General features: G+C 38.5%; 2 protein-coding genes and 1 long non-coding RNA gene across 7 annotated transcripts; all 3 read left to right on the forward strand.

Annotated features, from left to right (window-relative positions):
- Positions 1-62,125: 62,125 nt before the first annotated feature.
- On the forward strand, positions 62,126-208,428 carry LOC5566742 (Down syndrome cell adhesion molecule). 5 transcript variants are annotated; one of them, XM_021851197.1, is made up of 9 exons: positions 62,126-62,448; positions 140,648-141,413; positions 157,009-157,154; positions 157,214-157,424; positions 157,600-157,857; positions 171,260-171,357; positions 185,947-186,011; positions 201,616-201,920; positions 206,652-208,428. In XM_021851197.1, the coding sequence occupies exons 2-8, from the start codon at positions 141,353-141,355 to the stop codon at positions 201,617-201,619; spliced, it is 843 nt and encodes a 280-aa protein (XP_021706889.1). In that variant the 5' UTR covers positions 62,126-62,448; positions 140,648-141,352; the 3' UTR covers positions 201,620-201,920; positions 206,652-208,428. The 5 variants fall into 5 exon arrangements, with proteins under 5 accessions (XP_021706889.1, XP_021706887.1, XP_021706890.1 ...); XM_021851195.1 differs by having other exon boundaries at positions 62,126-62,392; positions 140,525-141,413; XM_021851198.1 differs by having other exon boundaries at positions 62,126-62,392.
- Positions 171,893-172,892, forward strand: LOC110678380. The gene is made up of 2 exons (XR_002501550.1): positions 171,893-172,527; positions 172,749-172,892. It is a non-coding gene; the product is annotated as an uncharacterized LOC110678380 (long non-coding RNA).
- A 19,496-nt stretch (positions 208,429-227,924) lies between the features above and the next one.
- Positions 227,925-254,409, forward strand: LOC5566741. The gene is made up of 9 exons (XM_021854365.1): positions 227,925-228,028; positions 228,103-228,143; positions 228,214-228,347; positions 228,402-228,852; positions 228,915-229,010; positions 229,074-229,381; positions 251,917-253,618; positions 253,671-254,163; positions 254,231-254,409. The coding sequence occupies exons 1-9, from the start codon at positions 228,008-228,010 to the stop codon at positions 254,366-254,368; spliced, it is 3,384 nt and encodes a 1,127-aa protein (XP_021710057.1). The 5' UTR covers positions 227,925-228,007; the 3' UTR covers positions 254,369-254,409.
- Positions 254,410-288,358: the final 33,949 nt, after the last annotated feature.

The following is a 288,358-nucleotide window of genomic DNA, read 5'->3' on the forward strand; positions in this document are numbered from 1 at the left end:
GGTTCACATATGAGCAATTCTCGCTGAAACCAGGCCGCCATCGGCACCCATCGTTAGAATTCCAATTTTATGTCACTGATCGCTAGCTTTCGATAAAACTTAAGGGTGGTCCTTTTTGTTTTCTCAAATTGGTGGACCCCTCGTACGCCAACTAGCTAAACAGTTTGCAAAAAAGCCCATTTTTTGATAAATCTTGGGTATTTCTTCACGTGATATGTCTCATATTTCCCTTGGAACACATACCAAACTTAATGGCATCGTATAGAGAAAGGATATAGCTTTCATTTGAAGTTAAAAAAAATCCGGCGGCCATTTTGAATTTGGCCACCATCTTGAATTTTGTTAGAAAAATCGTTTTTTCAACATTAGCGCACCGCTCGTTTTGAATTCTGAGATCACCATCAGAAAGCTGAGGAAAAATTGCGTAAGATAGGCTACAGAAACAAGGTGTGCAATGGTATGTACCCTATGAAATGAACGATTTTCTAAAACATGTTCCACGATTTTGACGTATATGGCGAGTGCAATCAATGCAAACATCATTTTTTGTACAACAAAGATACAAGTTTTCAATAGTTGGTGTATTTTTCGAGTCAGATGAAGAATAGGAGTGAAAAAATCTGGCGGCCATCTTGGATTTTGACGCCATCTTGGTTTTAAGTAGTAGAATGAGTTTTCACCTTGATAACACTCAACATGTTGAATTTTAATGCCACCGTTGCACTTACTATTCTTCTTGTTCTTTTTTTTCCTGACGTTACGTCCCTACTGGAATAGAGCCAGCCCCTAAGCTTCAAAAATAAATTAACAAGTAGAATTTTTTAACGCTTATTTGCCACCTGAATGATTGTTCTGCATATCTGCGAGTTGAAAAATAGCATTAATTCTTTCATTTATTTGGTCTAAAACCATTGATAAAAATGAACAATCTGTTGAACAGCTAAAATAAGATAAGAAATAAAGAATCTGTTTGTTTTTTAACGGAGATCTTTAATTAATTAAACATGAAGAGCGCTGAGATGGTAAAAAATCATTCTACTGCTAAAAACTAAGATGGCGTCGAAATCCAAGATGGCCACCAGATTTTCCAAACTCAAAATGATTCACCTGCGTTTCGGCATCACGTCCACATTAGAACAAAGCCTGCTTCTCACCTTTCAATTTCGCTATTTTTCACATGCATGTTGGGTGTTAGTGAAAACAATACTTTATGATTCAGAAAATCAAGGATTTTTTTGCTTAAAAATTTAAGATTTCCATTCTAAATTAATGCACTTTCGGAAATGTTTTACGTTAAAACTACAGATATTACCACAAAACTTACTAATGTCGCAACAATTTATAAACTTCATTCGATGACAAAAAAAGCATATGGTAAAAAAAAATATTTGTTTATTTCAATCAATGTTTTTGGACGGTTTTTATTCATTAAATTTATTTATTCATAATAACTGAATTCAAAGATATGTCGAGAATTATTCTGTTATTAAAAATCGTATTATAAAAGAAAATTCCTATTTAATAACCTGTATTTATAACTAACAAAGCTGAGTATCAGGCTCGGTTCCACTAGGGACGTAACGTCAGGAAAATGAAGAATAATAAGAAGAAGAGTATACGTAACCTTGTTTTTGTTGGTAACCTCTAAATTAGACATGCTGAGTGCTATCAAGGTGAAAAATTCATTCTACTAGTCAAAATCAAGATGGCGTCAAAATCCAAGATGGCCGCCAGATTTTATCACTCTAAATAATACTCCTATTCTTCATCTGACTCGAAAAATACACCAACTATTGAAAACTTGTATCTTTGTTGTACAAATAATGATGTTTGCATTGATTGCACTCGCCATATCAGAGCGTTAATGATTAACGGGTCGCAATGATTGATTAAGTAATGAATGATTACATTCAATTTTATGATGATTAATGATTATGATTATTGATTAAAATTTTTGAAGTCATGATTAATGATTGTGATTGATTATTAAAACAGAGTATGATTAATGATTATGATTATTGATTTAATTACAATTTTAGATGATTAATGATTATGATTAATGATTAAACTCAATACGATTAGTGATTATGATTAACCCTTACATGCCTAATGTCAAATTTGTTCAAAATTTTCAACTTCAAAATAATAGTTATTTTTAATTATCATTTATCGTATTTATATTGAAAACGTTGCACTATACAAATCTCGTCCAACAAGTCGTTGGCGAGTAGTGTGTGTTTGTTGAGTTGAAATCGAATTCAGGTTAACTTCTGCGTCCATGAGTCCTCTCGTGGTGTAGGGATAACGCGCCCTATGTAGTGAATAGGGAGTCATGAGTTCGATTCTCACTGAGAAAACGTGTAAATTTATCGCAAATTTCACATCATTTTTTTTCCTTTTAATCCATATGCGAAGTAGGGTAGGTGTACCAGTTATGGACATAATGGTTCCCTATTTCGCTATACGGGATAATTAGATTTTCTACAATATTTTTTATTCTGTTTGTCAAACTATTCAATTTGATATCAAATATATCTTGATGATGTTGAAACATTCAAAAATATTCAAAATGTAAATTTTTTCGAGAAAACCCATATGGTCAAATAGGGAACCACTATAGTCATAACTGGTACACTTTCCCTATTTGTAATGTTTAGTTTTACGGTAGTTTTTCAAAATTATATTTTTCAGTCGTCTTTTAACGAAATTTCGTAAATATCAGGATTGCTGTTTGCCTTTGAAACTACGGGGGGTATCGATTCGTAAATTACGATAGTTCCGGATTCAATTACGGGGAGTACTGGAGTAGCCCCCTTAAAGAGCCAGAAGCCACCTTCATATCGATTCCCAAAATGTATTAACGATTAATCAAGTTTCATTGTTTTGCAAACCTAGTCTAAAGAAGGATGGTTCAAGGGAAGAGTGTTAAGTTAATCATGATTGAAAAATTGATGATTGAACGAAAAATCATGATGAGAGCTATTTAATTCAGATTTTTTTAATCATAAGTGTACTGAAATAAATTTTCAAGAGTGTGATGCATTAGTTGCATACTTAAAGGTGTTTTGGGCATTTCATGTCATTTAATTATTGTTTTTATGATTAATCTTTGATTAATCATTAATCATTCAATAACTAATGATTAAATGCCCGAAAAGATGCACTAAACGACTTGAAGTATGCAACCAGTGGGTTATATACTAACATTAATGAAGAATATTACTCATGATTAACAAACAATCCTATATAAACAACTTCGTTATGACAAATTAATCACAGTTTTTAATCACAAATCGTGATTAATTGCTCTGGTTCAAGAGCCAGTATCCTGGAGGTAGTGGTCAATATATTGACTTTGTGAAGCGTAGCTTGCGACACATCCAACTTCATCAATTATTTAGTTTTAAACGACGATTTCAAGCGTTATTGATAAACTTGAACATATGCCGGGTTGTTAAGGTGTGTCGATTTCCCGGGGAAAGTGTTCAAAATATTGGTGTTGAAAAAAACATTAGCAAGTGAGTATATTATTATTATACATATAAAAGTTTAATGGTATTTGCTCGCCTTTCTAGTGATTTTTAGTATTCTTTGTAAAGTGTAAAGTGAAATGTTAAAACTTAATTAGTTGTTTATTCATACTCCAAAATGAAAGTGAAGCACTATATTGATAGTTCTGAAACCTAGCTTTCCATATATTAAACTTCATAAATTTTGCAAACCAAGCCATTAAATTCATTTTCAAGGGAATTATTGAAGTATTAGACATTAGGTTTTTCGTAGGTTTTGTGTAGGTGCATCCAGTGTTTTGTATATTCTGAATCTACATTAAAGTTTGAACCAGAACTCAAAATTTCAAAATTTTCCGTGCCCTGAAACTATTTTAATAACGTTGATATTAGTATGGAAATCACTTTTGCATCACCCCCAGCAAATTTAACTTCAAGCGAGCTGTCATTGTTTAAATTAAAATGTCTTTGAGTACACGGATTGAAATCTTTATTGATATACTTAGAAAATGTGATCTTTCGAACATGCTACGAAACACTGCAAATATGTCATTACTAAACAACCCAATTCTTGGAGAAATATTGGGCGAAATCAGTTTGAACATATGCTAGGAATTTTCTAACGAGATCTTCATGGAACACTGGAAAAATATATTTTTCAAACGATGTTTTAAAGGAATTTGTTGTAATAAAGTTCAAAAGAATTGATATTGCTAATCAAGAGAAAAAATCATCATTATGTAATGTACAACTTGTTTGCTGCATACTTCAAAGCGTTTAGTGCATACTTTTGGGCATTTAATCATTAGCCTTTGAATGGTTAACCATTAATCAATGATTATTAATAAAAGTAATGATTAAGGCTAAGCAGCCCGTCATTCGTTTTGGCAACAATGATGACTTTTCAGCTTGCATTTCAAAGTGATTGATAGTTTATATTGACTTGAAAAAGTATCACTGTATGCGCTAACATGCATAAAGTATGCTGATACTTTTACAGATATGTCAGTGCAAAACCAACTGATTTGAATTTCAATGACGGCCTACTTCGCCTTAAATGGCATCTTCCTAAGGCACCGTCCACAAATCACGTAATGCTCGAAAGAGGAAGGGGTAGGCTCATACGATGCGACTCAAACAAAATTTTGAAAATGTTTATACAAAAAGCATTACGAAGACGGGAAAGCTTTTTTGATCTCGAGAATGCCGAATGTGCCAATTTTCGGATTTTCGTACAAAGTATACAACAATCTTATGAACGGCCAAAAAACTAGTGCTAGGTCGAAATGTTGTGATCTGCCCCTATAAACAGCAATCCTTCATGTAGGATGGTATCATTCACAAGCTTTCAACCGCGTCTTCGGATTCGGATCAAATAAAACTGAGAATGGGGCCTTCCTTAGCTGAGTGGTTAGAGTCCGCGACTACAAAGCAAAACCATGCTGAAGATGTCTGGGTTCGATTCCCGGTCGGTCCAGGATCTTTTCGTGAAGGAAATTTCCTTGAGGGGACAAAGAATATAATCGTACTTCCCCTGGACATAGAGTATAATCGTACCTGCCACACGATATACGAATGCGAAAATGGTAACTTTGGCAAAGAAAGCACTCAGCTAATAACTGTGGAAGTGCTCATAAGAACACTAAGCTGAGAAGCCGGCTCTGTCCCAGTGAGGACGTTAATGCCAAGAAGAGGAAGAAAACTGAGAAATGCACCGTCTTACACGGAGGAAATATTTAAGGGTCTTTTTTAGTCTTATGATAACGTCCGCGGATACAAAGCAAAGTCATGCTACTTGGTTGGATTTGGACGTTCCTTGGGCATAAACTCTCATTGTTCATGCCACAAGATATAAGAAATGCAAAATTTATTTATACATTAGAAGGCAATGTTGTAAAATTTGTTAAATTTTGTTCAGTGATTGATTGATGATTGATTAAATGTTTGACTTATGATTAAGATTATGATTACTGAATAAAATTTGCAATCTTTATGATTATGATTAGTGATTAATGATTAAAACATAATATTGCAATGATTATAATTAGTGATTTATGATTAACTCTTGATTTTTTATGATTAATGATTAACATTTTTGATTAATCATAATCATTAATCATTAATCAAGATTAAATTTATGATTAATCATTAACGCTCTGCGCCATATACGTCAAAATCGTGGAACATGTTTTAGAAAATCGTTCATTTCATAGGGTAAATACCATTGCACACCTAGTTTCTGTAGCCTATCTTACGCAATTTTTCCTCAACTTTCTGATGGTGATCTCAGAATTCAAAACGAGCGGTGCGCTAATGGTGAAAAAACGATTTTTCTAACAAAATTCAAGATGGCGGCCAAATTCAAAATGGCCGCCGGATTTTTTTTAACTTCAAATGAAAGCTATATCCTTTCTCTATACGATGCCATTATGTTTGGTATGTGTTCCAAGAGAAATATGAGACATATCACGTGAAGAAATACCCAAGATTTATCAAAAAATGGGCTTTTTTGCAAACTGTTTAGCTAGCTGGCGTACGAGGGGTCCACCAATTTGAGAAAACAAAAAGGACCACCCTTAAGTTTTATCGAAAGCTAGCGATCAGTGACATAAAATTGGAATTCTAACGATGGGTGCCGATGGCGGCCTGGTTTCAGCGAGAATTGCTCATATGGCAGGTACGATTATACTCTATGCCCAGGGAAGTCAAGGAAATTTCCCTTACGAAATGATCCTGGACTGACCGGGAATCGAACCCAGACACATTTAGCATGGCTTTGCTTTGTAGTCGCGGACTCTAACCACTCGGCTAAGGAAGGCCCACAAGAAGCGCAATATATGATGATCAAAATTCCTCATTTGCGTTTTGAACCGTAATGTTTTTGAAACTCGGCGCAAATAGCCTTCTCCAGTCATTCTCATTTCTCTCGTTCTTAAACTCTCTCTCTCTGTATTTTCGCATCGATCACTGATTGGTGATCGCATACATAATAACTACATAAGAGGTTTCAAGTGTCTCCATCTGTGAATCAAAATCTATGTTAGAATAATTTGGAAAGACTGAATAAATTAATTATTGTAGCAACCTTCATGGGTACGTGTTGTCGTACCGTAAGCAAATATCACAAGCCAAAAAGGAACGTTACACATTGTAAATCATAAAAAAATACCAAACTTTCAGCTACTTGATTGAAAATTTCTGAGGTCCAGTATTTTTTTTTTTTTACTTTTTACTGAACTACGGTAGCTGTCAGGCCCAATTCTCCTGCTGTAGTTTAGTGTAATTTAGTGACAAACTCAATTATTTCAAGCAACCAAAAAGGTTCAGCATGATTTTTACTGCTTAAGTTGGTAAATTCTAACAACTACCGAAAAGCTAAACGTTACATATAATTTGCAATTGGATTAGATGGACGAATTGATGTGAAGATTTGCTAAAAAGTTACACGTCTTCTCAGTGAGAATCGAACTCACGACTCCCTGATCTCTAGTTAGGGCGCGTTACTTCTACGCCATGAGAGGAATTCATGAACGCAGAAGTTAACCTGAATTCGATTTCAGCTCAATAATCACGTGGTCCTTTTTCGCAAAGTGCACCTCTTTCGGAAAAATTAGATGCCCATCCAAACACAACGCTTTCTATATATATCCAATGTCTAGCCCGAGAGCGCATTGTTTTTTAGGTATGGAAATAGCACACTACACTAGCCAGCAATTGCGGTGGCTGAGGTTTCTATTGTGTGGGCTTCCAATGGGTCGCGACGTTCTCAAACGACCGGTTACAGAACATGAGTCCGTTGCTCGATAAATAATTGTTTTTAATTATGAATCGTGGTTTACGGCCAACCAGCCGAGTGGAAGTTTAGCAACTACCGAAAAGCTAAATATTACATATAATTTGCAATTGGATTAGATGGACAAATGGTTAATTCTGTTGGTTTCCATACAAGAGGTGAATTCATCTGCATCATTTAGTTTGCCTCTTGTTTGCAAACCAACCAACTAATGATGATTTTGTCACACATTTTTCGATTACTGCCACTGAGATATGAGCATACCGTAGATGTTTATTCTCCCGAAAAATGTTGAATAAGGGACATGTCCACATCGATTGGGTTTTTATTTGTATTGATTTATGAAGAAAAAATAAGCAGAATCCGGAGGTTCAAAGCGTGAAGCATGGGAAACTGGAAAGCCAGTAAAAACGCACTACAATTTTACAGACTAAGGCAGTTATTACCATCAATCAAAACTTATTTTAGTTTACTGAGTGTTTTCGGTAATCGTTAAAATTACCGAAAAATCCGTAGCTTCAAAACCCAGTAAAATTTTACTGAGGTCGGTTATCTGAATTGGCTGTGTAAGTGTTCATTATGAAATTATATAAAAGAAGAAAACAATTAAAATTCTCTCAATTATTGGCCACCTGAATGCCCATAGTGGTGTAGTACTAATGAAATAAATAGTATATCCAATGTTGAAATTTTGAAAAATATGCCGAATGGAATTATCAATAATTTAAACAAAAATCGTTGCAATCTTCTTTTGCCACGATAGATGCTTCATAGAGGCTTAGTCGATTACTATTTTTCCCCCTTTTAGCAGGTGAAATAAATTAATTCGTTTTTAATATTTTCAACAAGATGTTAATAAAAGCATGATTTTGTGGAACTAATACAGGACCAACATAAAACTTCTACAATAAGAAATGAGTGTAAGGGTCTATAAGCCACGTGGTCATTTATGGGGAGAAGTGGAGGGGGGGCTAGCCAATGCCAAAAATGAGCACGGTTCATACAAATTCTAAAATTTGGACATATGACCACGAAATCCCAAAAACAACTACCACATGGTTAATGGAAAGCCCTCAATGTTTGAAACAATACTGATAAATTTTAAACTGATTGATCTGAAAGGTATCAACGGAGTATCTTTTGCCTGGGACGTTTTGCAACGTCAATCTTGAGCAACGCCTATCGAAATGAAATAAATATAAAAGCAATTAATTTAAACCCACCTTTCGATTGGGGCAACTGCTGCGCACAGCAATTCGTAAGCTAATTAACTTTTTTTTCGCTGGTCCATTCAATTATTCATATCATGTACAGCTGTGGCCAGTCATGGCACTACTGGCGGCTACCGTGCAGTCAAATCGGTAGCAGCCGTATTCGTCATATTGATGATTGGTTGCTGCGAATTTAAAATTGATGAGTTCAATTAATCATTACAATTTGGGGAGCAATTTTTCCAGCCGGAAAACCCGAATAAGTTTAGACTCGTCGACTGCTGTCTGACGTTGCGGGATTGGATTGTGCAGTTCCTGTGAAAAGGTTTTATTTGATTCGACGAAAATGCCAACATATGTTGGATGAGTAACCATTTAACATCATATGTTAAAATGATCCATGTTCATGAATTAAAAATTCAAACAATAGAATACAGAAACTCGGAAACTTTTATTCGATGTTTCACTCCTCTCATCACTAAGTACACCCATAAATGAATTCCATCTAAAAGCTACGGCAGAATCCGATTTGAACCCGCACCCCCGAAGCGTTAGTTTTTCACAATGCGCTTTAAAATAACCATAAGCTTTTAGCAGAACAAATATTTCCACTAAATACTATCATGGCATCACTTTTGCGCTGCTTTTCGTTCGCCCGGATGAATCTTGCTTTTAGGACGGAAGGTTCTCCGCCTTTTTAGAGCGCTGTTAGCTGCCATCGTAGGAAACCATTTCTGGGTGGAGTGCTTAGGATAACGAAGGAAAATGGCAGCACTTTAATCTGACTCGACTTGAATGCTGCACAATGCAATCCAGAGAAGAACACTGTTGGTATGGTGCCGTAGAACCGCTCTTGTCGGTCAAATTTACGATTTAATCGTATTTTCTACGGCTCCGTGTAGTGGGTTAAGATTTTGTTTTATCTTTTTTCGGAATATTTAGAGCCATCTGGTAATGTTTATGAATAGGATATGTATCTGTATAGTTCATGAAACTGATGTTAAAATATCAAAATATCAAACATGGAATGCTGCGAAATGATCATTAGGAACACTATTAGCAACTGAATCCCTGTACCATCACTCTAAGATTATGAAAAAAAAGTACCGTTTTGTCTCACATCCCGAACACAATTGTATGACTGTTTGGTTGAAATGTTTTGCTGAAATATGTCATCAAATTTCTAGGAAATGGCTGCCAATTGAAATTAAATTTAATGTCTTCAAATATTTTTTATACTTTGTAAGCAGTGATGATCCTTTAGTTCAAGGGAGGATCAAACATGTCGCGCGTCGGTCTAGTAAGTGAAAAAGTGGCGTGATCAGGGAGTTCGGTTGGAGTAAGTGAAAAAGTGCCGCGATCGGTTCGTTCTTTTTGATCTTTCGACGACCTTGACGCTTGCTCCTGGGCAGTGCGTCAAGAAAGCCCGAGCTGTCGTCCGTGTTTTTTTTTCGGGTCGCGCGCCTATTTTTTTTTTTCTGAGTGCTAGCCGAGCCAACGAGTGAAGCTGAAAGTGGATTGTGGCTGCTCAGTCAAGGATAACGGATCATTTGGAGAGGTCGTTTCATGCTACTATTTCTAATCTATAAAATATGTATGACTGCACATTTAATCGTTACAATGGTGGGATTTAAATATGATGTTTCAACAAACTATGGATGGTTCGTCACTGTGAGTGTCGACACAAACTCTGATTCATGATTTATTTATGTTTAACATTTTTTTTTCAGAACACCCCTTATATACCTTTATTTTTGTAATTAAAAAAAACTTTGAATGGTTCGACACTACAAGTGTAGACTTGCGAAAGGTTCACTTTATTCAACAAACTTTGGATGGTTCGCCACTGTAAGTGTCGGCATAAGAATAAGAGTGTTCTATGATGTCCCAACCAATTGAGTCTTTTGTTTCTTTTCAAATGAGTAAAATATAATAACACATGCTTTCGTACTGACAGCTGTAGGAATGTTACATTTAGGTATTTGTTCAACAAACTTTGAATGGTTCGTCACCTCAAGTGTCGGCATAATTTTCCTCTACATAGAAATTTTATGAACAATTATATTTACGTATAAGCATGTATATATCTCACAAATCATTGTTTATCATGGTCTTATCGCTTATCAAAGTGAATCCTGTGACCCAACGATCCTCCCCATTAACAAACATCCCTCCCAGTAACCTTTGTGGAGATGCAGAGGCAAACACGGTCTCCAAATAGCAAAGGTTACACACTAACATTCCTTCCCTCAATCCCACCTGACTGCAAGGACGTGGCCGGCGCCGTTATTGACCTTGTATAAATAGAGGCACTGAATTATGCACACTGAAGAAGATTATGGCCAATCCCAGCTGAACTTCTAGTTGATTCTTTGTGCATTTTCACTGACTTCGGTCAATCACGGAATAGCAACCATTGATATGTGTAGTCAGTCTAAGCTAAGCTAAGCTAAGTGATGATCCTTTAGTTCAAGGTCAGTAAAACTAGCTGATATAGATTTACTTGCGAAATGATTCATTTAAATGCGATTTATCCATGCTGTTCGGAATTTGAATCAAAGTATTCGGAATATGAGACAAAATGAACACAGTGTTCGACATTTGAATCAAAATGTTATTTCATACTTTTACGTATAAAAACAATACTTAAAAGGATTAAATCAATATTTAATATTGACACTTGTTTGCAAAGAAATTTTAACATCAAGATAACTATCGATGTATGTTGCATATGTATTCCAATTCGAATCGAAAATAATTGAAAATGGAGCTAATAAGATTGAGAATCGCTTACCGAAATATTTGAAATGTTACTAACCAGTTGACATGAGTCAGTTAAGACCGAATCAATCGTAGTAAAGCTTCTTGAAGAGGCATACACTTGTAAAGCTATAAGGTTATTGATTTGAGAAATGTCTTGAAGAGCACTCATCAAATAAACTAAATGTCACTGTATTTTCAATGTTTATGCGACTTAGGGTAACAGCATTCCAACAGATATTCACACCAAACAAACCCTGCCAGGAGAAAATTTACAAAATTACCCATTTTTTCTCACTTGCAGCAATCCCAGTTGAAAACGCTTTTGTCCACCCGGCCTGTGCAACGAATCGTCTATTTGCACTACAAGTACGTGCCGAGTTTCCGCTTGATTCCACACAAATGGATCTCTAGTGGTACAGCTAAAGTGCTTCCGCTCTGGCCAACTGTAGCTAAAGAGCAGACAACCACTCCAACAGCATACTTTAGTGAAAGTGGATGAACATATCTCGGTACCTACCCGTTTTGTTCTTCAGCGCCTACCGAACCTGCTCATCGCTTTAATATGCGAACTGGACAATTCGCTCACAACTATCCACATTCTCGATTGCAGCGTATTTTAGTAGCCCCGGCATGGCTTAGTTATTATTATTATATGTTTATTTTCTCTTCGGGTGTACGGAACAATGCCCATTGTTTCAAGGGAGAGATAGTACAAGCTCACTCGGGATCCGTATATAGGTACTGGATATTTCTCTTTTCGCCCAATGTCGGCCGGTGTTTGTAAATCAGATATGCTGATTTATGTGATAGTATTATTGTTTGCGTACGTGTCGGTGTCCGAACAAATAAGAGACTCGGGTACGAAATTCAAAGCGCGAAACATTCGTACTGATGGTGCTTCTGATAAGCGATCAGAATGAGAAAAGTGGAGATGAATTTGGAATTCGCGGGTACAATTTTTTTCATTTCAATTGCAGAGGTGTTGGTGAAAATATATCCCTGTGCGCTATTCGATTAGAAGTAAAGTTTCAGCCAAAGTTTTTGAACTTTTTCTTCTTCTTTCAGGCGTTACGTCCCAACTGGAACAGACCAGCGTCTCAGCTCAGTGTTCTTAAGAACACTTTCACAATTCATAGGAATGATGAAATTATAAGTAATTGTACATTTGGAGTAATGAGGTGGAATCTTTTAATTGCACTATGGGCAATCAGGTGGTCAATAATCGAAAAAAAAGCCCTGGACATCATCCTATTGTATATAAAATAAGTACATCTAACATACATGTCATAGAAGGCTTATGACATCAATCAACGCCCTGTAGTACTTCAATTAAAAAATCAAGCATTACCAACACCCTGGAGTTATTTGACCTCATCTTATGTAGACCAAGTGCATCCTTACGCCCTGTATCATTTGGAAATGTCATGCTGTATCAACGCCCTGGATAAATTTGATCTTATCCTATGTGCATGAGATGCATCTTGACGCCTTGTATGACAAGTCTACATATATGAAATGGATTTTGACGCCCTGTAAAGAATCAATCACAATTTTCAATCTGTATCAACGCCTTGGATTAACGTAGACCATGTACATCTGACGCCTTGTAAAAAAACATTGTTTTTGCTTTATTAACTAATGTAAATTAAGTGAAGAGTAGTGTTTAGTCCTCCATTTAAGTCATCTGTTCTAGTGGGAACGAGCGGTGCAATCAGTATCAATGGTGATTAGCGTATTGTGTATGCCGTTCATTGGCGTAGCTAGGATTTTTTTCTGGAGGGGGCCCAGGGGGGGCTTAGCAAAATCTTGTTTTACAAAATTAATGTCGGCCGCAATAATCACGATGTTCATAAATTTCGATGTTTGCATGGATTTGTTTTTATTTGTTTGTGATACTCTCATACCATTGCACTTCAGTGATATTTGTAAATTTCATTTTTTACTACGGAATACATTCATTCTTTGTTTAATCCAGTAAAATAAATCCTTCGCGATTTTTTTTCCAAGGAACTTCCGAAGAATATTCGTTGTGATTCTTCCACGAACTTTTCAGGTATTTAACCATGTGCTTTCGAAATTCTCCGAGAATTCGTACGGTGATTTCTGAGTGAATCATTTTCTTACGTATTCAACGCTTTCTCCAAGAACTTCTATACAAATTTTCACTAAGTTCCTCCTGATTCTCACGGAAAACCAATCCCGAGATTATTCAACCAATTTTTCCTGCGGTTTCTGAGCCTTTCTGATTCTGAGATTTTTTCGTAGAGTCTCAATCAAATTGTTTGAAGAATCTCTTAAAAAATTACACCAGAAAATTTAGAGAATTGAATTGATTCAAAAACATCCCTGAAAGGCAAAAAAACACGTACACAAAACATATAAATTCCAATTGGTCGGTGTTCAGACAGACTACATGCTATTTTGGCCTTATATAGTGTAGTCAAGGACTTCATCAATTCTGAACTTTCCTATGCTCTTTTGATACAGATGTTTGATCAAACAGATAAGCTTCAATATTTTGGCCAATCCTGTAAATATTTTGTAATTCTCAATGCTTGTAGTACATTTTCCTGAAAACATGAAAAAGCACTTGGTCCAGTCTAATTAAACACCAACCAATTGTTAGTGTCAAATAAATATATGAATAGTTCTTCAGGAATGATTTGTTTTGGATTTTCTTGAATTACTGAGGATTTTTCCAAGAAATAGTACAACAAATCTAGGAGTCCCATCGAAATTGTCTTTTAAATCGCCAAGCAAGGATTCTTTCCACAAATTCTTCAATAAATTCACCAACAATTTTTCCAACTTTGCTGTTAAGGGTTTGCCTAAAATTTCTCTTCAGATTGCATTATCAAATTTTTCAGAAAATCTCTTGGAATTTATTCAAGGACTGCTTACAAAAATCACAGTAAAAATTATCCAGGAATTCATGCAAAACATGCAAACCTTCTAATATTTTCTGCCAGATTCTTTCAGTTTTCAGATTTATTTTTCTCTAAGAATACTTAAGCATTTTTCAAGGATTTCTATACAAATTACTCTACAAACCACTTCATTTCAATATCCAATTTATTTCAGATTTTTAAAAGAAGACATGAAAAATGTATTGGAAGATTTTTTAAGATAATTAGATAATTTCAGCTTAAAGAAAAGAAAAATACTACATTCATGTCGGAAAATTCAAGAATTGAATGAAGAATTGGCAAAATTTCTAACGATATACCTGGCTCAAGTGGTTTTTGTAAGATTTTCTTGTTCTTTTTACTTTTATTTTTTCGTAATTGATAATCATTGGCGTTAATAAGGAATTTTACTGAAGGTATTTTTGAAAACGTTGTGAATGAACCCCGAAATTTAACAATAAAATAGCAAAACCTATAAACTTTTTTTTCCCTACTTTCTGATACACCAAACAAAATTTTTTGGAGCGACTATTTATTTTCAATTATTGTGGTAGGAACTGTAGACAATGAACACGAAACTATCAACGGTATTTTAGTAGCATTGTCAAAGATGTCTAATGTAAAATTCGTTATGTCAAATTTTACTCAATATTGGAGGAGATTTTTGCAATACTATGAAAATTTGTTGATGAAATGAAATTAATTTTTAAAATTAGGACCATTCGTATAAGAACTCCACAATATTTCAAAAGGCCCTTGAATTTACATTTATTTTAGATTCTTTAAAGTGTATCGTTTTGGATTATGAAAAAGTTTTGTATGAAATTCCTCAAGAAAGTGTCGAAACAACAAAATATTAGTGACTATTAATAACCTTTTCTCTAGCTGTGAATGATTTTAGGATAATTAATACCTCTAATAAATGAAGAAAACAAGTAAAATTTTTATTTTGAGAACTATTTTTGGATTCTCCAGAGCCCTGTCAGAAAGCCTCTAGGAATTCCTCCCAAGAATTGCAAAAGAATCGATGAATTCTACCATTTCTACGATTTCTGAAGAAAAGTTCTGAAGAATATCCCTACAAATATTTTTATGAATATCTTAATATATGCGGACGGTCCTGGTGTTGTGATTAGAGCACACGCCTCACATGCCAAGGACTTGGGATCAATTCCCATCTATGAAGGACGTAAAAGTTAATGTGACAACTTTCTTCGGAAGGGAAGTAAAGCCATTGGCCCCGAGGTTCCAGAAAAAAAACATTTAAAAAAATCCTGACGCAATATTTTGGAAATATATCAGAAGACTTTGGATCAACTTCGCGGAAGAATTTAGAATAAAGGTTTTGAAGGAATTTACAGAGGAACTTTCAGCGAGATATCTCAGTATGATATTTGACAGAACCAATGATTTTTTCTGAACGAGATGCAAAGAAAACTTTAAACTTTTGAAATGTTAAGTTTTTTTAGTTGAATTCGGAAATATTCCGGAATCTATTTGAGGATAAAAATAAGGCATAGAAGGAATGCCAGCCCTCCTGAAATCTCAATAATATTACATCAATTTTTTCGATATTCCTTGAGGAATTTGATTGAAACAAAATTCTTCACATTTTGCATTTTGCAATTAATTTTGTCAACTTTTATATAAATTTCAGTTATAGTGTGGATTTCTATAGTGAATTTTTAGAAAGGAAAACCTTACCACCTGGCATCTCAAGCAGGACATCCTCCAAAAACAGGATCAATCATAATGCAATGAATATGGTGATTTATGATAAAATATTCATGCTTGATAAGAATTTAACTTTCACAAATCACATTGAGGGCATTCAAGCCAAATGTAACAAATATGTAAAATGTCTCTATCCCCTTATTAATATAAAATCAAAACTTTGTCGAAAGAGCAAGCTTTTGATATTCAAACAAATTTTCAGGGCAGCCATATTGTATGCTGTACCAATATGGACTAGCTGTTGTAATACCAGGAAGAAAGCTCTGCAGAGAATTCAAAATAAAATTTTGAAAATGATTCTGAAGCTTCCTCCCTGGTATAGTACTAATGAGTTACATAGAATATCTAATGTTGCAACATTGGAACAAATGTCAAATAAAACAATTAAAAATTTCAGGCAAAAATCGTTACAATCTTCTATTGCCACGATTAATGCGTTATATATTTAGGTTAAGTTAGGGAGTGCTTCGTGAAGCCCAAGCAGGACAGTTCGGTTTTGCGTCGTCCGATAGATTTTGCTCACGATTTCGCGCGTTTTCGTCGCCGGAGATTTTATTTTTTTTCCCTGATTTGGAGCGTCTTACTGGGTAGGTATTTCGGAAGGCCCAAGCAGGACGGTTTGTTTTCGGGACGCCAAGAAGTTTTGCTGTCATTGTCAGTTTTGTGTTCAGTCGAGAATGGATTACCAACTGGTGAGTTGATAACACATTTCTTATTGAAAGCGTAACTTTTATGTAATATTAAAACAAACTTTGTATGGTTCGTAACTATAAGTGTCGGCATTATGCTTTTTTCTTATAAAATTTCAATATACATATATTTGTCTCTTTTTGACATTATTAAAAATTATCTTTTGAATTGTTTGACATTGTGAATGTTGACGTATTTTTTTAAACTTCTACCATATCGAGACAATATTCACAGTAATACTCATGTCATTTTCAAACAAACTATGTATGGTTCGTCACTACAAGTGTCGGCATTATTCCTGTTTCATATAATTTAAAATATATACATGTAATTTTCAGTTTTCATCATTAATAAAAACGTCTTTTGAATTGTTCGACATTATAGATGTTGACGTGACAAAAACTTCTCGAGACAAAAATACAAAACTAGCTTTTAATATAAGTCGTATATTTCCCCCTTGTCCATGGATTGCATCACCGACCAGAGGTGACTCCCAGATCTTTTCCTCCCTCACTAATAAACACCTTTCCCATGGTGATTGTGGAGATGCAGAGGTATTCTCGGTCTCTAGAAGCAACAATCATTACACCCTAACATTCCTTCCCCACCCCAACTGACTGTAAGGAATTGGCCGGTGCCGTTATTGATCAATAATATTAGATCTGCTAGAATTGCACTTCGAGAGTAAGCGGAAACTCCCATCCCTTATTCATTTGGATCGCAGTGCAATTCTTACCAGTTCCGATCAATCACGGAGTAGCAACCATTGACATGTACAGTCAGTCAATGCTATGCTATGCTATATATTTAGGTTAAGTTAGGTTAAGCAGGTGAAATCAACTCACCTGCAAAAAATCTGAACTGCTACTTAAATATGTTTCACCAAATGAAGATGATAGTGTTGTCTATCACAGAACACCTAGAAATGGATGTAATATTTGGAATGATACTAATAAAGAAAATAAAAAAAAATCAAAACATCATATATTGCATTGCTCAGAAAATACGAATTTATGGAATCGGACTTGAAGGTTATCGATGCTCCTTTGTACCACGGTGTTTTTTGCAATAGAGATGTCGAAAAATTGCGCGTCTTGTACACAACGACAAGCTTATTCCATCGGTAACCAATCGAGTCGGATGTTTTTGCACTATTATTGAACAAAATAAGATAAACCGTTACTACTGAAGATTTTTCGTCGACAATAAGAGTCATGTAAATTGATCACGAAAATTTTGCTTTATGTTAGTAGTCCCGTATATATTTTTTTCATAGTTTCATCATCCAAAATTCTGGGGGGGGGGCTCCCTGGCCTCCCTGGCCCCCCTGTTCCTACGCCAATGATGCCTTTTAGGCTATTTATTACAATGGTAAGTTCGCTTCGGTTGAAGTGTGTTTTATATTTTGTATAATAAAAGCTACATATAGTTTCATTTTACTGTAACATAGTATACACGAAATATTTATGGTACTTTTCCTTGAATGTCGTTTCCGCGAACGACAGTTCTTCGAATGATACTTTTTCATCGAATGCCATTTTATTTTCGAATAACTCGTTTCTCCAAAAAGCGATGCAGTTCATAATGGTTCAGCAAAAGTTCTCAGTGAAAGAACGATGAACAATCAAAATAAGGAAATTTTTGGTCAAATAGTCAACCAAATGTACCGACGATGGTGAAAGTGGAAGAAAAACGCCAATCAAAAAATAAATAAGGGTGCATACCTGATAAATGATCCGTTCACTATACTTAAATGTATGAAATTGTGGTAATAATAATTACCAAAAACTGTATGGGGAAATGGACTATTTGGGCAAACGGGGTATTCGGAGAACTGACATTCGGGGGGCTGGCATTCGAGGAAATGACTTTTGGGGTACCGATATTCAGCGGAAAGTAGTACAACCCCTTAAGTAAATGGATATTAAGATATAAAAGATTTTGCCTAGAAGGCGTAAACAGTATGCATTTGATCTCCTAATTTTCGGTATTACTGACAAATAATCTGGTTCAATTATTTCGAGAGAGCCGCATGGTCCTCAAGGGGCACAAGACCACGATTCATATAAAAGTATGAATAAAAAACCACAAGGTTGGGGATGGGAACGGGCTCGTAAAACAAACAAAATATAACGTGGTTTATTCATAGTCCCTAATGGTTTTGCAGAAACACAGAGGCCTTCCATGGTCCACTTGAAAGTCAATGAACGAGTCGTTGAAAAAAAAAAACTTGGAAAAAATACTTGCAAAATTGTCAATTTTGGGGAAATTGTCGAAATTTTTTTTGAAAATATACAAGACAAATCTAGTAAACTGAATATGATATGTAAAACGCCCCATATTCCGAAGCATCTTCATGTGTCGTATACTTGCAAAAAAGCAAAATAGGAGTGGGATTCCCAACTAACAATTCAGTGTCCCAAATAAGCATCCATGTTAAATTATTGTTTAATAATGGTAATGACAGCTACGTATAAAAAATTTGCCCTATAAGGAGCTGAGATGCTGCTCTTTAAACACACACTCAGGTCAATGTTCAGCGTTGTGCATTAGAATGAACAAAAGTTGAATCGCCACTTATTAAACGTTTCCAAAGATTATTTTTCGACTAGTCAAGATTGTTTTACAAATGAGCTGAACAAGACATGTTTCCCTCAATTAAAAAGCCAATATTTCACCAAACAATTGTATATGTATAAAAGGACATTTGAAAGAAGAACTAACGTTTTACTTGCTTCGCAATTCAGCTATTTCAACATATTCAACATAACCCAGACAACCAAAATGTACGCATAACGAAATCACTTTGAGGCTTTGTATGTGCAACATTTCACTTATAAGATGTCGCGAAAAGGCCCTCTACGTACAAAAGTGGAGGCGATATACGTGCATATATTATGTGACAAATAATAGCGTACAATGCGAGTGTATACATTTTCTACCGAACTAACCTGTGATCTCATGCGACTTAACTTTTGATAACAAATGTTGATTTGACAGCTGCTACGGATTGAATCGACTTACTTTGTACGAGTGTACGGGTCGAAACAAAATGTACAAATGAACTCAGAAAAAAAATGTGTTATGCGAGGAAATTCATCAATCTGACGAGTTTATCCACTGTCTTTTGCGGGTTTGATGTAATTTGTATGAATAAACAAGTTATTTTGTGAACTTTGATGTGACTTCTTATTGTTTGGGAAACATGATTAAGAGCTGAATAAGCATTTTATAACATCTTTGTTCAGCTTCAGTTTATTATAAGAAGAGTTGATCCAATAGCATAGCATAGCATAGCATAGCATAGACTGACTGTACATGTCAATGGTTGCTACTCCGTGATTGATCGGAACTGGTAAGAATTGCACTACGATCCAAATGAATAAGGGATGGGAGTTTCCGCTTATTCTCGAAGTGCAATTTTAGCAGATCTAATATTATTGATCAATAACGGCGCCGGCCAAGTCCTTACAGTCAGTTGAGATGGGGAAGGAATGTTAGGGTGTAATGATTGTTGCTTCTAGAGACCGAGAATACCTCTGCATCTCCACAATCACCACGGGAAGGGTGTTTATTAGTGAGGGAAGAAAAGATCTGGGAGTCACCTCTGGTCGGTGATGCGATCCATGGACAAGGGGGAAATATACGACTTATATTTAAAGCTAGTTTTGTATTTTTGTCTCGAGAAGTTTCTTGAAAATACGTCAACATTCACAATGTCGAACAATTCAAAAGATAATTTTTAATAATGTCAAAAAGAGAAAAATATATGTATATTGAAATTGTATAAGAAAAGAGCACAATGCCGACACTTATAGTGACGAACCATACAATCTTCGTCATAAAAGTTACGCTTTCAAGAAAAAATGTGTTATCATAAGCATGAAACGAACTCACCAGTTGGTAATCCATTCTCGACTGAACACAAAACTGACACTGACAGCAAAACTTCTTGGCGTCCCGGAAACAAACCGTCTTGCTTGGGCCTTCCCAAATACCTACCCAGCAAGACGCTCCAAAACAGAAAAAATCTCCGGCGACGAAAACACGCGCGAAACCGTGAGCAAATTCAATCGGACGACGCAAAACCGAAATGTCCTGCTTGGGCTTCATGAGGCACTATACCCAGCTAGACGCTCCAAAACAGGTGAAAAAAAATTCTTCGGCGACGAAAACACGCGCGAAACCGTGAGCAAAATCTATCGGACGACGCAAAACCGAACTGTCCTGCTTGGGCTTCACGAAGCACTACCTATAAGAAGAGTTGATCCAATAGAGGCAAAAACAACGATTGTTCAGCAATGAATAAGCCTCGCAAAAGAGATCAAGCTAAAGCTAAATTTCATAAAATGGACAATGTTACCGGCAACACTGTTGACCGCGAAACGGCAGTGTGACCACTGTCCGTTCCCTCGCAACTGAGTGGTAGTCGCCGAGTGGAATGACAGAACGGAGAACCCAAGAAACAAATTTTGCTTTGATAAAAGTTTCTCAGAGCTGTTTTATTAAGCTGTTAGTTGCCTAATTATTGACTAATTTAAAATTAAACTATTATTCAAGCCTTAATTGCCCAGAAATGGAGAATCTATTCAACAACAATCATTTTATTAACGTAATCTAGTACATGTTTATTCAATGACCTTACCTCGACTGTTAAACAGTAGTTACATTATAAATAAACTTTATAATGTTTATTCAACATTTTTTCCACCACGTATACAACGAACATCCAGAGATGCTTATTAGACGTTTGTTTGACAGGATTTCATGACGTGTTATTTATAAATTGTCGAAGAAAAGTTATAGATACCATTATTACTCATGATAACTAGTGTACAAAATAGTAGACTTTATTCAGCATTCGTTCAACAACAACACATGCTGAGCACAGTTTGTTTAAGTGTTTTGTTCAACTGAATTAGACACCATATTTATTTATAAAAATAATTGTATAAACGTACAAAAAGAGGTTTGTTCGACGTTTCTTCAACATTTACTTAATAATGAAAACAGCAAAAACTTTGATAGTTGATTGCGCACTTTATTTAATACTCGTATCTGGCTAGGAATTTGACACTTCATTATTAAATTTCAATTAATCAAACATTGCTGCGATGTCGGGGCTCGAACTCAGGACCTTCCGATTTACAGGCGCATGCATCTCCACTGCGCCAACCAAGGATATATAGATCAGCAGGTTAAGAGCAGTATTTAAAGATAATAAGATAATCGAACAGATTATCGTACGTATGTTGTTTAAACATTGTCTACGTATTTTGCTTGCCTTCGGTGTATGTAAACATCATTGTTGAACATTATTGCTTGTGAAAAAGTCTCAAACGCAAGCTTTATTACAGTTTAATACAAGAGGAATAATCACCTTATGAAAATATGTTGTTGAATTAACACTGTACAAAGGCTATTTTTGGAATGATGGTGATTATAAGTAATAAGGACTTCTTCAACTTTTCTTCCACGATTTAGTTATTACTCGTTATAAATCCCTGTTAGACATACGCTGAACAAGCATTTCTGAATGTTCGATGGATAACTGGTTGTGTTATTGTTGAATACACATTGTAGAGTCTATTCAAAATGTTATTACTGTTTAACTGCCGATGTAAGATCATTGAATAGACATCTACTATATTACGTTAATCAAATGGTTTATTATTGAGTAGATTCTCCATTTCTGGGCGATTGAAGCTTGAATAACAGTTTTATGTTTACTAAGACAATCATTAAACAACCAATAGCTGAATAAATCAGCTCTCAGAAACTTTTCTCAAGGGAGAAATTGTTTCTTGGTAAGTTGAACAATATTTGTGATTACGATGAGCCTACAACTGTGTTTTAGAGCTTTTATATTACGGGTGGTTGAAAAGTTGAATTCAAAGCTTCTCAAAGCAAATATATCATCACTGCCGTTTCGACCCATTTAAGTATTGTTGAAAAAGTGACGAAACAAGTGATTCTAAAAATTGTTAAAGCTTGTTATTCAATTGTATGTCGCATATGGAACAACAGAGTCCGGATCTATAGAAACAACTCATCTCAATTATAACAGAGAGGCTTTTACACAACCAAACTAAATTATCAACCAACGTTGCTTCAACTTTAGTTCTACTTACTATTAAAATGTCATGAAAGTGAGGAACTAAAGCGCTGCTAAAAATATATGCAACATTTGATCATCATTTTATACAACTTACGCTTTTGTTCAACTACCACGGCTGCTATAAAGCTATAGTTAAGCAGGCAAGTTTATTAATCGCCTACAATTGTTTCTTGGGAAAACGGTATCAGTGTCAGATCGAAAAACAAACGTGGAAGCATTATTCAGCAATTATTTCGTGAAAGTTAACCGTGTGTAATGAACAATTAGCCGGTGGATTTATTAAAACTGATTGGTAATAGTGGTTTATAACAGTGCTTATTTGTATATAACAACTGAATTTATCCGTCTAGATATCACAATCAAGTGTTTGAGAATTACCACGCAGTAAGTGGTGTACTGAATAGTCGAATAAGGTATGTCTGTGAGAAATTGTAAATCTATTTGCGCTATACTGAATTAACCTAGAAAATAACATGTGGATTAGTTGTAACAGTAACTGAATTAATTTTCATACAGGATAGCACTCTTACAGTGGGACAGTTAAGGCAAACAGCGAGAAGTCTGAAGTAGAACACTGAAAATGTAAGCAACTGTATACTGTAACTGAAACCATTTGTAATTATGAATTTAATACATTACAGCTTTGAAGCTGCTAAGTCTGCAACTACAAGGAACGGTGTTTGTTCTGACTATCGAGAACAGACAAAATGTCTAAAACTCATGTTGAGTTCCGAATGCATTTGGAAGCTCATAACTGATGCTTTCTCAAAACTTTTTAAATTGCTGTTAAGAAAATAAACATGGTCAGCATCCGGAATTATAAGATTATTTTGAAAAACGAATATAAATATTTTAGTTAAGTATTCCAAGTAGGAGCGAAGTTCTGACAAATTCTGCGATCTAAGAAAAATGAGTTACTTGGCCATTTAGAAAAAAAAAACCCATTCATCAAGATATTCGATTACTTTTATATTCAAGTGCATTGTTCTTAGAGCTCTACAAATGATTAAAATATATTTATTAGGGTGCCAATAAAATCGATTTTTCGAATTTCAAAAAATGGTAGTGCTCAAAAGTTTTGTCTCCTCGAAAAAACTCCCCATGGAAAATTTGAGCTCAATCGGACTTCATTAAGTGGACCCCCAAAGCGGTCAAAGTTTGGCTTTTTGAAAAAATCGATCTTTTGGAGTGGTGTTTGTATGTCACGAAATGGCTTGAGAACGGGTCAACGGATTAACGCAAGTTTTTCAATGTTGCACTCCATAAGGGATGCGACGTGTTCATGTGAGGAAAAAGTTCGGGAAAGTCTTCGGAATAATTGGGAAAATGGGAGAAGACTAAGGTGTTATTTTATACGGGGGATTTCTTGACGTTTTCCAATAGCCTAGAGTAAAGTGGGGCAAAAGTTCGAGTGGGGTAAGAGTTTCTTTTTAAGATTTCTAGCTCAATTCAAAACAAATCTTATAAATGTCATTGTAGTTCGAATGCTATTCAAGTAAGAGACTTTCACTCCAAATATCATAAAAATCGATTGAGATTTGGAAAAGTTATGACTATTTGTTGTTTTTCGACGTGAATATTGTAATTTTTGGTCAAACTTTCGTTGCATGGAACCAATTGAAGATAAAATCTTTTTCAATATTTTATGTAAGGGCGTTTCTAGGCCTATCATAAGGTTGCTTTGAAGTGTATTAGATTTTGTATAAATGCTTGAACACAATTTTTGGCCCATAGTGGGGCAAAAGTTCGAATCAGCGGGGCAAAAGTTCGACCCATGTATAAAATCACGAAAAAAATTGTAAATTGCCTAAAATCCACATATAATCTTCAAATTTAGTTATATTTGTCTGATCATGTGAAAACTGTCATTAAAATTTTACATTTCCACTTAGTTTTGCGAAAAACTGATATTTTTGAGTATATTACAAAAAACCCGGTTTTGGGCAAGTTTTTGATGAAAATTTAGTGTGTATTTTTTGGCAAACTCAAGTTTATGGCTGGTATAAAGTATGCCTGTTATAAAAGGATCGATATTTTGGGTTTTAGCTAGCGAACTTTTGACCCACACTAGATTCGAACTCTTGCCCCACCGGTGGGGCAAAAGTTCGAATAAGACAATCAATTTTGATACTGTTATTACTAAAAATGGGTAAATATTTTGACACAAGTTTGTTCAGCAAAATTATAGCCAATATGTTAAAGGTTCACTGTATGGTATTTGTTCTGTTTTAACTGCTATTGTTTTCCTGGAAATTTTGATTATACCACTAAGGTCGAACTTTTGCCCCACCTTACTCTACTTGATGGCAAGACGAAGTTTGCCGGGACCACTAGTATTTTATACATTTTTGAGTTGGGGGAGTGAATTGAATTTGAAATGAACGATTTGAATTCAATTGCTGAGAAATTCAAAGCAATAGTATTGAAACATATCCTTTATCATTGTTGGCCACTGAAAGCATATTATATGTGATATTTTATTAGGGTGGTCCATTTACTTTCCATTAGGGTGGCCCTTTTTGTTAAAAAATAAAAAAAAATAATAAATAGAATAATTAAAAATTGAATATTGAAGACAATACTATTGGAACATCTCTCACATTATCGTAAGCCATTTTATACATTTAATATTTGGTATTTTATTAGTGTGGTTCTCTAATTTTACCTTAGGGCCCACCCTCTCTGTCGAAAAATCATAATTTGAATGGGATATTAAAAACATTTCTCCAAGAATATTTTCAGAGTTCCTGCAGGAATTTTTCCAGACTTCTGAAAACCCATCAAGAGTTCTGACGGGAATTCCTCCAGAGTTACTCCGAGCATACCCCCAAGAGATTCTTCGGAATTCCTTCAAGATTAACCTCCGAGTTTCTCCGGGGATAATTTTTGAGTTTTTCCAGGAATTCCTTCGGTGTTCCTTTGAACGTTTCTCCAGGAATTCCTTAAGAGTTCCTCTGGGAATTTTTCAAAGAATATTTTCAGAGTTGCTGCAGCAATTCCTACGGAGTTCCTACAGGAATTTTTCCAGACTTTCTCTGAAAAATCCTCAAGAGTTCTGTCGGGAATTCCTCCAGAGTTACACCGAGCATACTCCCAAGAATTTCTTCGGAATTTCATCAAGATTAACTTCGGAGTTTCTCCAGGACTTCTTTCGGAGTATCTTCAGGAATAATTTTTGAGTTTTTCCAGGAATTTCTTCGGTGTTCATTTAAAAGTTCCTCCAGGAATTCCTTAAGAGTTCCTCTGAGAATTTCTCCAAGAATATTTTCAGAGTTCCTGCAGCAGTTTCTACGGAGTTCCTGCAGGAATTTTTCCAGATTTCCTATGAAAAATCCTCAAGAGTTCTGTCGGGAATTCCTCCAGAGTTACTCCGAGCATACCCCCTAGAAATTCTTCGAAATTCCTTCAAGATTAACTTAAAAGTTTCTCCAGGACTTTCTTCGAAGTTTCTCCACGAATAATTTTTGAGTTTTTCCAGGAATTCCTTCGGTGTTCCTTTAAACGTTCCTCCAGGAATTCCTTAAGAGTTCCTCTGGGAATTTCTTCAAGAATATTTTCAGAGTTCCTGCAGCAATTCCTATGGAGTTCCTGCCGGAATTTTTTCAGACTTCCTCTGAAAAATCCTCAAGAGTTCTGCCGGAAATTCCTCCAGAGTTACTCTCCAGGACTTTCTTCGGAGTTTCTCCAGGAATAATTTTTGAGTTTTTCCAGGAATTCCTTCGGTGTTCCTTTAAACGTTCCTCCAGGAATTCCTTAACAGTTCCTCTGGGAATCTCTCCAAGAATATTTTCAAAGTTGCTGCAGCAATTTCTACGAAGTTCCTGCAGGAATTTTTCCAGACTTCTGAAAAATCATCAAGAGTTCTGTCGGGAATTCCTCCAGAGTTACTCCGAGCATACCCCCAAGAATGTCTTCGGAATTCCTTCAAGATTAACTTCGGATTTTCTCCAGGACTTCTTTCGGAGTTTCTACAGGAATAATTTTTGAGTTTTTCCAGGAATTTCTTCGGTGTTCCTTTAAAAGCTCCTCCAGGAATTCCTTAAGAGTTCCTCTGGGAATTTCTCCAAGAATATTTTCAGAGTTCCTGCAGCAATTCCTACGGAGTATGAATGTATAAAAGTCCAAACAAATAAGATATAATTTAGGAAATATATGCGATATAATGTACCAAAAACAACCAAGATGATATTTTTTTAAAATCACAATTCCTTTCCTCTCCTTTTCGTTGCTTACCTTATTGCTACTACAACCATTGCAAAATCTAACAGTTCCCCATCTTAAGGGCCCCGGGTTTACAGTTCAGAGCCTTCTCACGAATCACTCTGATTTTTTTTATCTGAGCTTGCACAGATGGTGCAAAACTGAATTGGAAAGGTCACTGAGGCTCAATGCTTGATCTCTGAAATGAGTGCATCTGAAATCACGAAGTAGCAAACGGATTTTGTATGAGACGAGGACTCTGAACTAGTTCAGCTTAGTGAAGTGTTGCATTCCGAATGAAAATCACGCAAAACTTTTCAAAAGGACCTTTCTAACAATGAGAGGCTTTCTAGAAAACTCTTTTGTTGTTAACTAAGTTACCTTTACATTTTTCGTCGAACATTACGCAAATATTATGTAGTAGTCCACACCATAACCCTTCGGTCTGTAGATATTAAGGTTGAAATTTTTACAATGACACCATAATTAAGGAAAGTGAACGAGACTTTTGCGAGAAATCATGGTCTCAAACTATACGAAAAATGATGCACCCTAATGGAAAATGAGAGAAACTCCCTAATGAAATATGTTAACAGTGTCCTACGATGATGTCGCATATCAAATGGAACTAGAGGCGCATAAATTCAGAGGAATTTAAAGTCTCTCTAAACAAAAATGAAGACAATGGCCTACGATTATAAAAGAGGAGTTAAAATACTAAAAGGATCAAATTCAAAATTTCTTGATTTTTTTTTTATTTTCGGCAAACACCAATGGAAAATAAGTGAACCACCCTAATAAAATACCACATATTAAATGTAGAAAATGGCTTACGATAATGTGAGAGATGTTCCAATACTATTGTCTTCAATATTCAACAACTACCGAAAAGCTAAACATTACATATAATTTGCAATTGGATTAGATGGACAAATTGATGTGAAGATTTGCGAAAAAGTTACACGTCTTCTCAGTGAGAATCGAACTCACGACTACCCGATCTCTAGTTGGGGCGCGTTACTACTACGCCATGAGAGGACTCATGAACGCAGAAGTTAACCTGAATTCTATTTCAGCTCAATAATCACGTGGTCCTTTTTCGCAAAGTGCACCTCTTTCGGAAGAATTAGATGCCCGTCCAAACACAACGCTTTCTATATATATCCAATGCCTAGCCCGAGAGCGCATTGTTTTTTAGGTGTAGGAATAGCACACTACACTAGCCAGCAACTGCGCTGGCTGAGGTTTCTATTGTGTGGGCTTCCAATGCGAGAACTTGTAAAAGCAAGTTTTCTCATAGTAAATCCCATAGCGTTAAAATATAGTTTCTCCGATCGAGCTGAAATTTTGCACAAATGTAAATGGACCTAAATGCAATATAAAAAGTTGGCTGGAGTGAGAATCTAAATTTTGTTCCACACTTTTATACACCCGATGTATTGGTCCACAAGAGGTTAGATAGGTTAACACAAAATTGAGTTGCTGTTGCCTACATAATGCATCTTTACCTCCATACCCCAGACCAGTTCCAAGTGTGGCGTTCGTACAGAGCACTCCAACAAACAGCAGTCAGAATAAAGCAAAAACAAAAGCATGTGAAAAATGAATCTTGGCAGCTTGGAAGCCGGGAACTGGCCGTTGCTTGCGGATCCACAAATGATAGAGTGTAGTGCTTGAGCGTAATATGGCCGCTAAAAGCGATAGAAATCTCCGGATGTGCGGAATATGGTCCGTAAGCAACCGAGCGGGAAATTGGAGAGGGATCTGCGGTGATTTAATTGAATTAAATTCCTCTGATATGGTGAAGCTGTGCTGGCTGGCTATTGCTGTTATTATCATCCCCCTACCGGCGCGAGCACGAGCAATTGAGCTTCTGGAGGATTTGTAAGCGAGATTCGCACATCCGCGGAATAGAGTTAGGTGTAAATTGTGAAATGATGGAAATCCAGGAAAACAGTAAGGCTTGGATAATCGGATAGATGGATTTGAGGCTTCTAATCAGATTCTCTCATGTAATTTGTTTCTAACAGTCCATTCTGATACCACTTCATCTTTGGCATTACGATCACACTGGAACAAAGACTGTTTTGCAACTTACCTTTATCAACACTTGAACACTTATTAACTGAGAGCTTCGCCAATATTTTTGTATTCAAATATGGTGTAACAAGCATGAAGTACATAAAGAAAAATTAAAGATATTTACATTTTCGGAACGATACTGGATCAACCGAGGATCAAACCCAGACTCCTTCAGCATGATTATTTTCTATAGTGGCAAACGTTATCACATGGCTAAGAGAGGCCATTCCAATACTATCGATAGCTACCAGGAATTCAGGAGTATGGATGACCGTGTATCGATGAATGCGCTCAAAATAATTGTTCATGCAAGTGCAACAACGGGTAGTGATTTTGATACGATGTTAATTCGTTTCATTATGAGAATTTGTGTTTAAGAACCACTGAACACAATGCACATGGGTGTAGATACATGTTATAACGAACAATCTGTATAAAATATATATTCAGCAAGCTTGTTACAAAGAAATATGACGATATTTCTTGTGGATTTTAATAGGTTTTAATGGTTTGTTGTCAAGACTTAGTATGCAAAAACTGGTACAGTATTGATGATACGGCCACATTTATATTTTTGTAATTTCAGAATGTCATTGTGGTATCCAACTCTATTCATCATTACACCTGTCATCATATAAACTATGATCTATGAAAGATCTGAAAATTAAATTAATCGTTATGATGCGGAGGAAGATTTTGATTCGAGAAGGCTTGAACAGAAATTTTTTAGAGAGATATCCGGAGGATAACGTTCCCGGAATCAGGTTTAAAATGTGTCATTTTACAGTATTTAAATTTTACAGTATTGGTTAATAAGAACGATATGCCGAAAAAAGTTGTTCAGAAATTTGTGTAAGTACTTTCACTAAGATGCGTAGAACGAAGACTTACTGTGCCTGAAAGAATTATGCCAAAGAAGTTACAACTACATACCATTTAGCTACGTATGGATGGTAATGACGTCATCATATACATTTTTCATTTTTCGTTCCGTGTAAAATTCTCTTGATTTCGTTCAACCTTGCACCTATTTTTATTGAATATGGGTTAACTTGGAAAACAGTGCATTTATACTAGAGATTGAACTGTCAATCAAGGCTGTGCATTTACGAAAGCATTTTGCGAAACACGAAGGCATGGTTGTGTCGTCTCGATGGTGACGAATAACTGCGTCGCTTCGTTCTTTGTTCCACGCTCATTCGTTTCCCGATTGAAAGCAACGAACAGAAAAGGTGAAATTAAAGAGTAAGAATTTCGATTCATTTGATTTTATTAAAATCCATCGAAATGTTTGAAATTGAATTTCACCTATTTTTTGCAATGTATGTGACCTGTTAGGTAATAAATTAAGACAGAGAAACTATGCGGGCTACCACGTCGTTCATTTGAATTAATCAGCTCCTAAAGTTAGATACTACACCGATTGAAAAACAAGCTCGCTGCGGTGAGGCTCTGATTTATAACGCGCGATGCACAAGCAGCACGAAAGAAATTTGAGATTACGCTTGCTGTGATGAAAGGAAAGGTTTGTCGGTTTGAAACGAAACAGTAAAGATTCAATTGAAAGGCAAGCTTGAGTCAGTCAGTTGGGGGCTGAAAATGCTTTCAATGAAATGAAAATTTACGGCCCTGCTGTCAATTCCATTCTGCAAATGTTTACGTAGGAAACCCATTGCAGAAGAACTGTGAAATGTTGGTAAAATTGCTTTGTGAGCTGTAGAATTTAATCGATTTGATATTTATGATTCGAGTTTGCATCGACAGAGTAATGACGTTGTGTTTGTGGTCTGTTATTTTCAGATATGGTTCGATCGCTGGGGCTGTACCTGCAGATGTTTGATTATGCAGCTCACACAGATGTTGTTGCTATCGAGGGGAAGAAGTGACTGAGATCGTTCGAATCGATGATTCGTACAAGCCGAGTTGATGACGATGACTGGAAGAAGAATTTGTTGCTACATTCTGCGGGACCGAGTGTTCAACAGCTTTTTGACATTCTCCCGAAGTTATCCGGGGTTGAGATGCGTGAATCGTTACTCAACATCGAGAATTGCACTTCGAATATGACTAGCTACGAAGAAGCACGAGCAAGATTGAATGAATTCTTTCTGCCAAAGGAGAACTCTACACTGAACGAAATCACCCGCCAGAAACTGAATGAATCCTCATCAGTCCTATGCGCAATCGATTATTCCTAAAATTGAATGACAGACTCTTATGAATGATTTTTCGAACAACAATAAAAGTTTGTTTACTGATTGAATTCTTTTTTTTGACGTTAACTACGTCTTACGGCAATATACTGGGTGTCAATTGAAAATCTAAAATTTTGCAACCGTCACGAAATTATGTAAGATTTTGAACGCTAATAACTCAGTCATTTATAGATAGATTTTCAATATTTTCCCACCAATCGGTCGGAAATGTATACAACAATTTTCTCGAATGGAGAAAACTATTGATTATCGACAATAAACTATTGAAAATTGGGAAAATGTCGACCTCTTTCTTACGCAACCAATCACGTGCAAGCAGTTTTCTACGCTTCTTTTGCCTTCCGTTTCGCACTATATAAGCAGAGCGATTCCTGCTTCTTCGCTCATTCTTCTTTTTGCCGTCAGACTGTGAACATGGTTGGCGAGCAAGTCTCGAGTGCCTTTCGCATTCTCAGCTCAGTTTTCAATGGGACGCGAATGGAACAACAACACGCCACCACGACTAAAGCCGCTTGTTGAAGTGCTCATCGTCATCGCCACCGCAAACCTCATCGGGCGAGGAGGATTGCAACCAATGCGCCGTCAAAATGTGTCCGTGTTACGCAAATTCAACAATTCAATCGGCCCTTCTCAGAGCCAACAAATGTGTTTTAAAGAGTTATTCGTGTAGTATTCCCTAATGTGTTTACCACATACTTGCTATAATATCTTAATTCATCTCATAGCATCATACAATAATTGATTTATTACGAATAATTGACAATATGTTTCCGAGGACGCTGCTGCAGTGCCGTCGAGATGCAATTACAGCATAATGCTCATCTTTCATATAGCCTATTTCCCAGATAAGAAAACGAAGAATTTGAAAGGAGGAGCATCATCTGCTATTCTAAGGGTATAAAGCATACCTCCTTTGTTGAATTTCGTTTCATTTTGTTTTCGCTTTCGAGCTGGTAAGAGCTCCTCCAAACCTACTCTGCTCCTCGCTACCAGAGGCCAGCTGTTGATCATCAAGCGGCGGCAAATCCAGCGTCCGGATTGTGAAATTGCTCAAGATTTCTTATTGGACTCGTGTTTCCAGATTTGGCCCTGCAGGAATCGGGGCGCAAAGGCAAGATTTGTACGAGATGGCTGAAGAAAATCGACCAAAGCCGCTTGTTGAAGCGCACATTGTCATCCCCACCGCAAACCTCATCGAGCGAGGAGGATTGCAACCAGTAACCTTTTTCGTGAATAACAAATACTTTACTAAGAGTAGCACTTGCGATTTACCTGCTTGGTATGTAGCAATTTAAAAAGGCCGCCAGTTATCTAATTCGGCGCTGGGAGCTTCGGAAGTGTGTAATTCCAAGTCACACATTTGCATATTTAACCAGATTATCCTATTTAGTATGCAGGACGCCATAATGAATAAACTTTGCCGTCTGTTTCTCAATTTTTAATTCCAGCGACATAGACTCAAGACACCGGAAGTATCCTTTATAATTTGTAAAGTGGTGAACGCAATCCGCCGTCAGATGCGATACGCATAGAGAGCTGATGTTTTATTCAAGAGCCACTCGCAAGTTCTGTCAACTGCTCAGCAGGAAATGTAGAAAACGACACGTTAAAAACGAGGCGCTGGCTCCGTAGTCTTTTTTTACTTGTCGGAATATCCCCGCTTTCATGCGTCACGCTTCGGATGGTTTTGCGTGCGTATTTTAACTTTGCGTGTCTTTAATCCAATTATTATGGCTAAGCTTTTTATTATGTGTGAGGCATTAAGCAGCGAGAGATGACTTCGACAAAAAAGCATAGGAAATCTGTATTAATTCCTGTGTAGTGGTGTATTAACTGCACGCATCACCAAATTTAGACTTCGAGCTACGATGTCTTAGTTATTTCATGTTTCGGAAATGACATTTGGTCTAACTGTAGCTGTTCAATTGCGTGTATGAAAAGTGAAATGAATCTTCTTTAAACATTCTAGTGGGAAGATGCAGTCATATTTGATATAATTATTTTTAAGTTGGGTTCGATCTTAAGAACGACTTAAACAAATCTCAACTAATGTTCATAAAAAACTAAGTTTTTAACACGCTTCGTATACAACTTGAAATAAATTCAAAACAACGACATCTTAGCTGCACATCAGTCTTTTTGCAAATATAATTTGGGATCGTTCACTAATGACGTAGCCGCTTAAGAAGGGAGCGATGGAAATTGCGTGTAGCATTTGCGCCCACTTTTATCGTTGATTTTAAATTTGTTCAAATCAAAACTCTGCCATAATCGTTTTTGATTTTCAATACATAGATACCGCAACACGGGATCAAACCACTGGGATGATTTCCATGGTTATATGCAAACTTTGTGTTTAAATTGTTTTTTTCTTTCAGCTAAAGTGTGAACTACTGGACTCGTTTTTGAAAGCAAACAGCAATACAAGCAAAGTTTTTTGATCATAAAACCGTTCATTATCGGAAAATGTGATTTTTTACAACGAAAATTGTATTCATTTCTATTTTCTATTTTCTATTTTGCTGTTTTCAAAGTTTAACTTTGCAAATGCAATTATATGAGCAACTACATGATTTGTGAGACCCATTTTGTAAGATTTGTAAGACACAATTTTCTGAACCAGGTTTTTTTCAATTCTTAAATAGGTTTTATCTTACGGTGATCAATTATGCTCTAAAGCACTGTTTCTCAACCTTGGTAACCACTGAAAAACGATACGCTGCAAAGTGATCGTTTCAGCGTGCTTTTCAGATGGTCCCCCGCGGACCCCCTGTTGAGAAACATGGCTCTAAAGTGTCATTTTCGATTTTAAAATTTTACGATGTATAATTTTATTTCATAAAAAAATCAACTACGTTGGGGAAGACGGGGTTAGACCGCCCGCCTAAGCATATTAATTCATATGCCAAAATCAAGAATTAATAAATCCTTTTTCGACGCAGCATGTCGTTTTTTAAAGCCTTAGGCATGATCAAAAAATATCACAGTGTTGCATATGTAAAAACAAAATATTTATTTCTTGACGCTTGCAAAAGTGATGTCTAATCACGATTATTTTTAGCGACGGGGTAAAACCGCCCACCCACGGGGTAAAAGCGGCCACCACGATTTTCGTACACAATTTTGCGAAAAAATATATCAGTTCTCTATGATTCTAAAAAGTATAATGTTTAATGAATTCTACAATGATAAACGGGGATATTGAGAAATTTTTAGGGTTGATTTATTAAAAAAAACTTAGATGTTTACTTATTTTCACCTTCACCCATACTTTGGAAAAATATACGGGTTTAGCTTGTATGTATAACAAAATTGATTTCATTTTACTTGAATAGTAATGTAAATCGTAGTTACAACTTTTAAAATGGTTTAGATATTTTATTTGGTAGAAATTGGGGGTGGCGGTCTTACCCCATCAACAGTGGTCGGTTTTACCTCGTTTGCGCAATTTTCAGAACTATGGTCTCATTACAAAGCTAAATATTTACAATTCATATTTCACTTCGCTGAAGCATTTTTCACATTTCTGTTGATGCATAGACGGGTAATTTGTTATGTTTTTACAACAAAATATCTTACGAAATCCTTAAGTGAGCATCTGTTAAATTTATATCAAATTCAATATCGGCAAGCAAAAACTTTGTTTTCGATATTTGTTATGAAAAAAATAATGTGAATATCATTCTAAATGGTTCGGAATGTCAAAAAACTTGTGTTTGTAGGAAGTGCTTGGTGAACTTTTTAGAAAACCGTCATTTTCATACCAAACTGAAGGTGGTCCGTCTTACCCCGGCGGGCGCTCTTACCCCGTCTTCCCCTACACTGATAGAGACCAACGAAGTACTGACTTTGCAGAAATTAAGTTGACAATACCTCAATTCCTGAAGATGAAATAACAAAAATATGTAAAATAGTGATCAATTTGCCCCCAGAGGAACACGGGGCTAAATTAATTTTCTGATGTTCCTGATGATCCTGAGGTAAGGATAAGTGTAAATAAAGTTCTAACTGAGGTTTGTATAAAAACTACAGGAAAAGAACTTCTACGAAATAAAGGACTAAAAAAATGAGTTCGACTTGCATTCAATCTTTATACTATACCTAAATGATAAATATTATACCAAATTAAGCCTTTGATCATGAAGGATTAATAACTATACATTACAATTAAGGGTATCAATGAAGAAATCCTGCTATAATTGCAAATACAGCCCCCATAGATAAAACATAATGGAAATGAGCTACTTCATAATAAGTATCATGAAGAACAATATCAATCGGCATTGGCGTAGCTAGGATTTTTTTCAGGAGGGAGCCTAGCAAATTTTTGGTTTACCGAAGTAATGTCGTTTGCAGAAATTTGAGTTGATTTTATCTGTTTGTAATTTTGTCTCATATCTCTGCATATCAAGGATACTTATAAATTGTTTTATTTTTTTGCACAAAATATTCATTCTTTGTCAATCTAGTGAGAAAATCCTTCAAGAATTCTTCAAAAGAATTCACGAGGAAAATCTCTCTGTAGGTTTTGCATGAACTTTTCAGGTGTCGGGGATTTCTTCATGAACTATCTCCGTACTTTTCCAGTGCATTCTCCATGAACGCCTTTTCCAGTTTTCACTGAGTTCCTGCTGGGACTTCAACTGTAAATCATTCCCGGGATTAGTAGTTTTTCAATCGATTTTTTCCTGGAGTTTCTTTAGGCTTTCTAATTTGACCATAATTATTTTTTTCGAAGAATCAAAATACTGAAAATAATTTCTTGAAGAATTCCAAATTTTGAACATTTCTTCTTGAAGGTACTTATCCCACATAAATTTTTATTGTTAGTTAAAAATATCATCCAGTTGTTCATAAATAATTTGTTGAGTATTTTCAGGCATAACTGAGGATTTTTCCAAGAAATAATACAAGGAATACTACCAAAATTGTCTGCATGATCACCAGGAATGGATACTTTCCACAAATTCTTCAGACTGCACTAACGTTTTCCAACTTTGCCTTTCGATATTCTTCCTTTTGATTCCTTCAACAAATATTTCAGAAAATCTCTCGGAAATTCTTAAAGGATTGCTTGAAAAAAAGACTACAAAAAATTTTTTTTTTTTTCTTCAAAATTGCTTCTAATATTGAACAAGATTTTCATGAATAATTTAAATAGAATAATTGTGAAAATGTTCTAAGTGATCTCTCAGAGAAGTTTTCCACAAATCTAACTGCATTTTTTTACAGAAAATTCTCTAAGTGTTCTTCAGATTTATTTAAACATCAATTTGATATTGTTCTCCGAATTCCTTCAAAATTCTCTCTTGCAAACAATATTTTTAAATTTTTAAATTTCAAATCAAAACGCCTGCATATTTTTTTTATTCCAATGTTTTAAACTCTTCCGTGAAAATTCTCAAAAATTTCCCGAGAAATTTGTTTAGAATTTTCTTTGGAGAATTAAATTATTTTTTCCATTGTGATATCGTCCTAGGATTATTAAAAAAAATCATCACACATCACATCACATTCTGGGAATTTAAAAAATATTTTTTTTAACAGATTTACAAAAAGTTTTTGCTATTCATTAACGAACTTCTCAACATTCACCAGAACATTCTCCAGAAAATTTATCTGGTATTCTTTCAGGCTCTAAAAATTGCTTCATATATTTTTTTGTTAATTTCAAAATTTTTCTATAAGGAATATCTAGAAAACTATCCCTTCTTCATATTTGGCTCAAAAAATACTCCAGAAATATCTCAATATTTTTAAGGGATATCTTTACAAATAACTCTACGAATCACTTCATTGACTTCTATTTTTTGTTATTTATTCAAGAATTCACCTTAGAAGTTTTGAAACTTTTCAAAGTCCTGACGATGTACCTCACAGAAAAAGCTTTGGTGTTTTTTTTTGTAGGATTAACTACAAAAAATCTTGTTCATTTTTATCGTCCTTTATAATAGACAATAATTTATGTCAAAACAGATAGATTTTTTATTGAAGGTGTTTGTATCCACCATCTTAGAAAATATTTTGCATGAACTGAGAAGCTTCATGATAGTATGGCGAACTGATTAGTCTAAAAACTATTTTTTTTCCTACTTGCAAAAACTTGCAAATTTTTTTGGAGGGAATATTTAAACTATTGTGGTTGAATTGTAGAAGTTTAACGAGAAAATTTTTGGCAGTAGGGTAATTCGCCAAATGTTGAACGGTCGAAATGATCGCTAATTGTTGAAGAAGCCATAAGGAATAGGCGAGGTTTTTAGCCGTACAACATAAGGCGAATTGCCCTATTTCTCAATAACATTGACAAAGATGTGATGGTCAAATTCATAATTTTGTATTACTTTGAAAATTGGTTGAGGAATTCCTGAAGCACTTTCAGAAATCAAGAACCATTATTATAAGAATCCTGATTTTTTCAAAACTCCTAGAATTTATTTTTCTTCTGTAGATTCTTTGAAATGTTGCTTTTTGTAGTATGATTTTTTGTACAAAGTTAATGAAGACAGCGTCATGCGAAAGAAGGAGAAACATGAAAATGTAAAATCAGGTCAAAAAAAAAAAACGGAGGGATAACGAAATAACCAAAGATAGTGATTTTCACTAGAGGTAACTACAGGATAATTGAAATCTCTCAAATTAAAAAAAAAAGAAATTATCAGGGAGCTCCATCAGAATATTCTTTAGAAAATATTCTAGCAATTTAGCAGAATTGCTTCTATGACTTCTGGATTCCCCATAATTCCGCCAAAAAGCCTCTGAAAATTCCGCCTTGGAATTTTAAAAACAATTCAATTCCAGAATATGGATTTTTCGCAGAATTGAAAGAACTGTTTCTAAAGTAAAGTTTTAAGGAAAATCTTAACAAACTTCTTTATAAATTTCTTAGTAGATGCCTGCACAGTTATTTTGCTAAATATTTCTCCACAGATTCATTTACCACTATTCTTATTTCTAAAGCAAAAGTATTCCTGAGGTTTTTCAATAAATTTCTTCTGAAGATTCGAAGCAAAAAGACATTTCAAGAAGCCTTAGAAAATTTGAACTTTCTTGAAGAGATGTGCCTTGTTTTTTGTCAAAAATTGTTGCTATTTTAGTTCTTAGAAGTTACTCTAGTAATTTTGCCTATTTATTTGTTTCCCGACAGCTTTTTTATCAAGTAATTTTGTCGGATACGCACTGTAATTAATATGGACGGGTTGATGGCCCAATGGCTACCGCTTCTGCTTCATTAGCAGAAGGTCATGGGTTCAATCCCAGGCCCGTCCCTGTTTATCGCAACAAGCTCAAGGATACTCTATGTTCTGAGATGTAGCGACCCGTCACGAGTTTTAATTAATAATGCTCTGAAATGTCAATAATTTTTGAAATTCTTAGCTTGGATAATCTGTGAACGAACACCACGCTTGTTTAGATCCTACCAAAATTATTTGCTATGGGATCGGTGGTGTTGATCTCGGTAAAAGCTTAAAAAATGCCGATATTTATTTTAAGTCAATCATTATGCCAGACGGCCATTATGCCAAATGAAAATTATGCCTAACGGCCATTATGCCAAACGACTTTATGTCAAACGGGGTACAATCGTTCGGTTCTCCAGAACCGTGCTCTTTGGCGTATGGCTTCGATTCATCTTCACCTTAAGCAGGTTTATCGTGGGACTCACGACTCACCGTGCCAACACATAATAGGCCAGGCTTTTGTAGCTTTGTAGTATTTTTTACCAAGGTTGCGATTTTTGCATTCGTATATCGTATACGATGATACTCTATGCCCAGTTAAGACAAGGAAGTTTGCATTACGAAAAGATCCTGGACTGACCGGGAATCGAACCCACACACCTTCAGCATGACTTTGCTTTGTAGCCACGGACTCTAACCACTCGGATATGAACGGGCCAAATGACAAATTTATATTACATATAATCGCTTTAGAATTTTAAAAAGAAACGTTTTCTGATTGGAGTTTTTGATGGGCATATTTGGCTTGTTTCGTGAAAAGTTCAGTTTTGACTTTGACAATAGGGCGCACAAATGGACGTTTGTTAAGGGCACCAAGAAGCAACGCTACGGCTCTGTCGGTTTGTATCAGCATCAATCACTGCAATACTGTGAAAGTTGCAGGTTCTCTCTGATGAAAGCTTAATACGACGGGTATTAGCATATCACCCTATGGTTTTCAATTCCCCATTGTTATGAATCAACGCTTTTAGGAATATGGTTGATATTTTATTTCCAACGGATGGGAAAATATTTATGGTTCACGTAGGTAAAATGTGATTCTATGTAACATCATATCTATTTGATGAGATATTCTCGGTTTAAGGTGAAGATGAATCGAAGCCAAACTTCAAATTTTCAAGAGCACGGATCTGGAGAACCAAACATCCGTTTGAGCTGAAAACCTAATCGATTGGTCACCACCAGCTAATGACCAATCGATTAAGTTTTCAGCTTAAACGGAAGTTTGGTTCTCCAGATCCGTGCTCTTGAAAATTTGAAGTTTGGCTTCGATTCATCTTCACCTTAATCCTACTCTGTTTCATATCTGTGCGATATCCATAACTACCCGAGGAGGAAAGAATAACTCGCAATAACTTATGCATACCATATTTTGGTATCATACCATAATTAGATATTGTTCAGTTGTCAATACCTCATTTTGGTATTTTAATGGTATTTGATAAAAATGTTTAAAACAATTAAAAATACTTCATTTTGGTATTCGATAGCTATTGAGGATTGCTGGAGGTATTGAACTACTATTGAAAAATTCACTTTAATATGAAAATCCATCATGTATTATTAAGGTATATATACCTCTTATGCAGAGCTCATTCATACGTCGTTCAGGTTGTAAGTACTGTAAATAATCTGGTATGGAATACCTCAATTTGGTATGCAGTAGTTATTTTCTTCTGCTCGGGTATGAAGCGATTATACCTGCCTAAAAAAAGAAAATTGATGCTAATTATTGGGTCAGAGCAAAACAAAAGTTCTTTTCCACGTGGCAATGAACGAAGTTAGTCCTTTCTTGGAGATACGACTTTGATGTTGATGCTTGAGGTTATGGCTTTCAGGCTTCAATAAAACAGTGAGGAACAATCCGTTTCCTAATTTTATTGAAAACTGAAAGCCATAACCTCAAACGTTAGTACTGTCTACCCCAGTTTATACAATTAAGCCTAATTTGATATAGCCCGGCTATATTGAAGTTAAGTTGAAGAATTACAGTTGTGTTCAGAACAATAGTAGTGAAAGTCGATTTTCATACAAAGAGCTCAATTTGATATACTGTAACTTTGTTCTGTAATTCATCATAATTATGATGATCTTGTATATCTTACTATTTACCTTCCTATAGCTTAGTCCATTTCGAGAAAGGTCATCTTTCGCTTGAGTTCTTCAAAGTTTTCAGTAGCCTGTTCTTACGAGTCAAGCTTATCAATGAACGTGTTTTTGCTAAGTTACAATTCTTGTCGCATTCTGGAAAGAAAAACTTAAAAGTTGCACGATGAAGAAGTTACAGAACAGAGAGAGTATTTCTGCATAATTACGTCACCATGGATTTAGAGCTGCCACAGTCTGGTTTAGTATTCCAGCTGCCTTGATTGAAGAAAACATAGAGTGCAAGCAAAAACAGAAACGCACGCAAAAAAATCCATCCCCAGTTTATGCTCGGGATGCTGCAATCTCAGTAAAAATGAAACCCGAAGCGTTGAAAAATTTTTGCACTTGTATTATCCGCCACAGGGCAAAGGATTCCGTCCTTTCATTTGCCGTCCAATGAGTGGAGGAAGGCATCCGGGTATTAGAGCAGTAGCGTGAGGAATGGCAAATAGAGATCCAAGAAAATAAATAAAATTAATTATGTCAATTACCACAGCTGCTTGATAAACTGAAGTAATTAATTAAAGACGGAGATTTCCTGCGGTTCTCGGTTTACCACCCACCCTACGCTTTTTGGTTGCTCAGTCACGCCATTGCTGGAAAATATTACTTTAATGAGCACACATTTGCGGTGTAAAGCAAAAACTAATTCCGAGAAAAGCAGTACGAATCGCTTGACTCAATGCTGTCTCGTTACTTCAGGCGTCGTTCGTCGAAAAGGGGCTGAAGTTTCACGAACAACATTCGTAATCGTGAAGATATATCAGTCTGTGCCGCTGCTGTGTGATGAGTGGAAGGGAGAGTTTTTCTTTCTTTGGCAAATGAGAAGTGGGATAATATGGGCACAATTATTCCACATTATCGCTTTGCCATTGCTCTAGGATTTCATGTCATTATACGTTATTAAGGCAATAAAAACTGTGGCCTCGAATTTCATAGAGCTTACCATTCATCGTGAGCTTTTCGATCTTCCGTCTAAAATCCATCAAGTTGGTATCATCGAAGTACATACCTCACTGAAATCCTGCCATAAAAAGATTCAAAATAGAGCATCTTTAAATTTCTTCTGGTACGCACATCTTATTAGCACCTGCCAGAAGGTTTTACAGTCGAGTACAGTGATCCGGGGATTTCATCCAGAGATTTTGTTCATAATTTTCTTCGGGGATTTCTTACATCAATTCCTCCGAAATCCCTCCAGGAATAGCTCTGGAGATTAGCTACAGAAATTCATCCAGAATTTCCTCCAAAGATTTGCTTCAGGAAATTCATCCAGGGATTTCTCCTAGGAATTTCTGTGGGAATTTTCTCTAGATATTCGTCGCCGAGGATTTCCTTCAGGAATTTCCTTCAGAAATGCCTCTGGAGAATTTCCAAATATTCCTCCGGAAGTACTTTTGGAGCTCTACAAGGAATTCCTTCGCATTTCTTCCGTAATTCCTCCTTTTTTCGGAATTTCTCCAGGAATTATCCAGAGTTTCTCAAATAATTCCTTGGAAATGCTTCAGAGTTCCTGTAACCGGTGGGTCCAATAGTTACTTGCCGGCTCCACCGCAAGGTCCTTTTCCTCCATTAAACCCACCGTGCACTATCACCACTCAATACGGGCGAGAGTAACTCTCTTGTCGGTATTCAGTGTGAGTGCCGATTAGATCTCAACACCAACATACATGTCATGCATGGTATTTGTTTGCAGCGGTTTGAGCGCAAGCAAAAGACTGAAAGCTTGCCTTAAGTTTATCACTGGCCTTCAGATGTCGCATGCTGGAAGGGTTGCCAAACAGTCAGAACATTCCGAATGTCGGCTAATTTCATGTTAAGTCGTATCATTTTGATCATTAAAAAGCTCAGCTTTCGGCTCGAACTCTTTAGTCTGTCCGTAACCATAAACGGGAGTAGTAGTGCGCGTCGGAAAATTGTTACCGTAAAACGGGGTAACTTTGATAATGCGGGTAACTTTGATAGTGCGAGACCCACAACATATTAAACGAAATAACGAAGTTTCTGTTAATCAGTTAAGCAAAACGAATGCAAAAGTAGAGAGTATTAGTATAAAACTTCATGTCAAAGCTATTTTCATTGGAATCAAGTGCATTTGAGGCTTTTTATACGAATACTAAAAATTGACACAATTTTAGCATTTTCAAAACGCTTACAAACAATCTGTTCTACGATCACTATTTGATGTAGTTTTGAATTTTTGGCCACTTATCTTTGACAGCCTAGTTATCATAGAACTTGAATACGGTCTCAAATCTCTTAGCGAATAGCATTTTCACAAACTGGGACCATTTTTGTAATCTAAGTCAGAAATTTCCATATAACGTTAAACGCCTAGAGGTATGCAATGCCCTACAAATGTTCGTTATTCATTCAATTTTGTTCGATTCATACTCCATTATCAAAGTTACCCCAACACAGAAAACCAACTTTCGATTATATGAAAAATTATATATCCATTCATAATAAATCTTTTGGAAATCTATTGACTGCAATCGATAGCTAGGATGCCAGTACTTGTTTTAAAAATATAAATTATTATTCTTTGAAACAGCACGCATAAATATTCAAGTTTTCTTCGAAAAAACTATCAAAGTTACCCCGTTTTACGGTACTTAATTTAGATTGTGAGTTGAAAAATTAAAAGTGGTGAAATTTTCTAATTATTTTTTCTCTTTTCTGCATTGCTTGGCGGAGCAAGCGGTGGTTATTTCATCCACAGGACAAAAGCGGTTGTAGGACAAAAGGTCGAAGGACAGAAGGTCGAATGACAAAAGGTCGAAGGACAAAAGGTCGAATGGACAAAAGGTCGAAGGGACAAAAGGTCGAATGGACAAAAGGTCGAATGGACAAAAGGTCGAATGGACAAAAAGTCGAATGGACAAAAGGTCGAATGAAAAAAATGGTCGAATGGACAAAAGGTCGAATGGACAAAAGGTCGAATGGACAAATGGTCGAATGGACAAAAGGTCGAATGGACAAAAGGTCGAATGGACGAAAGGTCGAATGGACTCCAAATTATACCGTTGAAAAGATTATCGTGCAGTTGCTAACATTTTGACCACAAATTTCTCCCTTTCCATCTGAAGTTTTTCCTTCTTTTAAATGATAGCTGTTCTTTAGAATTAGCGTTTGAAGCAATAATTTGAATTAAAGCTATTATTTTCCAAACAAAAAATTAATTTTCTGAATGCGGTTGTTATTATTTTGATACTCCAAAGAATAGAGTAATTATTATTAGCTTTTCATCTGATACATTTTCAAAAGAGATTTGTCCTTCTTTTAAACATTGGCTGTTCTTTTGGAGTTTTACCTTATTGTGATTTTATACTGTTGTAGACACTTGTATCGACGATTATTCCTTCGTTTATACATCGGCTGTTCTTCATAGATTTCAATTTAACATCTTGCATGTAGTTTTTTTTTTTTCAATTGAAATGCTGTCTTATTATAAATATCGGATATTCTTCATGATCTACAGTGTTCATTGGCATTTCAATTGAATTTCTAAAAAAGGATTTTCCATCTTTTGTAGTTTTGCTGTTTTCAGGGCTACGCATTAGAGTTTTATCTGACTTTTAGTTTCGACTGATTTTAATTAGCATCAGGGAAAAATAATCGTCCTTTTTTGGAATTAGGCCCCAACTAGGGTAGGGTCTTCTTCTCAGCTACTCAAGCATTTACTGAGAGCTTTTCTGATAATTTGATCATTTTTCTATTTGCACATCATGCTTTTTATTAGGAGTGATCTGCAACCCGAACCGTGAGAAGATAATTCAAGGATTGCGGGTGTGATGTCGCACCAATCTAGCCATGCTCTGAATTCAGGTTTACAGAAAACACATAGGGGAATTAGGGGCATAATGGACACGTTAAGCGAATGTTCGTTTTAAGACCATTAAATGGCAATGTTTTTAATTTACCCCCGGCTAGTTTTCAAGTTTGATGTTAGTACGACGTGCCACATACATTCATAGTGATAAAAATCATATCATATGTCAAAAAAGCGAGATTGAAAATTGGGTCGAAAACAAGGCTGGTAAAAAGGTATCGGGGCGAAATGAACACCTGCATGAAATTTAGTTATTCCAATATATTCAATGACTGTCAATCGTTCCGATATGCAAAAGGGCTCTCCCTCAATCATAATAGCTAAAAAGAACCTTTCTGGGTTCGTTACTTTGCTCAAAAATTAGATTCTTCCACGGTCTTGCTTATATGCCAATTTGAAACTGAGAAAAATTTGAAGTCAAGTTTTGAAGAACAATTGAAGCAAAAATTAAACTTTTATACCGTCAAACATTTCAAATGCATTACAGATTTCATGCAGTGAATGAACTTTTGATGAAATATGCGTATTATCAGATATTGAGAGGGTGTCCATTTCGCCCCGTATGTTCATTATGCCCCTAATCCCCCTACATTACTCTTGAGCTCAGACTCATTTTTCTTCGGAACCACCTGATGGTATTACTTCAAGAAGAGCCTATTGCATTTAGCACTTTACCACATGCAGCAGAAAAAAAAACCTAGGCAAACTGCTCATCCCAGCTGCCTTGAACATTGTTACAGGGAACCAGCCTCGAACCATTTAACGAGTGTAATGCGCCTCGATGCACTTAGAGTTACACAATTACCAGGAGAACATAAATTACCTAACAAGTCTCCAAACAAACCGCCTTTCAACGCATCAGAATCGTAGTGTGCTGTGCTAGGTTCACGAAAGTTCTGAAAGCGCGCGCAAGGGGAGATTCAACACATGCGCTGCTCGGTGCTACGCTCGCCATCGGTATCCAAGTTGTACAACAACTGTTTGGTAACGAAGAGTCTCTACAGCTATTTTTACCTTATTATGCAGGTGTCTAGATTGTCTACATGATACGGTCGAAGACGCGCGATCCAGAAGTTACAATTTCGATTCTCGTTTTAAAATTTCGTCTTCACATCAATTATTATGCTGTTTTTGAACAACGCATGTGACGGAGCGCATGAGACGCATTGACAAATTACCCAAAGAAAAAGGCGAGGAACACCAACATAGGTCTCAAAATGTACAGTGAGCCTGAAACGAATGTGGCTCTTGCACATATGGCTACAGCACGCACACAGTAACTCTGGATGAACTACGACCTGAAAAGTCAAACAAAATTTCACCCCGAAAAGATCGTTGACCAGCTGAAATTGAACCTTCCTCAGCACGGTGTTTCTGAAAATAAGCGCGTTTTCGTCACGTCTATTTTAGCTGTAGCGCTTGTGCTTGGTTTATTGATAACTTGCTTTTTATTTTTAGCCTTTTGTTCTTCCTAAAGTTTTGTCCATTCGACCTTTTTTGTCATTCGACCTTTTTTCCATTCGACCTTTTGTCCATTCGACCTTTTGTCCATTCGACCTTTTGTCCATTCGACCTTTTGTCCATTCGACCTTTTGTCCATTCGACCTTTTGTCCCTTCGACCTTTTGTCCATTCGACCTTTTGTCCATTCGACCTTTTGTCATTCGACCTTTTGTCATTCGACCTTTTGTCTTTCGACCTTTTGTCATAGATTCGACAAAAGCGGCCCCTCTTTCACTTCAAGCGCACCGATCTTCATCTCCCAAAACGCCAAGGACGGACAGACGCTGAAAAGAGTGCCCACGTTACGTGCTAGAATCTCCATCCGAAGCACGAAACCGGCCATTTTGCATTTGGCCACGCTCAGACCCCGGGCGTCGGTCATTGTTCTCGGCCATCGCATTTTTTTTTTCCTTCTAAGCAGTGGGGGGATAACCTGCTCAACAGACTCCGGACCGAGGTCCGGGAGTGTGGGGTTGGGGACCATTTACTACGTACAAGCAGTAAACAGGACTACACCCCCGACCCACTAAACCATTTCCATTGCCGCCAAACCCTTCGTCTCTCCTGGACCACCAATAAGTCATTGCTTCGGAGAGGGGCTATTGCACATGGCATCCTCCAGGTTAGCTGCGTAGCCATGCAGCAACGAACATCGATGACACGCTTATGGGGGTCCTCCAAGGTAGCATGCTGGCGCATTGCCAGCTTCCCGGGTGGTCCTCACCTCCCGTTGTCCGCTGAAGGCGGGCAGGGTCGACCACTAAGCCCGCGCCCAGCTGCACCGCAGGTATCAAGAACTGATACTGCGGGCTTCGCAATTTGACCTACTGAAGGCTCAGACCCTATCAGCTAGCACCAGCTGGGATTGCTGACGAAGGGGCCTCCACCTGCCCCGAACAACCAGAGGCTCCTATCCACCCAGTAGGCCAGCGGCACGACAGCAGCGCTACCAGGATGTTCTCCCCGCGGCCACTTAATCGCTGTAAGGGTCGATTTCGACCGTAGGGCACCGATATGACCTACGTAGCCGACTGCGAACCCTTGGACCACCTGTTGATTAGCGTCTGCACTAGTCACTCCTCGAGTCCACACGCCACCTCCTTTGGAGTTCCGAGACGATGTGGGTGATAGCCGATGAAACGGCATTCCAGCCAAACTCGTCTGCACACATCCTCTGGACCAAATTGTCCGGAGTCGTGTCCCGACCGCATGTGGCAAACATGCGGTCACGCATTGTGCGGAAACGCGGGCACACGAACAAAACGTGTTCCGCCGTTTCCTCTAAACCTGCACAAACTGGACATTCGGGAGAACCCGCATGACCGAAACGGTTTAGATATTGTCTAAAGCATCCATGACCCGAAAGGACCTGTGTTAGGTGGAATGTTTGTTTCCCATGGCGCCTATTGACCCAGATATCTAACCTCGGAATCAACCTGTGAGTCCACACTCCCTTGGTGGAACTGTCCCACGCACGCTGCCATTTGACCATGGAGGTCGTTCTGGCAGTCCTGCGTATGCCTCTTGTGCCGCGCCTTTCGAAGCACTCTATGTCTTCCATGATAAGGATACCAATAGGCATCATACCGGTGATGACACAAAGTGCATCGTGTGACACGGTACGGTACGCGCTCGCAACCCTCAGGCACATTAGCCTATAAGTACTCTCTAGCTTGCTACGGTAGCTATCGGTACTCAAAGCCGTGCCCCAAGCCGGGCCACCATACCTCAGTATGGACGAGGCGACACTGGCCAGAAGCTTACGCTTGCTGGTGTACACCGCAGAGCTATTGGACATCATCCGGGACAGTGCCACAATAGCTGTGGAGGCTCTCTTGCAGGCATAATCGACATGGCTACCGAAGGTAAGCTTGTCGTCGATCATCACCCCCAAGTGTTTGACGGAGCCCTTCGAAGTGATTGTGCAGTCGCCTACACTGATCACCGCTTGCTGCACCGACTTTCGGTTGTTGACAACAACAGCCTCAGTTTTGTGGTTAGCCAATTCCAGTTTCCTGGAGCTCATCCACTCCTCCACAATTGCGATCGAGTGGGCTGCAGTCAATTCCACTTCTTCGATCGATTCACCGTAGACCTCCAGCGTAATATCGTCGGCAAAGCCAACGATGACCACACCCGCCGGGAATTTTAATCTCAACACCTCGTCGTACATGACATTCCATAACACCGGACCCAGGATGGAACCTTGCGGGACTCCTGAGGTTATGTGAAAGCACTTCCGGCCCACCTCTGTGTCATAGACTAATACCCGATTCTGGAAGTAACTCCCGAGAATCTTGTACAGGTACTCGGGTATCCCCAGACGCAGGAGCGCATCAGCAATAGCCGCCCAACTGGCACTATTAAATGCATTCCTTACATCCAGAGTCACTACTGCGCAGTAGCGAATACCCCTCCTCTTACGCTGGAGTGCTATCTCAGCGGTTTTCTTAACCGTCAGAATAGCGTCTACAGTGGACCTCCCTTTCCGGAAGCTGAACTGGTTGCTTGAGAGACCATTTACATCCTCGGTGTACCTCGACAGTCTGTTGAGGATGATCTTCTCGAGCACTTTCCCCACCGTGTCAATCAAGCATATTGGTCTATACGCCGACGGGTCACCAGGTGGTTTCCCCACCTTTGGCAATAGTACCAGGCTCTGCCCCTTCCACGCATCTGGAAATACTCCCTCATCCAGGCATATCTGCATAGCAGATCTGAACATACCGGGAGCCTCCTAGATTGCGACTTTGAGGGCCAGGTTTGGAACTCCGTCCGGACCTGGTGCCTTCCCCATGCTTAGGGATTTTGCAATCCCTACAAGTTCCTCATCAGTTACTCTATCCTCATCACCAGCCCCAATCCCCGGCTGTCCTACAAAAGGAGGCCATGGGCTAGGGTTGTGGCGCGGGAAGAGCCCCTCGATGATCCCCTCCAGCATCTGTGGAGATTGCTCCGTAGGAGCAATTGCACCTCTTGTCTTCGCCATAACGATCCTGTAGGCATCACCCCACGGGTTCGCGTTGGCACTCTGACAGAGTCCCTCGAAGCAGGCCTTTTTGCTTGCCCTTATCTCGGACTTCAGCGCGACTTTGGCAGCGGTGAACACCGCCCGTCGTTCTTCACGCTCCTGCTCGGTACGTGCTCGCTGCATCCGTCTCCTGGCCCGTAGGCAGGCACGGCGCAGGTTCGCAATAGCTTGAGTCCACCAGTACGTCGGTGGTCTCCCATTCCTATGGTGGACTTTTCCGCTACCAGTTCTTTCCACCGCTACCAGTTCGTCCCCGCTTAGGCCGAGTAGGTTACGCTCACGGCGGAGCGCCTCCCTAAGTACTTCATCATTGAAGTACGATGTCTTCCACCTACGAGGGCTTGGCCTTGACCTAGCCGCTTCCTCAACCCGCTGTCTGCTGTTGTTGTAGTCGATACTGTAGCGAACCGCCAGGTGGTCACTATGAGTGTAGGCATCGTCTACCCTCCAGTTCGAACTACTCGTTAGGCCAAGACTAAAAAAGGTAACGTCGATAATCGACTCCACTCCGTTACGGCTAAAGGTACTTTTGGTACCAACATTAGCCAGATCGACATCTAGCACGGCCAGTGCCTCTAGCAGGATTTGACCTCGCTGGTTCGTGTTACGGCTTCCCCATTCCACGGCCCAGGCATTGAAGTCACCCGCTATTACAACTGGCCTTCGCCCTGTCAGCGCGGTCGTCACACAGTCCAGCATCTGCGTGAACCGCTCGGTCGACCAACTCGGAGGCGCATAGCAGCTACAGAAGAGGACCCCGTTTACCTTGGCGATCACGAAGCCCTCGTAGGTAGTAGACACCAACTGCTGGACAGGGTATTTACCCGTTGTCCATATCGCCGCCATTTTTCCGGATCCATCCACGACCCAGTTGCCGTTGCCGGCGGGTACTCGGTATGGGTCCGATATGATGGCGATGTCCGTCCCCCACTCAGCAACTGACTGGTACAGCAGTTGCTGAGCTGCGTCACAGTGGTTCAGGTTCAGCTGCGTTACCTGCACTGTGACTTTTCGTTGATGGCTCGTTTGAAGGTCGGGCACCTTGAGCCTCCCGTTGGGTGATTGTTGTTCACGGACTTGCCGGAACAAATCAAGCACTTGGGAGGGTTCTTGCAGCCTAGTGCCTTATGACCTTCCTCACCACAACGCCTGCACAACTTGGTCCTATCAGGGCCTTTACAGCCCCAGGACTTGTGTCCAGGTTCCCTGCACCTGAAGCAGATCACTGGTTGCTCATGTATGTTCAGTGAACATACTGACCAACCAACCTTGATCTTACCTACCTTAGCGGACTTATTTGCGTCTGCCACAGGTAGGTGTACTAAGGCCACCTGAGTACCTGCCGGACCTTTCCGTAGCTGAACGGCGGTGGTGGGCACCTGCACTTCGGACTGTTGCCGCAGTGCCGTGACGAGCTCTTCTGCGTTAGTGATCTCGTCAAGGTTCATCACCTTCAGAGTCACTGACTGCGTCAGAGCCCTCACTTCAACACCAGCGCCAAGGACCTCTTCCGCCAAACTTTTGTAGGCGGCGCCCTTGCGCTTCTTGTCGCGCTTAAGCTCGAGGATCATTTCATCGGCCATCGCATTTAGCCTTTGTCATCTGGCCATTGTCTTTACCTGTGCCCAAAACCGCCATTGTTCCTTGCCACCAAGCCGTTCAGGAGAGCGACTACAAAGCCGTCGAAGCCAACGAAGCCATTCTATCCATTCCGGACGTTATCGGGACTGTCGTACTCCAGCACCCCGGTCCAGGTCCGTGAAGGATTCCATCACCCAAGTACACGGTGGGACAGTTGCCAAAATTCCCGTGGAACCGATCAAGTCACTCCGTAGTTCGCCTATCACCATCTAGTCCACCGGCTGGATATCTCCCATACATCAACCCGCGGAGAATCGCCGCCTGTCGCCACCAACCCGCCATCAACCACCACCACCTGCCACGAACCGTTGCCGCTTCGAGCCTCCAGTCGCCGCCCTGCCAAGAATGTACCAAACCGCAAGTACCCTACCCCAAAGTGTTGTGTCGTCACTATTCAGCCGATTATGGCTAATAAATTAGCATGTTAGAATGAGAAGTTAATTTGTACAGCGCATTCATTTAAAGAGCAAGCCTTGATTAGTCTCTTTCGCCACTTTCACTTTGCTTTTCGTTACCGGACTCACAAAGGAGTCGTCAAGCCTCGCCCGTTGTGGTTGAGCCAGAATTGATAGTTTGAGCAGCTTTTGAGTCCCCCTAGATACGACACTGTTTGCCGATTTTTCCTCCTTGTTGCACTGGTGGCCACGTGTCGCGCAACACACGTGCGTGTGTAGCTCTTACTGTAGGTGATTACCACCGTGAGTGTATGTAATGTTTAGAGTAAGGTAAACGACCCTATAATTGTCTCCCTTCCCTAGCTTCGGTGAGCTAGCGGGTAACATTCCTCTAGGAATTCTTCTGAAGCTACTTCGAAAAATTCCCTACATTCCCTTCGAGAATTTCTGCAAAATTTCTCAGGAAATGTCTCAAGAGTTTCTTCGGGAATTCCTCTAGAAACGCCTCCGGAGTTCCTCAAGAAACACATCCGGAGTTTCTATAAGAACGCCTCCGAATTCCTACAGGAATTGCTCTGTAGTTCCTCCGGGATTTCCTTTGGAGATTCTCTAGGAACTTGTCCAGGGTTCCTTCAGAATTCCTCCGAGAATTTCTCCGTAGCTTTAACGATAATTCCTCCTGAGTTGCTCCAGAAATTTCTCCGGAGTTTTTCCAGTACTTCTTCTGGATTGTATCCAGCTTATCCTCCAGAGCTCCACTGGGTATTCCATTGGATTTCCTTCATAGCTCCTTTTGGAGTTATTCCGTAGTATTTTCAGAAATTCTTCCAGGATTTTTTTCCAGATTACCCTCGTAAATTCCTCAACAGATCTCCAGCAGTTCTTCTGGAGTTCCTTCAGCAATTTGTCCGGAGTTCCTCCAGCAATTCATCCGGAATTCCTCCAGGATTTTTTTTAAGAGTTCCTCCAGGACTTCATTCAGAGCTGTTTTGGGCATTCCTCCAGGAATTCCTGCAGACTTCCTTCTGGAAATCCCCCAGAGCTCCACCGGGAATTTTTCAAAGTTCTCCAGGAATTCTTTCAGAGTTTCTCAAAGAGTTCCATCTTAGTTTCTCTAGAAGTTTCTCCATGAATTCTTTCAAAATTTTTGCCGGGAATCCCTTTATGGATCTAGGAATTCTTTCGGAGTTCCTCCAGAAAATCCTCGGAGTTCTTCAAGGAGTTCCTTTGGAGATCCTCCAGAAATATCTCCAAAGTTCCAAGACACCAACCCCGGGTCGAAACGTAGGGCAAGTTATAAACCTCGTTTCATTTTCTGAAAGACTGCGTAGCCGTTAAATCAGAATCCCACCAGATTCCTCCAGGATTTCCTCCATAGTTCCTTCAGGATTTTTTTTTCGAAGTTTCTCTAGAAAATGTTCCGCAATTCCTACGGCAAATCTTTCGATGTTCCTCCAGGATTTTTTTTGGAGGTCCGCTACGAATTTCTTCAGAGTTCCTCATGGAATTTTTGTTGGAGTTCCTCAAGCAATTCCTTCAGATTTTCTCTGGAAATTCCTATGGATTTCCAGCAGGTATTTCTTCGGATTCCCGCCAGGAATTTTCCAGAGTTCGTGCAGTAATTTATCTGAAATCCTCCGGAGTTCCGTTAGGAATTCCTCAAGAGTTACTCCGGAAATCTCCCTAGATTTTCTCCGTGAAATATCCCAGAGTTCCTCCGTGAATTTCTCAAGAGTTTCTCCTGGTATTCCTCCGGAGTTCCTTAAGTCTTCTTCTTCCTTTTGGCATTAACGTCCTCCTTAGGACAGAGCCTGCATCTCAACTTAGTGTTCTTATGAGCAATTCCACAGTTATTAACTGAGAGCTTTCTTTGCCAAAGTTGCCATTTTCGCATTCGTATCTCGTTTGGCAAGTACGATGATACTCTATGCCCAGGGAAGTCAAGGAAATTTCCACTACGAAAAGATCCTGGACCGACCGGGAATCGAACCCAGACACCTTCAGCATGGCTTTGCCTTGTGGGTTAAGTGTTCTGTACGAATTTGTTCAGGGTTCCTTTAGAGTTCCTCCGAGAATTCCTTCGTAGCTTCAACGGTAATTCCTCCGGAGTTGCTCAAGAAATTCTTCTAAAATTGTTGCAGTAATTCTTCTGAATTCCATCCAGCATATCCTCCGGAGTTCCTCTACAGGGAATTCCATTGGATTTCCTTCATAGCGACTTCTTACGAACTCAGGAATTTTAGGATGAGGTCTCAAGGGATTCTAGAAGGAACACCCTATGAAAATTTTGAAGAAACTCCCGGGAAAGGAATCCTCAGAAATTCTTGGAGGACGTCTCAAAGGAATTTGTGGAAGAACTCCTGAAGGAATTTTTGGAGAAACTCCCGGAGGACTTCCAAGAAAACTGTCGGGTAGATTCTTGGAAAATTATCGGAGGAACAACCGGCAAGATTCCTGGAGAAACTGCGGTAGAATTTCTGGTAAAGCTGCCAGATTCTTGAAGCAACTTGCGTGTAAATTCCTAAAGGAACTACAGTACAGTTCCTGGAGGAGCTCCGGAGAAAGTGTGGGAGGGATTCCAGAGGAATTTAGGAAGCAACGTTTGAAAAAAAATCAGTGGAGCTTTGAAGGAATTCCTGAAGAAACTCCGGAAGAGTACCCAGATGAAGTCCCAAGGAATTTCCGAAGAACAAATTCTCGGTGAAGATCTGAAGACTTTTTCGGAAGAACTGTTGAGAAACTACCGGTGGAGCTCCAGAGGAACTTCGGAAGAATAACTGGCAGAACTCCGAAAGAATGTATAGAAAAATTCCTGGAGAAACTCTGCATGAATTTCCAGATCAATTCTGGAGGAATGGATCTTTAAAATAAACACAATTAACCAAACTTCGAGTGGTTCTTCAAGGAATATTATCAGACATTTTTCCATTCGAGATTTTTTCAAGGATTCCTGGAATTCAATTTTTCCATCAACTCATTCTTCGATATCCTCATGAGATTACTTGTTTCAAACATTTTTCAGCACCTCTCTGAAGAATTTGTTGAATAATTTGAGAAGAATTGAATTGAAAATTACATGTATTCCTCAAAAAATATCTGGAGAAAATCCAGTTTGAATTTGTTGACGATTATCCTGGTTTTATGAGAGAACCTGAGAAATTCCTGGTGTAATCCCTAGATAAATTTCAACACGAATACCTCAGTAAATATCAGGATAAATTTTGTAGGCACTTTTAAACGAATTCCACTACAAATTTGGTGAGGGTTACCATGAACAATTTCTTAAAGGAGCTGAAAAATTCATAGAAGAGTTTATTTGACAATTCCTCGGTGTAGACACTTTTTTTTAAATGTCTGGATGCATCCCTGAATTAATTTCTCGAAAATTCTTGAATAGTTAATAGGGCTGGGGAAACTTCCAGCAAAGTTTCTAGGTTATTTTGGAATGAATCATTAAACAATTTAATTCCTGGCGTTAACAGTTGAATAAGATTCACAGTAAAACTGGAACTGGGATACACTCAAAGCTTTTAAGTATCGTAAGTGTGTTACTGCTTTCAAATGTTTAGCAGCATCCTTGCAGTCTTTGGAACATTGCACAGACTGATATGAATCAACCAGATAAACATTTTCTGTATGTTCAATGTTGCTACATCAATACTGTTACGCAGTACTTTGAAACATTAACTCTACGAGCAATGACAATTATTGCTTACAATTCAGATCAATAATCAACAGAAAAATAACAAACTGATGAATGTTTTACTACACTCCTTCATCAAGTTTCAATCAAGTTTCAAACAGCATGCAAAAGAACGCACAGCAGCGTGTGCTTAATCATACGCGCCAAGCTGTTGTTGTCTAAACCTGAGATCAAGTGTGCTATGCGCGGATGCAAACAATGCGTCAACTTTTGCAACACAGTGGGGTGAAATGAAATGTTACCTGTTGCGTTTACGGACCAAAATTTATGACCCAAAGTGGCGTGTTCAAATCAAAATTGCAAGAGAACGCGTAGAGATAGAAGTTTGGTGTCAAAGAACGAATTGTAGAGCAGCTTGAAGCACACAACTTTGCTTAAGACAAGCATGAAATTTATTACGCATTTTTTAAAGTAAACTGACAAAAACAAGAGAAAAATCACTACCTTTGAACTTATTTGCTCTTAAAAATGAATTTATTTGCAAAACCCATTAGATGTAAAGATTTTAGTAGATTGTAAATTTAATTAGCTTTCAAATGGAAGTAAAAGAATTGAGATGCGTTGAACTATTCCAAAGTTATAACCATTTAAAGACAAACATATCCTAAAACATTAAATGTATAATAACTCGGTAACAGTTAAGAATTGACCATATCCGTAGAACGATTTTTTTTTCATCTAACATGGTCCTCTATCACCCCTTAAAATGTCTGCACTCACGAACCTAACACCCTGTATACCTCAAAGCTGTATAAAAGTGATCAGTTTGTCCACAGTATACGGTCTTATATTACAGTATCTAAATTGTTTTGAATCAGTGCGCATCGTACCTTCGTGCTGTGCGTACACGAATTCTCTCTGCTCTTGGAAGTTTTCTTAAAAACTACCTGAAGCAATAAACAGTACTTTTCAGTGCTACAAAAACAGTACTTTTCAGTGCTCAAATTAAAAACGGTACTTTTCAGTGCTACTAAAACAGTACTTTTCAGTACTATTTTTTCTACTATTGATCCCTTTACGATCCTTGTTTGGACCAGTGCCTTCGATTTTTCGTTTGACCCGTTGGCGAAAGCTAGCGGTGGTAATCCTTCTTGGACACCGTCTTGGGAAAAAAAACCTCTCGAAGGTCACGTCTTCTTTCGTTTATTAATTAAACATGGTATCAACAACAAACAAAAGGAAGGGTGAATCTCTGAATTCACTACTTCCTTCCAAAAAAGTGGGTTTTAAAACTGTCACTACACGTGGCAAGAATGGAAGAAAGGACGCTTCCCCGGAATGCGAAGTTTCTTCCAAGGGTGAAATGAATAATTGTATCGAAATGAGCAATCAGTTCGATGCTCTAGACAAATTTTCCGAACACCAAATCGAAGCAGCCTCTAGCCCAGGCTCTTTGATTCAAGTGAGGAAGCAAAGAGTGCCGCCTATCGTGGTCAGTTGTTCTGAATTTGGGGGATTTAGGCAGGAGATCTTGAACTCCATTAGGGGAATCAAGGTTTCCTTCCAAATCGCAAAGAAAGGAGACTGTCGCGTTTTGCCGGAAACTCTTAAAGATCGCGAACTTCTTCTCAAACATCTTGAAGAGAAGAAGCACAATTTTTTTACTTATGACGACAAAACTGAACGTTTGTTCAAAGTTCTCTTGAAAGGTCTCTCAAGTGACTATAAGTCACCTGAAGAGATCAAAAATGGAATAAATGATTTACTTGGATTTTCCCCAGTCCAAGCAATCATTATGAAAAAGAGAACCCAATCTGGCATTGTTGGGAAAGGGCTTTCTCAATAATTTTATTTAGTTCACTTTAACAAAAAAGAACTAAATAATATTAAAGCTTTAGAAAAAACAAAACTTTTGTTTGATGTCCGTGTGACATGGGAACATTTCCAGAAACCTGGAGGAAATTACCAGAACCCCACTCAGTGCCGTCGGTGCCAAAAGTGGGGTCATGGTACAAAAAATTGTCGCATGGATGCTAAATGCATGATTTGCGGAGGTTCTTCTCACGCCAAAGACGTCTGTCCAGTGAAGGAAGATACCACTAAGTTCATATGCTGTAATTGCGGGGCTAACCATAAGTCCAATTTTTTGAATTGTCCTTCACGCAAAAGGGTCATTGAGGCTCGTGCCAGGCAGATGAAAGATAATATCCGTTACGATAACGGTCGTTTCCGGAATTTGCCTGGTAGAGTATCGAACAATGCTCATTTTTCAGTTAACGATCGCTTGATCATGAATCATACCCATCAGGAAGATCATAATCATGCTCATTCACAAACTAATTTTAATCCGTCGGGTAGCCGTTCGAATCTTTCATTTTCAAATGTATCTACCCACGGTAAATCCTTTGCCGATATCGTAGCAGGAAATTTGAACTCCTCCTCTGTTCGATCCATGGGTACCCATTCTACTTGTTTTAAATCAAATGGAAAAAAACCCTACCGCCACAGGTAACTCCGCTTCTTCGTCTACCGAAAATTCTAATGGGAAATCACACGACATGTCTGCCTCTGATTCTAATTTTCTAACTGAACAATTGAATCTAATGATTGATGCAATGTTCAAAGCCACCACTATGACTGAAGCAGTCCAAGTAGGTGTAAAATTTACAAATCAAATTGTTATTGGATTACGTTTTTCTAATGGATCCAAATAATAATTTAAATATTTTAAATTGGAATGCTCGTTCTCTGAATAGTAAAGAGGACGAGCTGTTTAATTTTCTTACTGTTAATAACGTGCATATAGCAGTTATTACCGAAACGTATTTAAAACCTGGATCTAAACTCAAAAGAGATCCTAACTTTTTTGTTTATCGTAATGATCGACTTGATAGGGCATGTGGGGGAGTTGCAATCATCATTCATAGGCGTATAAAACATCAACTGTTTTCGTCATTTGAAACTAAAGTTTTTGAAACTTTAGGTGTTTCTGTTGAAACACAGTTTGGTAAATATACTTTCATAGCTGCCTATTTGCCTTTTCAATGCTCTGGGCAGCAAGTTAATTTGCTCCAAACTGACTTGCGTAAATTGACTCGCAATAAGTCAAAATTTTTTGTCATTGGTGACTTTAATGCCAAACATCGATCATGGAATAATTCTCAAAGTAATTCCAACGGCAGAATTTTATTTGATGAGTGCTCTTCAGGATATTTCTCAATTCAATACCCTGATAGCCCCACATGTTTTTCCTCTTCTAGAAATCCATCTACGATTGATTTGGTCTTAACCGACTCTAGTCATCTTTGTAGCCAACTGATTACTCATGCTGATTTTGATTCTGATCATGTCCCTGTTACATTTCAAATATTCCAAGAAGCGATTCTCAATCCTATCAGCTCCACTTTCAATTATTTACGAGCCGACTGGAATATATATATATAAAACGTATGTTGACTCTTATCTTGATGTTAACATTTCTTTAGAAACTAAACTTGATATTGACAATGCTCTTGAAACTTTAACAAATTCCATTGTTGAAGCCCGGAGCATTGCAATTCCAAAATGTGAAGTAAAATTTGAATCCGTGATTATAGACGATGATCTTAAACTCTTGATCCGTCTTAAAAACGTGAGGAGAAGGCAATTTCAACGCACTCGCGATCCTGCTATGAAAATTATATGGCAGGATTTGCAGAAAGAAATCAAGAAACGTTTTGCTCAATTGAGAAACAAAAATTTTGAAAATAAAATTTCTCAATTGGACCCTGGCTCTAAGCCCTTTTGAAAATTGTCTAAAATCTTGAAAAAACCTCAGAAGCCAATACCGGCATTGAAAGGGGAAAACAAATTATTACTAACTAATTGCGAAAAAGCTCAAAAACTTGCTATGCAGTTTGAAAGTGCGCACAATTTTAATTTAGGACTTGCTAGTCCAATTGAAAATGAAGTTACTCAGGAGTTCGAAAATATTCTCAATCAAGAGAACGTTTTCGAAAATGCCTGGGAAACTGATTTGGAAGAAGTGAGAACTATTATTAAAAGATTCAAAAATATGAAAGCTCCTGGCGATGATGGAATTTTCTACATCCTCATCAAGAAACTTCCAGAAAGTAGCTTATCATTTTTAGTTGATATATTTAACAAATGTTTTCAATTAGCATATTTTCCTGACAAATGGAAAAATGCTAAGGTTGTTCCAATTTTAAAACCAGACAAAAATCCTGCAGAAGCTTCTAGCTATCGTCCAATCAGTTTGCTTTCCTCGATCAGTAAACTTTTTGAAAAGGTTATTTTGAACAGAATGATGGTTCACATCAACGAAAATTCAATTTTTGCCAATGAGCAGTTCGGATTCCGCCATGGACATTCGACCACTCATCAACTTTTACGTGTAACAAATTTGATCCGTTCCAACAAATCTGAAGGCTACTCTACTGGTCTTGCACTTCTAGACATAGAAAAAGCATTCGACAGTGTTTGGCATGAAGGTTTGATTGTAAAATTAAAAAACTTTAATTTTCCAACATACACTCCCGTGCAAAAGTTTGGGTTCACCCCCTCAAAAACATACAAAAGTGTTCTGTCCGTATCTCTGTGATTACACGTTCAATTTAAACTCTTCAAGCCGCATTCAAAAGGCAAAGAGCTATTCTTACTTCGTATGTATCTTTCCAAAAACATTTTTTCAATTTTGTATACTAAATTTGTACTTAAAGTTGTGACATTTTTTCAAAAAACACACTGAAAAATCGTATCTAATTTCCTCAGTATTGGGTCGACCAAAATTTTAAATAAAAGTGTCATTAGAATCGTAATCGTATATTCTTTGAAGAGACCCCACGAAATTTTGGCGGAAAAATCTGGAAAGTATTCAAAATCAATGAAAAAGTCAGTCATGTCATCGTGCAAAGGTTTGGGTTCACCTGAGCCACACGCACATCATTTTTGTCAATATCTCTGCCATTTTTCAACCGATTTTAATAGTTTAAAGCCTTTTTGAGCGCAAAAAATGGCGCGTAAATGATTGGTTTGAGATTTCCCAGATTTATGTAAGTTCAGGTAAACCCAAACTTTTGCACGATACACCATACTGAGGGGTGAACCCAAACTTTTGCACGATGACTTGACTGACTGTTTCATTTATTTTGAATACTTTTTCGATTTTTCCGCAAAAATTTCATGAGTGCTCTTCAAAGAATATAAGATTACGATTCTAAAGACACCTTGTTTTAAAATTTTGGTCGATCCAATGCTGAAGAAATTAGTAATGTTTTTTCAGTGTGTTTTTTGAAAAATGTCACAACTTTAAGTACAAATTTAGTATACAAAGTTCCACGAGTGTTTTTGTGAAAATACATACGAAGTAAGAATAACTCTTTGCCATTCAAATGCAGCTTGAAGAGTTTGAATTGGACGTGTAATCACAGAGATATGGACTGAACACTTTTGCATGTTTTTGAGGGGGTGAACCCAAACTTATGCACGGGAGTGTACATTGTTAGAATAATTCAATGTTATCTGTCAAATCCTACACTTCAGGTTAATTATCAGAACTCCAGATCTGAAAGACTTCCTGTAAGAGCTGGTGTTCCTCAAGGCAGCATTTTGGGACCAATATTATACAATATTTTCACATCTGACTTACCTGAGTTACCTCAGGGATGTCAAAAATCTTTGTTTGCGGAAGACACAGGCCTCTCCGCCAAAGGTCGAAGCCTGCGTGTCATCTGTAGTCGATTGCAAAAAAGTTTGGATATTTTTTCTTCATACTTGCAAAAATGGAAGATTTCTCCTAATGCTTCCAAAACTCAACTAATAATATTCCCACATAAACCAAAAGCTCTTTATTTGAAACCTTCAAGTAGACATGTTGTCACGATGAGAGGGGTTCCAATAAATTGGTCAGATGAAGTTAAGTATCTAGGGCTCATGCTAGATAAGAATTTAACTTTCAAAAATCACATTGAGGGCATTCAAGCCAAATGTAATAAATATGTAAAATGTCTCTATCCCCTTATTAATAGAAAATCAAAACTTTGTCTTAAGAACAAGCTGTTGATATTCAAACAAATTTTCAGGCCAGCCATGTTGTATGCTGTACCAATATGGACTAGCTGTTGTAATACCAGGAAGAAAGCTCTGCAGAGAATTCAAAATAAAATTTTGAAAATGATTCTGAGGCTTCCTCCCTGGTATAGTACCAATGAGTTACATAGAATATCCAATGTTGAAACATTGGAACAAATGTCAAATAAAATAATAAATAATTTCAGGCAAAAATCGTTACAATCTTCTATTGCCACGATTAATGCGTTATATGTTTAGGTTAAGTTAGGTTAAGTATCTTAAATTTTTTTTTCTCTTATAAGCAGGTGAAATCAACTCACCTGTAAAAAATCTGAACTGCTACGGCAAATGAAATGTAATATGTTGTGAACAAAATGTTAATAAAATCTTAGATTTGTTTTACCAAATAAGGATGATAGTGTTGTCTAATAACACAGAACACCTAGATATAAGAAATTAATGTAATGTTTGGATTGATACTAATAAAGGAATTAAAAAAAAAATTGTTTTGAATGTTTTTCTAAATTTATCCACAGTAATTTCCATATAAACGTACATCGCCTTAGAACTACCTTCAATCATCATCTAAATAGCTGAAAATTTCGTACAATATTTTTATCGTATGAATAATAAAAAAGATATGGGAGATTGGATTTTTCAAACTTATTTGAATTTTAAATCGCACTAATGCTGTATGCTGCACTAACATAAAATAGCTGGTGTAATATCAAAACAAAGGTTCTACACAAGATTCTTCATGAAATTTGATGATAATTCTGAAGGTTCATTGGTCTGAAACAAATGAGTTACATAGGATATCCAGCGTTAGAACATTGGAGTCATATTTTGTTAACAACGTTCAAATAAAAGCGTGGTTTATTTCAATTAAATGGAGGAAGGGGTGGTATAGTGCTCAGAACTCTATTTTACTTCAACAGCAATCTTTCTCAAATCATGAATCTCATATCACTCAATAAGTATTTCGCCAAGAAACCCGTTTATTCGTTCATACTCCTATCCATGACCTATCTTTTTCTTCCGAAAGAATTGATTTCTCGTTATTTAGCCTCAGGGCAACCTCGCTTCCACTCTCAATCCCTAGAAGAACGAAATCTCTTCCGTTTTATTAATTCTCCCAGCTGTCGACCGGATTCCGTTCACGGTTTCAACGTCCCAACTTTTCCTGACTCAGCTAAAGTTCACGCAACGCAATTCATCGCGTTCATCCCCTGTTTGTTTGAACCGGTTCTTGTGCAATGTCAATTTTCACGGTCGTGGGAAATTTCGAGGGAAAGCTTTCACCCGCTGCGCTGTTTGTGTGAGTCCGAGTTTGGACCGGCGCTTTGCGAGTCTCCGACTGCAATATGTTCTGACTAGGACGAAGTGATTCTGCAGTTCCAGACATTCCGTTGGAAAACGATTGATTAGTTTCGACTGTGAACTGCTACCGGACGGACACGTGCGCGGCTTATCGTCCTTCTCGAGCTAGAGCTAAGCGGATTGGGATTTAGTTTCTGTTCTGAGTGTTCCTCCTGTTAACTGTAGAGCTGGTCCTGAGGGGTGTGCAATTGCCTTTCGAGTGTTGTGTCGGTCGATGGAGGACTATTAAGGTTAATTTTATGCACATTCCGGACTGTCCTGGTGACGGGTGGTGATTTCCGTGCTGAAAAGGTGTGTAATTTCTGTTCGAACGGGATTCTCTGCAGGGATACTTCCGGTATATTGCTGTAGGTGCAAAGGGGTGATCCAAGGGGGGGACCTACGTGTTTGCTGGCCATTTCCTAGTGATGCTAATGATTGGGGAAGGAGGGCAGTGAATCCGAAACAAATTTAGTGCTTCCAGGCATGAGTTTCCCCCTGGCTGGGTGAAAAGTGTGTTGTTAATTGTACATTGCATTACACGGCATCGTTCTGCAATGACTGCTTTCCCGAGGGAAGGTTGGGGAGATGTTCCTGTTGGCACTGCTGCAGAAGGTGTGGTGTAAAGTTGATACGACGACAGCAACGAAGTGAACTCTACCAGAGTGCCAGTCAGTGTCTGCTTTCGCGTCGTGTTTCCTACTGGAGAGTGGGTGGTTTTACGGTTGGTTGGTTGGATAGCGCTGTGGAGTAATCCTCAACTTGCGAACGTACTGTTGTTGATGGCTTTTTTTCTGCTGTTGAAACCAAAAGCCGCTGCAGTAAACGTGAAATGATTTATTAATTGCATGAAACCGACGACGTCGAGAAGAGAATAAATCAAGCCGAGTTGTGAAAGGGGAGAAGCCTTCTGGCAGTTCTTCGACTACAAGTGTGCATGAAAGCAACGACGAGTCCCTGAAAAATGATCTTCTAGTTAATAAGGCAGACAAGAATGAAAATATGTTACAAGTGTTGTTCCGAGCTGTGCAATATGCAAATTGATATGTTGAAGTTGTAAATTAAAATAAAAACGATATATGTGGAAATATTTTGGAATACAGCAGCAGCGACATTTAAAAGCATAGTCAAAGCAACGAAGGTGGATTTTTCCCGACTTAGTTTTTGGTATTCAAATGCTTATCATCGCCAACATGAAGGTAAGAATCTTAAAAAAATCTAACAATTGATAATCAAACATTGATTCTATTATGTGTGTTCAAATTTTTAAACTGTAATTCATATTTCACATTGAAACTTTTCGACCTGTTTTCTACTTGAAGTGTGAAGCAGATATGTTTCGCATTTTAAAAAAAGAAAAATAATAGTCCTAGTTCTAGATAAGTGATATCCAACCGGAGGGAAAGTAGACATCATAGGGTGGCACATGGTCCGTCCAAGGAATTTATGCCCATTTTAATCTGTTTTCACTTTTTTTTTCAAACTCACCAAAGTTATATCCACGCTGTGAACACACTAGTTTTACACATGAAATAAGTTTCATGTTTGGAAAAATAGTCGAAGATCGGGTTACTATGTGCACTGATTTAGCAGGACATATCCTGATTTTATGATTTTATTAGGTGCCCTGATTTATTTTCCATATTTCAAGTTTTGTCCTGCTTATTTCTGCTTGCTGAATGCAATGGAATATCAGAAATAATTATAACTTGAAAGAGCTTCGTCACCAGGATGAAAGAGATCTTTGAATTTCTGATTATTATTTTTTGGACAATTGATCGGTGTTCAGACAGACCAGACTAGCTGATATTTTGGCGTTCTTAAGATACATAAAATACTCCATCAATACTGATTTTTCCAATGCTATTTTTATACAGACGCATTATCGCATAGATTACTACTTACTTACTTACTTACTTACTTACTTATTTGGCTTTACATCAATTATCTTGATTAAGCCTCGCCAACAATATTTCGCCAATTCACTCGGTTCATGGCCGCTTCTCTCTATCCTCGACTGTGACCCACGCTCTCCAGGTCCTGGTGCACCTGGTCAGTCCACCTAGCTCGCTGCGCCCCAAGCATTCTTGTTCCGACCGGATTCGTAGCGAACACCATTTTTACAGGGTTGTTGTCCGGCATTCTTGCAACATGCCCTGCCCAGCGTATCCTTCCAGCTTTAGCTACCTTCACGATACTGGGTTCGCCGTAGAGTTGAGCGAGCTCGTGGTTCATCCTTCGCCGCCACACGCCGTTTTCCTGCACGCCGCCGCACTCGGCGTTCGAAAACCCCAAGAGCTTGCAAGTCCTCCTCGAGCATAGTCCACGCCTCGTGCCCATAGAGGACTACCGGTCTTATGAGCGTTTTGTACATCGTGCATTTGGTGCGGGGCTGAATCTTTCTTGACCGCAGTTTCTTCTGGAGCCCATAGTAGGCACGACTTCCGCTGATGATGCGCCTACGTATTTCCCGACTAACATTGTTGTCAGCCGTCAACAAGGATCCGAGGTAAACGAACTCGTCCACCACCTCGAAGGTATCCCCGTCTATCGTAACACTGCTTCCTAGGCGGGCCCTGTCGCGCTCAGTTCCGCCAACCAGCATGTACTTTGTTTTCGACGCATTCACCATAAGCCCGACTCTTGTTGCTTCGCGTTTCAGGCGGGTGAACAAATCTGCCACCGTTTCAAACTTTCTCCCAATAATATCCATGTCGTCCGCGAAGCAAACAAATTGTCCGGATCTCGTGAAAATCGTGCCTAGACTGTTATATCCGGCTCTCCGCATAACACCTTCAAGCGCAATATTGAACAACAGGCACGAAAGTCCATCGCCCTGTCGTAGTCTCCGCCGAGACTCGAACGAACTGGAGTGTTCGCCCGAGATCTTGACGCAGTTTTGCACACCGTCCATCGTTGCTCTGATCAATTTTGTGAGCTTCCCGGGAAAGCTGTTCTCGTCCATGATTTTCCATAGCTCTACGCGGTCGATACTGTCGTATGCCGCCTTGAAATCGATGAACAAATGGTGCGTAGGGACCTGGTACTCACGGCATTTCTGGAGGATTTGCCGCACGGAAAAGATCTGGTCCGTTGTCGAGCGGCCGTCGATGAAACCTGCTTGATAACTTCCCACGAACTCTTTTGCTAATGGTGATAGACGATGGAAAAGAATCTGGGATATCAATTTGTAGGCGGCGTTTAGGATGATTGCACGATAATTTTGACACTCCAGTTAACGCCTTGCTTCCACTCCTCCGGTAGCTGTTCCGTTTCCCAGATTCTGACTATCAGCCGATGCAGACAAGCGGCCAACCTGTCCGGGCCCATCTTGATGAGTTCGGCTCCGATACCATCCTTGCCAGCGGCCTTGTTGTTCTTGAGCTGTTGAATGGCATCCTTAACTTCTCCCATCGTGGGAGCTGGTTTTTTTTTATTTTTTTATTTTTTTTTAAATTTCTTTATTAGTATCATTCCAAACATTACATTCATTTCTTATATCTAGGTGTTCTGTGTTATTTGACAACACTGTCATCCTAATTTGGTAAAACAAATTTAAGATTTAATTAACATTTTGTTAACAACATATTACATTTCATTTGCCGTAGCAGTTCAGTTATTTTTTACAGGTGAGTTGATGTCACCTGCTTATAAGATAAAAAAAAATGTTTTTAATATACTTAACCTAACTTAACCTAAACATATAACGCATTAATCGTGGCAATAGAAGATTGTAACGATTTTTGCCTGAAATTATTAATGATTGTATTTGACATTTGTTCCAATGTTTCAACATTGGATATTCTATGTAACTCATTGGTACTATACCAGGGAGGAAGCCTCAGAATCATTTTCAAAATTTTATTTTGAATTCTCTGCAGAGCTTTCTTCCTGGTATTACAACAGCTAGTCCATATTGGTACAGCATACAACATGGCTGGCCTGAAAATTTGTTTGAATATCAACAGCTTGTTCTTAAGACAAAGTTTTGATTTTCTATTAATAAGGGGATAGAGACATTTTACATATTTATTACATTTGGCTTGAATGCCCTCAATGTGATTTTTGAAAGTTAAATTCTTATCTAGCATGAGCCCTAGATACTTAACTTCATCTGACCAATTTATTGGAACCCCTCTCATCATGACAACATGTCTACTTGAAGGTTTCAAATAAAGAGCTTTTGGTTTATGTGGGAATATTATTAGTTGAGTTTTGGAAGCATTAGGAGAAATCTTCCATTTTTGCAAGTATGAAGAATAAATATCCAAACTTTTTTGCAATCGACTACAGATGACACGCAGGCTTCGTCCTTTGGCGGAGAGGCCTGTGTCATCCGCAAACAAAGATTTTTGACATCCCTGAGGTAGCTCAGGTAAGTCAGATGTGAAAATATTGTATAATATTGGTCCCAAAATGCTGCCTTGAGGAACACCAGCTCTTACAGGAAGTCTTTCAGATCTGGAGTTCTGATAATTAACCTGAAGTGTACGATTTGACAGATAACTTTGAATTATTCTAACAATGTATGTTGGAAAATGAAAGTTTTTTAATTTTACAATCAAACCTTCATGCCAAACACTGTCGAATGCTTTTTCTATGTCTAGAAGTGCAAGACCAGTAGAGTAGCCTTCAGATTTGTTGGAACGGATCAAATTTGTTACACGTAAAAGTTGATGAGTGGTCGAATGTCCATGGCGGAATCCGAACTGTTCATTGGCAAAAATTGAATTTTCGTTGATGTGGGCCATCATTCTGTTCAAAATAACCTTTTCAAAAAGTTTACTGATGGAGGAAAGCAAACTGATTGGACGATAGCTAGAAGCTTCTGCAGGATTTTTGTCTGGTTTTAAAATTGGAACAACCTTAGCATTTTTCCATTTGTCAGGAAAATATGCTAATTGAAAACATTTGTTAAATATATCAACTAAAAATGATAAGCTACTTACTGGAAGTTTCTTGATGAGGATGTAGAAAATTCCATCATCGCCAGGAGCTTTCATGTTTTTGATTTTTTTAATAATAGTTCTCACTTCTTCCAAATCAGTCTCCCAGGCATTTTCGAAAACGTTCTCTTGATTGAGAATATTTTCGAACTCCTGAGTAACTTGATTTTCAATTGGACTAGTAAGTCCTAAATTAAAATTGTGCGCACTTTCAAACTGCAAAGCAAGTTTTTGAGCTTTTTCGCAATTAGTTAGTAATAATTTGTTTTCCTCTTTCAATGCCGGTATTGGCTTCTGAGGTTTTTTCAAGATTTTCGATAATTTCCAAAAGGGCTTAGAGCCAGGGTCCAATTGAGAAATTTTATTTTCAAAATTTTTGTTTCTTAATTGAGCAAAACGTTTCTTGATTTCTTTCTGCAAATCCTGCCATATAATTTTCATAGCAGGATCGCGAGTGCGTTGAAATTGCCTTCTCCTCACGTTTTTAAGACGGATCAAGAGTTTAAGATCATCGTCTATAATCACGGATTCAAATTTTACTTCACATTTTGGAATTGCAATGCTCCGGGCTTCAACAATGGAATTTGTTAAAGTTTCAAGAGCATTGTCAATATCAAGTTTAGTTTCTAAAGAAATGTTAACATCAAGATTGGAGTCAACATACGTTTTATATATATTCCAGTCGGCTCGTAAATAATTGAAAGTGGAGCTGATAGGATTGAGAATCGCTTCTTGAGATATTTGAAATGTAACAGGGACATGATCAGAATCAAAATCAGCATGAGTAATCAGTTGGCTACAAAGATGACTAGAGTCGGTTAAGACCAAATCAATCGTAGATGGATTTCTAGAAGAGGAAAAACATGTGGGGCTATCAGGGTATTGAATTGAGAAATATCCTGAAGAGCACTCATCAAATAAAATTCTGCCGTTGGAATTACTTTGAGAATTATTCCATGATCGATGTTTGGCATTAAAGTCACCAATGACAAAAAATTTTGACTTATTGCGAGTCAATTTACGCAAGTCAGTTTGGAGCAAATTAACTTGCTGCCCAGAGCATTGAAAAGGCAAATAGGCAGCTATGAAAGTATATTTACCAAACTGTGTTTCAACAGAAACACCTAAAGTTTCAAAAACTTTAGTTTCAAATGATGAAAACAGTTGATGTTTTATACGCCTATGAATGATGATTGCAACTCCCCCACATGCCCCATCAAGTCGATCATTACGATAAACAAAAAAGTTAGGATCTCTTTTGAGTTTAGATCCAGGTTTTAAATACGTTTCGGTAGTAACTGCTATATGCACGTTATTAACAGTAAGAAAATTAAATAGCTCGTCCTCTTTACTATTCAGAGAACGAGCATTCCAATTTAAAATATTTAAATTATTATTTGGATCCATTAGAAAAACGTAATCCAATAACAATTTGATTTGTACATTTTACACCTACTTGGACTGCTTCAGTCATAGTGGTGGCTTTGAACATTGCATCAATGATTAGATTCAATTGTTCAGTTAGAAAATTAAAATCAGAGGCAGACATGTCATGTGATTTCCCATTGGAATTTCCGGTAGACGAAGAAGCGGAGTTACCTGTGGCGGTAGGGTTTTTTCCATTTGATTTGAAACAAGTAGAATGGGTACCCATGGATCGAACAGGGGAGGAGTTCGAATTTCCTGCTACGATATCGGCAAAGGATTTACCGTGGGTAGATACATTCGAAATAGAAAGATTCGAACGGCTACCCGACGGAATAAAATTAGTTTGTGAATGAGCATGATTATGATCTTCCTGATGGGTATGATTCATGATCAAGCGATCGTTAACTGAAAAATGAGCATTGTTCGATACTCTACCAGGCAAATTCCGGAAACGACCGTTATCGTAACGGATATTATCTTTCATCTGCCTGGCACGAGCCTCAATGACCTTTTTGCGTGAAGGACAATTCCAAAAATTGGACTTATGGTTAGCCCCGCAATTACAACATATGAATTTGGTGGTATCTTCCTTCACTGGACAGACGTCTTTGGCGTGAGAAGAACCTCCGCAAATCATGCATTTAGCATCCATGCGACAATTTTTTGTACCATGACCCCACTTTTGGCACCGACGGCACTGAGTGGGGTTTTGGTAATTTCCTCCAGGTTTCTGGAAATGTTCCCATGTCACACGGACATCAAACAAAAGTTTTGCTTTTTCTAAAGCTTTAATATTATTTAGTTCTTTTTTGTTAAAGTGAACTAAATAAAATTCTTGAGAAAGCCCTTTCCGAACAATGCCAGATTGGGTTCTCTTTTTCATAATGATTACTTGGACTGGGGAAAATCCAAGTAAATCATTTATTCCATTTTTGATCTCTTCAGGTGATTTATAGTCACTTGAGAGACCTTTCAAGACAACTTTGAACAAACGTTCAGTTTTGTCGTCATAAGTAAAAAATTTGTGCTTCTTCTCTTCAAGATGTTTGAGAAGAAGCTCACGATCTTTAAGAGTTTCCGGCAAAACGCGACAGTCTCCTTTCTTTGCGATTTGGAAGGAAACCTTGATTCCCCTAATGGAGTTCAAGATCTCCTGCCTAAATCCCCCAAATTCGGAACAACTGACCACGATAGGCGGCACTCTTTGCTTCCTCACTTGAATCAAAGAGCCTGGGCTAGAGGCTGCTTCGATTTGGTGTTCGGAAAATTTGTCTAGAGCATCGAACTGATTGCTCATTTCGATACAATTATTCATTTCACCCTTGGAAGAAACTTCGCATTCCGGGGAAGCGTCCTTTCTTCCATTCTTGCCACGTGTAGTGACAGTTTTAAAACCCACTTTTTTGGAAGGAAGTAGTGAATTCAGAGATTCACCCTTCCTTTTGTTTGTTGTTGATACCATGTTTAATTAATAAACGAAAGAAGACGTGACCTTCGAAAGGTTTTTTCCCTAGACGGTGTCCAAGAAGGATTACCACCGCTAGCTTTCGCCAACGGGTCCAACGAAAAATCGAAGGCACTGGTCCAAACAAGGATCGTAAAGGGATCAATAGTAGAAAAAATAGTACTGAAAAGTACTGTTTTAGTAGCACTGAAAAGTACCGTTTTTAATTTTAGCACTGAAAAGTACTGTTTTTGTAGCACTGAAAAGTACTGTTTTATTGCTTTAGGTAGTTTTTAAGAAAACTTCCAAGAGCAGAGAGAATTCGTGTACGCACAGCACGAAGGTACGATGCGCACTGATCGTGGGAGCTGGTTGGTTTCCGCTGTCCGCTGTGCTGACGTAGCCATTGCCTTCGCTGTCCTGACCTTCTGTGCCTGTGTTCCCTGCGCCATTCAGATTTTCATCGTAGTGCTGCTTCCACCTTTCGATCACCTCGCGTCCGTCCGTCAAAATGCTCCCATCCTTATCCCGGCACATCTCAGCGCGTGGCACGAAGCCTTTGCGGGATGTGTTGAGCTTCTGATAGAACTTCCGCGTTTCTTGAGAACGGTGCAGCAACTCCATATCTTGGCATTCCACCTCTTCCAGGCGGTGCTTTTTGTCCCGGAATAGGCGGGTTTGCTGCTTCCGCTTCAGTCTGTATCGTTCCACGTTTTGCCGCGTACCATGCTGCAGCATTGCAGCCCGCGCTGCGTTCTTCCCCTCTAAAACCTCCTGGCACTCCTCGTCGAACCAATCGTTTCTTGAGCTCCGTTCCACATATCCGACAATGCTTTCGGCAGCGTCGTTAATGGATGCTTTGACTGTCCTCCAGCAGTCCTCAAGAGGGGCCCTATCGAGCTCGCCCTCATTCGGCAACGCTGCCTCAAGATGCTGCGCGTACGCATTGGCGACATCCGGTTGTTTCAGCCGCTCGAGATTGTTCCGGGGCGGGCGTCGGTACCGTACATTGTTGATGACGGATAGTTTTGGGCGCAGTTTCACCATCACCAGGTAGTGGTCGGAGTCAATGTTGGCGCCACGATAGGTTCTGACGTCGGTTATGTCGGAGAAGTGCCGTCCATCGATCAAAACGTGGTCGATTTGCGATTCTGTCTGCTGAGGTGATCTCCAGGTGTACCGATACGGGAGGCTGTGCTGGAAATAGGTGCTACGAATGGCCATGTTCTTGGAGGCGGCAAAATCTATCAGTCGTAGGCCGTTCTCGTTCATCAGCCGGTGGGCGCTGAACTTTCCAATCGTCGGTCTGAACTCCTCCTCCTGGCCAACCTGAGCGTTTAGATCTTCTATGATGATCTTGACGTCGTGGCTTGGGAAGCGGTCGTACTCGCGTTCGAGCTGCGCGTAAAATGCGTCCTTGTCATCATCAGCAGGGCCTTCCATTTTCAATTCATTGAAAGCATTTTCAGTCGCCAACTGACTGACTCAAGCTTCCCTTTGGATTGAAACTCTACTGTTTCGTTTCAATCCGACAAACCTTTCCTATCATCGCAGCAAGCGTAGTCTTTCATTTCTTTCATGCTGCCTGTGCGTCGTGCGTCATATATCAGAGTCTCACCGCAGCGAGCTGGTCTTTCAATCGGTAGTCTCTAACTTTAAGAGCAGATTAATTCAAATGAACGACGTGGTGATCCGCATACTTTCTCTATCTTAATTTATTACCTAACAAGTTATATACATTACTATTGCAAAAATAGGTAAAATCCAATTTGAAACATTTTGATAGATTTCAATGACATCAAATGAAACGGCGTTCTTACTCTTTCATTTCACCTTTCTTGTTCGCTGCTTTCAATCAGGTAACGAAACGAATGAGTGGTGAAAGAAGAACGAAGCGACGCAGTTGTTCGTCACCATCGAGACGACGCAATCAAACCTTCGTGTTTCATAAAATGCTTTCGAAAATGCACAGCCCTGATCATCAGTGCTTCCGGAGTGTGGGCTATGCACGTTGATTATGCTGAAGTTAAAGAATCGGCCTTTGATTCTTAACTTGCACATTCGTTCATTGATCGGCCACCACCCGATCAGGCGCCTTTGCATATCACCCATCACTATGAAAGCTGTTCCCAGCTCGCGTGTGTTGCCGCAGCTCTGGTAGATGGTATGATTACCTCTAAACGTTCGCACCAATGCTCCTGTCCAGCACACCTCCTGCAGCGCTACGATGTAGAAACCGCGGGTCTTCAGTACATCGGAGAGTATGCGAGTACTTCCAATGAAGTTGAAAGATCTGCAGTTCCACGTACCGAGTTTCGAATCGCTAGTCCATTTTCGTCGCTGTGGTCTTTGCCGATTGTTCCGGTCCGTATTCTCTCGTTGACGTTCCTGTGCTGATGTGTTTTTACGGTTGGCTTGCAGGGCCTGACACCAACCCCCTAGATTTCCTGAGGACCATTCCCCTCAATGTTCGGTGGAACATAGTGCGCAGTTTAGCTTAGAGTCCTTCTCTGGCACTCGGACGATGATCAGCCGCCCCTGACATGGGGAACAGACGCTGTTGTGAGCCACTCCTAACATGGGGTACAGACGCTCAAGGTTTGCAGAAGCAAGAGCAAAAACAAACCCCCCCTTCCCTGTCAGCATACGACCAAAGTTCCCACCGGGGGTTGGTTACCCGATCTTCCCCAAGGTTACTCGTACCCCGGCCAGTACCACGAGGAGGTAGGGATAGGAGCTGCCGGGCAAGAGGCTAAGGACCGCTTAAAGGGGTCTATTTTATTCCTGCAGGTACGCGAGGTACCAATGGTACGCCATACTCAGCCATTTACCGCGCCATAATAAGTTCCATTATTACAGCAAATAATGCAAAAAATTTAGATATTTCGAATGATTGTCGTACGCTTTTCTCAAACCATGAAAACGCGCTTGGTTCAGTCTGTCTGAACACTAACCAAATGGCAGCAATCACAGAAACCTGGAAATATTTCCCATCGTTATTTAATTGTTTGATGTATCGCAAGGATGCATTCCCTCATTTGAATTCCATCTTTTGAACTCACAAAAGTATAAAATTGAAGATGCTATCCAAAAGCATGAGCTTTTGGAGAGATCATTATCGAAAGCTTCTCAGAATTATAAGATCTGTGCCAAAATCTTTGGCCTATTCACATATTTCGTTACGTTTAGACACCCAGCCACTCACTTGTAACGATGTTTCAATGATTAATCTACAATTTTTGTACGAGGCGTAACAAATTCAGTACACTTCTGCGTCACTTCGGTGCAAAGACAAAAACAAAACATATAAGTTCACAGAATTTTTGCTGTATAAAAGATATTCATATTTTTTCAATATGAATGATAGCAAAAGTTGATCCAATGAATGATCCTAAATATAGGATTGATAGTACTTTTCTTTTCAGAGACTTGGTCTCTATTTAAATGGAAGGACTTTTGTTCCAAAATGGTCTCTGAAGTGTTTTTTTTACTTATTTTGATTGCAATGAATCCTGATCCAACATTGTAAGTCTCCAAAATAAAAGGACTATAACGGGTTTAACAGCTTCTTAAAAATTTTGCTCCAGATTTTTCGAGAAAAGATCCAGGAATTATCGTAGTGATTTTATTTACAATACTATCAGGGTCTCCTACAGGTGTTTCTATCAAAAAATCTTCTAGAGATTTCTCTATTAATTCCCGCAGAAATTCTTTCAGTGATTCTTAAAAGATTTTTTCTAGAATTGCTCCTTATAATTTCCTTGCTCCAATAATTTCCGCAAGTATTGTTTTTATTTTATCCTAAATTATCCTAGAAATTTCTTCTAGATATGTTTTCACTTATTCCTCAACCGAATTCCCCAGTTGTGACTCCATGAGATCTTCTAAAGATGTCTACAGACTCAATTCAACTCAACTCAAAACCGACCAAAATGTCACGTAATATTTGCCAACGTTTGGCCTACCCATGATTTTGAACGTGGACGCATCTCTGGTAGGAACATTCATGGTTTCCTGGAAAGATCCTGGAAAGGAATTCGCTAATTCTCACGAGATCTTAAAGGAAATACATAAAACATAACAAGATTGTTTATGAAATACCTAACATTCTTCGCAGATTGTTTGCTAAACCATGAGTTGAGGAATCATAGTGGCATTTTCTTACATCTTCAATCAATCGACGAAAGCGAAACACCCAAAAGTGTTCGGAAAAGTGGCAGATTATTGTTTTAGCAAAATGCTAGTTATATTCAAGAATCATACCCACTAATTAGAAGTTTCTCAGATCTTCCGAGGAATCTTCTTCTTTTCTGGCGTTACGTTCCCACTGGGACAGAGCCTGCTTCTCAGCTTAGTGTTCTTATGAGCACTTTCACAGTTATTAACTGAGAGCTTACTATGCCAATGACCATTTTTGCATGCGTATATCGTGTGGCAGGTACGATGATACTCTATGCCCTGGGAAGTCGAGAAAGCTGATTTCCAACCCGAAAAGATCCTCGACCGGTGGGATTCGAACCCACGAGCCTCAGCTTGGTCTTGCTGAATAGCTGCGCGTTTACCGCTACAGCTATCTGGGCCTCCTCTTCCGAGGAATGCAACAATTTATTTTAGAAGCTGGAATTGCGTTTAATAATATTAATATAATTTTGCGATTCCGTTGCAAATTAATCAACTTTTCATTGACAATTTGCACTACATAATGGCCTGTTTTTCCTACCAAAAAACAATGCTGAAAAGTGCTACTTTTCAGCACTGTTTTCGGTGCAGAAAAGTAGCACTTATCAGTACTGTTTAGGAGACGTCAGCCAAATATTCCAGTCTATTCTGCCATAGCATCTGATTCTATAGCTGACGCGCGATACAGAAGCAAGACTGGTGATATTGTCGGCGCGATAAAAAGTTAGAATCAGTTTCTCGCCGGAGTAGGAATTCACTAAGAATCTAAGTTAGATATCTACTTCGGAAGTGGTGCATTCGATTCGCACCCGGTATGCACTAATGCACCCTCCATCCGATGCAGGGTATCTTGCATAGATAGCGAGAAGAATCCGTTGCCGGCGAACTGCATTTTCTAACGATTGACCGACAATACTGGTTTGGGAACGGATACTGAAATTATAGATCCACATTAAGTAGAAGGTTGATGTTTTAGGCAAAATTTCTCAGCAGATAAGAGAATGTCTGGCAACAACAAATCTAATTGGAGATTTATCAGGTATGTGGCACTCATAACAAATCTCGCGTAACTTCACAAAAGGGTCTACGTAACAATGAAAGATCCTCTCCTTTCAAGCTATCTTTCGATTATAACAGTGCAATACCAAAGAGCTTGGGCAGTTTTTCACTATGGATCAAAAGACAATGTCCTTGACTAGCATTAAAAAAATCGCAACAGAAGAGGTTAATGTAACTCAGTTTTTGGTTAAAAAAAAGTAAACGAAGAGAACCTCTCAATTTTATTATTTTATTTATTTATTTATTTATTTTTAACTTATAAATTTTGAAAGATGAATAAGCCCCTTTGAGTGATATTCTAATGAAATCTTTCTCAAAAAGGCACAAAACCTCTTTATCTTTTCGAATAACGTCATAAAATAATATATATTAAATATAGGCTCTCCCGGAATCGATCCATAGCGGAGCCAAAGTTTTCCAAGTCATCACGTCCAGTCATCACGAATATTCTCTAACACGCATTCAGAAGCCAATCGATTAGATGGATGAGTACCAAACTTGATGTCTCTGAAAATAAAATCAAAGAAAAAAAACAAACGAGCAGTATCATACACGATAAGAAATTTCATTCAAATATTTGTATAAAATTCTCATAACAGGAAGAGAATGATTTCCCAGAATATCCTGAACAGACACAGGAATATCATGATTTAAACTGATTATTCTATCAAGGAATTTTTCTCTAGGTGCATTAAAACGAGAGCATTCAAAAACGATATGGTCTATGTCTTCATATGATTTATTACATTCACAAATATTTGAATCTGTGATATTCATGCGATATAATTGATTACTACAAATGTAATGATTTGACATAAGTCTAGAATAGGAGCAAATAAAATTACGTCTAACAGGAAGACTGCGAAACCAAGGAAATATTTTTACCTTCGGACATATGGAATGACAATATCGACCTTTGTCACTTGTATTCCAAGAAATTTGCCAATCATTCATAGAATATTTTTTCAAATTAGTAAAATATTGCGAATAATAAATATCACAGTTATAAATTATTCCACGAAAAACCCCCAATTTTGCCAACAAATCAGCTTGTTCATTACCATAAATATTGCAATGAGCTGGAACCCAAACCAATTTAATTATTGTTGTTGTGTATTGTTTGAGTCGGTCTGTCTGCTTTCCGTTCGACGAAACTGTTCATTTATCGTTGAAATTATGTCGAAAAATCCTTAAAAGTGTTGTAAAGCAAGGACTGTCGCTGTGAATCAGTTTATATCTCACCAGAACTTCATATCCATCGCTGATCATCGAGAAATTTTGGACTCAATTTGCAGATCAAACTAATCATGGATTGCAGAAAATGCCTTCATCACGTCAAGACGCCAGATCAACCATTCATTTTTTGCAATGGGCTGTGTAGTGGAGTTTACCATGCTGCGTGTGTTGGGCTGAACAAAGAAAGCCTAGCTGCTGTATCGCCACCGAACAAGAACAGCATTTGGTTGTGTGATGATTGCTTGTCAAAGTTTGTTCAGTGGAGAGAGGGGCAAAAAGATTCAACCGATCGAGATGGCTCAGCGTTACATCGTGACGTAGAAGTCCTAAAATCTAAAGTTTAAGCTATAATGTCAATTCTTGCTCCAAGTTCGATATGCTACCAATCGGATACTGTTATAAGCCATTCGACTCCACAGTTAACTTCACAACTAGAACGTGAACGAGTGAATCAGCACAGTGAAACGCCGCTTGTACCTGATGTTTCCCGAGAACCACCCGGTGTAGCAAACACTGCTGATGAGAGCTTTGCCTTATTATTGACCAATATCGACGGCAGCGTGTCTGAGAAAGATGTTCAACAAATGGTTTCTCGATGTTTGGGTGCTCGTGATAAAGATTGTAAAGAAGTTCGAAAACTAGTTCCAAGATGGATTGACTGCAACAATTTAGATTATGTTTCGTTTAAAGTTGTTCTCGATAAAAAATGGAAGTTGACCGCAATGACGCAAAATGTATGGCCAAAACACGTTATATTTAGGGAATTTGTGAGAAGGCAATGCACCTGGAAACCTGGCATTATGTAACGTAGTTATACTTTATGAGAAACTCTTTGTGTTAAGTGTTGATTTTATTGATTTGATATGTATTGTTATTTGTTGAAGAAAATTTTGTATTTCACATTATGATGTTGTTAGTTATGTATCGTTCGTACCTGTGTCTTTTTAGTTTTAGGAACATTCAATTAGACAAATCAGTCCGTTGAATTATACAAATAAAACAAACAAAACAAAGATAAATCCTTTAGAATTTAAATCATTTAATAACCCTTCAATATGATGGGTTTTGAAATTAAAACTAATGCAATTCAGAGCTTGAAGACAACTAAGGGTATCTGAGCACACCATAAATATATTTGGAGAATAATTATCAATCAATTTGCATATAAAATAAATAGCTGTTAATTCAGCTGTAAAAATTGAAGAAGGAGATTCTAATTTATAGAAATGGGACAAATGAAAATTAAACACTCCAAACCCTGCTACATTTTCAATTAAAGATCCATCGGTAAAAAAAAATCTGATAATTGTCTACCCCAATAAATTTACGTTTAAATAATAAATTGGCATAACGGGAACGAGCATGATTAGGAATTTGTTTTAATTCTTCTTGTAAAGATAAATCCACACATGGTTGAAAAGAATGAGCAGCTATGCTACATTCATAGAAATGTGGAGAAACATTTGATACAATATTTTATCTAGAACAATAGATATATGATTTCAATATTCTATTAGAAGGATTGATTTCAAACAAAGATTTTAGTGTACCAATTAAAGGATGATCCATTGAAAAACAATGTATCAAAAATTTACAATTCAATTCATGAAAGCGATATTTGAGTGGAATAATACCAGCAAGGACTTCAATAAATTTAGTATGCGTAGAATTCATCAAATTTAAACAAATTCTCAAACAACGAAATTGTATTTTTTCCAGTTTGGAAAAATGTATTTGTGCAGCACTCCCAAAAATAAAACAACCATATTCCATTACTGAACGAATAGTTGTTTTATAGAGTGTGATCATGTCATTAGGATGTGCACCCCACCATGTTCCAGTTATCATCCGAAGAAAATTTATTCTCTTCGAGCAAATTTTTTGAATAAATTTAATCTGACTATTTCATTTTAATTTCGAATCAAACCATAGACCAAGATATTTATAATCAATAACTTGTTCAATTTGTTGATTACTAAGATACAAATCAATATTTACTGGAGAATGTTTACGAGAAAATAATATGAATTTTGTTTTTTGAACTGAAAAAGTAAAACCATTATTATGTGCCCATGAGTGAAGATTATCTAAACAATTTTGCATAAAATGACGAATAACTTCTCTGCTATGACCATTAACAGAAATGACATTATCATCCGCAAATTGTATAAAATAACATCCATTTGGAATAATGGAAATGATGGCTCTGGTGAATAAATTGTATAAAAAGGGACTTAAACAAGAACCCTGTGGTAAGCCAAAATATCTATAACGGACCATTCTGGAAGACCCATTATGAAAAAATTGCATTATTTTGAAGGAAAAAAAATTACATATGAAATTGGAGGAAATGATTGGAATTTTACAATCATTCATTTTGTTGAAAAGTAAATCAATAAGAACTGAATCATATGCACCAGAAACGTCAAGAAAAGTAGAAACTACATCTTGTTTTTTATTGAACGATAATTCAATATGTGAAGCTAGAAGAGCAATACAATCTCGAGTTCCGCGACCTTTTCTAAACCCATATTGAGATGATGAAAATATATTATTTTTCTCAGCCCATAACTCCAGACGATTAAGTATCATTCTTTCCATTAGTTTACGAAGACATGATAATAAACTAATAAGTCTTCTACTTTCTACTAATGAAGGATTCTTATTAGGTTTAAGTTAACTAATTACTTTTATGAATCGCCATTCAGAAGGAAAAATGTTCTATTCTATTCTATTCTATTCAAAGTGCTTGCACAGCCAATATTGAAAAGCATCCTGGAAATACTGAAATTTATTTCAGTTTTTTCTTTTCAGCATTAATATTTGCAGCATATTAATGATTTGATACAAATATTAAGATGGCCAGGCCCACTGTGCAGACTTGGGGTTTGAAGGTAATTCAAAAATTTCCGGCGATCAGATTATTCACGAATGAATAACATGATAGACAGAAAATTTTGAAATATTGTGAGGGAAGAAACGGGGACAACCGTACCAACCGTTTCATTTAGGGAGATAGGCAAAATCGTTGGAAATGGCGTTGCTAAGAAAGTTAATGCGCACTCCATTGTTGTTTGTCCTTTTTCTAGGATGGGACATAGGTATTTCTCCCGTATGTCCTGGCTCTGAAGCCTGGGCTTAAGCGCCCTTACTCGCTCTCTGAAACGAAAATAAAAGTTACTCTGATCCCCATCTCGTAAAACAGCAATTTATGTATGTAAATTGAAAATAAACACACGCAAAAACGCCACTATTCCTCAGAGTGGCATTTTGGACCACTTTCCCATATTTGTTTTGATATGTAAGTAAAACTTAAAATAATTATAATAAAAATCAGAACAATCTCACTCAGTTGATCGAAGGCCACGGTGGAACTATCAGCGCCATGTACGCTTCCATCTACTGCGCTTCCATCCCCTTTCGCTCATGCCAGAAAACGCTCACGATCGATCACCGCCAGGTGCACATTTATTCCACTTTTGCCAATTCACATTTTTTGCACTAACTTTTTAACTACTGATTTTTATTTCTTCAAATTTTGCAACGCAAAGCTTTGTTTCGGAAAGAATTGTTTCAAAGCACAAGCTGAATTCCGAAAAATTCCATAACGCGGAGCCGAGGTCGCCATTCAGAAGGAAAAATGTTCTGAAACAAAAATGAATTATATAGGGATAGTAAATGTAATTTACCATCAATAGGTAATTTTTTTAACACAATAAATTTTATGATGTCAATACCTGGAGCTGTATTTTTAGTAACAGATAATGCTAATTCTATTTCCTCAATTGAAAATTCATTACAAAGATCAGGGTAATAATTGTACAATTGATGAGTTTTAAATATGATGGGGGTAGGAACAAAATCAGGACAAATTTTCGAAGAAAATTGATCTATCCAATTTTCAGAATATTCCAAAACAGAGGAATATTATAGTTCCTTAAATTTTTAGCAACAGACCATAATTTATTTAATGTCGTTTCTGAATCAAGATTTTCAATAAAAGTTTTCCAATAATTCCTTTTTTCAAACTTAACAATTCGTGTAAACTGGGCTTCAGTTTTACGAAAAAAAATATAATTGTTCCTTGTACCTGAATTACGAAAATTTTTAAAGGCTTCAGATTTATTTTTAAGTGCAACAGTACAATCATGATCCCACCAAAAAGAATTATGTCTTTTTTTGGTTGATCCTAAAAATATTTTTTTAGTCTGCGATTTTTGTAAACAATCTATTAGAATGACTGAAAACCTGTTATAATTTTGAAGAGGAGAAAGTGAATAATCGAAATTGATTAAAGCAGTAGAAACTAAATTTGAAAATTTGGACCAATCAATATTTTTTGTTAAATCAGGAACAAATGGTTCTTGGTGATGTTGATCACGAAGAGGAAAATGAATAGAAATTTGAATAGGTAAATGATCACTACCATTTGGATCATCTATAATTTTCCAAGTTGATTTTATGGCCAAACTACTTGAACACAATGATAAATCAATGCATGAATGATGAGCAGGGGGAACTACTATTCTAGTGAATGAGCCATCATTCAGAATGTTTAAATTCAACTCATCAATCAGATCCAAATCCAAAGTTGTTTGGTAACTCAAGGGATAACATTATTTGAGCCGAAAGTTTCGAAATTTTGCCACTAGGCGGCGCACAGTATTTCGATCGGCCGAAATCGTGAACTTAATTCTGTAACACCTTTAAACGTGATTTTTTCGGAATGGTGTCTTTGGACGAAAATTTTCCAAAAATATAGCGCATATGTTGACGGTAAATGTTAGTTCGCAACTTTGCCACGGGCGGCGCTGCGAAAATATTTTTTTTGAAATGACGATCAAAATGAATCATTCTCTAGAAGACACTAGGTTTCTAAAGACCAAGGAAAAGCAGTTATAACCATTTAAGTGCAAAAATCAGTCATTTTTGGGGTCCCTGTATTTATTCGGGTGGCGGCTGGTGGCAGATGAAATCTAGTAGGATTCAAAATACATCATTAGTAGTTGTAAATGTCGATAGTGTCATTAGTATCCACGAGTATCCCTTTTACTTAGAGGAAGTTTCATCAATGACTGTTATTACCCTGTAGTACTTAGTTATATGATGGGTAGAGAGCTATGTGGCTCCATACTTCTTCTTCTTCTTCTTCTTGACACATTCTTCATCTTTACCCACAACCAATAGGTTTCAAATACATTTTTGAAGAAAGTTTTCAATCTCTAGAAATGACGCTTTACGAAATGACTCGCCCTACAACTATTTTTTACTTGAGATTTTTGCATTTTTTCGTACATCGCAAGTAACCAAATAGCACTTTAATTCGCTCTGCCTGCTAGCATTATACAGCTGACATGCTGCTGGTCGAATAATAGCACTAAAAGACCAAAAAGTTGAACTAGCAGGCTAGTGTTTACTTGAGATATACACTATGACACGTGCAAGCACGATGCGCTGAGTAGCAAATTAAGTGATGTACCATCACCCCACAGTTATGGATCAAATAGTGTGGAGTCCAACCTATAAAATTCAATAAAACGACATGGAAAACGTAAAATTGTAATTTAAAAGCACGAATTGAATCGTTTCACATTGGAACTTCGGTTAGTAAACTGTTTTGTGTGTAATATTTACATAGGATTGCATACAAATTAAAAATTGCATCGGTTTCTGAAAACCATATTATGGATCAATTTTCATATTATGGATCAAATTGTGACATATTACGGATCAGTGCGCAAAATCAAGAGTTTTTAAACTCAATGCATCTGTATTGCATGATTTGGTGAAAGTTAACAATGTGTCACATATTACTGCAAAAATAGCATTGTTAGAGCTGGAAACAAGGGTAAAATGTCCTTTTTTTGTGATATACTGCATTGTAGTAACTGAGGCATGAACTGTTTTCGCTCCACACCAAGTTTTCCACCCATTTTTGTCTGCTAAAAAATGAAATTTACCAACCTTGCTGTTGTATTAGTTTTATCCTTAGCGCTATTGTCTGAAAATGTCGAATACAATGCTTAAAATGGTAGAAATCTACATTCTTTGCTAGTGATCCATAACCGTGGTAAACAATCATTTCCTGGTCCATATTATGGATCACTAGTTAGAAGTGCTAATATTCGGTATTTAGAATCAACAATCAAGAAAACTGTTTTCTAAAGATGAGTTCACACTAAATCGAAGCGACCGAGCATATTTAATGCTATAACATATGAATTTTACCACTTGTGGGAGCTTATGAATGCTGACGGCACTTCTTACAGAAAACGACCATATAATGATAGCTGTGTGGTACCAACTAAACATTTGTCAAATACACCGTTATTAAGCGGTTGAATGTTATGCTTAACTTTACAAATGGTAGAAGACAAATAGTATAACATGGGAAAAATATGTTTTACGTCAACTTTTATGTTTTGAGCGAGTTATCCGATGTTGAACGCCAAAGTGATCCGTCACTGTGGGTGATCCGTAACTGTGTGGGCATGGTATCAAATTCAAATCCAAAATCAGGCAAGAGCCTCAATATCCGATCATTTTGTAAATGAATGTTGCAACCATAAGAATTGCGTTAACATTTAAACACTGATTAAATTCACAGAATAGTGATTCAATGATTTAGTCTTTTCTCAACAGAATATTCCTCCAAATTTGCATAGCTTGCACTTGCTATAGTGTCTATGTATGAAAAATAGCTAAAATGCAAGCGAAAAATAGTTGTATGGAGAGACATTATGTAAAGACTAATTGAGAACTTTCTTCATAAAAGTATTTGGAACCTATTGAGACAGTGTATAATGATGAGAAAGTGTCAAGAAGAAGAAAAAGAAGACGTTTGGAGTCACATAGCCCTCTATCCATCATATAACTAAGTACTACAGGGTAATTAGAGTCATTTATGAAACTTCCTCTAAGTAAAAGGGATACTCGTGGATACTAATGACACTATCGACATTTACAACTATTAATGATGTATTATGAATTCCATTTGGTTTCATCTGCCACCAGCTGCCACCCGAATAAATGCACGGACCCCAAAAATGACTGATTTTTGCACTTAAATGGTTATAACTGCTTTTCCTTGGTCTTTAGAAACCTAGTGTCTTCTAGAGAATGATTCATTTTGACTGTTTACATAATTTTGTAGAACATTGTTGTTACCGGAAACATTGCATTTCCAAAATATACGAGAAAAACTAGTTTTAGGAGGTCGTTCATAAAATACTCCCGTATTTTGGAAATGCGGCTGAATACACACTAGGTGTCTTTGGCAAAGTTGTTTGTATTTGGATTATCTATACCTTTGCCGAAGACATCATATTTAAAGATCGTCATTTCAAAAAAAAATATTTTCGCAGCGGCGCCCGTGGCAAAGTTGCGAACTAACATTTACCGTCAATATATGCGCTATATTTTTAGAAAATTTTCGTCCGAAGACACCATTCCGAAAAAAACACGTTTAAAGGTGCTACAGAATTAAGTTCACGATTTCGGCCGATCGAAATACTGTGCGGCGCTAGTGAGCAAAGAATTTTTGTTTTGCACATAGCTCAGTAGCCTGACCACATAGAAAGATGGCGTCTACGGCAAAGTTGCTCAGTATCACAAGGGCTAACATTATTTGAGCCGAAAGTTTCGAAATTTTGGTGTGGGGATCAGATTTTTATCCGCGTAGAATGTAGCAAGTAAACGACATGAGCCTTGTTTTTTGATTGAGGTGCTAATCAAGGAATTTCGTTAGGCCAGCAAAAAGTTTTAGGGCTTAGAATAGTTTATGCCAACACTCTTGGTTGGCCAAACCAAATGACAGATCTCCCTTAAATCCATAAGGGGCGATCCATTAATAACCGCCCCCCTCCCCCCATGGTAAGATTTTTTGTATGCAAATTAAACATAAATTGTATGGCGCGTAAGAAATCTCAAACCCTTCTACCCCCATAAACCCTTACATAATTAATGGACAGCCCCTAACGTAATTGAAAACTCACAATCACGGCACCTATCATCTATCATCTAACATCCTATCATCTGCAAAAAGCTACCGCACTGTTGTTAGAGTCTGACCCAGAATTGATCGAAGATATGTCCATAGTAGTTCTACGTCAACCCCGCGGTTATGTAACAGACATTACCCACCCCAATTTTTTTCGTATGGGCTTATCTGCATTCCTCTATTCCTCTTCATCTATGCTCTCTTTGCGTTATTGCAGATAACCGATTCTTCTTTCGTAACATATAATCGTGCTGTAGAATGAGGAATCACTATATCTTATTACAGATATAGTGAATATAGAATTATTACAGATTTATCTAATTTAGTGAAGTCATTACCCAAAGAGTGGATCGATGAAGATAAATCGCTCATATCAGTAAGGTCCATATGCAGTAACAGCGTAGAACAAAATGAAAACCAACACTTTCCTAAAACTCCATGAAAATGCGTGGATGATTTTGCATTAAAACTTCGGCTCGTCGTGTCCTAAGTATAATGTTTCAGCAATACTAGGCTAAGGGTCATAGGTTCAAGCCTTGCCGTTCGAGGGTTTTTTTTGTCATGGAACTTTTTCATAGCATAGAACATATTTGTGCTTTCCACGCAATACACACTTGCAAAAATAATCGATTGACAAAGAAAGTTCTCAGTTAGTAACTGTAGAAGTTCTCTTAAGAATACTAAGCTGGGAAGCAGGATGATACAGTTGGTAAAATTTGGGACGTTTGTCAATCTACAAAATAAAATAAATTGAGGAACGTGTACTTGCTGCAGCCTTATTGATTCCCTATTTCGCCGTATGTAGAATTTAGTAAACATCAAAATATTATTGATATCAGACAAAATAAACACACAAAATGTTTTAAAAATTGAAAGAAACTGATTTATCCTGCATGGTTAAAAAGGAAACCATCATGGTCATAACTGGCACATCTAGGGTCAGTGTTCCCTTAGTGGACAGTCCCCTATAGTCGCAGTAGTGGCTTTTTACGGCCGTTTTACTATGAATCTTTTCAAATTATTTTTTGTCATGAAGGTTAGGAGCTATTTATCTAAGTACCATTGATACACAGCTTGATTTTGTTCAAAAAATGATCGAAATAATTAGTTTTGCTTAAAATTTGAGCTCCCTTGCGCCTATAGTTAACCTATTGTTCCTATAGTAGCACTACTGAGAGAAACTATTTTTTCTTACACGAAATAATTAATGAATTAAGTACTTTTTTACATCAAACGAAAGCTTTTGATCCACACTTTCAAGGAAAAATATAGAAGCTTTGTAAAAATACGGTTTTAGTGCTACTATAGGCACATGTATTCCTATAGTGGCACAAGCGATAATGAATGCAAACATATGAGTTTTCGCAGTTTTCATATTTTTTCTCACAAAACCAAGATAAAAAGCTTTCAGATGATGTAAAAATAATGACGCTAGCATTATTTTTCGATTTTATACGAATATATGTTCTTAGCTATGCGGCTATTGGTACATCGACCCTACACTAAATAAAAAATTATATTGGCCTTTTTTGCAAAATTTGTAAAGGATGGTCTGTATGATTTAAAAACAAATAAACATGTTTGAAATGCGTTCCACTGTCGTTCATGCGGTCCATTTAGTCGATTTCGGCCTGTTGCTTATATCATCACTTTTAAATATTGTTGAAATGAGAATGTGCTAAAATTATACAGTTGTTAGAATTACACACCTCTTCATTGTCATCTACTTCACCCAAAGTCTTTTAAATCATTTGTGTTGACTTGTGAACGATGGTTTCACACAAAATTGTGTAAAAATATTGGTTCAATTACCGTGATGAATCAATACCCGGACGCTTAAGCAGTGCCAAATGATCTGATACTAATTTCAATCCATTTCCGTTTGATTTTATGAATGTACCGCCATGTCGTAAATCGTTTGGACATTATTCTTTATGGAAATGACAAGTATTCTAGTTGAAACAAATAATTTAATTCTAAAATAACGATATTAGTTACACAAGTCTTGTTTTTAAATCCGGACATATGCATCAAAATGCCGGACACCTTTGAATCAAATTCCGGACACTCGTGTTCTAGTTAGTTGAATTCAATATAAATTTAAAAAAAATGCATTCAAATGGTACCATTAGACTACATTTGATGAAACTAATTACATAAAAACACATTACAATGATTTGAAAAATTATTTGTTAAGAATATTTCATATTTCGGTTACTCACTCTCTTTGGTTGCAATAAGAATCCGATTACCTGTAATAATCATTATCATTGGAGCTATTTTTCCACAATTGTTCAATTTTCATCCGACCATACACTTTTTCTGGCTTTCTTTTATGTTTTCTCCACATTTTTCTTCCCGAATAGTTATTTACTGAAGCAAAATATAACTCGAACGCGTAGCGCCCGGATTTTAAAACAATGGATCACTGAACCGGACACTCATTATTCGATTGAACAATATCCCTCTGCACTACTTTTCGTCGCTTCGATATATTTAAATCGTTCATTAGCTAGTTTGTGCAAACTAATGTTACCAACACTTCACAAACAATGCACTTTTCAATTAATTATCGTTCACTCAACGTTCCTCGTATTTTGCTGACGAGCTTGAACCACAAAAGCTATGAAAATACGTTGTCAAACTGGGGTTACAGTTATGTTTTTATTTTTCTTAATTTTCTGCCAATGATTACTAGATGAGAAATCGTAGTAAAGTGAAAAGCAATGTTACAAAAGTAAGATGTAAATATTGAAAACCACATTATTTTTTTAAATTTACATGAAAATCAATGAATGTTATAGGAGTGTCCAGATATTGGTACCGTCCGGATTTTGATTCATCACGGTACACATAAAAATGAATGATACTACAACTGTGGGCAAAAAGGGACGAAATGAAAAAGGTGTACGTGTCTAACACAAAACTGTACCATTTAAACACACTCTCAGTGTCACAATATTTGATAGTGATCACTTTCCCAATAGCAAATGCCAGATGCCAGAATTCATGCAAAGTGCACTTTTTCACGCTTTCTTAGCTACCCCAGCTGAATAAGGATAACGTTGATCATTACCATTAAAAATTCTTTTCAAACCAGTTGGTGGCTCAATCCGATGGTAATGACGTCACGAAGGTAGGTTTCTTTTTTTTTTGCTTCTTCGATAACCGACTGCCTCCATGATGGAAGGTTTCACTCCCCCAGAGGAAAAGCCATGAGAAGATTCGTCTTTTGTCTAGCTTCCCGACATCGGCACATAAATTATGCATGTAAAGCACATGACGGGCTTCACCGCTCATTCATGATCCGCCAACGATTGATGGGGTTTATTGTTTGGAAGGGAAATGAGTTTGCCTATATTTAGATGACTTTTGGCGGTTAAAGATGGAAGCATGTGCGGGCATTTGCATAACCATGAGAGAACTGATGCGGATCAACGGATTTTATAGCAGCTGCTGCATTCTGGCTTGGGGAATCAAGACAACTTTGCAAGAAGCGCAATTTCATCGATTCCAGGAATCCAGCCAATTTGCTCCGGTTAGCTTTAAGCTGACCTTTTCTTCTCTGAGGGAACTATGCTAATTCGTGATTTCGCGAATTCCATGGACCTCAATCCCACCTGCTGTGGTGATATAACGATGGGTTAGAGTGAAGTAGGTCAAAAGTTCACCTTGGCTTAATAATCATTAGAGGAAGGTAAGGCAAACATGGTACCTTAGTGAAATATGCGAAATTGCCGGAAAACTTTTTCTTCTTCTCCTTCTTCTTCTTTGCATTAACGTCCGCACTGGGACAGAGTCTGCTTCTCCTGACAAGCTGCAGCTTAGTGTTCTTATGAGCACTTCCACATTTATTAACTGAGAGCTTTCTTTGCCAAAGTTGATATTTTCGCATTCGTGTATCGTGTGGCAGGTACGATGATACTCAAGGAAGTCAAGGAAATTTCCATTGCAAAAAGATCCTGGACCGACCGGGAATCGAACCCAAACACCTTCAGCATGGCTTTGCTTTGTAGCCGCGGACTCTAACCGATCGCAACGCCACGAATAGTGTCAAATCCAGGGGTGGTGGAGTACTTATTGCCGTCTCATCGAAATACAGCAGCTACCGTGATCCTGCTTCTTCTTCTTCTTCTTCTTCTTTCTGGCGTTTACGTCCCCACTGGGACAGAGCCTGCTTCTCAGCTTAGTGTTCTTATGAGCACTTCCACAGTTATAAACTGAGAGCTTACTATGCCGATGACCATTTTTGCATGTGTATATCGTGTGGCAGGTACGAAGATACTCTATGCCCTGGGAAGTCGAGAAAATTTCCAACCCGAAAAGATCCTCGACCGGTGGGATTCGAACCCACGACCCTCAGCTTGGTCATGCTGAATAGCTGCGCGTTTACCGCTACGGCTATCTGGGTCCCATGACCCGTGACCGTGATGCTGCTACAGTATGCAATTCTCTTGAGCAGTTGTGGGTACGTATCGACATGCGAAGTCATAATATCGGCGTTGGAGTTATTTATTTGCCTCCTGACCGTAAAGACAATCTCAACGACATTCAGCATCACATAGACTCTATAGGGTCGGTAATATCTCTGCTTGGACCCAATGATCTCGCCTTGCAAGTCGAAGATTATAATCAATCAGCAATTTCGTGGACCGCCACCGAGCCTTCATCTGTGGACATGGATCATTCACGCTTATCAGTTGCTAGCTGTGCACTATTGGATGGCTTTGATCTTCACGGAATGACGCAAATTAATACAATCGAAAACTCGAGGGGGCGTCTTCTCGATCTCATACTTACAAATAACTTTGCTTTACCTAGCTGTGTTTTGAGAACTCCCGTAGAAGCACTCTTAGCTATCGACGAAAACTATCCACCGCTCGCAGTTGGAATTTGCCAAACAATGCCACTTACGTTAGAAAGCTCTTTCGATGGCACCAGTTATGATTTTGGTCAAGCTAACTATTCTGAGCTGAATTCTGCGTTACAGGCGTTAGATTGGAACTTTCTTAATCTGACTACCGTTTTGATTCATATTACGGACACTTAAGGACTCAGGGAAATATAACCCAGCATAGAGCATACAAAATAAATCATTCTGTATGATTCCTTAGCACTATCGAGCGTCGGAAGCCCTTTACTTTCGAACAGTGGGTAAAGAATACGCTTCCGCAACTTCAATAATGTGTGGCCTTTTCATGATTCTTATTCCGGACGCTTCCTCACTTTTGCCTCATATTCCGGACACTTTGAATCGAATTCCGGACAGCTCATGATAATCATTAATGGAACAGTCAAATCATCAATCGAAATCGTTAAACCACCAAAGAGACATCTAAGGTAGTTGGGCATTATAAATTTTCAAAGATATTTATGGAAAAAAATTACTTAAACGAGCCTTGAAATTGAGAACTTTTGAACAGCAAAAATTGAAACATTTCGCGTGAAATGTTTCCCATACAAAGTAGAGTGTCCGGAATTTGAAGCTGTCCGTAATATGAATCAAAACGGTATCGTACTTACAACAAACTCCTGTATACTCGTTATGTCAGCCGTATCCAACGCAACCTACGCTCAAATCCCAAACAATTCTGGGCATTCGTCAAAACGAAGCGGAACGAAAATGGTCTTCCTACTTCAATGCACCTAGGGTCCCAACAGGCAAACTCAGCTGCAGAGAAGTGCGAATTGTTTGCAGCACAATTCGAAACGGCCTTCATTAGTTCCTCCACACCTTCCTCCCAAGTTGAGTTAGCTGTATGTGACACTCCACATGATGTGCTGGACTTGAACACTATCCAGATCGACGAGGATGTTGTTTTGCAAGCGATAAGAAAACTGAAATCTTCAAATTCAGCCGGGCCCGATGGTATCCCTCCAGTTATACTAAATCATCGGCACTAGCAGAACCGCTGACTAAGATATTCAGATTGTCTCTCCAACGTCAACGTTTTCCGCTAAATTGGAAGAAATCGCTCCTGTTTCCTGTATACAAAAAAGGGGACAAACGTGACATCCGTAACTACCGAGGAATTACACCACTCTCTGCGTGCTCAAAAGTTTTCGAAATTATAGTGAACGTAGCACTCTTCATCTGTTGCCGTCAGTACATTTCTTGCGACCAACATGGATTTTTTCCAAAACGGTCCGTTACTACGAATTTAACCAATTTTACGTCAGCGTGCATACAAGCAATTGATGCAGGAAAACAGGTAGGGGGGCTGGGGGCAAGAACGACACCTTAAGATATATAGGTTCAAATCACACAATTTTTTTAGATTTTTCCAGTGTAGGGGCAAGCTCACCTCTTGTTCTAAATGATGTTATCGATAGATTTCAAAAATATAAGAAACACATGATGATTTGAGATTTTTGAAAATGTCCCTTCTTACGGGGCAAGAGTGCCACTCGTATGGGACAAGAAGACCACCAGAGCAAAATGCCACAAATTTTGTATATTATTATTTCCCCGCCTAAACGATAAATTCTAGAGTAAGTAAAGGTAAAAACTGAGGGATAAAAGTTGACTTATAGTTAAAAAGTAATTTTACGAAATTAATTTAGTTCTCATCTTATTTGACTGTAACAATAATAGTAACAATTTTCAGAAACCATTTTGAATGTACAAAATGGTTTATTTTGATTTTATTTTGTAAGAAACATTGATTTAATGCAATATCAAACAAGAAAAATAAAAAATCATTTGATTTTATATGATAAAATTGCGGTGTCCCTCTTGCCCCATAAGACATACTGTTTTTATATATGTAAAACTTAATGTCAAAAGGACTTTTTCGAAAAAAAAAATCCTCACAGCTATTTTAAACAATTGAAAATCATCAATACTGTGCGGAAAATCCAAAATGTTTTCCAGTCTTACATTCTTATAATATTTCGCATTTTTCGCGTTGGTGAGTTAAAGACAATTTTTTGTACTGAACATTTTTAACTGTAATATTTACATAACCCTCAAGTAGTACTCAATTCATTCTTATCCTGAGTTTAACATCAAAAAATTGATTTGAACTACGTGAAATTAGAGGTGGCACTATTGCCCCGGGTGTCGCTCTTGCCCCATGCCCCCCTAGATGCTGTTTATCTTGATCTGAAGGCCGCTTTTGACCGTGTGGACCATCCCATACTGCTAAAGACTGCTAAGATTGGAGAAACTTGGTGTTGCTCTGAACTTTGTAGAGTGGTTCAGGTCGTATCTCAACGGCAGATCTCTACGTGTGGAAATTGGGTCATCACTCTCTGTGCCCTTCAATAATGAGTCTGGGGTTCCACAAGGTAGTAACCTCGGACCTCTGCTGTTTTAGTTGTTTATTAACGATGTTTCGCTCATTTTACCACCTGGAGTAAGACTTTTTTATGCTGATGATGCCAAAATATACATTGTTGTAGGCTGCATCGACTATGTAGAATTTCAAACTCTTTTGTGCCGATTCGAGAGATGGTGCTCAAATAACAGCCTTACACTTAGTATCGAAAATTGTCAAGTCATCACATTCAGCAGAAAGCGCAAACCTATTACATTCCAATACTCGTTACGTTCCAATAGTCTCTGGAGCGAGTGAATCAAGTTCGCGATATAGGTGTTCTACTGGATCAAGGCCTCACTGTACTGCTCACTGGTGCGTTCAATTATTGAATTTGCAGTCGTCGTTTGGTGCCCCTACCATGGCACTTGGAAAGCCCGTATGGAAACTGTGCAAAAAAGGTTCGTGCGCTTCGCTCTGAGGAATCTGCCTTGGCGTGATGGTCAACATGTGACTCCATACTTCGATCGCTGCCAGTTACTAGGGATCGAAACTCTAGAGACCAGACGACAAACGATGCAGGCAATGTTTATTGCGAAGATTCTCAACGGTGATATAGATTCTCCATCGCTTTTGACCCAGGTAAACGTTAACGCTCCAGAAAAAGTATTGCGTAGGCGACATTTCTTGAGATTGGATGGCCGGAATAGTCGCTATGGACAGCATAATCCTATTCGGTTTGCATCCAATACATTCAATGGTGTCGCTCATTTGTTCGATTTCGATGTGCTATTGGCCTTTATTCAGCAACGTTTCAGGACATGTATTCGAAACATGAGTCGAAATAATCCATAGTTTAGGGTTACTATACTAATTTGACAACATTTTAGATTCTAGTGCTGAGTTAGTTGAGTAATTGTGACTGTCGTAATTGTAACCGTTTTATTTTCTTTCTTCATTGAGACACTCAGTCAGATGGAGGTAAACTGTAATAAACAATAAATAACCACTCGGCTTAGCATGGCACCTTCTATGCTCAGCTTTTTTCTATCTCCTTTTCAATTTTCCTTGATATGCACCAACTTTCTGACAACACATAGATCATACAAGAGGAGAAGAAAACTAACAAAAAACCATGTCTAAGGTTTTGCCCCTTACTTTTTGATACACTCTTTAAATGGTCAATCCCTTATTTGCCTAAAATTTTCCAGTAAACCCAGGAATCCCGAGAAATAGAAAACATTTTTCCGGGAATTGGAAACCCCAGGACATCACAATTCCCAGAAAATTGTTTCCGAGACTGGAATCCATATGGGCCATCTTCGTGCGGAGGGAATCTTAAATAGTTATTTTGCGTGAAAGTCATTGAGGTCCTTTGACCCAATCTGAAGAGAAATCTGGCCACATGCTTGACTATTCATTACTGTACAGTTAGGTTATTAGTATTTTAATCTTAATCCTTAATCCTAAACTAACTTCTAAAATCCGTATTCTTGTGGTGGTATAGATAAAGATTACAAGTTAACCCATCCACCCCTACAATTAAAAGCCATCCTATGAGCTTGTGACTTACACAAAACGGAGCTCAGTTCCCAGAACAAACAAAATGGTTCATGGGAAGTAACCTTCAGTCGAAGATAACTACATTGACGTATTTCATTATCCAGCACCGACACGGTTCATCAATAAAAACCCCAACCCATCAGTCTGCTATGCTGAGATGGACATTTAATTTAATTTAAAAATTGAGCCTGAAAAAATTTCATCAAATGTTTGCACGTTTCACTCTCATCCGACATCACAGTGAAGAGTGATTTTTGACGCCTTCCAGAGCGACGACGATGACTGTATAGCGGAAAGGGGCTGTTCGTAAACCACTTTGTGCAATTTTTGAACAAGCTTGACTTTTTCCATAGTGTTTTTTTTTCACCTAAAGATATAAGTTTCTCATGAAGCGTTGAGTCTCTTATATTGCAGAATCTCATCCAAAAGAATACGTGTTTTATGATTCGCCCCCAAAGCTCAAGTTCGTGGATGGGCACGGCGAAGCCTGGCTGGCGGAAAGGATCCAGATAACGACAACCAAAGCTGTCAACAGCCTGTGTGAAAAGCGCCTGTCTCGTCACGCTGAGGCGTGAATGCGGATCGAAAAGTGCTTTTTTCAGACTCGCAGAAATAACATCCAACAATAATGGAGCTTTTCCAGGCCAAAATGTAAATCGCTATCTTTTCCGAATCGAGTAAAACATTTCCCATCGAATATTTGATGAATTTCCTAGACTACGTTTTGATAAGGGTATATCAAATAAAATGATTTTTGTGATATAAATATACACATAACTCAAAAACAAAGCGTTCAAAAATAATGTTTACTAAGAAATTTAAGTTAATTGAGAAAAATAAAATACGGTTAGGGTGCGGTAAATGGCTGGGCATGGCGTACCATTGGTACCTTGCGTATCTGCAGGACTAAAATGAACCCCTTTGTGCGGTCCTTAGCCTCCTGCCCAGCAACTCCTATCCCTACCTCCTCGTGGTACTGACCGGGGTACGAGTAACCTTAGGGAAGATGATCGGGTAACCAACCCTGGTGGGAACTTTGGTCGTATGCTGACAGGGAAGGGGGGGGGGGTTTGCTTTTGCTTTTGCAAACCTGGAGCGTCTGTACTCCATGTTAGGAGCGGCTCACAACAGCGTCTGTTCCCCATGTCAGGGGCCGCTGATCATCATTCGAGTGCCAGACAAGGACCCTAAGCTAAACTGCGCACTATAGCCCTCCGAACATTTAGGGGGAATGGTCCTCCAGACAAAAACACATCAGCACAGGAACGTCAACGAGAGAATACGGACCGGAACAATCGGCAAAGACCACAGCGACGAAAATGGACTAGCGAGTTTCCAGGTACGTGGAACTGCAAATCTCTCAACTTCATTGGGAGTACTCGCATACAATCCAATGTACTGAAGACCCGCGGTTTCGACATCGTAGCGCTGCAGAAGGTGTGCTGGACAGGAGCATTGGTGCGAACGTTTAGAGGTAATCGTACCATCTACCAGAGCTGCGGCAACACACGCGAGCTGGGAACAGCTTTCATAGTGATGGGTGATATGCAAAGGCGCGTGATCGGGTGGTGGCCGATCAATGAACGAATGTGCAAGTTAAGAATCAAAGGCCGATTCTTTAACTTCAGCATAATCAACGTGCATAGCCCACACTCCGGAAGCACGGGATGATAAGCACGCATTTTACGCGAAGCTCGAACGCGAGTACGACCGCTGCCCAAGCCACGACGTCAAGATCATCATACGAGATTTGAACGCTCAGGTTGACCAGGAGGAGAAGTTCAGACCGACGATTGGAAAGTTCAGCGCCCACCGGCTGACAAACGAGAACGGCCTACGACTGATAGATTTTGCCGCTTCCAAGAACATGGCCATTCGTAGTACCTATTTCCAGCACAGCCTCCCGTATCGGTACACCTGGAGATCATCTCAGCAGACAGAATCGCAAATCGACCACGTTTTGATCGATGGACGGCGCTTCTCCAACATAACCGACGTCAGAACCTATCGTGGCGCTAACATTGACTCCGACCACTACCTGGTGATGGTGAAACTGCGCCCAAAACTATCCGTCATCAATGATGTACGGTATCGATGCCCGCCCCGGTACAATCTCGAGCGGCTGAAACAACCGGATGTTGCCAATGCGTACAAGCAGCATCTTGAGGCAGCGTTGCCGGATGAGGGCGAGCTCGATAGGGCCCCTCTTGAGAACTGCTGAAGGACAGTCAAAGCAGCCATTAACGACGCAGCCGAAAGCATTGTCGGATATGTAGAACGGAGCTCAAGAAACGATTGGTGCAACGAGGAGTGCCAAGAGGTTTTAGAGGAGAAGAATGCAGCGCGGGCTGCAATGCTGCAGCATGGTACGCGGCAAAACGTGAAACGATACAGACTGAAGCGGAAACAGCAAATCCGCCTATTCTGGGACAAAAAGCACCGCCTGGAAGAGGTGGAATGCTAAAAAATGGAGTTCTGTACCGTTCTCAAGAAACGCGGAAGTTCTATCAGAAGCTCAACACATCCAGCAAAGGCTTCGTGCCGCGAGCTGAGATGTGCCGGGATAAAGATGGGAGCATCTTATCGGATGGACGTGAGGTGATCGAAAGGTGGAAGCAGCACTACGATGAACACCTGAATGGCGCAGAGAACACAGGCACAGAAGGTCAGGACAGCGAAAGCGATGGCTACGTCAGCACAGCGGACAGTGGAAACCAACCAGCTCCAACGCTGGGGGAAGTTAAGGATGCCATTCAACAGCTCAAGAACAATAAGGCTGCTGGCAAGGATGGTATCGGAGCCGAACTCATCAAGATGGGCCCGGACAGTTTGGCTGCTTGTCTGCATCGGCTGATAGTCAGAATCTGGAAAACGGAACAGCTACCGGAGGAGTGGAAGCAAGGCGTTAACTGGAGTGTGAAAACTATCGTGCAATCATCCTAAACACAGCCTACAAATTGCTATCCCAGATTCTCTTCCGTCTTTTATCACCAATAGCAAACGAGTTCGTAGGAAGTTATCAAGCAGATTTCATCGACGGCCGCTCGACAACGGACCAGATCTTTTCCGTGCGGGAAATCCTCCAGAAGTGCTGTGAGTACCAGGTCCCTTCGCACCATTTGTTCATCGATTTCAAGGCGGCATACGATAGTATCGATCGCGTAGAGCTATGGAAAGTCATGGACGAGAACAGCATTCCCGGGAAGCTCACAAGATTGATCAGAGCAACGATGGACGGTGTGCAAAACTGCGTGAAGATCTCGGGCGAACACTCCAGTTCGTTCGAGTCTCGGCAAGGACTACGACAGGGCGACGGACTTTCGTGCCTGTTGTTCAATATTGCGCTTGAAGGTGTCATGCGGAGACCCGGACTTAACAGTCGAGGTACGATTTTCACGAGATCCGGACAGTTTGTTTGCTTCGCGGACGACATGGATATTATTGTGAGAAGATTTGAAACGGTGGCAGATTTGTTCACCCGCCTAAAACGCGAAGCAACAAGAGTCGGGCTAATGGTGAATGCGTCGAAAACAAAGTACATGCTGGTTGGCGGAACTGAGCGCGACAGGGCCCGCCTATGAAGCAGTGTTACGATAGACGGGGATACCTTCGACGTCCACCACCTCGGATCCTTGTTGACGGCTGACAACAATGTTAGTCGGGAAATAAGAAGGCACTTCATCAGCGGAAGTCGTGCCTACTATGGGCTCCAGAAGAAACTGCGGTCAAGAAAGATTCACCTCCGCACCAAATGCACGATGTACAAAACGCTCATAAGACCGGTAGTCCTCTTTGAGCATGAGACGTGGACTATGCTCGAGGAGGACTTGCAAGCTCTTGGGGTTTTCAAACGCCGAGTGCTAAGGACGATCTTCGGCGGCGTGCAGGAGAACGGCGTTTGGCGGCGAAGGATGAACCACGAACTTGCTCAACTCTACGGCGAACCCTGTATCGTGAAGGTAGCTAAAGCTGGAAGGATTCGCTGGGCAGGGCATGTTGCAAGAATGCCGTAAAACAATCCTGTAAAGATGGTGTTCGCTACGAATCCGGTCGGAACAAGAAGTCGTGGGGCGTAGCGAGCTAGGTGGATTGACCAGGTGCACCAGGACCTGGAGAGCGTGGGTCACAATCGAGGATGGAGAGAAGCGGTAGTCGAGGAAATTTCCATTACGAAAAGATCCTGGATCGACCGGGAATCGAACCCAGATACCTTCAGCATGGCTTTGCTTTGTAGCCGTGGACTTTAACCGCACGGCGAAGGAAGGCCAAAAAAATATGAAAATAATGAAGCTATCGGTAATTTTATATGCGTTTATCAAATCTCGCTTATTTCATGATCTCACCCTAAAGCCATTGGTAACCAAGATTGTTGTTACTGAGCAAACGAATGGACTTACACGTTATGCAATGATCAGGAGAAGGGTTTTCTCTATCTCCCAGTGATGATAGTTTTTCTCCTGGTTTATTTATCAATTTTCAAATCAATAAAACCGTAACATTTGACAGGCCCTCTGCAAAACGTAGCTCAGGAATCATAGAAACATGTGAAATGTTTCATTTTTATTGTAAGTAGTCAGTCTGGAAATGTATTACCGTTTTCAGCTGGATACGCTCAATGGCAACACAAAAGGCAAGCGAGGATGCGCCCCTGTCATTCGGAAGCGCGAGAAAAAAAAAAGAAGCATTCTAACGCAAGCGGCGTTGCCGGCGAATAGAGCAGCCAGCAGAGCGATGATAGATTGAAACTTAATGAATCGCTGTGGGGTGTGTAAAAATCAAAATTTTAGCATCAACGCACCGAGGAACTGGAACTGAGGAAGGGCCAAGAATAAAGCCGGCTGAAATTTGACAAATTTGTTTATAATGACGCAACAATTACACGCTCCATTAGGACGGTGGAATTGTCGAGGCTGTACCATTTGAAAATATTAGTTTTTTGGTCAAGATACTTTGGAGAAATGAGTATAGCTTTCATTCCATTTATTTTCGCAAATTCGGTGTTGAATTGATTTCACAGGTACAGCATACAACATGGCCGGCCTGAAAATTTGTTCCAAGATCAAAAGCTTGTTCGTAAGAAGTTCAGATTTTTTGTAAAGAAGCGGATACAAACATTTTATATATTTATTACATTTGACTTGAATGTTATCAATGCGATTTTTGAAAGTTGAATTCTTATCTAGCATGAGCCCTAGATAATCAACTTCATCTGATAAATTTATTATAAACCCCTCTCATCGTGACAACATGTCTACTTGAAGGTTTCAAATAAAGAGCTTTTGGTTCATGTGGGAATATTATAAGTTGAGTTTTGGAAGCATTAGGAGAAATCTTCCATTTTTCAAGTATGAAAAAATATTCAAACTCTTATGCAATCTACTACAGATGACACGCTGGCTTCATCCTTTGGCGGAGAGGCCTGTGTCATCCGCAAACAAAAACTTTTGACATTCCTAAGGTAACTCAGGTAAGTCAGATGTGAAAATATTGTATAATGTTGGTCGTAAAATGCTGCCTTGAGGAACACCAGCTCTTACAGGAAGTCTTTCAGATCTGGAGTTCTGACAATTAACCTGAAGTGTACGATTTGACAAATGATTTAGAATTATTCTAACAATCTATGTTGGAAAATTAAAGTTTTTTTTTAATTTTACGATCAAGCCTTCATGCCAAACGATTTCCAATAAAATCCAAACTGAGGTCCTTCACTTTGCCTTGAATCGAGTTCGTTTCATTTCATAAGAAAGCTTATGAATTGGTCTGAGTGTTTACCTAAATCGCGATTCTGCTAAGCGTTAAGCTAATATCAGCACAGTATTCGTATCGTCCCTACGAACGTTTAGCGAGCCAACCACCGGTGATTTCTCACGCCGGACTTTGGTCAATGCGGCACACCAAAATAGCGGTGGGGTTAAGAGGGTCTTCCAGAAACGACGCCGTAAGCTATTCCAAATTTTGTGCTCGGTACAATGACGATACCTTGTTGTAGTTCGCCTTAAAGGCATCCAAAACCGAGACAAAATAACTATGGACGCTCCTGTCCAGAAAATCCAATGCAGCAGTCCGCCGAGGGACATAAAAATTGACTGCCAAAAATTAGTGCTAATTGCCGTTCTCTAATCCCTTGGGCTTCGGTTCGGAAGCGACGATGCCTCAGAACTCAGATGAGGGTTCCACGCCGTAAGAGAAAAAAAGGTGCGCCATTTCGCGGGGGTTGTTTTGCCTATGCCGGGAACATATTCCGCTCATGCAGGGATTTAGAGCTTCCGCGACCAGTGGAGCGGAGCGAACGAGTGTGATTAAGGATTGAGGATAATTAGCGAGCGGCTGAAATAGGTCGAGATTACGTGGCGAAATTGGACTTTTGTTTGCGTTGGCATTCGGTGATGAAGTCTGAGGTTTTTGATTGCAAGTAATTATATGGAGCGTACCACAATAAAATATGTTTAAATATGTAGTGCTGTCCCTATTACTTGTTTGTATAATAGGTATGCGATTTTATCAATTTTTCCCAAGAAAAACGCCCGGCTTTCAAACGCTCGATTTTTTTTTTCAGAAAAAAGCACAACATTTATTTTTGTCACAAGCACCCAAGTACCGTGCTGCTTCAAATTGCCAGACGTTTCAAAAACCGCACACTCACATTTTGAAGGGTGTTTTCGAATTCAATTCAATTTTCTTTAGTTTGGGATCCATCATCATGACGTTTTCTACATTTTTCATTCATGATAATAATAATAAAAATTAGGACCAGTGTCCGAGATTTAAGCGTGTAATTGTTCAGTAGGGTGAAATTAATCACCTTGTCAAGCGATTTTATTTCTTCCTAATGGAGCAAAAATATTATTATAACCTGCAGTAAATCAACGTTGTTTGTCGTGACTTTTGTCGAATTATGGGTTGTGGTCCCGATATTTGCTTTATTGATAGTTTCTGAATAAATGGCCGAGTTTGTTACTAACAGAGCACGTCGATCAACTTACACCGAACCGATGCATATATGCAGCTTTTTTTGATAATTTACTTCAGAAATCAATTTTTAATTCTTATTAATACAAATTAAAGATGTTTGTAATACTTTCGATAAAAAAGGTATTTTTTGCTGTTTTGGAAAAATATTGTGTTCAGTCAAATACAAGAATCGGTGAAAAATGTATCGTGACTGTAAGTACAGTCAACTCTCCATCACTCCATATTTCGTATCTCGATATCGAGTTTGAGAACCATAGTAAAAGTTTGTTACTTCGATTGTCCTTTGAAAAGCATGTAACCTACTCACAACCAACGGCCTCGCGAGGGAATCAAAGCTCCCCACTGTCGCCGTATGAAATGAAGGCATAGGTCTTTCTTACCATGTAGAATACACAACACTCACCACAACAGAACAACAGAACACACACTCTACATCCAGCTGTAAGTCCCATGCAACACATGTTCGCAATCTCCCAGGATGGAGAGAATCCCGTGCTCCAATAGCCCAACACGAGATGGATAGCATACCAATAAACACCATAATCGTGTATCAGTAACCCTCATGTATGCCCCTCTACTCCCAGAGCCGAGGATCTCACTCTCCACTGATCATCTGCTCTTATCACCACCCACAGACGATAAGAGATTACGATCTCAGCATCCATACCGAAAGGTAGAAGTGGAGCTCGCTTGAGCTGGTTAGTTAGTTCTCGGTTAACTGTCAAGCAGGCGGAACGCAGGAAAGTTCGTGGAGTGCACGTAGACGTGAGATAGCCTGACCGCTGTAGAACAAAATTTCAATTTCTTTAATTCTGTGGCAAAAAGTGAAGTGGTGAAGTGGAAAACTAATTAAGCTTATTGGGCTCAGAGCAAGGTAATAACAGTGAAAGTGATTGGAAAGAGATCTTGTTAATCATGAAATTTATTGCATAGCCGCAGATGTTCACTACCTTTTTGCATGCTGCTCTGTAGTGCTACAATGGAGTAGAGGAGGAGGATACAATGAGATCGGTAAGCGTGAAGCTAAAGCATTTCCCAAATAGAAATCGTCTTTTGTGGTGCGGAATTAAGTGTTCCATAATGTTTCCTCTATTAGGCCTTTCTATCATGACCAACTTGTGCGCCAGGCCGGGAAGGTGTCCTAGCACGATCAGGGATCGGTGTGCTAGCGTTGGAGTAGCTGGCACGTCACCGGTGAATTTTGCTTCTGTCCGGGCAAGCATGCTGTCCACTTATCGCCGCGGGATACACTCGACACTGACACTAACAGTATGGTAATCGTAGGTTAAGCTGAAATTAAACGTAAGTACTAAAATACACCATTCTTATCATTTGCATGTGAAACGTATGCTTTTACTTTAATATGGATAGACTCGATTCATTTTCGTCAATGGTTCCGCTAGTTCGAACCAATTTTAGGCTGTTTGGGTACGTGCTTGGGGATCAGTACCAGGGAGAGTTGCCTGTATGCAAAAAAACTCAATAACATCATCATTCTCTTATTTTAAATCAATCTTGAAATACAGCAAATAAAATTTCCGCTAACTGATAAATTTTTAAACCATCGAATTAGATTAACTTTTGGATGAATAGAATGACACTAACGCCTTTTATCATTAACGTTCCAAGACACTTGCCAATTATACAAAGTAGATTTTTTAAGTTTAGGAAAATATTCAGATCTTGAAATAATGCGGTAATATGTACTACCACAATGAACACCCAATCTATCTACAGGGTGATTACTAATTCCTGTCAGTAAAGTAAATGATCGTAGATAAAAGATGTATTTATGAATTTTAATTTCCAGTGTGCATCTTGTTTTGTACATCTATGAAGTTTGTTTTGACAAAGTAAAGTTAAGATATTTTTTCATTTACCTTAGTTTTTAGTCATATGTGTAGTTTAAAAGGCATTGCACCTGGCCCGCACGTTTTCTACAGATATGTATTTTTGACTAAACCCCGCTGAAAAATTTGCCTGATTGAAACAGTATGTTACCAAAATCTTTTAGACTTACTAGGGAATAGCATAAGACTGATTATGGAAAATTTTAGCGAAAAAAATATGTCTTTTTTTGGTAAAAATATATGCTTCTCAATAACGTGCGTGTTAGCTGTAATGCTTCTGAAACAATGCATGTGGCTGGAAATTAAGGTTAAATAGTAAATATATTATCTATGTATAGTGAAGACAAATGTTATAGATGTCCAAAACTGGATATGCACTGCTAATTAAAATTCATACAACCATCTTTTTTCTATGATTACTTATTTTACTGACAGGAAATAGTAATCACCCTGTATAGAGTAAAGTGGGGCAAAAGTTCGAGTGGGGTAAGAGTTTCTTTTTAAGATTTCTAGCTCAATTCAAAACAAATCTTATAATGTCATGGTGGTTCGAATGCTATGCAAGTAAGAGACTTTCAATCCAAATATCATAAAAATCTATTTAGATTTGGAAAAGTTATGGCTATTTGTTGTTTTTCGACGTGAATATTGTAATTTTTGGTCAAACTTTCGTTGCATGGAATCAATCGAAGATAAAATATTTTTCAATATTTTATGTAAGGGCGTTTCTAGGCCTTTCACAAAGTTGCTTTGAGGTGTATTAGTTTTTGCATAAATGCTTTAAAACAATTTTTGGCCCATAGTGGGGCAAAAGTTCGAATCAGCGGGGCAAAAGTTCGACCCATGTATAAAATCACGAAAAAATTTGCAAATTGTCTAAAATCCACATATTATCGTCAAATTTAATTAATTTTGTCTGATCGTGTGCAAATTGTCACCAATATTTTACATTTTCACCTAGTTTTGCGAAAAACTGCTATTTTTGAGTATATTACAATTAACCCGGTTTTGGGCAATTTTTAGATGAAAATTTAGTGTGTATTTTTCGTCAAACTTAAGTTTACGGCTGGTGTAAAGTATGCCTGTCATAAAAGGATCGATATTTTGTGTTTTATCCAGCGAACTTTTGCCCCACATTAGATTCGAACTCTTACCCCACCGGTGGGGCAAAAGTTCGAATAAGACAATCAATTTTAAAACTGTTATAACTAAAAAGGGTAAATATTTTGACACAAGTTTCTTCAACAAAATTATAGCCAATATGTTGAAGGTTCACTGTATGGTATTTGTTTTGTTTTAACTGCTATTGTTTTCCTGGAAACTTTGATTATACCACTAAGGTCGAACTATTGCCCCACCTTACTCTATAATCAGCTTGTTCATTACCGTTTAGTATGTGGTGGGTAACGCACTATCAAAGTTACCCGCACTATCAAAGATACCCCGTTTTACGGTACTTTGGTTTCCCAAAGTTGCTTGATGCGCAATAGCGGGCAGAAGTTTATAACATTTTCAACATAGCGACATGTTTGGCTAGAGCTTAGCCAAGAGTCACCGTCATATAAGAAAGGTAGATTGTATTTGATGTATAAGTACAATATCTGGGTGTATTATGTACCGTCGAGGTATAACACGTCACAGCAATATTTCCAAGATTAAAGGTTCTTCAGTCAATTTTAAAAATTTCCGAAACATTTTCCGATTTTCGTATAGAAATAAACCAAACACGATTTTGGCAACTCTGGGAGTAAAATTGCTAGGCTTAAACTGCGTCATACTCAATGTTTGCTCAGAAACCATCGATGAAGTTCAATTCTTGAAGCAAAGCTCCAAACTCATTCGAAACATAGAACGGCATAGTATCTGCTGCACGCATTACAATTCAAATAATAACTGTTGTTTGCCATCAAAATCTCTTCGAAGCTTGGTAACGCGTTATACCCCGCTGCTTTGAAATTCGTTGGTTATGGTGTAAACTCTTTTAAACGTTATTTCTTAGTTATGAGAACCTCAATACAATGAATGATTTTAGTAATTGCCAGGTTCAAGGATGGAAAAAAATCGCCTCTAACGACAAAAACGACAAAAACACAGTATTTGAACGGCCTAAGAGGGCCGTCGTACTAGCAGCAGCATGATTTCAACAGCTCACTACGCGCGTGTAGAACGGATATATGAAGCATCCGATTCACTGTTTGTCGTGGGACAAAGAGTTTATCGGGTGTTGTTACAAGTCACGATCAACTTTTATCATGCCGCATTCGCGCTATTATTTTTGGTTCTAACAATGTCCGAACGATTTCGAAATCACAAACAGCATGTCCGGAGTTAAATCAATAAGTAAAAGTGGAAAAATCTTCAAAATAATAGAACTTTGATTCGCGAACAATTATTCGCTAGCACACATGCAAAACGGTGCATTATTCGGGGAGCGTAGTTTGATGTGATCACTTGACGACAAAAGGTTAATCGTTGTTGCTTTGATCGCAGGATAAAGAACAACAACGATGCATCATTTAATTTGCCATGATCACTAATTAGATTTCCACCCTTGTCCCTGTAATCTCAATTACAGTAACATTTTTTATGTAATTCATGGCTTAAATGGAGTTTTTCTTAGCTGCCCATATTAACACGCCTTTCCTTACTTCTTCTTCTTCTTGGTATTAACGTCCCACTGGGACAGAGCCTGCTTCTCAGCGTAGTGTTCTTATGAGCACTTCCACAGTTATTAACTGAGAGATTTCTTTGTCAAAGTTGCCATTTTCGCATTCGTATCTCGTGTGGCAACCCAGACAACCAAAATGTACGCATAACGAAATCACCTGGAGGCTTTGTATGTGCAAAATTTCACTTATAAGATGTCGCGAAACGGCTTTATACGTACAAAAGTGGAGGCGATATGCGTGCATATATTATGTGATGAATAATAACATACAATGCGAGTGTTTAAATATTCCACCGAACTAACCTGTGATCTTATGCGACTTAACTTATGATAACAAATGTTGATTTGACAGCTGCTACGAATTGATTCGACTTACTTTGTACGAGTGTACGAGGCGAAACAAAATGTGCAAATGAACTCAGAAAAGAAGTGTTTTATGCGAGGAAACTCATCAATTTGACGAGTTTATCCACGGTGTTTTGCGAGTTTGATATAATTAGTATGAATAAACGAGTTATAACGTGAACTTTCATGCGATTTCTGGTTGTCTGGGAAGTACGATGATATTCTATGCCCAGGGAAGTCAAGAAAATGTCCATTACGAAAAGATCCTGGACCGACCAGGATTCGAAAATTCGATTCAGCATGGCTTTGCTTTGTAGCCACTCGGATAAGGAAGGCCCGTCTTCGAGGGAATCGTCTATTCACACTTATTTCCATTCGGGGAAATATGATGGATTCGAAATATGCAGGTAATAGAACCCTGACAATATTGCTCTTGTTAGCACTAATTTAAGTTTTGTTTCCACACGTCCCAGTACCGTTATTTATTTATTAATTTATTTTTATTTCAATTCATGTAACGTAAGGATAATCCTTTTTAAAATGTTACACTGTGGTGTATTTAGTTTATTAATGAACAATTTTAACTCTACATCTAATATAAGTTCCTGAATTTGACTATTTGACCTTTTCACCGCATTCGTTCGATCTCACTGAGTAGACCCTTTCTGAAGACTAAGATTGAGGACGAAGATTTGAGTAATGGAGATAAACAATTCCAATTATGAATGCCTCTCACAAACAAAGATTGGCCATAATATGCCGAAGAATGGTGAGGTATGACTAGACTCAATGTCCTTGTGTTTCTCAAGAACTGAAGTTTACTGTATAGATAGCGAGGTGAATTAGTTTTAATAATTTTATATATTTGTACGCAAGTTCTGAGAGTGTAAAACTGGCTAAACTGGCACCCAAGAAGAACATCTTGTAAATGGGTAACATGTGAGAACCTATTAAGGTTAAAAACATATCTGATACACGCATTTAGGGCAACTCGTAACTTATATAATGACAAAGCTGAAGCATGACTATACACGAACTCCCCGTAAATAAAATGAGGTAGTATTAGCGACTTAAATAGCTTAATTTTCATAGATGTGTCAAGGTGTCTACTAATCATGTTGAGTCTTTTAAGTGTTCCATAGATTTTACCACATTGACCATTTATAAAAGCAGCCCATGATAAGTTTGTGGTAAATATCACACCAAGATTATTTAGTCGATCGAAAAACTGTATTATCTGTCCGTCCATAGAGATGATTGGGAGGTTGGGAGGATTTTTACGCTTGCTTATAAGCATAGCCTTAGTTTTAGATGGATTTATCTCAAGTAAGTTATTACGTGCCCAATGTGAAATATTAACCAGATCGTGATTTATTTTCCTGGCGATTTCGTTCATATCAACATCACCGGAAATACATATATTAATTTGCACATCATCCGCAAACATGTGTATGGAGCAATATTCAAGAACAGCATTTATGAACAGTGAAAATAATAAAGGCCCAAGTACAGACCCTTGCGGTACTCTAGATTTTATTTCACTAAATGTAGAAAGGAGTCCATTATGGAAAACAGCTTGCTGCCTTCCACTTAAATAGGACTGAATCAGTTCTGCTGCGGTTTGGGAAAAACTAAACTTAGTAGATATTTTTTTCACTAGTTTTGAGTGTGAAACACGATCAAACGCTTTTGCGAAGTCGATAAGGAGCAAGATGGCTAATCCTTTCTTATCAACTACGTGGGAAATATCGTCATGTACCTTGATTAACGCAGAGTTCGTGTTATGATTACTATGGAATCCAGATTGATGTGGATGCAAGAAATCGTTGTCGGAAATAAATTTGTTGATTTGACACTTAATCAACTTTTCGAACACTTTTGACAAAGCACAAAGAATGCTGATCGGGCGCAAATTTGAAATTGCTGAACAGTTTCCTTTCTTTTTGATTGGAATTATTTTTGAGTTTTTCCAAGCCCGAGGAAAAAAAGAAGTTTTAATTATGGAGTCAAATAAGTACTTATAAATTGGCAGAGCCAGAGGTAATAAAATCTTAATAAACCGTATAGGAATATTATCTAATCCAACTGCATTGGACTTGACTGAAAAAAATACAGTTAATGATATCGTGTTCAAGAAATTCTAGAAATTTAAAACCATCAGTAGAGAGATTTCGAAAAGGAGTAGAATCATCGTTAGTGAAATTTGATATGAAGTAATTATTAATTTCATCCGCAGTCAAATCGTTCTGTTCAAGAAACCGGGAATCTTTAGATAATCCTAATTGTTTTATATTATTCCATAGTTGTTTACTCGGTAGGTCAACTTTCAACTTTTGTTTATCATATTTAGCTTTTGCCTGTAAAATCAGTTCATTAGCTTTATTTCTAAGTCTTTTGTAAGAATTTCGGTCAATTTGTTCTTTGGTCCTTTTCCATTTGTTGTATGCTAGGTTTCTATCAATAATCGCATGAGAAATATAATTATTGAACCATGGGGTTTTATTATCTTTCTTACGCCGCAGGGGTATATACTGGTCATGAAGTTTGAGCAAGTGATAATTCAAATACTCGAGCAATTCATCAGGGTTATCCATGTTGAAAAACAAATTCCAGTTAATACTATGGAAACCATCAAATAACGCAACAGAGTCAAAATTAGCATAGTCACGGTAGCTAACATAGTCTTTTTTCCTGTTTGATGAGTACCGAAGTGAACAAAATATCAAATCGTGGTGAGAAACACCGGGCAAAGAGAGCTGATCCTGTTTCACGACAGTATCTGGTGCATCAGTTATGAAAAGATCTAGTAGGGAGCATCCTGATCGATGGTAAAATGTTGGCTCAGTATTAGTACATGCAAACGACAAGGTATCTAACATTTCAATGAACTTACGTGATCGACTAAAATGTTTTAGTAAATCTGTATTGAAATCCCCAATAAGGTAAGATCCTTTGTACTTAATCGTACAATTTTCTAAAACATCGTACAAAGTATCAGTGCAATCAATATTGGGAGGATTATAAACGACGCCCAGCAATATTTTGTCTTCTCCAACTTTAACCTCAATATTCAAATACTCGGTGCCACAGAAATCATTAGCGGAATTATTTGACATTGACACGACCTAGTACGATAAATTATATTATTATTAAATTATATTTCTCAGATAGATACAAATACCCCCACCATGCCTATTTCCATCGTTACGTATGAGCTTATAGCCATTGATACTTAGCATTGAGTTATTAATGGTGCTATTCAGCCATGTTTCCGTAAAACAAATAACATCGACCTTGCTGTCAGTAAAGTTTAACTTCAGTTCATGGAATTTTGAAAAATTTCGAGCGGTTAAGCTTTGGACGTCAATGTGACAGATGTTTAGAAATTCAGGTTGCAAAGCAGCATTAAGTACGATTCGAGTTATAATAGTGTTTGGAGACGCATTATTAAGGGGAAATTCATCCATTATCAAAGCAGATCACTCATGAAACCGAAGCGATATGCAATGTCAAGGTCAAACGAAAAGGAATCTTTAAACACTAACTTGTACATTACAAATACATCAATGGTCTAAGTGTAGATAAGAAGAAAAAGAAAACTCAAATTTCGATTTAAACGAAGCCAAAACTATAACTATCTCAACCACCATCAGCGTAACAAGTATTGCGAATGATAATAGCAGTAATTAACAATAACAGCAACAGCCACAGCAACAAAGGTAACAGGCCCCAATGGTAGCTCCAACAACAGCAACAGCAAAATCCGTGGTCCGTGGTTTTTCAACAGCTGACTTTCAGGAGTGGATGGAGTCATGGGATAAATGAAGGAGGGAAGCACGGATGAGCTTAGGCAGGAGAGAGAGCGAATTGTGGATAGGTTCATTTGATCAACGGTTTAAAGTTAACTTTCAGGAGCGGATGGAAGCACGGAACTAGTTTAAGGAAGGCTGCATGGAAGAGTTCAGGAAGGAGAAGAGAAACTATGGGGAAAGGTTTGATGAGAATCCAGCTCTAAGATGACTGATGTCGTTGATCGGCTCGGCTGCAGATCCTTCTCTACGCTGAACATAGACTATCCCACTATCCGTGAAAACCTTAAGCAGAACTCCATTCTTTTTCATTTTGATTGCTTCTGTTCGTATGGCTTTGACTTGCAGTGTCAGGCTCTCGTTGACGTAAACTCTCTGGTCGCTGTCGAATCCAACGGTGCGAAGAGTCATGTTTCTTGTTTTGAGGTACCGCTTGTAGAATTCTTCTCTGGCATTTCTGAAGGCGAACTGGCAGACAATCGGTGGAGAGGATCCAGCTGTGATGGGAGGGCGCATCAGTCTCTTGAGGTCCACTAGGGGCAAATCTGAATCTGCGTATGCTAGGCTAGCAGCAATGTTTCGGAATAATTGATGTAGGTTTTCGTTGACAACATAAGGCAGTCCAGAAATTAGTAGATCGTTGGATTTTTCTAACATGTCAATACTCTGCGTAGTAGTTTTAAGTCCAACACGAGCCTCAGTGACTGCAGTAGCTAGTTTGTTGATGTTATCGGTGCACTCTGATTGGAATGTCGCAAATTGTTTTTCCACACTAGAGATTCTCTTCTCCATCCTCGATATACTGGCATCGATCTTGGCCTCAATTTTAGAGTTTGAGGTCTCGAACATTTGCTGGATTTTATGTAGCAAGTCGCGATTTTCATCTTCTACTCCAGCGGGACTAACAGTTTCTTCTCTGGGTCGTTTAGTAATATTCCCATCATTTACCGATGATGTTGACACGGAACGTGTGATGTGTTTGTTTTGATGCATTTCTTTTGTTAGCGATCAAAAATGAGCTACAATGTATACGTGCGTAGTTGCTCGAAAAAGAAATGAAACTTCTGAAGGGAATTGATGTCAGATGAAGATATCGGCTAGTCACTTCACAAAAACTTTATCGAAAGTTATTTTGGCCACCAATGAGGTACAAAAATGACCTTAACGTTCCAGCTGGAGAACAACAGTTCTTCAATGATTTTATCAATGGTTGGTGGTTATTGTCGGTAGTTAGCAGGTAAAAAAGTATCAACAGAACCAGACCACTTTCACTATCACTCGGTAAAATACATCCCTTCAGGCTACACTCACTTTAACACGACTTTAAATTTCAACATCAGCCCGACCGTTGTTGTCGATCGTGTCGTCATTTAATTTAGCTGATGCTTTCAAATATATGTACACCGGAGGAAGGCTTTTGAAATTCCTCTTCATCCATTAAAGCGTTTTGTCGCACCCCGACATTTGAATATTAAATTTTCAAATGCCTGGTTTAATCTAGCAGAAGTTTGTTTTTCGTTTTTTTTTTCTTCGTCGACAATTTCATCGTCATTTTAGCGGAAAGTTTCCGAATGAAATTAGAAGTGTGCTCTCCTTTGACGATTCGTAGCTAGAGCATTCCAGTGCGTCGCCAGCCAAGCTTCGTTGATTGAAAAACAGCAAACGGCTTCAAAGAGCCGGTTGTCAAAAAATAAGACAACTCGTTAAGGAACGCAGCATTATAAATCCACGGGGTAGACTAAAAGTCCGTGTTTTTTTCTAAAGTTGTCAGCGTGTTGATGTTGAAGTAAAATTTGGACCAATTTCAAATTTTCTTTCGACCGAACAACAACTATCGGTGCGTACACATCCAAAAAATAAAAGTTCATGATACCACTTCGAAAACCAGTCAGTGCTGCTCCGTGGCAACATCGCCACTCGAATAATGCGAAGAAAATTGTCCAAAATTGAATGGCTCTTCTGAAAGTTTTCGCAACGGTTTTCGCAGAGAATCATTTTAATCAATTAGAACATGATGAGAAAATGTCCGTCAAACGAGCAACGAGGACGCTGAAGATAGAAAGTGTGCAGAAGAGTGTCTTTGAAACTGCGTTCATTTTGGATTTAGAGATATATTAAAAAATGATGAAAATGGGCAATCATTCACTTGATGTTGTATATTGGTTTGCAGAAGCTCTTTGTAGAAGTAGGGGAATTCAGGGTAAAACCGACACCCTAAGCTTATTGATAACATGTGTGTACTTTCGCTTGTTAAACGAACCTAAAGTTGTTGTAGTTTCATATATTGGTTACAAATCTATCAATCCTTGTGATCGCCTGATGATATATTCAGGTTATATAGTGATTTAAATCAAATTGGTATTTCATCATTTTTAGGTGAGACAATTGAGAGTGCGGGTAAGATCGACACATCTACTTTGAGTAGAATTTATACGTTGTGAATATCACCATCGCATTGCATATTTAAAAGAATGCTTTAAACATAACTTTCGACATTCATGACCCCTTCCTCTAAAGGATTATTCATATATTACGTAAGTTATTGAGGAGAGTCCAAAGATCCACTAAATATATGTGAAAATTTCAAATGTCCCATGGTAAGACTATAAAGTTGGGGTGAAAATACATGGATATTATTAATTTTTGTTTATAGAATGCTTACTAGATGAAGTTGTAGCGAATGATTGGTTGTGAACATAATGAGTGTTTTATTTTAACAAAACAGAAAAGTGTAATTATTTTAAGATAATAAAAATTGTCAAACCTCATGGTTTGTAAATGAACAATAAAATGAATTTATGTGAAAATATTTCAATTTCTATCAATTCTTTAATTTTAAATGAGAACTATTTCTTCAAGCTTCATGAAATAAGTTGAATCGTGATAACATAGAAATAATGTTTTTAATACTAAATGATAGCTTGTGGCAAGTCATATAGTGCCAAATTTTACATCTTAACAAGTTCGCTATTCGTAAACTTTACTGGAATTCGAAAATAAAGACTCACATAAACTACATAAATAGTTCAGAAAGATTTTCTGAAGTTAGATTATGAAGCAAAGAAAGGTTTCGATTTTACCCAAATGGAAGTGTCGATCTTACCCTAAGTGGGCAATTATTTTTCAATAGCGTTTTCAGCTGTCGAAAAACCAAAAAAATAAATTCTCCTTCATGTTTTATGAACACAAACATTACACAAGTTTAGATAGAGCGAATGGAAAATCACACGAAAATCTGCTCAAAACATGAAAAATCAAAGGGTGTCGAGCCTACCCACAGTGTCGGTTTTACCCTGATTTCCCCTATAATTATCACAGTCCAATCCGTTATTAAGACAATTATGATCAATTGTAGTGAGCTATTGTGCATAAATATTGACTGCATAGACAGACACATTTCATATTGCTTAACTACTACTATACTTATATGCCTCTGCAACGTGTAATATGATACGAAGCAAATGACTGCGAAGCTAGAACAGCTCCAAAATGTGTTGCCAAAGGGCAGACTTTCCTAATGTGCCGAATGGAGCTCATTCCTTGACCAGCATTGTACCAGAGCCTGAAACCAGTGCACACCATAAAAAGGTGCTTCGCCAGGAAATCGGGACAACCGGCAAAAGAAGCAGAGCACCTTTTTTTTTCCAACCGAGTCGGGCGTGCATTTATTTCACTTTTTATGTCCAATGCTCGTAACGATTTTACTGCACGCGAGGTAAATATTTGTTTGGACGACCGTACTGTTTTTCTCACTTGGAAAGTTATGGTTGAGTGGTGCCTGATGCATGTATAACGAAGCAGGGCACCGTACTGGATCGATTACCGACCATATGGCTTGAAGGCATAATTAGTAGAGCGTAGTTTTTCCATTGGTGTTGAATTATTCTTAGAAGGAATACAATAACACTGCGGAGCATTTTATTTGCGTTGAGCACCAAAATATCGATATTTTTTTTCCAGGGTGATGATAATACAAAGCTCATTTTACACATGATCCTATAAAAAGTGTAAGAATACAGATGTGGAGTCGAATTACTTACATTTTGCATGCAGTAAAAAGCGCCGGTACTTTTACTGCCTCCAGTTTTATACTCTTGTGCGGTCTCGTATACGAGTTTGTGTTAACCGGGTATATTGCTTTTGCATTTTACAGAATCTAGTGTACAAAACAGTTAAAATTTACCTAATTTAGACTACCGAATTATACAGTTCACATTAAATTTAACAGAAATCTGTAAGGGATGGTACACAAATTATGTCACGCTAGCAATAGAAGTTTGGATGACAACGAAGACCAGCTATGATGTTCCCTTTAAAGTGGTTAAACCATGCCGCTATATTTGGGATTCTGGTGGGCCAAGTTTACGTCCAGGTTCTATTGTGTTTTATACCGACGGCTCAAAGATGGACGACAATACTGAAGCTGGAGTTTTCGGCCCTGGTATCAGCAAGGTAATCGCTATGGGGCACAGTCCCACTGTATTCCAAGCTAAAATACAAGCCATCAATGACTGTACAAATGTTTGTCTCAAAAAAAAACTATAGGTTTGCAAAGATCTGTATTTTCTCGGAAAGTCAAGCAGCATTCAACATGTAGATAAAAATTAGGGTGGGAATGCATTCTTTCCCTGAAACAATTGGCCAGTAGGAACGAAGTTACATTGTACTGGATGCCCGACCATTGTGGAATTGATGGGAATGAAATCGCCGGCGATCTAGCAAGTGCAGCTTCGAGCCTTGTCGGCCCTTAACCGTTCTGTGGTGCTCCTGAGTGCACTCTCAGGATTAAACTGAAAAATTGGGAAATGTCCATGGTAGAATCCAATTGGAACGCCACGGATACATCGAAGCAAGCGAAAAGATCCATAAAACCCAGTCTAGCTAAAGCCCGGGCTATACTGAATTTTAATAAAGGAAATCTTATAACTGTAATAACTGACCTGATGACCGGTCACTGCCCAAGTAGCTATCATCTTAAAGAGATAGGAAAAATACAATCCTCTGAGTGTCGTTTTTGTCAAGCTGAAAACAAAACTGCTGAGCATTTACTCCGCAACTGCGGAGCACTGCTTGATCAAAAAAGCATTTGGGAAAGGGTTATAAGAGCCTTTTTTTCTTATCAATGGGGGGATAATCTGCTCAACAGACCCCAGACCAAGGTCCAGGAGTGTAAGGTTGGGGGCCATTTACTCCATGCAAGCAGTAAACAGGACTACACCCCCGACCCACTAAACCATTCCCATTGCCGCCAAACCCTTCGTCTCTCCAGGACCACCAAAAAGGCATTGCTTCGGAGAGGGGCTATTGCACATCGCAACCTCCAGGTTAGTTGCGTAGCCATGCAGCAACGAACATCGATGACACGCTTAGGGGGGTCCACCAAGGTAGCATGCTGGTGCTTTGCCAGCTTCCCAGTTGGTCCTTACCTCCCATTGTCCGCTGAGGGCGAGCAGGGTCAACCACAATGCCCGCGCGCAGCTGCTCCGCAGGTTTAAAGAACTGATACTGCGGACTCCGCAATTTGACCTACTGAAGGCTCAGGCCCTATCAGCTAGCACCAGCTGGGATTGCTGACGAAGGGGCCTCCTCCTGCCCCGAACAACCAGAGGCTCGTATCCAACCCAGTAGGCCGGCGCCACGACAGCAACGCTACCACGATGTTCTCCCCACTTAATCGCTGTAAGGGTCGATTTCGACCGTAGGGCACCGGTACGACCTATGTAGCCGACTGCAAACCCTTGGACCACCTGTTGCTTAGCGTCTGCACTAACCACTCCTCGAGTCCACTCGCCACCTCCTTTGTAGTTTCAGGACTATGTAGGTGATAGCCGATGAAACGGTATTCCAGCCAAGCTTCTCTTCACACATCCTCTGAACCAGATTATCAGGAGTCGTGTCCTCACCGCATGTGGCAAACATGCGGTCACGCATTGTGCGGAAACGCGGGCACACGAACAAAACGTGTTCCGCCGTTTCCTCTAAACCTGCACGAATTGGACATTCGGAAGAACCCGCTTGACCGAAATGGTGTAGATACTGTCTAAAGCAACCATGACCCGAAAGGACCTGTGTCAGGTGGAATGTTTGTTTCCCATGGCGCCTATTGACCCAGATATCTACCCTCGGAATCAACCTGTGGGTCCACACTCCCTTGGTGGAACTGTCCCACGCACGCTGTCATTTGGCCATAGAGGCCAGTCTGGCAGTCCTGCGTATGTCTCTTGTGTCGCGCCTTTCGAAGCACTCTATGTCTTCCATGATAAGGATAACAATAGGCACCATACCGGTGATGACGCAGAGTGCATCGTGTGATACGGTACGGTACGCGCTCGCAACCCTCAGGCATATTAGCCTATATGTACTCTCCAGCTTGCTACGGTAGCTGTTGATACTCAAAGTCGTGCCCCAAGCCGGGCCACCATACCTCAGTATAGACGAGGCGACACTGGCCAGAAGCTTACGCTTACTGGCGTACACCGCAGAGCTATTGGACATCATCCGGGACAGTGCCACAATAGCTGTGGAGGCTCTTTTGCAGGCATAATCAACGTGGCTACCGGAGGTAAGCTTATCGTCGATCATCATCCCCAAGTGTTTGACGGAGCGCTTCGAAGTGATCGTGCAGTCGCCTACACTGATCACCGCTTGCTGCACCGACTTTCGGTTGTTGACAACAACAGCCTCAGTTTTGTGGTGAGCCAATTCCAGTTTCCTGGAGCTCATCCACTCCTCCACAATTGCGATCGAGTGGGCTGCAGTCAATTTCACTTCTTCGATCGGTTTACCGTACACATCCAGCGTAATGTCGTCGGCAAAGCCAACGATGACCACACCCGCCGGGAATTTTAATCTCAACACCTCGTCGTACATGACATTCCATAACACCGGACCCAGGATGGAACCTTGCGGGACTCCTGAGGTTATGTGAAAGCACTTCCAACCCACCTCTGTGTCATAGACTAATACCCGATTCTGGAAGTAACTTCCGAGAATCTTGTACAGGTACTCGGGTATCCCCAGCCGCAGGAGCGCATCAGCAATAGCCGCCCAACTGGCACTATTAAATGCGTTCCTCACATCCAGAGTCACTACTGCGCAGTAGCGAATTCCCCTCCTCTTACGCTGGAGTGCTAAATCAGCGGTTTTTTTAACCGTCAGAATAGCGTTTACGGTGGACTTCCCTTTCCGGAAGCCGAACTGGTTGCTTTAAAGACCATTTACACCCTCTGTGTACCTCAACAGTCTGTTGAGGATGATCTTCTCGAGCACCTTCCCCGCCGTGTCGATCAAGCATATTGGTCTATACGCCGACGGGTCACCGGGTGGTTTCCCCGCCTTTGGCAATAGTACCAGGCTCTGCCTCTTCCACACATCTGGAAATACTCCCTCGTCCAGGCATATCTGCATAGCAGATCTGAACATCCCGGGAGCCTCCAAGATTGCGATTTTGAGGGCCAGGTTTGGAACTCCGTCCGGACCTGGTGCCTTCCCCATGCTTAGGGATTTTGCAATCCCTACAAGTTCCTCATCGGTTACCCTCTCCTCATCGCCAGCCCCAATCCCCGGCTGTCCTACGAACAGAGGCCAAGGGCTAGGGTTGTGGCGCGGAAAGAGCCCCTCGATGATCCTCTCCAGCATCTCTGGAGATTGCTCTACCAGTACGTCGGTGGTTCTCCTATTGCTAGGGTGGACTTGCCTAGGCATGGTCGCATCGCATGCACGCGAGAGCAGTTCGTCCCCGCTTAGGCCGAGTAGGTTACGCTTACGGCGGAGCGCCTCTCTAAGTACTTCGTCATTGAAGTACGATGTCTTTCACCTACGATGGCTTGGCCTTGACCTAGCCGCTTCCTTTCCTCGCTGCCTGCTGTCGTTGTAGTCGATACTGTAGCGAACCGCCAGGTGGTCGCTGTGAGTGTAGGCATTGTCTACCCTCCAGTTCGAACTACTCGTTAGGCCAGGACTACAAAAAGAGGGGGGGCACCCTCATAAAACTGTGCATGCAACGAAACATCAGCGAAATCACGGTGATTGTTTGTCTCTGGCACTGAATAAAACGCGTTGATTTGGGGGAGCCGCAATTCTCTTGAAGAGTAAAACATTTACGCTCTACTTTTTTTTACAGGGGCCATCTTTAGCCGAGCTTAGAGTCCGCGGCTACAAAACAAAGCCATGCTGAAGGTGTCTGGGTTTGACTTCCGATGGTCCAGGAACTTTTCGTAATGGGCAAAGAGTAACATCGTACCTGCCACAAGAAATAGCTGAGTGGCAGGCTCTGTCCTAGTGAGAACTTAATACTAAGTAGTAGTAGAATAAATTTAATTACAGAAAGGTATTGAAATAATTCTCATTTTTTACTGAACAACTGAGAGCCAATTTGCTTTCAATCACGGAAATCGACAAAAATCGATTTAAATCTTTAATTTAAATGTGTGTAGGCTTCATATTTTTTTTTTATGATATTTCTAATGCACACCGAAAAAGTTTTCTTATTTTAATATAACTTTGGTTGTTACAAAGACGAAGCAAATGATTCTTGAAAGGTTATGTCATAAAAAAAACTCATTTCACTTAGTAATATTCACTTTCACTTGTTTAAGGTTCTCCATCACAAACATGTTGTTTAAGCTATTCAAAACTTTTGAATCACGCTTTTATGTTGTATGTGATAATTTAGGGGAATCTTTAATCCAAGCCTGTTCAGTTGTACTGTTCGAAGGTTTAAATGACTTTTTAACAGTTTTACCGAAAAACCAGTGAATTAGAAACTGGTCAAAATAAATCTTTTTATACAGAACAATCTAAACGAAAATAAAAAGTAAGAGGTTGTTTCCGAGATACGACCGCCAAAGTGACTTTGGATAACATTAGCATCTTCTATTTCCTGGCTTGAGACCGTCACGAACTTATGAAAGATTTCTTGGTTCGATTAACTCTTCAACCGGTCGATGGAAGAAGAAGTATGAGCGGTAACTTTTGCTCAACAAATAAATATTCCGCTTGAAGGTCCACGCATGATCCACCGTGGCGAACGTGCTTAAATTGCATTGCTGCACAATTTCAAACAACTGCCCTTTTCAGGGCCACAATTGATTAAATAATTTATTTAGGTATCAATTATAGTTTCGGATGATTAGTTTTCAACGGAGATAAATGGCAAACAAAGTTTAACATAGGTTCCCCTCGTTCGGGTCGGGCGGCGGTAGCATTTTCGCAGTCTTTTCTGTGTGCGTATTTCCATTCGATCGACAACGTCTTACCAAATCGAAACGTCAACAAAGCTGTTGCTGATTAGTTTTAGCTCTGTGTTTGACGAGTTGATACTGATCGCTCTAGTATCATGTAGGTAGCGACGGCGAAAACAGTATTATGCGATCATGTCTAAATGCGAAAAAAAACCAGGAGGGATTCTTCATTCAAGTGCCGTTCGCAATTTATCCGACTCATGCACACACTGTCGACGATTGCCTCGCGCGCGCACAATGGGAAATTTTTTTTTCCCATTTATGGTTGCGTGCAAATGACTGACCAAAATCTGAATCAATCACATCCAATCATCAGTAATGTCGCTCTTCACGGTGGAAAATTCTCACAACTCTTTTAAAATGAAATTGTCGTCCTGAAAAGGACGATTGGTGGTAGTCACCGTCGATCAAACTGGGTTCTCATTTCATTGTTAGACAGAAACACACCAAAAGATCACCGAAGACGATTAAATTAAAATGCGGTCGGTAATTTTGTGCTTTCTTGTCCATCCTTATATTCGATGATTTGCTCACTCCTCCGACGGTAATTATCAAGGTTTCTGGACGCATTCTCCACGAATTCGATGGGATAGCTGGATGCCAAGGGCCATAATGAGCGATTACACGGAACCCGCAGCTTTTAGCTTGGGAATAAACAGCAGCAGCAGCAGCGACGAACATGTAAAATTTATTCCGATATGAGTCCTTCTCCGGTTGCTGGTCAACGATTGACTGATGCGCGCGTGAAGTCGAGTTTGGTTGGCTTCGACTGAACACGAGATAATAAAGAGAAGTAAGAAGAAGACTGAAAGGGTTTACTTACTTATTTGGCTTTACATCAATTATCTTGATAAAGCCTCGCCAACAATATTTCGCCAATTCCCTCGGTTCATGGCCGCTTCTCTCCATCCTCGACTGTGACCCACGCTCTCCAGGTCCTGGTGTACCTGATCAATCCACCTAGCTCGCTGCGCCCCACGCCTTCTTGTTCCGACCGGATTCGTGGCGAACACCATCTTTCCAAGGTTGTTGTCCGGCATTCTTGCAACATGCCCTGCCCAGCGTATCCTTCCAGCTTTAGCTACCTTCACGATACTGGGTTCGCCGTAGAGTTGAGCGAGCTCGTGGTTCATCCTTCGCCGCCACACGCCGTTCTCCTGCACGCCGCCGAAGATCGTCCTTAGCACTCGGCGTTCGAAAACCCCAAGAGCTTGCAAGTCCTCCTCGAGCATAGTCCACGCCTCATGCCCATAGAGGACTACCGGTCTTATGAGCGTTTTGTACATCGTGCATTTGGTGCGGGGGTGAATCTTTCTTGACCGCAGTTTCTTCTGGAGCCCATAGTAGGCACGACTTCCGCTGATGATGCGCCTTCGTATTTCCCGACTAACATTGTTGTCAGCCGTCAACAAGGATCCGAGGTAGACGAACTCGTCCACCACCTCGAAGGTATCCCCGTCAATCGTAACACTGCTTCCTAGGCGGGTCCTGTCGCGCTCAGTTCCGCCAACCAGCATGTACTTTGTTTTCGACGCATTCACCATTAGCCCGACTCTTGTTGCTTCGCGTTTCAGGCGGGTGAACAAATCTGCCACCGTTTCAAATTTTCTCCCAATAATATCCATGTCGTCCGCGAAGCAAACAAATTGTCCGGATCTCGTGAAAATCGTGCCTCGACTGTTAAGTCCGGCTCTCCGCATGACACCTTCAAGCGCAATATTGAACAACAGGCACGAAAGTCCGTCGCCCTGTCGTAGTCCCCGCCGAGACTCGAACGAACTGGAGTGTTCGCCCGAGATCTTCACGCAGTTTTGCACACCGTCCATCGTTGCTCTGATCAATCTTGTGAGCTTCCCGGGAAAGCTGTTCTCGTCCATGATTTTCCATAGCTCTATGCGGTCGATACTATCGTATGCCGCCTTGAAATCGATGAACAAATGGTGCGTAGGGACCTGGTACTCACGGCATTTCTGGAGGATTTGCCGCACGGAAAAGATCTGGTCCGTTGTCGAGCGGCCGTAGATGAAACCTGCTTGATAACTTCCCACGAACTCGTTTGCTATAGGTGATAGACGACGGAAGAGAATCTGGGATAGCACTTTAAAGGCGGCGTTTAGGATGGTGATTGCACGATAATTTTCACACTCCAGTTTGTCGCCCTTTTTGTAGATAGGGCATATAACGCCTTGCTTCCACTCCTCCGGTAGCTGTTCCGTTTCCCAGATTCTGACTATCAGCCGATGCAGACAAGCGGCCAACCTGTCCGGGCCCATCTTGATGAGTTCGGCTCCGATACCATCCTTGCCAGCGGCTTTGTTGTTCTTGAGCTGTTGAATGGCATCCTTAACTTCTCCCATCGTGGGAGCTGGTTGATTTCCGCTATCCGCTGTGCTGACGTAGCCATCGCCTTCGCTGTCCTGACCTTCTGTGCCTGTGTTCTCTGCGCCATTCAGGTGTTCATCGTAGTGCTGCTTCCACCTTTCGATCACCTCGCGTCCGTCCGTCAAGATGCTCCCATCCTTATCCCGGCACATCTCAGCTCGCGGCACGAAGCCTTTGCGGGATGTGTTGAGCTTCTGATAGAACTTCCGCGTTTCTTGAGAACGGTACAGCAACTCCATCTCTTGGCATTCCACCTCTTCCAGGCGGCGCTTTTTGTCCCGGAATAGGCGGGTTTGCTGTTTCCGCTTCAGTCTGTATCGTTCCACGTTTTGCCGCGTACCATGCTGCAGCATTGCAGCCCGCGCTGCATTCTTCTCCTCTAAAACCTCTTGGCACTCCTCGTCGAACCAATCGTTTCTTGAGCTCCGTTCCACATATCCGACAACGCTTTCGGCAGCGTCGTTAATGGCTGCTTTGACTGTCCTCCAGCAGTCCTCAAGAGGGGCCCTATCGAGCTCGCCCTCATCCGGCAACGCTGCCTCAAGATGCTGCGCGTACGCATTGGCGACATCCGGTTGTTTCAGCCGCTCGAGATTGTACCGGGGCGGGCGTCGGTACCGTACATTGTTGATGACGGATAGTTTTGGGCGCAGTTTCACCATCACCAGGTAGTGGTCGGAGTCAATGTTGGCGCCACGATAGGTTCTGACGTCGGTTATGTCGGAGAAGTGCCGTCCATCGATCAAAACGTGGTCGATTTGCGATTCTGTCTGCTGAGGTGATCTCCAGGTGTACCGATACGGGAGGCTGTGCTGGAAATAGGTGCTACGAATGGCCATGTTCTTGGAGGCGGCAAAATCTATCAGTCGTAGGCCGTTCTCGTTCGTCAGCCGGTGGGCGCTGAACTTTCCAATCGTCGGTCTGAACTCCTCCTCCTGGCCAACCTGAGCATTCAAATCTCCTATGATGATCTTGACGTCGTGGCTTGGGCAGCGGTCGTACTCGCGTTCGAGCTGCGCGTAAAATGCGTCCTTGTCATCATCAGTGCTTCCGGAGTGTGGGCTATGCACGTTGATTATGCTGAAATTAAAGAATCGGCCTTTGATTCTTAACTTGCACATTCGTTCATTGATCGGCCACCACCCGATCACGCGCCTTTGCATATCACCCATCACTATAAAAGCTGTTCCCAGCTCGCGTGTGTTGCCGCAGCTCTGGTAGATGGTATGATTACCTCTAAACGTTCGCACCAATGCTCCTGTCCAGCACACCTCCTGCAGCGCTACGATGTCGAAATCGCGGGTCTTCAGTACATCGGAGAGTATGCGAGTACTTCCAATGAAGTTGAGAGATTTGCAGTTCCACGTACCGAGTTTCCAATCGCTAGTCCATTTTCGTCGCTGTGGTCTTTGCCGATTGTTCCGGTCCGTATTCTCTCGTTGACGTTCCTGTGCTGATGTGTTTTTACGGCTGGCTCGCAGGGCCTGACACCAACCCCCTAGATTTCCGGAGGACCATTCCCCCTAAATGTTCGGAGGGCCATAGTGCGCAGTTTAGCTTAGAGTCCTTCTCTGGCACTCGGACGATGATCAGCCGCCCCTGACATGGGAAACAGACGCTGTTGTGAGCCGCTCCTAACGTGGAGTACAGACGCTCCAGGTTTGCAAAAGCAAACCCCCCCTTCCCTGTCAGCATACGACCAAAGTTCCCACCGGGGGTTGGTTACCCGATCTTCCCCAAGGTTACTCGTACCCCGGCCAGTACCACGAGGAGGTAGGGATAGGAGTTGCTGGGCAAGAGGCTAAGGACCGCACAAAGGGGTCTATTTTATTCCTGCAGGTACGCGAGGTACCAATGGTACGCCATGCCCAGCCATTTACCGCGCCAAGACTGAAAGGGGCGTTTCCCTTTGAATGACGAAAGTGGCTAAGATATCGCGCAATGATGTCTGTGTCAGGAATACACAAGAAAAATGTGCTTTTCTATGAAAAATAAGACATGCTTTGATATTTCCCAATTTTTCAATAGTTTAGTCATGTGAATCAATAGTTTTCATTGTTGGAGTAGATTCGTAGAAAGATTTCCAATCGATTGGTGCAAGAATTTTGAAAAACTATCCGGGCGTTAGTAAGTTATTAACAGTCAAAATCTAACCACTTTTCGTGACGCGAGCGATTTTTCGTTTTTCAAAATTGTACCCCAGTATGTTGCCGTAAGACGTTATCCAACGTCAAAAAAAATAAAAACACAGATATTGATTCCCCTAAATTATTCAAAATTAATAGAATAACCTTTAGGAGCACTTATATTGATCATATAAAATAACAACTGAACTGATTTTGATAAACAGCTTCGGTAAACTAGCACAAATTACTTCGAAACCTCTTCCAAAAGTCTTGAATAGTTGAAACAGAATGTATACGAAGAAACATTTTGAACAATAAGAGTGATATGTTGCTAAGTAAGGAAGCGTCAAGTATGTGCTAAATTTTTACTCATTTATTTCGTCATTGTTAAACCAAAATTTTATTCAAATATCAGAGCTTTTATGGTGTGTGTCAAACATGTATGAAAATGTGAATTGAACACATTTCAACTCCTCTACCAGCAGCTTCATTTTTCAGTGCTGAAAAATATTCAAATCGCGATAACTTTTCTGTTTATATATTGATATTTTGCGCCATTTTTTCACAAGATCCCGAAAAAAAAACTCTTCTTGTTTAAGAATCCGTGTCAATCTAGTTTAGAAGATATTCCATTGATCCTTGGGGGACCGACATTCTCCATATAAAATGTCGATGGCGGCCATTTTATTTTCGGTCAATTCATAAAAAAAATAAAATGTGTACTTTAAATTGCCAGGTAATAAGGAGCTACTCTGAAAAAATCATACAAATCGGTTTAGTATTCATGGAGAAATATTAAAATTACGGTACGAGGTTTTAAGAGATTTCTAGATCTTTATTTGTTCATCATGGTACCAGAAACATAAATGCTCATTACTCAAAGACGGCTGCACCAAATTGCTTGATTTTTTCACAACACACTCACATTAATGTATTGTTCCGAAGAATGAATATCCACGATAAATATTCTGTAACCTGAGATACTTACGTGGCACGTAGCTACGTCGGTCCCCCAAGAAATTCTAGAATATCTCCGGATCCAGATGGCCAATTATCAATATTAACACATATTCTTAAACTAGAAGAGTTTTTTGAGGGCTTGTGAAAAAATGGTGCAAAAATATCGAGAAACAAAAAAGTTATCGCAATTTGAATATTTTTAGTGGTGAAAAATGAAGCTGCCGGTAGAGGGATTGATAGAAGATTTTCCCCTGTAAACACCATGATTTGATCCTTTAAACAAGCAACAATTTTATTTTTCTTACGTTGTATAATCCACACATGCTTTACTAGGCCTATCTCTACGTACGGTCATCTAGCCGCAATCGTGTCCCCAACGGTAGTATGTGTCGAGGATTGTTTTTATTATCCCACTTTTTCCGCAACCTCCCTTTTCATCAAAACTGCCACACTGACACACTGCTGGCAACACCCCAAATCCTGGGCTGCCTGTTGACGATGATTGGAAGCAAATGGAAAATACCGATCCGGAACAATATTGCGCCCAGCGAAATACGAGCGTGGAAATTTAGGGCGAGAATTGCTTTCGGCAGGAACAGGTGTTAAATTTATTAATTTGATTTTTTAGGCTATGGAGAACGTGAAGACACAATAAAGCAAGGCTGCCATTGCTACTTTATTCGATGAAATCCATCGCTTTGCGAGCAGCACGTCTGCGTGAATAATCGTTGAAGGATTGTACGTAAATTGATCGGGGATCATGATGTCAAAAACCATCTTAACAGATTTTGAAATGGATATTGTTCCTTCTAATACTTCGTAACACAAAAAAAAAATCAGATAGCAATTTTCCTGCCAAGCATGTGTACTCCGATCATATGCTAAATGAGTTGCTAATTAGTCTTAACCGCTTTCACTAGCAATGATTGCCATTTTTGCTCTCTAGATGCTCGCTCTTCGACTAAATTAATTTGAAATCTGTCCAAACCAACCACGAGCCAGCGAGAGGACCTAATTTTAAATTTCGCATTTTCCTTCCAAATTAACCGCAGAACCACACAATATGAAATGAGAACTGTGTTTGCTGTACAATTTGACTGGATTCCATTCTACCGAAGCCCTTTTTCCCATTTTCTGATTCTTGTCGGTGTGGCTGCCAAAAAGTCTGCTGATGACATTTTCAATTTAGAAGCAACAGGATGACGAGTCGAAACTGATTCTTTCATATATTCATCCGAATCCAGTTACTCAGTTCGGAGGTGAGTTAGGAGTGGGGTTTCGTTTTTAGAAATCACATGATGTTTTTTTCTGGAGGAAACTAATGGTACAGTGTCGTATTGATATACACCATTTTTTGGAAGATCTCTTATTATAAAATCTGAAGGAGCGTTAAGGTAAAACAGCATGATTGAGAAGAACATACAGAACCATCTTATACACAATTTGTATTAAAACCTTGCATTTCATGAGTTATAAGCGGTTTCTTCACCACCGCTTAGGTCTTAAACCTGGTTTAATCGTATGGGTAAACGTGGTTTATGGCTTAAGCGAAGGTGAAGAAATCGGCCCTTAATGATTTAAAATTAAACATTTTTTGTACATGTTACGATATAATGAAATATTTAAATCAGGCTTCGTTTATGGGAGTAGTTTATGAGAGAAGGATTTGTATACCTATAAATCTGGAAAGAATATTGCCATTTCATTTTGGGATTCGCCACAACATGACAAAAACAAATAGGAACTTACACCGTTCTGATTTTCAGAAAAGATTATGTTGAAAACAGAAATTTTACTCAAGATTGTAGATAATAATAAACCTTTTCTTTCATTGTCAATATTATCGCAATCATTCAACCTCACAAAAATTCTCCTCACCCAGAAGTTCTATTCGTAGCTTAACTAAGACAACTTTTTCCCCTTTTTATCCTTTTCTTCCAGATCCCACGTCACTGTTGACTACAGCGATAATGGAAACAGACGTAAAGCATTCCTCGCAGCTCCGATGGCTTGGGAAGAAAATCTTCCCCCCTTTGGTATCTCCGCTGGTGACAAATAGAAAACAAACCGAACGATCCAATCTCCGGTAATCCTCGCGTCGCGTCGAACATCAAATGGATGGATGAGTGATGTGCCGTGCAATGAACAAGAAGAATGGCCTGGAAACACCTACGAATAGAGAGAAGACGGGGTGATATGGGTCCCCCTGTTGAAAAAACTTAATTTTAATTGTGAAGATCTTTGAAAACTTTATCAATTGGGGTTTATGGGGAAATCGTAAAAACAAGCTCAACATTACATTAAACAGTTATTGAATCAATCATGGCAAACGGATTAAATATAAAATAAATGAAACCAGAGTCAACGATTTCCAAATCAGCGGAGTTCAACGTGGCACCCTGTTCCAGGGATTTTGTTATATAATTTAAATTTCGCGGATAATTTCTGAGCTGGCTCCTTTGCTCTATGTCATTTAATCCCAAGATTGCCAAATTCCTTTTAGCTTGTGGTTTTGCTATGACGTTTTCTAATCCGACGGTGCACTTTACACCTCGTTTCCCTACCACTTTCAAACGAAATCCTTTATCGGAGAGTTACGATTGAAAGCAAATCCTAGGAAGATAATCTAACACCTCTTCAATCCAGCACTGAGAGGCTGATTTTTGTTGGGTTGGGCAGGACATCTATCCGTTTTACGTGGTTTAATAATGTGAAACTTGTGAACCGGATGGAATTGGTTTGACATTTATTTGACGCCAAATTGGAAGGGTCGATGGGGTTTATTTCCGAACGGATTGTGGGAAGCAAGTGACTTATTTATGATGGGGATAAAATTAGGACCATTAGGAGGGGAAGAAAGTTTCGGTCCATGTCAAGTTTACGTGGATGAATGACGTAACAAGATCCTTCCACGGAATAGCAATGGTCGTTCTTCTTCGCTCACTGCTCTACGGGCAATTTCATATTTACTGAGATATTTCTATACAGACAAACTTAACCATCTGCCGCAGAGTTTTGGCCGTATAATTGATTATGATATTATATTTTGCGATAAATATTTGATGAGGCCGAATGATATAAAAGATTGTACCCCGTTTGGCATAAAGTCGTTTGGCATAAGGTCGTTTGACATAAAGCCGTTTGGCATAAAGTCGTTTGGCATAATGGTCGTTTGGCATAATGGTCGTTTGGCATAATGATTGACTTGAAATAAATATCGGCATTTTTTAAGCTTTTACCGAGATCAACACCACCGAGCCCACAGCAAAAAAAATTGGTAGGTTCTAAACAAGCGTGGTGTTCGTTCAAAGATTATCCGAGCTAAGAATTTCAAAAAATGTTGTGACATTCGTGACGGGTCTCTACATCTCAGAACATAGAGTACCCTTGAGCTTGTTGCGATATACATATTTGAAAATAGTAAATTGGCAAGGAAAGTTCGCAGTTATTCATCAAGGGAACGCTCAAAGAATGTTTCGCTGCATATCAAGCTCTGTCCCAGTTTGGACGTAACACTCGCTGAAAATTACTTGATTAAAGAATGATTTTTTTTTTGCAAAATATCGAAAGCTCTAATCAAAAGATCTATTAATGCGACTTAATGCAAAAATAGCCTTTATACGAGAGCAGATTATTTTTCGTTTAAAATGTTTCAGACTCTAACGCAAAAAAAAAATCTTTTCACAGCACAGCTCAAATGAACAACACATCTTCAAAAGAAAATATTTGTGGCAAAACTTTTCAATGGTTCAAAATAAATTCTAATTTTGGAAGTGTATATCAAAAACACCGTCTATTATCGAGAAAATATATTTTCCAGCATATCTCGTAAGGAGACCACGCGTTTGCCCCAAAAAAAGTATATATTGAATATTGGCAGGTTCCGAAATAATTACTATTCTAACAACACATCTGGCAAGAATTGATAATAAAAATGGTTCACAATTAGCTTTACTAAATAAAAAAAATTATAACAGTATAAACATAAAGAACAGCATATTTTTTAAAGAAGGCAAAATTTACAATTAAACCAATACAAGAATTGACGCCAAAAATTATTGCGTCAATGACTGGTTCCCCCGAAAAGTGGTGACGAGAAAGAATGATAAACAGTCAAAAGAAGGCAGTAGTTGGTCATTCTCGTCTATACACATGTTGGCAAAAATGCTGAAGACGGTAAAACTCGAAAGAATTGCCAATTAAATAAAGAAGGGTGCATATTAGATGGTCAGTTTGTTCACCCCCCCTGAAATGTATATAGTAACGACAATTATGGGTGCTAAAAATTTTCAGGGGGAGTGGGCTAGTCTAGGAAACGGGATATTCGGGAAATGGCATTTGGGGAAACGACATTCGGGGAAAGGTAGCACAACCCATCAAAGTAACTGCAGTAATCGATGTCTCTTTTCGCTGATAATTTAAGCAGATCAATGTTATCGATTGCCGCCCTTTTGTCAATTCTATACAAAAATACTTTAAAAATATAGCTCCAAAGAACAGCCTATGCATAAAAGAAGGAGAAATTTATTGAAATTTAAAATCAACAGTTTTCATACCTATAATAATGGTTACATCATATTTAGGAAAAAAATAGAACAATTAATAGAAGGGTAAATTTGTGCTAAATATATAAAAATCTTCAGTGCAAAAATTTGTTCCAATAGCGAAACTCAAAAGAAGAATTTATATATAAAAGAAGGGTAATTTCTGGATAAATAATAAAATACTATTGGCAATAACTTTCCTAATGTGCTTAAGGTGATTATAAAAAGAAGCAACACGTCAAATTTTCAAGAGCACAAGACTCATTTTCCGCAATTATCAAGTAATTCTAATGCACCCCACAGACGCTCAGACGGTTTGACCAACATTGACTCCGCCCCCCAGGTTGATGCTCATGTTGGTGCTATGTTTGACCGTGTGTGACGCTGCTTGACGAACCAATTTGACAGTTTGTGAAACCAATTTGACGGTTGACGAATCGGTCGGCCAAAATCAAACGAGTTTGATTTTGCTCACACCACCGATGGGCGGAGCCAAATGTTCGACGAACCCATTGTACCGTCTGTAGGGATGTTGCACGAACACCGACGTCATCATGTCAAATTGAAGCTTCGACATCCCATGAACTGCCGATGCAGATGGGTGGAAAGTCAAAATGCGTGAATTTACGCAGCGTCGGTGCCATAAAGATCTATCAAATGCACGCTCTTGAGTTGTTTCTATATATTTCACTATCGTTTCCAACTATCTCTAACCGTTTTCTTTAGCAAATTCACCAAGGATTCTTTAATTATTCCTCAACCAATTTCTCCAGAAATATCTCCAATAAATAAATCCATCAGCAGTTTCTCCTGTGATTCAAAAAATCCATCTATGGATTGTACCTGGATTTGTACTACAGGGATTCCATCAGGAATTTCCTCTAGGTAGTTCCTCTAGGAATTTCATCAAGAATTCTTCTGGGGGTTTCTTCAGATGTTCGTCTAGGGATTCCATCAGGAACTCTTCAGGGATTCCATCTGGTATTCCTCCAGTGATTCGATCAGCTGTTCTTTCAGGGATTGCACCTGGAACTCAACTAGGGATTTCATCAGAAGTCAGTCCTGGGATTCTATCAGGAATTCTTCTAAAAGTTCCTTCAGGAATCCCTCTAGGGTTATTCTGGGTTAATTTATTATGAATTCTTTTCGAAACTTATTAGGAGATTACCCGAACTTCTAGAGAATACTTCAAGAGATTCATCCAAGAACTCTTCAAGGTAGTCCTCCTGGATCCCTTAAGGGATTCCTCCCGGAATAAGTCAACGGATACCTCCCGAAATTTCTCAAGGAATCAATCCTCAAGGAATTCCTTCAGCAAAATCTCCAACGATTCTCGAAGATTATCAGGATTTTCTCCATGGATTTTATCAGAAATATCTTATAAGTATTCCATTACCGGCATTTCTCAAGAGATTCCTTCCGGAATTTCTCAAAGGATTCCTCGCGGAATTTATCATGGGGCTCCTCCCGGATTTCCTTAAGGAATCAATCCTGGAAATCCTCAATGAATTTCTCCGGATTTTCAAGGAATTTCTCGTGGAATAACTTCAGGGATTCTTGGGGGTTTTCGGGAAACCTCCAGCGATATTACCAGAAATTTATTATAATAGTTTTACCTGTATTTTGGGAATTTACCAGTGTATCATCCAGTGACTCCATCAGGAATTCCTCCTGGGATTAAAAACAGGAATTCCTTCAGGGATTCAAAGCAGGATTCCTTCGTGGATGCCACCAAGATGAACTCCAATTATCCAATAACGAATTTCCTATGCGATTTGACCACAATTTTCCATAAAGATTCCACTAGTAATTCCTTCAGATACTTCAACAGTATTTTCCCTAATTATATCACCTGCAATTTTTCTAGCGTTAACACTGGGAATATCACCAGAGTTTCGTTAGAATTACCACCAGAAAAATCTACCAGAGTCTTGCAAGAAGTTCAACCATAAAATACTTCAAAGGTGATAATAAATCTTCGAGCTGTTTAGTAGAATACCTATTTTTTCATCTACTTCAAAGGTGTTACTAGGATTGTGCTTCAGGATTATCATAAATTCCTCCAGGGAGTTAACTGATATTTACTCAGAGTTTCAAACAACACATTTCTCTAAATGCCTCGGGATGAATCCCTAAAGTAGACCTAAATAATTTTATTTTCATTTCTATAAAAAAAAATCCATGGAGATATATCTTTAGAAATTCTAGGAGGTATCACCAAAGAAATCAATAGATTAATTCCTACAGAGTTTCCTGGAGAGATTCATTAGTATATTTCTGGAAGACCTTTTAAAGCAACCCTTGAAGGAGTTTCTGAAAGATTTTCTAAGGTAATTTCTGGTAGATTTCTTGGAAAAAATCCTTCAAGAAATACTGGATGGAATTGATGGATAAATTCCTTTAGGAATCCTCGGAGAAATTTATATTAGATTATTGAAGTAATTCCTGCAGAAATCCCAGGACGAATGCCTCGTAGGGTCCCTTCAGAGATACAAGGAAGAATCTTTGACGGAAACACTGGTGGAGTTTATAAAAGAATTTATTGAAGATTATCTCTAGCGAAATATCGAAGGATAACCTGTGGGATCCTCTCAAAAAAATTACAAGTGGAATCTCTAAAAGAATTCCTGCTGATCAAGTTTTGATGAATTTTTTTGCAGTATTTCTCTTGAAATCTTTGAAGGCTTTCTGATGTAATTCTTGGAGGAATTGTTGGTGGAATCCCAGGAGAAACTTTATGAATCCTTGGATAAATTGTGGGTAGTATCTGTATAGAAATGCTTGAAGTTTCGCTGGAGGAATTCTTAAATTAATCTTTGGAGGATTTTTTGGTGGAATTCTTGAAGGTAGCATTGAATGAACCACTGGAGAAATCCCTCGGGAAGTATTTGTATAGATCCCTGGAGAAATCTGTTGAAAAATTGCTAGAAAGAATCGCTGAAGAAATTCCTGGTGGATTTTCTGATTCCTTGAGAAATTTGAAGGGGGAGTCCTAAGAGCATGCCCTTAAAAAGTCCTGGTGAAATCCTTGGGGAAATTTCCGGTGATGATTTTTTTGAGAAATCCCTTGAGAAGTATCTGAAAGAATTCGTAATGCGATTCCTGGGTAACGCGTGATGGAATCCTTGGAACTAACTTCTAGAGAAATTTCTGAAGAAATCTTTGAAAAAATTGTTATAACAATCTGGAAGAATTCTAGAAGACAGCCTTGGAGTTAGCCCTGAAGAAATTCCTTGGAATATTTTTAGGAAGATCTTTGAAGGAATCAGTGGTTGAAATCCACAATAATTTGTAGAGGAATTTAAAAGGAATCCTTGGAAAAAATCCAACTGAAGGTATGCCTGAAGAATGTTCCCCGGAGAAATTTCTGGTTGAATCTGTGGATAAATTTCTAAAGGAATTATTGATAAAATTCGTGGTAGAATCCCAGGAAGAGCTTTTGGTGGAATCCTTAGTATTGCTTATGGATTCCTGGAAAAACTTCAAAGCAGAATAACTAGAGGAAACGATTGAAGATTCTGGATAGAATGTTTGAAAAAATAAAAAATCCTTGGCCATTCCCATATCAATGACTGCTCAGAATATTTCCCGAAAGAGACCCGTCATGATTTCTGAGTTTTGCCGGAATATTTCCTACGAACTATAACTAGAATTGCTCTTAAATATTTATTTCTTCCGGTACTTTAATGTTGAAAGTTCTTCTCTTCCTTACTGCGATTATTTCCAGAAAATCGCGAAAAGATTCTTCCTCACAGCCACAGCATTCGAAAAAATAACAATCATATATTCACTAGACTCTCGGCAAGTCTAAAAACATGCGAAGAAATATCGTGTTGCTGCAACCAAGCTTGACAGTCGGTCAAACGGTTGTACCAACATAAGTCGGTTTGACTAACTTGGAGGCGGAGTCAATGTTGGTCAAACCGTCTGAGCGTCTGTGGGCTGCATAAGCTTAGCTTACCTTAGATGAGGCTGACTACACATATCAATGGTTGCTATTCCGTGATTAACCGAAGTGGGTGAAGATGCTCAAAGAACCAACTAGAAGTTCGACTGGGATTGGCCATAATCTTCTTCAGTGTACATTATTCAGTGGGTCTATTTATACAGGGACAATAACGGCGCCGGCCACGTCCTTGCAATAAGGTGGGATTGGGGGAAGGAATACCAGTGTGTGTAACTTTTACTATTTGGAGACCGTGTTTACTTCTGCATCTCAACAAAGCTTACTGTTTGTTAACACCTGTACACTCGAACCCCCTCAGAGAGTCAGAAGTGCAACTTTGACCATGCATAGCTTTGTGAATTTCGAAGCGATTAAAAAAATCAGCAATGGAACTGGAAGCTATTTATGATTGATGTTCATTTTTTGAATTTTTGACATAGATCCTCTGATTTTAATTTTCTAACTGATCAATTGAATCTAATGATTGATGCAATGTTCAAAGCCACCACTATGACTGAAGCAGTCAAAGTTGGTGTAAAATTAACTAATCAAATGGTTGTTGGATTACGTTTTTCTAATGGATCCAAATAATAATTTAAATATTTTACTCTGGAATGCTTGTTTTCTAAATGGTAAAGAGGACGAGCTGTTTAATTTTCTTACAGCCAATAGCAGTTATTACTAAAACGTATTTCAAACCTAGGTCCAAACTCAAAAGAGATCCTAACTTTTTTGTTTATCGTAATGATCGATTTAATGGGGCATGTAAGGGAGTTGCAAGTTTTTGAAACTTTAGGTGTTTCTGTTGAAACACAGCTTTGTAAATATACTTTCATAGCTGCCTATTTACCTTTTCAATGCTCTGGACAGCAAGTTAATTTGCTCCAAATTGACTTGCGTAAATTGACTCGCAATAAGTCAAAATTGTTTGCCATTGGTGACTTTAATACTAAACATCGGTCATGAAATAATTCCCAAAGTAATTCCAATGGCAGAATTTTATTTGATGAGTGCTCTTCAGGATATTTCTTAATTCAATACCCTGATAGCCCTACATGTTTTTCCTCTTCTAGAAATCCATTTTCGATTGATTTGGTCGTAACCGACTCTAGTCATCTTTGTAGCCAATGAGTTACTCATGCTGATTTTGATTCTGATCATGTCCCTGTTACGTTTCAAATATCCCATGAAGCGATTCTCAATCCTATCAGCTCCACTTTCAATTATTTTCGAGCCGACTGGAATATATACGAAACATATATTGACTCTTATCTTGATGTTAACATTTCTCTACAAACAAAACTTGATATTGACAATGCTCTTCAAACTTTAACAAGTTCCATTGTTGAATCGACGATGACCTTAAACTCTTTATCCGTTTTATGAACGTGAGGAGAACCACTCGCGATCCTGCTTTAAAAATTATATGGCAGGATTTGCAGGAAAAAATCAAAAAACGTTTTTTGCAATTCCGTTGCAAATCAATCAACTTTTCATTGAGAAATTGATCAATATAACGGCCTACTTTTCCTACTGAAAAAAAAAACAGTTCTGAAAAGTGCTTTTTTGGTGCTGAAAAGTAGCACTTTTCAGTACTGTTTTGGTAGGCATCAAACGAACAACCCAGTCTCTTCATGCCATTTGTGCTTATTTGCGCGGCGTGAGAGTCGAGACGAGTCGTTCTCACCTCGGGTGATGTGAGGCGACTAATGTTAATCCAATGGGAGTGAGTCGACAATTGTTCCTCATTCGACTCGTCTCGCCTCACATGCAGCGCAGAATAAGCATAATTGCATCTGATTCTAGATCCGTTGTGCGATCTCATTCCGACAGGGGCTGTCCATTAACCACGTGATCAGTTTTTTGGAATTCCAGGCAACCCCTCTTCCCCCTCGTGGTCATTTGTCCATACACAAATTTATGAAATTTGTATAGACCGTGATCATTGGCCAGACCTTCCCTCTGACCAAGTGATTTATGGACGACCCCACACAGGCTAGCGATTCTGATTTGGATTCGAATAGTCCAACATTTGTAGTCAGCTACTGCTTGTGCTGTCTTACCTGATATCGATGGGAGCGTGAAAACTTGTGACATTCATGGGTAGGTACTACCACGGTGCTTCCCTGACCGTTATTATCAGAAAAAAATCTCCATCAAATCTGTGCTCACCAGTCGATTTCTATAGCCAAGCTGCATGTCTGGGAAAAATTTTAAAAAAATCGTAGGGCCCGTTTTGGAGTTAGGCCCTTTTGAATGTGTAAGTCCACTTATTCTAAAGAAATCCTGCTCTGCAAGTTATCTCGCCTCGGTTTTTCGTCGCAACTAGTATCCTGGTTAAACTCTTATCTTATTGGAAGAGATCTGCGAGTGAAACTGAACAATAGCGTGTCGTCGCCATTTTCGAATAAGTCAGGTGTTCCACAAGGGAGTAACTTGGGACCACTACTATTCACGCTGTTTTTCAATGACGTTACGTTGCATTTTGATGAAGGTTGCAAGTTAGTATATGCGGACGATTTCAAACTGTTTATCGAGGTACGATCCGTTGATGATTGTTTGCGTCTGCAAAATCGTCTACAACTGTTTGTTGAATGGTGTAACAAGAACAAGCTCGTCATCAGTGTTGTAAAATGTTATGTAATCTCGTTTCATCGTACCCAACGTCCTATTATGTATGACTATAACATTGACGGAGTCGTCCTGACAAGAGTAACCGAAGTTCTTGATTTAGGTGTCCAGTTGGATACAAAACTTGCGTTTGACAGCCAACGATCGATGGTTATCTCCAAAGCCACACAACGTTTGGGATTCATCTTTAAAATAGCGAAAGATTTCGATGATCCGCATTGCCTTAAGGCATTGTATTGTTCGCTCGTCCGTCCGATTCTTGAAAATGCCTCAGTTGTATGGTGTCCGCATCAGGTATCATGGTGTTTGAGGATTGAACGGGTGCAAAAACGTTTTGTCCGCATGGCACTACGAAATTTACCATGGCGAGACCCAGTCAATCTACCACCGTACCCGGAGTGGTGTCAATTGCTTGGAATAGATACTTTGCAACGTCGACGGAAAATCCAGCACGCCTTGTTAATTGCAAAGTTAATCAATGGTGAAATAGATTCCCCCGAACTGCGTTCAATGGTGAATTTTCGGATTCCGAGTAGGATGCTGGGGAATACAACTCTGCTTGAAAACAGATACCACAGGACCCTGTTTGGGTACAACGAACCGATTGCAGCTTGTGTTAGGACGTTCAGCACAGTGGAAGATCTGTTCGAGTTTGACGAACCGTCCAGCCATTTCGCCAATAGAATCAACCGTTCGAGATTAATTTGACGTTTATAGTTGTTTTTTTTTTTTGTTTTTACATGTGATGTAATGTGGTGTGTAATAGTTTTCGTCCTTTTATTAGTATGTTAGTCGTTATAAGTTTATGTAGACCATGAAGTCCGATAAACATGAAGAATAAAAAAATAAATAAATAAAAAATAAAAAAAAAATCCGAGATATTCAAACGAGTTTTCATTGGCCGTGATTATCAGGATAGATATAATGTTAAAATTTGAATCAAAGTTGGATTATATGGTTATTTGTTAGTTCTGGGGAGAGTTTTGAATGATAAGATAGACGAAATTTGTAGTTACGTCCTTTTGGAAGCGTAACCATTGAAAACACTCATTTCCAATAGATGAATTAGGTATTCTTATACCTTTGAGCATGTTCAAATGTTTTCAATGGCACATTGCACTTATATGCCGCCACAGTATTTCACAATCAACTGATTTTCCATAGGCTCAAGTGTTTTAAGGCAATACGGAGCCAATTTCATCATGTAACCAAATTAGTTCTTGTAGCACAATATTCTGGATAGCTTGGTGAACCCATGTACTCACGATTCAGTTTATTTTACATGCAATTATTGTTACCTGTGGTATATCGAAGCGAAGTATACGTCAAGGAATACTTTACGAGTTAAGTTTTCGATTATGGATAGCAGTGTATGGAATAAAATAAAATTACCAACGTAGAAAGCAGCGATACAATATGGAAGAAAACAATGCAAAGTTTAGAACATCCGTTATTATTTTGTTTAATGGAGTTCAAAATTATACATGGAAATCTTTAGATTGTGTAGGATTGAAACCATATTCTGGTATATAGTCCAGCAGGTTATCGATAGGGCCACAGAACAATTTACGATTTTCCGGTAATCATACCTGGAATTTACGTAAAATCCATGAACAACTCTGTTATAATCATATTTTATATATCATTTCAAAATTATACCCCTTGACTTTGAATTCCATTACCCCGAATACCCGAAGACCATCTTCGCAAGTTCCAGTTTCTAGAATGGCATTACTTTGACTTTCATTATCACGGGACAATGTCATACAAGGTAATTATATATCCGGGACAATAGCATTCAGTGTAATAGTGCGTTCAGAGTGATGACACTCGGGTTAATGAAATTCGGAGTTAAGGTATAGAATCTTCTCAAGTGAGTTTGATTTTCAAGGAGACATATAACATAAAGCTCTGAAAGTGTTATGATTTTAAATTCAATAAAACCAAATAATAACGAATGTTTCTTACTTTTCTTGAGCATATTTCAAGTACTGAGGCTTTGTTTCACAACATACCATGAGAATGGACTGTTTGATTTATACAATTCTTTCACTATTGTATTTATACAGAGCTCTTACGTGTTTGTGAAATCGAAAAGACCGAGAAACCCAATGGTAAAATTGTAGATTTTTGAAAAATATAAATGTAGTAATGTATGCTACAACTGATGACAAAACTATTGACAGTGGTCTAGAGTTCTATTAGGTCCGTCACACTCGGCCTTAGATTGGGTACCACTTCTAGTACTGCATTTGGTCCCTCGGTAGTGCAAAAGGTACCTAAGTTTGACAGATCGCAGTACACTTTTCACGGCATTCTAGATTACCTTATCAGCCATAAAATTTTGGGCAACTGCTAGGGACATGGAGGTCTTTAATGTGTCTTTGGTTCTATAGTTTGGCCAATTGTGCATTACTCAGCAATTGAAGTTTTTGTTCTGGGGCCGTACAAAATCAGCCGCAATAGCCGGTAGCTTCTGCTTCTTCTTATTGGCATTACGTTACAACTGGGGCAGAGCCTGCTTCTCTACTTAGTGTTCAATGAGCACTTCCACATTTATTACCTGAGAGCTTTCTTTGCCAGAGTTGCCATTGTTGCATCGTATATCGTGTGGCAGGTACGAACATACTATATGCCCAGGGAAGTCAAGAAAATTTTCATTACGAAAAGATTCTGAACCGACCGGGAATTGAACCCAATCACCTCTAGCATGGCTTTATTTTGTAGTCGCGAACTCTAACCACTCGGTTAGGGAAGGCCCAAGGTAGCTAGTTGGGCCATAACAATATTCTATGAATAATAATGACACGAAAATTGCTCCGTAATGCCTTACAGCGCTTGAGCCTTTGAAAAAATAATAAATTGTGAAATACTTTGGTGACATATAAGTGCAATGTTGCATTGAAAACATTTGAACATGCTTAACGGAATGCCTGCCTAAAAGAATACCTAATTAATCTATTGGAAATTAGTGTTTTCAATGGTTACGCTTCCAAAAGGACGTAACTTCAAATTTCGTCTATCCTCTCATTCAAAACTACTCTCAGTAGTTACAAATAACTATATAAACCAACTTTGATTAAAATTTTAATGTTATATCTATTCTGATAATCACGGCCAATAAAAACTCGTTTAAATATCTCAGATTATATTAGAATTAGTGGACTTACACATTCAAAAGGGCGTAACTTCAAAACGGGCCCTACGATTTTTTTAAAATTTTGCCTAGACATGCAGCTTAGCTATATAAATCGAATGGTGAGCACAGATTTGATGGAGATTTTTTTCTGATAATAACGGTCAGGGGAGCACCGTGACTACTGTATCACAGCCTACGTGATTGAAAAATACTGAATTGACACTACGCATGGATGTGTGCCCATGTGAGTTCTCTTGAAATGTTTGTTTGTGCTTTTAGAGTTCATCCAGCTGAAATGGAATTTTTCGAAATAGCAAAAAATGTTGTAGGCAACTCGTTGCAAAACTCGATTTTTTTCAGAACTCGTTGTATTTATCCAACTCGGCGAACCTCGTTGGATAAATTTACAACTGAAAAAATCATCATTTTGCAATTTGTTGCCTAAAAAACTATTTCACTATCAAAAATAAAAAAATTGAAAATAGAATTTCTCAATTGGACATTGGCTCTAAGCCCTTTGGAAAGTATCTAAAATTTCGAAAAAAAAAAACCCAAAAGTAAATACCGGCATTGAAGGAGGAAAACAAATTATTTCTAACTAATTGCGAAAAAGCTCAAAAACTTGCTATGCAGTTTAAAAGCACGCACAATTTTTATTTGAGACTTGCTAGTTCAATGAAAAATCAAGTTACTCAGGATTTCAAAATTATTCTCAATCAAGAGAGCGTTTTCGAATTTCCTGGGAGACTGACTTGGTAGAAGTGAGAACTATTATTCAAAAAATCAAAAATATGAAAGCCCCTGGCGATGATGAAATTTATTACATCCTCATCAAGAAAAATTCCAGAAAGTAGCTTATCAATCTCAGTTGAAATATTTAACAAAAGTTTTCAGTTCCTGATAAATGGAAAAATGCTAAGGTTGTACGAATTTCGAAATCTGCTAGAAGCTTAGCTATCGTTCAATCAGTTTACTTTCTTCCATCAGTAAACTTTTTGAGAAGGTCATTTTGAAAGGTGATCAACGAAAAATAAATTTTCGCCAATGAACAGTTCGGATTCTGCCATGGACATTCAACCACTCATCAACTTTTACGTGTAACAAATTTGATCCGTTCCAACAAATCTGAAGGCTATTCTATTGGTCTTGCTCTTCTAGACATAGAAAAAGCATTCGACAGTGTTTGGCGTTCAGGCTTGATTGTAAATTTAAAAAAACTTTAATTTTACAACATACATTGTTAGAATAATTCAAAGTTATCTGTCAAACCGTATTTCAGGTTAATTTTCAGAACTCCAAGTCTGAAAGACTTCCTTAAGAGCTGGTGTTCCTCATGGTAGCATATTGGAACCAATATTATACAATATTTTAACATCTGACTTTCCTGAGTTACAGGAAATGTCATTTTTTTTTGTTTGCGGATGACACAGGCCTCTCCGCCAAAGGACGAAGCCTGCGTGTCATCTGTAGTCGATTGCAAAAAAGTTTGGATATTTTTCTTCATACTTGCATAAATGGAAGATTTCTCCTAATACTTCCAAAACTCAACAAATAATATTCCCACATAAACCAAAAGCTCTTTATTTGGATCCTTCAAGTAAACATGTGGGGCCCAGATAGCCGTAGCGGTAAACGCGCAGCTATTCAGCATGACCAAGCTGAGGGTAGTGGATTCGAATCCCACCGGTCGAGGATCTTTTCGGGTTGGAAATTTTCTCGACTTCCCAGGGCATAGAGTATCTTCGTACCTGCCACACGATATACACATGCAAAAATGGTCAATTGGCATAAAAAGCTCTCAGTTAATAGCTGTGGATGTGCTCATAAGAACACTAAGCTGAGTAGCAGGCTCTGTCCCAGTGGGGACGTAACGCCAGAAAGATTAAGAAGAAGTAAACATGTTGTCACGATGAGAAGGATTCCAATTAATTGGTCAGATGAAGTTAAGTATCTAGGGCTCATGCTAGATAGAAATTAAATTTTCAAAAATCACATAGAAGGCATTCAAACCAAATGTAACAAGTTATTAAAAAAAAGTTATTATTATTTTTGACAAAAATCTTTGGAGTCTTTTGTTGTCACGTTATACATTAAGATAAAGTTAATTGAAAGCGTTTATTTTTCTTATTGACAGGTGAATTTAACTCAACTGCAAGTACTATCAACTGCCACAACAAATTAAATGTAATAAGTTGTAGACAAAATGTTAATTGAATAATTATTTAGTAGAACGAAATAAGGATGATGGTGTTGCCTAACACAATACATGAGTGTTTTGTTTAAAGTTGTACTTGTAAAATAGTTAAAAAAGAAAAAAAAAACAACCCTTCCCTTTGTACATAGTTAGCAATTTAGAAAGAGACCTTAGCTCCACTTCACTTAAATCACATCGATTCAAATCTGCTTTTAAGAGTCTAACACTGTGAATGTTTATAAAAAGGACTTTATACAGTACAAAATATTAGGCATTGGATATTTTTAGCAATCTTTTGTTCGAGATTTCACACAGCAATAAGTATTGAGATTTATCTTCGGAAATACATAATGTTCACTCAACATGGAAAAAATACCTTCCATTGTCACTTCAAAATGGGATGAGTCATGATCAGAAATTTTCTAATGGTTGAACAAGTTACAACAAAAAATACACTACTACCCATAGTCACGACTAGATATTGAGTGGACTTTACGTAATACTGTTATATTTTTTTCTGCAGCACAAAGCACTAGAGCACTTTTCCATAATCATACATCAACTGGGGAACTGCCTTTCTTTTGCCTTCGAGTCAACTACTGCCAGTTGGCTCCGCATGATAAAAGTGAAATATTTATACCAACAGGAAGACAACTTCGGAACGACGACGCTGTGGGTCAATGTGAGAAGAATATATAAGTGAAAAGGGAAACCCCCGATGAAAATACATAGTACAGCATAAGGAAAAAAAGTATAGCACGCAGGTAAAAAGTGAAATGTATGGAAGATATAGAAGAGCCCACAAAAAGTATGACTGTGAATAATCCAACAGTAAACGGGGAAAGCAAAAACTGCCCGTAAGGCTTCCACATCCTCGTTTTTGTCCCGTTCTGGTTCCAGCAGTGCCCAATGTGGAAGCTCATTTGAATTATGAAGTTCGTTCGTGACCATCACCGAAGTCAAACATGATTCCAGTGGGTGTGTGACAATGACGCAAGCATCCTGAAGCTAATCGGTTTGAGTAGAGCACCAATTACGTTTGTCAGTGTTTTTTTTTCGAGCGCTTTCGAAAGCACAATCATAATTAATTGAAAACTGTTTCAATGGAAGAAAAAAACTGCTCTCACGCAGCACAGAGCAAGGAAGTGCAATGAAAATGTATGCATTAAAACGGCACAGTGCAAGTACGTAGTGGGAAGCCTGGATACTCTCCGGGAAATGCAACTATTCAAACAATCGTCGATGTACACAAAATGGTGACTATCCAGCGAGAACGAATCCAACGGCAACGACGAATCGTCAGCAAAACTCACTTCTAACCGGGGACCGTTTGCAGTGCTACTTCACTACTATGAACACGAAGCTGAGACTAATTGCATCGTTGATTAACTTCTTCGTCATTGCAGTGGCAGGTAAGTGGCGCTTGGTCCTTAGGGATCCCGACTAGAGGGACATGACAAATATAGAATATGATATGATAACAGAGTATGAAATGCATATGGGTCATTCTATACTAATTGTCCACAAATATACAATCGTTTTCAATCAAATTTCGATGAAATGATCTTCCACTTGAAATGTGCAAAATGTCAAATTTTTATGCCTAACCGACGGAACAATTTCTTGTAGGGTCGATGTACCAATAGCCGCATAGCTAAGAACAAAAATTCGTATAAAATCGAAAAATAATGCTAGCGTCATTATTTTTACATCATCTGATAGCTTTTTATCTTGGTTTTGTGGGAAAAATATAAAACATACGAAAACTCAAATGTTTATATTTATTATCGCGTGTGCCACTATAGGAATACATGTGCCTATAGTAGCACTATTTCTAATTTCTGTTCCTATAGTAGCACTAGCATCACGGCGTGGGCAAAATACTTATCAAAACCGTATTTTTACAAAACTTTTATATTTTTCCTACAAAGTGTGGATCTTAAGCTTTCGTTTGATGTAAAAAAAGTTATAATTTAATCTATTATTTCGTATAATAAAAAATAGTTTCTCTCAGTAGTGCTACTATAGGAACAATAGGTTTACTATAGGCGCAAGGGAGCTCAAATTTTAAGCAAAAATATTTTTTTGCGATCATTTTTTGAGCAAAATCAAGATGTAAATCAATGGTACTTAGATAAATAGGTCCTGACCTTCATGTCAAAAAATGTTTTGAAAAGATTTATAGCAAAACGGCCGTGAAAAGTCACTAGTGCGACTATAGGGGACTGTCCACTAAGGGAACACCGACCCTAGTTGCAAATTTGTCAAAAAACCCCATGATTTTACTAACATTCTTCAATATAAATCTTAGCAACTAATAGAAACAAAGCAAAATTATCTGTGGCACAAGCAAATTGCTCAGGAAATCTAGCAAAAAATATGTTTAGGATACAGTGCTGCCAAATATTCTTATTTTTAAATTGAAAACATCAAATCGATTTATCAACCGATGAGTATATTTAGATTCCAAAAAAAAAAAAAATCTATCGTGTTTGTTAGACATTTTATAGCCGAAAACATCTTAATTCCTGAGGTGTTCCAAGACCATCTCCAGAAATTTAGATTGCGATATTTTTCATATGAAATCCCGACTAATTGCAGATTTCGGTGAAAAAGTTTATTGTTTAATGAAACATTAGGGTACTGTGGGCTGATACAGAATTGAACAGAAAATAGACATTTAAAAAAGGTTACAACAGTGTTGCCAGACCATTATTTTTTCGACCATTAATTGTTCGATTTTTAATATTTTTTCAATCCTTATTATTTAATTGAATTATTTGTGCACAGTTCTCAGCAAAAAAAAAACTGGAAACATTCACCTACCCCAGGCAATCTGTATCCCAAAGGGGATTGGGCTCTATGGATCTCATTCGTCGGTTTGTATTCTCCTCAAAAGTCTACTGGATGAGCTACTCAGTTGTGGTGGTTCATGTACCGTCTCATTATACCAAAGACAAAATAAAGACCTCCCTGTCCCTTGCAGTTGCCCAAAATTTTATGGCTCATAAGGTAATCTAGAATGCCGTGAAAAGTGTACTGCGATCTGTCAAACTTGGGTACCTTTTGCAGTAGCGAGGGGCCAAATACAGTACTAGAAGTGGTACTCAATCTGAGCCCGAGTGGGACGGACCTGATTATACTGCAGGGTCCAAGAATCACCAAAATCACGCATGTACTAAAACCGCTGACGCTTTTCTCAACTTTCAAAAATGTCAAAGCTGACGCATCTGATGCGTGCTGATCTTCCTTTTGAGTGTAGTTGTGTGAACCAAGATTTCTCGAACGGAGGTTCAGCAATCTAAGCAGTCAGTGGGTGCGTAGTGAAGTAGGCTACTGGGGGGAAGGAATTGACAGCTGGCGAGCTGACTAGCTGGCGAGTATGTTTGCATCTGGGGGGTGCGGACTCGAACATTAAGGATGTTCAAATTCTACACAATCTGTTCCACGAGTGCTAACCGTCTGTTGTTTGTTTGTCTGGCTGGAAATCACAAATGTGCACTTGAATTACTTCACACAAAGCGTCATCAGTTCAATGCGGGCAATTAACCTAATAAATTGCCTTAATGAGAAAGTTTCTAGCTGTATGTTAGAAAGAAGCTTATTGTTGAACAGTTGTAAAAGACTAATGCATAATTTGGAACAAACACGTCTTCTCTTTAAAAAATTGCGGTCCTTATGTTACATAATTTATTTAACTTTCTTATCGTGACGAAATCTTTATTGAACATTTCTAGGCACACTCAGATCTTTTTTGCGAAAATTTCAGCTGCTTGTTGGTTTGTAATTCGCATCCCCCAGGTATGCATGTTCTTCTTCTTCTTGGCATTAACGTCCTCACTGGTACAGAGCCTGCTTCTCAGCTAAGTGTTCCTATGAGCACTTTCACAGTTATTAACTGAGAGCTTTGTTAGCCAAAGTTGCCCTTTTCGCATTCGTATATCGTGTGGCAGATACGATGATACTCTATGCCCAGGGAAGCCAAAGAAATTTCCATTACGAAAAGATCCTGGACCGATCGGAAATCGAACCCAGACACCTTCAGCATGACTTTGCTTTGAAGCCGCAGACTCTAACCACTCAGCTAAGGAAGGCCCCGACTAAGATATGCATGTATCAGATCGGATTCTATGGGATTGTTAGGGATTGTTCACAACAGAAAAAGAATATTACATGTGAAGTGAAGATTTTCTCCCGCATTTCTGAGTGAAATTTACTTTCTGTGTTCGTTTGTGAAAATATGTATCTTTTGAGCTCAAAATTATTTTAAAGGAAGTATTTCGAAGCTTTCAATTTGGATAATGCCCTCACAGAATCGATAATTGAATTAAACGAACAAATCTATATGGCTAGTGAAACATGTCTAGAAGTACTTCGAACGTGACTGGCAAAATAAGACTGTTGCGGTTATTGGCGATTTTGGTCGTGAAATATTATTTAAATACAGCCTGTTAAAAGAAATTTATCCAATAATTAGTGTTTCAAACCAACCAAAACATTTAGCCGGATGGATGTTTGTGTGACATGGCTTTTTCTAGCATCCTCTAACGAAAACAAACTCGCCAGCTGTCACTGGGGTTTTCAACCTGGCGGATGCAGTATTCTGACAGATTGGACTACCTTTCATTTAGATACCTTGGTTATTAAGGCACTATGAAGGAAACTATGGAGGATCTCCAAAAGAATTCCTTGAAGAGCTCCAAGGAATTTCGGAAGGAAATCCGAGAAACTTCTGGAGGAACATTGATTGAATTCCTGGAGAATCTATGGAGAAAATCCGAAGGAATTCTCGGTGGAGCTCCGAAGGAATTCCCAGGAAAAATGCTGAAAGAATTCCTGAAGAAACTCCGGAGGAAATTTTAGAAGAACTCTGATGGCATTCCTGAAGAAACTCTGGAGAAATTGCAGAAGAAACTCAGGAAAAATTGCTGGAGCAATTGCGAAGGACTTCCAAAAGGAACTATGATGGAAATCCTAAGTAATTCCTGGTGGAGCTCTGGAGGAACTTCGGCTAAAATGCGGAATAAAATCCAGAATATTTTCTGAAAGAACACTGGAAGAATTTTTGGAGGAACTCAGAAGAAATTTTTGAAGGAACTCGAGAGGAATTACCGGTGAAGCTCCGTAGGAATTCCCGGAGGAACTATGAAGGAACTTCTGGCCGAATTATTTAAGGTACTCTGGATAAATTCCTAGAGAAACTCCAAAGGAGTTCCTGGAAGTACTCTGGAGCAATTCCTGGAGGAACTTTGGAGGCGTTTCTGGAGAAACCTCGGATGCATTTCTGGAGGAACTTCGGGGTAATTGCTTGAGGAACTCTGGATAACTCCTGGAGAGACTATGGAGAAAACTTGAAGGAATTCCCGAAGGAGCTCCGGAGGAATCACTGTATTAAATCTAGAGGAATCACTAAACGAGCTCCAGAGGAATTTATGGTAGAACTCTGGAAGAATTTCCGGTGGAAATCCGGAGGATGTTTTAAGGAATCGCTAGATAAAATCGAGAGAAATTTGTTGAAAGAAAACCGGAAGAATTTCTGGAAGTTATTAGTAATTATCCTGGAGAAGCTCCGGAGGAATCACACGAGGAATTCACGAAGAATTTCCAGAGGAAGTTTAGAGACAATCATGGATAAATTCTTGAAAAATTTCTAAGGAGCTCTGGAAGAAATCTCGGTGGAATTGTTGGAAATTTTTCGAAGTAACACCAGAAGAATTCCTGATAGAATCCCGAAAGACTTCCGAAGAATTACTACTGAAACTCTGAAAAATTCCTACATAAATTCCAAGAAATATGCAGGATGAAGTATGCAGGACATCCAAAAGAATTCCCGGTAGAACTAAAACAAAATCCCAGAGTAAATCTGAATTCCCGGATCTCCGAAGAAATTCCATGAAGAACTCCAAATCAATCCCACAAAAAGCTTTGACAAACTTCTCAAAAAAAAAAACTCTACAAGAATTCCTGCAGGGCCTCCGATGGAATTGCTGGAAGAGCAGCTGAATATTTTTTAGAGAAACACCGAAAAAATTTCTGAAGGAATAATAAAGGAAATCCCGGAGCAACTCTGGAGAAAATCTTTGAGAATCTCGGTAGAATTCCTGAAGATTCCTGTAGAAAGAATTAGTTGAGGAATCTTAGGAAGTTTTCCCGTAAAAATTCGTGGCGGTATTCTTAAACATATTCCTGCAGAAATTTCAAATGGATTCTCCGGAGAAATATTCTCTAAATTCCTCGAAAAATGTGCGCAGGTTTTCAAGAGAGATGTTGGTAATTGCTCCAGTAATTTTGTCAGTGATATTTTCAAGCATTCTTCCATGCATTTCTTCAAGAAATGTTTCCGTAATACCTTCATTAATTCACTCCTAAATCGTTGCTGAGATTTATGCAGTGATTTTTCGAAGACATTTTCCAAATATATATGCATGAATTCTTACTTTTAAGGAGGACTTGTATGGGTTTTGGAAATTTACTTAGGAATACTTATTTTCTCCAAGTGGAAAAATTGTTTCAGTGTTTTCTGCCAACATCTCTAATGTTTTTGTTATGAATTCCTTCAGGGGATTCTAGCAGCAATCACCAATGTACATTCAAAAAATTCTACAGGGAAATTCCTCTAGAAAAATCTACCTGAAATTCTCCATTAATTCATACTGCATGATCCCCTTCAGTACACCGTACTGTACATAAAAATCCCTACGTCATGCTTGAAATAAGAAGAGAGGATTCCTCTTCAAAGCGTGATGTAGTTAATGGGTGAGCCCCAAAATAAATTTTAAAGAAAATCTGTGTAGAAGTCTAGGGGGATCCTAGCAGTATTCCGGAAATAATTTTTGGAGGAACTACAGAAGGCAGCATGGACTGTTTGGTGTTACCACAAATTTGAAAAGATGGTGAGGAATTACTTGCATTGTGAGAGTGAAAGGAATATTCTATTCCTGCTTCGTGACGCTCTGCACCTAGTATCACTGAATCACAAAAACGAATTCAGAGAAATTAAATCAAAATCAAGTCAAATAATTCAAAGTATGTGCTTTATAAGCGAACTTTGTCGAAGAATATTTTTTATGGTATGTAGTTTCAAAATAGTGTTAGTTCACAATCAAAACAAACAAACAGCTATTTGGTATTTCAAAATGGCGGAACGGGAAATCAGATACATTGGAGTACCTCCCTTCTAAATATCTTGACTGGTCTAATAGGCTAAAAAAACCTTGGAGAGATTTAAAGTTTTAAAATATTTAAAGTTTAAAAATAGGAGAAAAATATATCTGACAAACGAATTCCTTCAATAGTACCGAACATCATTTTCCCTATGTCTAACAGTTTCGAAGATATAAATTGAAGAATTTAAGCAAAATCATAGGTATCCGTTAAATTTGCCAACACGTGATCGAATGGGTCGAGAGGTGGTACGGTTGACATTAAAATTTGGCTTTTTGCATGTTTCAAGTCAATGAACATGTTGGTTGCAATCGATGACGCTCGATTACGATTACACGTGCAGTGGACGATTGATATGGAATGACTTATATCTTACTGTGATATAATTATGTTAAAGACTGTTACCACAGAATATATCAAAACAAAAATGTAACATACTGGGTGGTATGAAAAAAAGCGTTGAACTTTACTACATGTAGCATCTACTCAAAAACAAAATCCACAAAGATTACTACAAATTTGGTATAACTAAAAAGCCTTTCGAACATGCAGTACGTACTGCTTTCGAACATGAGCTTTCACTAAATACGGGTAGCAGTGATTGATGCTACACGTTAACAAACATCCATTCAGAGTGCAGAGTGATTCTGCACGTAAAGAAAAATCCATTCAGAGTGACGCTTTAAATCAATACAGTATGGCCCATAAAAAAATGCGAAAATTGTTTGAACGTATCCACAAGCGTTATTTTCATAGTTTTTGCTAGTAAATGTAATTTCTGATTATTGCAGTATATTCTGACATAACTTCGCTGTCTCCTAATGGATGTTATTTATTACAATTTGCTGATGATAATGTTATTTCAATCAGTGGCAAAAACAGAGAGATCATAAGACATTTTATGCAATGTGCTTTAGATAATATTGATATGTGGGCTCATGAAAATGGTTTTTCTTTCTCAGTTCAAAAAACGAAATATATTGTTTTCTCAAGAAAACATTCTTCTACAATTATAAATTTATATCTTAATGTCCTTGAAATTGAAAAAGTTGATATATACAAATATCTTGGCATATGGTTTGATTATAAATTAAATTGAAACACTCACATTACATTCATCCAAAAAGTTTGTGCCAAAAGAATTAATTTTCTTCGTACAATTACAGGTACTTGGTGGGGAGCGAATCCTTCTGATTTAATAACACTTTATAAAACGACTATTCGTTCAGTTATGGAATATGGTTGTTTTTCATTTGGTAGTGCTGTACAAACATATTTTGTCAAACTTGAAAAAATACAACTTCGTTGCTTGAGAATTTGTTTAAAGTTTATGAATTCAACACATACTCAATCAATTGAAGTTCTTGCCGGAGTAGTGCCACTTAAGATTCGCTTTCAAGAATTAAATTGCAAATTTGTGATGAATTGTTTCTCAAACAATCATCCTATTATCAATATTTTGAAATCGTTATTTGAAATTAATCTTTCGAGCAGAATATTAGATTCCTTCATTCATTGCTCTAACGAACAAATTGAAACAATTACTTTAAATGCTTTTTATAATTCAAAAATTACAATTCACTCATACCAACCTATCATTGACTTCACCTTGTTGCATGAATTGAAACAAGTTCCAAAAATTCAACATACTCATTTTGCGAATTTTTTATTTGAGCGTAAATTTATTGAAGTCACACCTGCGCAAATTTATTATACGGATGGTTCTTTGATTCAAGATGTTGCGGGATTTGGTGTATACAATTTATTGTCGGGTCATTTTTTCGGCAGAACTGGTTGCTCTATATTTTGCGTGCAACTTGATCAAAGATTGTACACCAAATATTTATTTCATTTGTTCATTTGGATACGATAAATTTCAATTTTAAAACTCATCATATTATATTTATGATGAAAACATTATTATTTGATCTTAGTTCTAAGGGATTTATTATTAAATTTGTATGGGTTCCTGCTCATTGTAAGATTTATGGAAATGAACAGGCGGATTCATTAGCTAAATTTGGCGTTCATCGGGGAATAATCTACAATCGTCACATATTACCATTTGAATATTATCCAAAACTGAAAGTAAAATTTCTTTTGGATTGGCAAATTTGTTGGAACTCTAGCGATAAAGGGCGATGGTGTCATTCTATTTGCCCAAAAGTTAGTAATTATCCATGGTTCAAAAATATATCAGCAAGTAGAAATTTCATTTGCTCTTTTTCAAGGTTGATGTCAAATCATTATATTTGCAACAGCCATTTGTATCGAATCAACATCAAAGATTCTAATCTATGCGATTGTGGAGAATCTTATGAGGATATTGATCATATTGTATTTTAATGTCGCATATTCATTTTACCGAGAAAAAATTAATCAACAGCATAGAAAATTTGAATCATCCTATTCCCATATCTGTTCGTGACATTTTTTTTTTATTTATTTATTTATTTATTGGAGTAGGGAAAAGCCCCTAGGAGTGGCGTTCCTTTCGAAGCACTTCTCCTAGAGGCATAAAACCTTCTCTTCTTTTCATCAAAACATTACAATAAACATGCACTTCCAGTGAGAAATAATTCTCTTTGAAGGGAGTGCGGTAAATCTAATTCAATTAATTAACTTCCTGAATTAATAATTACTAATTTACACGGCTACAAATAATTTGAATTCAAAAAATAACAATTCGAGCAACCAGAAAAACACATGGCGAGGATTGATGATCAGCGGTGATATCTGCAGGAAAGGTCTTCTGGCGATTCTTCCTAACCGAGCAACCAGGCGCAGATGTTGACGAAACAGCTGAGTACTGTTGAAGTAGCGTGGGGACAGTATGTTCAGGGTCATCGGTAGCGTAAAGATGCAGGACAAACTAGTTTCCGTTGTAGAGTGATGGAGCTGGAAAAGTAGCTGGCGATTCTTCCTGACCGAGAAACCAGGCGCAGGCGTTGACGGATTAGCAGAGTGTGGTTGGCGTTGAAAAGTGGAGGAGCTGGAACCATTTACGAGCAAATTTAACGAGCGTAGCATCACTGGCTTCGGCCAGACATATACCAGTCTTCATTACCTGGAAAAGTAACTGGCGATTCTACCTGACCGAGAAACCAGGCGCAGGCGTTGACGGAACAGCGGACATAATTGGTACTAAATGCTATCCCGTATTGAAAATTTTATTTGAGTTTCTAAAAGAGATCTCATATTTTGTTTGATACTTGTTGTTGTTTTTTATACATTTATTTTCAGATGTCAAGAATGATTCGATTCTGATGGACCCTCTCCCTCACCGACTTTTGATGATACTCTTCACTTAATATCGGATTGATGTTCATATTCTACGATTATTATCCCTACTGTTATGGTCTGTTGCCGTGTGAGCCTCTAGTTTTAAGTTTGATTTGTAACGTTTCTTGAAAAGATAAAGAGGTTTTGTGCCTCTTTGAGAAAGATTTCAAAAAAGAAATCACTCAAAGGGGTTTTTCCCTCTTTCAAAATTTTATGTTAAAATAAATAAATAAATAAATAACTTCGCTGTCCAGGACGATTTTTGTCATATTTTTCTTATTGTCCTAAATAATAAGAAGCTCAAAGGTTTTGTCCGCCCAATGCAAGAAACAGCGTCTGATTGTCGTATACTCTGGTGATAAACTTTCCACCTTCAAAAATCACACTTTATTGTTGAAAATTCTAATTTGTTTGGTATCAGAGGATGGAGGACTTCTAAGAGAACGTGTTTTCCATGATCACAATAAAATAGTTTGCCAGGGTCATAGTTTTGAGAGCATTTGCGTCTTATAGGTTTGATATGCCTATATTTTTTTCCGTTAAAGTTGAATAAAAACTAAATACGGAGGCATATAATGGATTTTTGAGGATGACATTTGTTCCTTCGGTTAGAGACAACTTATATCAATACTAGCTCATTGGTTTTGGAGCAAATCGGAGCCGCTTATCACACTTATATGAACGTTCAATCAAAGCTCTCCAAAATGAGCCATTTTTCCGAAAAAATGTTTAAGTCTCCAATGACCCAGGTATGAATCAATTCTATCATTTGATATGGGCGTATGCTGGAGACAAGGTCTGTGAAGAAGCTGACATCGTCGTTGATGTTTTAGAAGCTTTCATCACACAGATATTGAACTTGATGTCCGCATGATAAAATTTGATGGTATGCTTCCAATTCCTATCTGGTAGGGTAAAAGTAACAGATAAAAATCATGTCCAAAATGAAAAACTGAGTCTAATTTGATTATACAATACACGTAATGAATAATATATATGCTTCATTCACATTTTCTATGAAAAAACTGTCATAAAATATGATATGACGATTTTCGCATTTTTTTATGGGGCATACTGTACAATCATGCATCAGAAGGAAATGCATGGAATCTAATCGATTACGCGACAATTTGCACAAATTTATGAAGGTGCTGTAATTTGACAAGATTTGTAGTGAAATATTGCGATTAGTCTGGTATTCTCTTTATGTTTTTGATTTCATTATGGTGGTGTATCAATGAATTTGCTGCGTGAGTTTCGGTCTTCGCCAACGCCAGTGTTTGACGAATTTTTGAATTTTAGCTTAAAATACATGAAGAGATCTTGGGATTACAGCTATCAAACCAGAAACCAAATATTTCCTAGCACCAGTACTGAAATTCTTGTGAAATTGCGTTAGAATTTTTATGCTCCCCGTTTGTTTTCTTAACAGCATGTTGAATTCCGGAAATGCCAACTGATTCTGTGATATTCTCGTTATTTAGGTGGGGCTCCTGATACTATCCTTGGAATTTATAGAATGTAGAGATTGTTCTGGGAATTGTAGTGACTCCGATGGTAGTCGTTAGAGCTCAATAAAAATCTACCCTAAAACACCAGGGTTTCCTTTGAAATTACATATTGAAATTCTTATCGATTTCTTAAAAAAATCCATTTGAATCTAGAAAATATTTACCGACATTCAAAAGGTTTATATTAAAGCTTTGCTTTGAAATTCCAACGGAACTGGAGATCAACAAAATCTTTAAGGTTTTTACAATAACTCCAACGATTGATTTCAGAATTCCAAATATTCACACAATAATTCACAGGAATCGCTCCGAAATGTCATGGATTCTTACAGATATATCGTCTCAAAGATACCCACAGAATTTCAAGAAATTAATAATCATTATCCCATTTCCACCCAAATCCTAGAGTTTTTACCATACTTCTAATATTTCCGCACTACTCCTAGAATGGCTTTTAAATTCTAGAATTATCATTAAAAACCGACATGCCTATCGGAATCCCAAAGTTCCTACAGGAATTCCAAACGAAATCTGAGAACCTGAGATGTCAGACTTCATATGTTAAATTCATAATTACTTTATAAATAACTGTATTCCTAGAAAATAACATAATTATCGTAATGCCAGAGTTCACACACATATTACAAGTTGCTACGGCCGGTAATCTTACCGGAATCTTAGAATTGGCAGGGCGAATGTTTTCGTAACCTCAGAATTCCTAAGCAAAACTCAAAATACCTTCAAAATATCAAAACTCATATCGTTTTCTCATGATTTTCGCTCAAAAGTAAATTATTCCTTCCAACTCCGCAATCTCAAAGCTTGTTGCAACTCTAAAGCTAACTACCAGTAGCTTTGTAGTAAATGGTACCTTTATTCATAGCAACGCGTTGTTTGTAGTATGTTCGAAAGGTGTAGAAAGGAAAATGACACTAACATGTTCCACTCGTGTTCCACATGTAGCGTACCTGAATGTAGTAAACTCAACCGTACTACACTTTATTCATAATGCCCACTGTGTTATATTCCTTAAAAATATTTGTTTTTTGTTTTATGGAAATATTATACAAATATCTTTACATTTTATCAATTAATAGTATTCCAATACTTTCATTTTATTCCGATCTTCTACTTATTTAAAAATGTGTTGTTTCTTCAATCTAGTTCACTTTAATCAATTTAAGTTTGAGATTTACAAAGCAAAATATGTAGTATTGTGTGTCTTTGATCACCATTCTTCTTGATTTTTATCTGGAAAGAATGGATGAAAGGTCTCTTGGATTAATCAAACAATCCAAGTGTTATAAAATGTTATGATCATGATTTTCGTATTGACATATTGCAAGTAATTAAAAATATACGTGTTGCGACATAATCCTAATTTTAAATTGTTTGTTTTGTTAGAATTTTCATATAATTGATCAAAAAGTTCGTAACTGAATGAGTATAACCGTATATTATGCAATAATATAACTTTATATAAAAAAAAATCTGGATTGTTTGTTATTATTTATGTTCCAATTTTCAATGCCTTTTAGTTATGGATTTAATTATTTCAACAATATCCTGCTTCTAACAACCTATGTTCGATAAAATATGAATATCACAATATTATTGATAATAAAATAAGCTAAAACATTTTGTCATGCACCCATAGTCGGGAAGGGATGCCAATGGAAAATGGAAAACGCTCGACGGCTCTGCGGTTAGATTGCAATTCATCAACTGGGGCTTAATGATGGTTCCGTTGCATATCCCCGGAATGGTAACGGAAAACAAGCTACATTATTAATATTCCATGCTGGGGATCTGCCACTTGTCAAGTTTGCAGCAGCAAAACATCTCCTCTAATTGGAACAATGTTTGTGCAGTGCCAACAGCTCAGGCACAACGTCAGCTGGCTGCTAGTAATGGGACCGATTAATAATTATGTAGGAAGAATTTGTGCACAATTAAGAGCTATTTTTTTAACCTCGTTAACATTGAAAATTTTGAAGATTTTTTTTGTGTTGTGTGTCGTAGGGAGATGGATCCTATTCTTGGCACTTTTGATTCAATTCGGCAGTTTTTATTTAAGCTAATGAGTTCAAATTTGGCCATAATATGCAGTAACATTGGGCCTTACCTAAGCCGAGTGGTTAGAGTCCGCGGCTACAAAGCAAAGCCATGCAGAAGGTGTCTGGGTTCGATTCCCGGTTGGTCCAGGATCTTTTCGTAATGGAAATTTTCTTGACTTACCTGGGCATAAAGTCTAATGGTACCTGCCACACGATGTAAGGGAAGGGGTGGTAAAAAGAACACCTTAAGGATATTACTTTGTTTCTGATAGAAAAACGAGGAATTTGTATTGTTCTATCGCACAACATCAGGATAGGGATGTTATCTATAGCAGCGACACGAATTCAGACTGAAATATCAAAATTTTCACATACTCTTGTTGCTAGCAAAAAACGATTCTAATGTAAAATGAACATCATGCAAAAAACATGGGCAAAACCAATTTTTTTTTCGAAAATTTGTATTGCTTTTCAGAAAATATATCCATTAATGATTGTAACCCTTTGCAAAGAAAGCTCTCAGTTACTAACTGTGGAAGTGCTAACAAGAACTCTAAGCTGAGAGGCAGGCTCTGTCCTAGTGAGGACGTAATTCCAAGAAGAAGAAGAAGAAGAAGAAGAAGAAGAAGAAGAAGAAGAAGAAGATCTATCAAAAGTCGCCAAAGACAAAAAGCACATAATACACTGTGTAAAATGTATAATGCGAAATGATTCAGGTTGAGACTGAAATAGGGCAGCCAATTTCTTGAAGATACATAAGGTCACCTGCACTATTGCTCCGGAATTACAGGAAGGGCACAATTCTGTGGAGGGCGCCCAGGTACTCCACAGGCTTTATTTAGACACCTATTTGCATTCATTACTAGTCACGGAACAGGCAGCCGGTAGTGTTAATTCTTAGCCAATTGGAAAAAACGATACCGAAACTACGCAGCCATCTAGGCTGATCGATAAAAGAAAGATTATTTGATGTTTCTTGGAGGTACAGTGGCCCAATTTCATATTCGTACAGGATACTGTTTCCACATCAAGTTAGTAAAAAACTATTAAATGAAGTATTGAGCTACAAATACTTTATCCACATTGAAGGTAATAGGTGTCATCTATTGTTTGCCAATAACAAAATGTTTCCATTTACATTCATCTTTGGATTATTAGAAAAGTATTGAATTGATGTCTAAAATTCACCCAATTCCATATTCGTACACCTACCAAAATTCAAACGCACAACGTTCAAAACTAAATTTAGAAGCTCTATTTGATTACTGAAGTGCTTTATTATGATGTTCAGATGTAGTGAAATACATTTGGACAATTTATTAGTGGACATATATAAAATTTAGGTAAAATTATGAGAAATGCCAGTTTTCCAATGATTTTTGCTATAAAATCCAATAATTCGAACAATTACGTTTATTTTTGTCATTGGATCCAATCTATAGATTGTACTCGTAAGCTCTGATAGAAATTTAGTTGAAATATATACACTTTACAGAAATCATAAGCAGTTATTATTCCTTTTGAGTTCAGAAAATTGTTGTGCCATAAGTCCAAAACTCTTCTAAAATTATATTTTTAATCAATGTAAACCAAATTTTCATTCTAAACAACAGGTAAATGTTAATTTCAAATTTGTCTGTAAAAATAATTTGAACTACGAACTTCGTTTTACAATAAAGTACCCTAAACTACGCTGTACATACCTCCACATAATTGATGTCATCGTAATATTCAATAATCTTTGAAATAATATTTAAATTATATTCAAAATAGCACCCTATTTTGCAATTTATTGATTTTATAAGAAAAATACAAAATAACTTGAATGAGCAGAAAGCATTGATACACTATTTAATATATTATATCCTGTTGTTTTCATCATTTTAAAAACACGTTTGTGTTGCGGTTATGGCAATAATATTTATTCTTTAAATCTCTATAATCATATTTGGTAGTAAAATGTAAATTAAAAATGATAATTACGCTATGTTTTGATAGGAACATTAACTATGGATTGTGTATATACATTTAGGATCCAAACATAAAGAAATTGACTAAAATTTTTGGTTTTGGATTTGTTATAAATATTATATTACCTAAGATTCAAAAGTATAAGTTGTCGATATCCACTCTTAGCTACTATTATAATTTGTTGAAACTTGTGCAATATTCGCAATTATCATTCTTAAGGAAGTGATGATGAAAAAAATGCAATTTATTGTTCGACTTACCGAATATTTTAGCAAAAAACATGGGAAAACTGGTATTTTTCTTAAATTTACTTAAGTTTCATATATCCGTTTATAAATTTTCCAAATGTTTTCTACTGCATCTGAACAATACAACGAAGAGCTTAAGTAGTCATCTAGTCCATTAAAAATTAGTTTTGAATGCTGTATATTTCTTTTTTGTTAGGTGTACGAATATGGAATTGGGTCAATTATAGACACAATCTCAATACTTTTCCATTATTCCAAAGATTTAAGCAAATGAATACAGTTTGTCATTGCCAAACAATAGATGACACCTATAACCTTCATTATTGATAAAGTATATCGAAGTCCATGCACCATTTAATAGTTTTATACCAACTTGATATGAAAACAGTGCCCCGTACGAAAATGAAATTGAGCCACTGTACAACTGTTATGTTGATGTTTGAGGTTATGGCTTTCAGTCTTCAATAAAACTCAAAAACGGATTTTTGCTTACATCCGATGTTTCGGACACATGTATTGTGCCTTTTTCAAGGATTAGCTGTGTTCCGTTTTATCGATAAAAAGAAAGACATAACCTAAACGATAATTTGATGATCCACTCCTAACGTGACCGAGGAGCCAGCAACCTACTACTTAGCGTTAGTAAATTATGTGTTCTGAAAAACGCAAACTGATGAATTGCAGTTTTCCGTAGAGAGCTTCTTGCATAAATCTTCATTTCCATTCCATTTTGTACTTTACATTGACTGAGACTGTCTTCTCCGTTTCCAACAGATACCCTTAGCCCCGACCTCCAAATGTACTGGGAGAACAACATGGTGCATCCGTACTTCGACAATACCACCAAACGAGACGTGACTGCCATTGCCGGGCAGACCTGTCAATTGCACTGTCGAGTCAAAAGTCTGGGAGACCGAGCGGTAAGTGGATCTCTATTTTTTGACGCGCTTGAATTGGCTAATAACATTATTCCCGTCAGGTATCCTGGATTCGGAAACGAGATCTACATATCCTAACCGTTGGAATACTGACGTACACCAACGACCAGCGCTTCCAGTCGCTCCATACCGAAGGCAGTGACGAGTGGACGTTACGGATAACGTCTCCCCAGGCACGGGACTCTGGCGTCTACGAGTGCCAAGTATCGACTGAGCCGAAAATTAGTCAAGCCTTTCGGTTAAACGTAGTCGGTGAGTAATTCATTCCATGCTCCATTTGCTAGAGTTAATTGGAGGGAATAGAGTCGGCTTCAGCACGAACGATGTGCTGCAAATTCCCCATGTTCTAGAATTGATAATCCAGATAAAGTTTAATACTAATTAAAGACCACTTTGGGTTCTTCTGTCGTTCTTCTTTGCTCCACAGTGTCGAAAGCCAAGATCCTAGGAAATGCGGAATTGTTCGTAAAGAGTGGTAGCGACATTAATTTAACGTGCGTCGCCCTGCAGTCACCGCAGCCGCCTTCTTTTATCTACTGGTACAAGGGCGGCCGGGTGATCAATTATTCGCAAAGGGGTGGCATCAGTGTGCTGACCGAGCAGCAAACTCGAACGAGCCGGTTGGTCATTGCACGTGCATCCCCGTCGGACTCGGGAAACTACACTTGCTCGCCAAGTAATTCCGGTAAGTACATTAGATTGTTCTTATATAAATTTATATTTTGTTCTAAATTGACTGTTTTGTCTCAAATTCGAACATGACTATATGCCGAACACTCGGATTTTCTATGAAGATATTGTTGAAATATTTCTTTAGCGCGAGACCAATTAACTAGCTCAGATTAATTTATTTGCGAAATTAGTCATTTGGAAGCTTCTTATTCATGCTGTTTGAAATTCGTATCAAGGTGTTCAATATATGAGATAGAATGAGCACAATGTTCGACATTTAAAGCAAGACGATATTTCATGATCCATACATTGAATAGTGTACCGTAATCCGGAGGCAAATTGATCACTGGGGCGAATTTGATCAGGTCGGCACCAAAAAACATTTCCTCCCAAGGACGCCGAAGATTTCATTGGCACCACAGACATCCCATGTTTTTCAAATAAAAGATGTCTAATGATGATTTTAAAATATTTAATTTTTATTATGGTCAGTTTTGCATAGAAATATTCACACTTTTTGAAGGTGTAAGCAATACAGTTGGAAATGTCGGTGCTAAACAATCCACTGGTGCCTACATGTCAACTTCGAGTGGTTAAAATGTTGTGTAAGCTCAAATATGAAATACTGAACTCATTTTTGATATCATGCAGCAAAGCAACCCAACAAACACGGAATCGTATATTGTAAGAAATATGAGTACAAATGTGGAGGCGATATACGTACATTTTGCATGAATTCTCATGGCGCATGGACGTATATCGCCTCCATTTTTGTACTCTTATATGCTATCGTATACAAGCTTGTGTTTCCTGGGAAGTATATTTTTGCTCATAAAACCGTTTATTTTCAAATAGGTAATGTGCTTTTTTCAAGGGAAATTGCCTGCATTTAGGAATATTAAGCAGATCTTCAAATTTTAATTTTGCAATAAGATGATCAAATACTCGAATTGTAAGAATTTCGACATCATTTTTAGATTCAGGAGACCCAAATATAGCAGATAGGGAAATTTTTATTCTCAACCCTGCTTTGTTGTATGGTGATCAATTTCGCCCCAATGTATCATTTTTATTTTTTGATATTAAAACTATTTTTATTATATTTTAAAAAGATGTTTTCATGAAAAGTTGGTAACATAAACTGATGTTCTGATTTTCTCAAAATTTATTTGACAATATGTATTTGAATTCTGAAGTATAACACAACAAAAAGTTGGCAAATATTCATCAATTTGCCCCCGGATTTCGTTACCGTAATCCGGGGTAACATTAAGTTAATAAACGGAAGAAGGCGTGACCTCCTAAGAGGTTTTTTCCCAAGACGGTGTCCAAGAAGGATTACCACCGCTAGCTTTCGCCAACGGGTCCAACGAAAAATCGAAGGCACAGGTCCAAACAAGGATCGTAAAGGGATCAATAGAAGAAAAAATAGTACTGAAAAGTACTGTTTTAGTAGCACTAAAAAGTACCGTTTTGAATTTTAGCACTGAAAAGTACTGTTTTATTGCTTTAGGTAGCTTTTATGAAAACTTCCAAGAGCAGAGAGAAATCGTGTACGCACAGCACAGAGGTGCGATGCGCACTGACATATATCAATGAGAATGACTAGTTCTTTGTTTTAAGGGATGTACCTGAGGAGAATGAACTCAACTATGTTTAAGCAATGGACCTACGCAAAACTCACGCATGAGATTTTAATCACGCTCACATCGTCAAAAATGATTCAATCATAAAAGCCATAGAAAATCTGTCAAACCCTAATGTTATTGTTTACATTAGAAAGGTTTGTTATATTTCTAGCAGAATAATATGTGCAAAAACAAAGAATATGTGCTTTGCGTTTAAAAACTGTGTAAATACAAGCCAATGAGTCAAACGGATGAGTCAACTCATGCATGATTTTTCAGCTGTTAAGTTACGTAAAAAATCTCATAAATGAGAAATGAGAATTTGAGATTTTTGCAACGTTGTTTCCATGCAAGTTCCCCAGCTTTTATGACGATTTGTTTTGCTTATTTTGTACATTAATGCGATATGCCGCTTATTCTCGTAGTGCACGATTTAGTAGGTCTCATATTATTAATAAACAACGGCGCCGGCCAAATCCTTACAGTCAGTTGGAATGGGGAAGGAATGTTAGTATGCAATGATTGTTGCTTCTAGAGACCGACAATTACCACAGGAACGGTGTTTATTAATGTTGGAGGAAACAGATTTGGTAGGTAGTTAGCTTTGGTCGGTGGTGCGATCCATGGATAAGGAGGAAAAATACATCCATTACCTAAAACTTACCTATGTCGTGGTGAAAAGACATTGTTAGAGGTACGTAGACATTCAAAATTTCAATCAATTTATGATACGAGAAAAAAATACTGAAGATTCAACGCTTTTAAATTTCTTTTTTAACTGACACTGAAGAAGACTGCATGTTGAGGCCACCAGCAAGCCGCCGGGGTGTTTTCATACACCACTCAGGCGGACGATCATGCCTCATGCCAGCAGCCTCACAAACACACCACAACACTACATACTCACCACATTTTCACCTGGATCCATCTAGAAATACCTAAAAGTAGAAAAAGAACATTAATGCTATTGAAATCATACTTACCTTTATGCCTTCAGAACACACTAGAACTACCTATTGTTTTTGTTTGCTTTGATTGTTTTGACAGTATGCTAGAATGTTCGAAGATTCAGGCTAGGTTACACTTTTCTTACGCAAACACGCTAATAATAAGCAAGGCAACAATAGAGTGTTGAACCATTGGAAAATTCCACACGCTTATTGTAAACGAGCAGTATAAATAACACCCAGTTGGCAAAGGTCAAGTCAGTCTGAAATAAACCGTGAATTCAAACGTATCCACTTTCTATAAATTATTTCTTCCCTAGTTCGTTACCGCTCGAACAGTAATTTGGCGCTGTAGACAGGATAGTAAAAGTGTTACGTGTAAAGAAGTGATGGATAGTGTCGCGAGGAAACGTACTGCGTTAATGGGCCGACTTGCTGGTATACGGTCCAGAGTGAGTGCTATGAACTCTACCACTACACGCATCGACGACTTAGATGCCGAAATGGAATGCCTGAGTGATTGGTGGCTAGACTATCGAAAACTTCACGACGGAATTCTGGACCTCTGCAAGGACGACGACCTATTAGACGACATTATCAAGAGTGGCATCGAGGCAGACCAGGAGCACAACTCGGTGAAGGCAATGATAATTCAATTTCAAAGGGTGATTCGAAACCGAGATAATCCGGTCGGTAATACTACTTCAGTTCTGGCATTGGACCACAACGCTTCACCTGTGGGACTACCTGAACCAAATCTCCCAAAGGGAATGCTTCCGACCTTTTCTGGAGACTACGGAGAGTGGACATCGTTCTTCGACCTTTTTATCAGCTCGGTTCACAATAATCCCAGGCTCACCGACGCTCAAAGGTTGCTTTATTTAAAAACGTATACATCTGGATCTGCCGCAGCACTTCTTCGGCACATCAAAGTGGAAGATAGAGCCTACCAGGGTGCTTTAGGGTGATTATAAAACGAAGCCAAACTTTGAATTTTCAAATGCACAAGACGAGAGTATCTCACAACAGTTCGCGTTGAAAACCAATCAACTTGCTTGCTTGCTGGTGGTGACCAATGGGATAGATTTTTAATGCGGAGGGCTGTTTGGTTCTCAAGTCTTGTGCTCTTGAAAATTTGAGGTGTGGCTTCGTTCTATAATCACCTTAGATGCTCTGAAAAAGCGGTTTGATAGAAAGGATCACATCGTAAGCCATCAAATTCAGCGCTATCTGGATATACCTACCATCAACGCAGCTTCGGCATCGTCGCTTCGTCGAGTATACAGCATAGCCGATGACGTAATAAGAGCATTGAAAGCATCACAGCGAGAGGAAAGAGATAGTTGGCTCATTCAAATTCTTTTGGTGAAGCTGGATCCAGAGACTCGTCAGCTATGGGCAGATAGATCATCCTTGAACGAAGTCGACCCACAAGTTCGTTCCATCGATAGCTTTCTGGAGTTTCTTGACCAACGAGCGTTCACGATAGAAGCTACTCAACGTCCGTCGTATCATCGAAACAATGAATCATCATCCAAATCGTCTCAACGACACTGCTCAAGCTTCGTATCTACCAACAACGCAGTGATTCCCAACTGCACACTCTGTGAGGATCAACAACATAATTTGTATTTCTGCCAACGATTTAAAACACTTCCATCATCGGAACGGCTACGTCTGACCAGTGAGCTCGGCGTCTGCAGCAACTGTCTTCGGCATGGCCACGATGAGAATCGTTGTTCGGCAAGCAAGTGCAGAAAGTGTGACCAACCGCATCACACCTTGCTTCATGATGCATTTCTTCGAAAACCATCACCTCAAGTTACAACCATGCTCGCCTACAATGAATGCTCGTCGGTATTACTCGCCACGGCCGTTGTAAACGTCCTCGACTCGCAGAATCAAACTCACTCTGTGCGTGCAGTCTTGGACTCTGCCTCTCAAGCCTGTTTCATCACGACCTCTTTGAAGTCACGTCTACTATTGCAATGCGAAACGGTCAACATGTCACTTCAAGGGATTTCCCGAAAGGCCACCCCAGTTTCGGAAGTTGTCACCGTCGACCTGCGTTCACGAACCTCAAGCTACAACAAACAACTGAAATGTGCTGTACTCGAACAAATTTCCAAACCTCTGCCTCGCCACTTCATCAACATCGAAAAGTGGAATTTATCGCCCAATACACCACTGGCGGATGAGAAATTCAACATACCCAGTGGCATCGATCTTCTAATTGGAGCAAACATCTTTTTCGAACTACTACAGCAGGACAAAGTCTACCTAGGACCAGCAAAACCAACACTGCAAAATAGCAAGCTAGGATGGATCGTAGCAGGAAATTACACCACCGAAAGTTCATCTGTAGACATCTGTGCAACCGTAAATAGTTTTTCCAAGGTGGGCGGTGTCATCGAATCAACCACTAGAGCACCTGAGGAAGACCAGAAGGTGGGCGGCGATCGTGTAATAAAATCATCATTAGTATCATCACACAACTTTTCCGGCACCGAGAGCAGCTACTGCGAAGCTCATTTGATGACGTCGATGGAAACCATTTCATCCTGCAGCCAACAATCACAAGCTGTATATGAAGCCAAAAATTGACTACGCAATTGGTGGGCGGCATGTTGAGGCCACCAGCAAGCCGCCGGGGTGTTTTCATACACCACTCAGGCGGACGATCATGCCTCATGCCGGCAGCCTCACAAACACACCACAACACTACATACTCACCACATTTTCACCTGGATCCATCTAGAAATACCTAAAAGTAGAAAAAGAACATTAATGCTATTGAAATCATACTTACCTTTATGCCTTCAGAACACACTAGAACTACCTATTGTTTTTGTTTTGCTTTGATTGTTTTGACAGTATGCTAGAATGTTCGAAGATTCAGGCTAGGTTACACTTTTCTTACGCAAACACGCTAATAATAAGCAAGGCAACAATAGAGTATTGAACCATTGGAAAATTCCACACGCTTATTGTAAACGAGCAGTATAAATAACACCCAGTTGGCAAAGGTCAAGTCAGTCTGAAATAAACCGTGAATTCAAACGTATCCACTTTCTGAAAATTATTTCTTCCCTAGTTCGTTACCGCTCGAACACTGCAAGTGGTAGTCGAAATATGTGTATCTGTCAAAAATAGGCATTTAGGGCGGAATTAAAAGGTACAAGGTACTCTAATCTACTTTTAAGTTTCTCTATTGAGATTCTGCTCAGAGGATTCGGATACATTAAGAAGAGTTATTAAAGATTTTGTAGATTCAATTTAGAAAATCTCTAAAGCTTTAGTATGTTTTTCTTTCTGGTGTTAAGTGCCAAAGGGTTGAAGAACTTCTTTCAAACGACATTTTTGGCACATTTTTTGAACATTGATTGGAGACCTTCACTTTCAGCATGAAATACAAATTACTTAAAATTAACATTTAACCCGTATAGACCTGAGAGAAAGAGAAAAAAAAACAAAATCCGTATCGCTCAGCAAATGCTTAACGTTTTTAAATTAAAAAAGAAATTTAACTGTCACTGTACTCGCACACATACAGTATTGGACAAAACTTTTGCAACTTTTTCGATTTGCCATACAAAATGACCAACTTTGATAACCTATATCTCAGTTATTTATGGGCCGATTTCAATATTTTTGAGTGATTTTTCCAATCACAAGTTGAAAAGCAGTAACGGTTTGACTAAAGTAAATTTTTTGATGATTTTTCATAATTGACATCAGTGGCGCGGGAAGTGGGTAGGACAGGTTGGACATGCACTACGCACACAAACACCTGGGTAGGACAGTCAAAGGATTGTCCTACCCACGATTCAATTCAAAAAAAAAACAAATCAGCAGACAGCTTGAAAAAAAAAATTAAACAATTTATCATTTGTTCAATATACACACGAACTAGATCACTGAAGCAATGAATTGATCTGATACCAGTCGCATCGTGTGTTGTGTATAACAGTGTGATGGTGTTAGCGATTTCTGAACGTTCGATCACTTTTGATATAATATTTCAAAGCATTGCTGATTCTCTTGCCGACATTCAAATCAATTCCTATAGAACTCCAACAGTTCAGTCTCTAGAAGTTCTTGGCTGTATTAGAATTGCTGTCGAAATTTCGGGAAGTAGTTCTTAGTTATTTGCTGAAAAATGATTTGATCAAATTCCAGCAAATCAATTTTTAATCTCTCTGTATCTATTTTAATCAAAACGGTATCTAGGATCTCTTTTGCCTTATTCTGCTTCCATTGAATTCTGATGCAGAGTTGTACAGGCTCCTAAGAAACCTTCAGAGACTATAACGTGTTCAACAAGCTCTTCAAGAATTTCGTCTTAGATTCCCTAAGAAAAAGCTTCAGTGTATCTAAAGAAATATTTAAAATACTTTCAGAGATTCCTTTAGGAGACATTCAAAATCTCCTACAGGAATCTCTTTAGATATTCTTTTAGAGATTCCTCCACCAATTCTCCCAGAAATTTTTCCAGAGATTTTTTAAAGAATGCTTAGAAGAATTTATCTAGAATTTGCTCCAAAAATCAAATTATCAAAAAGGAATCTCTGGAGCAATTGCTTAAGGCATTTTTAGAGAAATCCCTTGCTAAAATCTATTATAAATCCTAAATGACAATTTCAAAGGAAATTCCTACAAATTTCTGTAGAAATTATTGATTGGATTTTAGAAGGCGTTTTGTCCGGAGATCTTGGAGAGTGTCCCAGGAAAATCGATGGATGAATCACTGGATAAAACCTTGGAGGAAAAATATGTTTGAAGGAATTCAGATGCTTACAAATTTTTTTTTTGAAGAATTTCCATTTTTGTGGTTCTTATTGGGAAAATCCAAATTGTGCACAGAATTTTTACTTAAAAAATTACTTACTAGAATTCGTAGAGAAATTGCTTGGGAAATAGTTACTAAATGTTTTTTTAGAAATATACGGAGTGCTATCTCAACATTTGGGCAAGTACCTGATTGAATTTCTGATGAAATTCCTAGAAAATATTACGAAAAAACACATGCAGTAATACTTGTAATAACGAAGAATTCTTACGTGAATTGTAGTTTAACAAAGAGTTCTTAGTTACAAATATGTTTGAAGGAATTCAGATGCTTAAATTTTTTTTTTGAAGAATTTCCATTTTTGTGGTTCGTATTGGGAAAATCCAAATTGTGCACAGAATTTTTACTTAAAAAATTACTTACTAGAATTCGTAGAGAAATTTCTTGGGAAATAGTTACTAAATGTTTTTTTAGAAATATACGGAGTGCTATTTCAGCATTTGGGCAAGTACCTGATTGAATTTCTGATGAAATTCCTAGAAAATATTACGAAAAAACACATGCAGTAATACTTGTAATAACGAAGAATTCTCACGTGAATTGTAGTTTAACAAAGAGTTCTTAGTTACAAACACATTGTTTTAAAAAAAATCTACTTTGAAGTTTTTTCAGCATTTTTTTTATTCTATATAAATTGTTTGGAAGTTGAAAACATGTTATTTCTTCTGTTGAACGGAAAAAAAACACCTGAAGATATCGTTAGAACGCTTGTAAACTGTAAAATTTCCTCAACTCAACTCAACTCAAAACACAACATATCACTTACATCCCTTAAATACAAGTTACTATATTTAAGGGACTTAAAGCATTTAAACCCCTCAAATATATTGATTTTTAATTTCCAGTTCAGGGTTAAAAATTTCCTCAGCTTCACTGTGCACAAAATATTTTACAAAGTTTGTCCTACCCATGGTTTCGAACGTGGCCGCGCCTCTGATTGACATAACTAAACATATTGAAGGAAAAGCTTCATGGTATCTTGAGCTAAGTTTAAGATTTTAACGAGATGAATAAGTTTGTTGAAGACAGTTTTTGTGTAGGGCTATCAGATTTTGAGATAAAAAGTTATGAATTTTTCGTCAAAAATTACACTTTAGTCAAGCCATTATTACTTATAAACTCGTGATTAGAAAAAATATTCAAAAATATATGTTAAAATTCAAGTTATACCTGATGTTCTGTGAATGGTTCATTCTAATCTGTCCATAAATAACTGAGATCTAGCTTACCAAAGTTGGTCATTTTGTATGGAAAATCGAAAAACTTGCAAATGTTTTGTCCAATACTGTATCTTATTTCTAATAGTGGCTGAAAAAAGTCGGTAATATTCCTATGGCCAGAATTATTCCGGTGGGTCACTGGGTCAGGTTGGGTGAATTGAATGCTTTGTTTTTCTATCCCTGGAGGCAGGCAGATTTCAAGTCACAGATAGTTTCCGAAATCGGTTTTAATGTGGTCACTATATTATAGAACTTTAAGGAAAACGCATCGGTGTGAACCTTTTAAGAAATTATTGAATTGAATAACCATGATCCATGCAATTGATTCATTATACAAATGATGAATTTCAGGTCTCCGGGACGCACAGTACGTCGAATGTATGGAAATGCGGGACAAAAATCAAAACTGAAAGATCAAGCCATTTGAGCACTTTGGTATGAAAGGGAAAGCTGTTTCTGGTCAAAAGAACTACAATTTGCATAAATGACATATAATATACGAATAATCGCAGAACTGTCCCAAGAAAAACCTTGCGATTTGTATTTTTTTGCTCATAATTATGTAAGAAGCTATATGCAAACATGTGTCTTCTCAATCGTAGCTGTAGAAGTGACTTATACGCCTTTATTGCAAAAAAAATCGCATTTTTTTTAAATTGTCAGTTTTGAATGTAAAATTTGAATAAAATCTTGGAAACTATAATTAAAATATAGCATAAACTTGCTCTGGTGTAATGTTTGATTGAGCCGTGCCCACATAACGTTGCAAGATGTTAGGATTTTTTTATCACAAATAACACATTTTCATACTTATACTGGTGAAGTAGTATATCTAAAAATAGTCAAAAATCTCGATGAGTTGCAGGGAATTGCAAAGAGGACACTCTAAAAAACATATCCGTGCGTTATTTAGGGTGGAACTTTTTTTGAATCGATAATCAAAGTTACATGTTGGTATTTCATAAGTTTGATTTTATAGCCAACTCATCGTGACGTTTTCTCATATACTCAGTTAAAATTGGTGTTCTTATCACATCAAATATACTTTACCAACGTTCAGCCATGTTCTCTTTTTCATTTTGATTGAATAGATTAGTTTCAACACTCTCCGTACTAGTTTTCTTTCGACGCATGTTGTAGTAGTTTTGGTGCGTTGTAAAACTTATAAATACTTATTTCAATAGCGTATGTTATCTATTAGCACTTGTGGATACTTATTATCGCCGGATAAAATAACTTGAATTTTTTATTTATATCTATGGAGCAATGCACTGTGGGACGCCTCAAATTTACTATAAAGTGGCCAATTACTATTTAACATTTGTGCCAAGTCAGTTCTTCGGGGCATTAAGTCCGAGTAATCACATTCGGTACATTCTTAGCAGTCCAAAACTCTTAATGTATAATGTTGAATAAACAATCTTTATGATTTATGCAAATTTAAACTATTGTCATCGCAACTAAATAAAGTTAACTTGGCATAGCTGTTTTCACCCGACCTGACTCAGTGAACCACCGGAATAACTCCGACCATGGGAATATTCCAGAGTTCCTCTGTCCACCTTTTAAACTTGATATGTTTACGAGTATACTAGCAAAAAGTTATTTGAATCCGTTAAGTATTCGTTGAGCGATGAGGGTTTTAATATGTTTGCTTTCACTCAGGCCTATACTGGTTAAACTGCATCAGCACAGTCGAACACATAAATACCGTGCACAATTAAACACATTGTTTTAGTAAAGTCTAGTTCGTCAACTAGGTTAATGAATGTTGATCAATTGTGTTATACCACCCACTACACACTAATACAGGTAACGGCATCAGCTAGTTAGCAAGTGCTCTCATGTACTCACACAAACAGGAGTGAAAACTGATCCACCTGCACTCTCTCGACTATTTTCCACTCCAAAATAAATATAGAAACTATGAACATTATATCCGGCAGCTCGTACATGCTTGACCATGTTTAAAATAAATTACGGTTCATTTTGAAATTTTATGCACACATTAGGGGCAATTTACACTAGCACCGGGGGAATACTAGCGCCTGACTGGAACTTTCTCCGCATGTGACACCGAGTTGAGAACTCACCTCACATACAGCACACTTCATACGTAAATATACGTAAAGTACTCAGACTGTCATTGTTGCTGCTGGTCGTCGTCTGAAAAGACCAGTGCATGTAGGGTTACCATATTTGCCATGACCGGAAAGAGTACAGTTTTGATGTTGCATAAAAGAGTACACCCAGCTCAAACAAGTACAGCGAAACTTCCATGAATCGAATTTTGTTTTAGTATGGTTCCTTGAGTCGATATAGAGTCATGGAACAATAGATATCGACTCAAGGAACCATACTAAAAACAAAATTTCATGGTTACCATTATGATCCCATCAAAAAGCTTTCAATATCATTTTCGTTCCATGACTCGATATTTCCTTGAATCGATAGTCTCTTCAAATATCGACTCATGGAGATTTGACTGTAAATACAGTCAACTCTCTCTTACTCCATATTCCGTATCACGGTATTAGAGATCCATAGTAAAAGTTAATTTTCATGACTACCTCGATGGTCCCTTGAATCGAAGGAAATTCTCTTTTTCGACATTCGCACTAAGTGACCAGCCTACTGCAGTCTGCCGTATTTCACACGGCATTCTTGTTTGTGGCGGATCCAACTTTCAACCGAACCCTATTCGTTCGAATCTACGGCCCAGTAGACGTTGTTTCGTGCTTCCTTACCTGCGGAAGTACTGTTTAAGTGGTAGCAAAACGGATGGTAACCCTAGGTCCATAGCTGGCAAAAAGACCTATTACCCGTCTCTATCCGGTGAGCACGTTGGAAAGACGGACCCGATGAAGCTCAAGGCTAGCTTGGGTCACATGTAGCCTTAGCTCACGTACTCCGGAGGGAAGCATTTCGAATGGTTCACCAAATGGACGCCGATTTATCGCCTCTTTAGTCGCCCGAGAAGTCCGCAGTCTCAGCAGCAGCGAATGCATCACAATCTTCTAACGTTGTGCAGAAACGGCAGCCTTTTCCAGGGGCCAATAACAAATTAAAAATGATTAATAGGAAACTGTACCAGCATTATCACAACATTTTCCATAGATATTTGATATTACAGTGAAACCTTCATGATTCGATGTGCCATGACTCGATATCGACCCATGGAACCATATTAGAAACAAAATTTCATGGCTACTATGATGGTCCCTTTAAACAGCTTTCCGAAGAATTGATGTTCCATGACTCGATATTTCCATGAGTCGATAATCCCTTCAATATCGACTCATGGAAGTTTCACTGTATTCCATAAATAAATTCAATGATACCAGTAAAACAAAAACAATTATCTGACTAAAAGTGGAATTTTGAACCTGTTAATAATTTTAAAATACACAATAACTATAAAAGGAATAGATTTGCATTTTGAAGTTATTTTACGGAAAAAAAATCAATTCAGTTCTATGGCCCATTTTCAATTTCTTGTAGTCGCAAAAACCTTTTACCTAGCCGCATCCTTCCCAAACAAGCTGCACTGAGACTGACCGACGACCGGCAAAAGGCGCATCCTAACACATGTACTTTCTGGGAAACCAAACCGTTTTAAGTAATCTGAGAGTACGTTCCGTACGTGCCGATTTAGGTGTGGCGAAGGGGATTTTTGAATTTTCTCCCAAAGCTGCTGTGTCCTTTGCTAGTAAATAACGAAATTATGTTTCTCGAGGGTAACTACTGGACCAATGTGCCGGGAAACGGATCGAAAATAGATGTTTGGCACCTGCAAACCCGTCCGAGGAATGTACCAATTGCATCTTATACAATGCTGGGAGTACAAGATGCATGTGAGCGAAATGATAATAATATATTATCAAAAATATTACCAAATGCCAATTTTCTTCTCTAAGTTACTTTCTTTTCAATACTAAGTGGATATTCAAAACTTAAAAAAACTAGAGTGAACGTTTCGAAAAATGAATCAGTAGTGTTTGAATAGTAGTAGAGTGATCGTATGTATTTGTGCTTAAGCATTCATTTTAAATTATATCTTTCTCGTTTACTAAAACAAATCCTTCCCCATATCCAAACTTCAAGTGATTTCTTGTGGAAGTGCAGAGGACTTTTCGGCTTCCATAGAGCAAGTGACACGTCAATATTTCCCTTCCATCTCAAAATTCACCTGCATTCGGACGCAGTTATTGTTTGTTTCAATTATGAGATCATTAGTACTTACATATTGAGGATGCTACTGATACCGAGTAGCGTCTGCTGGTTCCCTGTGTAGGTGCAGCTGCTCTTGCAATAACGTAGTAGCAACTGCGGGCGGTCAATCATGCTCACTCCGAAAAAATCATGTGATTTTACGTCTTTTGGATGCACATAAAATAAGCGAGCCGAATAACGTGAATTTATGTCACATTTCAAATACCATAGCGTCTGATTCGGGAAATGCCGATTATAGTGCCATCGTTTTCGTGTCCATTAACGTGTTAAATTATTTTTTTGTTCAATACATCTTCAAGTGCACATTTTTGTATCGTTTTATGATTTACATCATGTGTCATTCAGTCATACTATGAATTACGTCCACAGTAATTTCCATTATTTTTAAGAGTGCATATACTGCTCAGTGAAATATCTACTAAGCTCTTTAGAATTCAAAACGTAAAAGTCCAGTAAGATTTTAAAGCGATAAAAGCAAATGTATTGATTTCCATCCCCATTTCAACCAACCACAATTTTCTCACCTCTATCTTTTCAGATTCTGCCAGCGTTGTGGTGCACGTCATCAAAGGAGAGCACCCAGCTGCTATGCAGCATGGTGTAAATCACGCAGAAAGGGTGCATAAATCAGATCAGGTGAGTATTTTCTATTCAATTCGCTTATCCTAGCATGAATCACTGAACCGACCGACAATGAACAGATCGATTTAGTAGAAAATGATATTGTAAAGCTACATTTTCATCATCCAAATGAATGGAAAGATAACTGAAGCAAACCGGATTCAAGAAGCTATTAAGTGTTCTATGTAGGAAGCCGTATCCTATCCTTTGGCCCTCAAAAGAGGTTTAAAAAGTTATTCGGTCATGTTTGGCAAAAATATGCATCGTTTTGAGAAAAGTATCTCATCTATTTATCTTTATTAAAGTGGCTTTGGAGTCCTTGGCAAGTTCACCAATAGATTGCAGTAGGGTAGTTCAAAATATCGTTTTGACTCCAAAACCTTTATTCGATTCAAAGGCAGGTTTTGAGAGTCCTCCCAAAATGTGAGGTCATTTGGATGGAAACTGAGACTACACAAGCCCATCGAATTTAATATGCGAATTACTATGGGAAAACCTAGTGTTCGCGCCCGCCGCGGGTTAGATTGTTCGGCCACTTAGTAAAAAACTCGCGATTACAAACGAAAACAACTTTATTACGCGAACACTAAATTGAAAATTTTATTCCCGTTTAACAAAACGAAAGAGGAGATGTTTCCTCCGCGGCGGTTTATTACTATACTGATTAACACTAGCTTACTTCTCTAACATACCTATCTATGTACATAGCAGCTGCTCAGATTGGCACGATCATATCAGCTGCATGTATCCAAAAAGAGCAGACGGGCCAGCGAGAGAAACCTTCGCACTTTCTACCTGACTAGGGGTGATCATTTAAATATTGCTGTCGAACTAAACTACCTTTCTTGCTCTAACAATTGCCGGCCGCCTTGAAATCTTGATTTCAATTTACCTATCTTGCTCTGGCACGTGTGTTTATGAATTTCTGTTTTGCTACGGTTATTCTACTCTTATATACTAAACATTTAAGACAATCACATTGTATTAGCTGTGGAGTTCATCACAGTTCTCAGGCTGCTGCTATATGCTAGTCCTACTGACCCACATTCGTGCTGTTTACATACAACGGGCATCGATATTCTGACCTACATTTGAAGGAGATCAGTTCTTGTTGCTCGTAGTAGGATGTGGATGACTGATTTGCTTAACGTTGTAATTCAACCTCTACTCCATCGGCTGCTGCAGGTAAGTGAGTTGTAGAAATTCCATTATGCCAACTGCCTTGATGTTTCTGTACCACGGTTTTGAAGCAAAGTCGCTGAAAAATATAAAGGGTGCTTTTTTACCTTTTTAATCCAAAAATAAAGCGACTTGCCTGGAACGGAGGCCCCCGTGGCCTCCGCAAGTGCCGGTTGGCAATGATGATGTGCAGATTGAATTCGGAATAAACCACTGCTTAATTTTAGGTGCTGCTTGACCGCCGGACTGGTACTGCTAATCATTCTTGGACATTCTTCAAATCTTGGACGGATTGATGAGACGACTTATTATCACTCAATTGAAACAATTATTTGATAATGGTTCGAATATATGGTTGCTGGAAGAGATGAGAGGATGCTTTTTGATCATTTTAATCACAGTAAGAAAAGACTTCCCTGGAACGGAGGCCTACTTGGCCTGATGTTCCTCTCCATTTCTTGCTGGGTTGGTGTTTTGAGAAATTTGGTTGTTGTAAAGAAGATGCATTGCTGGTACTGATCGTATGAACGATGCATTTTGATCGTTATCGGGTTGAGATGATGAATTACGAGATGGAACTGATGGAAGAAGTAGACTGCCAGACTGCTGGAACGGAATATCGTGCTGGAAATGCCGTCGGAAGTGGTGTTTATTGGATTGACGCTCTTCGGTGATGGTGATGAGGATGGATGGTTGCTGTAACAGATGAGAGGGTGCTTTTTCATCATGATAATCAAGTAAAAAACGACTTCCCTGAAACGGAGGCCACCGCGGCCTCCATGAATGCCAGTTGGCATTGGTTCCCTCTCTAGATCGCCACAGGTGGATATTATTATGACTGCATGCCGTTATTGGGTTGGAGCCACGACGTTTCTGTGAACGCCGTTTAGACTGCTTTTCTTCTATGATGATCACTTGTATTACGCCTTCTTATCCCTTTTCCTCCGTTGCTACAGATGACCTCAAAGTAATCCAACGTGATGCAGAATGTTATATGAAATGAACGGGGCGCCGATGCGCTGGCGTTGGACGCCGCTGATTTCATGCTTGGACTGCCATGCGAACTGTGACCACCACCGAAACTGTACGGATTACCTCAATTGATAGGGGCAAAGCCAGACTTTGTATACGTTTGGAGATTGTTCCGGGTAACGGAAGACAAGGGCGAATCGTGACTGAGAAAAATGAGCGGGTTATTTTTTCAGAAAAATACAATATGCTAAAAACTTAACTGGTTTGCGGAGGCCGAAATTCGACCTCCGCCGGTGGGGGAGATCTACATCTCCCCATTTGTTGGAACAGGATTTTCCCGAATCGGTAGTATGCAAATCTTTGAGATTGCTCTACGGTAGCTGCCGTCTTTAGTAGTGACGGTTACGACCCGCACATTCCCGTCGTCGCCCGCGTGTACTTCTGTCACACGCCCGAGAAGCCATTTCAAAGGAGGTTGTTCTTCGTCTTTCAGAACCACCATAGTTCCTATCGTGATATTATTCCGTCTGACAGTCCATTTTGTTCGATTGTGAAGATCCGACAAGTATAGCTTAGACCACTTTTTCCACAGTAGCTGCGTGTACCTTTGCGCCTTTTGGAAGGCTGAAAGGCGATTCTCAGGAATCCCATCCAAATCGGGTTCTGGGATAGCCGTAAGGGGCCGTTGAATCAAAAAATGCCCGGGAGTTAAGGCTTCAAAATCATCTGGATCGTTACTTAGTGGTGTAAGTGGCCTCGAATTCAAAACAGCTTCCAACTGAGTTAAAATCGTAGACATCTCGTCGAATAAGAGGGTGCGCAAGCCAATTGTTCGTTTGAATAGTAGTTTGAATGACTTGACTGCTGACTCCCACAGGCCACCGAAGTTTGGCGAGCGTGCGGGAATGAAGCGAAACTCTATTTGCTCCTCGTTTGCTTGCCTGGACACGGATGACTGGAAATTCTGATCGTTAAACAGTCGACACAGTTCATCTAATTGGCGCCTCGCTCCGACGAAGTTTCTTCCATTATCGCACATTATTATTTGCGGTTTTCCACGCCGTGAAGTGAAACGCTTAAGGGTCGCAATGAATCCTTGAGCGGACAAGTCAGAAGCTAGCTCCAAGTGAACAGCCTTGGTCACTAGGCAGATGTATACGGCGATGAAGATCTTCACCGGACGATTGCGTCGATGTAGATAAGCAACATTGAAAGGACCGCAGTAGTCGACACCCACTCGCTGGAACGGTGGACAAGGAATGACTCTCTCAGGAGGGAGGTCAGCCATAATCTGATCCTGGATTTTGGGCCTTGCTCGAAAGCAGGGCACACATTCATGGAGCACTTTCCGAACGAGATTCCGGACACATGTTGGCCAGAAACACTCCCGAATGGACGAAATGATCAACTGCTGCCCAGCATGCAACAATTTCAGATGATAATGGACTACGACGACATATGCAAACGGATGACGATGATCGAGAATGTACGGATGTTTGCGACTTGTCGCAATCGAAGCGTGACGAAGCCGGCCGCCAACGCACAACATTCCGTCCTTTAGCTGCGGATTTAACGCTACAATCTTCGACGATTCTCTAACCTCTCCGCTGCTCGTTAGGTCTGCTATCTCCTGCGGAAAGCTTTCTCGTTGTGAGAGACGAATCAATGTCTTCAATGCTTCATCAAGTTCGATTTTCGTGAGAATACCATGGCGTCGCATGTTACGGTTTGCTAGTTGCGAGTTGTGACGGAATCTGAGCATCCATGCAGTGAGTCTTTGAAGATCGCTGAACGATGATCGGAGGCTGAAGATATCGCTTGGTTGAATTGTTGGAAATGCTGCTGACACGCTTTGTGCTTCAAGATCAATCGGATCGAAATCGTCTTCGCTGATCGGCGGCGCTGAAGGCCAGTTGCAGTCATCATACCTTAGCCAATAAGGTCCACTGAACCAAAGTGATTCATACTGTAGCTGCGCAGGAGTCATTCCGCGAGAAATAATGTCCGCTGGATTTTCCAGTCCAGCAACGTGATTCCAGACGCCATCCCTTGTAATGTGCTGAATCTCCGAAACTCTATTCGCTACAAACTGTTTTCATCTTGACGGCGAAGACGAAAGCCAACATTTGACAATGGTAGAATCCGTCCAGAAGAAGCACCTCATAGCTATGCCGATACTGCTTATTACCTTTTCAAGTAGATGGGCTAATAATAACGCAGATGATAGCTCCAAGCGTGGAGTGGAGAGTCGTTTGTTTCCTTTCCTCAAATTATCGAGTGGGGCTACTCTTGACTTCGCCGTTAATAACCTCACACACACCTCCCCCGTTTCGGAGATTGTGCGTATGTAAAAACATGCGCCGTATGCTTTATTCGATGCGTCACAGAAGCCGTGAAGCTCGGTGGTAACGATGTGACCGCCAGTTCCTACCCACCGAGGAACAGTTAAGTTTTCTAGCCCCGTTAGATTGCGTCTGTACTCCTTCCATTGGGCTTGCAATTCAGGACTCAAGGGCTCGTCCCATTCGCTGCTCTGCCTCCACAATTCCTGGATGAATATCTTGGCCTGAATGATGACCGGTCCAACTAAACCCAGTGGATCAAATAGGCGAGATACATCGGATACTACAACGCGTTTCGTTACTGTTGCTGCCCAGTTGAACGAAGGAAATGTAAAACGGAAGACATCCGAACCAGGTTCCCAAACTAAGCCTAACGTTTTGATTGTGGCTTCGGATGAGTCTAACGTAAGAACGGTTCGTTCATCTCTCAGTTTCTCAGGGACGACTTGGAGAAGCTCTCTACTATTGGAATTCCACTTTCGCAGCGTGAAACCTGCTGAATCTGACAGATCAATGATTTCCTTTACCAACTGCTGACCTTCTTCAACCGTGTCAATTCCGGTAAGCATGTCATCAACGTAGAAATCCTTCTTGATAACCTTAGATGCTACGGGGTACGACGATACACCGTCTTCTGATAAACGCTGCAAACATTTTGTGGCCAGGTATGGTGCAGATGATGTATCGTACGTTACGGTGGTCAACTCGTATGTGCGAAGAGGTTCAGATGGCTCATGTCTCCACTTGATGCTTTGCAACGGATAATCTTGTGGCTGTACTCGAATCATTCGATACATTTTGGCAATGTCGGCATTCACTCCAATCCGATGAGTTCGGAACCGCAAACAGATACTTGACAGATCATCCTGGACGACTGGACCGACCATCAGTGCATCATTCAGAGAAACTCCAGTCGAAGTTTGACACGAAGCATCAAAAACCACTCGTAGTTTTGTGGTTGAACTGTCTGGCTTGAGAACAGCGTGGTGTGGCAAGTAGTAACTGATGACTCCTGCTTCTACATTCTCTTCTTCGACCTCCTTCATGTGCCCAAGAGCGAGATATTCGCTGATGAAATCGACGTACATCACCTTCAACTCTGGAATTGTAGCAAACCGTCGTTCCATCCCCATCATACGTTTAATCGCAATGGCTTCAGAAAACCCTATCCGGTTGATCACGTTCTCCTTTTTCGGCAGTGTCACTATGAATCTGCCGCTCTGATCCCTAATGGTTGTGCGGTTGAAATGCTCTTCACATGCTGACTCTTCCAGCGAATGAGTACTGTGACTTCGACAGTTTTCCAAATCCCAGAACTTCGTGAGCTGTTCCTGAAGATCGATTGTGGAGCAAACAAGAGCTAACGATTGCGATCCATTGGAAGGGTGATTATGAATCTTGCCAGATACGATCCAGCCGAAGTCAGTGTTCTGGAGGGTAGGTCCATTTTCAGTTGCTTTACGTTGTTCAGTTCTCAAAAGATCCATGTAGTACTCTGCTCCGATAATGACATCTACAGGACCTGGTTCGTGAAATCGAGGATCAGCAAGGAATGTTGATTCGGGAAGGTTCCATCCACTGATGTCACAACTCGCCGTCGGTAGCGATACAGTTAATCGTGGGAGAACGTGGAAGTGCATTTCGTGTGAGAAAGACGAAATATCTTCCAGTCTTGGGCTGACCACTGCACTAACGAGTCTTGTCGACGTGCTAGTCGATGAGCCAATCCCTTGAACAGAGAGGTATGATGACGATGTACGGAAATTCATTCTACTGGCAAACTCTTTTGTCATCAGGCAGTGCTGAGAGCACGAGTCCAAGAGCGCTCGTGCCAGCATGCTACTTCCATGGCGATCTTGCACTCTTACTAGGGCGGTAGACAGCAAAATGTTGTGAGTGGGAGTAACTGGGAGTGCAATGTGTGTTTGAGTGGTGGATGTGGCTGTGTTTGTAGCTAATGACTGAATGCTTTGTCCTTGCGAGTTAGGGGGTGTATGATTGCTTACGTCTTGTATCAGTTGGCTCGGGTTTATTGACTGGGATTGTGACTGTTGCCTGATTTGCGTCGGAGGGTTTGACTGCGATTGTGGAACGGAGGATCTTGTTTGTGCTCCATGCAGAAGCGTGTGGTGTTTCTGTTGGCAATGATGACAAACACCTTTCTCGCAATTTCGGGCCCAATGACCAGGGCTGAGACAATTTCGGCACAACCTTGCCTTGAAAACCGCCTCACATCGCTCCGAAACTTGCAATCGCTGGAATTCGCCGCTCACAAAAGCAGAATGCCACGTTTCGCCACAGAACGGACATTTCTTCGAAAATTTTACGTTGGTATGACAGACTGAAGACTTCGATGAACGGTTATCGGGATTGCTTGGCGAAATGTTCAGAGGTGCGATGGATTGCAGTACTGCACAATGACTGCGTAGGAAGGTGATCAAATTTTGATACGCAGGAACCTGTTTTGAATTATGGTGCGTTTCCCACTGCCGCAGTGTAGCAGGATCCAGCCGAGAATATACCATATAAGCCAGTATTGTACACCATGCGGCGGTATCTTCACCGATCTTCTGTAACATCTGCAGATTTTTCTCAAATGTGCTAATAAGATTATTTAAGCCATCGTAGCTTTCACGCTTTAATCCTTCTACAGCGAACAGTGCATCAAGGTGGGCCTTTACTATCAACTTTTTATTCTCGTAACGGGATTCTAAGGCCTTCCACGCTACACTGTAGTTTGCTGACGAGAGCTCTACTGACTCGATTTCCAGCAAGGCCTCTCCAGATAAGGCGGACTTCAAGTAGCTGAACCTGTCTATATCAGTCAGCTGTCTATTCTCGTGGATCAAGCTGCAAAAGCTGTCTCGAAATGATACCCACTCTTTTAACTTTCCTTCAAACGACGGAAGGCGAATCTCGGGCAATTTAACTTTCGAAAACGACGATTCGGATCGGTCGCCTAGTTGACCGTTTTCGATAATCGCCGATAATGCTCGCTTCGAAGTTAAACTGGCCTTGAGACGGAAATATCGCTCCTCGAAGTCACTCAACGCCTGTAAATTAGCCTCCTCACGCTCTTGAACATCCTTGTCGTCCTCCAAATCAGCGGCTTCGTCGGTCAACAACTCCATTCGTTCACGAATAGTGTAAAACTCCTTACAAATCGTCTCCAAGGATTCCAGACGCACCGAAATTTGAATTTCGTCCTTGGCGGGGTCATACTTCCTTACGAAATTCTCCAATCCATCCAACGTATTCATCAGACGTCGCTCACTTTTAGCAAGGGTGCGAAGATCAGCCATTGCTAGAGATTTGATCACTTCACTGAACTGCGATTAACTGCGAGAAGCGCAACTAATCGTTAAATCACACACTGCACAGCACTTCCACTAGCATCGAAACGCGCAATCAACTCGACGTTCCACAATTATCGCGACCTCGCGAGGCAGATTGACTGTTCTACGACGATTTAGACAGCAGCGAGGGGGTATCAACCAAAGCAGACCAAACAATCAACAAATCCAGCGAACGCCGAGACCAAAAGCAACTAGCGGACACCTCAGGGCTAAGCTCCAAAATAAGAAGCAACTCGCATGCACCTTGATCAATGTATTGTAATTGCCACTTATTAGCCACATGCAAAATTCCACCCAACATGCACCAAATACTTCCCAATTCCCAAGATGTATGTCTTCTGCTGAACAGCTCCAATCTTCACGATGGCGCCTTGGATCCTTGTTGATTGTCGTCCAAAATGTCCTCTTCTCGATGGCGCCGCAACACAAAGCAGGAACGCTGAACGAAAGTGCGCCAATTGCTTGCAGTCGTACCGATGGCCTTCACTGACGCTCCGGAATCCAAACACCGAAGGGAAACTGCACTGAACGGCAATCTTCCGAGCCGTGCAAATTAATTGCCGACGGCTTTCGCGCACTTTAAGTTCCTTGCTATCTAAATTGCTGCACCACTCCAGCAGCTCGCACCACACAGGAAGGTTCTTAAGTGTCCGAGTTGCACAGAATCCGGCTCGAAGGACCAAATGTTCGCGCCCGCCGCGGGTTAGATTGTTCGGACACTTAGTAAGAAACTCGCGATTACAAACGAAAACAACTTTATTACGCGAACACTAAATTGAAAATTTTATTCCCGTTTAACAAAACGAAAGAGGAGATGTTTCCTCCGCGGCGGTTTATTACTATACTGATTAACACTAGCTTACTTCTCTAACATACCTATCTATGTACATAGCAGCTGCTCAGATTGGCACGATCATATCAGCTGCATGTAAGGTACCGCGGGGCAAGTGGGAACGAAAAAAACGATAGTTCAAACAAATTGTTCAATCAAATTTTCAAATGTCAATATTTTTCAAATCCAACAACACAATCACGTTTTGGCAACATATTTGCTAGTGTGTGCATGAAACTAATCGAATAATTTCGAAATTGTGAAAACCTTGGAAGAAAGTTTTAGAATGAGCCAATGGTCCCACTTGCCTCGCTAAGCGGGGCAAGTGGGACACATCCAGTTTCATGCGTCAATCCACATCAGTAAGTCAACCATTACAATAATAGGATTGATAATTCATAGATTTTTAATTTTAAGTACATATTTGATGTACATAAGGGATCAACCATAAAATACGTTACGTTTTAGGAAGAAACCCTTTACTTAATAGTATGTCACCTCACATTTAATATTAACTGAAAATTCCTCAATAAAAACGTAAAGAGGTATTAAACATGTTCAAAATATATCATTTATAAGTTGTTAATTAAAATGTAGAACATAAACAATCAATAATTGACGAAATTATAAATATGTTTTGTTATTATTTATATGCATGGCAGAAAACCACCTTATGGGGTGGAATTGTTTTCCATCTCTACTTAATTTGGTAGAAATAACAAATAAAGTTCAAATAAAATAGAAAAGTAATCGTTCTCATGATGCATTTCAAATTTCAGCTGTGTGTTTGTTCAATTTTGAAGTCGTATTTCAAAAATAAAAAATAAATTTAAAAATAAAGAATAATAACACTTTTCTTCTCCCTCCTATGCAGCTTCGTAATTTGAGGTTGATCTTTTTTGATAAAAATCATTTGTTTGAATGTTTTAGTGCTACTCTCTAGGAGAATGTATGAAACGTGTACGAAAAGTTTTGATTCTGGTTTTTGTTTTGATAGGTCCCACTTACCCCAGGTACAAATATATTCTGGGGTAAGATAGACCATCGAAAATTTCATATGAAATGAAAACAAAATACTGGTTTATCGTTAGCAGCTTGTAATAATACTCAAAATTATAGCATACTGATGGAAATTCGATTTAAAACACATTTATTTTTTGCGAGTCAATGCAAGACGTGGAACGTGTCACAATTTGTCATGCAAGTTGAAAATGGCGCTGAACTGACAACTGTTACATGAACCACATGGTAATAAAAATAACAATATGTTTAGTACTAAATACATTCCTTGTCATTGTATCTTCAACTTTCTAGAAAAATACCCCCATGAAAAACTTTTCCTAGTTGAGCTATGACAAAACGCCCCACTTACCCCGTATTCTCACTTGCCCCGCGGTACCTTATTCAATTCAATCGTATAGAATGCATGAAAAGGCTATATACCTACCAATGTGGAGGCCATATGCGTACTTGGCACGACTTTTTCAGACTTTCTGTGATCAGATATACGATGCCACAAACGTTTGATGAGAATAAAAAAATATTTCCAGCAAGCCTCGATCACGTTTTATAATCGGTTGAAAAATAACAAAGTTATGTTTACTTCACTGAAGGTCATTTTTTATAACCTGAAAATTCACCTTCAAGATGTTTGCGCCACCTCTAAATGTTAATATTTTTGGCTAAGATTTTGAGGTTTCTCTTTTAATGTGATTTCAATTCAGTAGAGCACACGAATTTTCGCTTTTGAGAACTTTTAAAAAATAAGTCGCACCCTAGTGAACAGGTCTGCCACTTTCTCATATCCAAGAAGAAAACAAATTGACTGGATCTGGTAAACATCGCACCCTGGCTCTCTGCAATAATGAACAGCAGGCACGAAGGTCCATCACCTAGTTGTAGTCCCCGACGAGATTCAAACGAACTGGAGTGTTCACCTGAAACCTTCGCACAATTTTGCGTCGCTCTTATCAGTCTCGTGAGCTTCCCGAGAAAGCTGTTCTCGACCATGATTTTCCATAGCTCTACGCGGTCGATACTGTCGTATGCCGCCTTAAAATCGATGAAAAGGTAATGCGTTGGGATCTGGTATTCACGATATTTTTGGAGGATTTGTCGTACAGTAAAGATCTGGTCCGTCGTCGATCTTGACGGCCGATTGACGCCAGTTTGATAACTTCCCACGAAATCGTTTACTACTAGGTGTCAGACGACGGAAGATGACCTGGGATAATATTTTGTAGGCCGTAATTAGAATGGAAGTTCTCACAATCGCCTTTCTTGTAGATGGGATGTATTACCCCTACCTTCCACTCCTCCGGTAGCTGTTATGTTTCCCAGATTGTGCCTATCAGCCGATGCAGACAAATTGCCAGCCTCTCCGGGCCCATCTTTATGAGTTCAGCTCCGATCCATCCTTACCAGCAGCTTTATTGTACTTGAGCTGATGAATGGCACCTTTAACCTCCCTCAAAGTGGAGGCTGGTTGGTTTCAATCGCCCGTAGTAATTACGAAGGCATTTCCACCGTTGTCTCGATCTTTTTTGCCTGTGCTCTCAGCGCCATTCATGTGTTCGTCGATGTGCTGCTTCCACCTTTCGATCACCTCACGCTCGTCCGTCAAAATGCTCTCATCCTTATCCCTGCACATCTCGGCTCGCTGCACGACGCCATTGCGGGTTGTGTTGAGCTTCTGATTGAACTTCCGCGCGTCTTGAGAACGTTACAGCAACTCCATCTCTTGACATTCTACCTCTTCCAGGAGGCGCTTTTTGTCCCGGAATAGGCGGATTTGCTGTTTCAGCTTCAGTCTGTATCGTTCCACGTTTTGAAGCCCGCACTGCATTCTTCTCCTCTTCATAGCACTCTTCGTCGAACCAATCGTTGCTTGAGCTCCGTTCCACATATCCGACAATGCTTTCGGCAGCGTCGTTAATGGCTGCTTAGACCGTCCTCCAGCAGTCCTCAAGAGGGGCCCTATCGAGCTCGCAATCATCCGGCAACGCTGCCTCAACATGCTGCGCGTACGCATTGGCGACATCCGGTTGTGCTAGATTGTACCGAGGCGGGCCTTGGTACCGTACATCGTTGATGACGGATAGTTTTGGGCGCAGTTTCACCATCACGAGGTACTGGTCGGAGTCAATGTTAGCGCCACGATAAGTTTTGACGTCGGTTATGTCGGAGAAGTGCCGTCCATCGATGAAAGCGTGGTCCATTTGCGATTCTGTCTGCTGAGGTGATCTGAGATCATCCTATAATCAAATCGAGAACCAAATCGACTTCGTTCTAATCGACGGAAAATCCTTCTCCGACATCATCAATGTTCGCACATACCACACTGCTAATATAGGTTCGGATAACTATTTAATTTCTGTATGTTTGCGCTCAAAACGCTGCGGCTCAACATCAAGTAGCTACGGGTCTCAGAAGTATGCGTAACAGTGGGGTCACCAATAACTTCAAAGCAGCTTGGCGTCGCCACTCTTGAAGATGGGTGGATGCACATAAGATCCGCCATACGTAGCACCTCAACAGCAGCACTATGTCCAGCGACACCGAATTAGAGAAACGACTGGTACGACGGCGAATCCGAGCAGTTGAAAAATGGGAATGCCATGTGTCCCATCTACAAAATGGCTCAAAATTATGAGTGCCGCCTACAAGATACTTTCCCAAATTGAATGCTATCGCCTACCACCAGACAATGATTGGTACGGATATACTAAAGGCTGAATCTAGGCGAATCGGACTAAACTCCAATATGACGAAGACGAAGTACATGATAGCGAGGGGCTCAAAAGAAGACACGACATTAGCAGAGAAATCCAGAGACACGTCATTGCTGGAATTTTTGCTTGCTTTGAAGTCCGTAGAACTCTTCGATCGAGCAAAATTCGTCATCGCACTCTTCTACGAGCACGAAACGTGGACCTACGTGCAGAGGATCAACGCGCCCACGGTGTTTTCGAACGAAAAGTGTTTCGACGGAGTGCAGATGGAAGACGGAATGTGGCGAAGGCTGGTGAACCAACGTCCACCTCGCATAAATTGGGAAGTTGCGGTAGGCCAAGCATGTCACCAGAGTGACGGATAACAACCCAGTGAAAATGGTTCTCGAAAACAATGCGACCGTCTCGAGACGATGCGACGTGATGCCCAGCGAGGAAAATGGGTCGATCTACGGACTCTTCGTAAAATGCGTGGCTGGCGACGGTCAGCCATGGACTGAGTCGAATGAAGACATCTCCTAGGTACAAAAAAAGCCATCCAGGGCTTAGGCTTACCCAAACAACCAAAATGTACGTATAACGAAATCACCTGGAGGCTATGCATGTGCAACATTTGACATTTGACTTATAAGATGCCGCGAAAAGGCCTTCTACACAAAAGTGGAGGCAAAATACGTACATATGTTATGTGATGAAAAATAGCATACAATGCGAGTGTATAAATTTTCTACTGAACTAACCTGTGATCTTATGCGACTTAACTTATGATAACAAACGTTGATTTGACAGTTGCTATGGATTGATTCGACTTAATTTGTACGAGTGTACGGGACGAAACAATGTGTACAAATGTACTCAGAAAAAAAAGCGTTTTATATGAGGTATCTCATCAATCTGACCATTTTATCTACCTATTTTATCTATTTTTTATTGCGGGTTTGATGTTATTCGTATGAATAAACGAGTTATTATGTGAACTTTCATGCGACTTTTGGTTGTCTGGGTATTGGTAAAGCTTTTGCGCCAGATGCAGCAATGTTGTGTGAGAGAGACGAACCAGCCAAGGGCTGAAAGTCTCTATAATAAAGATATAATAATAATAAGCAATGTTGTTTGTTTAGAAGATAAATTTTCCGTTTGGATAGAATAGAATAATTAATTACTGGGATGTTTGATTTGAAAGTGCTGTTCAACATAATGGTAGCCTAATGTGTAATACAGTATCATCATTATTCCCATACTAACTTTGAAAAGTTGAGCTGCCTCAGTTTTCATCTAAATTAGTACACATTTTGTGAGGGTACTCGTAATCTGTAAAAGAATCAAATGAGCGGTGTGGAGCACTGGCGATAATTTGAAACACATTAATATTGTAGTGCTTCGTATCGCAAGTTTATGATTCAGCCAAGAAAAACTCCCAAAGCCTAAGAGATTCATGAAGATGCAAAATAACGTTTAAATATCTATTGTTAGAATTATTGAACTCTTCTAACGCATATTTTCAGACAATATACCTTCTTAAATCCGATTTGCATTTACAGTTATCATAATTATCCATTATATATTGGTAACGAAATACGTTGCGTAGGATTTAGGATATAAATCACAGTTGTTCATCTTTCACTAATTGGATTTTGGAATCACAGATAGGCAATAGATATAGAAAACCTAGTATTGAATGAAAAGGCTCAGTTTTATATCCGATGTTGACTTCTACGCCTGTCAAAAAGTCAATTGGCGAGAAAGAGATACTTCAGTAACATATTTTAGATACTAGAGGGACAGGAATTACAAACTATAGAGCGATTCTCAATCCAGGATGGTCTCTACGCAAGACAGAAACCATAAAATTCCACGACATGAGCCGCATGGCTATAGTAGCATGATAGATTTAGTTCCGACCCACCGGTTTCCAATCAATTCACTCGACCTACGCCATAATCGATGGTTAGATACCTCCCACCTCCCCTTTCACCTGACACCAATAAACCATTTATCTCGTTAAACGTCCAACCCGGCATGGGTGCAGTAATTCACTAATCGTGTTTCTCTGTTGCTCACCTCCATCTGTCTATGGTTCAATCTGCTGGATACTAATCTGGCTTCTGATGCTCGTCCTGGTGGTTCAACAACAAACTCCTCCTGGATGGCTGGATGGATGGATGCATGCTCTCCACGTGGCGCCACAACAGATCATCGCAGTGCTCGTTATATCGCTGTTCTGCATTCAGCTGCTGGGCAATGGGTTTCCCAACAGGTAAGTCGCATCAGAATGATTAATTTACATTGGTTTGCGTAATCATTGGGCACTAATCCTTCGTCCATGCTGACATTTTATAAGATAGTTATTTTCATTGTATGGCGATCTGGAAGCATGCATGATGCAATCAAGGCGAACATTGTTTTACTTACGTTGATTAGATTAAATCGAGAGTGCTGACACTTACTCACATCTCAGCAGAATTTGAAAGTTATATAAAGGGAACTGCACATATGATCAGACCACAATGTTCTTAACAGTCATGCTCAAAGTCACATAATTTTTGAAAAAAAATAGTTCAATCAGAGTATCAGCCAAATCACCATCAAGGTGATTCAAATTCATACATACATACAATGCAATGTTGGATTTTCTGTAAAAAAAAATATATGTTAAGAATGTTTTTAACGCTGTAATAATTTCATTCAAGAGCGCAGGTAATTTGCTTAAGCCAAAACAAAACTTGTTATCTTAACTATAAAAAATTATGTTTGTAAGAGAGCCATATAATTTGATGGATATGTGGGAAATAAGGTAGTGGACATAGTCCTTGAATGAAGTTCATAGAAGAACTATAAATAGTGATTCATGGAAGTATCCTCCTTGAACACTCTGTGATCCTTCCTTCCCATCGCACTGGACATTTCATTAAAAGCCAAATGTTGTTATGGAAGCATAGCGATAGCAGGAGAGTGGAATAAAAGAATATTGAGATGCCTACAACAGAAATAAAAGACGCCTCTATAATTTTAGAATTTCACCTATAAGGTTTCCCTTCACACAAAAATACACTTTAAATTACACGCATTATTTTTTAAGAAGAATGTCTGCTATAATTACTGAATGATTCCGCAAAAATCCTGATCCACAACACATCATGAAAACTTGTTTATCATTTTCTGCTCCAGCTCTGATTAGACCAGGGGGATAACAGAGCATTATAAAACCCATCTGAACAAGCTTCAAAGGGGGCACTATTGTTTTGTAGAAACTTTCTGCACTTCCCTCGCACTAAAGAGCTTAATATTTTGAGCCCCCTGGTATAGTCCCAATCCCATAACTAATATCAAATATTCTAGAATTGTTTATCAAGCTACTAAAATAAAACACCATCCTGAATGGTAAATAAGCAAGCAAAATGTTATTCAATAACAATAACTTCTTTAGTCCCTAACAAATAGTTACAAATTGTGACTTAGCGTCGTTTTCGATCCGAAAATTCAAACAGCTTGCAAAAATCAGTGTGTTCACCCAATTTAGTTCTGTTGAGCTTAAATGAAGGGTATGTCTAGTTTCAAAAACCCTCCCGGAGATCCGGATTTGGTCACTCTGGCCACCGACAATATGCTACATCTGAAAAAGCCCCTTTAGAGACCCTTACTTTGACAACCTATAGTTTCGTAACTAAAAAAGGAATCTGAACCGTCCTCATATTGTTCAATAGATATTAACGTGGACTGTGAACAGAGCCGTAGCGTGCCCTCCTGGCGCCCTTGGCGAACCGCCATTTAAGCGCCCCTACTTGCAGGTTTACGTGAAACATAAAAAAAGGATTCTAGGGCATTGTCTGCAAGAATTGTCCATCGAAATTTAAAAAAGTGTCATGGTAAAGCTCAAGTAATATTTAAACATTGGAATACATTGATAATACTTGTACAATAAGGTATACCAAGTGTCTTAAATCTCTCTAAAAGGTAAATTGTTTGAACTTGCTGAAGTTCTTGCAGATTTTGAAAAAAAAAATGCAAATAACTTTACTGTTTATTTGGCCAGAGATGAATTTGAAGAAACTATTTAAATTACTGCCCACAACCTCGCGTCGCGTCTTGTATATGCTTTTGTTAAAATTCCAGTGAAATGCATACTCCTGGAAATCTTATTGTGGACATTGCTGATTCCTTCATTTCTCTATAAGGGAGTTTATGTATTTGAAAAAAAGTTATCGTCTATCTTGATGCGTGGGATTTTTTTGCATGAAATAGCTAAGAAAATCATTTCTTTTCGATCACAGTACGCAGTTGAAAAGAAAATTCGTTTCAAATGAAGCTCTCTGTAGAAAATTTCATGACAATTTCTGTCAAACAAATTTTTACCTTTTTTGAACGAAACAGCATATTTTGCTTCAGTTGTCACAACATTTGTTCAATGTTTAAAAAAAATCTCGCTTATGCTGTTCATTAGTCATGTTTTGTTAACTTAAAAAACGAGGGGCACTAGCAGAACATATACAAAGCATTTCTCAAACAATTCCTTCAATTTGTCGAATATTTTTCCTTGTATCATAGAGGAATCATGTTTAGGAATTAGAGTAGTTTTAGTGAAATTCTCTGATAATCCTTTACGGGATTCAGTGATAAATGCGCACTGGATTGACCTGAGGTTCTGTGAAAACATTATTAACTAATACCAAAAAAACCTGTTTAAAATTTCGCCCTGAACTTGCCTGGTATTCTTATATGATATGGGTTATTCATTATAAGTCGGTCCAAGATTGTTCTTTATAGAAATTATGTTCCGAGTTATGTGAGAATCCTTTCAACAATTCTGTGGAATCCCACTTTTTAAACTAGGTATCAGATGATATAAACTACATATTTCTTTTGTGGATGCTTTTACATAGACACCGTGCTTAAGAAGATTTATCATTTCATTGTTTATTCATAAGTTAGTACCTCAGGAATTTTCTTTTGAAAAACCATTCAACACCTTTTTAGATTATTTAATTTTTTTTGTTGAAATCGTTCCATGTATAGTTTTAGTCCACCATGTTTATGGAAAGAGTTAATAAATTCTTTAGGAAGAGAGACGCGACATTTGTCAACAGTATTATATCGCTATTTGATTATGTCTTTGAATTTTTTTTTAAATTCTATGAATTCAAAAACGCTGTTTATTAAGATGTATCAAAAAAAAAACTCGTTTTAAAATATGAATAAAATCCAAAAAAAATCCCATTTTGGCGCCCCCTTAAGTCTGGCGCCCTTGGCGGGTGCAAACCTGGCCAACCGCACGCTACGGCACTGACTGTGAAATCAAATCACTTAGTTATTCATACCCGGTTCTGAAAACCCGGAACATCCGAAAAGTAAGTTTCCATCGCAGTTGTATATATGTAATTCACATCGGCACTATTCGGTTGATGGATATTTTGGCATATTTTTTTTCTGTAATAAGGAACCAATTGCCGGCGCACATTCCCTGAAAAATTCGGTCCAGTATGGTCCATGCGGAACCGGTTCCTGGAGTCCCGGGAGGTGGCCAATCTGGACATTTCGATGAAATTACTCACATTTGAACCCCAAAACCAAATGAATTGTGTCCAATTCTTTACAATTTCTTAAATTTGGATGTATTTTTCCAAAATAATGAATGATCCTTTTGGAGCACCTGAATGGCCACCGGAGATACCCGTAATATGGGACCACAAAGCTTCAACACAAAAACTAGGCATGCGACGACTCAATCTTCATGATTTTGAATACATGTGGCTTTTCTAGTTCAATTTTAGATAAATTACCACTTTGGTTCTTCTTTACTACCAAAATAATCCAAGAATAACACCTTAGATACCCGTACTGTGCGATATTTAAGTTGTTGTACCGAAACTAGGAATGCGATGGCTCATTCTTCATGATTTATAATACCTGTGACTCTTCTAGTTCAATTATAAGTGAATGACCACTCTGGTTAATTGTTACCACCGAAAAACCCAAGGAATGACCACCGGTGTTATCTCTATTGTGGGACATTTCAGTTTTTGAACTAAATCTAGACATGTGACGGCTCAATTTTCCTAGTTTTTTTAACATGTGATCCATCTCACATAATTATGAATGGATAACCAGTCTGGTCCTTCGCTGTCACTGAAGTAGCCCAGAAATGTCCACCGAAGAAACCCGTATCGTGGGGTACATTAGTTTTTGTACCATAACAATACTTTCTACGGATCAATCTTCCTGGTTTTTCAGGCATGTGACTTTACTCACACAATAATAAGTAAATGTCCACTCAGGTCCTCAGGTTTCAGGTTGGCCGACGACGCACAGTGGGACGAAACTGAAAATTGGCGGTCAAAACAAAACAACTTCGGGACATTGTTTTGATTTAGCATCCCGAGTAATAATAAAAAAATAATTTTTATATTAGACTAAATAGGGCACCCGAGCAAAAATATTTGTTTGAAAAAACATTTTTTGGGCAATCATCACTTCAGCAAAGTTTTAATTCTTTTTATTTTCAACAACTTTGCTGAACATACATGATATTTTTTACTTCGTTTTCACGGTTAAATTTTTAAAATTAACCTATTTTACCATAAATATCAGTTTTTTTGCCATTTCCATGCTCAATGTGCAATTGACGAACATGACATGTTCTACAACATTTTATATATTACAAAAATACACAAATTTGCTGTGAAATCATCACATCCAAAGATATAATGAAATTATGTTAAAATTTATATAATTTTCGATCATTTTTCTAAGCAAGTTTCTCCTGAATCGGCAATTTTCGGCAACCATAATTAGTATACTTTGATGCCTTATTATATCAGTTAAAGCCCCATGGCAATAGAATGATCGGGTCTCACAGGGCTAATTGATTGCAACCATTTTTTGACGAGCTAAAAAAAACTGAAAACTTGTTCCACTGTCGATTTAATATCAATCGGATTATCAGAATCAGAATAGCTCATTGTTTTGTTTTGTTTGAAAAATTGTGACAATTGCTCAGTATAACCAACTATGATCAGAATTTTTCAAACATGGCTACGGACGACCTTTCATGAAATTGCAAAAAATCATCATTCTGCAATTTGTTCCATAAACTACTATTACTTGACAGTCTGTGCAGGATTCCCGTCAAATTACGATTTCACTGCAGAATTACAGCCGCAATAAGAAAAAGGGATCAAGCCTCCCCATTCCCTCCTATATGATAAATATTTTTGTTTCCCCAAATACCCTTAACATATTCGAAATAATTCGGAAAGCAAAATAAAGTAATAAGGTTCGCTATAATCCCTTTTTATCACACCATACCTGGATAGGTTACTATGTATGTAGGTGGGTGGAATACTTCCAATAATGAAATTACACTTCCATTGTTTCATCCTCTTTCACGCGTCTTATTTCGCCTCCGGAAGGATTACAGCCCTCTGACTAGGGACGTTGGTTTTGGGTTTTCGGAGCAGGGAAATTCATTTGCCAAATTTGTTTCCCAATCCCGATTTGCCGTAGGGAAAGCTACCGCTACTGTCGCGATGGCTCTTGTACTGAGCCAACGCAAAATATTGCTGGAGTGTTGATTTTCAATTTTATTAAAAACAAGTGAGCCTCCTCCCAAAACAGCAAAGTGGGCTGACTTTGTGTTTCAATTTCATCATGCTCATTTGTCGTCGTTCAGAAGCAGAAAGATTTTCACGGTGTGCCTGAAACCGTTATGAACGAAAATATAATATCCAACTATTTGGCACCCATCATTCGAAGCATTTAGTATTCGAGCATCTTCTTCAAGAATATTTCAGAGATATTCACATTAGAGTGATGCAAATTTTTAATTATAAAAGGTCTGAAGGGGTGCTCGGGGAAAATTGATTCCTTCTTTGAAAAAAAGTGTTTCGATCCTTTGTCACTTATTTTTGTTCTCCGACTTTTTGTCGAAAATTCTCTTAAATCAAGTCCATGAGGGTAAAAACAGTCCTCCCAAAAAGTAAATGAAAAACCTATTTTAGTACTATAGCATTCAATTCTACTAGAGCTTGTATTCTCTTACAGATACGCGTATTTCAACCTTAACTGACACACCGTGTGTTTGCACTTGAACCAAATGGATTAGGCGTAGGTTTAGCACGTTGGAAAGAGTTTTTGCTGATCAGCCTGACTCGTCAAGTTTCAATCGACTCTGACTCTGACACGATAGCGGCATCACTTTTCTATCTGTCGCCATCGTTTTCCTATCTCTTGAATTCTCGTTAAATCGATGAGCTCAGATGGAGATTGAAGTCTCATTGCCGTAATTTATAGTTAGTAATTTATTCAATGGCAACCCCAAAAAATAATCAAGATCTCTCGAGTGAGTGCGGATGCTGCGAAAATCGAACGACACAAGTTTCTTGCCATGGCGACCAGATCTGAGGAAGAATGCGAAAAATATCCGTTTTCATATTCCACCGATTCTCATTATTATTCCGTCGCTCTAAGGCTCACTTTTTGTGCAACTTTGGGTGGAAAAAGCACACTGACTGTAACGATTGCAGACGGCCATATAGACTCCAACCGATGGCAACTGAGCTTAAATATCGATTTCCGGCGTTACCATGATAGATATGTATTCTGGTTCACTTTTCGTTGAAGATACGTAGGGTAACAGTACCTCAATTTAAGCTTTCGCCAACAACAATATTTTTTACATGAGGAATAGCACAAAAATATTCATATATGATGATTTTATTCAAATTGTATGATTAAATTTTGACTGAATCGATTTTTTCGACATGCTTGAATTCTCCATACAATAATCGTAGCTTCTTTTGTATGAAAAGATACAAAACTTTCATAAAACACCAAACAATTGCTTTTAGCTAAAAGTATTTCAAAAAGCTTTTTTTTTCCTCTTATAAGCAGGTGAAATCAACTCACCAGTAAAAAATCTGAATTGCTACGGCAAATGAAATGTAATATGTTGTTAACAAAATGTTAATAAAATCTTAGATTTGTGTTACCAAATTAGGATGATAGTGTTGTCTAATAACACAGAACACCTAGATATAAGAAATAATGAATGTAATGTTTGGAATGATACTAATAAACAAATTTAAAAATAAAAGTAATAAAAGTGTTAAGAAATTTGTTGTTAAGTAGGTAAGTATAGTTTGAATTCTGGGTTAAATTAACCCGTATCCGCCCAACAAATGGAAAAAAGTCGAAAAAGCAGCCATTTTGAAAATTAAGGTGGATTACCTTTGTGCTAGCTCCTCTGTGTCCTTTGTGTTACTGTAAAACGGGGTATCTTTGATAATGCGAGTAGCTTTGATAATGCGGGACCCACCACACGAAAATAAGATACTATCAGTCAATCAAATAACCCGTTAAACGTCCTATTTTGAGAAGAGTGTTTTGCAAATAACTTGAAAATAACTGAAAATATAATGATGTTATATTTGGAGAATTTGTTCATAGACCTAATATCTTCCACTCAGTGGTAATTATATTTTGGAATTCACTCACCAGTTGGCGCTACAGCACGATCAAATGTACCTTACATCTGCACATCCAGGTTCTTAATGAATGAGTTTACCCAAAGTTATTTAGCAATATACACTTCCTAACATTTTGGAAAATACATTCAACAATAAAACGAAATTCAAAGCGATGACATAAAGATTTTTCGAAATGAAAGTTTTTGTAGAAGTTCAGTGAAATCGTTGAATGAAGCAGAAATAGAGTTTTTTGGTTACACTTAAAATTTGTTTTACTAAAAATATAATAGCATTTATCTTTATTTCAAACTGTTTGCTTGGGAAACAAAATTCAAAGCGATGAAATGTAATTTTATTTCCATCAATTCAATTTGATTTACTCTGAAAACTACGAGACACTTTAGGTTTCCGATATATTTGCATAAAAATCAAAATTCAAAGCGATGAAATCTAGCTTTTTCAGTAACTTTGCTTGTACAATTCCAGTGAACATATTTGAGCATACACAGTTATTTTGGATTATACATAAAACATTTTGTACCAAAAACTTATGAGAAACACTAGATTTTCAACCTCTTCGCCTTAAAATCAATGTATGTATAGCAATGGCAGATTTTTTTCGGCATGAACTTGCTTTTAGAAATTCATCGACCATCTTTCGGAAAAACAGTAATTTATAAACTTTGAAAAAACTTATTTTGTTCAACTGTACGATCGTAAATCGAGTTGTAAAGCATTGACATGTAGTTTTAGTAATATATTTGACTGTACAAGAGCAGTGATTATATTTGAGCAGAAAGGGAAATTTTTGATCACACTCAAATTATTTTTTTAGCTTGAAAAACAACAAGAAACCGAAATTTTGATCCTATTAACCAATAAATCGAAATTCAAAGCAATAACATTTTTTTTTACATTAATTTGGTTCAAGTTTGGTTAGCATGTTTAGGGTAAAATCAAAAAATGTGATTACACTTAAAACTTCATTTGCTCAAAATTTGAAGAAACCCTCATTGTTTTAAATTATTTGCTAGTTAATCCAAATTTGAAGCGATAACATTCATTTTTTTCGGCTTAAGTTTCATTCTAAAAGTCTAAAAAATATTATTTAGCAGAAATAGATGTAGATCGTTCAAATATTACGCAACGCAATAGAGGAAGGGAGGGAGTCTTCCGTAGTGTTACGGTCCATACAAAGATTTAAAATTTTCGATACAAAAACTGTTACGTGGGGGAGGGAGGGGATCTAAAATTGGCAAAATTCGCGTTACGTAATATTTGAATCATACCTACGTTTGATTACATAAGATGTTTGTATAGAAATAGACGAATTGACGAGTTATCGCATTATATTTTGGTTTAAAAACAATTAGTTAGAAAATGCTTCATTCGTAATTCTAGTTTAATAAATCTAAATATAATAAAAACTTTCTATTTACAACCATAATTTTTCAATGAACAAAAGCTGATTGATGTGAAAAAAGTAACAAGTCTTTGTTTTATTTATTAAATTAGATGATATCAACAGGAATTACAGATTCGTATGATGTATAACTCATTGAAGTTTAACAATAAATACCATTTAAAAACTTAAACACAATTCATGATAAAAAAAAATACGTATATTTCATAATTCGCCAAGATATGAAAGGAAAACAGCTTCAAACTTTCTCCGACTATTTTTTCGGAGAACGTGGAAGTCAAATAAATTGTTTTTGTTTTGTTTTTGCCGGCAAAAAGTTTAGAACAGGACATTTTGTAGTTTTTGATATAAAATAAATATTTAATGCTCATACAAATCCTCCTTCATGATGATCAAAATCTAAAATGGCCGTTTTTTAAATTTACTTTAGAGTTTTGAATCATTTTTTTAAGTGAAGAGAATGTTTTTTATTTTTTCAATATTATTTTCTAAAACTTCAGGCAGTTTTACGACAGTCCCCCATACAACACTTTTTTGTAAGACCCACACGTTTTCAAGTTATATAAAAACAAGGAAAAAAAACTTTCACCTTTTCAAAATGTTAGTCTAGATCGATTTTGAAAAAAAAAAACAAAGTATGCAAAGTATCTTAGTTTCACCTACTTTTGACATCCAGAAAGTTTCATTGAATTCTGAAGAGGTGCTGCCAATCGCGTGTCGAGTTTGCGTGAAATCCGTCCATACTTAAAACAACAGACAAAAATTGTTGCAGTGAATCTTGAGTATCGGCAACAGAATACGTTGATACGTTATCGAGACTTCCTGCTAATTAACTTTCCTATAGTAAATATACGGCTTTGCTGACAGTGTTGATGACTTGAGGTGAAAGACAGAGCTTGCGTTGGATGCTTTGAAGGGTTACGATGAGAGCTCCGAGAAATAGGTTGATCTAAAAAAATTAAGCAAAAAATTGTGCTTATTCTGTATATTCAGTTAGGTCAGAGGAGTTGACTGAGATTACAAAAATCGGTTTGCTTCCATTTGAGATTGACTCGTCTCGATGCGCAGAATAAGCGTCAAGCGTGCTGGCGACAAAATGCTACTTTTGACGATAATCAGACTAAACGTAAAACTCTGTATCCATACTATTTAGATTCGACCAAATGTCGGTTCGACCAAATGTCATGAACTTTGTATGGCAGTAAACGGTTTTTGACTAAACGTCATTCCTCTTCTAGAAATCCATCTACGACTGACTTGGTCTTAACTGACTCTAGTCATCTTTGTAGCCAATAAGTTACTCATGCTGATTTTGATTCTGATCATGTTCCTGTTACATTTCAAATATCCCACGAAGCGATTCTCAATCCTATCAGCTCCACTTTAAATTATTTTCGAGCCGACTGGAATACATATGAAACGTATATTGGCTCTAATCTTGATGTTTCTTTACAAACTAAACTTGATATTGACGATGCTCTTGAAACTTTAACAAATTCCATTGTTGAAGCCAGGAGCATTGCAATTCCAAAAAGTGAAGTAAAATTTGAATCCGTGATTATAGACGATGATCTTAAACTCTCGATCCGTCTTAAAAACGTGAGGAGAAGGCAATTCCAACGCACTCGCGATCCTGCTATGAAAATTGTAGGATTTGCAGAAAGAAATCAAGAAACGTTTTGCTCAATTAAGAAACAAAAATTTTGAAAATAAAATTTCTCAATTGGACCCTGCCCAAGGAACACACATGTTGTAATTGATGCACATTAACTCTTATATGACTAAATTTTGTCATATAAGAGTTAATATGCATCAATTATAACATGTGTGTTACTCGGGTGGCTCTAAGCCCTTTTGGAAATTATCTAAAATCTTGAAAAAACCTCAGAAGCCAATACCGGCATTGAAAGAGGAACCAAATTATTACTAACTAATTGCGAAAAAGCTCAAAAACTTGCTATGCAGTTTGAAAGCGCGCACAATTTTAATTTAGGACTTACTAGTCCAATTGAAAATCAAGTTACTCAGGACTTCGAAAATATTCTCAATCAAGAGAACGTTTTCGAAAATGCCTGGGAAACTGATTTGGAAGAAGTGAGAACTATTATTAAAAAATTCAAAAATATGAAAGCTCCTGGCAATGATGGAATCTTCTACATCCTCATCAAAAACATCCAGAAAGTAGCTTATCATTTTTAGTTGATATATTTAACAAATGTTTTCAATTAGCACATTTTCCTGACACATGGAAAAATGCTAAGGTTGTTCCAATCAGTTTGCTTTCCTCCACCAGTAAACTTTTTGAGAAGGTCATTTTGGAAGGTGATCAACGAAAATTCAATTTTCGCCAATGAACAGTTCGGATTCTGCCATGGACATTCAACCACTCATCAACTTTTACGTGTAACAAATTTGATCCGTTCCAACAAATCTGAAGGCTGCTCTACTGGTCTTGCTCTTCTAGACATAGAAAAAGTATTCGACAGTGTTTGGCATGAAGGTTTGATCGTAAAATTAAAAAACTTTAATTTTCCAACATACATTGTTAGAAAAATTCAAAGTTATCTGTCAAATCGTACACTTCAGGTTAATTATCAGAACTCCAGATCTGAAAGACTTCCTGTAAGAGCTGGTGTTCCTCAAGGCAGCATTTTGGGACCAATATTATACAATATTTTCACATCTGACTTACCTGAGTTACCTCAGGGATGTCAAAAATCTTTGTTTGCGGATGACACAGGCCTCTCCGCCAAAGGACGAAGCCTGCGTGTCATCTGTAGTCGATTGCAACAAAGTTTGGATATTTTTTCTTCATACTTGCAAAAATGGAAGATTTCTCCTAATGCTTCCAAAACTCAACTAATAATATCCCCACATAAACCAAAAGCTCTTTATTTGAAACCTTCAAGTAGACATGTTGTCACGATGAGAGGGGTTCCAATAAATTGGTCAGATGAAGTTAAGTATCTGGGGCTCATGCTAGATAAGAATTTAACTTTCAAAAATCACATTGAGGGCATTCAAGCCAAATGTAATAAATATGTAAAATGTCTCTATCCCCTTATTAATAGAAAATCAAAACTTTGTCTTAAGAACAAGCTTTTGATATTCAAACAAATTTTCAGGCCAGCCATGTTGTATGCTGTACCAATATGGACTAGCTGTTGTAATACTAGGAAAAAAGCTCTGCAGAGAATTCAAAATAAAGTTTTGAAAATGATTCTGAAGCTTCCTCCCTGGTATAGTACCAATGAGTTACATAGAATATCAAATGATGAAATATTGGAACAAATATCAAATAAAATAATTAATAATTTCAGGCAAAAATCGTTACAATCTTCTATTGCCACGATTAATGCGTTGTATGTTTAGGTTAAGTTAGGTTAAGTATATTTAAAGCGTTTTTTTTCTCTTATAAGCAGGTGAAATCAACTCACCTGTAAAAAATCGGAACTGCTACGGCAAATGAAATGTAATATGTTGTTAACAAAATGTTAATTAAATCTTAAATTTGTTTTACCAAATTAGTATGATAATGTTGTCTAATAACACAGAACACCTAGATAATGTAATGTTTGGAATGATACTAATAAAGAAATTAAAAAAAAAGGTTTGGAGGATGCGATGATGGCAAAAACACATTTGGATGGTAATGTTGCCTAACACAGAATTGTCTTGTTGTTAAACTTTATAATCTTCGATCCGTATCCGGAATAATCTTCCAAACCTGAATCCTATACATACCTTTATTTTTTTGCAGCGGTCTTATTCAGTTTAGAGCATAAACGACAAAAATTGTCTTCTGTAGAATGTGGTTAACACTTTATTTGTGAGTCTGACTGAAAAAACTGACCTTCGCAAGCACTATAAAAATCGCACAAAATTCCGTGATGCTCGAGTACATGTTTTTACTTACTTCTCTCAGTCTATTCGAAAAGAATGATTAGAATAATAATCAAAGTTGACAAGGACGTAATTGCCAAGAATGTCGAAACAAGATACGCGCAAGGCTTCTCAAGATCGCCATCCTCGAATAAGCCTCGACGATGGCACCGGAAACCACTTGTCTTGTCTCACATGATCCGACGATTTGTGCAGCCTAATAATTCTCACCAAATCGCCATGTACGTGATGAAAATCTTGTTATTGAGTCGTTAGTAAATCCCCCAGCGTGCCTCCACAAACAAGAGAACCAAATCTAGAGAACCGTCAACTAAATCCCATTTCCATGTTAGTGTGCCCATAAATTTCCTTGTTTTGTATTATGCCTGTTTCCTTTTTTGAGGAGCATTTCCAGCTCAGAACGCAAATAAAAATGGGATTTTCGTGTTCAATGTAATGAAAGCTTGTGATTTAAAAATGGCATTTCCTATCAAAATTACTAGACTACGTTATGAAAAAAGCCTATCACAATCTATTTCGGATTCTATGACACTACCCCGAACGCCATTACCCCGAACGCCACTACCCCGAACGCCATTACCCCGAATGGGTCATTACCCCGCACGCCATTAAGTATAATATTTTGAAATGGATAATTGCGGTGTATTGTGATGTGGAATTTCGATCAATAGGATAATATTCGTATGAAACCTAAAAAGGCATAGCCCTTAACGCACAGTAAGATCATCCTGAAGGTGACAGGTTCAAATCCGACGATCGAGGGATAGAGTATATTTGTACTTGCCACTCAACATAGTTACGTAAAAATGATTAATTGGCTAAGCTAACTCTAAGTTAGCTAAGTCAGCACTATGGAAGTGCTCGTGAGAATATAAGGCTGAGTAGCAGATTTTGTTACAGCGGAGATGTAACTTCTTCTTCCTGGCGTTACGTTCCAGCTGGAATAGATCCTGCTTCTAAGTGTTTCTATTAGCACTTCCACAAATATTAACTGAGAGCTTTTTTGTCGATTGGACATTTTCAATGTGTATATCGTGCAACAGGTACGAAGATACTCCATGAAAAAAAAAAACCTCCAAACCGAAAAGATCCTCGAGCGGTAGAATTCGAACTCACGACCAGGGATTGAATCCTGAGAAAATTGAGAGAATCTCTCACGTATCGCTCTCTGTAACTATCATAACATGCTGCACATTATGAGAGACTGTTTATCGTATACTGCTACAAGTTTGATCAGATTGGGGGGATAGTAGTGCATGATAAAACCCCTCTAAACATGCTCCAAGCCTGGGGGACACTGTTGTTATTGGAAGTTCGTGGATTGTTTATCGTGCCAGTAAAGAAAAACACCTATCCCCAACGGTAAACAAGCGAGAAAAATGGATTTTATCATCGCTCTCTCGTTGGGGCTCTCGCTCGCTGCTTCCATTTATCAGACTTGTTACACCTTGCGATACAATGACGATCGTGGACCGCAACAGATGGGATGTTTTTCTTTGCTTGCTTTGATCGTGCTTCATTCTCAAATGAGAGCGAATTCTGCAACGCCTGCTCACGACCCTTAGCTTGGTCTTGCTGACTAGTTGTGCGTTTACCACTACGGATATCTGGGCTCCGATGTAAAGTCAGGATCTTTCAGGAGGTCCTTGAACAACCTATTGCTGTGTCTAACAATTGTAACAAAGGAGAGGGAAAATTGATTATCCTCTAGGTGATTTGATCTACTGGCACAATACTTTTCATTTGTCGAGACTTAGCGTATGTTACCTACAGCCTGTATTGAAGAGAAGGGAAAATTTCTTATGAAATTAAAATCTATGCAATTCCCAAAAACACTATTTTTTACGCTATTATTTTCTCGCTCAAATATTTTATTTGCAGTGACGACAATGAATGGTCGCCATCTAGACCAATTTGACCAAAATTTCTGGGCTGTAGTATTAAAGGCTGGGTCGACACCAAAATATGATCACAAAATTCCATCACCATTACGGCAAAAAAAAAAGCTTTAGAATTTTTAGAATTATTTAGCTGAATTTCGAAAAGAAATTAAATTCTTTAGGTGAATTCCAATAACAGCTGTTGAGCAGCTCTATAAGAGATCTAAACTTACATATAACAAAACAAACTCTATATTCAGAAGAAATTAAATATTTTGTTCGTGATTATAGCCCCTTAAGTATTACTGAAGGAAAAAGTGCTGGTTAATCTCTTATCAATAATTCAATAATTCTTATAACAGTATAACTAATAAAAATAGTATTAAGATGAAGGAAAATAGCACCAAGATGAAGTTATCTAAGGCTGGAAGTTTCATTGATAAAGATAATTATAATAATGACATAGATAAAATCATAGATCGGCCAAAAGTAAGGTAAATCTCTGATAAAGATAATATTGGGGTAATATCCATCAACAGAATATTTCAAAAAAACAACCAACAAAAATTTAAGGTCCAATTTCCGCACCGTTGCTTGCCAGCTTACATTACAGATGCATACATACAATCCATGCTCAGTTCAAGTTTATTGCCCACAAAAAATATACTATGCTAAATTTTGAACTATTCGGGGTAATGGCTCATTCGGAGTAGTGGCGTTCGGGGTAATGACCCATTCAGGGTAATGGCTTTCGGGGTAGTGACCCATTCGGGGTAATGGCGTTGGGGGTAATGGGATGGAGCCCTATTTCGACCAGTTTTGACAATCCTGCACTGTTCGACCAAATTTAGGACTAGACTTCAACGTTGCCAACAAAAAAGCCCGAGGTTTTGAGTAAAACGGGTTTGTCTATAATCCAACACGGATTAACTCAGTCTCTCAGTGTATATTTAGAAAAACCCTTGTGATTTACGAAAATTTTTAAATGCATCGTTTTAATTATGTTTTATCGAATTAATAAAAAACAAATATCATATTGGATAGCTTCTAATCCATGTGCAAACTTTAATTCACCTCAGATAGAGTACCGTCTACGCGATTTGCGTTTTGAGCTGGAAATATTTCTTTTTTGCCTTCCACTGGAGAAACTTTCGCCATATCTCATTGCGGTCTTATCTCTGCACTCCATTTCAGATAAGGCCAATCATAAGGGGATGCGAAACACGAGCCCGCTTCAGTTGACTGTTTTTTTCCTCTCTCGCTTAGTATAAATATGTACCATAAACAGCAAAACCATCTTCGCATAGAGGCATCTAGAACCAGGAAAGGGCAGAACACCAAACATCCAACTAGCAACATCCCCAACGACAGCCACCGCCACCCCCAACCACAGCACCATTTGATCTTTCATGCCGTCACACCGTCAGAGCAAGCAGCACACGAATATAGGCGTAAGAAGCCATCAGACCTAGGAGGGGGTTTCCAATGCTCATACAAAGGTAGGTCATAACCTCAAAAGTATCCCAAATCGAAAGATCAGCTTTGTTTCATACTCTACATGGAAAGGCCGGTCAACTCAAACTTGAATTGTTTCAACGAAAAACCGTAGTTGAACCCAATAACACAAAATTTTTCTGAATGTTCTGGATGCAAACATTTTATATACTTTTTACATTTGACTAGGAGTTTCCTTGGCTAAATCCATTCAAAATTAAAAGATTCGAACAGCTACCCGACGGTAGGAAATAAATTATTTTGTGAATAAGCATGATTATAATTTACCAGATGTGTGTGATTCTCGAGCAAGCGCTCGCTAACTGAAAAATGAGCATTGTTGGAGATTCTGCCTAGGGAATTCTGGCTACGAAAACCGTTATTGTTAATCTGCCTGTAACGAGCCTCGACGACTCGCATACGCGAAAGACAATCCCAAAAGTTAGACTTATGATTGCCCCCGCGCATACAAACTTTTTGGTATCTTCCTTCACAGGACAAACGTCCTTAGCGTGAGAAAAACCTCCGCAAATCATGCATTTAGCATCCATGTGGCAATGTTTGGTACTATGACCCACTTTTAACACCGACGGCACTGAGTGGGGTTCTGGAAATTTCCTCCAAGTTTCTGGAAATGTTCCCGTTTTACACGGACATCGAACATAAGTCTTGCTTTTCTGAAGCTTTGAATCATTTGGATCACTGTTAAAGTTAATTAAATAATATTCCTAAGAAAGCCATTCCGATGAATGCCAGATTGAGTTCTCTTTTTCATAATGATCACTTGGACTGGAGATAATCCAAACAAATAAGCTATTTCATTTTTGATCTCATCAGGTGACTTATGAGTATAGTTTCCAGACCCTTCTTGCCCCCTCTTTTTTACGCCAATGCACATTAAACCTTACCGTACCAGACGTGATACACCCACATGCTTAATAACATTCGCCAATTTAACGTACGACGACTATGATAGGTGAAGGCGAGAGTGCCGCAGATGAAGCACATCACTTTTATACGATGTGACGAGGAAGAGGACAGCGTCGTTCGTTGTCACTACTACCTAGCATAGTATAATAGCGTGTGCAGAAAACCAGGACGAGCACACATTGTGATCATAATGCTCCCAGATGATAACCTTGAGGTAAGGCTCCTAGGTGGCTAGAGTTTGAATCAATCTTGTTTTCAAGGGTATGGAATGCAAACCTCATGCCGTAGAGCTAGAAACGAGCAACTTCCTATGAATAACCACGATGGGTTAAGCTTCGTCGGAACAATCAGCTTTTGGTTTAACTATAGGATTCGAGCAACTTCTACTTGCTGCTGATAATCATATGGAGAGGTTTCCATACGAAAAATTGATTTTGTAGAACTATATGACGAACAATTGAAAAACTTTTCACGAGGAAGTGTTTTCAACTGATCCATTTCACTTTTTGAATGAAGAGGAGAGTCGAATGGATAACGCCAATTAAGCTCTTCCGACAATTTCTTTTATTTTACAATCAGGTGAATAGAACATGAATGAATACAATACTTCACTCCATTTATCGTCTCTATGTTATTATATTTAGGTGATTGCCGATCATAATGTAGCTGAAACCTTTACTCAGATAGGTCGGTGTACCGTTAGTAGACGTACTAGTAACTTTTTACGGCGATTTTGTTATAAATCATTACAAAATTTTTTTTTGGCCTGAAGGTCAGGAGGTATTTATCTAGGTACCATTGGTTCACAGCTCGATTGTTAAAAAAATTATCAAAATAATTGGTTTCGATTACAACCAGATGACGGCTTGGGAATAACAGGCACCCTCAGTGTGTAAATGCTGGTTCTCTCCATTTTTTTGCGACAATGGTGCCTGCCACATCAGATAGCTGACCAATGAAGAAAAAAAAAGGAACTGATGTTGCATTTATAACTGCACACTAATATTACATTCGACGTCAATTTCATTGTCAGAAAAATATTCGATGTAAAAAATGAAATGACGTAAATTCAACTTAAAAATACGTCCTTCTTATAAAATTACGTGCAATATGACTGAAAATGTTCGTGATTTGAACAATATTCAGGTCAATGTGTCGGAAAATTACGTCATTTGTGATTGAATTTTACGTCATTTACTTGCATTAATATGTCGGGCATATATGACGTAAATTTGAATGATTTTTTTTTTAGTTTTAGAAAGAGGTGAATTTCTGTTAATGGACAAACCCAACGAATCACATCTGATGTGTAGACTTGTCATATCGAATTCGTTTATCGTACGTCAGAGAGTCGGACTCGGAAACTTCCACAACCGACTATAGCCACCGTCCCCCACCAGCCATACTAGCCCTGAACTGCCTCTTGGCTAACCAACACTGCTTCTTGTTTCGCTTTCTGCGTGTGATCGTTTCTGCGCCTGCTGCCTATCCATTGATTCACGAGTTCTCCAGGTTTGATCGTTGGGAGCCGAAGTTGGTCCAACGATTCCGGTGAAGGGTATTTTCCGGTGCACTGGCCCCCCGACGTGCCAAAACTGGTGGTTTGTCACGATCGGTGCTACTCGGCCTAATCCCTGACGGTGGAGCTAGTCTGCTCCAGCGGAAATTCTCGACCTAGGAATATCTCCCGAAACCGTTAACGTAACGCGTTTGTTCCTGCTTCACTGCTGCTGACCGGTGAAGTGCCGAGATCAATCCAGCGATTCCGGTTGACTTACGGTTCACTGGTGCCCGTCGACTTGAACTGGTGACTCGCTACGAACTAATCAGAATAGTCTCCGGCGCTGGATCTATCCTATTCCAACAAAGATGCTATCCAGGCAGATGCCGAAGTCGGTTCTGGCACTCCAGTAGAAGGAAACTTCCGGTTCACAGGCGCCCCGACGACCATTTACCGGGGCTGTTTCGTGATCAACTCAGCTAGTCCTCGGAGGAGGACCCTACCTACTCCGACGCGATGTTTGTCGGTCAAATGCCAGGGTCGGTCCTACAATTCCAGTTGGAGGATGGCTTCTGGTTTTCAGATGCCTCGACGGTTTATAACCGAAGCTACACTAAGCCCGCTCTACTCGGTCTAGTCCTTGGTGGAGGATCTCCTTTACATGCTACCTTCAATGGACTGATTTGTCGAAGGCCAGTTCTCCTGTATTGTAACATCGTTGTAACGTTAAGATATAACGTGTCAAATGGACGAACCCTAAGCTTCCCAGATTATCAAAGTTTCTTCGTTTCACGGTACATATAAATATAACTATGGCCATAAATGTATGAGGGAAGGTTTCCCGTTTGGCATAAACATGGTTGTGTTGGGATATTTCGAAGATACTAATAAAAACAGTCTACATGTTTACAGTGGAGTAATACAATCAATGAATCTCATAGTAGGACATTCTAACAAGAAAGCTGAAGCTCCTGGTGTACCGTTTTTCACCAAACGGCGCGTTGAATAAATCATGTGAGTTCTAAATCAAGTCAACTCCTCCTGAAGGTTCAAACATCCCAGTCGGGATTTCATGCTTCAAGATTCTGCTGAATGTTGTGATTTGGTTCAACCAAGAAAGAAAAATCACATCCACGATCTACCTGCAGCAGTGGTTAGCTAGCTGGTTGCGATTGTGATTCGTTGCAACTGGTTACTAATATGTTTGCTGAACCCATCCCCACGATAAACAGTCGTTTTCTTTTTTTTTTGCACTACGCAACCAGACGTCAACCAGCTGCTTATGGAATCAGCTTGTAATCGCATTTACTCCAATTCCCAAATGAAAACACGGTTCTTCGCTACTCCGCAGTGAACTCCACACAGTGAAAAGCACACAGGAGTAATTTGGGTCAAACATGGCCAACACTATTTTCTACCCTCAATTTTTTTCTTATGCTGAAAACAGTTACAACTAAATTAGGATTAATTTTGAACCCTTACGTATTCACATATTATTGTGTAATAGCATCGTAAGCATAAGGAAGGAAGGCCCCTTCCTTAGCCGAGTGATTAGAGTCCGCGGCTACAAAGCAAAGTCATGCTAAAGGTTTCTGGGTTCGATTCCTGGTCGGTTCAGGATCTTTTCGTAATGGAAATTTCCTTGACTTCCCTGGGCAAAGAGTATAATCGTACCTGCCACACGATACACGAATGCGTAAATGGCAACTTAGGCAAAGAAAGCTCTCAGTAAATAACTGTGGAAGTGCTCATTGAACACTAAGCTGGGTAGCAGGTTCTGTCCCAGTGAGGACGTTAATGCCAAGAAAAGAAGAAGAAGTTTCTTCTAAGGTAGGAATTCTGGGATATTGAAATTTACGCTTAAAATTTGAAAATGGATTTTCAGAATTGATATTTGAATTTCCAATTTGAAAAATGTATGCTCTACTTAACTAAAAGATCACATCTTCAAGCTTTACACTGCAACCGAAACTTTGGGGGATTGTATCGTATAACGTAACTTTATCTTTACTTAAGTTGTTCTTAAATAAATGTAAAAGTGTTATTTCAAATTGCTTTAAAAATATACAAATCAAACAGATTTTTCAGAAAATTTTTTGTGAAAATCTCAATTTCTCAAATTTGAAATTATGGCCACAAGTGAGTTACAGTTACGTTCCTGTGCAACGATACCATGTTGTTTGAAGTCGCGTTTGTCATACGTTCCCAACCCATGTCAGTGTATGTTCCTGTATGTGTGCCCATCTTAAATATTAATGCCTTGCAATATATTTTCTTCTCCTTTCTACTTTTGTTTCTTCAACAGCAATTGCCCTTCCCCACAGTCCACAGCAAACGAAGCTTCCCAACCACGAAGGAAATGATCAAGCGAGAAACGGGCATAACTCCGGCCACTGCAGAAGGCAGGAACTCTCTGCGACAAAGGACAAGCTTTGTCGCCCAATGGAGCTTTGTTTTTCCCGTTTTCAAAAATAGCACCACCAAAGCTCTGCCATCACATCCATATCGCATCAGTGGCAGCCCTCGGCAAATGAGTACGATTTCCACACGTGCCAGCCTCAACAGCAGCAGCAGCAGCAGAAGTCAGGACCGAAAGCATTGCCTTCGGAAGAGAAACGACGAGCCTAGGGTATGTAACAGCACAACCGAGGCAAGGCAGAGCAACAAACATCGAGGAAAAGCATTTTATAATGATGGATGGTGACAAGTACCTCCGTTGCGCGAGGCGAAAGAAAAACCGAAAAGATTCCCACAACGTGTGCTTCGCGAAGTGCTCACGATACTTGTGCATATTGCTCTCTATATAAGTTTAGGTAGTAACAAAGACCTGCACCGGAATTTGTTAGGTTGGAATGTGTGAGTTGGGCATTGTAGGGTGTGGTCTAAATCCCAAAATATTTCGAAGTACAAATTCAGAACAACAAAATGGGAGATGAGCTTCGGTCTCAAGGCATCCAGTACAAAACAAATATTTCGTTAAGGTTTAAAGGTGCCGCAAAGACCGTAAGTGCAGTTTTACACGTTTCCTCAGTTTTACCTAATATAATACCAGTTACAAATTCCCACCCTATTTTCCCGTTTTCTTCTGTCTTGTGTGCGCTTTCTATTCATATTATCATTCTGGTTTATAGTAGTAAGTCAGCGTAACCTAAGCAAATCGCAATGTTAGAAGTTGTTTCGTTAAATATCGGAGACTTCATTAAATAATTAAAACTACACATATACCCTTTACACCACATCTAAACCTTTAACAAAATATTTTTTTTATAATATGATATTTTGAGACCAATGATTATTTTCCACTTTGCCAAAAGATGTTGGGAAATAAGCCCCACCCTAGTGCAGCAAGGAAACAGAAAGGCCGAAGAACCGATACATCAAAGTGGAAAAGTTTTCCCTCCCGGACACCGGGCTATTTTGAGGGTGTTCATGATTGCTTGCTGTATGCGGTTCTCTCCGTTGTTGGTGGAAGCAATGACGTGTGATATTTGGTCCACCACCGACGATCCTTTGCTGGACGGCTCTCCTTAGTCCTCCTGCTCCAGGTCGTTGGTATATTGCGTCAAAAATTGCTGTTGTCATGACAAGGACAATCAACTTCCATCATGGTTTGGGTCTTGTGTTCAGATTCCTATCGCAAATTAGGAGGAAATACCTTTCTTTCAAAATGTAAAAGACCCTCAATGAACATGTTTATTCGCTGGGTGGCCCTGACGGGGCGAATTTCTTTTGGAGTTCATTTTTGCGGGGAAAAATGGTCGCTAGCTGCGAAGTGATCAACGAAAGGCCGAATAATGAACTTTAAATTTTAGAGCGAAGTATATTACAAAATTGGATCGATATTGGATTTTTTGTGCATCATCATATTGAGGTGAGAATGTACTGGAATCGTCTTCTGTCTTTACTGACTTCAGTCTGTTACTGACATGGTTCTGGTCCAATACTTTCAAAGGATCAAAGATAAATGTTTGTTTGATGAGCTGGGCTAGAAAATTGGACATTCATTATTATTGCAGTGTTCCGTCAAATAATGTCCTAAAATTAATCGTTTTTATTGTCATGATAAAATCTTTATTTTATTATATAACACAACAGAGTGTGTCTTTGCAACTACTTTGGCAAATTTTCCCGCTCAAATAACGGCTTTATCTTATTTAACATTTGATTTTAAAAGTTGGTCCAAATTTGAACCTTGACACTTTCGATTATGTTTGACGTTTACTTCGCCGAAAAATTTCCACTGGGGTTTTACTTTTCAAAAATTGTTAACACTGGGGTTGTTCCTATCTGACATTTCGGGAGAGACACGGAAAACAAAAAATACCCAAAATTTGAGTTTGAACCAAGGGGTGTTACAAAAGCTCAAAACCAGAAAAAAAATGTATTTTAGGACTTAAGGTGCTTATAGAACGAAGCCACACCTCAAATATTCAGGAGCACAATATTTGAGAACCAGACAGCGCCCGCGTTGAAAATTTATCCGATTGGTCACCACCAGCAAGGAAGTAATTTGATTGATTTTCAAAACAAACTGTTGTCAGAATCTCCAGTCTTGTGCACTTGAAAATTCAAAGTTAGGCTTCGTTTTATAATCACCTTAAACCAACGGGAAACACTTAAAAGATTAGTAAACATTTATTTCTGGCCAAACTAAGATGTTTGGTACTGGAACCGGAACAAGGTTTTAGGACACTAGTCACTTTCTGTTCAGAATTAATGTGATTCTTATTTAGATTTTGCTTATGTTATTTTCTATTTAATGGAAACCTCTTGTTATTAACCAAAAAATTCACTTAAGCACTACTAATGGTAGAATTTGTAGTTGTAACATACATTTTCTCGTTTTTCCCATACAAACTTCGAGCTCGTTTAAGAGAAATTCCACGAGGAATCTGTAGACTATTTACGGGACAAATACTTCAAGGAATAGCGAAAGCAATTTTGCAATATTAGCAGAACAATATTTGATTGCTCAACTTTTAGGTAATTTATCAGCTATTTTAGAGAAATATGATTCAGTTTTTACCAATTCGACTTTGGGTAGCATGGGCGATATTTTTCTTAAGAATTTGGATTGTATTCTGGGTATTGCAGGTATCCTGGGAGCAATTCGGAAGGTGCCCTTGAAGGAATGCATTGAATAATTCATAGTAAAAATTCCCAGAAAATACTTCTAGAATGAATGCTTGATAGAATTTCTTAAAACATTCCCTAAGGCATTCTTACAAGTATCATAATTTTACTTTAATAAGATCCTTAACAAACACTCATTGGTATTGTTGCAGAAGTACTTCTTGAAGGAGTCTTCGAAAAAATTATTGAAATAATCTGTTTAGACATTTCCCAAACAACAATCCCTATCAGGATCCATGGAGGAACCCCTGGTTGAATACCTCAATAATTTCTTTCAGAAACCACTGAAGCAAATTTTGTAATATAAATCATTTCGGAATTTAACGAGAAATGGCCTTTTCATGATTCTTATTCCGCACGAGTCCTCACTTTTGTCTCATATTCCGGTCACTTTGATTTGAATTCCGGACAGCTAATGAAAATCATTAATAGGAAGGGCAAATAATCAGTTGAAACCGTCAAGCCACTAAAGAGACGTCTAAGGCAGTAGAACATTATACGTTTGCATAGATTTTCATTATTGAAAAAGCTTATTAAAACGAGCATCGAAAGTGAGAACTTTTGAACGGCAAAAATTGAAATATTTCATGTGAAATGTTTCCCATACAAAGTAGAGTGTCCGGAATTTGAAGCTTTCCGTAATATTATTCAATACGGTATGCCCTTCCTTGTACAAAAGGCATTCAACCAACTAGTAGGCATTTGTTCCTCCTCTTATATCTTCGATACGAAACGGTGACGGAGTTCGTGTAGCTACTTACTTCCGGGTTGGCCGGGAGCGCACTCTTCCCAGCAGCCTTGTTGTTCTTCAGCCCATTCATAGCTTTGTTTACCTAATCCAGCGTTGAAGGATCCGCAGCCTGTCGATTTGAATCCGCCTGGAAGAACTGGAGTGCGAAGAAATGGAGCAGCTATATCGTTCTCAAAAAACGCCTAAATTCTACAAGAAACTCAATACATCCCGCAAAGGCTTTGTGCCGCGAGCTGACATGTGCCGAGATAAAGTTGGAGGTATTTTCACGGATGAACGTAGGTAATTGAAAGGTGAAAGCAGCACTAACGATGAACACCTGAATGGCACATGTGAGGAAGACCAAAGCAGCAGGAGGAATGGCTTCAATGGTGCGGTAGATGAGGGAGACGTGCAAACTCCCATAATAAGTAAAGTTAAGAATGCGTTCAAACAGCTCAGAAGAAACAGTTGGAAAGAGTGGTATTGGAGCGGAACTTATTAAAATGGTTCTGGACTTGTCTGCACCAATTGAATGCCAGAATCTGCCGCTACCGGAGGAGTGAAAGCAGGGAATAATAAACTCAACATACATATCGAGTGACAAGTTAAAATGTGAGAACTATTCTTAACGCAGCCTATAAATTGCTTTCCCAGATCTTCCGTCGTCTATCGCCGCTAGCAAGCAGTTATCAAGCCGGTTTCGTTGACGGGCAATCATCAACAGACCAAATTTTAATGTTGCGACAGATTTTCCAAAAGTGTCGCGAATATCAAGTCACTTCGCACCACCTATTCATCGATTTCAAAGCGGCCTATGATCAGGCTTGATAGAAACTCCGGTGATTTTGCCGTTTTTCCGAGGAGAAAAAATTGAACTCAAAATTTTCAACACAGATCCTCAAGCAATTCGAGAGTGAGTGCAAAAAATTGCGAGGATTTTTCTGATATTCTTTCCCTCTTGTTACGATACTCATCTTTACTCACGCTTCAAAAAAACTCTTGAGCGGGACGCCCGAACAAGACAGTCCTTGGGGAGTTGGCAATGGCAATCTTTTTTTGGTGGAATTTTACTCTAGTGTATTTTACGCTGCATCTTCCTTGCTCAATTGTCGGTGCCTCTCTGCTTAGCATTTTTTCGCTCCCTCGCAAAGAGGCAAAGGCAGCATGCTGTTCTAAAGTATGTCACCGAACTCTAATGATGTTGAGGAGTATTCTCAAGCCTGCCTATGATACCATCGATCGCGTATAGCTAAAGAAAATTATGGACGAGAATGGTTATCTTGGGAAACTGACTAGACCGATCAAGGCAACGATGGATAGTGTACAGTGCTGTGTGAAGATATCGAGTGCGTTATCGGACCCGTTTGAAACACGCAAAGGACTTCGACAAGCCGATGATCTTTCCTGCCTCCTTTTCAATATTGTCTGTTTCATTCGCAACAAAACGCGACGCCAACTTTCGAACAGACTGAACAAATCGTCGCTAGCAAACCAATCAAAGGAGGTGATTTGCTTTTGTGTTGGCAAGACTGGTGAAACGTCAAATGCCAGAAAATAAATCAAAGGAGGTGATTCGCCATTGGGTTGGTAAGACTGGTGAAACGTCAAATTCACAGCGGTTGCTTGGCTGGCGACGATTTTCGCGACGGTTTCAAAGGCGACGATTACAAATCGTCGCGTCCGATAGGGTGCAAAATTTACAATATTGCACTAGAAGGTGTGATGAAACGGGTGGACTTCAACATGCGGGGCACGATCTTCAATATACCAGGCCGAAACGTGAAGCAGAACTGGTAGGATTGATGGTAAATACGTCGGAGACGAAATATTTGCAGGCTGGAGGTGATGGATGAATTTGTCTACGTCGGATGATCATTGGTAACGTCGGAGAACAACTGCAGCAGAGAAATTGGAAGACGTATCATTTTCGGAAGTCGTGCTTACTACGGACTCCACAAGACCTCGCGAACTTTTAAGCTTCAACCTCCGTACTAAGTATACCATGTACAAGACGCTGATAAGACCGGTCCCCTATGGGCATGAGCAGGGTTGGGAAAAAATCTGAAATTCACTCTACAGTAGCCAAGCAAAGCCAATCACAGTCAACGAAGCCAGTGAAACTCACGCCCATCGCTGCTGTAGGCAAAATACCTTGAAAATAGCAAAACACCCGTTGCTAAGGGCAACCCAAAACTACTGTAGAAAAATCCCAGGTAACAATTTGAAGCTGCTCAAACGCTTTTATAGCCAATTCAATCCAGCCTTTATTTGAACAAAAGCTGTTCATAGCCTGCATTCACTGTTGTTCAGCTGTTAAACATCTAATTCTGGCGATTTTATTCAGCCTTAAGCTTAATTGAAGCTATATGGAAGGCTGAATAATGGTCTAGCATGCGCTTATTCAGGCCTCTTTCAATAACGATAATTCTATTTTTAGAACAGATGGCAACCTTCGAAACAAAGACAAATTAAAGACCCCCATGTCCCTTGCAGTTGCCCAAAATTTTATGGCTCATAAGGTAATCTAGAATGCCGTTCAAAGTGTACTGCGATCTGTCAAACTTGGGTACCTTTTACACTACCGAGGGACCAAATGCAGTACTAGAAGTGGTACCCAATCTGAGCCCGAGTGCGACGGACCTGTTCGAAAGCTGAACGATCGCTTATTCATCCATTATTCAACAATTAACAAAAAAATTAAAAAGTATTTACAGTTTCATAGTATTGGGTTTTATCAGCGCAACTAACAATTTCAATCACATAGTGTAGAAAAGTGCTGGAATTTAAAGATGAAGATTAGTAAATATGTGCAATTGAGATTTGAACTGGGATTCGCTGATTTATAACCACTTACCTTGACATTCGCTCCACATGAGACTGTGTGAACATCATCAACAGCAAGGGACTAATATATTGACTTGTCTGAATAAGGGCTATTTTAAAGGCTGCATTGAGGCTGAAGAAGTGATAACAGCGCTATGCAAAAACACTTGAGTTAGCTGTCAAAGTGTGTTGTGATTTTTGATTCAAAATTTCGTCCAGTTAATTAAAAATGTTACGAAGAAATCTGCGTCTTCGAGTGTAGTGTTTTATCTTGATGTAACACAAGGTCATCGATGCCGGATTCAGGATTTTTTCGACAAATGATAGGCTCGTGTGCGTTTACAGCATGTCTACTTAGGTATGTGAAAATTTTGTTGTTCGATGAAACAGTTTTATAATAATTAATTTAGTGTTCGATCCAATGTAGGTATATATTTCGGTATGTATATTTTTGTCAACCTACAGGTGAACAATTTTTCGACAATGGCTGTTGATTTGATTAAAGCTTTAAATAACCTTTAATCAATATCATTCAGGTTGGCTGAACAAAAGTTAAAACTGTAGATGAAAAATAGTTTGTTCAACTCAATATTCAGCTTTGAGTATACTGCTGAATAGGAGTGTTTAATAAGCTTTTCTTCAAATTATTGTTCAGCTGTCACGGTGTTCAGCCTTTTACACCATTAATCAGCCAATATTCAGCAAATACTCTTGCTGTTCAGCTTTCATTGTTACTTGGGATGTTTTATTTCCCGCTGCATTTCCCGCATTTAGAGCCTTCAATGACACTCATGATTTAGAAAATTCGTACACCCAACATAGGCTACTTGATGAGATTCACGTTTTTGAACTACTGTACTGGGAGAGCCACGTGATTTTCGCGAAAATTCAAGCCTACTACTATTACCATTCCAAGCACTGGGCATGAGTCGTCGACAATGCTCGAAGAGGACCAGCAAGCGCTAGGAGTTTTTGAATGACGTGTGGTTAGGACGATCTTTGGCGGAGTATGTGAGAACGGCGTATGGAGGAGAAGAATGAACCACGAGCTTCCGCGGTAAACCCAGTATCCAGACAGTCTCCAAAGCTGGAAGGGTACGATGAGCAGGACACGATGTAAGAATGCCAAACAATAATCCCGCAAAAGTTGTGTTTATTTCGAATCCGGCTCAACGAGCTAGGTATTTTGACCAAGTGGATCAGGATTTTGTAAGTGTGGGACGATCGAGAAACTGGAGACAAGCAGCCATGTACTGAGTTTATTGGCGTAGCATTGTCGCGCAGGTCATGTCTTGAAGGACGTAGCGCCACCAAAAGTAAAGTAAATTTCAGATCCGCTTCCGTTAACTCCGTTTAACTATGGCTCGAAATATTTTATCCACCTGGTGGTCACCATAGTTTCATTCGTCAGTAAGTTTCTTTCGCGATCTTTGCACATGGCACATGGGAGACGACGCTGTTTTTCTCCACATACCATTGACAGATTCATAAAAACGTCGCATTTCGTTCTGTTCCATAGTTCCTTGCGCCTGAGTAATTGTTGCCTTTTCATGCTCCTTTTTCTTACTGCTAGGGATCCGTTTTTCGGCTTCCCATTTTTCCTTGTACCGCTACATGCTTTGACGGGTATTATACACCAACATCCGGCTGCTATAGCCACGTTCTTCCGTTCATTATTATCTGATTCTCATTTCTCTTCGTTGAGTAGTAGGTACATATCACTTCTCGCGCTACTGTGCTTAATGTTCTCTTTGATTTCGCTATTCCGCTCGTCGAGCTTCTGCTGGTAGTCCACTACTACAGCATCTCCTGACAGGCGTTGGATATTGAAACGCAACGATTCCCGATTTCCAGAACTCGAAACGGTTGATAACCGTTTGGTTGCAAAGTTCGTCAACGAGGTGTCGCCAGGTGTGCTAACGTGTCAGACTGGAGTGTTTTCCTTCACAGGCAACGCGAATATATCCGATGGTATTATTTGATACGCGATGCGACCTTCCGCAAATGAATATGTGGCGAAAAGATGCATGTTTTCTAAGGGAAAAGTTACCTACGCGGCTGTCCTCCAGAGCGGAAAAGCTGGCTCGAACCAAACTCCACAATCAAGAGGACATGAAAACAGTGGAGAGGCCAATACAACGTCTAAGGCCACGAAAGCCAGGAAAAAAAGAGCCACAGGATAGAGCGAATCAAGCAGTGCTTCCACAGGAACCTCGGGCGCAAAGCAAAGGCAACCCGTGGATACGAGTTGGAAAGAAAAAAGTAAAGAGAAAACCGGAAACGGTGCCCAAAGAGAATTTCAAACCGAGGACAGTGAAACGTAGAACATAGGAGAGGCCCTCGTTATCGAAACGGAGGAGGGGAAATACGCCGAGGTTCTGACGGTGGATTAGGATTGGTGAAATAATACAGGTCTGAAAGAAAGATGCCAAACAAAAGGGTGCAGCTTATAAGCAACTAGCACAAGAAGTACTTGGCGACGAGGTTGATGTGAGATTCCTAACTGCAGAAGTGACTCTTCAGTGTAAAAATCTGGATGAGGTCACCGATGCAGCGGAGGTATCGGCTGCCCTCAAAGAGCAGTATGACATCGACGTAGCTAGTAAGGCCATCCACCTTATAAATGGCCCGCAAGTGGCGGCGATCAGGCTGCCGGTTGCAGAGGCCAACGAAGCGAAGAACTTGAGCATACTCAAGGAAGACTAATCGGTTTTCCGGTTGAGCATACAACAACCTCCTGAAGATTGCTTCAAGTGTTTCGGGAAGGACAATAAGTCGTAGAAACGCATTGATCCTGACAGAAGTAAGCTGTGAAGAAAATTCGGCACCGATTGTGAGCGATTGTAAGCAAATCGATAATTTCCTTATATGTGTCGACAAATCATACAATGGACACTTAACGGGTGAACCCAAATGCCCAAGCACAAGCGGAGTATGAAAGCAACCAAAACGAAAGTAACATAGTTAATTTTAAACCACTGTGATGCAGTCCAGCAGCTGCTTTGGCAGTCAGTCTGGGAATCTGCACTGTTTTGATTTTGCATAGGATTTTGACGTTTACTGGCCTTGTTGTTTACAAAATTTATGGTAGAGTGAAAAAGAGAGGATGATTTTTGTGCAGTGGCCCCTTCGGAAACGATGACCGAGCTACTGCGATCGATAATCGATGTACTCGAGCATAAAATGCTGTAGAAATTATTGAAGAAATCTCCTCACGAATTCTCATATATAGAACACATACAGAAAAAAAATACTCTGGAACCCCTGGAATCTTTTCTGAAAGTATTCTGAAACGTTTTCATAGAGGAATTATACGATATTCAATGTCAAAAATGCTTCAAAATTGTCCGACGTGATTGTTCAACTTCCCCTAAACTACTTGCGATACTACACATCATACATCACAAAAAAACTATCAGAGATTTTGAAGCCACCCTGAACAGCGCAATGATCTCCACCTGGGAGAAACCGATACAAAATTTATGTACGTCATAGTGAGCCGAGATGCTGCTGCCACGAACTGTCAATGTGAGCCCAGATGTCGAAGAATGGACAAACATGAAAAAAGTGCGTAATTGATCAAAACATATTTTTGCATTTCAACAAAGTTGACAACAATCGGTTGAAAATCAATTCCTGCACCCCCAAAAGCAATGCCACGATAGCACTTTTTAATTTGATCGCTTAAGTAATGAAACACGCATCTTTTTACTCTTTTCCAATCAAAATTTAAATTAAATGCACATAAAACTATGGCCCTTTTTCCAAGTTTGTCCAGAAAGATCGCAGGTACACATCAAAAGAAAATTAGCGATTTTTCCCAAGCCTGCCTTGATTGTCGTTGGTGAGCGGAAGATATCTTGCAATTTGAAAAAGTGTTGTTCAATATTTCGTGTGTAGTATCTGTGCCTCCCTCCCAGATCTTCACCTTGTGACCCTTCGAAAGTTTAAACAAAAATAAAATAAAATCTTTCATGAAAATGTTTGCTATTCCACGAAATAAAGTATTTTTGAACATCTCCAGAAAAATAGACTTGTTATCGAAATAATCACAAAGCACTGTTAAAGCGATTTTTATCAACGATAACAGATTTTGCCTTAAAAGAAAAATTCCAGTCTTAACTCATACCCCGGAACGGAAAATTTTACCAAAGCTGATACACTTCGGCCAATCAATACCGATCTCCCTTTCTTTCCATACATTAAACGTTAGCCGAAATGGAAGTTCTCAGTCAAGCTCCTTCTTGGGATAGCCTTTCTGTTTCCAGGGTGAAAAAAGCTAATGTAATCGGATGCTGGGGTAAGAACTGAAAGAGTGCTTTCCTAAATCATCGGACCCAAACCAAACGAATACTAAGCGAAACCATACAACAACAACAACAAGAAACAGAGAAGAGAGAGAACATTTCACGCAAGTGAAAGACATTTTGTGGTATCTTGTATAAATATGTAAAATAAAAGGTGTACAACCCCGAGACATACATTTTAATGCATCATTAGTCTAATTAAAAGTTTATCAAAGAAAAAAAAAAGAGTCAAACGAACCATTTTAGCCCCAATTTACGAAGTGCTAAAATTTGTTAAAATTACGCGCTGCAGATGGGAGGGATCATCCGAAGATAGAGAAATGTATAAAATTAGCACGATGAAGATTTCCAAAGGAATCTCAGTCATTGTATAAGGGAAATAAAAATGAGTGAACGAGAATAAAGCGAAAGTGAAAATGAGATAACCTTAATGTTTATTTATGAAGCTAGATGAATTTTATTTATACTCATGCATAATCATGACTCGGACGGGCGGCAGTCCATCGGGACCGGTTCTGCTCAAAGAGTGTGTGCTTTGTTTCCCAGCCTTTTTTCCTCTCCGATTCCTGCCCAAAAAACGATGATGACAGGCCCTGTATCCAGTGGACCGTGGAAAACACCGGCGAAAATTTCTGCCCCTCTGTCTCTCTACTATTAGTACTTTCCGAAAACTTTTGCCAGCCGTGGGAATACCGATCCGTATGATTCAAACAGGTAGGGTAAAAAGGTATGATATGCACCCCCTTGAAGAAAAATTTTCGAAAAAGCAAATGCATTACTTCTTTAGTTTTTTATGTCAAGATGTTGTTTGTTTAGTTGGTCATGTTCTGTAAGCAAATATATCTTGCCAGGCAGCTTCCAAATATGATACCATGCCCACACAATTACGGATCACACGCGATTATAGGTCACTTTGGCGTCCAAAACCGAATATCTTGCTCAACACTTTGACGTTAGACATATTTTTGCCAAATTTTATTAATCGTATTCTATCTTTTGTGGTTTTTGTTGTTTCTCGATTTTGACTTGAAGTTCAGTGATTCTATCTTTTGTAATGTAATAGCATAATTCAACCGCAAAATGACTAAGATTTTGACAAAGGTTGAGTTGGTATTATACAGCTATCAAAACATTGTCTTTTCGGTAAAAAGTGCCATCAACATTTATAAACCCCTACGGATGGTAGAATTTAACTATTTTAAGATGGAAATGGCTCGTTCACTTCATTTCAGTATGATCTTTTTACAACAATTTCCCTGATTTATGATTCTTATTCTGAAAAAGTTCCAACAAGTGATCCATATTTTTTTTAAAGCCTCAATCAGCCTTTTCACTTCGCGAGAAACGTCATTGTCACATATCACAAATGATTCAAAGTAAACAAACTCTTTAACAACTTCAAACACATACTTATCAAACACTATCTCAACATAAACACTACTAGGCCTACCGCTGTCTCTATCTGCAATCATGTACTTTGTTATGGTAGAATTTATGGTCAGGCCCACAGCATAAACATTATTAACGCAGGCTCTTCACTAGAGTAAACATTTGATTATAAACATGTGACGTCATTCCTATCGTAGCATATGTCATCCGGACCAGAGGATCATTTTTTCACAAATTTGTTCGAGGTAGTAGATAGGAATGACGTCGTCAAATAGGCTAACTGTCAGTTTTCGGAATATATCACGTTCTTAGTATTGTACACCGTGAGTCAGGCCTATCCTCACTGTCTCCCTCTTTAAAGGCATGAAGGCATCCTTCACTGAACTGTGATAGATTCCAATAAGATCGATATCATCCACAAAGCCAAGGAACATGTGCGATCGTGTTTCATAACAGCACTTTCGAGTGCAATGTTGTACAGTTAATTTGAAAGGGCTTCTTTCTGCTTCAATTCGTCCAACGTTAAAAACGAGCACTGCGTCTGCGATCCGAACACTTGATTTTGAACCATCCAGCGTTACACATACCAGCTTAATTGGCTTCGCCGGAAAACCATGTTCAGAAAATATCTGTGACAGTCAATTTCTTTTCATTGAATCGTTCGCAGTCTTGGAATCATTAAATATATCGTGGGTCTGCCATTTATACTTCAGGATTTTATCTAAGAAAATAAGAAATAGACGAAAAACACACAAAATCAGATACACCAAGGACATCGACTTTTGCCTGCATTCGACAAATAATCGAAATATGCTGTAAACCCTTACCTGTACCTCCAGTAGCCACTTGTTAATTTTGCATACTATCTGTAGTCACTGTTCTAGCAAAAAACTCTAACAAACATATTTAACATTAAACCACGTTCTACAAACAATTACTTTTACGAACAGCTCACAATGGAAATTCATTTTCCATGCACTTGAGCCTGTCAGCTATATCACTAAACTTTAAGATATTTTTCCGTTAACTGTTAAAAAGCATTATGTACAACACGTAAAGAACAATCACTTGGCTATAAAAGCTCACTTTGGCGTGGAGTGGATCAATAATTTTGAACAATTTCAATTCAAACTTCCACTGTCTAAGGACAACGTGCGCTTTATAAGTCTTTTAACTCGGAAAGAGCTGTTGATTGGCATTTCTTTATCTTTCATAAAACATGTGTAATTTTTAAATAAAAGATGAATAAAATTTATCTTTTCTACTCATCAGTTTTTTTTTTTTTTAGAAAAACGGCGAGTGACTTATAATTGCGCGTTAAAGGGGTTTTGTGTGATTCCCAAACCGATCACTAGAGGCGCTACCGATGCCAGGGCAATCACGGTAGTTGGAACGTTTTCCTGATATTCGGCACCGTTTCCCTTAAACATTCACAACACGAACGATCAAACGAATTAGAAACGTTGCGGTTCTGTTTGTTGTTCTCATTCTTTGTAATAGATGCTGCTTTCTCTGTATGTGAGTCACATTCGACATAACAAGCAAGATCAAACTATTCGTGTTGTTTATGATCCGATGTGTATGAATGCTATGTAAAACTTATGATTTATGCAAATGTCATCGTGCCAGACGACATTTAATTGATAGTTTTTTGTGTCTCTTTTTGTTCATTATACCGCTCATAGTGTGTGTGAGAGGTGACGGTAGTGGATCAATGCAGACAAATAAAATGACTGCTGACCATGGCAACGAAACGAACGTCGCGCAAAATGTCGAATGTTCCCAGCACTGCTCGTGACCTTAGAAAGACTTCACTCAACATTTCAAGACGAAAATTGAATCAATCGAAAATACCAAAAAACGGATACAGTTTCCTTGTACATATCGAAATAATAATATCGATCACTCATCAGTAGGTATGGCTAAGGTCAAAGCTGATAATCCCTAACCATGTAATTGTTAATCATATTAAAGATCGATCAACCTTGTATCAGTCTCTTTATTTACTCACTCCTCGAGCATACAACATCAGCACGGAATAAATAGTAAGTAGTATCCTAAACCAGTGTTTGAACCCAACCCATAACATAAAATATTAGTAAGAAAAAAAGAAAAGAAAGAAAAGAATCTTAATTCAATATTTTTTTTCATGATTAGATTGAAGATTGCATTATACAATTTAGCAATTATTGAATATCGGTTAATAAGCATTCATTCATTTTCGTATATATAATTTTCACTGTTACTTGCAAAAGTCCATAAAAGAGCTAGTTGCCTTGATTTTCGAATTTGACCATAGAGTTTTCGTCAATACACATTACAACCATACGTATTCCATTTTCCGGTGGCAACATATTCCGGACACTTAAAATTTTCCAAAATTTTGGGTCAAAGGTAACGTTTCAACGTGTTATTATGCTCATAATTCTTTTGTTTCATTTTTTTAACTAGTTTAAGACAACTTGAAATGGAAAAAAATGCACCGTAACTGTGGGATAAGGACATAAGGTTGGTGTCCAGCCATTTGGCCGAATGCCGTTTGGCCGAATAACGGGCAAAAAATCAAATTGCTTAAACGATGATGAGTAAAAGTCATAAGTGTTTTGATAATGTGGCCGGAAGTCATGTTTGTCGCTATATTAGTGCTCCAAGATAATAAGAGAAAAAATGATCAGTAAATTCAGGACAAAGTTGTGAACTCGCGTCAAGACTCTAAGCTGATGGTTGGTTCGTTTCTGGATTACCAACCGTGTGCCCGGTTTACTCCAGTGTGATTTTCATCAAAAAATGTTTCTTCTTTAAAAAATAGACTACTGTTTTGATTCATATTACAGATACTTAAGGCCTTAGTGAGGTATAACTCATCAAAAACCATCAAAAATAAATCATTCTGTATGATTCCTTCCCGTTATCGAGCCTTCAAAATACTTAACTTTTAAATGGTGTGTAAAGAATTCGATTCTTTAAATAAATAGAAATGAGTGGCATTTTCATAATTCTTATTCCGGACGCTACATCACTTTTGCCTCATATTCCGGACACTTCGAAATCCGGACAGCTCATAAAATGACAAATAGAAAAGACAAGTCATTAATTGAAATCGTCAAACCACTAAATAGACGTATGAAGCAGTTGGGCATTATAAATTTGCATAGATATCTAAGGAAAGGCATATTGAATCGAACCTCGAAATTGAGAACTTTTGAATGGCAAAAATTGAAACATTTCGTGTGAAATGTTTCCCATATAAAGTGTCCGGAATTTGAAACTGTCTGTAATATTAATCAAAACAGTATTCTTTCGATTTGTACTGGTTCCATAACTATTGGTAATAATTAAACTATTTTTTTTTTCGGAATTTGACCTTTTTCAAATTATTGGCAATTCTTTGTAGTTATACTGATATGCTAATTATTTGCATTACACCTGCTTTTTTTCCTTCTTCTGATCATAGGCTGTTTTCCATGTTTGAATATTTCTCATAGTTCTCATAGAGTCTTGAGCAATTCTTGCTGAAACCATGCCGCCATCGGCACCCATCGTTTGAATTCCAATTTTATGTCACTGATCGCTAGTTTTCGATAAAACTTAAGGGTGGTCCTTTCGGTTTTCTGAAATTGGTGGACCCCTCGTACGCCAGCTAGCTGAACAGTTTGCAAAAAGGACCATTTTTTATAAACCTAGGGTATTTCTTCACGCAATATGTCTCATATTTCCCTTGGAACACATAGCAAACTTAGTGGAATCATATAGAGAAAGGATATAGCTTTCATTTTAAGTTAAAAACATTTTGGCGACCATTTTGAATTTGGCCGCCATCTTGAATTTTGTTAGAAAAATCGTTTTTTCGTAAGATAGGCTAACTAGGTGAGTACTCGATGGATCGATTGGTGGAGCTGCTCACTTTCGTGGCAGGTGTCACACTTTCTTCATGCTGCTTTTTCGATGGGGTGGATTCGTTTTTCTTCAGCACTCGCTGTTCTGGACCGCTCTCTGTTTGGTCAGCTACTGGCTACAAGCATACATTATTTAAGTTTGTCACTCTCTGGCATTCCTCATCGAACAAGTCCTTTCGCCTTCGTCGTTGACCACATCTTATCGTTGATCACATCCCGCGTCATTGTGGTCACAGCTTCATGGAAAAGATCCAGTAGGCTGTTTACATCTCCAGAAATGTTCCAACTGCTCGTCTAGTTGCTGGCGGTACTATGCAGCTACCCCATCAAGCGATGGATACTGAAGGACATTGTTCTGTGAGTTCTGGAACTCGTGACGCTGGATAACCGCCCCCGAATTTTAGCTGCAACGAAATAATGATCCGAGTCGATATTAGGGCCCCGAAAAGTCCTGACATCCATACCATCTGAGATATGTCGCCCAGCAAACAAGCACGTAGTCTATTTTGGAGCATGCATCGCCATTTGGGTGTCACCAGTTGTATTTGCGTGATGTTCAATGCTTCAATAGGTACCAGAGAAATCCGCAACGCGTATAAAGAGGCAACTCTTTACAGATGGAATGGGATAACTCCACTAAAGAAAGATGGACTCATCGGCTAATACCAAATATGTCAGATCAGTATAAAGGAAACCAAGATGAAGTGAATTTCCACCTCACGCAGTTTCTGTCAGAACATGGTTGCTATAGGAAGTACCTGCATAGGTTCGGGTATTCAGAATCTCCTTCGTGCCCCAATTGTGTGGTGTGGAGGAAACACCGGAACATGTGTTCGATTGCACCTGTTTCATCGTTGTGAGAAATAACATGCTCGCTACATGCGGGGGGGGTCACGTCCCTCGACAATATAATAGAGATAATGTGTGCGGATTTCGAGTGCTGGAATGCAGTAACTACGGCTGTCACTCAAATTCTTCTAGAATTACAGTGCCTATGGCGTGCGACCAATGTTGGTCCCCTGTAACATTGTCGGCTAGAAGAAGCAGTTTGCCTAGGCTACTTCTGCTACGTGTGTTAAGTGCTATATGCACTGGCCCCTCCCCGAAGAAATACCGTAAGGTGGTTCTTTGGAAATAAGGGTCTAAGGCCAAGGATAACGTCGGTGCACTCTGTCACCACTTGAGCAATTCAGCGAGAATTGCTCATGTACAGTGCATGACCTGGTTTTAGTGGGTCGTCGTTGGTGAGGCATCCCCACACTCCCTGAGTTGCCTTCTCAGGCGTCTGTTTACAGATTTGCCCCTGGGAAAAAAAGATGTATTTGCAGATATTCTTGCGTGCAAAGTGTGCATTTGCATAGCCGATGGCAATCCCGACATTTTGGTATTTGCACTCTCCGTAGGCCTTATCTCAACTCCCTTGTCATCGAACTTATCGTTCATTGGCGTTTATATGCTGAGATAGCTGAAACGCTGAACGTTTCTATAAAAGTATCCAAGATACCTGAAAAATCAATAATAATCGAGATTTTGACACCGTGGGGCGTATTACCCCTTGGGAGCATATTACACCGTGCTATCCTACAGGTAAGTTGACGATTACTTTGAATGAATAAGTCATTTTCGGGTCTGTCCTTCCGTAAAAAAAAATGGCAGGAGATGGCGATAATTTGCATGAAGCAGTAATTAATTATGCGAAACACCTTCCGGAGACAAGTTGCAAATGTGGTTAGGAAATTAATTGAGAGTGACATGCAAATCGAATTACACATTAGGCGTTCGTTCAGTGGGATTATGTTTCTTTTGCACTTCGTTGTCCTCTACGGCTGACTAACTATTCCAAAGGGAAATGTTTGTGCCGATTCGCTACTTGAGGGCGGAGCCCACGCACCTTAACACAAGACAACGATTCCTTTTAAGCAGAGGTTGGAATTAATTTTCGCAAGGCATTAACTTATGAGCAGATATTATGTCTACTGGAAAGACTCCTACAGCCTCCTCTAACCAGAATTGTTACAGTTTTTGGAATAAGAGAATGAAAAGAAAGCAAAGCGATTTTTTATGACAAGAAATTAAAACTTCTAACAATTTTCAAATTGTTTTGAGAAATATCATAAACACAATTTCAATGAGTAAATAAGAAAATAAGTTATTACTGAACCATATAATTTAACTAGAGTTTGTATCTTTTGACAAATATGTGCAGTTCGACACTAATTGTAAGGCCGTTTTAAGTGCCGTTCAAGTAATGAAATAATAATTTGTTGCATTCAAGAGAAGTTCTGAGAACATCAAGGACCATCTGGGATTCAGCTTTCTAGATCTATGTACGTCATACACTCCCGTGCATAAGTTTGGGTTCACCCCCTAAAAAACATACAAAAGTGTTCTGTCCATATCTCTGTGAATACATATCCAATTGAAACTCTCTAAGCCGCATTCGAAAGGCAAATAGTTCTTACTTCGTATGTATTTTTCCAAAAACTTTATTATAAAAAACATAGTTGGTTTCCTCAGCATTGGATCGACCAAAATTTTAAAACAAGGTGTCATTAGAATCGTAATCTTATATTCTTTGAAGAGCACTCACGAAGTTTTTGCGGAAAATCCTGAGCACTTTTCAAAATCAATCAAACAGTCTTTCAAGCCATCGAGCAAAAGTTTCGGTTCACCACCCAGTATATCGCGCAAAAGTTTGACCGGTTGAGAGATTGTACCATAACTAAAAACTATCAATAGACCACCAGCATGGTTACGCTTGAAGCTGTGGAACTAATATTCAATGACGTCTTTGCATGCACAAATGCACAAATAGAAATAAATCTTGGTATACTTCTGTAAAGTGATAGGATTTTTTTTAATTTCTTAATCAGTATCATTCCAAACATTACATTAATTTCTTATATCTAGGTGTTCTGTGTTAGTAATCTATCATCCTAATTTAACAATTTTAAGATTTTATTAACATTTTGTTAACAACGTATTACATTTCATATCCGTAGCAGTTCAGAATTTTTACAGGTGAGTTGATTTCACCTGCTTATAAGAGAAAAAATAACGTTTTCAATTTACTTAACCTAACTTAACCTAAACATATAACGCATTAATCGTGTCAATAGAAGATTGTAACGATTCTTGCCTGAAATTATTAATGATTTTATTTGACACTTGTTCCTATATTTCAACATTGGATATTCTATGTAACTCATTGGTACTATACCAGGGAGGAAGCCTTAGAATCATTTTCAAAATTTTATTTTGATCTAGTGGTCCCGGAAAACTTCGTCTTGCCATCAAGTAGGCTGATGAAAAATGACATGCAATCCCCCTTACAAAATGACACAATAGTTTTCTCCCATTTTAATGACTATTCCGAAGACTTTCCTAAACTTTTCCTACGCACGAACACGTCGCACCCCTTGTTGTATGCAACAGCAGAAGAACTGTGAAAATCCGTTGACTCGTTCTCAAGTTATTTCATGACATACGAACACCATTCCATTTTTATTTATATAGAAGATAGAAGATTCTCTGCAGAGCTTTTTTCCTGGTATTACAACAGCTAGTCCATATTGGTACAGCATACAACATGGCTTGCCTGAAAATTTTTATGAATATCAAAAGCTTGTTCTTAAGAAAAAAGTTTTGATTTTCTATTAATAAGGGGATAGAGACATTTTACATATTTGTTACATTTGGCTTGAATGCCCTCAATGTGATTTTTGAAAGTTAAATTCTTATCTAGCATGAGCCATAGTTTCAAATAAAGAGCTTTTGGTTTAGGGGGAGATCCCCCAGTGCCGGACAGCACCCAATACCGGACAGAGTCGAAACATTGAGAAATCGTGGTCCAATCAAGATGGTATATTAGTAGAAAAGAAAGCTATTATGTGGACTAATGTTTGCGTAGAATAACACATCCTTGAAATATGCATGCCTTTTTAAAAAATTAGAAAAGTTTTAAAATCTTTAAAAAATTGACGTATCCTCTTAATTTTGTGCCTATTTAATAAATATTTTGAATATGAAAAAAATACTTTGGATCTCGTTAGCATGATCGAACATAATCCTAATTTGATAGTATGAATGTATTTTGTACCATAATTGAACTAAATATTGACAAATTACAATTTTGGTTAAGCACCTCCTGTCCCTCAGTTTCGGACAGCTTGATTTGTTATATGTTATCTTTGTAATTATTGCGTCAGTGTCTCAAAATACTTTCATTTTTCATGTGTTCCGTCGATCACGGTATCAAACTTGCAATAAAATTAAGAAGAATAAACATTCAGAACAACATCGTAAAATGCGCCATTTTTCATCATATATGGAAGAGGTTTTTCATAGGCATCTTGCAAACTAAGAAAAACTCAAATAATTCTTGTAACTGATGCAAATGCATTGAATTGGTAATAATAACCTATTGCTATAGTGTACACAATCAATGATGTCAAATTTGCAGAATTCGAGGCATTTCCAGATCGTGTCCGGTATTGGGTGCCACCTTTCAAGATCGATCAATTTGGTACTAAAATACATCATCAAAATGCACAATGAAAATGATAATAATTATCATAAATGGGTAACACGAGCCCATAAAATCAATATTTTTCAAATTATGAATTTAGTGGCTTAAGTGTCCAGTACTGGGGGATCTCCCCCTATACCTCTGATAAGAGATATGAAAAACAAACCGTTCAATACAATTCAAATTGGCCAGATGACCAGAAACCAGATCAGTAAACCAATGTGTGGATCGACAGTGACTTATTAACCAATTAAGGCAACATAGAATATTTATGTATGCTGCTTGCCTTCCATAGTCTTTCCTTGAGAGGAACTACTGAGAACATATTTTTGACGCATTCACAAATTGATTAACGTTACAAAGGTAGCAGTCAGTATCCTTATAATGGAGGGGAATTAGGGATCAGGTTTCAATGGTCTTGAAATCAAAATTGAAATGAAATCACAAGTCTACAAGAAAAATTCTCAGTGACTGCCCCATCATTATGTTTACTTACTGAGAAAAAAACTGCACTGCTTACTGAGGCTCGTTTGCTCTATGCGGGGATTGCTCGCTGCGCGTTATTTCCGCGAAGGGATCCAAATTTTTAAATTTCCCCGCAATATATGGACCAAAAAATCTAGTGGTCCGGAAGGTATATGGTACGATAGGGGTGACGTCACATTTTTACAATCAAACTTGATATTTACATCAGTAAAGAGCCTGCCTTGTTAATTTTTATGCCGTGCACCGACCTTAGTTTCCTTAAATTCTGAAAATCATACAAAGTAGGCCTTTCTTAGCTGTAAACTTTCGCAAAGAATTTAACATCTTGAAACGTCCATAGAAAATTTCCGACCACATTCAACAAAAATGAATAAAAAACAAGCAAAGGTAAGATATATCTTACGTTGAATTGAAATTTCCACTGTTCATGTTTTTTTTTTTTTCAATCATTCATTCATCAGAAAAAGAAGAAAGCGCCAAAGATCTCTCCAGAAGAACAACTGTGGGTAGCAAAATAGAATGGCGGGTTTTGGCCCTGCAATTACCTAAATTACCACTTCCATTTATTTCAGCGCGATTCTTCAACAAGAGGCAGAAACGAAATGGAATGCCGAACAGGTGGCGCTGGTGGAGAAAAATAACCTAGAACTCAAAGAGTATAATCAGCGGCGCGTCGTTTTGGTTGAAACGAACAAATTCTTTAGAAGTATTAGTAGCAACGTCTGTTCCTTCATGCAATGAAAATTTCGAATCTTTTCAGAGCTTGAAAAAACCGCTGCAGAAACATACCGCCAAGTGAGCAAAAGTCAAGAATGGGACCATTACCTTTCATGCAAAAAAATTCCTGACCCCGCCAATCCTGCCGATTTGCGAGACTTTCTCTACCAGTGGAATTATGAGCTGGAACAGCAAAAGAAAAATTTCGTCAGCTGGACGCTAGACGTGAACGAACGGACCTGGCTGACTCAAGACGACACTGATCCCAACAAAACTTGGCAATGTCTGTTTGACGAAAATAAAGACGTTGGGTCGTCACTCCTTCCAGGAATTCGTAATGCGCTCCACATTCTTGCTCTTATCGAAGATTCGGCCCTGAAAAGCTTCTCCCAGAAAGAAGTTGTCAAGGTACGGGATGAAATACGCGTTAAAATAGCTCAGGTGCTGGATGAAATAACGATGCGAGTTGGTGGAAATATATGGCGTGATATGATGTGAGTATGGGTAATAAATTGATGGGAAAAAGCCGAGCTCACAAAGAGAAATAACTCTCCAGCCCAATAGATCCAATAAGGGCCGAGTTTATGTTCACGTCGGATATCATCAACTTCTATTTGTGGAGTTTTCAACACGTCCCACTTCCCCCAGAATAGTAAGAACGTCCATTTTTTGTTACATCCAATCATTCCAATAAATGTGCACATTATTCCCTCAGCAACTATTTGGTGAAAGTAATCGAAATGAAATCTCTTTCAATCAAATTTCAAAAACCGCCATCGTTTGATCTGAAGAATTGCTCTATGCGGGGAATGTGGACTCAGTTTGATCACTTTTCCGATTTGGATCCGTCGTTTAGGTGTCCGATTTCGGAACCCATTCCGGACCTGATTGCTTCGCAGGAAATGGAATGGGCCGACAGGAACTTATTAAGAGCGCAAAAGCTGCAAGAAATGAAATCGGCCAGGGAGCACTATGAAGTGGAGCAAAAGAAGAAAGAACTCGAAGAGTTGGAGGCTGCTAAAGGTAAGAAATGTTTTTAATTGTCCTAGGAATTACAGAACGTGGATATTAGACTGGCCCTAAAACAAAAATGTTGTAAAACTCAACGGGGCACCCCCTAGATATGTGCCTTATGGTAAGAAAAAAGCTCTCACAAAGTTTCAACTCGATTGGTTGCACCACCAGCTGGCGCATTCAATTTGAAGTTTGTATGAGATATTCGTTTCAAATATATAGAGAATTGACCCAATTTCATTGTTTCGTTCCGTATACTAGTTGATCGCGATTGATTGATCCCAGAATGACAAATACACTTGTCGATACCCTAATGACCATAATTGCAGAAGGTTGTATCTGGATTTAAGTTGGTTTTCATTGACATTTCAGTTATTGAAAGTTAGGCTTAGATCAGTCTCCCGTACAATCACACATATGCATGCACCTTATGCAGCAGCTCGCCCAGCGTCATAGATGGCTATGATGCGCTTAGTGGCTATGTTGAAGAAATACAAAGCAGTATAGCATGAGATTAGCAAACCTACTTCAATTAGTTAAAACACCAACTTTATCAATTTTAGTCATGATACAACCTTCTGCAATATTGTTCGTTATGGTATCAAGTAGTGTTTTTGACATTCTGGGTGCAACTGAACGCGATCAACGATTTTCCTGAACAAAACAGTAGATAATGTGCTGCTTCCCATATGATTGAGCTGGAAATCCCATAGAAACTTTTATTCAAATGCGCCAGCTCATGGAACGACCAAATGAGCTGAAACTTTCAGGAAGTCTTCTTCTAGCTCTAAGGAATAATCCTGGATGGTGCCTCGTGGAATTATACAACTTTTATTTTCTCCCATACTAGGCTGGGCCAGTCTAGTGGATATACAGAGAAACAATGGCTATAAAGTAGCCATTCGAATTTGAACATAAAATTTTCATATTTTTTTGATTGGTCAGAAACTTGTTTATATCTTTTAATGGAAAAAGAAGACATCGTCTATTAGAGGGCTGTTCATAAAACACATGTTTTTTTTTTCATGTATTTTCAAACCCTTCCTGTCTCGTAATATTTTCTGCCTATACTCGCATAATAGTCCCAAATGAATTTTATTAATTTTAGCTGCATTTATTTATTTTATTTTAGTTAGCTCCGTTAATGGTGTTTATTTTTAGTGAACTTTCCAAAATCATGATTAAAATTGAATCTTTGTATGGACAATATGTGAAAATATACCCAACCATGTGCGTTCCATATTGAAAATACCCGCATAATAGTCCGATTAGTTAAATACGACGAAATTGAAACTTACCAGTTTCAATTATAATTTTTATTATCTTGCATCATGGTTTTAATTTCGTTAAAAGAAGAAAGAATAGAAACAATGCTGATTAAAACCATATTCATTCACGAAAAATACATATTCTGGCTTGACATGAAAGTTTTCAAGAGCGACTTCTTTTGCGATAAGTGGTAGAACCACAACTAACACTTTGTCCTTGTGAGGCTAAAAAAAAGCAAAATAGCATCTCTTTGAGACAATGCTACTGATGGCTATCAATATCCTCATTTGGCCAATTGTCAACGAAATCTCCAGCAGGTTCAACTTCCAACGGAATGAAAGGGGAGGGGTTTTTCGACCATCGTCATTGGCATCATCGACAGAGTTTCTATATTCGTAATGTATATACATATCATCTAATACCGGAAAAGGATGGTTCTGTTCTGGGCACATAACAGTAACATCCAATTATAGGGAATAGCAAGTTTGAGCAAGCGATTGTCGTTATAAAGATCTAAAACTAACCTTATTTTATTCCTTGGTATGGCTCAAATGCAATGCTCCCAAGGTGTATGTGGATTCAACTAAGCGACCAACTGGAATAGTCAAATCAAATCTTGGAAAATTTTCAACACTATCTATGGTACCTACATGGGCGTAAATAGCCATCAGACTTGAGGGGGGCCACGGCCCCTTCTCATGAGAGATAGAAGTAGTTAAGGATTTAGATATCAGTGCGCATCGTACCTTCGTGCTGTCCGTACACGAATTCTCTCTGCTCTTGGAAGTTTTCTTAAAAACTACCTAAAGCAATAAAACAGTACTTTTCAGTGCTACAAAAACAGTACTTTTCAGTGCTAAAATTAAAAACGGTACTTTTCAGTGCTACTAAAACAGTACTTTTCAGTACTATTTTTTCTACTATTGATCCCTTTACGATCCTTGTTTGGACCCGTGCCTTCGATTTTTCGTTGGACCCGTTGGCGAAAGCTAGCGGTGGTAATCCTTCTTGGACACCGTCTTGGGAATAAAACCTTTCGAAGGTCACGTCTTCTTTCGTTTATTAATTAAACATGGTATCAACAACTAACAAAAGGAAGGGTGAATCTCTGAATTCACTACTTCCTTCCAAAAAAGTGGGTTTTAAAACTGTCACTACACGTGGCAAGAATGGAAGAAAGGACGTTTCCCCGGAATGCGAACTTTCTTCCAAGGGTGAAATGAATAATTGTATCGAAATGAGCAATCAGTTCGATGCTCTAGACAAATTTTCCGAACACCAAATCGAAGCAGCCTCTAGCCCAGGCTCTTTGATTCAAGTGAGGAAGCAAAGAGTGCCGCCTATCGTGGTCAGTTGTTCCGAATTTGGGGGATTTAGGCAGGAGATCTTGAACTCCATTAGGGGAATCAAGGTTTCCTTCCAAATCGCAAAGAAAGGAGACTGTCGCGTTTTGCCGGAAACTCTTAAAGATCGTGAGCTTCTTCTCAAACATCTTGAAGAGAAGAAGCACAAATTTTTTACTTATGACGACAAAACTGAACGTTTGTTCAAAGTTGTCTTGAAAGGTCTCTCAAGTGACTATAAATCACCTGAAGAGATCAAAAATGGAATAAATGATTTACTTGGATTTTCCCCAGTCCAAGTAATCATTATGAAAAAGAGAACCCAATCTGGCATTGTTCGGAAAGGGCTTTCTCAAGAATTTTATTTAGTTCACTTTAACAAAAAAGAACTAAATAATATTAAAGCTTTAGAAAAAGCAAAACTTTTGTTTGATGTCCGTGTGACATGGGAACATTTCCAGAAACCTGGAGGAAATTACCAGAACCCCACTCAGTGCCGTCAGTGCCAAAAGTGGGGACATGGTACAAAAAATTGTCGCATGGATGCTAAATGCATGATTTGCGGAGGTTCTTCTCACGCCAAAGACGTATGTCCAGTGAAGGAAGATACCACCAAATTCATATGTTGTAATTGCGGGGCTAACCATAAGTCCAATTTTTGGAATTGTCCTTCACGAAAAAAGGTCATTGAGGCTCGTGCCAAGCAGATGAAAGATAATATCCGTTACGATAACGGTCGTTTCCGGAATTTGCCTGGTAGAGTATCGAACAATGCTCATTTTTCAGTTAACGATCGCTTGATCATGAATCATACCCATCAGGAAGATCATAATCATGCTCATTCACAAACTAATTTTATTCCGTCGGGTAGCCGTTCGAATCTTTCTATTTCGAATGTATCTACCCACGGTAAATCCTTTGCCGATATCGTAGCAGGAAATTCGAACTCCTCCCCTGTTCGATCCATGGGTACCCATTCTACTTGTTTCAAATCAAATGGAAAAAACCCTACCGCCACAGGTAACTCCGCTTATTCGTCTACCGAAAATTCCAATGGGAAATCATCAGATGATATGTCTGCCTCTGATTTTAATTTTCTAACTGAACAATTGAATCTAATGATTGATGCAATGTTCAAAGCCACCACTATGACTGAAGCAGTCCAAGTAGGTGTAAAATTTACAAATCAAATTGTTATTGGATTACGTTTTTCTAATGGATCCAAATAATAATTTAAATATTTTAAATTGGAATGCTCGTTCTCTGAATGGTAAAGAGGACGAGCTGTTTAATTTTCTTACGGTTAATAACGTGCATATAGCAGTTATTACCGAAACGTATTTAAAACCTGGATCTAAGCTCAAAAGAGATCCTAACTTTTTTGTTTATCGTAATGATCGACTTGATGGGGCATGTGGGGAGTTGCAATCATCATTCATAGGCGTATAAAACATCAACTGTTTTCATCATTTGAAACTAAAGTTTTTGAAACTTTAGGTGTTTCTGTTGAAACACAGTTTGGTAAATATACTTTCATAGCTGCCTATTTGCCTTTTCAATGCTCTGGGCAGCAAGTTAATTTGCTCCAAACTGACTTGCGTAAATTGACTCGCAATAAGTCAAAATTTTTTGTCATTGGTGACTTTAATGCCAAACATCGGTCATGGAATAATTCTCAAAGTAATACCAACGGCAGAATTTTATTTGATGAGTGCTCTTCAGGATATTTCTCAGTTCAATACCCTGATAGCCCCACATGTTTTTCCTCTTCTAGAAATCCATCTACGATTGATTTGGTCTTAACCGACTCTAGTCATCTTTGTAGCCAAATGATTACTCATGCTGATTTTAATTCTGATCATGTCCCTGTTACATTTCAAATATCCCAAGAAGCGATTCTCAATCCTATCAGCTCCACTTTCAATTATTTACGAGCCGACTGGAATATATATAAAACGTATGTTGACTCCAATCTTGATGTTAACATTTCTTTAGAAACTAAACTTGATATTGACAATGCTCTTGAAACTTTAACAAATTCCATTGTTGAAGCTCGGAGCATTGCAATTCCAAAATGTGAAGTAAAATTTGAATCCGTGATTATAGACGATGATCTTAAACTCTTGATCCGTCTTAAAAACGTGAGGAGAAGGCAATTTCAACGCACTCGCGATCCTGTTATGAAAATTATATGGCAGGATTTGCAGAAAGAAATCAAGAAACGTTTTGCTCAATTAAGAAACAAAAATTTTGAAAATAAAATTTCTCAATTGGACCCTGGCTCTAAGCCCTTTTGGAAATTATCGAAAATCTTGAAAAAACCTCAGAAGCCAATACCGGCATTGAAAGAGGAAAACAAATTATTACTAACTAATTGCGAAAAAGCTCAAAAACTTGCTATGCAGTTTGAAAGTGCGCACAATTTTAATTTAGGACTTACTAGTCCAATTGAAAATGAAGTTACTCAGGAGTTCGAAAATATTCTCAATGAAGAGAACGTTTTCGAAAATGCCTGGGAGACTGATTTGGAAGAAGTGAGAACTATTATTAAAAAATTCAAAAACATGAAAGCTCCTGGCGATGATGGAATTTTCTACATCCTCATCAAGAAACTTCCAGAAAGTAGCTTATCATTCTTAGTTGATATATTTAACAAATGTTTTCAATTAGCATATTTTCCTGACAAATGGAAAAATGCTAAGGTTGTTCCAATTTTAAAACCAGACAAAAATCCTGCAGAAGCTTCTAGCTATCGTCCAATCAGTTTGCTTTCCTCCATCAGTAAACTTTTTGAAAAGGTTATTTTGAACAGAATGATGGCCCACATCAACGAATATTCAATTTTTGCCAATGAACAGTTCGGATTCCGCCATGGACATTCGACCACTCATCAACTTTTACGTGTAACAAATTTGATCCGTTCCAACAAATCTGAAGGCTATTCTACTGGTCTTGCTCTTCTAGACATAGAAAAAGCATTCGACAGTGTTTGGCATGAAGGTTTGATTGTAAAATTAAAAAACTTTAATTTTCCAACATACATTGTTAGAATAATTCAAAGTTATCTGTCAAATCGTACACTTCAGGTTAATTATCAAAACTCCAGATCTGAAAGACTTCCTGTAAGAGCTGGTGTTCCTCAAGGCAGCATTTTGGGACCAATATTATACAATATTTTCACATCTGACTTACCTGAGCTACCTCAGGGATGTCAAAAATCTTTGTTTGCGGATGACACAGGCCTCTCCGCCAAAGGACGAAGCCTGCGTGTCATCTGTAGTCGATTGCAAAAAAGTTTGGATATTTTTTCTTCATACTTGCAAAAATGGAAGATTTCTCCTAATGCTTCCAAAACTCAACTAATAATATTCCCACATAAACCAAAAGCTCTTTATTTGAAACCTTCAAGTAGACATGTTGTCACGATGAGAGGGGTTCCAATAAATTGGTCAGATGAAGTTAAGTATCTAGGGCTCATGCTAGATAAGAATTTAACTTTCAAAAATCACATTGAGGGCATTCAAGCCAAATGTAATAAATATGTAAAATGTCTTTATCCCCTTATTAATAGAAAATCAAAACTTTGTCTTAAGAACAAGCTGTTGATATTCAAACAAATTTTCAGGCCAGCCATGTTGTATGCTGTACCAATATGGACTAGCTGTTGTAATACCAGGAAGAAAGCTCTGCAGAGAATTCAAAATAAAATTTTGAAAATGATTCTGAGGCTTCCTCCCTGGTATAGTACCAATGAGTTACATAGAATATCCAATGTTGAAACATTGGAACAAATGTCAAATACAATCATTAATAATTTCAGGCAAAAATCGTTACAATCTTCTATTGCCACGATTAATGCGTTATATGTTTAGGTTAAGTTAGGTTAAGTATATTAAAAACGTTTTTTTTTCTCTTATAAGCAGGTGAAATCAACTCACCTGTAAAAAAACTGAACTGCTACGGCAAATGAAATGTAATATGTTGTTAACAAAATGTTAATTAAATCTTAAATTTGTTTTACCAAATTAGGATGATAGTGTTGTCAAATAACACAGAACACCTAGATATAAGAAATGAATGTAATGTTTGGAATGATACTAATAAAGAAATATAAAAAAAAAAGGATTTAGATAACTTAACTTGTATCGATAATATTTGTGAACCGATAATAGTGGCGCATTTTCATACAGAGGTATTTTCATAAAAAAGTTGAAATTTAGCGTGACATAATTTGTGTTCATCCCCTATAACAGTTGTTTGAAGAAAGCAGGATGGAAGGTATTTTGGATTTATTAATATCTAAGCAGAGTAAGGTAGGGCAAAAGTTCGGACTTGGTGGTCTATTCAAAATTTTCCTAAAAACAATAGCAATTGAAAAGCAATAAATACCATAAAGTGAACCTTCAACATATTTGCTATAATTTCTTAAACAAACTTTTGCCCCACCGGTGGAGTAAAAGTTCGCTGGCCGAAACACAAAATACAGACACTTTTACGACCGACATACTTTATACCAGCCATAAACTTATGTTTACAGATAAATACACACTTATATTTCATCAAAAATTTCCCAAAGCCCAAAAAAGCAGTTTTTCGCAAAACTAAGTAAAGATGTGAAATGTTGGTGACTGTTTTTCACGATCAGGCAAATTTCTTTACTTGAAGATAATATGTGAATTTGGGGTAATTTGTAAATTTCTCTGCGAGCATTTATGTGTCAAAAGCCCCGCTGATTCGAACTTTTGCCACACTATGAGCTAAAAATTGATTCAAAGCAATTATGTAGTAACTAATACACCTCAAGGCATCCTTATGATAACGCCCTTACATAAAAAATCAAAGAATCCTTATCTCGCGTTCAGTATCATAAGGGCGTAACTGCAGTGATCGATTTCTCTTCATCGATTTTCTCTTTGGCTGATTACTCGGCTGGATGACTATTTTCAACTGCTTTTTTCGATTCAGTAGAAAGTAGTCATCATCCTTCTTTATGCTGCATCGCAAAATGTGACGAAAACGGTTTGATTTTTATGTACTAACCTAAAAAGAAAATCGACGAAGAGAAATCGATCAATGCAGATACGCCTGTATGATACTAAGCGCGAGTTATTTATTTCCATGCAATAAATGTTTGACCAAATTTATATATTTTACGTCAAAAAACAACAAATGGCCATGATTTTTCCAAATCTCAATCGATTCTTATGATATTTGTAGTGATTGTCTCTTACTTAAATGTTGCGTAAGAAAAATAAATATATATATAAATACAAAATAGGTCAAATTATAAACACTTATAGAAGAATTAAAAGCGTGTCCAATACAATCTTCAGTATGAACAAGGTTTCACGTTTGTTCTACATAAACAAATAGTAACATGGTCTTATTATCTTTTCAATCTAAAAACTTCAGAAAATTGGTGTCAATATAACATTACAAAAAAAAAATTGCGACATCTACGACTTTACACGGTTCAATGTTGTATTTTGTACGAATCCGCCACTATCTTACTATACGTTCAATGTTCACAGTTTTGCTGTCGCATTTGATTGCAACTGCTTTACTGTCGTCTACTTACCAGCAGTTCATATCGGTTCCCGACGTCTCGGAGACAAATTTATGAATTACACATAAATTTGAATATGAAACATTTAAAAGTTCGCGAAAAACGTATACGTATATAAAAATATTAAGAGACTTTGGTTTTATAATTAACAATATCACTACAAATGGATCAAGCCTGAGAGGGAGAAACCGATACAAAATTTATGTACGTCATAGTGAGCCGAGACTCTGCTGTCACGAACTGTCAGTGTGAGCCCAGATCTTAAAGAATGGACAAACATGAAAAAAGCGCGTAATTGATCAAAACATATTTTTGCATTTCAACAAAGTTGATAACAATCGGTTGAAAATCAATTCCTGCACACCCAAGAGCAATGCCACGATAGCACCTTTTAATTTGATCGAATATAAAGTACTGAAACACGCATCTTTTTACTCTTTCCCAATCAAAATTAAATGCACATAAAACTATAGCCCTTTTTCCAAGTTTGTCCAGAAAGATCGCAGGTACACATCAAAAAACAAACTAGCGATTTTTCTCAAGCCTGCCTTGATTGTCGTTGGTGAGCGGAAGTTATCTTGCAATTTGGAAAAGTGTTGATCAATATTTCGTGTGTAGTATCTGTGCCTCCCTCCCAGGATCAAGCCAGTTCTGCTAATTCTAAAACATGCTTCAATGAATTTTGATATCGGGAAAGGGCAAAATGGAAACAGTATGGCAGTACCGGGTACCCCCGTTGGTAAGACCACATTGAATCTGAACACTTTTTAATGTGTACCCCGCTAATTTGCACATCGTTCAGATTAAAAAATGGTTCAAACGTCATCTAGCCCATGGAACGGAGTAAAGTGAAACGGAACGCTGTGGAACGGAGCGCAAAATCAAAACGAAACAACGAAAAAGGTAACCAGAAATACGGTTCTAGGGTGACTAGAGAGCGGTTCCATTTGAATTCGAATGTCGGTTTACTTTTGTATTTTTTGATTTGGATGAAATTTTGCACATGCTTTCTTTATGCCCAAAAATGCCTTTTTACATCATCGGCTCGCCATTTTGACTCTAGCCTTACTTTTGAGAAGGGCCTAAGAAAAAAATCCTAAATAATTTTCAAAAAATTATAACTTAGAAACGAATTGTCCGATCAGTTTGGTGTCTTCCGCAAAGTTTAAGGTTATTGTCAGGACTATCTGGAAAAAAATATACACTGTAAAAAAAAATGTTGTAATTTTTTATACATCGAATATAAAGCTTAAAAATCAATTTTCTCAAAAATCGTATTTTTGATTTTTTTTATTTTTTTATATGTTAAAGTAGACAAAAAATGAAGTCTTTTGCACAGTGGGTCAAGATGGAGAAATCATGGACAAAAAAGTTATGATTTTTTGAAAATAGGTGAATTTTTGAAAATGGTCATAATAAACTTTTTAAATATTTTTCAACTCAATTTTATGAAAGTACGCAAAATTTACAACAACAAAGGTATGAAGAAAAATCAGGCTAACTTTTACCGTTTTAAAGATACAGCGATTTTAATACAAAATTGTGATATAATTTTCAATTTTCGGTCATTATAATGTAACTTAGAAACGGTTTGTCCGATCAGTTTGGTGTCTTCCGCAAAGTTTTAGGTTGTTGTTGGGACTATCTGGAAAAAAATATACACTGTAAAAAAAATGTTGTAATTTTTTATACATCGAAAATAAAGCTTAAAAATCATTTTTCTCAAATATCGTGTTTGTGGTTTTTTTTATTTTTTTATATGTTAAAGTAGACAAAAAATGAAGTCTTTTGCACAGTGGGTCAAGATGGATAAATCATGGACAAAAAAGTTATGATTTTAAAAAAAAGGTGAATTTGTTGAAAATGGTCATAATAAACTTTTCAAATGTTTCGGTAGCAGTTAGCAAAATTTTCTCATAGATCTTTTTTGTTGAAAATTTTGCGTACTTTCATAAAATCGGGTCGAAAAGCATTCAAAAAGTTTATTTAGACCATATTGAAAAATCAACCTTTTTAAAAAATCATAACTTTTTTGTCCATGATATCTCCATCTTGACCCACTGTGCAAAAGACTTCATTTTTTGTCTTCTTTAACATAGAAAAAAATAAAAAAAAATCACAAATACGATTTTTGAGAAAATTGATTTTTAAGCTTTATTTTCGATATATAAAGAATTACAACATATTTGTTTTACAGTGTATATTTTTTTTCCAGATAGTCCCAACAACAACCTAAAACTTTGCGGAAGACTCCAAACTGATCGGACAAACCGTTTCTAAGTTATATTATAATGACCGAAAATTGGAAATTATACCATAATTTTGTATTAAAATCGCTGTATCTTTAAAACGGTAAAAGTTTGCCTGATTTTTCTGCATGCCTTTTTTGTTGTAAATTTTGCGTACTTTCATAAAATCGAGTTTAAATATTATTAAAAAGTTTATTATGACCATTTTCAAAAATTCACCTATTTTCAAAAAATCATAACTTTTTTGTCCATGATTTCTCCATCTTGACCCACTGTGCAAAAGACTTCATTTTTTGTCTACTTTAACATATAAAAAAAATAAAAAAATAAAAATCACAAATTTGATTTTTAAGCTTTATTTTCGATATATAAAAAATTACAACATTTTTTTACAGTGTATATTTTTTTCCAGATAGTCCCAACAATAACCTAAAACTTTGCGGAAGGCACCAAACTGATCGGACAAACCGTTTCTAAGTTATAATTTTTTGAAAATTAAAGGCTTGAGTCAAAATGGCGAGCCGATGATGCAAAAAGGCATTTTTGGGCATAAAGAAAGCATGATTTTCCATCCAAATCAAAAAATATAAAAATGAAATTTGGGAAAAAAACGTCGTCATTTTCTGTGGAACCGCTCTAGATGGCAAGCCCATGTTTTGGGGGGGGCCAGGCGAGTACTAAAAATTTCAAAAGGAAAATGCCTTATGATCTATTGTGAACTTGAGAATAAAAGTGTCAATGTGCGCGATAAGTAAGCGAGTCCCAAGTAATTAGACTGGCTGGGGGGTAGGACATTTCGCATTAAGACGTTTCGCGTGAGGACGTTTCACATACGGGCGTTTGGCATGATGGGATTTTGGCATAATCAGAATTATATGCCTTCTTTAAAATGCTACCCGTTCTTCTATGAAACTACTTTATGCGAAACGTCCATTATGCCAAATATCCGTATGCGAAGCGTCCTTATGCAAAACGTCCTTATGCGAAACGTATTTATAAGTTCACTATTTGACGTTTGAGCGGTGCCGTGTTATTTATGTCCCCATGGTAACGAATGAACTTGGCACCGCTCAAACGTCAAATTACTGAACTCGTGCATCGGTCCATAGTGTCCTCCATTTAAATCGACGCGTAGAAAAATTCCAAACAATTCATGAATAAATATTGAAAATCTATCGATAAATGACTGAGTTATTAGCGGTCAAAACCTGACCATTTTTCGTTACATGCTCAATTTTTCGTTTTTCCGAATTGTACCTCAATATGTTGCCAAAAGACGTTATCCAACGTCAAAAGCATTGGAAGAGATGTTAAAAACTGAACTCAACTCAATTTTTACGAATCATTAAACATGCTATCATCTGCAAAAAGCTACCGCACTATTGTTAGAGTCTGACCCAGAATTGATCAAAGTTGTGTCCATAGTAGTCCTACGTCAACCCAGTGGTAATGTAACAGACATTACCCACCCCATTTTTTTTAGATCCTACGTGACCGTATGGGCATTTTTATCTCGTGGAGGAAGTTTTTCTCTAAATTTTTGACATGTCCTTTGACTTGGTTACGCTGTGCAATTAATTAATTCGGACAAAAATCTAATATCACTTAAGTGTATAAAAAACCGAATTTAGTACTATACACGCAAAATAAAAATCGTCTACAAAAATTGCAAGATCCCACCTAATAAAATCTCTGCATAAGAACAAAACAAGAATTGTATTGTACCTACCGGCAGCTCATTGTATTATATCGTTTTATTTCATTTTATCCAACACATGCAACATCCCCATTTAAACTGAAACGCACGCAGCCATGTCTAAAAATATCTTCGATTCTCTTGTGGAGGAAGCGGGATAGCATTACCTGTTACATCAGCTCCACAGTATGCTTTCCTTCTTTCGTGTAGTTGACATTCGAATAGAATCAGGTCTGCTATTAGACGCACTCCTACTACGCGAACATTAGAACTTATGAGATTTCATTTTTTGAGGTATTATTGAATATCTCATAGGGTAAGTGATCCAATAGTTGGGGGTGTTCCAATAGTTACGGTAGTGCCATTTATACTGATTTCATTAAATCAGGCACAGAACCGACACGGCCAATCGACGTATTGGCTTGTTGATACACGAAACAGTTGAAAACATCGTTCGAATTGCTTCAAAATTGATGAAATACCACCAATACTTTTTAAACTTTTCTCACTTGTACCAATAGCTGCGGTAATAATGGAGGATTCCATAAGAAAACAACGGATACCGCAACTAAAGGAACAGTTTACCAATGGACCAATGCACGAGTTCATTTTGTGACGTTTGAGCGGTGCCGTGTTATTTATGTGACTATGGCAACGAGTGAATGCGGCACCGTTCAAACGTCAAATTAGTGAACTCGTGCAAAGGTCCATTGATTATTAGCAACAAACTATTGAAAAATCGTAAAACGTTGACCCCTTTCTTATCTAACCAATCACGTCCAAGCACATTTTTGGATTCCGCTTCCCTTTATAAAAGCGCACCGCACCCTGCTTCCTCCCTCAGTCTTTTTTTTTTTTGCGGTAGGACTGTGAACACGATCGGGCGAGTCGTTGAATTCGGTTTCATTCTGTTTTCGCTTTCGAGCTGGTAAGAGCTCCTCCAAACCTGCTCAGATCCTCGCTACCAGAGGCCAGCTGTTGATCATCAAGCGGCGACAAATCCAGCGTCCGGAGTGTGAAATCGCTTAAGATTCCTGAATGGACACGCGCTACCAGAATTGGCCCTGTAGGAATCGGGGAGCAAAGGCAAGTACGAGATGGTTGAAGAAAATCGACCAAAGCCGCTTGTTCAAGCGCCCTCGTCATCGCCATGGTAAACCTTATCGGGCGAGTAGGATTTCAACCTGTTCGCTGGCAAAATGTGTCCGTGTTACTAGATTCTCACAGTTCAATCGACCCTTTTCAAGGCCAACAAATGTGTACTAAAGAGTTATTTGTGTAATATTTGCTAATATGTTTACCACATTCTTGCTATAATTCATCTCGTAGCATCATACAATATATGATAAGTTATGAATAATTGACAAAATGACTATTTGAGAATGTCTCCGAGGACGCTGCTGCACTGCTGTCGGAATGCAATATATTTTCTTTTGTTAAGGAATGATTCAAACATTACGTAACCCAAAAATAATGGAAAAGAGTTATTTTGAATTAATTGATCCAAATTAACAATGATTAATACACTGGAAAATCAATTCTTCAATATAATGACCTAAGCTTCTGAATACATGTAAAGTGATTATTTTGTATCTTTTGAAATCATTCATAAGTTCGTGACGGTCTCAAGCCAGGAAATAGAAGAGGCTAACATTTTCCAACGTCAACTTGGCGGTCGTATCTTGAAAACAACCTCTTACTTTTTCAGCTGCACTAATGAAATAATATGATTTGTTCGGAAAAAATAGGAAAAAACAGCAAGTCAAATTGTCCTTTAATTAAAAGTAACCGCATATCAGTCCCACTACAGACTTTTGCATCGTGTAACACAAACATATAACTTCTTTTGATCATCTTTATATTTTTCGCTAAAAGATATTGTTGTGAAAAGCAAGTTATGGTTTTAAGGGAAATCAGTAATTTGGTTTGGCAGCTTTTTCAGAGTTACGGATTTCAAAGTAAAATAGGTAAAGTACGACAGCATGACGTTTACTACAACATGTGATTTGCTGCATTAAAGTCAATTGTCGTAATTTCAACCTTCTCAAGTTATAATTTATAATGTCAATTCTTCTTCTTTTAGGCATAACGTCCTCACTGGGACGTTTTGTTCTTATGAGCACTTCCACAGTTATCAACTGCAGGGCTGGTAGCAAGTCACTTTTTAGTGACTTGGTCACTTTTTTCGACCTAGTCACTAAAAAGTCACTATTTCCAACAAAAAGTCACTAAAGTCACTTTTTTCAGAAAATTGGTCACTAAAGTCACTATTTTCGTGATCTAACGGTATTGAAATTTAAGGCTGGTTTTTTTTTTTCAAACACAAACAGCAAGAAATAGATATGTATTATTATAAAGACAAATAAGTATGATTTGAAAATTTAAGATTCAAAAAAAATAAGGATTCCTGAATATGTCGTAGACATTTGCAACGGAAAATATTAAAAAAAAATCTGGGAAAGGTTTTGGAGAATATGCTGGCAAAACATTTGGGCTGAATTTTGTAGTCGCAATATTTTAATAAACTTTGGCGAATATCTTGACCCTATCTAACTTTCTGCAATAATATGTGACTGTATAAGGAATCTTTAACCTATTATTTGAAAGATCCTCATCAAAATTCCTTCCGGAGATAAGCCAGAGACGGATTTTAAAAACAAACAAAAAATCAAAGAGTTTGTTAGAAACTCGTCCAGGACTTTAAAAGCGAGTACCTACTAATATTAATAGGAATCACTTCATCTTAGGTCAACTATTTCTATACAAAACGGGTCGTAAAACATATAAAATGTACGAGTCGTGACTAATTGATACGATTAGTTTTCAATAATTCCAGGGTGGTTACTGGACCGGGGAAAAGACGGGAAAACCGGAAAATTGAGATGGTCACCGGGAAAATAATTTGGAACGAACATCTCCAAGCACTAAACCTACAAACCACCAAAATAAGTTGTAGTAAGTTGTTATGGTTGATGATATTGCTATTTATGAAAACCTGAGCTAAATGAATATTTGACAAATTTCTTGGGAGATTCACTGAAATCTTAGACAGATTAATTCTGAAGTACGATTGGCGGATTTCTGAGATGTTACTGATTTTTGATGGATTACCTATTAGTTATTCCTTGATCTATGACAAAGTTCTCATGAGGCCCCTGACGAGATTTTGCATTGATTTCTGCAGATTTACAGTGTATTTTTCCAATCATTCCCAACAAATTTCATGTAAAATTGTTCATAAATTCATGGAAAAATCTTTAAACGTAAATAAAATGCCTTTAGGTAATCTTTAATTAATCTTGGTAAGATTTTTGTTAAGTTTTTTACGCAATTCTTAGCCGTATTTTTGATAGATTGCTTGTAAGATGCAATTTTAGATTTATGTCAAAAATTAAGCCAGCTTCAAAGGAGAAAAATAAAATGTTTTCAAAGATACCGTTTCTGTTAAAAAGATTCAACATAAGTTTCACCAGATCAAAAAATTTTCCAGGTATCAATCATGGTCTATGGCTAACGTATAATTTCGAAGACAGTCTTAGAAGGTTTGTTATTGAACTTTGCAGTTCTTGCAGTTTTAATTTAATTCATAATCTCAAGTCTTCCGATTTTGACTATTTTGTATAAAAAAACTAAAATATCAAGTTTTTTTTTTTAATTTTTTTGGACATTCGAAAATTTGAAAAACTTTGGTCACTATTTGGTCACTATTTTTATCATTTTGGTCACTAAAGTCACTATTATTTTACTGTCTGACTGCTACCAGCTCTGCAACTGAGAACTTTCTTTGCCAAAGTTGCCATTTTCGCATTTGTATATCATGTGGCAGATACGATGAGACTCTATGCCCAGGGAAGCCAAAGAAATTCCAATTACGAAAAGATCCGGGACCCACCGGGAATCGAACTCAGACACCTTCAGCATGGCTATGCTTTGTAGCCGTGGACTCTAAACACCAGGCCCCTTTTGGCAATTATCAATTATTCGTAACAAATAAGATATTGTAAAATGCTACGAGATGAATTAAGAGATTATAGCAAGTATGTGGTGAACACATTAGGAAATATTACACAATTAAACCTTTTGTACACATTTGTTAGCCCTGAAAAGGACCGATTGAACGGTGAGATTCGAGTGACACGAACACACATTTTGAAGGCGCACATCCTCCTCGTCCGATGAGGTTCACGGTGGCGATGACGATGGGCGCTTCCACGAGCAGCTTTGGCTGATTTCCTTCAGTCATATCGAACAAATCTTGCATTGGCGCACCGATTCTTTCAGGGCCAATTCTGGAAGCGCAAGTCAATCTACAAATCTGGAGCGATTTTTTAAGAAAAATTTCACATTTTTCGATGAGCCGTAACGCTTGAGCCTACTCCCCCCCTCCCCATAGAGCGTTGTGTAATTTGTGGATGCCGCTTATGCTTTATACCCTTAAAATAGCAGATGATGCTCCTCCTTTTCGTATTCTTCGCTTTCTGATCTGGGAAATAGGCTATATGAAATTGATGTCTTGGCAAGGGATGTACAAGATGAGCATTATGCTGTTATTGCATCCCGACGGCACTGCAGCAGCATCCACGGAAACATCCTCAAATTGCCGTATTGTCGATTATTCGTAATAAATCAGATATTGTATAACGCTACGAGATGAATTAAGACAGTGGTCCTCAGCTTATATGCTTATGCGGATCACCTAAGTGCTTTCGAAACGCAGTGTGGGCCACAAGGTATTTGAGCATTTATTTTGACGTTGGATAACGTCTTACGGCAACATACTGGGGTACAATTTCGAAAAACGAAAAATCGCTCGCGTCACGAAAAGTGGTTAGATTTTGACTCTTAATAGCTTACTAACGCCGGGATAAATTTTCAAGATTCGTGCACCAATCGATTGGAAATCTTTCTACGAATCTACTCCATTAATGAAAACTATTGATTCTCATGACTAAACTATTGAAAAATTGGGAAATATCGAGATATGTCTTATTTTTCATAGAAAAGCACATTTTTCTTGCTGTTATAAGGTTTTGACGTTTTGAAGTTTACATGTACCGTAAAACGTTAAAAACTGACATAATTTTAGCATTTTCGAAACACTTACAAACAATCTAATCTACGTTCACTATTTGATGTAGTTTTGAATAGTTGGCCACTTATCTTTGACAGCCCAGTTATCATAGAACTTGAATACGGTCTCAAATCTCTTAGCGAAAAGCATTTTCACAAACTGGGACCATTTTTGTAATCTAAGTCAGAAATTTCCATATAACGTTAAACGCCTAGAGGTATGCAATGCCCAACAAATGTTCTTCATTCATTCAATTTTGTTTGAATCATGCTCCATTATCAAAGTTACCCCAAAACAGAAAACCAACTTTCGATTATATGAAAAATTATATATCCATTCAAAATAAATCTTTTGGCAATATATCGCCTGCAATTGATAGCTAGGATGCCAGTACTTGTTTTAAAAATATAAATTATATTTTTTTGTAACAGCATGTATAAATATTCAAGTTTTCTTCGAGAAAAACTATCAAAGTTATCCCGTTTTACGGTACACTAGAGTGGGACAAAATTTAGATTCTCGCTCCAGTCCACTTTTTGGAGTGCATTTAGATCCCAAAACAACTGTGCAAAATTTCAGCTCGATCGGAGAAACTATATTTTAGCGCCAACCGTTCAAATTTTGTATGGGATGTACTATGGGAAAAATTACTTTTACCAAGAAAAATCGCCGGACGTCACCCATTGTCTTCTATAAAAATTCTGAGCACAGACTTCGATAGGTATATTTGCGATGAAGAATATTGCCGAAGACCGCGAAACAATCCGACACTTGTGAAAAAAGTCATTCAATGAATTCCTATTGGCAAAGCGACGTTGATTAACACGTAAAGGAATAACAATAATAACAAAATCGGGCAAAATTTCCGAATAGTCTAGGCTTAATAACTTTTTTCACAAGCATCGAATTGTTTTGCGGTCTTCGTTGTCAATGTTGTTCATCGCAGAAATACCTATCGAGATCTCTGTTCAAAATTTTTATAGATGACAATGGGCGATCTCTGGCGATTTTTCTTTGTAAAAGTAAGTTTTCCCATAGTAAATCCCATACAAACTTTGAACGGCTGGCGCTAAAATATAGTTTCTCCGATCGAGCTGAAATTTCGCACAGTTGTTATGGGACCTAAATGCAATCCAAAAAGTGAACTGGAGCGAGAATCTAAATTTTTCATATAACCGTGTCCCAGGCTAATGTACACGAAACTTTAACATCGATTTGAGCAAAGAGTTCGCAGTTGATGGAGAAGTACCTCAACCTCAAACTGGCTTCGAAACTCACTAAAGCAACCAATCTTAGGGCCGATTTCTTCACCTTCGCTTAAGCCGTAAACCACGTTTACCCATACGATTAAACCAGGTTTAAGGCCTAAGCGGTGGGGAAGAAACCGCTTATTAGTGGATTATGCGTGGACCTAACGTTCAACCGAAATCTTTGTTTAGGGAGCAAGAGTTACCGCTCATGCTTCTTCTTCCATCGACCGATTCTATCGGTGTTGAAGTGGTAACCGAACCACCAAAATAATAACACACAATGTCCATAATACGAAAATTGATTGGATTTTTATAAGTAGAAATCTTTCATAAGTTTGTGACGGTCTCAAGCCAGGGAATAGAAGAATCTAACGTTATCCAACGTCAACTTGGCGGTCGTATCTCGGAAACAACCTCTTACTTTTTATAATTTTCACTGAAAATGTGAAAACAAAACTCCTTTTTATCAACATGGAGATGATGTTTGTAATCCTTCAGGACTCTCTTATAGATCTTGATCAAAACAATCCAGAAAGTATTGTCCTATCAGCAAAATCAGAGTCCAAATAAAAGAGTGTTGGAGATATGTCTGGGCTTCCTGAAATCTCATGCAATACTCAGATACCTTCTTTAAATGAGGGGCATAAACGTAAAGGGATGTAAGCAACATTTTGGTCTATTTTGAGTTAGGTATACTGAAAAATTCTACTGTTTCCAAGCTTTCCAACGGTATTTTTACATGATTTATCCGTCGAACAGAAAAGAATAACAGAATTCATAGAAGATTGGCTTGTTTTTCCGGCTCTTATTTAATTTGTAGGCAAAATGTTCTCAAACAAGATTTCTGTCAAATACACCTGTTTCTAACCCCCTTAAATGTTATGCCAATGAATCTTGCTTCAAAGGAACTAAAATGTTATAAATAATCTTATGCGATGAGTTTCAGCGAAGCAAAGAAATTTAAAAGCTGATCCCGAAGGGAAACCAAATTTTTCGACAGCGGCTGACTTGTTTTCAGAAACGCTTAAAACTGAAATTTATTTGCATTCAATATTATCAAATTTAACTAATCTAATACTCACAAGAAGTGATTTCCTTATCCACAATTTCTTATTGACTTCCCCGAGTTGAATATGGGTACTAGAGTGGTTCACAAAATTGTTTTTGCTCCACACCGCTCATTCGATTCTAGATCAAATTCTGAGCGTCCTCCCAAAATTTGAGCTCATTTGGATGAAAACTGAGACTGCACAAGCCCTTCAAAGTTTATATGGAAATTACTATGAGAAAAACAACCAATCCATTCAATCGGTCATAGTGTTTGCCCATGTGCTCTTGGGGATTAGAACCATGTTGATACTGTGAGATACAATCATCAGCTACAACATTGTCGAAGACCGTTTTGACATCGGACGCCTCAGTAATTAGTTATTGATTTATATCCAGTCACAAATTCTTCAGCAATGCTCATTTAACTTCTGAACGGGCAACATTGCTGCCCCTGGCGCGAAAGATAGCACGCACAAATCATGGCTACTATGTTTTACTGCATATATCCAGTGATGCCTGAAGAACAGCCCAATAATTATAGCCAAAGTTTTACAACTCATTCAAAAATCAATAACTAATTACCGGGGCGTCCGATTTAAAAACGGTCTTCGGCAAAGTTGTAGCTGATGAATGTATCTCACAGTATCAACATAGTTTCAGTCCCCAAGAGCACATGGGCAAACACTATGAACAATTGAATGAATTGCTTGCTTTTCCCATAGTAATTCCCATATAAACTTTAAAGGACTTGTGCAGTTTCAGTTTTCATCCAAATGAGCTCAAATTTTGGGACGACACTCAGAAATTGATCTAGAATCGAATGAGCGGTGTGGAGCAAAACCGATTTTTTGAACCACTCTAATGGGTACCACTACCCTACTAACTAACTATACGTGGATCTATATGTACACAATATTTATGATTATCAGTTAAGTATTTCTGGTTTCTCTACATGCATCTACTTACAATCAATTTTACCGGATAGGTAGGTATGTTTTTCCGTTTTCCTTAACAAGTATTCCCTAGGTATTTGGAAGAAAATTCACCGTAGCTGAGGGAATGTTTAAGTAAGTATCAAATTAGGTATTCACATATGTTGAACCTTATTTTCGCTCTTGGTCTTTCACAAGCTTACCTAAGATTAGAGATCTCACTACAGAACGAATCTATCTAACTTGTATACTTCAATCCACTTGCATTAAGCTAAAACGTTCACTCAATTCATTTGGGATCTTATTTCTGTGTTTTCCCGCAATGGCGATATGCTCCACGAATCTATATCACCTCTGATTATTTACTATCTAATTGTTTACCTACTACTTCACTATCTCGCTACGCTATCTATTATTGCTACTACAGTCAACTCTCCCCAACTTGATATTGCAGGGACCATCGAGTTAGGGAGATATCGAGATACAGAACACAAAACCAGTGCAACTGCGATCCAAGGGACCATCGAGTTAGCCATGAAAACCAACATTCACTTTTGTTCTTTCACTCGATATCTAGATACGGAATATCAAGTAAGGGAGAGTTAACTGTACTACCATCGCACACGCGAGCTGTCATGCTGCATTTATGCTTCTGGGCTAAACCTGTTCACAGGTTAGGCCTGTTCAAGTGGCGTCGCAACAAAAGCATTTGAAGCTAATTTTAAATTTTTGGCTTACAAAGCTTCCTTAATTTAAGAGTGATTCTAGATATGCAAAATTTTAGAGGCTCACTTAGACAGATTTCGGGTTATTTCGAGCTATTCGGCATTCAATGAACTCTTACTAATACCCTACAGCAAGATTTTCTATATATCAATGATCAAACAAAAACATAATCACAAAGACAAAAGAATATAAGCCTCGTTATATATTTTATTTTTACTCGCGGGCCACTTCACATTAATAATCAAAATTCGTTCGCGGGCCGCACAAAACCTTTATGATGGTCTCATGCGGCCCGCGTACCGCAGTTTGATGACCACTGAATTAAGAGATCATAGCAAGTATGTGGTAAACACATTAGGAAATATTACACACATAACTTTTTAGTGCACAATTGTTGGCCCTGAAAATGGCCGCTTGAATTGTTGAATTCGAGTAACATGTACACATTTTGACGGCGCACATGTTGAAATCCTTCTCGCCCGATGAGGTTTGCGGTGGCAGCTTCTTCGGGGTCTTCTTCATCGCGGCACCGGCGGTCTTTGAAACTTGGTGAAGTTTTGCTTTCTTTTTCTCCTCCTCCTTCTCGGATGCCAGCCACAGCCACAGTTTCCCGGGATTTCACTTCACTCTTGCCAATCTTATAATCTTGCCGACATCGCAGTTGTAGTTTCCGCCGGTGTATTTCTCGATCACCTGCAGGGAGGACCTGCTCCGTTCATTTATGACTGCGATGACGGCCGAAACCATCTCATTCTCCTGTGGACTGCTTCCTTTGCTTCTTCTTGGCGGCGGCAGCGGTGATGGCTTTAGCTCCGAACGGCATCTTCTCTCGGTCGGCCGACGGTCAGTTTGATTTGAGCGAAGCAAGACAAACAAAGGGGGGTGGCTTCACTATTAATCTCTGCCTGAGAAGCACGTCCGGTCAGAGCAAGCCGATCTGTTGCCTGCTGAGATGCGATCCAAGCGGAGAGTGAAAAGCAAATTACGCCAACTTTCTCTTGCACCTTTATTTATAGATTTGCTTGCAATCAACGTTCTTCTTCAATACAGTTATTAAACTATTTGGACAGGTATGTGGGATTCAGTAAGTAAACGACATGAACCTTTGATGTCTTGTCTTTCGACTGAGGTGCTAATCAATGACTATCGTTAAGCCAGCAAAAAGTTATAAACGTTTAAAATATTTCATGCCAACGTAAGGCTCTTGGTTTTTAAATTCCAATTTCACTCCTGCATAGAGAATAAAAACGTAGTCCTACGTCAAAATATGATACTCAAAAATTCTTTCTTTAAATCGTTCAATCTGTTCATTGAACTTCTATTACCTATAGTCCATATTTTTATTATTTTTACTGAATCATGATCAAGTAAGACTGTCCTTTTTTATTATAGCTGGCTCTGCGAAAAACGCGCCGAAAACATTAGGCGGTAAGAAACCTACAAAAAAGAAAAAGAAAAGTAAATCAAAGGACAAGGCAGAGGTCAAACCGCTAGAAGCTCCACCACCAGTGATTACTGAAAATACTACTGTCGATATTGATGATCTATATGTGCTACAGGAACAACAAAATTACGAACGAAAAATGGAACAAATTGGACCAAACTCGTTAAACGTCGGTACTAATTACATTAATCTTAGGCAGCATGTTATAAACGGAGGAATTTTCTCGATTCAACGTTTCGAGAAGTTACCTCAACCATCAGAGCTCAGAGGTGACTTCATATATACAACCTTTTCGGATGATCTCAAGCTCACTGAAAATAAATTCACATGCGAAAGCGATATCGACTTGATAGTTCTCAACATCAAGCTTCCGGAGCAATATTTCTGGTGGCATAGCCCTGTAGTTTGCTTTTGGGAGGACTGGACAGAAAGCACTGAATTCAGCTCTCTTAGCGAAGAACTGCAAAATTTTCATTTGAACTTCGACAACATCATGGAAGAAAAATCGAAACAACTCTTCAGTGCTCCGAAGCAGCAGAAGCAAATGTTAAAACCTACGATTATATCGGATTTTCCTATCACAGATATTCCGATGGATGTAAAGATACACTTTTTAATCAAAGATCATATCTTACCAAGATTGCCTCAACGCTTTAAGTTCTACGCAGAGATGCACAAGCAGTTTTCCATCATACAAGGTCTTTTCGTGCGGGATCAACGATTGAAAATCGAAGAAAAGCTCAACGATCTGCTGAACGTAACGTTTCAAAAGATGAAAGCAGCTGGGCAGAGCATTGAAGAGTATGAACAAATTTTTAGAGTTCCTAGTCTCTCAGATATTCCGGCTGGTAAAGAAAGCATGGCATCGTTAGATGGTTCATTGGTTAGTTCGGAAATTCAAACACCGGTAACATCGATGCTCGAAGAACTTGTGGAAGCGCAATATGCTCCAGCATATTTATTTCCACCATGCCGGAAGATTCCATTTTTGATAATTGCTGAGAAACAGCAATCGGAACCAAGCGATCTGGAACTCGACGGAATGATGCAAGATATTCTAGAAAGTGTTTTATCTGATGATGATTTTAGTTCCGAAGCAGTCTACAAATTGTTTTCAACGTTTATCAAATTTCTGGATCGACTCCGAGAGCTAGAGCAACCTGTGTTTCCAGATGTGATAGAGCAAGAAGAACCAGAAGCGGATACAGAAGTGGCTCTACGAAATAAATCTAGAGTCATCTCGAGAGACTCAAAACATCATCATTCATCGTGGACAGATATACGTGGTACAAGGACTTCAAGGAGATTGTCCTCGTTTTCCGTTACGGGAGCACCACGTCCACAATCTAGAAATTCAGTTAAACTAGCGAGAAAGAAACGAAAGCGTAGAAAATCAACAATTGAAGCATGCGCTTCTGATGCATCGACTGACGAAGAGCGTGAACCGAAAGAAGTTGATCCGATGGAACTGAAGAAGATAGCACATCCTCCGGGACGCTGGACAACTGGGTCAATACACAAACAGGAATATGATCCAGATTGTAGAACTGTTACAATATGGACGGAGAAACTAGGGACTTTCGGGTTCGCCATGAGAAGATATTATAATCTACCTTTTAGAGGATGGGACATGAGAAGAATTGGAAAGCTGTGAGTACTATCTAATTGCTGTCCGATTTTTATTGTAATTTGATTGTTTCAGATCGGATCTTACGACTTGTCTAACTCTGGATTGCGTTGGTCTACAGTTCAGTATCAACGTTACAAAATCTGGATACACAGTAAAATTTGGAGCTGCTCCCCAGGATATCACTGCACCCACAAAAGAGCTTTCGCTGGAAGAGCTAGCTAAATATCTAACCAAAGTAAACTTGAACATTTTTCCCGACGTGGATGCACCATTCTACGTCACGGAAATGACTACACCAAAGCACGAATCCATGGAAATCCACACCTTAAAATGTATGGCGGCTTTTTGTTTGACGCACAACTTCACGAACTGTTTCTGGAATAAGTATGCGCCTTTTAGGGAAGCTCTGTTTCAAAGTCGTCAAGTGATTGAGGGTTGCCCAGAGCAGACATTTGGAACAGTGATGGTGAATCCTCTCAAAGCGGCTGTAGTGACGGTTGAAGAATTATGTTCTCCTTTGGATGAGGTTATTCTTGGGTATCATCCCACGCCAGAAAATCAAGCAGTTAGTGGTGCCAACAAAGGTTTACCAAAGAAAAAAATGAAAATTAATCCTGTATTTTTAATTTCAGTATTATCCAGATGTTTACAGTCTTTTAAAGGGAAACCTGGAAGAACCATCTCGGAAATTGTTCATGAAGACTCCTCCTATGCTGCAATGGAATGTTGCCCAAATTCTACAGAGACTGCGACTACTTAGTTATAGTTGAATCATTTTTTAAAGCAATTAAATAAAAAAAACGGTTCGTCAGCTCTAATGCCTTCAAAATAGTAGTTTACGGAACAAGATGCAGAAGCTACGTACAACATTTTTTGCAATTTCGTAGAAGACCTCTTGAAGATGTTAGAACTAATATCGGAATGCATTCACCATCACTTTACAATTTCCTCAAAATGGTTGTGTAATGATTCATTACGCAAGTCAAAACAGTTGCGTAATGAGAAAGCGTTGCGTAATGAAGCATTACAGCAGTGGTTTCATTTGCGTAATAACTATGCACCGATGCACGAGTTCACTGTCTGACGTTTGAGCGGTGCCGTGTTATTTATGTGACCATGGAAACCAGTGAATTCGGCACCGCCCAAACGTCAAATTAGTGAACTCGTACATTGGTCCATTCCCGCACAGCATACTTCAGTGCAAGAAAGTAGGCCGTTTCATGACAGATTGGCGTGATGAAAATCAGCCTATTACGACTAGAAATTGCAAAAAGATTTAATTCTGCTTTGTTCAAAAATTAATGATATTCAAAAACTACAATTAAGAGTCAATGTCATTTCACATGAAATGTTTCAATTTTTGCCGTTCGAAAGTTCACAATTTCGAGGCTCGTTTTAATAAGCTATTTTGATAAATATCTATGCAAATTTATAATGCACAACTGCCTTAGACGTCTCTTTAGTGGTTTAACAATTTCATTTGATGATTTGACTTTTCTATTAATGATTTTCATGAGATGCCCGGAATTCGAATCAAAGTGTCCGGAATATGGGGCAAAAGTGAGGACTCGTCCGAAATAAGAATCATCAAAAGGATATACATTTCGATTTATTTAAAATTATTCAAGTTGCGGAAGCGTATTATTTACCCACGATTCGAAAGTTTAGGATTTCCGGCACTTGATAACGCTGAGGATTCATACAGAATGATTTATTTTGAATGCTCTATGCTGTGCTATATTCCCCTGAGGCCTTAAGTGTCCGTAATATGAATCAAAACGGTATTTATTTTATGCATTTTTCATCGATATCTATGAAAATTGTCAATGCGCAACTGCCTTAGACGTCTGATTAGTGGTTTGGCGATTTCAATTGATAATTTGACCTCTCGATTTATTGTTTTCATGAGCTGTCCGGAATTTGAATTAAAGTGTTCAGAGTTCAAGGCAAAAGTAAGGAAACGTCCGGAATAAGAATAATGGAAAGTCCACACATTTCTATTTATTTAAAAATTATCTACGTTCCGGATATAAAAATTTTCACCCACCTTTCGAAAGACAAGTGTTTCGAAGGCTCGATAACGTAGAAGAATCATACCAAGTTTACAAACTGATTTATTTTATATGCTTTTCGATGAGTTATACTTCACTGAGGCCTTAAGTGTCCGTAATATGAATCAAAACGGTACAACATTTTTTGCTATTACGATCCGTTTTATTGGTTTGTATCCAGCATTACAAGCATATTTTAAGAGAATCCACGTGGACATCCAGTCTCTACTGCCTCATCTACGTCTGCTAGACGACCCAATGTCAAATCAAAATCGCTCACACGAATCTTATTCGGATCGTTAAATGGATGTAGAGCAAGTAGCTTACACAGCTATAAATATGTTGTGAATTTAAGTTTATTTTCATGCACATATTTGGAGCATCAACATAAACTTAAACTGAAATAGGGGGTCCGTAGCCTTGAGGTTACGCTTTCGCTTCATAAGCGGAAGGTCATGGATTCAATTCCCAGCCCATCCATCCTCCGTCAGTATCAGATGGTAACTGAGACAAATTGACCCACTTCGCAGGCAGCTAGCCTCAAACGGCTCAGGAACACGGCAAAACGAACCACCGCAAGAGCAATGGACTATGGCTTATGGAAATCGATTGGACCAACAGCAGAGCACTCTCCTACCTGCTCGGTGTGAAGAGCAAAAGAGCAGAAGAGAGTGAAAGCAGATGTAAATATAGATTAGTTAAAAATAGAACTGTATCGGTAGGGAAGATACAGATAAACTGATTCCGGCACAGTAGTGGCCAAGCACGGGCACGGAGTGCCTTAAAAAAAAACTGAAATGTCAACGATAAATCGCTTATTTTTCAATCAAATACACTCTAAATTTACACGATCGTGTAACATTCAAGCATCTTTGGTTGAAAACTAAACGAAATGCCGTAACAATAGATGAATTTGGTTCATTTTTACTATATTCCTCAGTTTACACTACATTGGAGGTTAGATATTTTTATCTGTGTAGATAGTCATTGGAAAATACACATACATTCTAAGAATGGCTGTAAAAGTCAATCAGATTCGTAGTTTGCGACACTCAAAACAGTGCTGAAAAGTAGCACTTTTCAGTATCGTTTCTTCTGTAAGGTAAAGTAGGCCGTTATGTTGCTCATTTCATCGATAAAAAGTAAGCGATGCAATGGAATTGCAAAAAAAACATATAAGATACGCGTACCTGTTTTTGCATTTATTTGTCGTAGCTACTAAAAATGATATTTGAATAGCTCAACACTAAAAAATCGAAGAAATGATAGGTAACTATTATCCTTTTGGCTAATTGAATCACCTTATCAAGATGAATATTGATCATGAACTTTTGAAAGGAGGAGGGACTAACAAAGCTCTTTCCTGTGAAAACCATGAAGATGCAAAAGTGATTTTGGTGTCTAGTAGTAATGGACGTCACCCTAACATTCTTCATTTTCCCGATGAACGCAAGGACGTAAACGGCGCCATTTTTAACATTAACAAGTTGGAGTTCTCAAAATTGTACATTGAAGATGGTATGCTACTCCCAAGCTGCATCTGATGATTCCTTGTACAATTTCGATTATTTCGATCAGTCACGGAGTAACAATTTTGTTCACATTAAAAATTTATATTACTGAAAACGAACTAAGAAATGCCTATTTTTCTTAAGTGTTTACCTATGTACTGAAAAATAAAGCAATGGTATGTAGTTTTTCAACAATAATATGATTGCAGTAGTCCAGAGAAAATGAAAAGTGATCAGTAATAGAAAGTTACACTCAACATGTATTATACTCAAAAAACTTAAAAAATTCAAATATTTTAACCTGTTCTTATATTAATCAAATTGCAAAGTGATAACATGTAGTTCTTCGGCGTTAGTATATCGAATGAGTTCAGTAAACATGTTTGAGCAGAAATCTAAATTTTGATTTACACTTTAAATCTCTTTATAGAAAAACCTACGAGAAATCCTAAATTTTCATATTGTTTGCAAAAAAAAGAAGAAAATTAAAAGCAATTACTTGTAGTGTTTTTGGCATGAATTCTTTTTTAGAAATCTAGTAAATATGTTTGGGTAGTACGGGTAGTGTTCCGTTTTGATCAACACGATCAGCAATTTTCAGTTGACAAAAACAGAACTGTGACAAAAACGAAATAATTGTCTTAGACAAAATATTTTACAAATTCGAAAAGAAAATTGCAGTTTCGTCAGGATAATACACATTTTTTCATATTAATGCACAGTATTGATGTTTAGGAGCTTTGAGGAGCATTTAGATTGTTCATTCGTTTAGGTTCGAAACGAATGTTGATTGCAACTCCAATCAATCAAAATGTTTCTGCGATAAATCGTTAATTATTTTATTTTTCTTGGTCAGACTTGAATAATAGAATATGGAATATTAAAAGGGGCCCAGATAGCCGTAGTGGTAAACGCGCAGCTATTCAGCAAGACCAAGCTGAGGGTCATGGGTTCGAATCCCACCGGTCGAGGATCTTTTCGGGTTGGAAATTTTCTCGACTTCCCAGGGCATAGAGTATCTTCGTTCCTGCCACACGATATATACACGCAAAAATGGTCAATTGGCATAGAAAGCTCTCTGTAAATAACTGTGGAAGTGCTCATAAGAACACTAAGCTCAGAAGCAGGCTTTGTCCCAGTTGGGACGTAACGCCAGAAAGAAGAAGAAGAATGGAATATTAAAACGATACTTATATAAATGTGCTTTGCATCATGCGATGGGTCGTATTTGTAAAAATAGCTACAAGGAAGTTGGTCAAGCTGAATTATTGTTTTTTTTTTCTCTTTTCCAAAAAAAGATTCCACAACAAACAAGTTTATATTCTTCTCTTCATCATCATCCGTCTGCTTCTTCTTCTTCTTTTTCTTGGTACACTCAAACCTCAATTTACGAAGTCTTTTTTTACGCTACCTCAATTTAAGTCACTTTTTTTACGCAGTAAACTCAATTTACGTCACTTTTTTTACGCAGTGCGTAAATTGAGTTTTGACAATTCTGTGGGAAATTATTGACCTCCGATTGGGGAAAACCGTTGGAAACCCATACAATATGGGTATTTTCGGAATAGGCACGATGAGAGCATGACGAAAATCGATGTCCGACGCCATTTTGGAACCCAAGATGGCGACCTCTGGTTGGGGAAATCCGTTAGAAACCCATACAATATGGGTATTTTCGGAATGGGCACGATGAGAGTATGACGAAAATCAATGTCTGACGCCATTTTGGAATCCAAGATGGTGACCTCCGGTTGGGGAAAATCGTTGGAAACCCAGACAATATGGGTATTTTAGGAATGGGCACGATGAGAGCATGACGAAAATCGATGTCCGACGTTATTTTGGAATTTAATCAACAAGGCTACCAAAACGAATGACGGGCTACTTAGCCTTAAGAGTTTAGATTTTATGCTATAAATAAGTATCATCAATGAACAACTACTTAAGTTTGTAGATACTCAGGCCCATATATCGTGGTCCTCGGAAGTACAAAACCATCGAAAAACTCAATACAACACTTCGTTTGCAAATATGGACAGTAAGAGGCGTTTGCAATATTGAAGAACTATCTTTTGATGACTGGTTACGCTTGTATATCCTTATGCCCATATTCGAAAGAGATCTTAGAAGACCAAGGACATCCGCACAATTTTATACAATACACCGTTTACCCACAGGCATGGTTAGGGGCCTGTGGAGTACTTGAAAATTATCTTCTAATCACTTATTATGGCCGTAGATCCAAAGACTTTTATTCAATGGAGTACTTGGTGCACCAAAATTATCCGTATAAATCAATAAAATATTCCGTTGACTTGAATTAAGAGAATGTGCCATATTGAAAAACTACCTATAGACCATTGATCACGTTTGTAGATTCAAAGGCCTATATTCAATGAAGTCCTTGGAGGACCTAGGACATCCACATATATTATTACAATACACCGTTTACTCACATGAATGGTTAGGGGCCTGTGGAGTAATTGAAAATTAACCTCTAATCTCTTATTACAATCGTAGATCCCAAGGCCTATATTCAATGGAGTCCTTGGAGGACCTAGGACATCGGCACAAATTATAAAAATACTAATTTTACTACTATGAATAGATAAGGGCCTGTGCCATATCAAAAAAAAACATCAAAGGATCGCTAAGTATGCCAGTACATTGCAGGTATATATTCCAGGAAGTTTTGTTTTTGTGTTGATAAAAACGGAATAATTTGTTGGCGAAATCGGAACGTGACAAAATTGGAGCGTGACAAAATCGTAACGTGATAAGAACGGAACATACCTGTAATAGTAGGCGCGGTAAATGGCTGGGCATGGCGTACCATTGGTACCTCGCGTACCTGCAGGAATAAAACAGACCCCTTTGTGCGGTCCTTAGTCTCTTGCCCAGCAACTCCTATCCCTACCTCCTCGTAGTACTGGCCGGGGTACGAGTAACCCTGGGGAAGATCGGGTAACCAACCCCCTGTGGGAACTTTGGTCGTATGCTGACAGGGAAGGGGGGGTTTGCTTTTGCTTTTGCTTTTGCAAACCTAGAGCGTCTGTACTCCATGTTAGGAGCGGCTCCCAACAGCGTCTGTTCCCCATGTCAGGGGCAGCTGATCATCGTCCGAGTGCCAGAGAAGGACTCTAAGCTAAACTGAGCACTACAGCGCTCCGAACATTTAGGGGGAATGGTCCTCCGTAAATCTAAGGGGTTGGTGTCAGGCCCTGCAAGCCAACCGTAAAAACACATCAGCACAGGAACGTCAACGAGAGAATACGGACCGGAACAATCGGCGAAGACCACAGCGACGAAAATGGACTAGCGATTGAAAACTCGGTACGTGGAACTGCAAATCTCTCAACTTCATTGGAAGTACTCGCATACTCTCCGATGTACTGAAGACCCGCGGTTTCGACATCGTAGCGCTGCAGGAGGTGTGCTGGACAGGAACATTGGTGCGAACGTTTAGAGCTAATCGTACCATCTACCAGAGCTGTGGCAACACACGCGAGTTGGGAACAGCTTTCATAGTGATGGGTGATATGCAGAGGCGCGTGATCGGGTGGTTGCCGATCAATGAACGAATGTGCAAGTTAAGAATCAAAGGCCGATTCTTTAATATCAGCATAATCAACAAGCATAGCCCACACTCCGGAAGCACTGATGATGACAAGGACGCATTTTACGCACAGCTCGAACGCGAATACGACCGCTGCCCAAGCCACGACGTCAAGATCATCATAGGAGATTTGAACGCTCAGGTTGGCCAGGAGGAGGAGTTCAGACCACCGTTTGGAAAGTTCAACGCCCACCGGCTGACGAACGAGAACGGCCTACGACTGATAGATTTTGCCGCCTTCAAGAATATGGCCATTCGTAGCACCTATTTCCAGCACAGCCTTCCGTATCGGTACACCTGGAGATCACCTCAGCAGACAGAATCGCAAATCGACCACGTTTTGATCGATGGACGACACTTCTCCGACATAACCGACGTCAGAACCTATCGTGGCGCTAACATTGACTCCGACCACTACCTGGTGATGGTGAAACTGCGCCCAAAACTATCCGTCATCAACAATGTACGGTACCGACGCCCGCCCCGGTACAATCTCGAGCGGCTGAAACAAACGGATGTCGCCAATGCGTACGCGCAGCATCTTGAGGCAGCGTTGCCGGATGAGGGTGAGCTCGATAGGGCCCCTCTTGAGGACTGCTGGAGGACAGTCAAAGCAGCCATTTACGACGCTGCCAAAAGCATTGTCGGATATGTGGAACGGAGCTCAAGAAACGATTGGTTCGACGAGGAGTGCCAGGAGGTTTTAGAGGAGAAGAATGCAGCGCGGGCTGCAATGCTGCAGCATGGTACGCGGCAAAACGTGGAACGATACAGACTGAAGCGGAAACAGCAAACCCGCCTATTCCGGGACAAAAAAAGCCGCCTGGAAGAGGTGGAATGCCAAGAGATAGAGTTGCTGTACCGTTCTCAAGAAACGCGGAAGTTCTATCAGAAGCTCAACACATCCCGCAAAGGCTTCGTGCCGCGAGCTGAGATGTGCCGGGATAAGGATGGGAGCATCTTGACAGACGGACGCGAGGTGATCGAAAGGTGGAAGCAGCACTACGAACACCTGAATGGCGTAGAGAACACAGGCACAGATGGTCAGGACAACTAAGGCGATGGCTACGTCAGCACAGCGGACAGCGGAAACCAACCAGCTCCCACGATGGGGGAAATTAAGGATACCATTCAACAGCTCATGAACAACGAGGCCGATGGCAAGGATGGTATCGGAGCCGAACTCATCAAGATGGGCCCGGACAGGTTGGCTGCTTGTATGCATCGGCTGATAGTCAGAATCTGGGAAACGGAACAGCTACCGGAGGAGTGGAAGCAAGGCGTTATATGCCCTATCTACAAAAAGGGCGACAAACTGGAGTGTGAAAATTATCGTGCAATCACCATCCTAAACGCCGTCTACAAAGTGCTATCCCAGATTCTCTTCCGTCGTTTATCACCAATAGCAAACGAGTTCGTGGGAAGTTATCAAGCAGGTTTCATCGACGGCCGCTCGACAACGGACCAGATCTTTTCCGTGCGGCAAATCCTTCAGAAATGCCGTGAGTACCAGGTCCCTACGCACCATTTGTTCATCGATTTCAAGGCGGCATACGATAGTATCGACCGCGTAGAGCTATGGAAAATCATGGACGAGAACAGTTTTCGCGGGAAGTTCACAAGATTGATCAGAGCAACGATGGACGGTGTGCAAAACTGCGTGAAGATCTCGGGCGAACACTCCAGTTCGTTCGAGTCTCGGCGGGGAATACGACAGGGCGATGGACTTTCGTGCCTGTTGTTCAATATCGCGCATGAAGGTGTTATGCGGACTCCACATTGCGGAGAGCCGAACTTAACAGTCAAGGCACGATTTTCACGAGATCCGGACAATTGGTTTGCTTCGCGGACGACATGGATATTATTGGGAGAAAATTTGAAACGGTGGCAGATTTGTTCACCCGCCTGAAACGCGAAGCAACAAGAGTCGGGCTTATGGTGAATGCGTCGAAAACAAAGTACATGCTGGTTGGCGGAACTGAGCGCGGCAGGACCCGCCTAGGAAGCAGTGTTACGATAGACGGAGATACCTTCGAGATGGTGGACGAGTTCGTCTACCTCGGATCCCTGTTGACGGCTGACAACAATGCTAGCCGGGAAATACGAAGGCGCATCATGTGGGCTCCAGAAGAAACTGCGGTCAAGAAAGATTCACCTCCGCATCAAATGCACGATGTACAAAACGCTCATAAGACCGGTAGTCCTCTATGGGCATGAGACGTGGACTATGCTCGAGGAGCACTTGCAAGCTCTTGGGGTTTTCGAACGCCAAGTGCTAAGGACGATCTTCGGCGGCGTACAGGAGAATAGCGTGTGGCGGCGAAGGATGAACCACGAGCTCGCTCAACTCTACGGCGAACCCAGTGTCGTGAAAGATAAAGCTGGAAGGATTCGCTGAGCAGGGCATGTTGCAAGAATGCCGGACAGCAACCCTGTAAAGATGGTGTTCGCTACGAATACGGTCGGAACAAGAAGGCGTGGGGCGCTGCGGGCTAGGTGGATTGACCAGGTGCACCAAGACCTGGAGAGTGTGGGTCACAGTCGAGGATGGAGAGAAGCGGCCATGAACCGAGTGAATTGGCGAATTATTGTTGGCGAGGCTTTATCAAGATAATTGATGTAAAGCCAAATAAGTAAGTAAGTAAGTACCTGTAATAGTAATTTTTGGACACACGCAAAATCGATTTTACTAAAAAATTACGAAAAAAAACGTTTTTTTTTTATGTGTTCCTTCAAAACAAGTAACAAAGCGACATAAAAGCACTGTCAATATAAAGTTATTTTTTGCAAGGAAAAATTTCTATCGATATGTTTCATATATATTCTAGTCTACTCTAAAATAATTGAATGTGGAACTGATAGAATTTAGAACCGCTCCATGAGGTATTTGAAATGTGACATGATAAAAATCAAAATCAACAAGAGTAACCAGTTGGCTACAAAAGTGACTAGTTAAGACCAAATCAATCGAAGAAGGGTTTCTAGACGAGGGAAAACAAGTAGTGCTATCAGGATATTCAATTGAGATATATCCTGAAGAGCACTCATCAAACAAAACTCTGCCGTTGGAAATGCTTTGCGAATTATTCCATGAGCGATATATGACATAGAAGTAACCAATGGCAAAAAAATGACTTATTGCGAGTCAATTTCCGCAAGTCGGTTTGAAGGTAAATTACTTGTTGTCCAGTGCATTGAAAAGGCAGCTATGAATATTTACTCAAACTTGAATTTTCATTAGCTCCTGTACCTTTCATGCTTTGAAACTGTTCCACCAATAAGGGTTGATTGAAACTCTTGGGAGAGACATTCCGTTCAATGTTACTTCATTTTACGGTACTTGATTATTCGAAGAATTGATATTTGGTATAATATTAAAGGACAGATTAGGTATCAAATTCAAATAAAACTAAATTTTTCTATCGCTTAGGACGCTCATGACAGCAATGTTCTGTTTTCAAGCTGATTTTTCCATCATAATTCGAACAATAAAATAAAAACCGTTCATTCCATTCACCCAATAACCCATCCGTTCGTACAAAAGCGGTAGCGCATTGCTCATTGGAGAAGAATAATCCTCCTTGTCTGATCTGCCAGAAGCACCGACAGGAAGTCAATCAGTCCATTTCCAATTCAAATTTCACTCCATTAGCCTGTTACAAACAAAACTTTATTACCGATTCAATCTACTTTCCATTTGATTGTCTATGCTTGTGCCGGGACACCGACGTGGCCGAAGGTTTATTCCTGGCATTGCCACCGACCGATGAGAAAACATTCTGACGAATGTCAAATCTCTTCCTCGTTTAGTGAGACGAGTTTCTGCCTATAGATGGCCCGGGGATGCTCTACGACTTCCAACCCGGTTCATACCAGCATCAGCAAACTAAAGCCACAGTGTTTTGATTCGTAGATTTCACGAAAGAAAATTGAATAACATCAAAACTATCGGTTTTAGATATGATAATTTACAAAAAGTTTTTTGATACGAAGAGGCTTTTGGTGATCAAATCACCAAATGATGAGATAAAAAAAAATCGAAGAAATAAGTCAGGTATCCTGCTGAACGCTGGAATTCTAGGAAAATTGAGAGTATCTCTCACTTATCGCTCTCTGTAACAATCATGATCCGCAACACATCATGAAATTCTGTTTATCGTCTACTGCTACAGCTCTCAGTGTATAATAAGACCCATCTAAACAAGCTCCTAACCTGGGGAGTACTATTTCTATTTGTTTAGAAACTTGTTTAAGTGTGTTACTTGGTCAAACTCTTAAAACCACAAGAAAAGCTTATTTATATTACACGAAATATCTTAAAATTTTGAAGCTTATCTATTTTGTTCGTGGAACCTTGAAACACTGTGCAAAGGCGTAATGAGAAACGAATGGATTCCACGAGGTACAAGAAAGATGAGACGCCTCAAGGCATTAGTAGACATTGACTATTGGGAAAGGCAATTGGTTGTGGTTATCGAAAGGTAGGTAGGGGAGTTTCCGATTTTCCGAAGAGTGCGAAAATAGGTATCAGACATAAACCGAAATAGCTCCGATGGGTGTTGTGCAGAGCATTAAATCGCCATAAACATAAACCAAGTGGTGATAATGAGAGTATTCTGAGCCGACAACGACGGTGACAGCGGAAAAGTCTAGCAGAAAGGTCCATGAGCTTCAGAGTCACATTTGTAGAAACACTCCTGCTCCGAAGGGACAACGAAAGCAAGGAAAACTGCAAATGAAGCGGAAGTGATTGAAAAACAATTTCCTACTTTTGTCTCTCTATCAGAGCGGCCTGTCTTGGCGTTGTTGGAGGCCGAGGGGAGATCTATCGTGAGTCGAATCGTAAGCCAGAAGGCGGAATGGGAAAACAAAAAGAAGAAAAGCAGAAGAGGTAAGCAACTTTTTCCTGTTCGTCCTTAGTTCACAACTTCCGCCATCAGCAGTTTACGAATGGGGATTGTGCAGACGCAGGCAAATTAACGTTTAAACTAAGCGAACACGGCTTCTGGTTTCTGTTTTTACGATAATCAGTTTTGTTGGAGAGAAACTTTTATTTTGTCTGAGCTGTTATAAATTTATTGCATGTTTGAACTTTTGATGCATTGTTATTTTCTTTTGTAAATTGAATTTAAGGGAGATAAAAAAAAGTTATGACATCAACTATCAATTTCAACGACAAGTGGGTATTATGCTCTATTAGCGGGACAAAGCAACACAAGTTTACTGGAATACTTTTTTGAAACGACTCATTCTTCTTCTTTTCCTTGACCTACGTCCTCACTGAGCAGAGCCTGCTTCTCAGCTTAATGTTCTTATGAGCACTGCCATTGTTATTAATTGAGAGCCTTGCTCTGCCAAAGTTGCCATTTTCGTATTCATATATCGTGTGACAGGTACGATGATACTATATGCCCAGGGAAGTCAAGGAAATTTTTATTATAAAAAAAGATCCTGGACCGACCGGGGATCGAACCCAAACACCTTTAGCATGGCTTTGCATTGGAGCCATGGACTTTAACTACTCGACTGAGTAAGGCTTCCGCACACTACAGGTTGATTATGTGAACTTCAAGTCTGGAATACTTCCTATATAAGCAGATTTTCGTACCAATATTGTACAATATATTGCAATATACTTTAGTTCATGTCAAAAATCTTTGATTCTGATTTTTCTCCCAGTATAAGAACTGAAAATTACAATTGGAACAATTTTCAAGAAAAAATCAATGATCTTGAGTTCGGCTATAAGTATCTAACAAAACCCCGATGGCCAGATTTATTTACAATCGACCAGTACAAACTGCGTTCTACATTCCTAGTTGTTTGTGATACATTATGCCATAAGCTTTGTATTTGTTCGTTTTATCGCCGATACTAACGAACCCTTCATTGAGTTATGTGACTTGGTCATTAAAATCAACTCAGCACTACAGTCAATGCTGCCTGCTGCTGCTGTACGCCTTTGAGTATCAATAAATACAATCACGTCTTTCGCTCTCGATATCTTTAAAAGGAAAATTTCCCGTCCCGAGACCTTTTTTTCCCTTCTCCATTCCAATCGCGCGCAACTAAAGGCAACCGTGCTTCCATAATACATCGGGTTCAGTCGCTCAAATCTACAGATCATCCAATAAAATCCAATTTTCCAAATCAACCAAATTTAATAAGCGAATGAAAACAGGATTCTTTCACATACCCTCCGACAACGACGACCGGTAGAATTTATTCTCAGGCTCTGAATCTAATGGCAGATTTCCGTTTCCAAGCATCGACGCGGCTCGGAAGCGGACGCGGAAGGAGAACTATGCGGTTTGGGTGGGATGTAGGGTGCGGCTTATTTTTCGAATGTTCTCAAGACCAAACGTTTGTATGCACTACTGATTTTAAATCTCATAAGCAGAGAAACTTCAAAGTCGAAAAAATTTAGACCTAGAGGCGCTGCAAGCGACTTTAAATAGATTAATTATGAACTCTAGTAAAATTTACATAACTCTATTGCTTTGTACTTGTTTTTAATATCTAAGTATCATTCTCTTCAAAATTAAATACACATATGTAAAATAATGTGATGATAATTATCACTTTTGGTCTAGTTTTAGAACCCCTTTTTTTGTTCAAAAAGTCTAATTTTCTTCATTAGATAACACCCATTTGCCCCAATTATCAAATAGCAAATAGCATTCAAACTTTTGAACAAAGTTCCTGCTTTTAATTTTGGAAGAAAAATGCTTTTTTCATTCCTGATTTACTGGAAGGGTGAGAGTGAGTGAGAGAGTCCCGGAAGGATTCTTATAAAAATCCTGTAACGATTCTTATGAGAACCGTGTTAAAAAGCTGATGAAAATCCTGGAAGAATACTGATTAGATCTTGGAAAGTCTCCGATGAAATTTCTAAAGGTTTCAGGTGGTAATGCTGATAAGATCACTGAATGTTTTTTTTAATGAAAAACCTGAAAGGATTCTGATTTGAATCCTGATTTTCTTAGTTGGGTTTGTCAATAAATACCACTTCAAATACATGGTTTGTCATTAATTCGTTACTCAATGCCAACTCAATCACTTACGGAGGTCTTGAAAACTTTTTACAAAATTTTTGTTATGCATTGCTTAAAATAAAAAAAATATAGTCTGTTATTTTGCAAATGTCTTCATAGAAATTAATGGTTTAAACCAAACTAAAAAATCGCAAATTACGGTTTGCTGAAATTTAATTTTAATACCATGAATTGGTATTTGTTTGCCACGTATTTTTCCCAATAAGCACAAGCTCGTATACGATAGCGCATTAGAGTACAAATGTGGAGGCGATATACGTACATGCGCCATAAGGCTGCATGCAAGATGTACGTATATAGCCTCCACATTTGCACTCTTATATCCCATCAAATACGATGGTGTGTTAACTGGGTTGCTCGGGTGCGGTCGGGATATGTACCGTCGCATACCGTAAGACAAAAGGACCAATTGATCCGTAGTTTCTTGAAAATGGGAATGTTTAAAACCGCTTGCTGATATTATCAATTGCCCTATAAATTACACAAATTCCCCTTCAGAAACCTGGAAGGAAAAATGTCGTGAATACCAGGTCCCAACGCATCACTTTTTCATCGATTTCAAGGCGGCATACGACAGTATCGACCGCGTAGAGCTATGGAAAGTCATGGACGAGAACAGCTTTCCCGTGAAGCTCACGAGACTGATAAGAGCGACGATGGAAGGTGTGCAAAATTATGTGAAGGTTTCAGGCGAACACTCCAGTTCGTTTGGATCCCACCGGGGACTACGACAAGGTGATGGACTTTCGTGCCTGTTGTTCAATATTGCGCTAGAAGGTGTTATGCGGAGCGCCGGGCTCAATAGCCGGGGTACGATTTTTACGAGATCCAGTCAATTTGTTTGCTTCGCGGATGATATAGACATCGTCGGCCGAACATTTGAAAAAATGGCAGACCTGTACACCCGCCTGAAACGCGAGGCAGCAAAAGTTGGACTGGTGGTGAATGCGGCCAAGACAAAGTACATGCTAGCTGGTGGGGCCGAGCGCGACAGGGCTCGCCTAGGAAGCAGTGTTACGATAGACGGGGATACGTTCGAGGTGGTCGACGAGTTCGTCTACCTTGGATCCTTGATGACGGCTGACAATAACGTTAGCCGTGTAATACGGAGGCGCATCATCAGTGGAAGTCGGGCCTACTATAGCCTCCAGAAGAAGCTGCGGTCAAAAAAGATTCACGCCCGCACCAAATGTACCATGTACAAAACGCTCATAAGGCCGGTAGTCCTCTACGGGCATGAAACGTGGACGATGCTCGAGGAGGACCTGCAAGCACTTGGAGTCTTCGAACATCGGGTGCTTAGGACGATCTTCGACGGTGTGCAGGAGAACGGTGTGTGGCGGCGAAGGATGAACCACGAGCTCGCCCAACTCTACGGCGAACCCAGTATCCAGAAGGTGGCCAAAGCTGGAAGGATACGATGGGCAGGGCATGTTGCAAGAATGCCGGACAGCAACCCTGCAAAGATGGTATTCGCTTCGGATCCGGTTGGTACAAGAAGGCGTGGACCGCAGCGAGCTAGGTGGGCGGATCAAGTGCGTATCGATTTGCCGAGCGTGGGGCATAACCGAGGATGGAGAGATGCGGCCACGAACCGAGTATTGTGGCGTGAAATTGTTGATTCAGTGTTATCTGTGTAGATGTTTACTAAATAAATGAATGAAACCTGGAAGGATTCCGGATTGATGAAAATTATGGAAGGATTCAGATGAAAATCCTGGAAGGATCTGGTGACAATCCTGGAAGGATTGTGATAATAATCTTTAAAGAATTTTTATAGGATTACTAAGTATGATGAGAATTCTGGAAGGATTCTAGTGAAAATATTTGAGGGATTCAAATGGAAGGATTCAGATGAAAATCTTGGAAAGGTACAAATGAGAATCCTCAAAGGATGATTCTGATGAGGATCTTCAAAGGATTTTGATGAGAATACTGATAAAAGTTTGATGAGAATCCTGGTAGGATTCTGGTAAAAATCTTTGGAGGATTCTAATGAGAATCTTGCAAGGATTCTGATGAGATTCCTGGAAGTATTCTGTTAACCCTCGAAAGCCCGAGACGAACCTTGATTTTTTTAAATGGCCACAATTCAGAGACTAGTAGATCAATTAATTTGAAATAAATTTTAAAGTTAACGCGGTTAGTTAGTCTTGCAATCCTTGGGTGAGACATCCTTCCTGACCCTCCCCCTTTTTTAGGTTACGGAAAAAGCGTGGGCACGAGGGGTCCAAAATTGACTTCAAACGGATATCTCAACTTCCAAATGAGCTAGAAGTTTGGTGTCTTCGGCAAAGTTGTTCAGCATATCAAGGGCTATCTTGCGGTGAATTCAGAATTTTCCCGCTGGGAGGCGCTAGTGTATTTTTTTTTTCAACCATCTGAATCTCAAGACCCTAATCAGCTACAAGGTTGTTGTCTTCGACAAAGCTGTTCAGTAAATCAAGAGCTATCTGGTGATGAAGTGTCTGGTTGGAAATTCATCCGATTGGTAGCGCTACCCGAGCAGAAGAAAATAACTTCTGAATACTAAACTAAGTTATTCCATACCAGATAATTTCCAATACTTACAACCTGAATGAGGTATGAATTAGCCCTGCATAAGAGGTTAAATACCTCAAATAATATCTCAAGCATATTCTACGAACACCAAACTAATAATTAGATCAGGTATTGTAATACCTTAATAATACTTGATGGATTTTCATATAAAAGTGAAATTTTTCAATAGTAGTTCAATACCTCCAGCAGACCTCAATAGCTGTTCATTACCTCAATGAAGTATTGTTTTAAAGATTTTTTTTAAATTCCAAATTGAGGTATTGACAACTGAACAGTACCTAATTTTGGTATGATACAAAAATATGGTATGCATAAGCTATTGGGGAGTTATTTGTTCCTCCTCGGGTAGTAAAACGAAAACTTCAATCCTATATACCTCAAGATCCCTATTATCTTGAAGGCTGATGTCTTCGGCAAATATATCCAGCAGATTTAGGACTATCTGACAGTGAAAACTCTAATTGAGAATGTATCCGCTAGGTGGTGCTAGTACATTATTTTCTCCAATTGTCACTATCTCAAGATCCTTATCAGCTGGAACGTTGGTGTCTTCGTCAAAGTTATTCAGCAGAATTTGGGCTATATGACGATGAAGAGTCTGAATGATGATTTATCCGATAGATGGCGATAACAGCAATTTTTTTTTTCTATTGTCTGTAACTTAAGATCCATTTCTGCTAGAAGGTTGATGTCTTCGGCAAAGCTGTTCAACAGATCAAGCGCTACCTAGCAGTGAAGAGGTGGATTAGTAATTCATCCGCTAGGTGGCGCTAGTTAAAATAAATCTCCAATCTTCTCTACTGCTGATTTGGAATGGCCCTCAAAACATGACTGTATTATATAAGCAATAATATGCAAGCGTGGGGCAGAACCGAGGATGGAGAGATGCGGCCACGAACCGAGTATTGTGGAGTGAAATTGTTGATTCATTGTTATCTGTATAGATGTTAACTAAATAAATGAATGAATGCAACAGTATTATTGCTCAAGATCCTGTCTTCGGCAAAGATACTCGGCTGTATTCTGCTGTCTTCGGCCAAGTTGATCCACAGATTCAGTGCTATCTTATGGTGGAATATCTGATTAGAAACACATCCCCTAGGTGGTGCTAGTAACAATTTTTTAAAGAGTCTGATTGGAAATTCATCCGCTAGGTGGTGCAAGTATAAAAAATCTTCAATCAGACTCATCACCGTCAGATAGTTCTTGATCTACTGAACTGCTTTGCCGAAGACACCAACCTTCTAGCTGATTAGGATCTTGAGATGCAGACAATTAAAGAAAAATTGCTGAATAACTTTACGAAAACACCAAACTTCTACCTCTTTTGAATGTAGAGATATCCGTTTGAGGCCGATTTTGGACCCCTCGTGTCCACGGTTTTTCTGTTACCTAGAAAAGGGGGAGGGGTCAGGGGACATGTCCCACCCAAAGATGGTAACCGCAATTACTTTAAAATTTATTTCAAATTAATTGATCTACTAGTCTTCGGGTCCTTATTTTCGGCACGTAGGATAAAACAGTAAAACCGTACAATACGCTCGCGGAGTGCTTGCCATCTTCGGAATGTTTTGACGCCATCTTCGTTTGGATTGACAGCACCGCTCAAACGTCAAATTAGTGAACTCGTGCATTGGTCCATTGATCGATGCACGGCTTCATTAAATTGACGTTTGAGCGGTGCCAAGTTCACGCGTTTCCATGGTCACATAAATAACATGGCACCGCTCAAACGTCAAAAAATGAACTGTTGGCACACCGTGCGACAGGAGCAGTCTCTGTATTTGAAATGCAATTTTATTCAAGCCGGAGGATTACAAAATTCCTGTTAGAATAATGCGATTGGTTGGTCTTAATAACTATATATAATTATTTATTACTCACATTGAGTGCGCAGTTTTAATTTTTAATACCGCAGCGAGGCAGTTTTGATTTTGCTGCCGGTAGTTGTTGCGTGACGGTACCTAGAGTTCACAGACGGTCTAATTTATAGCTTTTGTATATCAAATTTAACTACATTTGCATGTACCGTAATCCGGGGTATCATTGATCAGCGGGGTAACATTGATCGGAATGACTCATCTCGTATAATGTTTGTATCATCATTTATTGATGGAACATTTCCGAATCATGAATGGTGTTTTTCTCTCTTATATTCATAAGCTAATGAAAGTGAAGATTTTTGTGAAAATTGCGTTTACCTTTTGCGTAAATTTGTCAACTTTTCGAAACAATGATTCCAATGGGTAAGGATGACACTACCGAAGATTCATGTCTCAAATAAGTTCTGCAAACGATATGAGCAAGGAAAATGCGGTTCTTACTAAAAATGGTATCGCCGAAAACGATTCCGTTGTCAAAACTTTCATAAGTATGCTCAATTAGGCAACATTAACGAATTACTGTAAAGAATATAGAATTCCCTCAGGAAATTGCATACTTGAAGGCGTATTCCGTGGTTTGGGGTGTTTTTATTTTTAAAATAACTGAAAAAGTAAATGACTTGTAAGCGTTTGGCCTTTATATTCGGCTTCGGGGGCCATGATTTAAGTAAGTAACGAGAATTTCAATATTATCGAATGTTGTTTACATCGGTGATCAATGTTACCCCATATCTGCATAATCAAAAAATCACTTTAAACATTTTTTTACACATGCTTAAATCTTCCAAAAAACAAAATTCAGTATGTAGTCACGAGCTATGGCTGGCAGTACTTGTTTTAAAAATATGAAATTTGCAGCATTCGCATTTTCAAACGAAATATTTATAAAATATTCAAAAAAATGATCAATGTTACCCCGGATTACGGTACTCTGATTCTAAATCAATCTTTAACATTTTCAGCAACTTACCAACAATTTCTTCTATTCTGTGATCAACGTATTCGGATATATTAATCAACGCAAACTTCTTAGCACAGTTCGTTCGGTTGGGGCACACTATTGGGGAAACTGTTTTAGTAAATATTATACTGCATGTTATTGATAAAAATCATTTCTCTCAAGTAGATTAAAGTCTTAACAACGACTAACATTAGATTTAAGTTCTATCAGAAACTAACATTAGATTTAAGTTCAATAATAACTAATTCAATTATCTACCAATTCACTTGTACATTTAATCTTTATGTTTTCTTCTGATTCCAATCTTCATATTTTACTACCTACATATCGCTTATCATTGCATCTGACAGCTCACCGTATCAGTAGATTCCACTAGGTACAACTACGTCTTCCTGTGGCACAGTGGCCGCATCCCATACAAATGCTGGTCAAAAGTACAATTCTCACACAAAACGTTCAAAAATGCTAATTATTTGACAAAACATGATTTTTAGAGTTAATTTGATAGAAATAGTCGCTGAAACAGAAAATCGATATTTCCGGTACATTTGACAGAATTTGTTTATAATAGCACATTTTTGTAATTCAATCAATGAAATCCGTATTCAGATCAAAATCAAATGAAACGTCATTATGTTGATGCCAATTTGAAGTTAAATATCGTGGGCAAGCTTGAGGTGATTTTTGAATCTATTCGGGAGCTTATAAAGGTAAAAAATGCGATATTTATATCAAGTATGATGGTCTGATGGGCTGATTCGTAGTGTAACTAAAAATATTTTTTTCTTATCTTGGCGCAAAAAAGCGCAAGAGAAGCCAAAGTACATCGAATATTTTGGAATATTTGCCACACATTGAGGGGTATATGATCACTTTAGAGCGTTTCCCAGATATCTTGCACTACCTTTGAAAAAATGCCTTATTTTTTAAGGAGCTCTATGTTATACACTTCTTGACATTCTCAAATGGTAAACATGTCAAATATGGTTTGAAATATCTTCAACACAAAGCCTAAGGTATATTCTTTCGAATGAGACCGGTTGAGAAAGGTTTGGTCATGATTTAGTACACAAACTGCAATTTATATAGAACAACATTCACGATATTTGAAAAATTCAAAAGTTTCAATTTCAGCTGACATCTCTCCAGGTCGCATGCTGTGAAAAATCGAAATATACACGATCGATCTGAAACTTTGGGGAATTGTTATTCAATAATGGAGAAATCAAGAAAAAATATTCGAGAAGGAATTTGCAAACTTAAATTTTTTGACTTTTGGCCAGCTTTGGGCCACTGTGTGTGGTAGTGCATCGGAAAGCGTTGCCAGTACAGTGGACTGCGCGCCGGCAACATGAACTTAGGCATTGGTCCATTGAAATCATTCTCATTTTTCCTTAACCCGTCATATTGATGCAATTTATCCAAATCTGACAAATTCATGTGTGTTTGGGAATACGTCACAAGTTGGCGCCTATGGTAAGTATTGATGAGGTTATTGCAGAAACATATTTATTTTAGATGAATGGGGAAAATAGTAGTAACCTAATTATAGGTTAAGTTAAATTTATTATTCAACAAAACTAAAGAAAACTAGAAAAATAGTAAAGTTAAGCAAACTTCAATAAAGGTCGAATTTCATTACCTGAAAATTTACTCAAATCACAATACTTTTACCTTAAACTTTAGGGTTTCTTATTTTTGTGTAATTTTAATTCAACAGCGCTCTCGAAATTTTTCTTTTGAGCACTTCAGAAAAATCCACACCCTAATGAGTACTCATGGGAATCTTCCGATAGGGACAAGCTTATACCTTTGTCATTGTGGGGAGTGTGTTTGGGAGGGAAGTATTTCGTTGGTCCACAAACTATGGCGGCAGGATTGTGAACATTGATCGTGGGAATTTGGGAAGGTATGACTCGGCGCACATTTTGTCTGCCAATTTGTGCTTTTTATCCCTTTTCTTCGGTGGCGTTAATGCAAGAAGAAGTAGAGACCCACATCAGAACAGGAACCCATTTGATGAAAGACATCCTTACGGTACCGGTATCTTCCCATAGGAAATGAAGTGAAAAGGGGGATTTCTCCGGGTCGGTTCAGAGGCGTACGTGGGCATACTTGTTGTTTTTCACATAGTTGATAAAACAACGCCCAAATTCGCATCTTTAAAAGTGCCGATCAAACAAGAATGATGTGGCTACTGTATGAACGTGGTTGTGCTACCTTCCCCGAATAGGAACGTTCCCCTGAAGGCCAATAACTTATATATTTTCGCAATAAAAATCTATTGATATGTGAAATACCACACGTTAGACGTTTAGGGTATTTTATACAAATTTTCGTATGCACCTTCTCTAACCACCCTCATCTCACAATAATACACAAATTACATAATGTGTTTATTCAAGTATGGCCTAATATCTCCTTTGTCTCCATTTATTATTATTTTAAGCTTACCACACTGTTACTAAAAACTATTATTGTAACTTTTTGCACTGTGTCTCTTTTCGGGGAAACAGGTCATTCGGGAAACAGCATTTGGAGAAAAGTGTAATTTGAGAAACTGACATTCGGGAAAATGACCTTCGGAGAAATTTAAGGAAAAATAGCACAATTACGCAAGTATAACAAGCCATATATTCTATTCACCTATTTCATCCCCTTCAATCACATACTGCAACCATCACTGTTCGATACTTGTAAGACCTTTTTCCTGCTCAAAGTCACAACCACCAAAGAGGGAAAAATCCTTTGAACGATATCAGTGCCTTGAATATCTCTTTTCGGCTTCGCTCGTTTCCTTTTTGATGTGTTTTTTTCCCGATTCATAAGACTAACCGAAATGAATCCTCGGAGGTATCGGGATCGAAATTTCCCCTCACACTTTCCGCAGTGCTATTCCCGTTCGCCATTATCTGCGGCCTTGGGCCAGTGTCATTTGACCCCCAAGAATTGGTGTATTTATTTTACGACTTGAGAAAATTCTATTACCTGCATGGAGCCCACGTCATTTTGTTGGTTTTCACTGCAGAGTTTCTGTTGTACGGGTGAATCTGGTCAGCCTCAAGTCCCGTGCATTGAATGTACCGGGTACCCAAGTGGTCCAACAGTGTAACGGTGACACAAAACTGGAGAAAAAGAAAACTTCTACTTCCTTGTAACCGTGCCATTATCACGATTATTTAATTTCCAGCCAGGTAAAATATGCCAGCTATTATTTTCTATCTGCAAAAGAAATGTTTGAAATTTTTCAACACCTTCTAGCAACAAGGAAAGAGTTTTATAGATCCTGTCTTGAGTTGGACTCGATTTTCAATTTCAGAAGCATCCGTGTGATTAGGATTTGAAAATTTGTCAGTTGGGTCGGTGTTCCCTTAGTGGACAGTCCCCTATAGTCGCACTAGTGGCTTTTTACGGCCGTTCTGCTATAAATCTTTTCAAAAAATTTTTTGACATGAAGATCAGGAGCTATTAATCTAAGTACCATTTATACACAGCTTGATTTTGTTCAAAAAATGATCGAAATAATTTGTTTTGCTTAAAATTTGAGCTTCCTTGCGCCTATAGTTAACCTATTGTTCCTATAGTAACACTACTGAGAGAAACTATTTTTTATTATACATAATAATTGATGAAATAAGAACTTTTTTTACATCAAACGAAAGCTTTTGATCCACACTGTGTAGGAAAAATATAAAAGTTTGGTAAAAATACGATTTTGATAAGTATTTTTCCAACGCCGTGATACTAGTGCTACTATAGGAACAGGAATTAGAAATAGTGCTACTATAGGCACATGTATTCCTATAGTGGCACACGCGATAATAAATACAAACATTTGAGTTTTCGTAGTTTTCATATTTTTCCCACGAAACCAAGATAAAAAGTTTTCAGATGATGTAAAAATAATGACGCTAGCGTTATTTTTCGATTTTCTATGATTTTTTGTTCTTAGCTATGCGGCTATTGGTACATCGACCCTACTTGTTTAAAAAATATAAATTGTCATTCTTTGGAACAGCATGCATAAATATTCAAGTTTTCATCATAGTTACCTCGTTTTACGGTACTGCAATTAAAAGCGTGAGAATTCGTCCAGTGGGGTGAGCGAGACAAAGCCCACTGAATTGTAAGACTGGAGTAAGGAATCAGTTACAAATTGTACTTACCTTAGATTGTTTTCTCTACTTGAAGCCTACATACATTATAAAGTTTGCTATTGAAACGCTTTTTTCCCACCCCTGCCCCTTGACAAATCTTAAAAATTCGCTGCATTGCACAGTGGTCCAGGAATCAGTTTTACGCGGAAAGATGCATTTTGAGCTTTAGAATGAAACATTAGACAAAAACGGTCTTCTACAAAGTTGTTTGTATTAGTAAGGTCCTTTGTTTGGTGTTATTGAAAATCAGGGTGGACCACATTTCCATAGAAATTGTGTAACTAACTTTCTTATTTGTAGAAATTATATTAAACATGCTTCAGCAAAGTTGTCGACCATTCAATTTTAAGCAACTTTGCCAAAAAAAGTTTTTTTGTATCTCTTAAATTGACCGATTTAGAGCTTTTTTTCCTACGGTGACATAAAAACTGGTTTCTGGCTCTAGAGTTTTCAATTCAAATTTCTCATCAAAGTAGTCTGTGAAATACTTTTAGAGCTTTGAAAAATGCGTAATTTGGTGAGTGAGGAAACTCGCTATCTCCTTCCGTTTGGGAGTTATTGTTGTTTTTCTCTCAAAAACATGCCTATTTTGATTGAGAATATCTCTGATTGGGGCAAACATAAAAAATATTTTTTGACGGCATTCAAAAGACAAAATAAATTTGTATATTATATCAAAAAATTACAGATGTGTTATTTTTGTAACTCTAATAATATGTCTCGAAAAACAAATATTTTTTATCACAAAAACTTTAATAACTTTTGAACTAAAATAGATATCAACAATCTTTTAGCATGAAAATTTGCATTTTATTAAGTTCTTAAAGTCGTTCATAGACTACTTAGACGAGAAATCTTAAATAAGACAGATAGGGCTCTAAAACTATTTTGAAGATTTTCATAGTATGTATTTTTTTTTATTATTTTGCATTTTGAGCATGTAAATAAAATTTTAGACAAATATGATCTTCTACCTAAATGTTTCTTAAACTGTAAGCTTTCATACTGTGTCATTTAAAACTAGAGTGGTCCACAATATCACACAAATCATATAATCAACTTTTTTATTTGCAAAAATACTGTTATATACTCTTCAGCAAATCGGTAGAACTTGAAATTATGATCAACTTTGCCAAATACGTTTTTCTGTAGCTTAAAATTTGAACAATCAAGAGCATTTTTTCGTAATCATCGCAGGGTAGGCCAACAAAAATAAGTTTTTCAACTCTAGTTTTTTTAATATTAGTTTCCTGTCAAAGTCATCTATGAACGACTTTTAGAACTTAACAAAACGCAAATTTTTAGGTGAAAAGATTGTTGATATCTATTTTAGTTCAATAGTTATTAAAGTTTTTGTGATAAAAAAAATTTTTTTTTCAATGCATTTTATTAGTTACAAAAATAACACATCTGTAATTTTTTGATATAATATACAAATTTATTTTGTCTTTTGAATGCCGTCAAAAGATATGTTTTATGTTTGTCCCAATCAGAGATATTCTCAATCAAAGTAGGCATGTTTTTGAGAGAAAAACAACAATAACTCTCAAACGGAAGGAGATAGCGAGTTTCTTCACTCATCAAATTACGCATTTTTTAAAGCTCTAAAAGTGTTTCATAGACTACTTTGATGAGAAATTTGAAGCCAGAAAATCAGTTTTGTTCGGACCACCCTATGTCACCGTAGTAAAAAAGCTCTAAATCGGTCAATTTAAGAGATACAAAAAAAATTTTTTTTTTTTGCAAAGTTGCTTAAAATTGAATGGTCTACAACTTTGCTGAAGCATGTATAATATAAAATTTCTATGAAATTGTGGTCCACCCTAATTTTCAATAACACCAAACAAAGGACCTTACTAATACAAACAACTTTGTAGAAGACCGTTTTTGTCTAATGTTTCATTCTAATAGTAGTGAAGTGGTGCTAGGTGGTAAAAAATTTGAAGTAGGGCAGCGTCCATTTATTACGTAACGCTAAATTTAGAAATTTTCGACCCCCTCCCCCCCGTCCGTAACGCTTTTTGTATGAAAATTTTCAAAATTTTGTATGAGTCGTAACGCTTGAGCCTACTCCCCCCCTCCCCCTAGAGCGTTACGTAATTTGTGGACGCCCCCTAGTGGAAGAATTTGAGTATCTTGGTACTTTAGTGACTTGCGATAATGATGTTACCCGCGAGGTGAAAAGGCGTCTTGCAGCTGCGAATAGGGCTTTTTACGGGCTCCGTAACCAGCTTAAGTCCCGTAGCCTGCAGACGAAAACAAAATTCGCGCTATATAAGACTCTTATCCTTCCGGTTGCTCTATACGGCCATGAATCATGGACGTTAAAAGAGGCCGACCGGAAAGCGTTTTGAGTTTTTGAGCGTAAAGTGCTGCGAACAATACTCGGCGGTAAACAAGAAAATGGCATCTGGCGGCGTCGCATGAATCATGAGTTGTACCAAGTATATAAAGAAGTAGATATTATCAAGCTCATAAAACACGGCAGGCTGCGTTGGGCTGGTCACGTGGTACGAATGCCAGAAGAACGACAAGAAAAAATAATATTCAGTAGAGAACCCGGACGAGGCCGTCGGCTTCGTGGTAGGCCGCGCACACGTTGGCTTTTTGCAGTTGAAGAGGACTTAAAAGCACTTCACGTTCAGGGCGACTGGAAGCGATTGCAGGGATGTTACAAAAATCTTAAAATCGTATCCGCGAAAATCGTGACTGGTGTTATTCGATCCACGCCTAGAAACACCAATCCGCGCCGAAAAAAATCTGTTTCATTGACATCTTTACTATTCATTATAAAAAAAATGCGAAAACGTGCATGACCAAAAACTAGTTTTTAATGGTACTTAAAGTGAATATTTTCGCCTTATCTTAAAGTATCTACCATTGAGCAAAACAAGTTGTAGAAAAATCCAAAAAATCGTATTCAACAATATCACTCATCAATATTGTCATCAACATTTCAATATATATATTTTTTTTTGTAGAAAATCGTGCAATTCAATAAATGGTAGCGTCACTACAAGCAGAGAGGAGGCCTAGTTTGCAACTATACTTAACACAATTCGATATGATCTTTGCATACAATAAGAGATGCAAAATGAAGTTATTAATGATAACTTAAGAAGAAAAACGTACACATTAATTTTCACTAATCTAAGTCACACTATATTTTAAGTGGTTATGTTATCGAGAGCGAAAAGATTGCCAATAATAAAATTAGATCGTCAATATTGTATTTTTTTCATGCAACACATGGATAGGCAAACACCATCATATTGTTTAAGAAAATAATGTTGCAAAAATACTGTTTTTATTTTTATAAAACTTCAAGTCTTAATATTCAATCAATTTGAGCCAAAAATACTTAAGATTGTTGTGATAATTTAATATCTTTAACAAATTTGTTTTTATTAAAATTGTTATTTCTGTGTGCGTTTGAAATGCAAATATCAAATGCGCAAACACCAAACGCGGTAAGATTATTCATAAGAAATGCGATGTCAAAGATAGATTTTTCTTGCTAGCAGTGATGCCACATACACAGATTTATCTGTAACTACTCTGCCGTTATACGATTAATTGTCCCATGTTCCAAAATATGCAATCGAGAAAAACGCGTTTAAAGATTTTAACACATTTAGGCCTCGTATTGACTAGGTGTGTGGTAAATTGAATTGAAATCTTCACAATAGTATAAAGAATAGCGTGTTTATTAGAGTCAAGAGTTTGCATTATGGGAATGAAGTAAATTTAGCTACGAAATTCAAAGTGGGACTGTTATGCCTAGAAATACGGGGTTTTTGGTGAATTTCTACGCATAACAGTCCCACTGAGTGTAATGACCAATTATATGCTAAACATACTGCTGTGGATGACCGTTCTAACGTATAGATTGTACCGAATGTAGAGGACATATATCCTCAAGACTATGTTAAGGCACCTAATGAAGGCTCAAGTGACATGTGCCATATGGAGCCACGTGTGGAGAAGTGAAAAAAAAAACGATTTTATAGTTTCCAAATTTGGGATGGAAAGCAAAGTTTTCTGTATGTGTGATAGTGAGAAAATGTATGAGTTAGTGAAAGAAAGAGTGGATGAGTAAGTAAGAGAGTTTATAAGATGTAATAAATTCCTAAATCGACTCTTCCAGCTGCAGGCTTGACAAAAACTCATCTGCGAATTCAAGGTTAATCTGCCGAGTAAATATTTAACTCAAAATTCACGTCACAAATCTTCACACGATTTGACATTTCTTTGGACTTTGTTTGCAATACATATCATTTGATATATCACAAATACAGTTTTAGAACCACCAACATATTTGCAACTTGCACCGAAGAGCCAACTATGCGGAATTACCCAGTATGTGGCCAGGTCATCCTATTCTTCTTTTGACTTGACTTTGACTTCGTCTTGACTTCATCAAGTTTGATATGTCGCAAGATAGGTCTCAAGACCGCCAATATAATGGCTACTTCCTCTGGGGAACAGGTTATCCAAAACAACCTGGCATGTTATCAAGTCATCCAGGAACCTTTGAATTACCCTTCTTTAGCCTTGATTTGTGAATTTATGAAGTTCGATGTTGCCAGCTAGGTTTCAGAACCGACAGTTTAGAGGCCATTTCCCCCAGAAAACCGGGAATTCAGGACAATCCGACATGTGGTCAAGTCATTCAAATACATTTGAACCACCTGTAAACCTAATTTGCAAATTCATGAAAATTGATATGTCGCAAGCCAGGTTTCAGATTCGCCAATATAATGGTCACTTCCACCAGTGAACCGGTATTCGGACCAACCCAGCATATGGCCAAGTCAGTTTATTTGGACTTGGTTTGCTAAATTATGAAGTTGATTTGTCGCAAGCCATGGACTTGAAATTAAAGTAATTACTGATTCTTCAAGTGAATCCAAAATTATGGTGAATTTCTAATCGATGATGGCGGTTCAAAAAAATTGAAAAAAAATTGTGATTGACCCTGAAATTCATTGAAAACCCGATGGGAAATAATATTATTAAATTAAAAATTTCAATCAAATTTGACGTCAGACTAGCATGAATGACGAATGCATCCCGATAAAACAAACACATAAAACGGGTTGTGTTTCACATGGGATGTAAAGTCAACGTAAGAAGAATGTATTCCACATGGGATGTAAAGTCAACGTAACGATTTTCACAAACACCAGCTAATTCAAAACTCACAACTGAATATTTTGTTCAAGATTAGCGCAGCGAATTGTATAGTGTGACAGTTATGCGTAGAAATACAGTAGTGGGACAGTTATGCGAGGAAATTCAACAATGAGACAAATTGACTTGGCTTGCTTTTCATTGATTTACCGAACAAAGTTAATTTTTGATAAGTGTTTTCTAAAACTATACGTAAAAATAAACTGTTTGATGACAAAAAGTCAAATTGCACAAAAAGTAACATGGGACAATTATGCGTATAAAGGCAGTACACATATTATTACTTGTTCTTGCCTACAAATATCTGTGATCAAAGATCACAGGTTTTTTAGATAAAGATTTTAGGATATTACACAAGTTTGAGACATGGATGTGGAAGATATTGAGAAAAAATGCCATTACTCTGATTATTTTTTCTTGAATTCTTTAGAATTTTAAATTTTTAGGAACAATTATGCATTTTCATCTTAGTTTTAGTAGAATAACTTCAAATCAAAAATTGTTGACATGCCAAGAACAGCCATAATTAGTTTGTAAAGGTTCTTTTTGAAATAAAAAGTTAAATTTCAAATTTTTGCGCAACACAGATTTTTACCAAGATTTTTGGAGGTTGTTTTATGATAAAAAAGATTTTTTCAACCTAAAACACAGATGAAATTCGAAAACAATGTGGCAACACTGCTTGCTAGGGCGGCGGTGATTTATGTAATCGTTGCTGAGTGTCCTTTGATTACTTTGTGTTACCGCATTTGGAGGACGTTTACTCAACATTTGCATCTCAAATGCAAACAGCAATATTTTTTTTTTTCAGTAATATTCATTAGTCATTGGCAGTGCATTGGACTATACATGCCCGTTCACCTTGAAATGCACTTTGAAGCACAAAACCAAAAAAAAACTCTTCTTTAAACTATGTTGAGCCCATATCACGCACAATGTATGGAACCTTAAATGTCCCTTTACACTGTGTTTAAATTTTTCTTCACTCATCGGTGTTCAACAATTTCTTCCAGCTTGAGCCTGTTAAATAAACGTTTAGGTAAAAAAAAATTCTTCCAGAGTTACAAATTTATAAATTTGGCGATTTCAACATATGCTAACTTTTAAACTTGTGTGTTGTAATCGTTGTACTGGTTTTCAAAGCAGATCGTAAAACGGTTTTATGGTGATCAGCTTAAACTGCAAAAGGTTTTATTTAGTTATATTAACATCCACTATTGCATTTATTAAACATACAATTTTCAGTGTTGCTATTAACTTCAAGTAATTTTTATCTTCTAGATTTACAATGCTCTTCACTGACAAATCTCCTAATTTGACTGCGGAGCTATATATTGTTTTAAACTTTTCTATTGATGATAAGATTTCATAGGGTAACCAACTATGACTGCAGCGCCAAAACTCAGCCAGAGTGCCACAAATTCCTACATGGTTTAATGTCTTGATATATTATATTCATTCATGTCTGATTTCAGATATTTGAAAAATCAAGCCAAATGAGCGCCATTTTCTAAGATTTTCAACGAGAAAGAAATGAAAATTTTCTATTTCCAGTTTAACCTATTTAACCAAAAACCTACCGATCGCCGTAAACACAAATAAAAAATTTAGATAAGTGTCATTAAGAATTTAGGGAAGAACGATCTCTTGATTGCCTAGCAACCCTCGAGAAATATGACTTCAAATGAAATGAGAATGGTTTACAAATATACTGTTTTTTTATATTTCCCTGAACAACATTTTCGATATCAGTGACTATACTAACTGAACTTTAGTGCTCTCGAAAAGAAACATGATTTTTTTGTTTTAAATAGAAATTTTCTAATTATGAAATCATGACTGTATGTATATAACTGCAATTTTTGTTGCATGATTTGGAAAATCCGCGATTTTCGCGACAGAATTTTATTCACCCGCGATTTTCGCGCTTGGCTGGCCAAATCCGCTACAAATCCGCGAAAATCGCGAAATTCCGCGAGAATCGCGAAATTTGCGCCTGTTGTAACAGCCCTGCGATTGGCTCAGGACCGAGCCCAGTGGAGAAAAATTATCCATTCAGCGTAGATTCAACGTAGCGGATTGTAGCCCATCAAGTATCAAGTAAGTTCATTCTAAAGCTCAAAATGCATCTTTCCGCGTAAAACTGATTCCTAGACCATAGTGCATTGGAAGGACATAACGATGATCACCCTACTGGTGAACAGATGGAGCCAAGCTGCGTGGCCTGCCGGCGACCGGACGAGGTAGAGGACATGTTGCAGTGCGATCATTGCGATGTGTGAAGTTATTACACACGTGCTGGAGTGGACGATAATATCGCCAATCATTCGGCCATTATACCGACCGGCAAATTGACGAGGCAATCACCGTACATAGCGCATCCAGTCGTTGTGGTTTGTCGTCTACGTTCTTCGTCTGCCTGAGTACGCTGGTGGAACAACAGCAACTAGAACGCACCCGTATGGAGATTGAGCTACAGCGAATGAGCAGTAGAAACTGCTAGACAAGGTACATGAAGGGGCCAACGCGAAAAGCAATAGCGGTGGTGCCTTACCCACCAATGCTATTTCGTCGCCCTCATCCAACAAGCGACTTACGACGCCACCTCCTCCCAGTGCTCCTCTAGTGCCGATGTCCGTCGGTCGATGCCATCGACTGAAACGCCGAGGGCTGTGATGTAGGTTATTATATCGATTCTTCTTTCGGTGCTCGAGACGAGTACTGTGGAATCTCTGAAGCTCAAGAAGGATCCTCAGGCTGCCATGAAGAAGCTCAAGTAAAGGGTTGAGCAGTGCGAGCAGCGCGCCAACCCGACACCGGAGCAACTTGCAGATCTCCATGGCCAGCTATAAATGGTAGGAAACTGCTCGAAAATTTCCAAACCGGCAAGCAATCCATCGGACCGAATCAACCACCAGAGCGAGTTCAACCACATCCAGCTGTATAAACGTCGCGCTTGAAGAACTCTACCAGGGCTATTCCAAAAGTGAGCCGGATATTTCCAACAATTTTGGATGAATCCGGAGCAGTTGGAGGCGCCATCCCGCCGCAGATGTGGCCACGCAAAGCGTCGGCCAAACAGATTTTTTCTCGGTAAGTCAACTAAACAACTCGATGCGCCCGAAAGCGATGGAACATCCAGGTTAGCGTCAAATCTTTAGTAAATCTATCGATGATTCAAACCAATATGCCACTTATTATTGCCCTACGACCAATATACAACCTTCCCGAGAGCAGCTGCGAAATAACGCGCGCCTGGTAGAGACATACACTCCTATCCCAAAGCAGCTGCGAGATTCACTCGCGTACTCAATGAACGACAGTTCATACTGTTCGAGTACGAAATCGTCATCTGCTCACACATCTCATCAAAGCTCTAATTCAACTTGCTGCTCTTCAATCAGCCGACTAAAGCCGAACCAACAGCAAGCGTATAACCGAGCAACAGGCTTTGAAAAATTTAATGATCATTGACACACGAACCATAATTTCATCCCATTTATCCGCCTGCATTCATACAACACGCATTTATCGTTCGTGGAAAATAACGAGCCATGAACGAAAGCAAGACAGATACACACCACCTACTGTTTGGCGCCGATCACTGTGTTTCAACACATGTAATATTCGCTGACCCACTCTCATTCTGATCAAGATACAGAGGCCAATATTTTCCATTTTATGTGCTATGTTTGCAACCAAAGCGGTGTTCAATGACCCAACAGATTATAATTAGGTTGTTAAAGGCTGCATTACCAGAAAATATGAAAGTTATTTCCAATTTAATGCAAAATATAAATCACCCGAATGGCTCGATACCGTTATAGCTTGTGAGAGTTACTGCTCTTGAACGCTTTCGGGCCACGTACCAAACGAGAGAGTGAATTTTTACATTCATAGGTCTCTCCAATTGCGATGTGCCACGATCTGTTATGGTTCGCGAACAGTTACACTCTCCGAATATGGTTCGATCGGCTTATTCGGATCAAAATCCAAACACTGCCGAGCAAAGCAATAGCGCAAACGGCGTTCACACCGGCTGTGTGGAGCCAATACCAAACAGCGCAACGTTTAGCAGCAGTAGCCCATTCTAGGGATCTATGAACGGGTTCATTATTTGACGTTTTAGCGGTGCCGTGTTATTTATGTGACCATGGAAACCAGTGAATTCGGCACCTCTCAAACGTCAAATTAGTGAACCCGTGCATAGGTCCATTGTTTCTGCTCTACATCTCACCGTATCCTCAACAGCCAGCTTCAATTATCTGTGCTGAGTAGGCAGCACTATCCTAGCAACCCAGCGTTCTTGTCCAATGTGGGGTACGTCCGATGCGTGCGGATTCACGGATGGAGAGAATGCTTATCCGGGCCAGCTCTCGAAACAGTGCGCAGTCGCTTCGTGCTTTAAGCAGCAGTACCGCAGGTGATCTAGACCCTTCGAATGCGATTTGGGCATCCGGAGCTGCTAATCAATACAATATGAGTCGATTTGATCCATAATAAGGATCCTCCTCCTCCACTGATCCTCATCTGAGGGATGGACAACGTTTGGAATTTCTACAAAACTCGACACTTTTTAGTACAAAACCGCGATTTTTAAAATGTATTCGAGAAAACAACAATATTCAGTGCCAGGGTGGTAATTTTATTTTGTACAGCGTCACAATGATTTTTTTTCTGAAAAATGACCCTTCCATAACTGTGAAGTTTTGCGCAAATTGGAACCTTACAATAGAGAATCATAGTAAAAGTTGGTTTTCATGGATATCTCGATGGTCCCTTGAATCGTAGTTGCACTGATTTTGTGTTCTATAACTCGGTGCCTCCCTAACTCGATGGTCCCTTCAATATCGAGTTAAGGAGAGTTGACTGTATAATCTTTCAAAATCGCCTTAATGTATGCTCTGACCATACTCCATCGCGCACGTGGCCTTAATGATGTTGCGATATTTTAATCCGAAAAACTACAGCATTTGCTGCTGTAGTGTTTCTTATGTTGTGAAACATTTCAATAGTTCCTGAAGATTTTATAAATAAGGAAGTAGAATATTACCGAAAAGTCTAGAATATTCTGCTGAATAGGGGCTGCGGTGTAATATAAATTATTACCATCTTCAAAATCACAGTTGTGATGAAGCGACCATCGATTCATGGAAATATTGAGTCATAGGACAGGAATGCTTGGAAAGCTATTTAAGACTTTGCTTTTAACGAGTCATGGAAAATCGAACCATGGAAGTTTCATTGTAAAACAATAAAACTCGAATATTTGGCGCAAATTAATCTTGTTCATGTTTATCTTGCTTCTGCATATGTTGAATTCGTTTTCGAACCTGAGTTGGAACTGGCGAGACCCATTCTGAACCACATTTTTAACCCCGAAACGATTCAAGTTCAACCGAACTACAATTTGCTTAAAGATGATTTTATTACATTCTAATCACCGACCAAGTTCCTGAAAACACACCAATGATGAAAAGTTCAAGAATATTCTACGAATTGCAAGAGCTATGTTCCAGAAAATTCTATAATATTTTGCCAAATAGCTGTTATAGTGCTTAACAATTTACGATTCTAATGTTGAATAATGAATAATAATAATAATAATAATGAAGTTGACTATTAATGAGCTCTTAAATTGCTGTTGTAGTGCTCAATGAATTTTTTCGATGAAACATTTCAAAACGTTACTGACGTGGCACGCTACGTTCCAACGAAATTTGGAAGCGGAAAACTATGTATGCTCTGCCGCTGATTGATAATTTTTATGG

Source organism: Aedes aegypti, chromosome 3 (genome assembly GCF_002204515.2).
Source record: "Aedes aegypti strain LVP_AGWG chromosome 3, AaegL5.0 Primary Assembly, whole genome shotgun sequence".
Classification (NCBI taxonomy): Eukaryota; Metazoa; Arthropoda; class Insecta; order Diptera; family Culicidae; genus Aedes; species Aedes aegypti.

Excerpts from the sequence above, each read along its gene's own strand:
- LOC5566742 (XM_021851197.1), top strand. The coding sequence starts at position 141,353 with ATGAACACGAAGCTGAGACTAATTGCATCGTTGATTAACTTCTTCGTC. Across the intron at positions 141,414-157,008 it reads CTTCGTCATTGCAGTGGCAG|ATACCCTTAGCCCCGACCTC; the intron begins GTAAGTGGCGCT and ends CGTTTCCAACAG. Across the intron at positions 171,358-185,946 it reads GGGTGCATAAATCAGATCAG|ATCATCGCAGTGCTCGTTAT; the intron begins GTGAGTATTTTC and ends GCGCCACAACAG.
- LOC5566741 (XM_021854365.1), top strand. The coding sequence starts at position 228,008 with ATGAATAAAAAACAAGCAAAG. Across the intron at positions 228,348-228,401 it reads AACGAACAAATTCTTTAGAA|AGCTTGAAAAAACCGCTGCA; the intron begins GTATTAGTAGCA and ends GAATCTTTTCAG. Across the intron at positions 229,382-251,916 it reads AGAGTTGGAGGCTGCTAAAG|CTGGCTCTGCGAAAAACGCG; the intron begins GTAAGAAATGTT and ends TTTTTATTATAG.